The 287,664-nt window shown below is 46.0% G+C and overlaps 6 protein-coding genes across 14 annotated transcripts; 2 read left to right on the forward strand and 4 right to left on the reverse strand.

The window, feature by feature from the left end:
* Nucleotides 1-733: 733 nt before the first annotated feature.
* On the reverse strand, nt 734-123,240 carry KCNIP3 (potassium voltage-gated channel interacting protein 3). Of its 5 annotated transcripts, none has more exons than XM_081017529.1 (9): nt 122,896-123,240; nt 94,703-94,868; nt 15,052-15,176; nt 10,818-10,887; nt 9,113-9,183; nt 6,834-6,941; nt 5,959-6,063; nt 4,304-4,366; nt 734-3,235 (listed from the first exon to the last, which is right to left on the reverse strand). In XM_081017529.1, the coding sequence occupies exons 1-9, from the start codon at nt 122,908-122,910 to the stop codon at nt 3,188-3,190; spliced, it is 771 nt and encodes a 256-aa protein (XP_080873655.1). In that variant the 5' UTR covers nt 122,911-123,240; the 3' UTR covers nt 734-3,187. The 5 variants fall into 5 exon arrangements, with proteins under 5 accessions (XP_080873655.1, XP_080873656.1, XP_080873654.1 ...); XM_081017530.1 differs by lacking the exon at nt 122,896-123,240 and adding an exon at nt 111,848-112,168; XM_081017528.1 differs by lacking the exons at nt 94,703-94,868; nt 122,896-123,240 and adding an exon at nt 84,452-84,896 and having other exon boundaries at nt 5,959-6,060.
* A 10,019-nt stretch (nt 123,241-133,259) lies between these two features.
* On the reverse strand, nt 133,260-179,664 carry PROM2 (prominin 2). The gene is made up of 24 exons (XM_081017347.1): nt 179,083-179,664; nt 174,595-174,644; nt 172,982-173,184; nt 171,263-171,383; nt 166,344-166,407; nt 165,572-165,661; nt 163,465-163,664; nt 161,957-162,031; nt 161,785-161,848; nt 161,232-161,391; nt 159,800-159,952; nt 158,367-158,490; nt 154,212-154,303; nt 153,671-153,755; nt 150,277-150,423; nt 147,944-148,015; nt 147,612-147,704; nt 145,624-145,677; nt 142,580-142,660; nt 141,110-141,178; nt 140,092-140,181; nt 138,156-138,262; nt 136,972-137,061; nt 133,260-134,659 (listed from the first exon to the last, which is right to left on the reverse strand). Exons 1-23 carry the CDS (start codon nt 179,348-179,350, stop codon nt 136,998-137,000), a joined length of 2,526 nt encoding a protein of 841 aa, XP_080873473.1. The 5' UTR covers nt 179,351-179,664; the 3' UTR covers nt 133,260-134,659; nt 136,972-136,997.
* A 14,620-nt stretch (nt 179,665-194,284) lies between these two features.
* LOC308483524 (pituitary homeobox 3-like) lies at nt 194,285-209,928 on the reverse strand. Of its 3 annotated transcripts, XM_081017570.1 has the most exons (3): nt 209,464-209,928; nt 198,484-198,698; nt 194,285-196,168 (listed from the first exon to the last, which is right to left on the reverse strand). In XM_081017570.1, the coding sequence occupies exons 1-3, from the start codon at nt 209,549-209,551 to the stop codon at nt 195,665-195,667; spliced, it is 807 nt and encodes a 268-aa protein (XP_080873696.1). In that variant the 5' UTR covers nt 209,552-209,928; the 3' UTR covers nt 194,285-195,664. The 3 variants fall into 3 exon arrangements, 1 of the variants encoding a protein (XP_080873696.1); XR_013989670.1 differs by lacking the exons at nt 194,285-196,168; nt 209,464-209,928 and adding an exon at nt 201,228-201,719 and having other exon boundaries at nt 198,560-198,698; XR_013989671.1 differs by lacking the exons at nt 194,285-196,168; nt 198,484-198,698; nt 209,464-209,928 and adding exons at nt 200,055-201,114; nt 201,228-201,720.
* A 17,503-nt stretch (nt 209,929-227,431) lies between these two features.
* On the forward strand, nt 227,432-231,319 carry ITPRIPL1 (ITPRIP like 1). The gene is made up of 2 exons (XM_081016702.1): nt 227,432-227,594; nt 229,385-231,319. Exon 2 carries the CDS (start codon nt 229,402-229,404, stop codon nt 230,968-230,970), a length of 1,569 nt encoding a protein of 522 aa, XP_080872828.1. The 5' UTR covers nt 227,432-227,594; nt 229,385-229,401; the 3' UTR covers nt 230,971-231,319.
* A 4,612-nt stretch (nt 231,320-235,931) lies between these two features.
* Nucleotides 235,932-255,944, forward strand: NCAPH (non-SMC condensin I complex subunit H). 3 transcript variants are annotated; one of them, XM_081016701.1, is made up of 18 exons: nt 235,932-236,049; nt 238,231-238,468; nt 238,590-238,683; nt 239,073-239,165; nt 239,829-239,967; nt 241,119-241,240; nt 242,793-242,982; nt 243,669-243,760; nt 244,491-244,696; nt 245,617-245,765; nt 246,146-246,252; nt 248,021-248,143; nt 248,574-248,681; nt 251,919-252,098; nt 253,094-253,210; nt 253,944-254,029; nt 255,012-255,087; nt 255,292-255,944. In XM_081016701.1, the coding sequence occupies exons 2-18, from the start codon at nt 238,236-238,238 to the stop codon at nt 255,349-255,351; spliced, it is 2,175 nt and encodes a 724-aa protein (XP_080872827.1). In that variant the 5' UTR covers nt 235,932-236,049; nt 238,231-238,235; the 3' UTR covers nt 255,352-255,944. The 3 variants fall into 3 exon arrangements, with proteins under 3 accessions (XP_080872827.1, XP_080872826.1, XP_080872825.1); XM_081016700.1 differs by lacking the exon at nt 235,932-236,049 and adding an exon at nt 236,383-236,732; XM_081016699.1 differs by lacking the exon at nt 235,932-236,049 and adding an exon at nt 237,234-237,254.
* A 5,070-nt stretch (nt 255,945-261,014) lies between these two features.
* Nucleotides 261,015-270,952, reverse strand: NEURL3 (neuralized E3 ubiquitin protein ligase 3). The gene is made up of 4 exons (XM_081017724.1): nt 270,733-270,952; nt 265,973-266,473; nt 265,561-265,614; nt 261,015-263,496 (listed from the first exon to the last, which is right to left on the reverse strand). The coding sequence occupies exons 1-4, from the start codon at nt 270,758-270,760 to the stop codon at nt 263,267-263,269; spliced, it is 813 nt and encodes a 270-aa protein (XP_080873850.1). The 5' UTR covers nt 270,761-270,952; the 3' UTR covers nt 261,015-263,266.
* Between the last annotated feature and the right edge of the window lie 16,712 nt (nt 270,953-287,664).

A 287,664-nucleotide genomic window follows, 5' to 3' on the forward strand; every position in this document is an offset into this window, starting at 1 on the left:
AAGACGCACACACATTTCCCCTTACTTTTTAGGAGGGAAAAAGTGAGTCTTATAGAGCAAAAAATACAGTAAGTGTTATAGTACAATACTTGCTTGGGAGTAAGCTCAGTGGGATTCACTTGTGAGTAAACATGCCCAAGAGTTTAGCGCTTTGTTTCACCAAAATCAGGATTAAACAGGCCCAGCTCTCCCGAACTGCTATAACCAAATGAGCCAAAAAGTGCAACTCTGCTATCTCAGCCATAATGTCCTTGTGGCATTTTCTTTGCCCAAGTTGGGAATCAGACCATTGGTCTATCCAGCTCAGTACTGTCTACACTGACTGGCAGCAGCTCTCCAGGGTTTCAGAGGGAACATTCCCAGGAGATGCCAGGGACTGAACCTGCGGTCTTCTGCATACAAGGCAGATGATCTACTATTGAGCTATGGTCCTTCTCACCTATCACTCCAAGAGCACCTGGACATTTCTTCCACAACTGCTTACGCACACACATACTTCCATCACTCAGAAGCTGTTTAATCCTTACCCATTCAGTGGCTTCTTTGTGGTCCTCCAGATGTTGCACTCCAACTCCCATCATCTCCAGCCAGGATGGCCAATGATCAGGGATGGCAGGAGGTGCAGTTCAAGAACATCTGGATGGCATCACATTGGGTGACACTGGTTTACTGGAACAAAATGTAAGGGCATCTCAAGAAGCCTAGAGAAATACGATGGGCTGAAACTCCTTGGTCTTTTTTGATGCTTATTTTATTAAAATATACAGTGACTGAATATCAAGTAGTTACAGAGAACAAGAACCAGCGACTGTCTCCCCATATTGTGCTGTGAAAGGAGGTTTAGGAGATGCTGGAATGAAAGGCTAGTGGGACATGCGGCCATTCCTTATACTGTACATATGTCAGGAAGCATTGAGTACAACCTCACAACATCCTGAGAGGGATCTGGGGTGTGGGTGGGAGAGGACAAGGGAACCACACTTTGTAGCCTGGTTGGCAATGGGAGACCCTGTCTTGCCCAAGGCAATCAGAGCAGAGAGATTGTGTATTGGCTCTCCTTCATTGGAGGTTTTGAAGCAGAGACTGGATGGCCATCTGCCATGGATGCTTTAGCTGAGATTCCTGCATCGCAGGGGGTTGGACTAGATGACCCTCAAGGTCCCTTCCAACTCTATGATTCTATGTGTGACAGGGGGAGCAATACTGTAGCCATCTGCGTCTGGAGAGAACAAGAAGAGAAATATGAAATGGACATTGCAATGTGTAGGGTCAAGTCCTTTTTGAAGTGCTGAGTCTGGTCATTTTAGGTTTATGGCACGGATGGTGGTATTTTAGGGACGCTCATGAAATCTCCCTCTCTGGGTTTTGACATCCCAGATTCCCTGATCTGGTTTCTGGAATAAGCAATCAGTCATTCTGAATTTTTGATTCCTGAGCTTTGTACAGACTCCTGCAAAGCCAGAGTTTGCTGCAAGTTCCAGTTCAGGAATTTTCCTTTCCTGTACAAATTACTAATGGACATCAGTGTTTTGATTAAATTGCACCACATAATGGAATTGTAATGTGATCACATCAGGACTCACTTTCCTTTTGTTTTGCACTGTGATTTGATCAGTGCAAATACTGTATGTGCTGGTGTATATCAGTAACTTGTAAGAGAAGGGTACAAAAGCAAAGTAATGGTAGAATCCCTAAATTAAACCAAGAGGCAGGCAGAGATGTGCAACAAGAATGGAAATGGGAGGGGGGGTCAACTCATCTCTGCTTTTCAAATTTCTGCAATCCCTGGACTTCCTCATTAAGGGAGAGGAAGGTCAGGAAAGGGCAGTCAGGATTCTCTGAATGGCAGATTGCTCAACATTCCCGATCTCTCTGTGCCATGCTTATTACAAAGCATTCTGGGACACCTTCCAGGATGCATTTTACATGACCTGTAAAATCTATCCCAACCACCTGCATAAATTGTGTCTATGCCCTAGAATGCATCCAAGAGCCCTCTGCAAATGCCCAGGAGCTATGGAGCAGACCAGTCAGTGTGGAAAACGTCTCTGGTGGGACCACTTGCATATGCTGTGTATACCCTCTGCCTTTAAAGCACATTTGAAGGACATTCCCTCAAAGAATTCTGGACACTGTTGTCAAGAGTTGCTGGGAATTGTAACTCTGGGAACAGCAAACTACAGTGCCCAGAATTCTTTGAGGGAAAGAATATGCTTCGAATTTGCTTTAAAAGTTTTGTGTGTATATGCAGCAGGGAGTATACGCAGCAAGGACTTTAAAGTCTATGCCATCCTCCTGCTTTCCATGAGAATATGTCAGCCGAGCACTGGCTAGCGGAGATCAGGATTTAAGGACTTGCCTGCAGTGGTGCAACTCTGCAGAGCTCACACACATCCAGAGACCTCTGCTGCTGCTGCTGCTCTTGCACACCTCCCAACAGCCCCTGCAGGCCACAGTCAGTCAGGAGTCAGGGTTTCCAAAGTGACTTTTGCATCCTTCTCCTGTTCCTCTCACTTCAGCTGAAGGGAGAGTGGGGGGCGGGGGAAATGTGAAATGCAGAATATGGAGCAGGAGGGCCAACTGGGGGGGGTGGGGTGGGGGCAGGGATGGCCCCCCAGGAGGGATGGCGGGTGTGCAAAACGGTAGTTCCCTATTCAAGGCTGGCTGAAATGAACAGCAGCTGTGCAAGAGCAGAACTCTGAAGGGGAAAACGGCCCTATTCAAGTACTGAAGGATTTGGTGTTTGAGAAATGGAGCTTAATAAATTTGGGGGAGGAGAAGTGCTGCCATTCACTCTCAGAAAAGCAGAACCCTTCTCCAATATGCTGCTAGAAAAATATCTTTCCCTGGGCCGATGAGGCATCTCTTCTCTCGGAGCAATTCCCTGCTGTACCAGAGATTCCTGTAAGAGCCCAGTCACTCCCCCCCCCCCCCCCGCGCAATCCCTCGGCTCCTAGACATTCAGTTGTGAGCATCCAGCAAATCTTTTAAGCAAACAGCATCTCTTTCCCTTTTTGTCTTTTTATTCCCCCCACCCTGAAATATAAAAAGAGTTTTTTGGTTGTTTTCTTTGTTTCCTCGGAAAGACGTGTGTGCTTCACAAGAAAGATGGACAGGTCTGTCCAAGTGCAGGCCAAGGAGGCAGGTGGGGCGGGAGAGACGTGGCGGGATCCCTGGCGGTGGCGCCCTAGATGACATTCTCAAACAGTTGCATGGAGGTCATGATGTTCTCATCCTGATGCAGGGAGACAGAGAGAGAGGAGGTCTGAGTGACTGTCTAGGAGCCTAAGAAGAGCACCTGCTGGGTCAGGCCAGCAGCACATCTAGTTGAGCTTCCTGCTCTCCCAGGCACTGACCAGATGTCCCCATGGGGAGCCTGTGAGCTGGGTACAAGCACAATAGCAGCACTGCTCAGACACATGGCTGGGATGAAAAATGTGAACAAAGTTCATCATCTTTAGGCTTATCCTAGAGGAAATCCCAAACTTCATGCAGTAAGAAATACATTAAACCCTCATTAAAGATTCTGGTAAGGAAGCCCAAAGCACTCATCTACACAGAGGAGGGTGCCCAGTACCACGCTGCAAGATTCATTGCTGTGGCCTTAGCATCTTCAATCAGCCTCTGATGGGGATGGGTACTTCTGCTTGTCTCTGCAACAGGTCTGACTAGATGGCTCAATAATTTTCAATGCAAAGAGGCAGCAGAATCAGAGGAGGCTGCTTGCTACATCTCTGCTTAAGTCACTGATCTGGGCTTATATCCACAAACCAGGAGGCAAATCCAGATCAGTGACTCATGCAGTGGGCAAGCCTTACACAAAGAGGGAAAGCGTTTCCCTCCCATCTTAATTCTGCAATAAATGTGCCAGCTCTCTGACATTCTGGAAACACTGTGATAATGGAAGATCATGGAGTTATAGTGGAATCCAGCGATTATTTCCTCAACAAGCATGATGGCTGAATTTCCTCTGGTGGACATGCATGAGCCATGGGCAGTGCCTATTGGACGGTGTCCGTGACAACTATACAAACCAGCACAACTGCTACATTTCCACTGTCATTTTGAATCAGTTCTGAATTGCCAACACCTCCAAATTAAAAAAATATTTTTTAAAAGAAGTGTTCCCAATGATTTCAGATTTTCATACTCAGCTTGAAAGTGGGTATTTATTGGGCCCCTTAAACAGAAAAGCTTTAAACCTTTTAAATAAAAAGAGCACACCGCCCCCACTCCTTTTAAAAAGAGCACCAGGCTGTTGGTCTCTTGCTGCAGGATTTTGTGGGGCTGTTCTTGAGCTCACCTTCTGACAAGTCTCTAGGAACTCCTCAATAGTGACCACGCCATCCTGATTTTTGTCCATTTTCTGAAATGCAAAATGTGCTGTGTGAATAACAGATGCCTGACCCAGATATGCAGAGTCCAGACCCTATAAATGCATTGCCCCACCTTTTTCCTCCCCCAGGGTGTGCAAGCCTGCCTGAGGTGCCTGCAGTGCCCCACTGGACAGTCTATTGAGGGATTCCCTTTCCCCTCTCCTGCAGCTTCTGACTCTGCTTCCATTGACAGTCTGAATCAGCATCTGCTGTTAAGTCCCAATGTGCTCTGACGGACAGCACTCAAACTTCCATAAAATAACAGCCTCAGTAAACGGCAACCCCCACCCCCAGCTGAGGCTGGTTTTGTTTCACCAGAATGCTTGCTTAATAAACATGAAGCAGAGACATAGGAAGTCCTTAAGTAAGAACCTGGGGCCTCCACCAGTTATTTATTTATTTATCTGCAGATTTATAAACCACAAAAAGTTACTACCAAAGAAATGTACAGCAAAACAAGATAAAATGCAAAAGATTACAAACTCAGTAAAACAAAAGCAATAAAACCATTTCAAAAACTGTATGTTTATTATTCCATAAAATGACAGGGGAAAGCCTTCTTAAACAAAAACCATCTTCAACCAATGTCAGAAGGCTTGGTGCTTGGCTAATTTCAGCTGGGCACTGATTCCAGAAGGCTGGAGCTGCAACACTGAAAACCTGGGGGTTGTGCAAGGAAACCTGCTTGCGCGATGAACTCTTTCTTCCCTCCTCTCACCTGTCCCCCAGTCTGTCCCAGAGGGTTGTGGGAACCCCCAAACATATTGGGGGGCATGTAGGGGAAGGAAAGGAGGGCAAGCTCCATTGCACAAAAGGAAGTCCTTGTGTGGATGAGACGACACGGCTGGATGAAACCATTGCCCTTTTTCTAGAAAAATAGGTCTCTGTGCTCACCATGAAGTTGTTACAAGTTACAAGTGTCACACTTTTAAACTAAAAAAAGAGGTGCCGGTACTGCATATCCTTAAGTACCCCCTGGGGGGGAAAGCACTGGATGCAACCCTCAGGGCGGTATGCAATGAAGGCCGCCTGTCACTGCTAGGATTTCTGCTTGTGCAACTGAACTTTCCTTCCTCTCCTCTCTTTACAGCCCCCTAAATCTGCCCTAGGAGTTCCCCAACCCTCCAGAGCACATCTGAAGGTGTGTGGCAGGGATGCTTCATTGAGCAAGCAGAAACCCTTGTGCTGACAGGACACGTTAGTCAGATACTGCCCTCAGTCTCTGGCATGCACAGTAAGTGCAGCTCTGGGGCATGCAATACCCCAGCTGAGGACTGCAGTTGTCAGGCAGGAATATCTGGGGTGAGACAGTCCAGTGCCCCTCAGTCTTGGCCAACATGGGCCATGGCCAAGGATGATGGGAGTCATGGTCCAGATATACCTAGAAGGAAAACACACAGCAGGCACTTGTGGAGAATTGCACCATCCTGCCATGGACTTTTGTGTCTACACAACAGCCTCAGGCACCTGTAACTTCCGCCGCCCTCTGATTTCACCTTGCCTGCTCCTTTTCAGCGCCTCCCAGCTGCTTTCTTGGCTAATCAAGGAATTACCTGCTGCCCCGCACCGCCAGTCCCCTTACCTGGAAGAACTTCTCCACGTGTTCAATGGGAGCATCTTCCCGCAAGATTGGGTAGGTGTAGCGGCCCATCATGTCATAGATGGACTTCATTATTGCCAACATCTCCTGGCAGAGAAGGACAGCAAAGCTTTCAGAGCAGTCAAGAGGCCGGATGAAGCCAGCTTTCTCTCCACTCCTTTTCTGTCTTTAGTGGACTCTTTAGTTTGACTCTGCTCAAAGGCAAGAAGCTTAAGAGTAATGTAAAGGATTTTTGCACTTCTTAATCAGCCCTGACTTCCAGCCGGGGGAAGAGGCTGTAGTTGAGTGGCTAGAGCATCTAACTTGCATGCAAGAGGCCCCAGATTTAATCCCCAGCAGCTCCAAGTAGGGCTGGGAAAGACTCCTCCCTCTTGCCAGGTAGTGCACACTTTACTGAGCTAGATGGACTCAATGGTCTGACTTGAGATAAGGCAGCTTCCTATTTAAACCACCCCTTTCTTCAAACCGCAAGGACTGTGGCGCAGTAGGAGAGGATGTGTTTTGCATGCAGAAGGTCCCAGTATCCATCTGAATACCTTGGCCTGATGAAGTATAGAGCTGTGCAAACAAATCAGGATGAATGCTCAATAAATAGGTGTCATCTGAATGAGCCCAGAGCTAAACCCTGAAGAACAGGGACTCTAAAAACTTCATACTACCAAGAAGGACAGTTTTAACAAATCATCCCCAAAGGCAAAGATGGGACAACAAAGGACAACACTTTACCAAGGTTTATGCTGTAAGTAAGGACAGTAGAGACATATTAAAAGGTAGCCTCAAGGATGCCAGAACACAAGCACAAGCACTCTCTCTCTCTCTCTCTCTCTCTCTCTCTCACTCACACACACACAACTCACCTCCTTGGTGATATAGCCATCCTTGTTGATGTCATAAAGGTTGAATGCCCACTTGAGCTTCTCATGCACCGTCCCACGCAACAAGATGGAGAGGCCAATGACAAAATCCTGCAAGAGAGGAAGGGGCAGAGCAATTGGGTATCCCATGGTGCAGCTCCCATGAAAACAGCACACCTCCCCTCCCCTCTTTCCTCCAAATGGGACGTCATAGTAAGAACACAGGAGCAGAGGAAGCTGCCTTATGCTGATTCAGGCCTTTGGTCCAGCTAGCTGCCCAGTGTTTTCTAGGGATGGCTGCAAGAGTTTTTTCATATGCCCTGCCACTTTCCCCAGGAAAACCTGCTGTTTATCACTGAATCAGAAGAAGCATCAAACCACAGGAAACCCAAATGACATTCAGTGGCAAACAGCAGGATTCCCAGGGAAAGCAGGGGGGCAAATGTAAAACCTCTCGGACCCACAGAACAAGCACAGAACAAACAGAAGTGTGGACAAGCCCTTCAAGTGGCTCCACAGGGATCCAGACAGGGAGTTTCTCCCAATTCTACCTGGAGATGCTGGGGACTGAACCTGGGACCTTCTGCATGCAGGACAGATGCTCTACAACTGAGCTACAGCCTTTTCATGTAGTGCCTTTGAAATGTGTGTACTGTGTATAATCTGCAGTCTCAGGACCTCCCCAACGACGCTAGAACTCTCCCTGCTTCTCTGAAATTTGCTATGTCTGTGAATTTCCCCAATTAAGGCTTTTCTACTGCAGATTCAAGAGCGGTTTTTATGCTGACACCTTCCAACTCTGTGTTGCATCCAATGTTATTCATACTTGGAGTAGACCTATTGGAAGCAATGTACACAACTAATAGTTGTTAACTATATGTTGTTGCTGTTGGCATCTGTCTGTCGCAAGAGACAATGGAGTGTGCCTCCATCAATCCGCTGTGTTCGCAGCACCAAAGTGACCTCCCTGGGGTGCAAGCCTGGGCAGCGTGCAGGGAGGTCCTGGCTGTCCCAGATGACAAGACCACCCCCCCCCCAGCCTCGCTGATGTGGTCCAAAGGAAAGCAGAGCAAGATGTTTGACACCAGCTTGGCTGCAGGAGTTGCCGAAAGGTGCCATCCAACTGTCGTAGGGACTCTACTCCGGATTTGCGTAGGATTTACTCCTTAGCCTTTTCTTCTCTTGAAGATACCCCGCAAGGCAATGAAGGTTTAGGACAAGAGTTTTCCTTCTCCTAAAGGGCTACCTTAAGGGATCTTGCTCAAGCCCCTCTGCTGCAAAACTGGGAGCTGGCACTGGCAAAGGAAGCATGCAGGGGATAGACTGACCCCAGAGCAGGGGAGACCAACAGATGCTCCCATGTGCCTGCATGCACTATGGCGCCTGTGAAAGGTTTTATCCATTCTGAACAGAGGAGAGGCGCAACGAGCTTCTCTTTCTCAGCAAGTGCAGCAGTAGATAATGTGGGTGCCATTCTCCCATTGATGGGGCAGCTGGTGTGTCGGGGGGGGGGGGGAGCATCCCCTCACCATTTTGTGGTCCTACCTCTTTTTCTGATCTTGCCATTATGCCGAGCCCCTGTAGCTACCATTTTGTTCCTTGCACACACAGCACTTTGTCAAAATTCCAAATGTGCCCACTGCTCCAAAAGGTTACCAACTGCTGCTGAACCTGTGCCTCTTTGCTCTGCACCTCCCCCTTCACCCCCCCCTTCAGTCCTGGTGAATATGGTGCATCGGCTGAAGGCATATCCTCTAACATTTTCATTCCCCAAATCAGGGCATCAGAAGGGATACGCTTTCTGGTCCAGCTCTCTGATCCGCCTCTCAGCAGGGTTCTTTTGGTCTGGGGCAAGGACTCACACCAAAGCGCAGGACTGAAAAAGGGACATTCTGGGATGCAAACAGAAGCTGGGATTGGCTTCTGGGATTCTGGATGTCCCGCTTAAAATGGAACACTTGTGGGGTATGTTTGAGGCTGGGAAATGGCACCCAAGAAAGCACCATTTGCGTTTTTTCCACAGAGCAACAGCCTGCAGATTAAGAGTATACCTGTTCACCCTTACTTTTGCCTCTGGGAAACAGGTTTGGCAGGGTTTTGTACCCAACCCAAAACCTCTTTGAGCAAGGTGATGTTCAGCAAAAGAATTGTTGGTGTGTAGATTGCGAGAAGAGAGGCCTTTCCCACCTGTCCCATTGCTTCTGACCGATTTTACCTCCCAAATGGTTCACCAAGGACTCCCTGGAGCCACAACCCAAGGAACAGAGAGAAGAGCACTTTACCTCGAAGCGGATGGCTCCATTCCGGTCCACATCAAAGGCATTGAACAGGAAATGCGCGTACATGGTGGCATCTGCAGAGGGAACAGCAGAAGCAGGTGGGCTACAGGGGCTTGTGGGGTCTTGCTTATTCACTCTGCCTACGAAGCAGGAACACAGGAAGGTGCAGGATACTGCCAGGCGGGTTGGTTCATTTAGCTCAGCATGGTGGGAGCCCTCCAGACTTGCTCGACTCCAACTCCCATCATCCTTGATGATGGTTAAGGATGATGGGAGTTGTAGTCAAGCAACTCGCTGGCTGGGCTTGATGGGAGCCAGAGTCCAGCGACATCTAGGGGGCCACAGATCTTCCTCAATCCTAGTCAGTGCTGACGGGCGGGGGCTCTTCAGGGGCTTCCTGCAGGGAGTATTTCCCAGCCCAGCCTGGGGATTGGACCCGGCCCCTTCTGCATGCAAATATGTGTTCTAGCACTGAGTGACGGCCCTTCCCTGGCTCACACATCTTAGCAGCAGGAAAGGACCCGCTTCACAGCAACATCTTTCTCTTGGGCAAGATGGAATAGCACCTGTGAAGGAACCACACTATTTGCCCGACCACCACACAGGTTGCTGGAGCAATGTCCCCATGTTGCTGAGGACATTTATCCATGTCCTGCATTTATTTTGAGGACTCAAGATGACATCCATGGGATTTTTTTTATAATCACATTTTTATCATCACAGCAATCCTGAGGTTAAGTTGGGACGAACTCAGAGGCTGTGAAAATGAACGAAGGATTAACATCAGATTGATTTATGGGAATCACCTGGACTAATTAAGAAAGCAGTGCAAAAGTGAGATGATCCTCCAACCTCAGAGCATGGGAAGTCAAACAAAGATATATGATTTGGCTTAATATTTGGATTGTTTGATTGTTTTATAATTTGGAATGTTTTTAATGTTGCCTTTATTGGATTGTTAAATTGGGAAACTTAATAAATATTATTAAAAAATAATAATCCTGAGGTTAAGTTGTGCATGAGAGAGAAAGGATTTGAACCCAAGTTTCACTGGTCTTGGCCATGCTTCTAAGGGTATAGGCACAATTACATCCACGTGGGCCCTGAAATGGTAGTTCTGAGAGAAGGCTGGGGATAGTGTACAAATAATTCTGTGCATCCTCATCAAATTACAATTACTCAAACTTTATATACAAATCTGTGTCCTATAATTTTGGTGTTACATTTCTGCTTTTTTTGGCAATGCTTAAGTGGCCACCTTAGTTAGGGAGCTAAGAATGCTGACAATTTCTAGCACACATATAACCACCCCCTAATAAAACTACAGTTCCCAGAATTCTCTGGGGGACTTAAACTGGTTTGATGGTTATTCAAGTTCTGCTTAGGTACCTGGGTATTTTTACCATAGGAATCCACCCACATCCTTCCCATGTCCACCTGCCTTCACCAGCCAATACAGGCAGCAATACATATTTGGATGTATATGTAGCAGACTTTGCCAACCTGGTAGGCTGATGGGAGTTGTGGTCCATAACACCTGGGGTGCACTAGGCTGGCAGAGGCACAGCATTAGAAGTTGGCTAGGCATTCTTGCTTTTGCATGGACTGCCGTTCTGGGGGAAAGCTTTGTGGCAGCATCACTCTCGCAGGGGGCTCAGTGCCTTAACCCAAATAGCAGCTGAAAGGAAGACATCAGTCCCAGACTCACCTCCCTGTGGGAAGAACTGAGCATAGATCAGTTTGAAGGTCTCTTCATCCACCAAGCCGCTGGGGCACTCCTATCAATGCAAGTCAGAAGGAAGTTACCCTCTGGAGGTTCATCCACTGGCCATTTGGAAACAAGTGTTCCCAGCAAGTAGCAGCAAAGCCTCACTAAGGTCCCATGTACACTTCCACCCCAACCCTCACTTTCTGTTATGGCCCAACATCTGACCCAAAACAAAAATCACAAGACCATCCTCAACCAAATTAGGTGGCCCCACAGAGTCGACTCCATCATGTCTTAAAGAACCACATGCCAGGAGCAGGCAGAACCAGAGCTAGGTGTAGCTAGAGAGAGAAAAGGGTATTGGGTGAACCAATATGGAATAAAGATAATTTCCCCATGGGTACATTAGAATTTTCAATCCTATGCAGTTCTACTCAGAATTAAGCCTGATTGGATTTGACAGGGTTGCTCTTAAATTAGTATACAGAAGGTCCTTACAACAGACGAATCCAGCTACTGGATTCTAACTTTAGTACACCACACACAGACACATATATTGCAAATGTAGCATTGCAGAAGCATCCCACTTGGTTTTTAGAAAGCTGAGGGAGGGAACTTACTTTCCCCAAACCATAGAAGCAGGTAAAAAGTTTTTTAAAAATGTAATAAAAAGGCAGACAGGGCTTTTTTTAAAGCCAGGGAAATTGAGGATATTAACAGGAAGAAAGGAACTAGTCTCTGACAGAATGGAAGAATGTGGGACTTCAGGAAGCATCAGGGGCCACATATGTCTTATGAGTACACATAAAGCTTTGCTCTAATTTGTCCTCAAACTCAGTAATGCGTAATTTGCACACACAGAGTTAGACACCCACTGTGACTCACTCTTGTTTCTGCAGAGAGCTGTGAATGCACAACGCAGAATGCAGGAAGCTGCCTTATACTTTGTCAGACTGACTGCAGGGGCAGGTTTCACGCAGGACATCTTTCCCAGCCCTACCCTGGCAGTGGCAGGGACTGAGCCTGGGGTCTTCTGCATGCCAAGGACTGAGCTGCAGTCCTTCCTGAAGGAAGCTGCCTTGTTTACCGAGTCAGATGACTGGTCTAACTCAATATTCTCAGCAGCGATAGCGTTTCAGACAGGGAGTCTCTCCCAATCTCACCCGGAGATGCTGGGGTCTGAACCTGGGAACTTCTGTATGCAACGCAAACGCTCTTCCACTGAGCTGTGGCCCTTCCAAAATGAGAGCTGCAGGCATCCTGACTTCCACTTGTCTTCTGGCCACCTTTCATTTTTGCTGGCCCAGCTCCTGTGCCTTTAGCAACATCCTGATATGCAGGAAATAAAGCAAGCAAGCAAGCAAGCAGGTGTAGACATTTATTTATAAAGAGATGAGGAAAGTGCCCACCTGCAAAATTTCTGCATGCCAGACTGTTGTTAAAGGCAGAGGAGACCCACTTCCCAGTGCTGTTTGGTCCTGGGTGTAGGATTAGCAGGTCTCATGGGAAACACAAGATCCTGGCGTGAAAGTGTCACCATCACATGGTTCCTGGGGAGTGGGGCTGCAAGCCTGCCCTTCCTGATGCAAACTTGCAGCCTCACCTCCAGGCCCCCAGGAATTAGCACGGCCACGTATGGCAGGCTTGGGCATAGCCAGGATTTATGTTGGGGGGCAGGCTTCATGTTATGGGGGGGCAGAACCTCAGTTAAGGATTTTTATTGAATTACTTGATTTGGGGGGCAGCTGCCCCCTGCCCCCTTAGCCACACCCATGACAGCAGGGATAAATAATGTGCTGCCCTCCTTTGCTCTGGACTATAGCCATTGGGCATGCTGGCTGGGGCTGGTGGGAGCTAAGAGTCCAACAACATCTGGAGGATGCCACCCTGATCTATGGAGAAGAAGGAGGTACAGGATTCCACGTGACCAGAATGACACCTTCATGTGGAAGGTTATGTGGTATCTGCCACATGTGTATAGACTTTGGGTGAATCTATACACAGGAATAAATGCTATAAAGAAGTCAGAAATTAGATCATTATAACAAAAGAAAAAAAACCCCTATGGAAAATCACGTATAAACAAAATTTCTGCTCTCTAGCACCATCTGGTGCTACATGTTTATAACGCATTCAAATCCTGGTTTTTTACTTATGTAGCTGAGTCCCCTGTTTCTTCCAGGCAACCTTGCTAATGCATGGGCATCTGTGAGGTGGGGCCAGACAGTCTTGAGCAGGGGTTGCCAGCCTTTTTTCTCACGGGCACATTTGCAATCCCGATAAATTGTTGAGGGCCCACGGCACACACCACAACTAAACACACATGGCTACCTACTCTATTGTGAACAGCAGAAGACTTCAGCAAGGGGTGTGTCCCTGTGAGCACCATAAAAAAACAACCTGTGGGAACCACACTGGTGACTCCAGGTCTTTAGTAAGTCATGTACACTCACACCAGGAAGCTGAGTGGGGTTAAGAACACAAGGCAAGTCTGCTGGATCAGGCCCAAAGTGGCCCATCTAGTCCAGCATCCTGTTTGCACAGTGGCCAACAAGATGCCGGTGGGAATCCTTCAAGCAGGACACGAGCGCATGAGCACTCTGCCCACAGGTGAGTCCCAGCGCCTGGTATTCAGAAGCATTGCTGTCTCCTCCTGTGGAGGCAGGACATAGTCATCATGGTCAGGAGCACTGATGATGATGATGATGATGATGCTTGCATACTACCCTATACCCACAGGTCTCAGGGTGGTTACAACTTAAAATCACAATATAAAAACACACAACACATAATCAAAATAAAAACAACTCAACAACTCCCCCCCCCCCATATTAAAAGGGCATTGGGTGTGAATGAGCGAAAGGCCTGGTTAAAGAGGAATGTTTTTGGCTGGGGCCTAAACATGTACAATGAAGGCGCCAGGCGAACCTCCCAGGGAAGAGCATTCCACAGACAGGGGGCCACTGCAGAAAAGGCCTGTTCTCATGTTGCCACCCTCTGGACCTCTCTTGGAGAAGAGCCTCAGAAGATTATCTCCTTGAGGCATTGCATTCCTGAGCCACTTAATAGCCTTTTCCCCCTTGTTTTTGTCTAATCTTCTTTGAAGCCATCTAAGATGGTGGTCATCACTGTGGGAGCGAGTTCCGTGGATTAACTATGTGTTGCATGAGCAACTAAGTTATAGGATCTGACTGCTGAGGTGAAGGGAAACTGGGGGCTTTGTTTTTTACTTGGGGTGCAAGAAGGCCTTGCAGTCAAATTCAAGTGTCATGAATTCAGAGGAAGTGGAACGTCAAACCTTCTCCATTAAGAAATACTAAAAAAGTTGCAACATGAAAGTCTGTCTAGAAAATAAAGGCTGTTGATTCATCAGTCAATTCTGAGATGGATCCCAGTGAAAATGGAATAATATGCGCTGGCAGAGAAACAATTAACTTAGTATTTCGATGATGCCTGAGAGCCAAGTATTACAGGAAACAGTGATTAAAGATACATGGAACAGAAGGCAGGGTGGTTTCTTGAAAGGCACTTCGTGCTGAAGCCAAATGACGAGGCTTCTTGGGCAGATCTGCTCAATAATCCAAGTCTCTGCCAAAGCTCCCTGTCTTTCCTCACACAACTACAGCTCCACAGGGAGAGAAAATCACATCTTTAACTGGTTTAGGTCCATTGGGTAGATTTTTCTTCTTATGCCTGGATATTGGAGGGACAGGGGAACCCGTAGCCTTCCAGATATTGTTGAACTATAGCTCCTATCATCACTGACCACCTGCCATGCTGGCTGGCGGTGGCTGATGGGAGATGTAGTCCTACAACCCCTGTGGTGTGCAGGTTAGCAACTCCTACTATAGGGAACTTGATTCTCCCATTCCTGCCAGAAAGAACACTCTTAAGAACTTTTAAACTAAGAACCGGTGCCTGAACTTCCTTTCCCTCCTTCTCCCTCCTAATCCCCTTTTCTTATGTGACACATCTTTTAAATTGCAAGCAGAGACTGTCTTGATTATGAAGCTTTGTAAACCGCTTTAGGAGCTCCTTTTCATCCAAAGAGCGGGGTAAAAACACTTATCCAAACAAGATGGCACAAAAACACTGGGACTCTTCAGTGGCCCACCCTGAGAGAAAAATCTGGTCTCCTGAAAAGATGCTCTGAGATTTCCCACGGCTTGGGGAAGTCTGGAGTTCAGGAAATGCCTGGGAGGGTGCAAGAAGCCAGTGGAAGCTTCCCACTCACGTTCTTGAAGCCTCTATAGAGGGACTGCAGCTCCTTCTTGGTGAACTTGGTCAGAGCCTGGAGCTGGTCCAGCCCTTCTGGCTGATGCCGGATGGTCGAGAGCTCGAGCTCGCTGTCGCTGCTGTCTGCAAAGAGAAGAGGGGCAAACTGAGCACCTGCTCCAAACAGCCCCTGCCCTGCGGACCTGTCAAGAAGAATGCCTGCTCAAATAGCATCAATCAAACCACTTCCTGATTGACAACGCTTTATCGCAGTAAAATATCCTTTGAAGGAGAGAATGTCCATATGCAGGTCATCTTCACAGCATCAGAGACGCCCCCTGATGGTCTGGGCGTTCTTGCCTTCATGGGATACTTAAGGAACAAACTGCACATTTGTCCACACTGGAAAATGCATGTAGCGCTAAGGAGTGGATTTTCCCTGGGAAAGGAATGGGCAAGGGGAAAACTGTTTGGACCAGTCCTAGAAAGTGCGGGTCAAGTGGAAACCCCCCCAGACCAGTGCTTTCTAGGCACAAGACAAGAGGAAGTGTGGACAAGCCCTGAGTCACTGTAAGGTAGCTTGCTATGTTGATGATAGCTCTTTTGAACTACAGATCCCCAAGTCTTCTTTGTCAAAATAGGGAGGTGGGTTTTCACAAAAGCTGACCCTGCAAAATGTGTCTTTGAAATCTTTGAAATCTTTTTTACAATGTGATCTTCAATTTCCATTGAAGCTGAAGCACAAGATTTTGTTTTTGGGAGGAGAGTAAAGCATTCAGTTTTACCTCTTAACTTACAGCACCTCTGAAACATGCTTTCTCTAAGTCAAATCTCATGAAGTCTTGGGAAACAATAAAAAACTTTTTTATCCTGAATATTTTAGGAGAAATGTGTAGTATTAATTATGGATGTGCACTTGGTTTTCATAATCTCTAACTTAAGTGGGTTGCTTTGGGGATACTCGGGTCTTTCCTGAAACAAAGCGGGAATTCGCTGAATAATCCCTAACAGAATTTGGTTCTTTATGAACTTCAGAGCCAATTTGGAGATCTGGAGGGACACAGACAGTCTGCTTGCGGAGATATATATACACGCCCACCCAAGTTCTTCATATAAGAAAGACCTCAGGATGGAGGGAGGGAGAGGAGGGAGTGTAGTTTTGGTATTGACAGTGTAAGCTTCCAAACAGTGCCCTCAATTTTCACGTCCAATCACACTGTTTTGGGGAGAGATTTAGAAGGAACATCCCACTTTGCACCTATTTGAAATTGGACAGGCTTCATCCACTTAGCTAATGTTGTCTATGTCTGGAAATTGCATCCACTTCTGTCAAAAGGTTATACAGTGATTGGCTCAGCCAGTGATTAGCTATTAAGGGTTGATGTGAGATTCTGTACACCATTCTGTCAGTATATGCACAGGCAAGCCCTTTGGATCAGAGCCCACATATCAAAAAAATGTGTCACCCCCCCTCCCCGCAATAGAATACTGTGAACACCACTGGTTAAACTGACTCAGCCAGTCTGGTCTTTGCATTCTGACCATACAAACCTCTAAAGAGTCATTTCTGGCAAAAGTCATTTTACCCAAGCATGCAAATGACTACAAGAAGTTCATCAAGCATTAAAAGATAGTCATAATGGCAAAGGGGCATATTATGGAAGTGATGTGTCTCTGTTGTTTACTTTGAGCGGGGGGGGGGGGTTGCACATGCTTAACTATCCTTGTCTTACTAGGCACCAGGGAATTGGGGAATGTGAGTTGGAGGGGACTGGCTCTGCGAACACGGCGGCTGCTGCTGCTGCTGTCGTCATGTGGCCTCAAAGAGTTTTCAAACTGAGTCATAATAAGTTTTTCCATTAAATCAAGGTCAAAACAGCCCATTTTCCTAAGGGTAACTAATGGAAAGCAAAAACAGTTTTACCTGCAGAATCTCTCTCACTCTCTTTTATTAGCAGATCAATTTTATTAGCAAACCCAGGCAGTTCGGGGGAGTGGAGTGGGCAGGGTTTACATTCGAGAAAAAGAGATGCCAGGGATTCAGGTAAGTCAAGAAACTTGACCCTCTGACCTGGAAACTGTTCACTCTGCCATGAGATTAATGTACTCTGCACATGCTCAAGGACCATTCACACTTGGTCCACTACTCACTATGCGCTGCAATTGAAAACTGATGCCAGGGAGAGATTGAGGTACAAATTAAGTCCTGGTAATTATTTTTAAAATCACAAGGAGGGAATAGAGTGACTTAAGGTCCTGGGTGTGTCTGGGGTGAGATACAACCTTGTTTTCAGGGCAAGAGACAGCATGGAGTAGTGCTTAGAATGTCAGACTGGGAGGACCAGGGAAACCCAGATTCAAATCCTCTTTCGCCCACGAAGGCTGTTGTAGTAATAAAATTGAGGTGGAGGAGAACCATGTAAACCAACCACAGCTCCTTGAGCAACAGCAGGATAAAAATGTAGGAATTGGCTGAAGTGGCAGATGTGGGTGGTCATTAAAACTGGGGAAAGTGGGAGGCAGAGAGATCTGACCCCATGAGCACAATCCAGGAAGGACTTCTGCGGCACAATGCCCTTGAAATGAATGGTAGTTAACTCTTAAGATGCACAGACATTGGAAACTATTGTAATTAGGTTTATAGCTGAAAATGTTTGGCAAATTTTAGATGAATGTGAACAGTAACCTCCCCACCCCACCCCGTTCCAATTTATACAAATGAAAACATATTTAAGAATTAAGAACAACAACAAAAATGGAATTTGAAAGGTTAATTGGGAATACATTTTTTTGGGGGGGGGAGCCCTCACCAAATTATCTATCAAATATTAACTAACGAAAGTGGGAGAGTGAAGCACAGGCACATTGTACAGTTCCGGAGCCCCGTTCACACCCAGAAGCAAACGCAACCTGTGTCTGCGCGTGTGGCGATTCACCACTTCTGCGTATGCGCGTGATGTTATTAGCAGAGATTTAAAATCACAAAACATGCAGCAAACTAAAGCATGGAAATACAGGCTGTTAGACTTTTAAAATATGTGCCCCTCCAGGTGAGTTCTAAAATGTCCCCTGAAAAAGTTTCTTTCCAAAGTTTCCCTCTTCTCCAAGCCGGGGGGGGGGGGGGAACCATGCGTTTGGTAAGTAAAGAAATGGTTTACTTACAAACTCTCCAAAGTTTAGATTCATATGCTTCAGAAAATGTGCAAAGGCAAGTTAGCTTAGTTATAAAGGGGTAAAGGTTTCTAGATTACTGTATTGGTACAGTATAGGAACTGAAGAATGGCTGGTGAGAGCCATGCAGGCGAGCTGGAGCAACCAGCTCAAACCTCTTCACATGCTGAGCTTTTCAGGTAGATTGGAAGAGAACAAAGGCTTGATTACCTAGTTCCTCCCTTGGTGAGGGAAAGAGGATAGAGCTAAGCCCAGCAGGGCATCTTACTCTATGGTATTAACCCCTTCATGCATTAATTAGACTTTAATTAGCATCTTGGTTATACGAGGCTGGTTATCCCACAAAAAGATCATCAGATGGAGATACCAAATGAGGTTTGGGAATCTTTATTTAGTGTTGGCTTAGCTTTTACAGTAGGCATTTATTATAAAGAAAATGTTTGGAAATGGCCTGAGTGGCACGTGGCACTTTGGAGAAGTGAAAGAAATTTAATAAAGGTTTTTTAAAAAAAGAAAAGAAAAAAGAAATAGAAGAAATAAACACCAAATTGTAAAAACTACAGTAGTTCGGTTTATAACTAATTATAACCAAAATTTGGTAAAACATAGGTAAATGTGAGACACATCTCAGAAACCTCAGAGGTCTCCCCAATGTTGCACATTCCATTTAAAATGTTGTCATGCTAATTTGCAAGTATAAAAGACACAAAAAAATCATTTTGATATGGGAGAGCTGCTATAGTGCAAAATAGAGTGTGTGCCTCAATGGACAGGAAGTGGTGTTGCAGGGCTTGGAAGAGACCCCTCTTTTGTGCCACAGGTGGTTTTACTACATGATACACACAAATGCCTCTGGCTGAACTTTATTGGGTTTTTGAGGAACGCCTCTTTGAGAGTTGGTGGTTTGGAGGGCTTCCACATGGCAGCTTATGGTGGATTTGCTGGTGTTCATGCAAAAAGGCCCATCTAGTCTGAGCACCCTGTTCTCACAGGCACCAACCAGATACCTACGCAGAGCGTGCAAGGAGAACCTCAGCACAACAGCATCTCCGCACTTGTGATTCCCACCAACTGGTGTGCAGGGGCACGCTGCCTTCAGTGGAACGAGAACATAGCCATTATGGCTAACAGCTGCTGAAGTATCCATCCAATGCTGTCCTCATCAAAATGTGGTCCCCATATCTTATTTAATCCCTTTCTGCTCTTTAAACATTTATCTAGATTAAACGTAAAAATAATATGCGGTGGCATTTTGATGAGGACAGTGCCATGTGGATGCTGCATGAAACCTGTGTGTTTGAGCAGCACTGAACCCACAATAAAATTACACAGAACTGCCATTGGCGCACCAAAAAGTAAATGTGCCTGTGGCGCCCAAGGGGGGAAGAGGCCGGGAAGCAGAGCCCAAGGTTTGCAATGAGGAGCAGAGGAGTGGCAAGCGAAAGAAAAGATTAAGCACCCACACAGAGGACACACTTGCCAACTTCTACTTTTAACTATGGATGGCTATGACAACTCTCATTTTACCCATGAAAAAGAGGACGTGTCCTGGAAAAAGAGGACCTATGGCAGCCCAGGGATTCAGGCAGGGGTCTCACTACCTGGAGATTGCAGGGACTGAACCTGGGACCTTCTGCATGCAAAGCAGGTTTTGCTGTCTGGTTAAAGACAATCTAAGGTTTGAAGTCAAATAGTTAGAAAAATGCTCTTCATTTGCACAAGCTCTACTTTTAACTACTAAAAATGATATCTTGTTGCTTGTAAATGTCTATATCCCCAATACCACAAACATTATCTCCGTAGAAAATTGGTCACAATTAAACTCTTACATTGAAAATTTGACAGATAGAAACTCAAACCCCTCATTAGTAATAGCGGGTGATTTAAATGCTAGGGTGGGAATTGATAACAATTTCGTACCACTTTAAATTGGAATACCTCCGATGATATTGCATATTCAATGAAAATAGCAAGACTCTCTAGAGACAAGGTTATAAACAAGGAAGGTACACGTTTGCTCAAGCTGTGTAACAATTTTAAGTTACAAATTGTGAATGGCTCAACAGCTAGGGATAGAAACGGGGAATTCACATATTTTTCCCCTCGAGGATATAGTGTCATCGATTACATACTGGTCCCTTAAAAAGGTAAAGGGACCCCTGACCATTAGGGCCAGTCGTGACTGACTCTGGGGTTGCGGCGCTCATCTCGCTTTACTGGCCGAGGGAGCCGGCGTACAGCTTCCGGGTCATGTGGCCAGCATGACTAAGCCGCTTCTGGCGAACCAGAGCAGCGCATGGAAACGCCGTTTACCTTCCCGCCGGAGTGGTCCCTATTTATCTACTTGCACATGACGTACTTTCGAACTGCTAGGTTGCCAGAAGCAGGGACCCAGCAACGGGAGCTCATCCCGTCATGGGGATTCGAACCGCCGACCTTCTGATCGACAAGTCCTAGGCTCTGTGGTTTAACCCACAGCATCACCTGCGTCCCTTACGATATTGTAAATCTGATAGTGGACTTCAAAACTGGTATGCGTACAGAAAGTGATCACCAACCACTGCTGATGTCTATAAATTTCAACTTCAATTTAGAAACAACTAATTGGAATAGCACAAAATTTTGCCAACACAAGCAAATGACCCAACTAAATGGTCTCAGGAATAATAATAATAATAATAATAATAATAATAATAATAATTTATTATTTGTACCCCGCCCACCTGGCTGGGTTTCCCCAGCCACTCTGGGCGGCTTCCACAGAAACCAAAAAACACTAAAATATCACGCATTAAAAACTTCCCTGAACAGGGCTGCCTTAAGATGTCTTCTGAATGTCAGGTAGTGGGGCAAAAACTTACAGTTGATTTGAGAAACCAGGTGCTGTCTAAACTAAAGAATATCAATTCTCGTAGTGACATTCTGAAAGTATTTAGTGAAATTTTCAAAATGTCTGAACAACTCAACATTCCACCAATTGTCAGGGCATTTAAATACAGAACTAGACCCTGGTTCGACAATGAATTTTTTCAACTTAAAAGAAAATGTGCCAAATTTTCTAAGATAACCGTACTGAACTGTCTACCTTGCTGAAAAACGAAAATATATTTGTATTTTGGCCGAAAAGAAAAAAATATGCCTCCCAAAAATGGTCCCAGTTGCTCGACTCCATCCAAAACAAAAACAACACATCGTTTTGGTTGTTAGTGTATGGAGGCCTGAAACTTGGCAGCCATTTAGTTGTTCCACCAATTGCAGAATCCAAATGGACCCAGTATTTCATATCCCTATTTAATGACCTGCAAGGTGAATTGAATGGAAAAGAGAGCAATGATAACAACTGGACAGACTAGAGGAGCGGCCAAGGGTGAAAGAGAAAGAAATTAGAGGAATGGTTAATAGTTTTAAACTAGGCAAGTCGCCAGGGCAGGATGGTCTACCAATAGAATTATTTAAGACTTTCATAGACTGGTGGGCAGAACCCCTAGCTCAATTATTTACTCTCACTGATAAATATGGAATCATCCCTGAAATATGGCTCAGATCAATAATTATTCCAATCTTTTTTTAAAAAGTCATCTTTAGAAAAGGTGACCCAGGTGAACTAAAGAACTACAGACCAATAAGTCTACTGTCAGTGACAGGGAAAATCTATGCTAAGCACCTGTTACTTAAACTGCTTACATGAATGAAAAATCTAAACTTACCAGGGAAAGAACAAATAGGTTTTTCTAAAGGCAGCCCCAGTTTAGACCACTGTCTCATACTTACGCATTTGGTTGAAAAATACAGATTTCAAAATCAATCCAAGATTGATGCATGCAAAACAGAGGCTTTGACCACTGATCTATCCCTATCCAGAACTCCAGCTTCACAGAATAGCTCCAGATAACACATTATTTTCTGCCACAAGTCTCGTTTTCAAGGACCTCCAACCAGCCAAGAATTTCATATCCCTTTCCTAAAAATAGAGCCACCCCACCCACAGACGTGCAGAACTGGAGGATCCTCTAGCAAAGCAGGGACACAGGGTCACTGAAAGGAAATCACAACCGATTCTCAAGTCTTTCTGCTTGCTGTGCGCTCTGGCACCCAGCCTCTCATAAGCTGTAATTGTCATGGCACCGGCTATAAGACTCCATAGGTCAACACATCTCTTCCCAAGGCTAAAAGGCACTCAGGTAGATCGGGTTGATCTTGGAAGACCAGGGTGGCTCATCCAGTGAAATGGACAGGCAGCAGAGAAGTTCTTAGTCAAATTATATGCAAATAACATTTGGAACTCCTTGCTGTGGGACAGTAGCCAGCAAAAAATGGCTTTAAGATAGATCAGATGACTGTATGTATGATAGAGCCATGGGCAACTGTTATGGGATTAGGGCTAAACCAATGGAGTTCATTGTCCTCTCATTTTCAGTCTGGAATCACCTGTGCACATGGGAGTAAGTCTCATTCTGTCCTGTCCTGCCTGCTGCCAAGGACCTCTCCATATTCCTTCTTCTAGCTTAATTTCCAGGAAAGTGGGCAAAACCTGGAGTTACAGCAAGGCAATGAGAAGTCTAAGGAAAAACAGCATGGGGAGAGCCTCACATTCATTGCACCTCTCAGTTAAACCCCCATTCCCCACTTGGAACAGAACTGCAATGCAACGCAAAAGCTGGCAAAGACTTTCCAGATGCACAAATGGTGGCCTCAGACCAAGGTGCTCCTGGCAGGCAGGGGCCTCCAAGTTTGCAGAAGGCGCTGCTGGGTGAACTCCCAAAGGTGCCACCTCTGGACAGGATTACCAATTCTGCCAGATTACTTGGCATCTGGTCAGGTGGCCCAGAGTACCAACAAGCCTCTTCCTGCAGGGCTGCCACCAGCAGCCAGCCAGGTTGGTCACAGGCCAGGGGCCCCAGGGGCTTGCAGTGGCACCTAACTGGCTGTCCTCGGCCTCATCCATGATCTCCCAAAGCTGCCCACCATTTTAAGTTACTTAAAATGCAATGCCCTGGCCTACTGATCTTGAAATTTACCACAATTTGAAGTAAGTAAGACACCTTGTCACCCAAAGAGGGTGCTTCCCATTAAACCATGAACTCCACTCTAGCTAATGTGTCAAGGAGAGACACAGAAAGTGCGATTTTTGCATCACTGCTTACTGAGATTCATCCTGACTTGTTTTCATAAACCTTGTGGGAGGTTCAGAAGACCTCCACTGTTTATTGAGAATTCAGATGTGTTCATTTCTACAGCTGCATCAAGCATTCATTATCACACATTTCCCATTACACTTTCCCACCACTTTTCTTATTGCAAAAAGTGCAGTTTGGGGGTGGAAGCGAATCTGTTACACTTGATCATCAAATCCACTGCACAAACTGACTTTGCCAGTACACAACTGAATCCCACCTGAAAACAGCAAGCGGCTGGAAGCCAGGTGTCAGAGCCAGGTGTGGGTGATGGGGTGGAACAGAGAGAAAAAGGGAGCAGGAGATTTGTTGTTGTTGTTGAGTCATGGCAGACGCTTCGTGACCGCATGGACCAAAGCACACCAGGCACTCCTGTCTTCCACTGCCTCCCGCAGTTTGGTCAAGTTCATGCTGGTAGCTTCGAGAACACTATCCAACCATCTCGTCCTCTGTCGTCCCCTTCTCCTTGTGCCCTCCATCTTTCCCAACATCAGGGTCTTTTCCAGGGAGTCTTCTCTTCTCATGAGGTGGCCAAGGTATTGGAGCCTCAGCTTCAGGATCTGTCCTTCCAGTGAGCATTCAGGGCTGATTTCCTTAAGAATGGATATGTTTGATCTTCTTGCAGTCCATGGGACTCTCAAGAGTCTCCTCCAGCACCAGAATTCAAAAGCATCAATTCTTCGGCGATCAGCCTTCTTTATGGTCCAGCTCTCACTTCCATACATCACTACTGGGAAAACCATAGCTTGAGCTATACGGACCTTTGTTGGCAAGGTGATGTCTCTGCTTTTTAAGATGCTGTCTAGGTTTGTCATCGTTTTTCTCCCAAGAAGCAGGCATCTTTTAATTTCGTGACTGCTGTCACCATCTGCAGTGTTCATGGAGCCCAAGAAAGTAAAATCTCTCACTGCCTCCATTTCTTCCTCTTCTGTTTGCCAGGAGGTGGTGGGCCCAGTGGCCAGGATCTTAGTTTTTTTGACGTTGAGCAGGAGATAGGGAAGGGCATTTGCAGCAATCACAAGGAGTTTCATTGTGTTGGGAGAAGATCAAAGACAAAGATGGTGTGTGGCTAGCTAAGTAGTGGCACCACAAAACAAGCAGACAGACCTGAGGATTAGCAGGCAAGTCAAAGTTTGGACCCAAGCCGCTAGGTGCTGTCAGTGGCACACTTGGTTTAAATGCACTCGCTGCATTTGGATGTGAGGTTGATTGCATTAGTTTCCCTGGTTATGATAGCACTTCTGTCAAGATATCTGATGTTCCCTTTACACTGTGGTACCAGTTGAGTTATCGAACTGTGAATTTTTAACTGATATGCTGCCCTGTTATGCTAAGTGTTAAAGGGTGGAGAAGAACTGTATGCAGGATACCACCCCACATTTCATCACACAAGTGTGCTGTTGTGCTCATGCAAACTGGGGGGAAATTACTGGGCAAAACTCCTGCGATTTCCCAAGTGAACAGAGTTGAAAGTGGATTTTTTACCCTGGAAATAATTAGTACAGACATATGTGCTAAACTTTGGCTAGGCTCCACTAAATAATAATAATAATAATACCCCACCCAGAAGTGGCTTTTACATTGTGTGAAAGATCACATGATGCTCCAAAATTAACCGGCAAGGAAACATTGGGAAGATGGAATAAATATAGACAGCAGTCCAGGATGCACACAGCATCTAAACTGTTACTTCTGACCTCTCAGAAATTGCCATTTGGTTCACCTGTCTGTTTCAGTATATCCATAATCATGATTGTAAAATTAAAGCAGGCTCGGGGGTCTGCAAATTATAGAATCATAGAGTTGGAAGGGATAACAAGAGCCTTTTACCTCAACCCCTGCAAGGCTGAAATCTTTTGCCCAACATGGGGCTCGAACCCTCAACCCTGAGAGTCTCATGCTCCACCAGCTGAGCTATCTCCATTCCCTTCTGGACAACCTTCCAGGGGTCACATGCCAGTGGTGCTCAGGGCCAGAGGCAAAAAAGGGCAGAGCAATGAACATAAATTTTACCTAGGTTCTGTACACATTCACATGCCTCTTTCTATGACCCCCTACCCAGGTGAGCAGAAGGAATGGTCAGAGTTCAAGGGCATATTCCAGCCAGGCAGAAACACTCCAAGAGAGTATGAAGCAGGGATGGTGAGAAGGGTGTCTGAGGAGGGTGAGTGGCCTGTGTTCAGTCAGCAGCCAGATAGACCCTGAGCTTCCCCGCCCTGTAATAAAAATCTCATGCTTCCCCGCCCTGTAATAAAAATCTCCCAAAGGGAGCCTAGGCAGCTCACAATAATAGTATCACGTAGTAACAAGGCAAAGCAACATTTAAACATATTGCAATTAAGACAGCAGTGTAAAAACTTCAAAAAACTATCAGTCAAAAGCCTTCTTAACCCATAACTACTACTACTACTACTACTACTACTACTACTACTTATTTATATCCCGCCCATCTGGCTGGGTTTCTCCAGCCACTCTGGGCAACTCCCAGCAGAATATTAAAAACATGATAAAGCATCTAACATTAAAAACTTCCCTAAACTCAATTATTCCAATCTAAATATACTTGCATATTACTGAAACCTCAGTAGAGAGATGTCTTTTTGAGATAATAAAGTGAGTGAGGTAAGGAGGCTGGAGATGGGGGTATCATTTCTACCCTTGCAATGCTAAAAGATCCCTCCCCTTGCAGGACAGGGCAGCCAAGGATTCCAGAGGAGCAAGGATGAGCCCTGAAGCACTGCGGGGAGGGGGTCATTTTGGATCCATCCCAAGCAGCAGAACCATCCTGACAACTCGATTGAAGCCCCCGAAACAGCAGCACTTAGATGGGGTGGGTGGGCAGCCTGTGACACTCAACAGACTGAGATCTCTCTCCCCCTCCTGGCAAGATCTCCAGGAGTCTGAAGGTTGTTGTCAAAGTAGATCTTCCGCAGTAATTATTTGTTCCAGGGAAGGCTCGACTCAGACTCAAGGTCCAGAGGAAAGACTTCTGTGGATGATTAAATCTTTCCTACTCATTATTTTTGCTATGTCTGCAGGATCAACCCAGCCGTGAGAGAAGGAGCACGATCCTAATGCATCTTGTGCTCTGTCAACAGAATTGCTCACTAAGTTCTAATTGCAGGATCTTTATTACCATGGACGGTGCCAGAGCCAGGAGCAGCAACCTTGGTATTCCAGCTGGAGAGAGGAGGAGATCTGGTTCTGTGCCGCCCCAGAGGCAACCTGGCTCAAGCCTCAAAGGCTCCTTCAGAGGACCTGTTAACTGAGCCGCCATCCTGATTTGTTGGTGCGACACTTGCACAGAGGTTTATCAGTCGGTTGTCATGGTTAAGGCTGTTTTGTAAGACATGAGGAAACTCCCTGGGTTGGAGATCGGCAGAGCTGTGAGAAGCAGGGAAGCAGATCCATTGTCTGCTGCACAGGACAGAAGGAATGCACGCATGTGCATAGAAAGAAGTGGCTCGCCACGCTTTACTTTTTGCATACCAACTCCAGGCTGGCCCAGGTGAAGGACTTTGTGGGACGTGTGTGGCTTCAGATCCTCTGGATCCCAAGCTTCTGGCACCCCAACCCCAAACACTCCATTTCAGGGCTTCCTGCTGCTGGTTACCCGCATGTTGGCAGAAGCCGATGGGAGCTGTACTCAAAAAATCTGGAGGGCACCAGTTTGGGAGAGGCCCCCTTGCAGGCCTCATGTGAAGATCACCACAAGGAAACATATAAGAAGCACCATAAATGCTGTTGACACCCCACATAAATCCTAAGTGGGTTGTTTTTTGTTTTTGTTCAGATTGCAAAATAATTTGTGGATTTACAGGATAATCCAGTTCCACGTGGAACTGCAGAGGGATTGCCAAAGGATGAGACACCATAACCGCCATTGCCCTCAATGGGTTGCATGCCCACTGGCTGGGGCTGCTAGAGGGATCAGGCAACCTGTGGCCACTTCTCCCTTGACTGGATTCTACTCACTCAAGCTCAGAGGTGAAGTGATTTCTGAGGATAGCAGCCAACTCTTCCCCCACAATAAATATTTGAGGGGGCCAGCCCCCCCCCATGTTGATGAGTGCTGCCATTCAAATGGTGTGTGTGTGCCACATCATGTGATTGATCATGTGGGGTGAAGCTTACCTGCCCCCCTCAATATTTTATTGAAGTTGGCACCCCTGCTCCTGAACAAAGCATGTGCACTGGAAAAGGACTAGGAAGAGGATGCTGTTGAGCCCTGGAACAATTTCTTTGTGTGAAGGCCTCCTGAGCCGGTGGGGTACTAGATTGTAAAAGACAGCCTGGAATACAATTACCGATTATGCCCCAGAACAGCCTTCTGTAAACTTGTGTCCTCCAGAACATCAGCCCTGGTCAGTGTTGAGATGTGCCTTTTGCATTCTGCATGGTTGTTTCTGCAGCCTTCTAACCTTTGGCAACCTGATGCCCTTCAGATATTTCGACTACAATTCCCATCAGTCCTGGCCAGCATGGACAAAAGAATGCTGGAGCTGATGGGAAGATGGCTCTGTCAGTAGAGCTGATGGGAGTTGGAGTCCAAAACATCTGGAGGGCACCAGGCTGGCGAAGGCTGTCCTAAAAGAGCTGTAAGAACAATATATGTGAAGTCAGGTAGAGCTGCTCTTCAGAACCTCATTTTAAAATATGATTGCCTATAGACTGGGATTATATTGTATGCAAAGAAAGACCAACAAGCATGAAGGAAAACAATACATCTAGGGCAGAATTAAGTCAGGCCCAGCCATAAGAGAAGCACTGATGGACTATCTTCAGCCACTGGAAAGATTTCTCCCATTTTCTCAAGGTCATTAAAGTGCAAGGTCATCTGGCCTCCTCAGGCCCTACAGCAAAGCAGAAGGCCCTATTTCTTGTAGCCCCCAGCCCAATGTCCAAAGGTGGAAGCAGAGATCCACTTAGAGGACACTGTGGCTTGCGAGGGAAGCTATATATGGAAGGAAGCTGTCCTTAAGGTACCCAGGTTCCCATTCAGCTAGGAATCACTGAAAAGCAAATTACTACGATTATGTTATAATGACTGTTCCATCAGCAGAGAGTGCCTACCTGAGTTTCATAGGAAACTCAGGAAGTCCTGCTCAAAAGGAGCTTAAGACCTAAAGCAGACAATGAGGAATAGACACAGAGAGAAAAGCAGGAAGTATGTGGACAAACCGCTTGGATGGCTCAGTTGGTAGAGCCCCATGCATTACAGGGGGTTGGGCTAGATGACCCTCGGGATCCCTTCCAACTCTATGAAATGCCATGGCACACACTGAGAGCTGGTTGAATGGAGACAGTGGGTAAGCAAAGATCATGCAGAAAAGAGAGATCCCAAGGAAGGATTTGAATGAAGGTGGCACCCTGTGCCCAAGCCCATCAGCAGAGCTCTTCTGGGTGACGCCTAAGGCCCATCTAGTCCAGCATCCTGTTCTCACAGTGGCCAACCAGGAGTCTCAAAGGGAAGCCTGTCAGCAGGACCTGAGCACAACAAACCTCTCCCTCCTTGTGATTCCCAGCACTGGCATGCAGAGGCCTTTGACATGGCAGGAAGGAGATGGCCTTCCTGGCCAGTGAACAAGGCCAGCCCTTCATCCTCCATGAATTCATCTAAGGCCCTTTTAAATCTGTCCAAGTAGGGGGCCATCCCTACGTCTTGTGGCGATAAATTCCGCATTTGACTGTGTGTTGTGTGGAGTACTTTTTTGGGGTCTATCCTGAATATTTCAACCATCAGCTTCATTGGAGGTCCCAGAGTTCTACTAGCATTATGAGAGAGGAAGAGAAGTATCTCCTCGTCCACTTTCTCTAGACCATGGATAATTATATGCAACTCTTATCATGTCCCCCTCACCCTTACTCACCCTCGGCTAAATTTAAAGACCCACTTTTTTTAACCTTTCCTTGCAGGGGACTTGCTCCAGCCCCTTATCCTTTTGTTTGCCTTTTTCTGCATCTCCCATGATGGAGTTCTGCACTTAGTTACAGTGCAGCAAGGAGAACGGGCAGAGAGGTTGAAATGAGCAGGAGAACATCTTTGTTTCTGCAAGGCTCCTCACCTCCTCCACCCCCAAGTCCGCTTGAAAAGATTTCACATTCTATACCTAGAAAAGCCCAATTAAAAGATGCACGGCTACAGAGACGATAGGCACCGTTTGGTTCCATATAGGAATTTGGGGAGTTTGGGAGCAGTTGTTGGGTTTTTTGAGGGGAAGGCTTTGCAAGGTGCCCACCAAATGTTTTGGTCTGCAACTCGCATTGGGGCTGATGGGAGCTGTAGTTCAAAACAACTTGATGGCACCAAGTGGGGAAAGAGTGATTTATAGTCTTTTTTGTCCCATTCCTCAGCTTCTAACCCTTGGCTCAAAGGGTAAGCTTGCTGTCTGCATCTTGACTGTCCAGGCAGCATAGCTCTGTGCATCTGGCGCTGGGAATAACTGGCCAGAGATGCACCCTGCCTTCCCAGGAGGCTGGTCCTCATGGACCTTTCCTTGCTCTTGCCCAGCAAAGCAATTCATGCGCCATCCTAGTCATCAGCCTCCCATCTGGCCACCCTAAAGGTGTCTTAAATCTTCACCTCAGTATAGGGCCATCTCTTGTCAAGCAGATTTATTATGATTATATATCTTTAACCAGAAACTGAGATGCAGCGTGTAATGTGTTCCCTTGAGCAAGGTCAGAGCAAGCCTGGGACAATGATGCAGCAACTGTGAGCATATTTTAAAAATAGGACTAAGCTGCCGCCGTGCTAAACCCACCCTGAGAGATGGCTGAAACTGCTGACTCAGCAATGGGATGTTCCATCTAGGGGCAAGCTGTTCTCACACACGTCTCCCTCCTTCCTGCCACCCAGAAGGGTTTGGGGGTAGAGAATGTCTGGGGTTTCTCTACTCTCCAGTTCCCTCCTTGGTCCCTCCCTCCCTCCTTCTCCTGCCTTCTGGACCTTCCTGGACTCTTGCCAAGGTGCAGAGGGAAAGAGGCATCACAGAGGCAGGGGAGAAACTGTCATCCTTGAGGGGTCCAGGAAAGAAGAGATTCAGTTTCTTGGTTTAAGATGCAAGCAAGCAGGTTTTCCTCCTTGGTTAATATTTTATTATCGGCTGCAAAGATGACTTTGTGGTTACTGATACCTCTTGCCTCTGCATTTTCCCGGGTGTCGGAGCAGTGTGGATAAATATATACATGGAGATTCCTGGGGAAATATGATTAGCCAATGGAGAACATGTGCCAAAAAGCAAGAGACCCCCAAGGGGTGCCCCTGATGCATGTCGAACTCTCTGGCTGCAAAAGTGCCTAAGAGAGGGAGCCAGGGAGCCCTTGATTCAACTCTTGCCTCTGCCATCAACTCACACATGGGCCTAAGGTGAGATGCCCTGTTTCAGCCCCACCCCACTGGGCATATGGAGATGATAATGATGGGTCAACAAGATAGTAGTACTGTTTTGGGGGCACAGGGGGCGGGTGGGGGGGACTCCCTGGTCCTGAATGGGGTAACTGTGCCCCTGAAGGACCAGGAGCGCAGCCTGGGAGTCATTTTGGACTCACAGCTGTCCATGGAGGCGCAGGTCAATTCTGTGCCCAGGGCAGCTGTCTACCAGCTCCATCTGGTACGCAGGATGAGACCCCACCTGCCCACAGACTGTCTTGCCAGAGTGGTAAATGCTCTAGTTATCTCCCACTTGGACTACTGCAATGCACTCTATGTGGGGCTACCTTTGAAGGTGACCCAGAAATTACAACTAATCCAGAATGCGGCAGCTAGACTGGTGACTGGGAGCGGCTGCCGAGAACACGTAACACTGGTCCTGAAAGACCTACATTGGCTCCCAGTATGTTTCCATGCACAATTCAAAGTGCTGGTGCTGACTTTTAAAGACCTAAATGGCCTCAGCCCAGTATACCTGAAGGAGCGACTCCACCCCCATCATCCAGCCCGGACACTGAGGTCCAGCACTGAGGGCCTTCTGGCGGTTCCCTCTCTGTGAGAAGGGAGGTTACAGGGAACCAGGCAGAGGGCCTTCTCAGTGGAATGCCTTCCTATCAGATGTCAAGGAAATAAACAACTATCTGACTTTTAGAAGACATCTGAAGGCAGCCCTGTTTAGGAAAGTTTTTAATGTTTGATGTTTTATCGCTTTATTATTATTAATATTCTGTTGGGAGCTGCCCATCCGGCTGGGGAAACCCAGCCAGAAGGACAGGGTATAAATAATAAATTATTATTATTATTATACAGTGGTGCCTCCGATTACAGATGGGATCTGTTCGGAATGCCGGTCGGATCCCGAGGTTTCCGCAACCAGAGGTGCCTGTTCTGTGCATGTGTGAGTGGTGCATAGAGCGCTTCTGCGCATGCGTGAGTGGCGAAACCCAGAATAATACTTCCAGGTTTGCCACTTTCGCAACCCGAAGTTTACGTTACCCAAGGGTAACGTAAGCGAAGGTTCTACTGTATTATTATCAACCAACAGAGGTGTTGTAAGGAATCTTGTGATGGAGTCCTGGGATAGCCATACCATGCATTTAAAGCACATTCAATGCACATTTAAAGCACATTCAATGCACATTTAAAGCACATAACTTCTCCCAAAGAATTCTGGAAACTGTAGTTTCCTCCTCACAGAGCTACAATTCCCAGCAGCCATTACAAACTACCCAGTTGAGATCTGCCCAATTAATGTTGCTTAAGTATTTTGAATGCCAGTTTCTGGGAATCACAAGCAGGGAGAGCCCTCCTGCTGCGCTTGTGTCTTGCTTGCGTGACTCTCACGGGGGCTTCTGTTGGCCACTGTGAGAACAGGATGCTGGACTAGAGGGGCCCCCTTCGGCCTGAAACAGCAACCAGGCTCTTCTTATGTTAACTCTCCAAAAAGCCATATATATTATTGTCTCCTACAGGCTTGCAGTTACTAAACCGGTCTTCCACAAACTGTGATTCTTCATATACAGTGGTACCTTGGTTGTCAAATGGCTTGGTTGTCAAACAAATTGGCTCCTGAATGCCGCAAACCCCAAAGTGAGTGTTCCAGTTTGTGAACATTTTTTGAAAGCCAAACATCTGACACAGCTTCCAATTGAGTGCAGGAAGCTCCTGCAGTCAATCGGAAGCCGCTCCTTGGTTTTCAAACCGTTCCAGGAGTCAAACAGACTCCCGGAACAGATTAAGGTCGAGAACCAAGGTACCACTGTATTTCGGACTATGACTCCCACGTGTCTCTGTAGCCCTTTGTCTGCAGTGACCATCATATGGTACCCAAACTACCAGAACAAATCACATAAGGCTCAATTCTGAAGCCAGTTTTAATTGTTTTTTTATTTTAAATGTTTATATTCCACCTTTCATCTGGATTGCTCAACGGGTGAGTTATTGGTCTCTGTGTTGTTGTTGTTTTCTTCTTTTTTATGTATTTTTATGTTGTGGACCACCCTGAGATCTATGGATGATGGGGGTATATAAATTTAAAAATTAAATACAGTAGAACCTTGGCTTACGTTACCCTTGGGTAACATAAACTTCGGGTTGTGAAAGTGACAAACCTGGAAGTATTTTTCCGGGTTTCACCGCTCGCACATGCGCAGAAGCACTTTATTACACCGTGCGCATGTGCAGAACAGGCACCTCCGATTGCGGAAACCTCAGGATCCAACCAGAGCTCCAGAACGGATTCCGTCTGTAACCGGAGGTACCACTGTAAATAAAGGTAGCCAACAAGAGCAAAAAAATCCCAACCAACACCCCCCCCTTAATAATCTAAATAAAGCATCCTTTGCAATGTTGGCTTCTAGGTTTCGGTGGACCTTGGATCAAGTTGCCTCCATGGGCCTCCCTCCTTCAGGGAATCTCATTGCCATTATCACCAGCCTCCCTCCTGCATCCTTGCCAGGCAGAGAGCCAAGAAGCAAACAGGCAGTGGCACTGACTGGTCCTCCTTGCCACCAGCTTTGTCTGGGCCAGAGCCAGAGGTGGGGGAACAAGTAAGCAGGTTGCAATAGTTTAGAGGAGAGCTGGTCCAGGGGGCTTTGGGCCAGTGAGTGGGCCCCCTGTTGCCACGTGGAGCCACAGCGGACGCCCAACCAGGCCAGCCCTTGGCACCTGATTGAACATGGAAACAGCAGCCATGAAACAAATATTCAGAAAGGAAGCAAAAAAAAAAAAACCCAGATTAAAAATCAAATGCCGTCCTTAAAAGGAAGGGTTCTAACTATTTTCTGAAAGCTTTTTCCTCGCAAGGGTCATAGAAAGCACATGAATGTTCCATTCTTGGGTCACTAGGCCACAGTCTGGGAGATAACACACTTGAAACATGTGAGTTCAGGCTGAGCTGAAGGACAGGGGCCATTTGCCTGCAGCTGTGCTCAAGTGGAGAGACGCTGGTGGAGGGAAATGTGGTTTGTGCTTTTTCTCATCAGGATATAAAGGTGGGAAACAGGGAAGAGTTTTTCAGAATGCTGAAGCAGGTTTGAAAGAGGGATGGCTGCCCATTTTATTCAACTTTCCTCAGTGCTGAACAAGACTGGCAGGGTTTTCAGAAACTTGCCACACTTGTTTGATCAGTGGTGACAGGGGGTTAAAAGAGGATTGTAGACACTGGGAAGTGGAATTTTTCATAAACCACTTCCAGATCCCTTAAAAACCATTTTCTATCCCCATTCAAAGGGTCATACAATGTGCTCTGCCACATCATGCTATAACTTTCCACCATATTGGCACATGGAGGATAAGGCCTTTAGTGGCAAGGATGCTAACCTGAATAAAATATGGGAGTGGGGGGCACCTAGCATAATTGATCACACAGCCATTTGAATGGCAATTCCCATTAACTCTCAAATGTTCGGGGGGGGGGGGGGTGAAGGGCCCCTGGCCCCTAGAAGCCGGCCCCTTTGACTGAAGGCAAGATGGCATCTCCAGGGTTGGAGGCTGTATTCTCCAGAATGCCAGTTGCTGAGAATCAAAAGCAGGGTGTTGCCCTCATGCCCTGATTACAGTCTTTCCAGAGACACACTTTTTGGTCATTGTGGGAAACAGAGGGCTTGACTGGGTGGGCTATTGGCCTGATCCAGCTGCAGGGTCCTTCTTAAGCTCACATTCAAGCCACATGACAAAGCTTTGCAGTGAAGTGGGCAGATTTGGTTCTGGTGGAGCTACTCAGACAACCCTTTCCCCCATGCAGATAGGTGAGGGGGCAAACAAAGTCAACTCACATCTCATCACTTGGGTCATGTGAATCTAGGCTGAGAAGCCAATTTCCCCCCAGCTGGTCTCTCTCCTGTCCCTTTTAGGACTTTTAGTCGTCTGGGGCTTAGCTGTGCTTTGAGAGATACCAGGAAGGTGGGGAGAGCAAGAGCATAGGAAGCCGCCTTATACCAAGTCAGATCACTGGTCCATTGAGCTTCGCCTTCGCCAACCCTGGTGCCCTCAGGTGTTCAGGGTGACTTTCTGTAAGTTTTACCACCATCCCCAATCACTGGTCCACGCTGCCTGGAGCTGAAGTCCCACAACTTCTGGAGTGCCTCAGGTTCCCCAGCCCTGGGCTAGAATGATGGGCAGTATCTTTCCAGGGTTTCAGGCAGCCTGCTTGGAGAAGCTGGGGACTGAACTGGGACCACTGACTTGCTCCTCTGTTATTGAGCTCCAGTCCTCTAGCCTCAGCCTTTTCCAGAATCAAAAAGCACCCTCCATGGACAAGAAGGGGAATGAGGAATGTGGCATCCCAAGGGGCATTTCCACAGGAGGGTCTACATGTATGTTTACTACTGTTTGTTTCATTCAAATCCTGCCTTCCCTGTACAAAGAGGCATATGCAGGGTCCCTGGGGAGAGGATCTCCCCTCCAGGCACAGACCAGAGACTGACCTGCTTAACTCCCTCAAGGCTGCTGCAGCATCAGGTGCCTTCGTACCTCCAGCCAGCCTCCTACTGCTTCTCCTTCTCTGCATGCTCAGGTCCCAGTCTAATTGGTCTGCGTATGTTTTCACCATTACCATCTCAAGGCTGTGGTGCCCATCAATGCCCCCCCACCCTTTATTTTCCTTATTTTAACATTCAGGCCAAATAAGAGCTCTGTGGGGCTCAAAAGATTCCACCCCACAGGGCTGGTTCTTTTTAAAAAAAAGTATTGGTGTTTGGTCCTCTCTAGAAATGGGGGAGGGGAGATGATCCTGGGGAAAATTCATTCTTCAGCCACTTGGAAGGGAGGATAGGGCAGCTGAGAGTTTTTGCTAGTAGATAAATCCTTCTCTTCCCCCAGCTGAAAGCCCCACTGGAACTAACAAGTTTTGCGGGGGGGGGGGGAACAGCTCCCTACAACATCATATAGAAACCAGCAAAAGAAGAGGAGTTATTTGGGGGCAAGGAAATGACACCAAATCACAGAGAATCACTGGAAGACTAAGAGAAAAGCTTGGTCCAAGGTTTATGTCCAGTTCCATCAGAATGGCAGCCAGACAGAACGAGATGGAGAGAGCAGATTGTCTAATTGTTACAGACCCCCCTGCTTCCAAAAACTAAGCATTCTACATTCACCAGTGGGCTGCTGTTTGGTCAGGGATCAAGGCAGCCTGGGTTGTGGGGAGGCAACTGGGTCGACAGCGAGGGTCTTGGGTTGCCGTGAAAGGGGACACCAAGGGCACATGCTCTCATTACCTTCCATAGACATGGGCTCCAGGATCCCGAACTGTTTGAGGACTGCGATGAAGAGGATAATGACCACCGCCATGGCGCAAAGTTCCATCCCCTGGATCGCCATTGCCAGCCAGCGTCCCGCGATGGGCAGCACAGCTCTGGGGGCATGCGACTCGCACCCCCCAGGGCCAGCTTAGCTCCCTTGGGAACCAGAGTGATGAGGAGCCGGAGCAGTCTGTCTGCAGCAGAGCAGAGCAGGTCCTTCCTTCCCCCTGCAGGTTCACATCTTCCAGTCCTCCGGTTGGCAGGGGTGAGGATGGGCAAAAGCCTCCTTCAGGCTTGCCCCATTGGGATAGTGCAGGGCAGGGGGAATGTGAACGAGGAGGAGGAGGAGGAGGTGGAGGGACGGGGGAGAGGTAAGGTGGTGGGGGTGACGGCCGGCACCCAAGAGGGGCTTGTCGCTGCTTTGGATCATGAAGGAAAAAACCAAGCCTCTAAAAGTTTCAAAACTTGGAGGGCAAAACTTCCCCGGCAGCTGCTGCAGCAAGTTCCCAGTGTGATTCTGGCTGCTTCTTCTCAGAGGCAGAGAATGTCATTGTTGCGAAGTCTCCTGAGCTCGGCCAGTTAAGGAAGCGGGCACGTGCCCCGTCCAGCACAGGCGGCAGGGGTCAGCCAGAGTTTCTGAGGGGCATCCCCCACGCCCTGCAATGCACCGTTGATGGAGAGGAGAGCATTTCCAGGCTGCTGGCATCTCAGCTGTCTGCAATGCCATTGGCTGCAAGGGCAGCTATAAAATATCAGCCCCCACCCTGAGGAGGGAGGAGGAGGGCTGGGAGTCTCTCTCTCCGGGCTCATCTGGCAGGGAAGTCCAGGATGCAGGAGAGAAGAATCACCATGGCGACGAAGCTGTGGTCCAGCCTCATCTCCAAGGAGCAGGCTGATCAGCAGAAGCATTAGTGGTGTTTTTACACAAACTAGTGGTTTGTTTTGGACACTTTGCTGCTGCTTCTTTCTTTCAAACTCTCAGTGTTTGCAAGAGCAGAGAAGGAGGCAGTCCTGCTGGTAAGCAAACAGCTGGCACTCTCTGGCACTGCTATGTTACTTTGTGATATGTTAAGCTACAAGTCTTGTTTTTTATGCTGCTTTTTTGGCTGAAAAGTCCTCCAGAGTGGTGCACCAAAATAAAACTAAACAATGCAATACCATTTCCTTTCAAATGTTCCAGCATCTAAGAATTATGGGCCCATCGATACCTTGGCTTAATAGATGCTCCACACTTTCTTATCTCTAAATCCAGAGATTTCCTATGCAATCAATGTAGTTCTCCTATTTAGATTTTCTAACATCGGGAGTCTTTGGATTCAGGAAAGAGAAAGTGTGGGACAGTAGTAGGTGGAGAATGCCACATGGCTAAGGGGGAATTAAAGGAGGCAAAAGGGGGTCACAATCCACTTTAAACAATGGTATGGATGGGCCATGAGTGACCCTGACCATGTGCCAAGAGCCTTTCCTTGAAGGGAACATTTTGGCTTCAGATTTAAGAGAAACAGGAGACTGGAAGGCAATATGTTTTTGAGCATGTGGAGAAAAAGTACTTTTCCTTCCTACCCCCCACCCTGCTCCCAAAAAGTATAAAGACAAAGTACCTTTGAGCGCATGCAGACATCAGTGGACTACAGTAGTATTCTGAGTGCCAGGATGAATTGTACTACTTTAGAACACTGTTAATGCTCCCCCTTTATTTAAAAAGAAATCCCTGTAAGAACAGTCATTGCAGGAAGTTGCTTGATCTAGAAAATTTCTCCCCGATCAACAGAAGTCTAGTGTCCACATTATGGGAAGGGATAGTACCACTCTAGTCTACCTTGGTCAGACCCCACCTGGAGTCCTGTGCCCAGTGCTGTATGCCACAGTTTAAGAAGGATATTGACAAGCTAGAATATGTGCAGAGGAGGACAACAAAGATGATCAAGAATCTGGAAGCCAAGCCTGTTTAGCCTGCAGAAGAGAAGACTGAGAGGTGATGTGATGGCCATCTTCAAATATCTAAATTGCAGTCACATGGAAGTTGGAGCAAGCTTGTTTCCTTCTCCTCCAGAGGGTAGGGCCCAAACCAATGGATTCAAATGATAAGGAATGAGATTCTCATTTAACATCAGGAAAAACTTTCTGACAGTAAGAGCTGTTCGACAGTGGAACCGACTCCATCAGGCAGGGGCAAAACTAGGCTTTATTTCATCTGGGTCAAAGACCCAGTTTGTCACCTCCCCCCCCCCCATGCATTTGCATACATACACACACACACAGGCTGTGAGCCTCAATGGTGCCATTCTGGAGGCTTCACCCGGGGCAAAAGACCGGGCTGGCCTCGCCCCCTCCGTAGCTACGGCACCGCCCTCGGGAGGCAGTGGACTCTCCTTCCTTGGAGGTTTACAAGCAGAGAATGGATGGCCATCTGCCATGGCCAGCTGTGATTCCTGCATTGCAGGGGGCAGGAATGGGTGAACCTTGAAGTCCCTCCCAACTCTCCAGTTCTCCAATTCTGTGGTTTTATATGTGAGCATTTCACACATAGGGAGGTCTTATTTTTAGATGGGGGCATGCATTAAAACAACACCTTCTACTGCTTCAGGATTCTATCACCTCACACAGTGCTGCAAGCCCAGAGCAGACCGCAATCAATTGATGCAGTAGAATTAAGAGACAGAAAAATAGACAGTGCCACCTCAAACAACAGGTGGGGGAGATTGCTTTGGAATGTTCCTCCAAGCAAAACTCTAGCAACTCCCTACAGACAGAGAATAAGTAATAAAGGTTCTAGCCTCACCTTGTACTGGCTTTCTATTTGCAAGAAGTTTTGTTGATGTTTGTCCAGCGATTCTATCATCTCAGCATCCCATCACTGAACCCTGCGGCATGTGTAGACCCCTGCCTCATTTGCCCCTGTGGAAGTCTTTTGATTCAACATGGGTTTTCATGCACTGCTTTGTGGATCTTTCAGAATTCTCCTTTCTTTTTCTTATTCTCCCCCTTTCTCTCGGTAAATTTTAGTGCAAAGAATACAGCTCCTCCTTCTGTTTGCTGAATCACATACATTTTACAGCAATGGTTCCGATGAACCATCTGAAAACTGCTGAAGGTCCTGGAGGATCACTTAATGATTTTTGTGCCTCTTCAGCATTTGTAATGCACTGTGCTAGAAGCTGTCTAATTTTTAATTGCTTCTTTTCTTTCCCATATATTCAGTTTGTAATATAATAAAATGCAATGTAAGAAATAAAAGAAGCAATAGAAATACAATTAATAATGAACACAAATCTTTAACATGATGGAAGTGCCATCCCCTGCCTTCAATCATAATTTTCAGAAATGCTGTGGACTACATGGACCAATGGTGGTCCGCAGACTAGTTAGTGAACCCCTGAGTTACACAGCAATCCTATACGTCTACTCAGAAGTAAGTCCATTGAGAAGTATAAGTCCATTGAGTTTAATGATTTATTCTCAATTAGTGCGTTAAAGGACTGCAACTTTAGTTGCTCCAAACTTGTGGAGGGTTGAACCTCCCCATTTCAAACATATTAAGATGTTATTTTTATTTTATTTTAAAATGAAAATAAGTGGCACAAACACCTCAGCAAAAATGCCAGATTGTACTTAAACATCAGTTTGACAGATCCTGTAAAAAAACTCAATTATTCATGCCAGGAAGAAAAGGGAACTTTGATTTATGTCTTGTGGCTTAGAAGGTTTATGCCCCTTATCTATTTCTATGTTGCAGTGGTTTTTTAATTATTCATTTTAAGTGCTGAATGACTGAGTGGAAGGTAAGCTTGTTCCTAACCTCTGTGATGGGACGAATCACAACGTAGAAGAGCAATTTGCTGAACAGACACCATAAATCCAACTCATTTAACCCCCCTCCACCAAAAATAAATAAAAAATTAAATTAAAAAATCCTTCCACAAAAGCAGGAATTGTGAAATCATGTGACAGGTAGTTCCACAGGACAGCATTACACCACAAAATAAAGTATTCATATCTTTTACATCTCATGCTGGCTGGGAAGGCAAGAGAGGAGAGGGGCTTTAGTTCAGAGCACCAGCTTCTCACGAAGAAGGTACAACCAACTCACCAAAAGGATTGGGGAGATGGAGAAGGAACAGACTTTGGGGAGCTGCTGTCAAGAAATACCAGATTAGACAGACCAACAGCCTGGCCTGACATAAGGCAGCAGCTACTGAAGAAACTATATTTTTACAAACCTCCAAAAGCATTTGCACAAATACTAATGTTGTGAAAGGGACTTTAAAAAAATGTTTTGGAAATTTCCTTCTTTATAAATCATACACTTTCCTATACTGCACTGTACAGTTTCTGCTTATTATGTGACTGTCCCAAAAAGGATTGGTCCAAGATAGACATTTGGCCACCCAAAAGGTTGCAGTGCACAATCCCAGGATCCTTTGCAACATCAGGAGAGATCAGTGGGCAAAACTCTTAGATTAGATCACATCCTGTTTTACTGGCAACTCTAAAAATGGTTCCACTCCAGCTCTCGAAAAACTAGGACTAGCCTTCCCTATCCTGGTGCTCTCTAGACATGTTGGACTACGATGTGCATCAGCCCCAGCAAGCATGACTGCATGATGCTGCGGCTGATGGAGTTGTAGTTCAAAACACCTGGAGGGCGCCAGGTTGAAAAATCTGGTTGTCAGGGGGTTTAAGGCCGGGTTATTGGAAAGGCTCCCTTTTCCCATGTGAACCCACCCACTTCTTAAGATCATCACCAGAGGCCTTCTTACATCTTCTGAATATCCCTGAGGTTAGTTAGTTTGGGACAAAGTTGGGTGAAGGTGTTCTTAGTAATCAAGTTCAGGCTGCCCCCCCCCCAATCCTGGGAACTGTAGTTTGCTAAGGGTGTTGGGAACTGTAGCTCTGCGAGGAGTAAACTACAGTTCCCAGGATTTTTGTGGGGTGCGTTTTAAATATATGGCGTGCACTGAATTTTTAAACTTTTTGTTGCTTTATTGTTGATGTCAGCATCTTTGGACTATTCTTAGGAAAAGTGGTGCGTGCATTTCAAAATTAATAAACACATGTCTTAGAAATCTTCCGTTTTTGTATTCACAGCTTCTTTAGGGGCAAATACAAATATATTTTATTTATTACTGATTCCTTACATGTTACATATATCCCACCTTTCTCCCACCACACAACCCAAGGTGGCAGGCATGTGGTTCTCAGAAGGTAAGCCTTTTCTAAAGAATCACAGAATTGTAGAGTTGGAAGGGACCCTGAGGATCATCTAGTCCAACCTCTGCAATGCAGGAATATGCAGCTGTCAAACCAACAACCTTGGCGTTATCAGACCACACTTTAACCAATGGAGCTAAGAGACCCCCTCCACTCCCTGCAGACAAAGAGGCAGAGGTGCCAACTCCCTGGGGCCTTGGGGGCCTGAGCACCCACAAAATTCCCCAAGAAGGGGCTGGGCACCCACAAATTTCAGTGCCAGGGCCATGCACGATGCACGGCACCCACAGCCCTGGGCACCCATGGTTGCGGGGCCAAGATGGCACTCCTGCAAAGAGGTAAAAGCTTGCAATGAAATGCATGGAGAACGCATGCTTAATAGGGGTAAAAATGCTTAATGAACTGACATATTACAGCTGAGATCTTAGATTTCATTTCATGTTTTAACTCTTGTTTTTAATCTGTGGTTTTAAAATATGATGCTTTTGTGGAGAAAGTGACAAACAAATATAATAAATAAATATTGTTTATTTATTTCTGCTGATCTAAATGCTATTATTTGTTACAGTTTTCACTCAGAATGCCCAAGGAGACTTACAATAAAATACATAGCAGAGCCAGTGTGGCATAATGGTTAGAGTGTTGGACTGGGACCTGGGAGAGCAGGGTTCAAATTCTCCACTCAGCCATGAAGCTTGACCTTGGAGTCAGTCGCCCTCTCTTAGCCTAGCCTTCCTCGCAGGGTTGCTGTGAGGATGAAGTGGGAAGAAGGAGAACCACGTACACTGCCTTGAACTCCTTGGAAGATAAAGGTGCTACATAAATGTAGTAAATAAAATGAAAATAATTAAAAATAGCAATGATAGAATGAGCAAATACGGGTGGGGGGAAAAGCAAAAAGCAGCAGCCAGTTAAAATCATAATGAAATCACAAACTGAAGTGGAGAGCAGAGAGAAAAAAGATTAAATCTACTCAGTGTGCCAAAAGTATGTTTAAATAAAAAAGACAGACACCTGCCAATAAGAGCTAGACTGGCCTCTTGCAAAAAGGAGTTTCAGAGCCTGGGGGCAGCACTTGGGAAGCCGTCCCCCCTCTCAAGTTGCAACCAAGAGTATGTACGTCTGATGTGGGCAGGACAGGGAGGAGGAGAGTAGCCCAGAAGAGGGCCAAAGCTGGGCAGGCTTGTGTGGAAGAAGGTGGACTTGCCACTAATTTATGCTGCAATCCTAAGCACCATTGAGTTTGAGAAGACTTACTTCTAAGTAGACATGGTTGGGATGGCTGTAACTCCATAGCTGTCAACTTTTTCCTTTTCTTGCGAGGAATGCTATTCGGAATAAGGGAATTTCCCTTTAAAAAAGGGAAACGATGACAGCTATGTGTAACTCTACGAACATGGGAAGTTGTCTATCAATTCATCTTTCCCAGCATTGCCAACACTGACTGGCAGCAGCTCTCCAGGGTTTCAGGAGTTTCCAGGGATTGAGCCTGGAACCTTCTGTGTGTATGGCAGATACTGGAGGCTTCCAGACTGTCAGGGTTCAAGTTGTGCAATTAGTCGGTTGGGAGGTCTTTTTGCAATGTGAGGAAATGCCCTGGAAATTGTGAGATAATACTTGCTTGAAGCAACATCATCTAACCTGATGACGCCTGCCTGCACTTGCTGCATCCCACCCTGCCACCTGGAAGGGATGCTGATCGCAACACCAACACCACACAATTTGTTCCTCATCCTTCAGAGTGAAAAGCTGCTTCCTAAACCAGAATGTATTCTGATTTCCTTAAAACACCAAAATAATTTCAGAGTGCTCCCATTTTTCGCACGTGCTGAGGCACTGCTACTGTTTTTAAAATCTCGTTCCTTCTTGCTTCTCCCATTTGTTTCTTTCCTCTTGAGAACTGCACTTTGGCTGGGAAAGGAGTGGCAGAAAAAGGCTTGACTAGTTTCTCCATAAATGCTGCTCTATAAACAAGACATTGATCCTTATTTCTCTCAATGTAAAATATTAAAGATGCTTAAATGGATAAAAGCTTTAGACCTGAATTCTTTCCAATATGTGGTGCATTAGGAGCCACCGGCCAGTCAGTTTAATGGATGGCACCTAATAGCTCGCTGGGTGACCCGCCTGCTAGACCCCCACCCACCACCCACCCTGCAAAAAAGCCCTCCTCGCTTGGATCAAAGCCCAACAGGAACCCACTGTAAGGTCCTTTGTTAATAATGAGTGACAGGCAGGGCTGGCTTCATTAGGAGGCGGCATGAGGTGGCCTCCTCAGGCAGATGCTGTTGGGCAGTGTGGAAGGATGTTGGTGCTTTGACAGATAATGGATACCAGGGTCTTAAAAATCTATTAAAATCTGATTCCAGCAGGTTTTGCCTTGGCACGAACTGCCCATTTCTGGCAAGCTCTGCCCACAGCAGTGGCGTAGCGTGGGGGGCTTTGGGGGCCTGGCCCTGGGCGTACTTTTTTGAGGGAGCGTGCCCCCATGACAGGCTCCCTCACCAGAGTCTGAATTGGCCCCACATGGCCAGCCACAGAGGGTCAGCCTTGGCCAAGGACCACAGCAGGCTCTCTCTCTCATTTTTTTAAATGATATTTATTGAAAATTTTTTAGAATTACAGAAAAGAACACAGCAGAAAAAGAAAAAAAAAGAAAACAAAGAGAAAACAAACCACATCAAACAATGTAAATTCAAAAAAACAAAAATACACCACAAACAGATAAAAACAAATCCATCATTCTCGAATCCTCAACTTTCATTACCTTCTTTCTTTGACCTCCTCCTCCTCCCTTTTTTTGTATCCTAGTTATTAATTATCGCAGCAAATCCTTTCCATATTTCATAATATTCTGTCATTATATTACCTTAATCTATTTTCATCTTATCTTATAGAAAACCTTAAAACTTAAAACTTAACTCTCATTTTTACCAACTTCTCATAACCATAATATTCTTACCTAATTCTTTAGCCATTTTTGCTAGAGCCAAGTAATTTCATTGCAACATTTTTCTAACATTCATCAATCTTATAAAACAATCCTAGTAATAAAAAGAAAGAAATAAAAACAATCCAATCTTCATCCAGCGTCCCTTCCTCCTGGTCCCGGGTTTTGTCAGTCCTCTTTATCCCATTGATCTAGCGCATTAACCTGGTAACCTTATATCCGAGGCCCTTAAGTCTCTTCCATGTCCCTTCCGCAGCTCTTCTTCATATTCTCCTTTCACACATGGGAACTCCAGCTTGGTAATGTTTTTGACCCTTTTCAACAAATCAGCCCCTTTTCCAAAGTCCAGACTAAACTCCATGTGGTATTTAAAAACATGTTTCAGAATCTCTCCAAGATTAAGAGCCCCCACAGCCCCAAACATCTCACGGCCCATTGCCAGACTTGGAAAGTCCAAACATCCCTGCATAGGGGGGTCTATCCAACCCCCATTTCCAAACCAGTCCAAACCTTATCTTTCCAAATCTGGCTTTTTCCAAGTTCATTTGTCAAATCCAAAAGCTCATGTTCCTGCAGGGCCACAGCTCCCTCCATCTCTGGCGCCCAAGATTCAGCAACATCCTCTTCTCTCATCTGTTCTGTCAGGGCACACTCCTGGTTTAATTCCTGGGTGGGCTCCACATAGTTTCCCACTGCCTGTTCAAAAATTCTGACCGCATTAGCCATCAAATCCGTATTCTCATTTAACTGTTCCAGTAGGGCATTTGTTTTACAGAGAGCACACAACAGAGCTTCTGAATACATTGTCCTACAAGGTCACAAGTCTATTTCCCACGATTGTAATCTGTAACAGCTGCAAGCTCCCTGGAATTAGTTACAGTTTCACAGTCTCCCTCTAGGGGGAAAACTTCTATTTGTTCTTTCTTTTAAGGACGAATCTAGCAACAAAGTTTCCTTTTTGAGATATTTTGTCAATATTTGTTCCTTTAAAATGCGAAAGGGAACAGTGGAATCACTATGTTTCTCTTCTTTTAGTTATCTGTCAAAAGCGTTTGTCTCTGGTCAATGAGCTTCAAACGTCAGTCCTGACACCCCGCTCCAGGATCAGGACGGTGGAAAGTTACTTTACTTTAAACTCACTTCTGCAGGTTTAAACAGTCCGAAAAAGATCCCCCTTCTTCTTCTGCTTCCAAAGGGGGGTTCAACAATTTTAAATGATGAAAGTTAATCTTTTAGAAGTGATTTTCTGAGCTCTAGTTTACGTTGTCTTTGCTTTATTCTGTCTACAAAGAATCGGAAGGCTGACTTCCTGTTTAGACCTTCCCGTTTCAGTGCCAAATTGAAGTAAATTTTTAAGTCCAATTCCTTTCTGCTCGCAAGTCCTTATTTAAAGTCCAATTGTCCGAAATTTAAGTACTCACGGGTGATTATTTTAGAAGCCAAATTGTCCCAGGAAAAAGGCAGCGCTCTCCGGCAACAGCTATGCGGCTTCGCTCCACGGAAAAAGCAGTTGACTCTCAGCACTGCGCCACTTCCCCCTCTTCGCTTCGGAGCCCGTTAGTGGGTTCCTTTGCGGGTTGGGGGGGCGCTAAAGGTGCCCGCTGAGTCCCATGGTCACAGGCTTCATCCGCCTGTGATTTTTAAAAGGGTCCCCGCTTCGCCGTAGCGGAAAAGACCCGTTTCGCGCGGAGCTAGTCCCTCCAGATCAGAGGGAGTCCGCCATTGCCGATGGCGCCACCCCGGAAGTCCTACAGCGGGCTCTCTCTGTGCCCCCTCAGTATGCCTTAGCATGTTCTTCTTTGGCTGCCCTTTAAAATTTCCCAAGACTCCCTGCCTGATATTGCCCAGATTTTAAGATGGAATTTCACCATGCTCATAGTTTTTATTGTAACTTTTGGTAACAGAAATTTTATCTGGAAAATGGCAGCTCTAGTTGCTAGCACAATGAAGCCGATACAATAAACTGTTATCAAATCCATTTAGCACAGCACAGCAAATACTTCTTCACACTGAGCATAGCTAATGTAACGATGGTCACCAACTTGGATGGCTTTAAAAAGGGATGAAACAGATTAATGGAGGCTAAGGCTGTCAATGCCCACCAACAATGAGGGCTATGTATGATCTTGAGTGTTCGAAGTATTATGCCTGTGTATACAGAATCACAGGAGGAGAGTGTGAGTGTATTTGCTTGTGGGCTTCCCATTGGGGGAAATGGTTGGCCACTGTGAGATCAGAATCCTGGCAGGCTCTTCTTCTAGGACCCAGGTTCAGTCTGTGGCTGTCATGGTCCGGTTTACGGGCGGTCGAAGTCCTGGCAGAGGACGTCAGGATCAGGGGCAAGGCGGCGGGGTGGGAGAAGTAATGGGAGTCCAGAAGCCAGGAGCTCAGAAGCCAAGGGTCCGAGGGTCAGGAAACCAGGAGTCAAGGGTCCGAGGATCATGAAGCAAGGAGTCAAGAAACCAAACACAGCAAGGCAGGAAGCATGTTGCTGTGGCAAAGAGCCAAAGGGAAATGCTGACCTTATATCCCTTCCTGGATCTTGCCACCAGGTGCTGTGAGTTACCAAGCGGCCTCACCTGTGCGGCCACACCTTGCCTCTTCAGAACAAACTTAGGAAAGCCCCAGTCCTGCGAAGCCCTACCGGTCACAGGGCCTGGCTCCTGCATGCATTCCTGACAGTGGCATCTCCAGGTTGGGCCCAGAATGCACGCTGTTTGAAACTCTGGCAGCCAGCGTGGACATTGCTGAACTATGTAGACCCAGTCAAAGAAGCTTAGTGGTCATTTCTGGCCTGGGAAATCTGTGAGCAGAGACGACAGTGGGGTGAGCGCACACCTTGCAGGTGAGGATGTCCCTGCTGCTGCGGAGAATTCATCCTGCTCTCTGTCTCTCTCCAGGTCCTGTTGTCAAGACATCCACCCACAAACCCTTCACCTACAACAACAGACTCCACAACAAGGGTAAGGTGAGATGGAAATGAAGACTGGAGCCTCTAGCCCAAGATAAGCAATATGAAGGAGGTGGCTGGTTTTGCTGAGCTATGGTCTCTGTTCCATTAGAAAGGAAGTGGGGAGAGGGAGAGGGAGAGAGAGAGAGAGAGAGAGCCATTGAGAAATGGATGTGCTTGCCTTCATTTCTCTTCCCTCAACGTCACATCTCCGCCCCGCTCCCCCCGGGTGCTGAACGATGCTTTACTTCACCACAGTTGCTGGCAAATGCACAACGTTGTGGCCACGGGTCAGACTGGCACACAGCTCAAGCAGCCCACAGGGCAGCAGGCGGCGGCCAACGACCCACCAGGAATCTCCTTTTGTTTGCTCATCTCAGCTCATTCATTCAGGTCATTTGCAGAAGACATGCTTATTGAGTATCCATCCTGATAGGCACAAAGCTCACTGGGAGACGAGACAATGTCAGCTATGTATTGAGCATTCATTTTGATTGGTTTGCAGGGAAGATAGATGGAGTTGCACCAAACTTCCCAGGGCATATTCTTGTCACTTCCCCTGTTGTAAAAAAAAACCCAGGGTTTTTTTTTAGGTGGGGGAGAAGTGAGTTTGTTGTGTAAAAATGTCAGATCAGCTTTAATTAAAAAACCTGAATATGTGAATCCCACCGGGAAATAGTGACAGTGTGGGAGCTCTCATGCAGTCAGATTTTAACTGTTTCCCGCCTATGGCCAGGACAATATAAATGGACAGGGGATAAGGGGCCCTTCCAGAGGTCTTTTTCATTTGCCACTCATGATGATTCGCATTCATGGTTACCAGAGCAGCTACAGGTGATCCTGCTTTCAATACTCTGGGATGGACTTGTTTCCCAAAAAGCTTCCTGATGAAGCCCTGTCACTTTTTATGCCACAAATGCTTGGTGTACTTTTTGTCGTGTTTTTGCTGTGCAGGAGAGCCCTTCCAGAAGGCAAGAAATGTGATAACATTCAGAAAGCATAACAGAACAACTAATAAAGCAGAATTATGAGTGGATAGTTCAGTATAAATCTACCATTATTGTACTATTACTGCGTCAATCGCATCCATGGAAAAAACACCCCAGTCTATAGAGGCCGGACCTAATTCTCAGCGCAAAAGGCTGGAAGATTTCCCTCAGGGATCCACAAGGCAGAAATGATCCTGGACACACACACACACACACACACACACCACCACCACCACCCGTGAGCTAGCCCACTTCCAGCACAGCTCTTAGGCAAGGGAAGCTATAAAATGGGGCTACATGATACAATATCACACAAAAAAATTACTGATTGTTTACCACTTTGTGAGGCAATTGTCCTAAAAACAGTATAGAACTTTGATAAACAAACAAACAAACAAACAAACAAACAAACAAACAAACCACAATGTTATTCAAATTAAGAACCAATCAATTTTCAGAACTGCCAAACATCAAAGGTTATTAAAATTGTAAAGTTCTCCAACTAATTTATATATATTTTTAATAGCCTTGGCACTTGGCACTGTTTTCACTCCAAGAAGTAGTTAATATCTTTCTTACTCCTAGTACAGCTGCCTTTTCTTTGAAAATTCTGAAATGAAGCGGGTGGCGCTGTGGGTTAAACCACAGAGCCTAGGGCTTGCTGATCAGAAGGTCAGCAGTTTGAATCCCCACGACGGGGTGAGCTCCCGTTGCTTGGTCCCTGCTCCTGCCAACCTAGCAGTTCGAAAGCACGTCAAAGTGCAAGTAGATAAATAGGTACCACTCCGGCGGGAAGGTAAACGGCGTTTACCTGCGCTGCTCTGGTTTGCCAGAAGCAGCTTAGTCATGCTGGCTACATGACCCAGAAACTGTACGCCGGCTCCCTCGGCCAATAAAGCAAGATGAGCGCCACAACCCCAGAGTCGGCCACGACTGGACCTAATGGTCATGGGTCCCTTTACCTTTATCTCTCCTTCAGTGAACTACATGAAGGGCAACAGAAAATATTGTGTACAATTACTTCAACTTGGCGTGGTCCACAAACACAAAGGTGGTAATCTCTTGACCGATCTAAGAATTTACAGCTAGATATTATGTGGGTGTATTTAGAAATATAAGCTGAGTAAATTCATATCAGACAGAGTGGGGAAAAGTTAGTTCTCCCAGATAGACAACCCTTTTGTGGTTGGGTTTAACTTTAATATACCACACTGAGGACTTAGGGTTGTATCCACAGTTAGTCCTACTCAGAATAGACCTACTGAAGTTAATGGACCTGACGAGGTTATAGATACATTAATTTCAGTGGGTCTACTGTGAGTATAATGTCATAAGCTACAAACTGTAGAATTCTTTCTAGTATTTATTACTTTTTGCACTAAATATGTAACAGCAAAACACAAAGAAACCCTGGTCAAGTACAGAGGCACTTACACAAGCCATATTTGTGTGAACAGAAAATCACAGTACAAAAAGACTTGACATTTGACATTATTCATTTTAGGAAAAGGCCACACCCCAGGAAACAGCTCCGACTAGCTGACGAAACCAGGTGAGGGGAGCTGATGGGTCTCAAACCCTCAGTGAGTTAGGGACTTGCCCTGCATGCGAAGACAGGCCCGCGGATAGAGCAGACAGGACCAAGAGTGGGTCCAAGGGTCAAGAAGGTAGTTTTTGCACCTGGTGTAGAGGGAAGTGAGAGGCAGATGGGGCTCATCCACCTAGGAAGGTAGTCCATCTAGGAGAAGGAAAACTCTGATTCTAAACCTCTGCTGCCTTGAGGCTATATCTATTCCTAAGAAAGGCTTCAGGAGTAAACACTGAAGAAAAAACTCTATCCGCTGCCTTGTGGGACATCTTTGGAAGAAGAAAAACCTACACAAATCCAGAGTGAAGTCCCTAAGATGGTTGGATGGCTGTATGCTTCCTTCCGGCACCTCCTGCAGCCAAACTGGTGCCAAACGTACCGGTATTTCTCTGCATTCCTTTGGACCACATCAGTGAGGCTGAGATGGGGGTCTTGTTGTCTATACAGCCCAGGACCTCCATATACACTGCCCAAGCCTGTGCTCCTAAAAGGTCACTTCCGTGCTGCTAATGCAGCAAAAACCATGCAGGAGACACCAGTTAAGAGTTACCAGTCTCTAAAGCCACAGCAGGCGCTGTGATTATCCCATGGTTTGACTTCACCCTCAGAGGCACACTTCATTGTGTCTCGAGACAGGATGGCAAAGGAGCAACCCCCCCCCCCGACTACATTTGTATAAGTCGTGCCAAGCAACATTAAATGTGTCAGGATTTTCTTGCCTCTTTAATGCCCCAACCCTGCCATGTTTTCCAAATCCGAGCAATCGATAGTTGTGCTGCTATGATCAGAAATTTAAGCAACTCCTTAGAATTAACACAATTCTTCATGGATTCAAATTCCATTTTGGTCACTTTGGCAAAAATTACATCATGGATCTTATAGTAAGGAAGACATTTCAGGCAAGACTGAGCAAGGATGGAGGATCCAGGCTGTCAGTGTTTTGCAGGAGGAATTCAAACAAATAATAGAACTTTAGGGTTACACAATTAAAATAAGGCACTCTGACGCTTTGGCACAAAAAAGAAACCGGCAAAGAGGAGCATGTTAATTCCACCCCACCCCCCACAGGTCTGCTCTTCACCTGATGTGCAGTACCTGGTTGTTTCCCTGCACCTGCAACCCCCCAAACTCCTTTTCAACGAAGCTGTCATCTGTCACAAGTGCAACGGCTGTGTCAAATGTGCACACCTCGGCTTAGGTTTTCAAACTGATTGGAAGCTGGTCTGAGGGGAAAAACATCAAACGTATTTCTCAAGAAACTCTAGGATACATATGGATTGTGGCTTATCATGTCAGCTTCAAGCACCGGTGGCGGTAAGTGCACAGTGTGCCCAGCCCTCCTCTACCTGGTCCTCTGCTGGGTCATTGTTTGCAGCTGGGTCTTATCCCTCCTCTGAAGTAGACCCCTGAGGAGAGAGCTGTCTGGCAGCCAAAAAGGTGCTCTTTCTGTACCTCTGAATGTCTTGTCAGGTCTATAGCTGCCTTGACTCCTGAGACCCAGAGGTGGTGGTGGAGAATTGGACATTAAGGCATGGCTCAGGAAGCGGGGCAGGGTTCACTGCAGGGACTGCCAGCCTCTTCTTCTGAGGAGGTCCTGACAGTACCTCAGATTCCCAAGTGTTTGGAGCAGAAGGGGAAAGAATTGTGGGATTTTCCCATTAGCCCAGAGAGTCCCTGGAATTCTGCTCCCACCACCACCACTAGCCCTCATGCTTGATCCCATTAGGAGCTGAGATGGCCTGTCTACTGTGCTGCCTGTGTCCCAGACCTACACAGTCAACAGACACAGAGGATCATGGTCAGTAATATCCCAAACCTCTTACACTGGGAAGCCCAGAAAAGCTTTGAGCAACCTGCCCTTCACTGCCTTCTGAGAACAGCTGCAGAGATAAGTGAGGGTGGTGAACTGATAACTACAGAGCAGTGATGGTTGAGCCAGGGTGACCTGTGTATAGCTAGCTCCGTTAATTAGCTGAACCCACTCCAAAAACTTCTCACTCCACGCAGCCCTGCCTGTCCTTCACCATTTCACCTTCCAGAGCAGCTTGAAATGCCGGCAGGACCCCCGGCCGATGCACTTCTTCAAATCCCAGTTCCCGCATTATAAAAAAGTCATCCCAGTAAGAGACCTTCAGTTGAGTGGTCCCCACCTTCCTGCTATGGTAACCTCAGGCCCAGAGGCTGAATGTGGCCCTCCAGGGCTCTCTTTGTGGCCCATGAGGCTCCCCATAGGCCAGTGATGGGAGCCCTGTGGCCCTCTGGGTGTTACTTGACTCCAACGCCCACCAGCTGAGGGCAATGGTCAAGGACAATGGGAGTTATAGTTCAGCAACACCTGGAGGTCCACCGATCCCTCACCCTACCCCACCCCTGGCTTATGTCACCTCCATAAGCTGCACCTTTCACTGCTCTGTGCTCTTCTTGAGTGCTTTTCCCTAGTTGAAGTGTGATTATGTCAATTCTTGCTTGGAGGAAAGATGAAGAGGGATGTGCTGGAGCCTGCTGGGTCAGGCCAGTGGCCCACAACTGGATGCCTGTGGGAAACTCACAAACCACCACTCATCCCACAATTTTCAGTGCAGTTCCCTTTTACCTTCCTAATCACAAGAAGTCAGATTATTTTGAAAAGTTGACTTTTTGTGCTAGGCCAGGGTAACAGTCACTTCAATCCACTTTAGTTGCACAAAAATAATATTAAAAATCTTTCCCATGAAACAGTGATGGTCTGGAGGCTTCCTTAGAGCTGAACGTATGTTAAATAAGCACACTTTTAACCCTCTCGCACCAGCAGACTGGTGACTCGTTCAAACTGAGGAAGATACTTCAGGTAAGTGGAGGGGGGCCACTGTGCTAGGGATGCAGCCAGCAGGAAACCCCCAGATGGAGAGAGAAGGACTTTCAGTCATCTGTCATATAATTTGAGTGCCCCTAGACCAGCAGTCAATGAACTACAAACACACATCAGGGCATCTTCACCACTATATCACTTAGTGCGATGCTTAACAATGAGTAGAAGAGGAAAGCAATGAACAATGCAGTAAAACACATAAAGGAACCTCATCTCCTGGCCAGTGGCCAAGGCAGTGGGCTCCTCCAGGTGATATGTTTACTCAGCATTTGTCCTGATCTACTTGCACAAAGCTTATCTGTGTCTTCACTGAGCATTCATGCTCATTTGCTTGCAAGGTGTTTACATATCTTCTCATTAATCATTATCCCATGCTCTTCCAAACATTTTCTCATCACTTTCCTAACCACATAAGTCTGGGTTTTTTAAAAGTGAAAAAGTAGATTTGTTGTGCTAGGGCAACAGGGTGATTTAATTGCTTTAATTGCACAAACTTCCATTTCCAGTATGAGCTTGAATCTCTCTCGCAAAATACTGACATGCCGGAAGTACCTTGAGAAAGAGGCTGGGCCAAGAGTTAATTGCACCCAGACTGCATTTGGGGATGAGGGTTATTCTTAGGCGGGAAATCAGCCTGACCTGCTCCTATGCCTTTAGTAGCCACTTAATCTGCAGAAATCAGCAGCTGAAGCTTTTCATAGCCTGCAGATGATGATGGGTATCACATGTCAATTGCTGCAGAATGAACTGTGGCTGTGTACACATTGCTCACTTAAAGTGCTGCAAGGTTGGTTCCAGCCCCCACTACATTTCAAGTTGAATTTGCCACCCACCATACACAAGCACAGGTCGAATGCTGTACACCAGTGGTTTTCAACCAGTCTGCCGTGGCACTCTGGGGTGAATGATGGTCAGGGGTGGCGCAGGCAACCCTGGCCTCTGTCCCTCTTTCTTTCCTTCCCTCCCTCCTCTGATGCCCTCTTGCATCTCTGCCTCCCAAAGACTTGCACAGCTTCTTGTTTCAGCAGCCCTGCTGCTGCCACTGTTGCCTCCCAAGGCAAGGTCTCACATTCACCTTTGCCCAGTCTCCGTTGGGCAACTAAGACAGGGGGCATCCTCTGCCCAGGCACCTCTCTTTGGGGAGGGGGGGCAGCTCGGAGACCAGGGGCAGCAGCAACGAACCCTTAGAGTTTAGTATCCAATTCTGATTCTTTCAGCTTTAAAAGAGCAACCAGAAACTTATTCTAGGGATAAAAGCTTATGGAGGCCAGAATTAAGCTTCCATGTTGTGGACTAGAAAATCTGGTCTAATGCAAGATGTCAGCAGGAAAGTATATAGGAGCAAACGAAACTGCCTTGTGCACTATCAGGCAATTGGTTCATCAGCATTGTCTACATTCACTGGCAGCTCCAGGGTTTCAGGCAAGGGTCATTCCCAGCCTGAATCTGAGGTTTTTCAAAAAGCTTGAGGTTCTCACTGCCTCTGTTGTTCACTATCAGGTCTTCATTGCCTCTGCAACTGCAGTTCCATTTCCTGGCCCATACCCTCCAAGGGTCCTGATTTAAGCCACCCTGGCTTCTGATCCTAATCCTGGATGTCCCACTTTTGTGTGCTCTGGCCATGCCAGAGTGTGGGACCAAAAAATGGAAGGAAAACCTACCTTGCCCCCATGCACTGCTGCTCTTCTTCCTCCTTCTGTCCCAGCTTCTGGAAACAAGTCTACAGTGCTGGAAGAGGAGGAAGAGGAGGCAGGTGAAGGTAGGAGTGGGGAGGGTGAGCAGCGTGAGCAAAGAAGAGCAGGCATGGGGCAGGCAGGAGCTGGGGCGTGCGGGGAGCATCCAGACTGGGTGGGCTGGAGATCAAATGAGCGAGGAGCTGGGGTGTTCAGAAAGTGCCCCAAAGGGGCAGATGGGCGGGCAAGGGAGCAAGGAGCTGGGGCATGCAGGGAACACTCAGATTGAGTGGGAAGGATGGGAAGGGTCTCCTGCTTTCCCTTCTGGGAATGTTGGAGCATATGCTAGCCATGGTGATGGGCTGCAGAATCCAAAATCTTGGGAGAAACTCCAGGGAAGGACTGCTTGTTGCATCTGCTCCTAAGGCATGAGTTCCTGAATAGCATGTTCCAGGGAGCACACTGGAAGGCCATAAAATGATCTCTAGCAAGCTACAATAAATGAATCAGTGAAATACGTAATTAGAGGGTTGGGGAAGACCAAGATACATCCCCAGAGGCGAGTTCCTGTGTGATTCACTTTCCAGCCTTGCATCTTCCCTGCCAGCTGCTGCCCAAGTGAGCTAATTGTGTGGCATTTCTGCATTAGTCCATAGGCGCTTTCTGCTGTAAGAAGCAGTCTTGGGGCTTATCCACACTTAGCTCTTGCCCTGCTCTTTCCAGGCACAGGTCCACATTTAAAAGCTCCGTGTCCTAGGGCTGTTGTTTTCTTTTTGCCCACAGATTGTTGTTTGTTCCGACTGAGTGCTAAAGAGTGGGTTTTCATGGCAAAGCTCCAGGGCAAAAAAAAGGGCATTCAGACATGGAGGTTTAAAGCACAGACAACAACCCTAGTGTGAACCTCTGCCTGGAAAGAGCAGAGGAAAGCTAAGTGTGGAGAATCCCTGAGATGAGGCTGCTTGTTGTTCCCCTGGATGACTCACTGTACAGGTTTTACTTCCTTTCAGTTAAGGAGGTACAGCATGTGCTCACATCAGGCTTATGCACAAAAGCTCTAATGAGTGCAGGTTATTCTTACTCTTATATAATATCAAGTGGGGTTCTTTGGGTGGGGGTGAGGGGCACAATTCCAACTTTAACCCAGAAAAAGTGTCCCTTGGCTCTCAGATATCTGGGAAGCTCTGTCCTAAAGAGATGACATGGCTTGTGTTTTAAAGGACTGGAAGTATTTTATCTCCGCCTTCAGTGTCTTTTTGGTCTCAAATCACCAGAAGAAGTTGCTGAAAGGTAGAAAAGATGTCCACAGGAGCAGCAGCAACCAAAGACACTGTGGTTTCCAGAAACCCCACTGCACCACCTATTCCTCCTCACCCACCAGTCACCAATCCCTTACAAAAGTTGCTTAACGCAATTTGGTAGCAAGTTGCATGTTCAAGTGAAATTGGAGAAAGGTTTATTTCAGCCCTGCACATCTGATGTGCAGAGTCAGGGCCCTGGGCAGGATTCACCGGCAGGGTGGCTAATGCAGTCAGAGAAAAAGACTGGGGTGGGTGGGCAGACACAGTGTGCAGGGCTGGTTGCGGTGGGGGCAGGAGCGAGGAGCAGGAGGATTGATGGATAATGGAGCCAGTGAAGGATGGGCAGGGCGTGCGGAGCAGAGAGGGAACTCAGCTGGCTTTTTAAAGTTTGCGTTTCTACACAATTAGCGCCATGAATTATTAAAGGGCCAGAAAGGAAAGAGGCTGTTTTTAATAAAGCATGAGTAAGCAGGTATTATTCCACTGTGGGAAGAGAAATCGAAGGCAATCAATCAGCCCCTCATGTCTGTGCCAGTTTAATGGGCCCAGATGTTTACTTGAGTTTACGGTTGTGTGTTTAGCTGTGTCCCTGGGACCGGGCCAAGCGTGTACTTAACACGGGCGTTCAATAAACAGCACGGGCCAAATTGGGGTTTCGGAATGGGGTAGCAGTGCAAGCAGCTTTGAATCTTCTACCACCACTTCCAGGCAAGAGCAACCTTTGTAAGAGTGTGCAGTTTTGTCCCCCTCAAAAAAGCTCCTCCTTGAATTTCACTTATTTCAGCAGCTCCTTGAATTACCGCAAAAGACTGTGGTGTCAGAGGCTGAAAATCCAGAATGTGGTCCCCTTTGTGCCCCCTAGTTAGCATGGAGCACATGGGAGGGGGAAGTTCTCCTCCGCAAGGCCCACTGAGAAGGAGTGGTGAATGCACATGAGCTCAACCCCACTGAGTCAGAGGTTAGTCCGCCTCTCACTGCACCAGTCTTAACAGCATTCAAAATCCTCTGTCCTGCCTCACCACGCCTGACAAGGCTCATTGTAGTCTTGTCCCCACTTCTGCTTGCTGCTTGCTCTGATTGAGCACCAAAGAGCATTTCCCCCCAGGAGCAGTGGGACAAGATGAAGAATGCATAAGACCTCAGTCTGCCCTCCATTCTTACTGCTCTTCATTTCATTGACTGAACTCTTCCACCGGTTGAACTATGGAACTCGCTCCCAGAGGAGGCAGAGATGGCCACCAACTTGGATGAATTTAAAAGAGGACTGGGGTAATCAATGGGGGAGAGGGCTATCAATGGCCATTAGCCACGATGCGTATGCCTCCACGGTCAGAGGCAGTGATGTTTCTGAATACCAGTTGCTGGAAGCCACAGGAGAGATTCCTGCTTGCGGATTTCCCAAAGGCATCTTGTTGGCCACAGTGAGAATTCCCGGCACCCTTAACAAACTATGGTCCCCATGATTATTTGGTGTGTGCACTTTGAGTGGTGCATATGCAACCCATGTCACCCAGAAACCAGAGTTACTCAAGGACAGAAGCACATAACCCAAAAGCTGGCAACCACGCACAAGGAGGGAGATGAAGAAGCCCTTGCCACAGACTTACGTTTCAGCCCCATTTGCTGAATAGGAGATTATTGGGGGATGGAGGCCATGTGGTGGTCTCCAGCATCAGCCCCTGCAGGAAGTGGAATACAACTCAGAATTATTTTATGCTGCCTCTGCTTTCATGTACATACCATGCAAAATGAAAATGTGTGTAAGTTGTTTACTAGGGACCCTAAATGGCTATGTTGAGAAACCAGTGGTAAGGAACTTTCCAACTGCACCGGTCCATGCTTTAAAGCACTGTGTCTGAGCGCTTTTATTGTTTATTTTTTGCCCTGGCACTTTCCCTGTGAAAACCCGCTCTTTAATGCTGAATCAGAACAAACAGCAATTCAGGTTTCCCACAGATTGCCATTTGCTCCAATTCAGTGGTAAAGATTTTCATGGGGAAAGTACTGGGGGGGAGCACTCTCACATGGCACTTCAAAGTACAGACCTGTATAACGCAGCACAAAAGGAAATCTGGATGTGCACTTTATGTAAACTCAAGATTGTGATGCAGCTCTACAAATCCTCTAATAGGGGCTGCAAGTTGACAGCCTTACATTTTTATGCATATAGGAAGATATTCCCCCTAGTCGTAAGACAGCTTATAAGGCTTTCCCAGAATTTAATCCAATCTCCAAATGTAGTAGATGTGGGAAGGGAGTTTGGTTCTGAAACTGCATTGATTTTGCTTTGCAAGCAGCCTGTGCTGGGAACTGGATGTTTGAAAAGTCTTTCCCCCAGCCCTGTTTGTGAGGCTTGCTCTCTCTCGCTTCTCCTATGCCTCAATTTCTAAAGCAAGGAAAGACTTCGAGAACCACAGAACCAAGATGGCCATTGCAGCCACCAAACTGAAAAAAGTGTTGGCGTTCGAAGAACAAATGGCAAGAAGCAGAACTGGGATGCATCAGGCTAGGAGGAAAACAATGTCTGATAAATGTGCTAAATATAGAGGGCATTATTTTTGTCTGATTACTTCACACCTTTGCATGAAATGTGGGATGCTCCATCTCTTTCTGTGGAGCTGATGCCATTTGTGTTTGCTTGACAGGAGGTAAGTTTAGGTACTGCAAAGTTGCACGTGAGGACCTTTGATCAACTGTCCAAGGAGTTCTCATTCTTGCTATTTATCTATTTATAACGACTGCTCCGCCTACTCTGGTTCCTGGCCCTCAGCTTGACTTTGGTCAGCCTCTGGCTCTTTTACCCACACTGCTTATGAAAACCCCCCAACTCTTCTGCAACTGAGACCTGCCCTAGTGTGGAGCCAGGCCTCAGGGGTGTCAGGGAATTAAAACTGAGAAATATTACAAAATACAGGTAACTCCTCTTTTATGTGGCAGTTGTGTTCCGAGGCACCAGGCACATCAGAGGGACATGCATAAGCCCACCCCGCCCCCTGCTGGTGCTGAAAATGGCACATACATCAGCGGCCACGCATGTGCCAAACTTGCACACATGAGGAGCTGTTTCACTTGCAGATGCCAGAGTTTGAACCTGGGGTCCTTTGTATGCAAATCATGTGCTCTGCCACTGAGTTTTGGCCCTTCACAATCCTAGGGAATTTTAGGCTACACTCCTAAAAACATTTACCTGGCTGTGAGCATCACTAAATTTCAACAGGCTTACCCCTAAGTAGACATGCATATAACTGTAACAATAAAGGCACTTACAAACAACCTATTTATTGAGTATTTGTCCTGATTTTTTTGTGGTGAGAACAGACCATGTTGTCAAGGCAAGTGTTATCCCACATTTCCCCATCACTTTCCTTGCTGCAAAAGTCTGAATTTTTGGGCAAATGGTTTGTTGCACAATACCTCCCAATCCACTTTACAATCTGAATTTATGCCAAAAAGAGCACCAGTCTAGAAACAACCTATATTAGCAATCTAAAGATATGTCCACATCACAGACATAAACCAGTTCTACCATCACCCCCTCTTCCTAAGGAACCATGGTCAGATAATTCTTGGCACCTACCACCAAGCTACAGTTCTCAGGATTGTTTTGCAGGGAGTCACAACAATTAAACTGGTACAGTGGTGCCTCGCAAGACCAAATTAATCCGTTCCGCGAGTCTCTTCGTCTTGCGGTTTTTTCGTCTTGCGAAGCATGGCTATTAGCGGCTTAGCGGCTATTAGCGGCTTAGCGGCTATTAGCGGCTTAGCGGCTATTAACGGCTTAGCGGCTTTAAGAAAAAGGAAACAAACTCGCAAGAACTCGCAAGATTTTTCGTAGGGAATTTCCCATAGGGAAATTCGTCTTGCGGAACGACTCAAAAAACGGAAAACTCTTTTGTCTTGCGCGTTTTTCGTCTTGCGAGGCATTCGTCTTGCGAGGTACCACTGTATATACGTGACATAAATATGTAGTATAGATATCTAAAAGTTTAACTGATGGTTTCCTGATTCAATCTATGACAATGCTCCCCAATCATATGTAATGCTGGTATGACAGTCCCAGAGGTCTCTTAGGTCTTAGCCACATCATTAATGGGACGGGGCAAAGAGCAGGGGGAATAGTTTCATTGCAGGGGGAAATGAATTGCTGTAGGCAATGGCTTTGATGTGGAATAGTGTTTATGGTTTTTTTTAATACCTTCAGAGAAGGCTTTCTGCCGCTCTCATTACACGAGAACTCAAGGATATCCAGTGAAGCTGAAGGTTGGAAGATTCAGGACAGAGAAAAGGAAGCATTTATTCACACGTAGCTCATAGTTACTCCTTCATGGATCACTGCCTTGTCGTGGCTTGAATAACTCCAAGAAGCTCTGAGCTATGCCATGCAGGGCCACCCAAGACGGACAGGTCATAACTAAGAGTTTAGACTAAATGTGATCCATCTGGAGAAGGAACTGGCAAACCACTCCAGTATTTTGCCAAGAAAACTCCATGGACATAAAAAGGAGAAGCTTTGAGAAGAAAGTGAGAGTTTCCAAGGCATGCTCTGGTTCATGGGGTCACGGAGAGTCAAACACGACTAAGACGACTAAACAACAACAAAGCTCATAGTTAAAATATGGAATTTGCTCCCACAAGATGTAGCGATGCCACCAACATGGACTGCTTTAAAAGAGAATTAGAAAAATTCATAGACAATAAGTATCTCAATGGCTACTAACTGTGGTTGCTCTGTTGTGCCTCCACAGTTGGAGGCAGTAAGCTTCTGAATGCCAGTTGTTGGGAATTGCAGGAGGGGAGAGTCTTCCCCTTGTGCTCAAGTCCTGCTTGTGGGTTTGCCAGAGGCATCTGGTTGGCCACTGTGACAGCCGGATGCTGGACCAGATGGGCCCACTTTGGTCTCATCCAGCCGCAGTTCTTAAGATAATAAAAATGCTGACATAATTGAAACACATACGCAATGCGTAACGGTCCCACTGGCTACAACTACCCAACAATTGTTCTGGTACCAGGCTGCAAGTGTTTGATTTGCCCAGTGATTATGTGGCCTCCATTCTGCTTCGCTTTCTGTTGCCTCTCAACCTTACTTTTGCCTGAAGCATAATATGTTGCTTTCTTTTATTGTATGGTGTATTTTGATGGGACACTCACTAGAATCCACTGGATGTGGGGTGATCTAGTTTTTGGGTTGTTGTTTTTTTAGTTAACACAAATAAATAAAATACAATGGCATAAACCAGTGAAAGGTATGAAAAACTGCTATCAAGAGGAGCAAATCCATTGTTAAGCAAGGTTGCTAAGTAACAATGGCACGTCTTCCATTGTGGTGTTTCTTCCTGCTGGATAACTTGCCCAAGATCTTTGGTAAGAGTCTGTCTTTAGAGTGTAGTTGTTAGAGAGTGGGGTGGAAAGAGGCAGGATTTGAGGGGGAGTAACTGGGAGTAACTGGATTTGAGGGGGAGTAACTGGGACGTGGGTGGCGCTGTGGGTTAAACCACAGAGCCTAGGGCTGGCCGATCAGAAGGTCAGCGGTTCGAATCCCCGCGACGGGGTGAGCTCCCGTTGCTCGGTCCCTGCTCCTGCCAACCTAGCAGTTTGAAAGCATGTCAAAGTGCAAGTAGATAAATAGGTACTGCTCTGGCGGGAAGGTAAACGGTGTTTCCGTGCGCTGCTCTAGTTCGCCAGAAGCGGCTTAGTCATGCTGGCCACATGACCCGGAAGCTGTACGCCGGCTCCCTCGGCCAATAAAGCGAGATGAGCGCCGCAACCCCCGAGTCGGCCACGACTGGACCTAATGGTCAGGGGTCCCTTTACCTTTACCTTTAACTGCATTAGAGAGTTATTGTGTTAGAAAGAGAGTTATAGCATTACTTAGAGAGTCAATTTATTAGCTAGAGAGTTGTAGCATTAGTTAGTCAGGGAGGAAAAGTGATACAGAAAACCATCACATCTTTTAAAACACAAGTAGGATTTCTTAGCAGTTTCTGCATTCTGGTTTTATCACTACCCATGAAGATTCAGAATCATGGGGGTCCATCCCTCCCCGGTCATGGCTGGATTATTTTCAATACATTATCACTGGGGCTGTTGCCAAGGCTTCAAGCAATATGCCCTGCCTTTTCATTTAGGAACTTATTCAGAATAAGGCCCTTTTTAGGCACCAGGAGAAAACATTCCTCTTCTCCCAGGCCTTGGGCTGATTTTAAACATGGGGAGGTCAGTACTGTTTTGTTTCCTGGAGCTTGCCCACTTCCTCACTTTCTTGCTTGTTTGTGCTTTGCTGGTCAATGGCAGCCATTTTCAGGTAGAAACCATGCAGGCAGGCAGGGAGGGAGATCAGACAATTCAGAGAGCAGGAGAGATTGGACAAATAAGTTTTTTCTGGTCTCTCTTTTGTTGGTTGGCTGCAAACATTTCAGGAAGAAGCCATGGAGGAAAGCAAAGAAAGATTGGCTAAATCCGAGATTAAAAATGTTCCCATACGAATCAATGAAAATTGTGGATTCGTTATGTGAACGCTCACCTAATGAACAATTTCCAATTTCCAAACAATTGTGTTTGGTAAGCTGGTAAAGATAAAGGTAAAGGTAAAGGAACCCCGGACAGCTAAGTCCAGTCAAAGGTGACAATGGGGTGTGTCACTCATCTCTGCTTTCAGGCTGAGGGAGTCAGTTTTTTCCACAGACAGCTTTCCAGGTCATATGGCCAGCATGACTAAACTACTTTGTTGCAACAGGACACCATGATGAGTGCCAGAGCACATGGAAACACTGTTTACCTTCCCACCACAGCGGTACCTATTTATCTATTCTTGCTGGTGTGCTTTCGAACTGCTAGGTTGGCAGGAGCTGGGACAATGCAAAAGGAGCTCACTCCGTTGCACGGATTTGAACCGCCAACCTACCAATCAGCAAGTCCAAGAGGCTCAGTGGTTTAGACCACAGCACCACACACTCCCCTGGTAAGCAGGACCTGTATGTTACTATAAGCTGCTCTGTGATTCTTGGATGAAGGGTGGTATTAATAAATAATAATAAGCTTTGGAGGGTCTTATGATGTTGTCCCTGGGTCCTACTCCTTGCTGCGTTCTTCACAATATGCTTATGACAGCAAACAGGTAAGTATCAGGTGCTTCCAGTTCAGGGCAGCGGTTTTTGTTGTTGTTGTTTAGTCGTTTAGTCGTGTCCGACTCTTCGTGACCCCCTGGACCAGAGCCCGCCAGGCACTTCTGTCTTCCACTGCCTCCCGCAGTTTAGTCAAACTCATGCTGGTAGCTTCGAGAACACTATCAGGGCAGCGGTACGTATTATGAAATCACTACAATCCCACTTTCTCCCTCTCTGTCCTAAGTTGCAAAAACTTCATTACCTCTTAAGAAAGGAGTATGTCATGTATGAGTTTTCCAAACCATGGGGGTGTTGTTGCTTCTTTTCTTTTTTTAAGAGCTCTGCAAGGAAGTGAAGAACATTAATTTCTAGCATTGCTGCCGAAAGTGTAAAGTCCATCCTCTGGCCTGGATGAACGAAACCCAAATCCATGTAATTTTTAGTGGCCCAGTGCACGATGTAGCTGGCTTTGTTTCTTCAAGTGAGGATGACCCCCAAATACAGCACTTGGCACCTGAACTAACATCAATGAGGCAAGAATACTTGTTTCTGCACAGGTGTAATACACGCTGGAGAAATGACAGGGCATTGCTGCGATGGCCAAGAGGCTTTGCCCCATTTAAAAAAGCAACAAATTAGTGCAAGTTTTGTACAGGAGGGCAGGTGCACACAGCCTCTAAAGCAGACACCATCAACCTGGTGTCTCAGTGTGGCTGAGACAGGTGAGAGTTGTCGACCAAAACAGTTGGAAGGTACTAGGATGGTGAATGTAACTTACAGCATTGTTAAAGTCACAAAAATTACATCATTCATGGGGTGCTGCCTAGTATCCTTAAGTTTCCTTAAGCAATGGTGAGGAATCCTAAGCCACCCAAGACAAGATTTATTTTAACTCCTGTTGCAAACTGTACTAAACAATCTGACTGGAAATTTTTGCATCATTTGTAAATGGCAGATTGAAGCAAGTTGGGGGGGGGGGGATAACAGTGCTGATCACCAGCATCCCCAGGACATGATTTATTTATTTCTATTGACTACATTTTTATCTCATCCTTCATTTGAGAAAGTCTCAGAGTGGTGTTTGAGCCTCCTAACAACCCATGAGGAGATCTGGGTTGGGAGAGAGAGAGAGCTATGGGCTTCTCCAAACTGGAGCTGGCTGTATGTTTACAGCTCTTTGCAGTCACATTAAATTTGGGCAGTCCACATGACATTACCCTCAAATAACAATATTGATGCTTTCCCTCTATAAACTCACCAAGTTGTAGGAAATTGGGCTCCAAACTGCTTCACTTGGGGTCGCAGATTATTTGCTCTGGTGTTTTGGGGCGGATGGATCACTTTCTGCTACTTCCCTTTCCACACCCACGGCTTCCTCAAGGTTTTCATGTGTTTTCTGACTATGCTCATCACTATTTCCAGTGCACTCCTAAATGGAGGATTCCTCACCCATTTTTGATCTCTCAGATTTGCACGAAAACAGAAAACTGCACAAGGAAATTTAGAATTGCCTGACTGTGCTTTTGCACATGTCTTGGGTTGCGAATTTTTTGTATAAAAAACCCCAAGGTGTGCATATAGCTGTCTGCATGTGTGCCATGTCAGTACTTAATTAGCATAATAAAATCAACAAATTAGAAGACAGGGTCCAGGACAACATGGGATGTGTCTCTCCCCCCCCCCCGTACCCCCATGTGAGCTGCAGGACCCATGTGGCATGCATGATCACGGAGCCGAAAAGATGCGCTTTTTCGGAGGCTGTGTTCAGAGTTTGGAAAGCTCTGCTGTAGACAATGTGCACTGCTTCCCCCTAGTGGAAGAGGACAAGATTACAAGGGAGAGGTTTACTCTGGAATTCAGAAGTTGTCTCCCTCTCAGCTCTCTACAGGACATCGGCATAAAACTGTCATCAAGTTGCTGCTGCTGTTGATTTTATTCTGCCCTCCCTCCGTTCCCCTCAGAGGAGCCCAGGTCAGCAAACAATGAAACAATGAAAATAATACAAGAAATTAAAAAAGCAACTGCAGTGTCGGCTGGGGTTGATGGGAGGTGTTGTCCAAAACATCTGCCCCAGGCTCGCTGACACAACCATGCAGAATGCAAACTACATCCTCAGCTCAGTCAGTAGAGCATGAGACTCTCAATCTCAGGGTCATAGGTTTGAGCCTCCGAAGATTCCTGCATTGCAGGGGGTTGGACTAGATGACCCTCGTGGTCCCTTCCAACTCTACAATTTTACTATCAGTCTCAGGAAAACAAAACAAAAGAGAGATTTCAGAGTTCTGAACTATTTTGTTTCAGGGAAGAGTCGGAGACCCATGTGGCCTCCCAGGTGCTGATAGACTCCACCTCCCATCAGTCTGGCCAGTCTGGCCAATGTTCAGGGATGATGAACCACCCAGGGCCCTATCCCTGTTTTTTAAGGGACTGAAGTCTATTCAGAGTTCCTTGTGTCCCGGAGCTGAAGCCTGGATACACGGTGTGGGGCAGCGGGGCAGCAGGTGGCGGTGCTGCGGTGCTGTGTGTGGCAGTCAGCTCAGCGGGATCCCACCTTCGTCGCCAGTGAAATATACTCAGAGTCGCAAAGTGATTTCATGCTCTTTATTCAGCTCATAGTGGTGAGGAGGAATGAATGAATGTCCCCTCAAAGTATCTGCTTTATATACATTTACACAATGGGCTGCACATGATTGGCTAATTCTGGAATTCTACTGTAAGCCAATCAGGTTGTGGATTCACTTATATCTGGAGCATGATTGGGTGGTTCCTGCCAACCAATCATACTGCTGCATTGTTCTAGGACCAATCAGACTGCTGCATTCTGAATCCTATTGTTCTAGGACCAATCAGACTGCTGCATTTTGGAACCTATTGTTCTAGGACCAATCAGACTGCTGCAATTTGGATCCTATTCAACTCAGTACATAAGAGCCTCCTATTCCTCTCCTGTTCCATCAGTTTCAGTCATGAAGCAAGTGACACAGGGAGCCACTCTCCTGAAAAATGCATGAGTGCTAGGATAAGTCCCCGGAAGCAGCAGCAGGAGGAGGAGGAGGAGGAGGAGGGTGCACAGATGAGCTGGTCCAAGGATTTCAGTGCCAAGGTCACACTGGGTCTCCTTGAGCCAAAATAATGTATTTTCAGTTAGACTCCTTTCCTCTTCTTCCTCTCCTCTTCCTTGTCCCCTGAAAAGATTGCATTGCAAGCTCTTTAAGTGAGAACATACATAAAAAGGGTGTTTTTAAAGCACAGCATGGTGATGAAGATTTATGCGGATATACAGTGCATATGTTTGTAAAGAGTTTGCTCATCTGCATCAATCCTCCTGCGTTTCCTCCTAAGACCATTACAAACTGCAGACATTAAATTTTTAAGGAGGGATTTCACACCCAATATTTTCTCTCCTCCACACCATGAGTATAGAAAGAACAGCTGCCCACAAACATTCGCAGGTCTTTTTTCTTCACCAGTGAGTAACCAAAGCAAATATCTGCAAATGTGGGATCAGGAAGCTAGAACTGACCCCATGCAGGCAGGATGCAATGCCCAAGTGGTCAGAGATACACCAGGATGATTATCATCCTCAATTACGTTCATCAGTCACTTTACACAATACAGCAGGGGTCAGCAAACTTTTTCAGCAGGGGGCCGGTCCACTGTCCCTCAGACCTTGTGGGGGGCCGGACTATATTTTTTGTGGGAAATGAATGAATTCCTATGCCCCACAAATAACCCAGAGATGCATTTTAAATAAAAGGACACATTCTACTCATGTAAAAACACGCTGATTCCCAGACCATCCGCGGGCAGGATTGAGAAGGCGATTGGGCCGGATCCGGCCCCCAGGCCTTAGTTTGCCTACCCATGCAATATAGTCTAAACTCTCAATGACCGCTCCCCGCTTAAAACGGGGGGCACGCGCAGCCCTAGATCTGGAGCGGCCCCATCAGCATAGGCTTGGCTTTGCATTCCCTCAGGTGGGATACCTGGAGGTCTCCGCCTACCTCAGTCAGTTGTCCAATCCCACCTGGGGGAAGCGTTGCCAAGGAGACCAGGCCAGGTAGGGGGAGGGATTACCTGCCCACACAATAGAGGGAGGATCTTACCTGGGAATCCTCACTTGGCTCCAGAGCTTCTCCCACCCTACCCACCCTCAGTTACTGTCTTCCTTTGCAGGTTAACTTTTCTTCATAGGTTTTGCAGGTTAACTTTTCTTTACAGGTATGCGGGCGCTGCTACGATAAGGTCGCTGTTAAAGGGCCGGAAAGGAATTTCCCTGCATTGGCAGGTTTCGCCTTTCCCGTAGCAAAACGTCATAACTTTGGCGGTTTCAGGCCTTGGGCGGAATCCTTTAGTCCATCTTCCTCTTCATGGCGGCGATACCAGGGTTCCCCGTTAAAGGGGTTTCTGAAGGGAGGCTTTGACCGTACGCCGAAAGGTCGTCATGGCTCTCCCCTGCGGCGGCGGCGTAACGGGGGCGGCTATCTCTGCTTGAACATATGTTCTCCAGAGCTGGCCCATCCCCCACACAAACACTGGATAACCCTGAAGCTCCCTAGGTCCCCGGCTGGGGACTGGGGAGGGAGAACGCCCAATGCCTGAGCCAAGGTCTACCCACATTTGAAATTTAATAAAATTGTGGCCAATTTAATCCCATAGCACGTTGTCTTGAGTCGTTATTCCACATGACGGGGGGGGGGGCGGCAAAGCAATTTGCTTTGTCCACGCAAAGCAATTTGACAAGGTAAAATGCAACACATAAAAGCAATTTAAAACCAGAAAAACAAAACAACGAGCAAAACAAAAGACATAAAATGTTCATCCAGCAACATATTATTAATAAAGACAAGTTCTACCACCCCACAAAAAGATGTGCACTTCAGAAGAAAGCAACATTAATTAACCAAAGGCTGGGTGTAATGGTTCAAGGGGTTACTCATGCGTAAGCCGGTGCCCACACCTGGCTGGGTTGCCTAAGTGAACCTTTTCTGTCCGGACAGCCACTCACCCATGGCTATCTCAATCGCTGGCAGAATCCGTCAGTGGGCGTTTCTTAAACTTCTTCCAGCAAAGAAGTTCTTTCACGCCCAGTCGCCTCCTACTTTCCCTGCGCGGAAGCCTTCTGCGCAAGGAAGGCGTAGGCAGCGGAGGACCCTTCCTCCCCCCGCTGGTCCCAGGCAAGGAGTCCTGTGACTCCCTCTCAGATTCCCCTATCTGCCCCCCTTCTCTACTGGAGCTGAGCTGATTCCCTTCCCCAGAAGATGGGCTGCCTCTCCCAATCCCGTGACGCTCTCTGGGATCCCTCTGGAGCTCTCTCTCTCCCTCCGGCACTGATGGCAGTTCCCTGACATCCACCTCCTCCTCAGGACCCATCCCACCCCCGGCACCCTTTTCCGACACAACCTCCTCTCTCTCCTCGGCCAACGATGCGGGGAACCCCCTGAAAGAGCTATCATCCTCTTCTGAGGATTCAAAACCAGCCTCCCATCCGCTGGGATTTCTTCCCACTGGTTGAACTTCCCCGTCTGATTCTTCTCCCTCGGACACCTCCCCTCCCTCCTCTTCTGAGGCAGGAAAACCCACAAAGTCCCCTTCGTCGTCTGTGGGTCCAAATTCTTCCTCCCAAAATCTACCTAATGGTTTGGGCTTATCCGGGAACAAACTGTGGAATTCTTCCACCAGATACTCGTCAGTGATTGATTCAGCCGGGACCCACGTGTTTTCCGACCGGGGTTCCCCCTCCCAGGCTACCAGGTACTCTACCTGGCGACCTCGCCACCTTGAATCGAGTATTTCCGTGGCTTCGTTACAGTGTTCCCTCTCCTCGACCCGCGGGTGGGTGGTGACCCCTTGCTCCCGTCCCGGGAATTCCCGCCCCTCCCTGTACGGTGAAAGTAGGGACCTGTGGAACACCGGATGTATCTTCATGCTGTCAGGCAACTTGCATTTAAATGCCACTGGGTTCACCTGCTGCGTTACCTCAAAAGGCCCCAGCCGCCAAGGCTGCAACTTCTTGCACCCTCCCTTTAGGGGCAACCCTTGGGATGACAACCACACCCTGTCTCCCACCCGTATAGCCTCCCCCTCCCGATGGTGCCTGTCCACCTGCCTCTTGTAAACTTCCTTGGCCCGCTCTAAGTTCAGCCTGAGTTGCTGGTGTAAGGCCTCCATTTCCTCCACAAATTGCTCAGCCGCAGGTACGCTCCATCCTTCCTCCCCCCGCCCCGGGAATGCCCTGGGGTGACACCCGTAATTGGCCATGAAAGGGCTCATTCCCGTGGACACATGTTCAGCGTTATTGTACGCTAATTCAGCCAAGGCTAATTTCTCTACCCAATTGTTCTGTCTCTCGCTGACATAGCAGCGTAGGTATTGCTGGAGTACGCTGTTCGCTCTTTTGGCTTGTCCGTTGGTTTCCGGGTGCCTCGCCGTCGAGAAGCTCACCTCGACCTGTAGCAAGCTCATGAGTTTCCGCCAGAACCGGGAAGTAAATTGTTTCCCGCGATCCAAGATTACCCGCAATGGTGCCCCATGCAGTCTGAAAATGTGATCCACAAACAGTCTGGCCGTCTCCTCTGCCGTTGCTGCATGTGAGCACGCTACGAAATGGCACATTTTTGTCAGTAGATCGACAACTACCATGACCGCTGTCTTTCCCCTCGACTTGGGCAGATCTGTCATAAAATCAATGGACACCACCTCCCAGGGCCTTTCCGGTGTGGGTAAGGGTTCCAGTAACCCCGCGGGGGCAGCCCTTTCCCCCTTTGCCCTCTGGCATCGGTCGCACCCCTGTACATATTCTCTTACGTCTTCCCTCACCTTTGGCCACCAGAACTGCCTGACAAGTAACATGGTCTTGTGCTGTCCAAAGTGCCCAGCTGTTGGGTTGTCGTGGAGTTGTTTAAGTACCTTCCCCCTCAAAGTCTCCCCTGGTACATACAGCGCCCCCTTATAGTACAATAGCCCTTCCTTTTCCTCGAACCCTCCATTGACTTCCCTTCCGTCCCTGAGTTCCCCGATTTTCGCCTGAGCAAACTCATCGTGCCTGGTGAGCCCTGCCAGTTCCCGTTTCCCAACCAACGCTCCCCCACCCACCCACCGATCCTCGGGGAACACGTGCCTGGTCTCTGGGGGCCCCTCTCCTTCCATGTACTCTGGTTTCTGGGAGAGAGCATCTGCCCTCACGTTTTCCTCTCCTGGCACATATCGGATCTCGAAGAAAAACTTGGCAAACTCCTGGGAGCATCTGATCTGTCTCTGGTTGAGCACTTGCGCGGTCCGCCAGTATTCCAAGTTCTTGTGGTCAGTTCTGACCTGGATCTTGTGCCGCGCCCCTATCAATAGATGTCTCCATTGCCGAAATGCCGCATAGATGGCAAGCAGCTCGCGGTCATACACGGTGTAGTTTTGTTCTGACTTGCTCAGCTTCCTTGAGAAAAAGGCACACGGCATCCAGTTCTGATTGTCCCCGGGCTGCAAAAGGACCGCTCCAATGGCGCGGTCGGACGCGTCCGTCTCCAGCCTCATGGGCTCCTCCGGATCCACGTGCAGGAGCTGTTCTTCCGAGGCAAACGCCCTCTTCAGTTTTTCAAAGGATTGCTGCGCTCCCTCTGTCCACGCAAACTTCTTTTTGCTACTAAGACAATCCGTTATGGGCGCTGTCAAGTGAGCGAAGTTCCTTATGAACTTCCTATAGAGGTTGCTGAAGCCTAGGAACCTTTGCACATCCTTTCTGTTTTTGGGGGCTTTCCATTCCAGCACTGCCTTTACCTTGCCCGGATCCATGGCTAGTCCCTTGTCTGACACCCTGTATCCCAGGAACTCGACCTCTCTGGTGTGGAATTGGCATTTTTCCAGCTTGACCCACAACTGATGCTTCTTCAATCTCTGTAGCACCTCCCTGACGTCTCTGACGTGTTGCCTTTCATCGTCCGAATAGATTAAGACGTCATCCAAAAAGGCTACGCAATTCTTGTACAGCAAGGGCCCCAACACATGGTGCATGAATGCTTGAAAGCAGGCTGAGCCCGATTGTAATCCAAATGGCATCACTAAGTACTCAAAAGCCCCCAGGGGGGTGAACATGGTCATTTTCCATTCGTCCCCCTCCCTTATCCTGATCAGATTGTATGCTCCCCTGAGGTCCAGCTTGGTAAAAATCTTTCCCTGCCTCACCCGTGTCAAAATATCATCAATCCTGGGCATTGGGAAAGTCACGGGTTCTGATACCAAGTTTAGGGCCCGGTAGTCCACGACCAACCTAGGCTGATTAGTCTCTTTCTTGTCCACAAAGAACAGTGGACTGCCCCCCACCGCCTTTGATTCCCTTATGAAACCTCTCTTCAGGTTCTTGTCAATAAACTGCCGCAGCTCCTGCAGCTCCCGGTCGGACATGGCATACAGCTTACCCACCGGTAACTGAGCCCTTGGAAGCAGGTTGATTTGGCAGTCAAAGGGCCTGTGGGGGGGGCAGTCTGTCTGCCTCCCTCTCGCTGAAGACCTCCTTCAAATCAGCATATTGTGGTGGCACCTGCCCTTTTTCCTCCAGGGCCACCCCAGCCACCCTGGCTACCGTCATCCTTGGTTCCTTCCCTCCCAGACAGTGTTCTGAGTAGTAAGCTGACCCAAAAGTGACCGACCGCTGATGCCATGACACCACCGGGTCATGTAGTGCCAGCCAGCTCATTCCCAGTATTATTGGGGGTCCTGCCAGCGTGGCCACGTGAAAGGCAATGGTTTCCGTGTGCCTAGCAACCCTCATTCGCATTGGCGGTGTCTGGTGTGTCACTTCCCCTCCCAGGAGCTCCCTGCCATCGATGGTGTTCACCTGCAAGGGAAAATCTAGTGGCAACAGGTGGAGTTGGTGCTCCAGAGCGAAGTCTCTGCTGAAGAAATTACACGAGCTGCCAGAATCTAGCAGTCCCTCCACCTTGACGGGGTGCCCGTTTGGGAGTTCTAGCACCATCTCTATGGCTACCGCTGCCTTGGGGGGGTCAGGCTGGGGCACTTCTATTGGTTGCTGACCTGGCTGCTGGCCCTGCTGGTTGGCAGCCAGGCGTTGGCGTTTCCCTGTGCCTGCCCCTCCTCCCCCTTCTCATCGTGGCCTGCAGCCCCCATCATGCCTTGCCAGGCCTTTCATTGAGGGCAGACCTTTGCAAAATGTCCCGATCGCTGACAGAGGAAACACTTCTTGGTAGTTTTCCACTCATTTCCCTCCCTTTTCCTCCCTTCGCCAGCGTTTGAAACTTCGTGTGCAAGCGCTGCATCAATTTCCATCGGCTCTGCTGCCTGGGAAGGCTCCCTCGGCATTTCAGGAATGCGGTTGTCATGGAAACGTTCCGCCCTTATCTCCCGCTTCTCCTGAGCCCGCGCTTCCTGACGTACCCCGATCGCAAGCACAGTCTTTGTGAGTTCATCCATCAACCGCGGGCGGGGCGCTCGGGATAATTCATCCTTCACTTCAGGGGATAAACCCCCCTCGAACAACATTTGCATAGGTTCGGAGCCGAGATCCCACCCGAGCTTGTGGACTAACATTGCGAACCGCAATGTTTCTGACGGACAGGCTCCCCTGCTTGCACCCCATCAGCTCCCGGCGTGTTACGCTTTGCTCCACCTCGCTGGAGTACATCGCGTCCATCGCCTGATAGAATTTCTTGAGATCTTTCAATGCATCATTCTGCGTCGCCATTAGGGGCCTGATCCATTCACGCACCCCATCCTGCAGATGTCCCACAATGTAAGCCACCCTCTCCCCGTCATTGGCAAAGTCATCTTTCTGCAGTTCCAAAGCGTACTGGATTTCCGTTTAGAATGCATTGTAGTCCTGGGGCTTTCCACCAAATTTGTGTACCAGCCCCTGAACCTTCCTCCCTATCGGGGTGGCTCTGACCTGTGCATCCTGAGCCCGTCTCTCCTCCAGCCGCGCCGTCAGGGTAGCAACATGCGCCTCCAGGTCTCGGTTCCTCTCTACCAGACCTCGCATCAAGGCTTCTTGCTCTGTTCCTCCGGCCGGCTCTGTTTGGCTCATCGTGCTGCCTCTCCGGTACTGCACACAAGGAACATCAAGGACTGACGGATTGCTGTAATGGTTCAAGGGGTTGCTCGTGCGTAAGCCGGTGCCCACACCTGGCTGGGTTGCCTAAGTGAACCTTTTCTGTCCGGACAGCCACTCACCCATGGCTATCTCAATCGCTGGCAGAATCCGTCAGTGGGCGTTTCTTAAACTTCTTCCAGCAAAGAAGTTCTTTCACGCCCAGTCGCCTCCTACTTTCCCTGCACGGAAGCCTTCTGCGCAAGGAAGGCGTAGGCAGCGGAGGACCCTTCCTCCCCCCGCTGGTCCCAGGCAAGGAATCCTGTGACTCCCTCTCAGATTCCCCCATCTGCCCCCCTTCTCTACTGGAGCTGAGCTGATTCCCTTCCCCAGAAGATGGGCTGCCTCTCCCAATCCCGTGACGCTCTCTGGGATCCCTCTAGAGCTCTCTCTCTCCCTCCGGCACTGATGGCAGTTCCCTGACACTGGGTAAACAAAAAGGTCTTAGCTTGGTTCCTAAAGACTGGCAAGGATGGTACCAGGTGCATCTCCCCATTACCAGTGCTATTTTTCTAGAAAAAGAGGTGCCGGAACTCATCATGAACACCTCCCTCGTTCTCTTAGAATGACAATGGTGCCCACCTGAGAGGTGCCAGAACTGAGTTCCTGTGAGTTCCCTCTGAAAAAAGCCCTGACCATTAAATGGGGGGGGGGGTGCGCCTCTCCCAAGTGCAGGATGCAGAGAAGAGCCTCTGATGAAGACAGCAGGGTCTAGGCTGGTTCATATGGGGAGAAGTGATCCTTGAGGTGACCAAATTATAACTTCTAAATGGAACCGGTATGCTCAGAGGCACAGGCAGATGGCAGGGGAGGACTTTTGCCATCCTGCTCTGCTTGGGGGCTCTCCTGGCCTCTGTCTGCCCACTACTACAATGCTAAATTGGTCCAGAAGGACTTGTCTTAAGCCATATTAATCCCTAAAGACTCTTCATAAATAGAGGTATTTATCACAATTCATTTCCTATTGACCCCTCAATATTTCACTTATTATTGACTGATTTCTGTAAGCAGAGAGATGGGACAACTTGTGTTCCATGTGATTCTTGGCAGCAAATAAACGCCTAGTAATGGAGCAGGGATAGGTAAGCTGGTTCCCTCCAGATGTTGTTGGACTACAATTCCCATCATCCCTGGGCCCTGGCCGTCCTGGATGAGCTGACAGGAGTTGGAGTCCTGCAAACATCTGGAGGGCCACAGATTCACCATCCCCATAATAGAGAAAGAGTTCATAAAACTTTTGGATTCCGCCATTATGAATACCTTTACAAAGTTATGTTTGGGTGAGAACAGGGCAACAAAACATGAATATATTTGAAAGAAGAAAGAAATGATTTAGATCATTTTGGAATGATAAACAAATGGGAGAACTGAAGCTAGCTGCTTTTCTGTGAAGTATCAAGTCAACTAAAACTTTGTTAGTTAACAAACCAAGGCAAAAATTTTAATCTTCTCTCGCCCTGGCAGACCCTTTCAATTCACCCCAAGGAGCTAACTTTAGAAAGTCGCTTGCCAGGAGGGCAGAACAATCGCTTCTGCTTCCCTTGCACTTTTCCAATCCAATGGAGCTGCTTGTGTCTCATCTGGGTCACTTCCCTTCCTCCTGCGCCAGTCAAGTTCCCATCATTTGTCCTTCACGTTCTCAAGAGGCCTCAGCACCAGAGGGCAACTAAGTGCATTCCCCTCCTCCGGATCAATGCTGCAGACATAGGAAGAGGCCGACCCTACAGTCAATGGCGTCCCATGCAAGGAGAATCTTGGGTGCCTCCACCTTGCATTGGTTCAATTGTGAATTCCTGTATTTTTTAAAAACTGCATTCATATCCATTTCATTTCATTTAAGGCCATTTCCATGCTGTTTAATATGGTGATAGCTCTAAACAGTATACAACAAATGAAAAGCACACAGCTGCTATACAAAAATACAATAAAACCATCAATGCAAACTACTAACAGCAATGAAAAGTGCAGAAATGAAATAAAGCATTTTAACAACCAGAAGACAGGGTCCAGCTTTAATGGTTTCTTTCCTAACTTGGAACTACACTTTGCACAATTTATCCCTGTCACATAAGCCTATAGATTTGCACACATGGAAATCCATATTTATTTACGCCTTCTGAACTCTTCATACTCTTTGCATTTCAGATGCTAGTTGATTAATTGAAAATGAATACCATCAAGAGTGACAAACATCTTCTAAGGTCAAAGCACCATTCCAGCCCAATGCCCCAGGATGTTGCCTGGGTGACCTTACTCCTAAATCTGTCCAGCTCTGGTTGCTGCCAACACTTGGCCTAGGGCACTGCCTGAAGTGTCCCTCATGTGCTTCAAGTCAAACCAGGATGGCAATGGGAAGGAAGGATATTTGATCCAAACACAGAGGAAGAACATACAGAGCTGCCTTATATCGAGTCAGATCCTTGGCCCATCTAGGTCAGGACTGTCTACACCAGGAACGGGCAGATGACAAGCTTGTGAGATCACATTTTCTCTGGCTGCCATCACCCCACAGCTTCATCTCTCCCTAGGTTCTGTAGGAAGTTGGCTTTCCTCAACCTTTCTCTAAGGATACAAGAAGAACCTGCAGAATCAGGTCAGTGGCCCATCTAGTTCCTTATCTTGTACTCAACCAGATGCCTGTGAGAAACCCACAAGGAGGACCGGAGCACAAGAGCAGTCTTCCCTCCTGAGCCTTCCAGCAACGGCCATGTAGAAGCATTTCTGCCTCTTACTGTGAAGGAAGAGCACAGCCAGCATCGCCATTTCTGCCTCCTTGAAGCTCATTAAATCTCCTGCTGCATCCTGATCTAGCCCCGCCATTTAATCCATATTTGCCCCCTCTGGGGAATGACCTGGTTGCAGTATCTCAAGGGCCCTTTTGCAAATTAAGCCCCAATCTGGAGCATCCGTGGTGAGGTTTTCGCCTACAGACAAGCAGATGGCTAAGCGGCCTTGCAGAGAGGAAACCAACAACAGCTTGGTCTGGGTAAGTTATGTACAATTAACCAGCAGTATTTGAAATCCTTTGTGAAGCACCGCTTAATGAGGACGCTGCAGAAGAAGATGCAAGCAGGCAGCCCCTGAGCCAGTCGGTCAAATCATCACAACATGAACTAGTGCTCAGTCCTTGCTGGGGGGGTTTGCCCATATGGTTAGAACATAAGAACACAGAAAGCTGTTTCATAGCAAGTCAGACCACTGGTCCACCTAGCTCAATATTGTCTACACTGACTGGCAGCTGCTTTCTAGAGGTTCAGCTAGGACTCTTTCCCAGCTGAACTGGAGACACCAGGGAAAGAACCTGGGATGTTTTCCATGCAAAGCAGACTGAGGTATGGCTGGTTTGCTGTGCTTTAGTTGAAGACTAAGAAAGTTTTGAAAGAGATATTGAGAAAGTTTTGAGTCTTAAGGGAAATCCAGGCGCCTTGCACAGTTTGTACTAGGATGAGAAACATCCTGCCAATGACGGGACTGGGAAACCCTTGAATGCTGCGATGTCACAATGGAAGCCAGACTTGTGGGAGGCATTTTAGGCAGCAGGAGAGAACTCTCCATCTGCTCCAAAGAGCTTCACTAAGGAAGGAAGGCATTAGCCTTAGCAAAAGCTTTTAGGCCAGTCCAAAATATGTTTGGATTTCTGGACTAGTTCAGATTCAGGAGAAGGAGTGGAAAAAGAGGTTCAGCCATCTCTGGTTTCTGCTCCCTGGAAGACTACCCAGTGGAAAAGTTATATTTAAATGCAGATTTTGCATAGAACAACCAGGGAATAATTTCTTCTACTTCTTCTTCCTCCTGTTGCCCAATGGATCTTCCCTGAAAAATCTGTATGGCGTCTGTGTCCTAACTGAGCTTAACACTTTTTTTAAACAGTCAATCTCTCTTCAAGGAAAATATTGCATTGAAAAGGACTCCAGCGGAGACACTTCCCAGTTTCATCACTAGGGTGGTCAGTTAGATGTGGCCAAGAAAGAAGATGACAGAGGACAGATTTTCATAACATTTAAATTTGCTAACTTGTATGTATAGATGCAAACTTAGAAAAAAAGAAACCAGATTTAAAAAGAAATTGAGTGCCTGTGGAGGCTTTTTATTTTATTTTACTAGTTTTGGGGTAGCAACCTTTTTTTGACTGCATTTTATTTGTTTTGGGTTGTGTGCAGGTATTATTTTTCTTAGGGTTGGGGTAGGTTCTGAGCATCCTCAGTTTTTATTCTGTAAAATGGGTATTCTGCTGTGTCCAAAGCAGTTTCTCTGATTTCCCGATGCGCCATCAAAACAGAGAACTGTCCTCTGTAAAGTGGGACGCATGGTCACCTTGTCACACGGAAGCAACTTGTGTGCAGGACGTGGAGCTTCAGCTGCTGCGTCACGTCAGACAAATTAAGACAGCACAGGAAAGTTTACTGCTGCTGGCAGGCAGCAAATTTAAAGATGCCTGTCTCGCTCTGGTGCTACAGATGGCCCACCTTGACCTCAGTTGCCACTGCACCTAGCCGCCCTCACCCCCAGCCACTGCAGAGATCCAGCCAAGCAGACCGATTCAATTACCGCATTTGTGCAGCACTTTACCTCAGCCTGCCAATCACCAGAGCCAGGGAGCACCTTCTGCCTCAGACCACAACAACAGCATGAGTCACCTGGTGCTCACATGACTCAGGAAAATTACTGCCCCTCTTTTGCACACAGGATGTTGTCGCAAGGAAAGCATCTTTCCAATGGGTGCAATGGCCCTTGGTACTCTACATTGAAGGGCACAGAGCACCAGCATCTGGTAGGTCCAGAAACAGCAGCAGCTGCTGCTGCCAGATTTGCCCAAGCGGAACAAACAGGAAAGGTTTCCAACCCAGTGCGTGGCAGCTCTGCAAAAGGCCAGTTCCACACCAGGGATCATTAGGAAAGGAATTGAAAATAACACTGCCGATATCATAGCGCCGTTATACAAATCTATGATGCAACTGCACTTCAAATACTGTATTATCTCACATCTAGCACATTTTTGCTGGCAGTACTCACTGGTGCACAGTACTTGGCCCCACAACCATGGCCATTGGTGCCATGCAGCGTGCATGGCCCTGGAACCAAAATTTGTGGGTGCCCAGCCAGTTCATGGGGAATTTTGTGGATGCTTGGGTACCCAGAGCCCCAGGGAGTTGGCACCTAAGACTGGCATTCCCCCAGAGATGCTCAGCCGCTTAGGGAGCTGTGGCATGCGCCGCCCCCACCCCAGGGCTGGCTGGAGCGCACAAGTCCCACTCCCCAAGGAGCACAAGAATGGGTGGTGTGGCACATGACACATTTCCCCTGCTGTGCATTGTGCTCTGCTGCCGGCTGCATGTACCCTGGCCGCCTTGCAGGCCTGGACTGCGCACTCCCCCCTCCTCCACTCAGATAAAAAACCAGCAGAAGACACAACACCATTGAATGGGATCAAATCAGGCCACAACTTTATTGACTGCAGATGAAGTGGCTTGGCACAGGCAATGGGTAAGCATTTATTTCCGGCCCATCTGCCGGAAATGACATCAGGGTCAACCCAGCAGGGGGGGATTCCTAGGGCTTACATCAAATAGGGGGATCCCCACAGGGATCGCTGCCTCTAGGAGCACTGAGGCCCAAGCCCCCCATCTGGGCATATGGACAGAAGCAACTCCTTCATGGATCCCTATTTCAGGGCGGGGGAGTGAGGTACAACACACACACACCCGACCAAGACTAAGGTCACCCAGTGCCTAAACCACCAGAGTTGTGATGATTGTTGTGAGGTAGGCAAGCTCCCTCGGGCATAGTCAATTCGCCTGATAGGCAAATTCCTGCCTGGCCACACTAATACGGCGACCACCACAGTCATAGCAAGGCCAATTAATGATGTAAAATGCAAAATTAAAGGTGGGTTGATCTGACAAAGAAGAGCTGGGAGTTGGGGGCTGGCATGGATGTTGAAATTTCCCAGGAGTGGACCTGAGGGAAGCCTGCGTGTTCCCTCTGGCTCCTGGAGAGCCCAGCCCTCTGTGCCAGCCTGCCATTGGCCAATACAGGAGAGGCTGACACAGGGCCAGATTTCAAGCCAGGAGCACGAGATCGAGTTCACGCTCCGGCCAGACAAGCGCCCGCCATCCCAGCTCTGCATTGACGGGGGGGGGAGCTGCCACACCCCAAAAGAGGGATAAGCGGACTTGTGGTGGTCATGGTGGGGCAGGGACAGGAGCCACTGGTGAGTAACAACACAATTTTCCTAGAAAAAAGACACTGCTCACATATTGCAGAGCTGAAAAGGGTTTAGAAAAGGGCAACCAAAACAATCAAAAGTGCGTAAGAGGCAACATGACAGAACCATATAAAATTATTCATGGCATGGAGAAAGTGGACAGAGAAACGTTTTTCTCCTTCTCTCGTAAAATAAAGCTCTTGGACATCCAATGCAACTGAATGTGGGAAGATTCAGGACATATAAAATATTTCTTCATGCAGCATCTAGTTAAACTATGTATCTCTGTCCCACAGGAGGCAGTGATATAAAAAGAGGATTAGACAACTTCATGGAGAACAAGGCTAGCAGTGGCTACCAGCCACAGTGGCCATGGCTGGAGGCAGAAATGTTTTTGGGTACCAGTTGCTGGAAGCCACAGGAGGGGAGAGGGTTTTTGTGCGTGAATCCAGATTGCAGTCTTCCCAACAAAGGCATCTGGTTGGCCACTGTGAGAGCAGGATACTGGACTAGGTGGGCCATTGGCTTGATCTGGCAGCCTATTCTTATGTTCATATGAAGGACAGAGAAAACAACTCGCTGTGGCTACTCTCAGAAACTCAGACAGATGAGTCCTCTGCCCCTATGACTGGCATCACAAAGTTCTGCTATGATTGGAAACCCCATCGTGCAGAGAATGGCTTGGGTGCAGTAGCGGCATGTGGGGTGGTGGGGAACTTCAGTGTCACCCACCCAATGACAGCAGCAGCACGGCTGCTTACCTGAACAGAGTTATGATGGGACAGTGACAAGGTGGGTGGCATCATTGCATTGGCTCTCCCACCGGAACACCAGCACAACTCTGACCAGGCTTGATCCAGGTTTTTCAGAACCACCTCAGCATCACACGTCATAAAACAAAAACAATGTAGACAAATACACAGACATCAAAGATTTCAATGCCAGTATAATAGTGAGATTATTTCTAGGATCAAGGGAGTTTCAGAGCTGCAGGGGCTGCAACTAGCACCACAGACTGACACAGCTGCAGGTCTGGCATGGGGGGGGCTTTCCATCAGTTTATTACTTTGAAGACTTCAATTGATGAAACAATCTTGAGGCTACCAAAAGCACATCAGGAGATCTCAGATGGAGCAGAGACAAGAATATTTTAAGGAGAGATCAATTGAATAGTGTTTGGTTAAAACTTGTGCTACATTTCTTCAGCTTAACCTACCAAGGTGCAAGAGATGTCAGCCTAGGTGTGAAAGAGGGTGCTTTGGATAGCTTTTTAAAAAAGTATTTTTCCTCCCCATGAAACCCTCTGCAAAGATTTTCACCACTTTACTGCACTCCACCTTGTGCTCTTCGGAGTGGGAAGCGATATCACGATTTCATCCACTTGCTTACCAGTGGTGTTGCATGCCTGGGCATGCAAGGCTGAAGAAGGTTCGCCAACCATAACTTTTACAGTACCTCTCCCCCCCCCTTTTTGCTAGGCCTCAGCATCTGTTCTGTTATGGGGCTCTTAATGAATTTTCTGAGCATTTGGGCACAACACAATCTAGTTCCGTTGAGTAGTCAGCAGCAAGATTCTGCCACTTCTGGCACCACTCGGGGTCTGACGTGCTCAAGCGCTTTTTAAAATTACAACAAACTTCATTCCAAACAAAATTGTCCCTTCCTGATGATATCATCTAGTTCAGCCTTCTCTGACCTGGTACCCTCCAGGTGTTTTGGACTACAACTCCCATCAGCCCTAGTTAGCACATGCTGATGGGCATTTTAGTCCAAAACATCTGGACAGCACCTGGCTGGCAAAGGTTGATTCAGCTGGACTGAAATCAACACTATCTCGTACATCTATTTGTCAAAGACCTCATACGTACATGAAAAGTGGCAAGCTCAGTGGCTGGACAGGTTCAGCGCAGAGGCTCGGCCTGTGTCAGAAAAGTCACAGGGAGTCAGAACAATCCACACACTCAACTCCCTGCAAACCACCGCAGGCTGAAACAGTCAGTAGAGGCAGCACAGGAGAGATGCTGTCCCTCAGCCCAATGGACTCGCAGGACATTTCCCAGCAGAGGGAAAGTGAGCAGCCTGCTGCGTCTCTCCAGACTGGTGATTTTCTGCAGGTGTGTCCTCCAGCATGCCATGGGTCCCATCTGCACCATACATTTAAAGAAGTATCATACCACTTTAAACAGCCATATCTTACCTGCCCTGCCAAATCCTGAGAACTGTCGTTCCTTAAGGGCATTGAGAGTTGTTAGGAGACCCCTGTTCTCCTTTAAGGAAGCTACAATTCCCAAGGTGGCTTAACAATCAACTCCTCTTCCTTTTGCTAATGGCCTGTTTGCAAGTTTTCAACAACTCAGTACAACTACACTTCTGTCTGAAAGCATCCTGGAAAAAAATCACTAAATGACAGTGTGTCTTTGAATCCAACTGTGATATTGTTTGGTTCATTGGACAGTATGGCACAAAAGGAACACAAGCCTCTAATTACAAATTTACCAGTGGCAGCCAAACCAGCCATTGCAAACATTATTATTTTTGGGGGGGGGGGGAGGAGTGGAATGCTATAATACTATATCAGTAATGGAATGAATGACTGAAGTTGGGACTAAATTCCAGAGAGGGAGGCTGTGGGTGAAAGTTTGGGTGCAAGGTGAAATCACAATTTAGCACTATAGAAATGAGCCTCAGTGAAGCAGGAGTGCCTGGCGTGCTCTGGTCCATGGGGCACGAAGAGTCGGACACGACTAAACAAGAAATAGAAATGAGCCTCAATGAGCCTCCAACTTGCACCATGACCCCTTCCACCTTCCTCCTCTTCCTCCTCCTCCAGAATGGCCATGAGAAGAAGGAAATTGGACCTTGCACAAATTTGTGAGGAGGTTAGACAACATCCGTTATTTATATTGAACATTCAGTCTCACTTTTTTGTCCGCAGGATAGATGAGATTGTGTCTCAGCAATTGCTGTCCCACACCTACCCCCTGCATTTCATGTCACTTTCCTTACTGCAAAAAGCTCGATGTGTGTGTGTCCATAGGGGAAGCAGGTGTGTAATGCAAGACCTCCAAACCCGCTCTTGTTGCACACCCTTAATTGGGCAGTATGTGATTGAATCCCACATGCAAAATAGGGGCAGCCTCAAAACACCCTAAGTTTATATTGGCTGGGCAAATGAGCTGCAGTGCCTCCCCTGGCCATTAGGAGGGGCTGCTGCCGCTGCACAGCAAAGTCCAGGCCAAGAGCTCCACCTGCCTGACAGCTGCCCTGGTGCTCCTTGGAGCAAGACTGCAAAGCCCTTCTGCCAGAATCCCTGGGTGTCGTAGAGCAGGGGTCAGCAAACTTTTTTCAGCAGGGGGCCGGTCCACTGTCCCTCAGACCTTGTGGGGGGGGGTGGACTATATTTGGGGGGGGTGAACGAATTCCCATGCCCCACAAATAACCCAGAGATGCGTTTTAAATAAAAGGACATATTCTACTCATGTAAAAACACACTGATTCCTGGACCGTCCGCAGGCCGGATTTAGAAGGCAACTGGGCAGGATCCGGCCCCCGGACCTTAGTTTGCCTACCCATGCCATAGTGTGTGCACTGCACACTCCATTACACAGACACCATGGCTTCTATCTCATCCCTTGCCGGGTCTGGAGGGCAGAGAGAAACTAAGTGGGTGCCCAGGAGGAAGTCAGGTACAGTCAGTTGCCATCCATGGGAAGGGACAATGTCCCTGCCAGGGAGGAAGAGGAAGAGAGAGAGAGAGAGAGATGGAGTGCCACAGGGACTGCAGCCCGCCCCCCAACAGAAGAAGGGAGCTCCAGCCCCGATGTGTAATTGTTGCCACAGAAAAATAATGCAACGAAGCAATGACAACTTCAGAAGCCCACTACTTCGTTTATGCTAATGTAGCAGGTAAGGTGCCACTTATAAATCATCTAAAAAGACGACCCCGATTCACATCGTTTGTGACTAGGTGACGCATGTGCCTTCCTGCTCAGCCTGTTGTGCAGGAGGAAGCGACAACTTCAATCAAGACGGGTCTTTGGATTGTGCACAAGCAGGACACATTTCCACACATGCAACAACACTTCCCCTTCCCCCAGGATGCCCTCCAGATTTGCTCCAAAGGGTTGGAGGACTCTCTGGAGCAGATCTGGGGGCTGCAGGGGGTGAGGCAGGCAAGAAAGTGGACGTTCTGTTGCCCAAGTGGAAGTTGGCTTCTGTCACATTGGATGCAACCACTTAAGCCGTACTTGGAGTGGATTGGCCTCCAATTAGAGAACCCCATTCTGAAAAACAAGGCGCATGGGCACCCTGGCAGCAGGAGACAGGAAAAGGCCAGTGTGAAGAGAGTGCGAAAAGGCCAGAGGGTTCTTTCCAAACTTTGAGCAATTTCACCAGTAGATTAATCAATTACAGCTGTGGCCGATTAATCTGTGCAACCTGATTCAACTCACCAAAGGCAGACTGAAGGGCATGGAAGCTTATGTCTTTTGAGACTATAATATTCTGGTGGGTGTGATACTGAAATACCGAAGGCGGGGAGAAAAGAAAACCGAATGAAGAATTCTTTCCAATTGAGCCAGTTCACACATTTTGCTGCCAGTCCCCCGGCTAAACAGCTGCCACATGTGCAGAGCTCAGGGGAGGAGTGCAGGCTTCTCCTTTATGAGGAACTCATCCCACCAGCAGGCATCTGAGCAAAGGCCAGTGTCCAGGATTAATTAACATTATACCTTGTCATCCTAGCAACATCACTTTCATTTGATCTTCAACGGCACACACTCCTGCCTGTACGACACCCAGGCAAGAAACACGAAACTTTCACCGGAGATGACTTACTCTCTCTGAAACAGAGTCTCTCTCTCTGCGCTGAGCCCTTGAGCTGGAAATCTACCAGTTTCCTGAAAAACACCACCCTGTGACCCGGGTGCCACCAGAACCCACCACTTATTTTTTTCCTTTTGGAGGTGCCAACTATTGTTGCAGAAACCTCTCTTGTGGGTAACAAAGGTCTGGCGCGTTAAAAAAAATAACATTACATGTGGTTTGGAAGTGCCAGCTATTTCCACATCTGGGGTCAGGAAGAAGCAGCAGCCGCGATGTCCAAGTACCCACTAAGGGGGAAGTATGCAAAGAGAGGAAAACAAGATGGGCCACGGAGTGGAAACTGTCTGTGGTCGGCACCAACCTGCTGCACTCCAGGTGTTCTAGATGGGAACTCCCATCAGCCACGCAGTCCTGCGGCTGATAGCAGCTGTGGTCCAAAGCATCTGCAGGGCGCCAGGTTGGCAAAGGCTGTCATAAAGAATTCCCTAGAGGGCGAGGTCCCTCTGGCCACAGCGTAGGCCTCAAGGAGGGCTCAAACGCCTTCCGCAAAAATTAATCTGCTTCTCTAAGCCCATCTCGGAACCATCCAGGGAAGTAACTACCACCACCAAGCAAGCCCAGCCGGTGACCTCAGCTGCCTCTCCAGCTGCTGGCAGACCCCTGGGCTTACCTTCAGACGACAGGTTGCCTGAGATGAGGCGGACAAAGCAGCTGATGAGGTTGTAGAGCTGCTTCTTGCAAGTGTGCCGGTAGTCGCGGATCTTGAGGCGCACCTCCAGGTAGCGCACAGGCTTCCCTGACGACGTTGATGCCTTTGCCTCTCCATTGAGGGGCATCCCGTTGCGCTCCAGCAGACTCCGCGGCAGCCTCTCCCCTGCCAGGCTCGCCTCCCCTCTGCCTTGGGCTCCCCTGACTTGCAAAGTTGCTCGGGCTGCCTTGGGAGAGAGCCAGGCGCCTGCCTCTTGCTGCACTGACCCTGTTCCCCTCTCCACCTGCGTACGCTTTGCCTCTTCCTCCGCTTGACTGCCTCTCTGGATCTCCTGGCCTCTCAAGGCAGGCCGCTTCCAAATTTGGATTTTCTCTCGCTGGCTGCTCTCCATTTCCCCTCTCTCCCACCCTCCCTGCAACTTATGATTCACTCACTTTCTAACCCGATTGCAGGAGTCCACAAACTCCTTTCTCTTTCCGTGGAGTCCAGCCCTTTTCTCCTCCCCCTCTCTGGCTGGTCTCTGTGGCCAGGGGCTCTTGGGGGGCACGATCTGGGCAGCCGTCACTCCCATCAGTAGTGGGGTCAGCCTCGTCCACCTGGAGCGCCTGCTGAGCCCCTGAATCCCTGCTTCCCTGCTTCAACTAGGATCCGCTTACCAGTAACTCAAACTCAACCCCTGTGGTCTCCAGGGAGAAGGGGGAAGAGACAAGAGAGAGAGAGCGATAAAAAGATTATCCATGCATTTTAACCCTCAGAGTCCTGCAAGCTGCCACAACTATTTTTCTGCACTCATCGCTCTCTTGTGCCGCTCCCTCCAGCCACTTGAGGGTCAGCTATGATTCTTGAACTGGGGACCCCAGCACAGATCTCCTCGGCCAGGATCAGTCCCTTCCTCCTGAGCCTCTCAATATTCAGTGGTCGTCTGCTCTGTTGCCTGACTCAGCCATGTGTCACCTGGCCATGCGGGAATGCACAGGAGGAGCCCAGATGCTGGATCAGGCCAAAGGGTCCCATCTACCCAGCGTCCTGTACTCACCTTGTTCTACGCACACACAGACAGACACCCCTCCATCCAGGGAAGACAGAGGCACTATCCCAGTTCAGAGACACAGAGCAGCTGGCGAGGGGTGTGGCCTGTGAAGGAGATGTGACCTGGAGAGGATCCAAAGGAGTCCAGCATCCTGTTCTCACAGTGGACAACCAAATGTAGTAGCAGACTTGGGGCTTTCAAATTTCAGCAGCACCCTGTGCAACACCAAAATATGGTGCCCCCCTCCCGCCTCTTGTCTTCCATTCTAAGTCACTGTGGTGTGGTGGCAACCCCTGCAATGCCCTCTCGGCTCAGCAGTGTGTCTGCAGGTCCTGGGCAATCCAGGCAACAAGACCCCACCCCCTCAACCTCTCTGAGGGCCAGTGTGGTGTAGTGGTTAAGAGCGGTAGACTCGTAATCTGGGGAACCGGGTTCGCGTCTCCGCTCCTCCACATGCGGCTGCTGGGTGACCTTGGGCCAGTCACACTTCTCTGAAGTCTCTCAGCCTCACTCACCTCACAGAGTGTTTGTTGGGGGGAGGAAGGGAAAGGAGAATGTTAGCAGCTTTGAGACGCCTTGGGGTAGTGATAAAGCGGGATATCAGATCCAAACGCTTCTTCTTCTTCTTCTGATGTGGTCCAAAGGAAAGCAGAGCAAGACATTTGGCACCATCTTGGCTGCAGGAGTTGCCAAAAGGAGGAGTAACAAGGCACCATCCAACTGCCTTAGGGTTTATTCCTTAGCCTAGGTTTAGGAACAGAGTCTTCCTTCTTCTAGATGGGCTACCTTCCCGGGTTGAAGAGCCCCATCTGCCCCTCACTTTCCTCTACAGCACAGGCAGAAACTGCCTTCTTGAGCATCGAATGCAGTATTGGTCTTGTCCGCTCAATCCGCTGGAGCCTGACTTTGCATGCAGGTGAACCCCCACACTTGCAGAGGGTTTGAGACCCATCAGCTACCCTCACCTGGTTTAGCTGGTCAGTTGAAGCTGTTTCCCAGGCTGTGGCCGCTGTCGCAGGCTGACAGCTTCTAGGAGCCACAGGTAAGAGCTGAGTACATGGTGGGGACCAAAGGTGCACAAACCACCCCAGAAGGAGCACGGCGTGTCCCCCACCAGAGCTATTACCCCTCCTTTAACACCCACTACAGCCCACCATGCTAGTAACCACTACACTTCGTATCAGCAGACAAAGCTGCCTTCTTCCATATCAGGGTAACTGACCCATTGAAGCAGCTGACTGCACAAGAGTGGAGAATGGAGAATGTTCACCCCCGCTCTGGATCTGGCCCAGCCCCCCTCCCACATTCCCACTATTTGGGCACTAACATCTGCAAGGACTCCATGCCTGCCATGATGTCCAGCCCTCCATCTACCAAATGTAGTTTGGATCCATTGCTCCGTGTCCGCTTCTCTGGAGCAGCAGAAAACAACCTTTCTCCCTCCTCTATGTGACATCCTTTTATATATTTGAACATGGCTATCATATCACCCCTTAACCTCCTCTTCTCCAGGCTAAACATGCCCAGCTCCCTTAGCCGTTCCTCATAAGGCATCGTTTCCAGGCCTTTGACCATTTTGGTTGCCCTCCTCTGGACACGTTCCAGTTTGTCAGTGTCCTTCTTGAACTGTGGTGCCCAGAACTGGACACAGTACTCCAGGTGAGGTCTGACCAGAGCAGAATACAGTGGCACTATTACTTCCCTTGATCTAGATGCTATACTCCTATTGATGCAGCCCAGAATTGCATTGGCTTTTTTAGCTGCCGCGTCACACTGTTGGCTCATGTCAAGTTTGTGGTCAACCAAGACTCCTAGATCCTTTTCACATGTACTGCTCTCAAGCCAGGTGTCACCCATCTTGTATTTGTGCCTCTCATTTTTTTTGCCCAAGTGCAATACTTTACATTTCTCCCTGTTAAAATTCATCTTGTTTGTTTTGGCCCAGTGCTCTAATCTGTCAAGGTCGTTTTGAAGTGTGATCCTGTCCTCTGGGGTGTTATCCACCCCTCCCAGTTTGGTGTCATCTGCAAATTTGATCAGGATGCCCTTGAGTCCATCATCCAAGTCGTTGATAAAGATGTTGAATAAGACCGGGCCCAAGACAGAACCCTGTGGCACCCCACTAGTCACTCTTCTCCAGGATGAAGAGGAACCATTGATGAGCACCCTTTGGGTTCGGTCAGTCAGCCAGTTACAAATCCACTGAGTGGTAGCATAGTCAAGACCGCATTTTACCAGCTTCTTTACAAGAATATCATGGGGCACCTTGTTGAATGCCTTGCTGAAATCAAGGCCTAGTTGCTACGGGGGCAGTGGACAGCCAGCAGAGATAAGGCAGCGAGGGGAGGTGGCCGAGCGCGGAGCCCATTTTCGCACACATGTGATGGCGCAAGTGATGTCATGACACAATGGCACATGCGTCTCTGGTTGGTGCCACCAAGTCGGCACCTCTGCAACCATTTTATTTTGGGACCTGAAATGCTGCTGTAGCCAAGATATGACATGATGCACGTGTAAGACTTGGATCAGGGACGGGGAACCTGTGGCTCTCCAGATGTTCAGAACACAACTCCCATCAGCCAGAGCCAGTACAGCTGCGCTTTCATCAGCCAGAGCATCACATGGCCGCTCTGGCTGGGGGTGAAGGGAACTGTAGTCCAAAACATCTGGAAGGCGCTAGGCTTATGAAGCTTGCTCTAGGAACTGCCTCCCCCAGTCCCATTCCTTCATGCAACACACTCTGGGCAATGACAAACCTTGAAGGTTTGTCACCTAAACGTGGCCCTGCCTGAGCCACACTGATTTCTCAACCCTAGAGCAGCAACCACAGCGGGCTACCAGCTGTCGTAGGCTCTTAAGGTGGTCTCCCCCCTCTTATACACACTCTGAACTGGCCAGGCTCAAGTTGCTTCTCCGTTCAAGCGCAGAACCAGCCTCTTCCCCTCCCTTGCAGGTGATATCTCAGTCCATTCCCCACCACCACCTCCCTTGGTTTACAGCTCAGACTAGGAAATGCTGTGTCCACAAATACTGATCCCACGGGAAGGTGTATCAGTGACAGAGCTCAGCACCAGACCATTCCTGCTTCCCCCTGTGTTATTGGACACCAGCACGGAGGAAAAGCTGGAGCTGGGGTTCTTCAACTCTGAAAAACAACCCGGGGAGCATCAGCCGAGAGAGGCCAGGCTGGTCCTGAAGGCAGGAGGCCTCACTGGACCGGTGTGGCTTTTTCCTGGCATGGAGGTCACTGATGGAGAAAGCTTCACCAGCTAAAGTTCTGGGCTCAGCCCAGGGCAGGAAAAAGGAGGAGGGAGAACCCTGCTGAAAGGTATTTGATCGAGAGAAGGCAGATACAAGGTACTGACCTGGTGCCCTCCAGATGTTTTGGACCACAGTTCCCATCAGCCACAGCCAACATGGCCATGCTCCCACCAGCCTCAGCATCATACGGCAGTGCTGGCGGGGGCTGATGGGAGTTGTAGTCCCATACATTAGGAGGGCACCAGGTTGGCAAGGCCAGTGTAGAAAATACGCAGGTGGGTTCATGGAACATGCTCTCCTGAAAGCCGCACTCTGGGTTTCAGATTAGGTTTGTAAACTGCAATAAAGTTTGGCTGATTTATTTCTCAGTGACAAAACATGTTTTCTTTTACCGTCAGGGATTTCCTCTTCTACTGAAAGTGTTAACTATGGATGCCTTTGCCTAGAGATCTTGCAGGATTTCAGATGTGCAAGACTGAGAATGGGAGGTATACAATTTCAAGGCCACAAATGGGGGCTGGACTTTCTCTTTAAAGTAAGTTTTGAGATCTCAAGGTTGCAAACATGACAATAAAATATTAAAGGGTCGGAAATCAGCAGGCAAGTCTAAAAGAAGCACAACTCATTTTGTTTTGTAACCTTGGATGGTTCCTAAGTATAGCATACAAAAGTTGTTGTTGTTGTTGTTGTTGTTGTTTGAGGGTCTGATTCCAGTTTATTATTTTCTACAATTGAAGATTAGCAATTTCTGAATAAGAATATTGTGGAGTAAGCTCAGCCTGCTCATCACCTGCAGTTCACAAGCAGCAGCAATATTCCTGATATATGATATATTAGCATAATCTGATATGCAGATTATGCTACTCACAGCCATCTGAGTATGCATAATGGCTTTAGCACTCCAGCTCATGATGCATTTCCAAGAAGGCTGTGTCAGAGCTTCAAATACGGACAGTGTTTGTCCTGTTAGTTTCTAAAAGGCATGTGCAAAATCCACCCAATAAATCACGCTCATTTCTATGCCTGAGGTAGCAATATGCGGAAACCCAGCCAGATGGGTGGGGTATAAATAATAAATTGTTATTATTGTTATTATAACCAACATCTCCAGTTTCAGTTATGTTAAACTGTGTGGATTACGGTCACTGTTGAGCTGGGCCAGTGCGAAGTCACGCTTACGGACTGGCCTGGCAGTTTGGAGACACCACTACAGACAACTCAGCCAGGCTGTCAAAGGCTAGTTGCTGTCAGGGGTGCCAACGTGAACAAAATATGGGGGGCAGGTAAGCCCCACCCCGCCTAATTGATCACCTGACATAGTGCACACACACCATTTGAATGGCAATGCCCATCAACTTGGGGGGAGGGGAGCTCAAATATTTTAGTATTTTTAGTACAGTTGTTCGCTATATCGAGGGCCAGCTCAAAGCATGTTGGTGCCTGAGTCAAAATACAAGATGGTGCCTTCCCTGGTGGCGAGGCAGGATCCCTCAGGGCACCTGAGTGCATCAGGCTGGCTTGGTAGGCCATGTGCACCCCCGTCTGTCTACTTCCTGCCCCTCTGCTTTTGCTGCCCAGGGTGGCTTCCTCATTCTGCTGAATGACATGGCCAGTCCTACATAGACCAGGTCTTTGTCACAAAGCTGAAGCTGGAAGATACAGGGCTACATCGCTCTGATCTCTTGCATCCCAGCTGCTGGGACATTTTCTACATTAGATATATTATTTGACCTGGGAACAAACAGAGTTGGAACATCACAGTTCATGATGCTTCCTTTCTTTTATTTTAAAACTGGCTGTACTGTACCCCTGTTTAGTCTGACAGTAAGCAGACACAAACAGAGGACTTCAGCAAGTGAAACTATCCCCCTTGAACGTCAGAAAAAGCTTCAGCTGCCAAATGTCTGAGTGGCATGGCAACATTAAAGGCACCAGAACAGGGCCAGCTAAAAAGGTGGCAGCCCCTAAGTACACTGGGCAGACTTGGATCTCCTAAGTCAGATTTGTTAGGTTGCAGCATCAGCGGGACAATCCTTTGCTAAAAAAGCAGTTCAGACAGTAAATCGTATGTTTGCCACTAGAGGGAGCCAGTGACCCAACAATATGTACTTTAGGTCCTCAGTCCCTTCTTCTCTGGGTCCAAATTGAAAGTGAAGTTCTTTTGAAGGAGCTTCCAGAAACGAGTTTGTTCTGGAAGGAGCACTGCATTCGGGTTCTTCACGGCATTCACACAACACTGCTAAAACCCAAATGCCAGCCTGTACACCCCCCCCCCAAATTAAAGCCAGAGTTTCCCTTTCTGTAAAAACAAAAAACAAAAACTCTGAAAAGTAAAAACTTATAAATCTGCCATAGTATCTGGCTGGTGGGGAGTTTTCTTAGCACATCCTTTTGGTGGGTAATTTGTCATGTTGTTTTGGTGAGTGATCACTCTTGGCACACCCACTAAAACCATTTGCTCCTCAGCTGACCACCATTTTGCTTCCAGTAGCCCAAACTTACCAATTTACTGATTTCCACCAATTGCCAGGTTCAGGCACCCTGAATTTCAGAAGGCAAAATCAGATAATGTCAAGATCTTTACATAGCGCATGTGTGGAGTTGACCTCACAATACATGCATTTTGACTTCAGAAACATCAACAAATTAATACAGAGTTCTTCTGCAAACCAACAGTATTACTACTACTACTACTTTTTAAACCCCCCCAAAGAAACAGATGTTGCATTTCCATTCCTTAAAAAAAACAAAAGAACACAACGCCTCTATTTTGCTGCTGCACACGTGAAGATTTTTTTTAAGGTGTGCACATCCCTGGAACTGGAAGAACTATTGAAGAGTGTGGGGAAGAATATGTTATGCAATGTGATGTGATGGTCTATTTATGGACTGCTTTTTGGTCCAAAGGCTGCCAAAGCGATAAACTGCAAATTAATACAAAAGGAATATTATATGACTAAATCAAAACAATATAAAACAGCAAAAGTGCAAAATACCCACCAATCACACTGGATATATATTTGTGAGCTGCCTTTATGTTTCTCACGGCAGAAGCAGCTTCCCAGCATTCTCCCTCTCACTTGGAAGCTGGTCAAATTCACACATCTCCACGCTCATTTAGGAGGAAGTCCACCAACAGCCAATCACCTTTGCCCTCCCCATACTCCTAAGGGGACACACAAAAGGATGACTCCCCCTTTGAGCCATCCCACTTGGGACTGACCCACCAACAGCAATCTGCCGCTAATAGCCCCTTCCAAATAAATAGGCTTCCCTCCTGGAAGCCAGCTATAGCCGTAGCAAAATCTTGCTCTTCACAGGTTGAGTTAGCTGGCGAAATATTCCGGTTAGCGATTAAGGAGAAGGACCAGAGCAAAACGTTCCATCAAGCCCCGTTCACTGGACAGGAAACAGCAGAATGCCTGTGAAACATGTGCAATTGCACACACAGAAGAAGCAAATCTGAACGACCCATTTGTGATATGAACCCCCATCTGGAAGCGTCCACCAAAGGAACAGAATGCGAGTGCATCACTCCCCACCCAGCACCCAACCCGGCAGCTTCTTTGGCAGAAGAACGACAGTCGAACCGGCCATTCACTGGTAGCAGAGAAATGCCCAAGAGAAACATTCAGTCCCTGGGTGAGGCCCATCTGAACTTCAGCTCAAAAGATCACCCCAGCAGCCCCTCCTCTCTCCATTCTGCTTTCTGGCCCTGCCTTTAAACAACTGTGAAGGGTCCGCTTGGCCGAGTGGGCAGAGCTTTGCCAATTACATTTCTGTGTATTGTCCTATTCAAATCCAGGAACAAGGGCAGCAGAGGGACGAGAGAGAGAGAGGGGGGGGCAGCTTTTACTGCCCAGGGAATTGACCCTCAAACTCTCAAAGGTCCACTTAGCTCAGTATTTTCCAGCTTGGTATTATTGTTGTTATTGTTAGCCTTCTAAACCACCATGGTTTAGCAGCAAATACATTTAAAACAAAACTAAAACCCTAACAAGCAGTCCCTATGGTGGAGACCAAGCCTTCCAGCTGAAAGAACAAAAATGTCTCCCGGCTGTTTCTGGAAAGTGCAGACAGTGGATGCCTCTGCATTGTCTACTCACTGACTGGCAGGCACTGGCGGAGGAACAGGGGGCAGGGGGAGCGTACCGCCCCCAGCACCATCAAGGAGGGGGGTACCATCGTGCCCGCCCCGGACATGCGCCGCGCACCCCCCCACCGCACCAAGCGCCACACCCCCAGGACACACATCATGCCCACATGGGCAATGTGCCACGCCCCCAGGACACATACCATGCTCCCCGGGACGCGCGCCAGCCCCGCCCCCGCCTGCTCTCTGCCCCCAGTGCCAGAGCATACAGCTTCGCCACTGCTGGCAGGGTTTCAGATGGAGGCCATTCCTAGCCACACTTGGACTTGCCAGAGATTGAACCAGTGAACTCCTCAGCCTAGGGAGCTCTAGGCCACATGACATTTCCATTTCTGATGAAATTATAGCCCAAAATTTAATTATGAATCCACCAATTGGCGCTCTCAAACAGTGACATGCAGTGAATTTTTTCACAGGGGAACAGTTAGGGCCGGAAGCGACAGCTTGCGAGGGCGATGTCACACGTGTGACGATGTTGCGCACGTGAGCACCATGCCTCCCTGCCTAAGCCGGGCAGACGCTTTCCAGGCTTTGGGAAGGAGGGGCCAGACTTTAATACTTTACACTCTAATTTACCAGAAACATTTTGGGGACTAGCCTAGTCTCCCTATTCCACTGACTACACGCTACTGCTCTCAGACCTTTCTGTTAATAGCAGCCTGGACGTCTCTGACAAAGATCTAATTGGGCACCTATTAATGGCAGCAAGACTAACGATTGCTAAACACTGGAGGGACACAACTGGACGTACTCTTTCATAGTGGAAAGTGTGATGTATCTCATTTCTAGAGAATCAACCCCAAAATCAAGAGTTTTATGTGGCACTTCGAAGACAGACATATTTGCTTCAACTTGGAGCTCTTTTATTAGTTATGTTAATAAGGAACACAACCGACTGCATCCTCCCTCATACTATGTATAAATCTGGAATGTTTAGCATCTGTATTTATGGTTTAATATTGTATTCCCATCATGTTCATGGCACTTACTGGCTGCAGGTTTGATCCCTGTATGGGACAGCTGCACATTCCTGCACTGCAGAGGGTTAGACTAGATGATCCTCAGGGTTCCTTCCAACTCTCTGATTATATTATCTTCTTTGTCTCCCACTTGTAATAGAGTTTTGCTGTTAATATTATGGTGTTATTATGAAGGATGCACTGTGCGGAGCTTGCTAACCACAAGGATTTGCCCTTGTGCGAAGGTGTGTGTTCTATTGTTACTTAGAATCATAAAATCACAGAACCATAGAGTGGGAAGCAACTCTGAGAATCATCTAGTCCAGGGTTTTCCAAACTTGTCTCTCCAGCTGCAATTCCCATCATCCCTGCCCCCTGGTCCTGCTAGCTAGGGATGAAGGGAATTGTAGTCCAAAAACAGCTGGAGAGACAAGTTTGGGAAACCCTGATCTAGTCCAACCCCTGCAATGCAGGAATATGCAGCTGTCCCATACAAGGACTGAACCTGCCACCTTGGCATTATCAGCACCATGCTCTGGTCCAGTGATGGCCAAACTTTGCCCTTCAGCTGTTTTGGGACTACAACTCCCATCATCCCTAGCTAACAGGACCAGTGGTCAGGGGTGATGGGAATTGTAGTCCCAAAACAGCTGGAGGGCCAAGTTTGGCCATCACTGGTCTAGTCTAATGAACTGAACTTGATGCACTGCATTCACCTTTGGAATAACTGTTACTGACTCAAAAATGACAAATATCTGCACTGCTGAAGACAATCCAAAGAGCACAGACGCTTCCACTGCACTCCTTACCTGATCCCTGGGGAGCAGTGCTGGAGAGGATCCACTTCACCAAGCAACATTTCATCAGAGCCTTGCGGGTGAGCCGCGGCTTCTGCCATTTCACGTTCTCCTTCCTCCCGGGGGGAGTCTGGCCTGGATCACCCAGAAGGCTGCCATCAGTCTCCTTGCTGTCATCCTAAAAGAGAAGAGGTACAAGAGGCCTCAGAATGGTGGCTTCCAACTCCCTCTTAGTCAAATACTCCATGTCACACGTTGTGATATCCTGAACAGCCCCAGCCCCATACCCTCCCTGCTACCAAATAATAATAATAATAATACAATTTTATACCACCCTTCTTGGTTTAAAATATAAAAACACAAAAATACATACTATTGGAAAAAACAAACAGACAAACAAACCAATCCTACACACACACAGTTTAAAAGACCATAGATTGCTTAATTAGCCAAAGGCGGGGGGAAAGAGGAATGTTTTGCCTGTCACTTAAACATATATAACGACAAGCCTCCCTGGGGAGAGCATTTCACAAGAGGGAATCCATTGCAGAAAAGACCCCTTCTCATGTTGCCACCCTCCTGACCTCTCATGGTGGAGGCACATACAGAAGAGCCTCAAATGATGATAGCAGGGTCTGGGGATAAGCGGTCCTTGCAGGAGCTGCGGCAGTTTATTGACAAGAACCTGAAGAGAGGTTTCATAAGGGAATCAAAGGCGGTGGGGGGCAGTCCAGTGTTCTTTGTGGACAAAAAAGAGACTAATCAGCCCAGATTAGTCGTGGATTACAGGGCCGTAAACCTGGTGTCAGAACCCGTGACTTTCCCAATGCCCAGGATTGACGATATTTTGACACGGGTGAGGCAGGGGAAGATTTTTACCAAGCTGGACCTAAGGGGGGCATACAATCTGATCAGGATAAGGGAGGGGGACGAATGGAAAACGACCATGTTCACCCCCCTGGGGGCTTTTGAGTACTTAGTGATGCCATTTGGATTACAATCGGGGTCCGCCTGCTTTCAAGCCTTCATGCACCATGTGTTGGGGCCCCTGCTGTACAAGAATTCGTAGCCTTTTTGGATGACGTCTTAATCTATTCGGACAATGAAACGCAACACGTCAGAGACGTCAGGGAGGTGCTACAGAGACTGAAGAAGCATCAGTTGTGGGTCAAGCTGGAAAAATGCCAATTCCACGCCAGGGAGGTCGAGTTCCTGGGGTACAGGTTGTCAGACAAAGGACTGGCCATGGATCCAGGCAAGGTGAAGGCAGTGCTGGAATGGAAGGCCCCCAAAAACAGAAAGGATGTGCAGAGGTTCCTAGGCTTCAGCAACTTCTACAGGAAGTTCATAAAGAACTTCGCTCACTTGACAGCGCCCATAACGGATTGTCTTAGTAGCAAAAAGAAGTTCGCATGGACAGAGGATGCACAGCAATCCTTTGAAAAACTGAAGGCGTTCGCCTCGGAAGAGCAGCTCCTGCACGTGGATCCGGAGAAGCCCATGAGACTGGAGACGGACGCGTCCAACCGCGCGATTGGAGCGGTACTTTTGCAATCCGGGTCCAAGGAGAACTGGAGACCGTGTGCCTTTTTCTCTAGGAAGCTTAGCAAGTCAGAGCAAAACTACGCGGTGTATGACCGAGAATTGCTTGCGATCTATGCGGCATTTCAGCAATGGAGACATCTTTTGATAGGGGCGCGGCACAATATCCAGGTCCGAACTGACCACAAGAACTTGGAATACTGGCAGACCGCGCGAGTGCTCAACCAGAGGCAGATCAGGTGGTCCCAGGAGTTCGCCAAGTTTTTCTTCGAGATACGATACATGCCGGGAGGGGAAAACGTGAGGGCAGATGCACTCTCCAGGAAACCGGAGTACATGGAAGGAGAGGGGCCACCAGAGACCAGGCACGTGTCCCCCGAGGACCGGTGTGTGTGGGGGGGAGCGTTGGTAGGGAAACGAGAACTAGCAGGGCTCACCAGAGACGATGAGTTTGCTCAGACAAAAATCAGGGAGCTCAGGGATGGAAAGGAAGACAATGGAGGGTTTGAGGAAAAGGAAGGGCTACTGTACTACAAGGGGGCGCTGTATGTACCAGGAGAGACTTTGAGGGGGAAGGTACTTAGACAGCTCCATGACAACCCAACAGCTGGGCACTTTGGACAGCACAAGACCATGCTACTTGTCACCAGGCAGTTCTGGTGGCCAAAGGTGAGGGAAGACATACGAGAATATGTACGAGGGTGCGACCAGTGCCAGAGGGCAAAGGGGGAAAGGACTGCCCCCGCAGGGTTACTGGAACCCTTACCAACACCGGAAAGGCCCTGGGAGGTGGTGTCCATTGATTTTATGACAGATCTGCCCAAGTCAAGGGGAAAGACAGCGGTCATGGTAGTGGTCGATCTACTGACTAAAATGTGCCATTTCGTAGCTTGCTCGCATGCAGTATCGGCAGAGGAGACAGCCAGGCTGTTTGTGGACCACAATTTTAGACTGCATGGGGTCCCATTGAGGGTAATCTCGGAGGTGAGCTTCTTGACAGCGAGGCAACGGACAGGCCGAAAGAGTGAACGGTATACTCCAGCAGTACCTACGCTGCTATGTCAGCGAGAGGCAGAACGATTGGGTAGAGAAATTAGCTTTGGCTGAATTTGCGTACAATAACGCTGAACACGTGTCCACGGGAATGAGCCCTTTCATGGCCAATTACGGGCGTCACCCCAGGGCCTTCCCGGGGCGGGGGGAGGAAGGATGGAGTGTACCTGTGGTTGAGCAATTTGTGGAGGAAATGAAGGCCTTACACCAGCAACTCAGGCTGAACTTGGAGCGGACGAAGGAAGTTTACAAGAGGCAGGCAGACAGGCACCGTCGGGAGGGGGAGGCCATATGGGTGGGGACCGGGTGTGGTTGTCGTCCCAAGGGTTGCCCCTAAAGGGAGGGTGCAAGAAGTTGCAGCCTAGGCGGCTGGGGCCTTTTGAGGTAATACAGCAGGTTAACCCAGTGGCATTTAAACTCAAGTTGCCTGACAGCATGAAGATACATCCGGTGTTCCACAGGTCCCTACTTTCACATTACAGGGAGGGGCGGGAATTCCCGGGACGGGAGGGAGGGGTTACCACCCACCCGCGGGTAGAGGAGAGGGAACACTGTAACGAAGCTACAGAAATACTCGATTCGAGGTGGCGAGGTCGCCAGGTAGAGTACTTGGTAGCCTGGGAGGGAGAACCCAGGTCAGAAAACACTTGGGTCCCTGCTGAATCAATCACTGACGGGTATCTGGTGGAAGAGTTTCATGGTTTGTTCCCGGGTAAGCCCAAACCATTAGCTAGATTCTGGGAGGAAGAATTTGGACCCACAGACGACGAAGGGACTTTGTGGGTTTTCCTGCCTCTGAAGAGGAGGGAGGGGAGGTGTCCGAGGGAGAAGAATCAGACTGGGAGGTTCAACCAGCTGGAAGAGATCCGAGCGGATGGGAGGCTGGTTTTGAAACCTCAGAAGATGATGACAGTTCTTTCAGGGGATTCCCCGCATCGTTGGTCGAGGAGAGAGAGGAGGTTGTATCGGGGACTTCCGGGTTGGCGCCTCCGATCGGGAGGAATCCGCTCCGTGGAAAACAGGGTCTGAACCGCCACAGCGAGGCGGAGACCCATTAAAAACCACAGGCGGGAGAAGCCTGTGGATGTGGGATTCGGCTGGCACCTTTGCGCCCCCCCCCCACTCGCGGGGAAACCCGGTTTAGGGGATCCGGAGCGACGTGGGGTGAGTGGCGCAGTGCTTTGAATTGACTGCTTCTTTCACGGAGTGAAGCCGCATTGCTGTTGCCGGAGAGCGCTGACTTTTTCCTGTGGACAATTGGATTTTAAACAACTGCCCGTGAGTAGAACGGAAAATTGGATTAAGAATTTTTTTAAAAAAATTGGCACTGAAGCGGGAAGGTCTAAACAGGAAGTCCGCCTTTCGCTTTTGTAGATAGATTGAAGCAAAGACACGGCAAGCTAGAGTTTAGAAAGTCGTCTGTAAAGGATCAAATTTTCATCATTTAAAAGTACTGAACCCCCCTTGGAAGCAGGAGAAGAGGGGGGAACTTTTTTTTTTAGACTGTTTAAACCTGCAGAAGAGAGAGTAAAGAAAGGCAATTTCCCACCGTCTTGAACCTGGGAACGGGGTGTCAGGACAGATGTTCTGGGGAAGTTCATTGACTATGGACAAACGTTTTTGATAGATAGTTAAAAGAAGAGAAACATATTGATTCCATTGTTCCCCTTCGCATTTAAAAGGAACAAAATATTGACAAAATATCTCAAAAAGGAAAACTTTGTTGCTAGATCTGCTTTAAAAAAAAAAAAAAGATGGATACAAATAGAAATTGTTTCCCCTAGAGGGAGCTTGTGAAACTGTTATTAAAACCGAACTGGGGAGCTTTGCAGCTGCAATAGATTAAGATCGTGGGACCAGACTTCAACCTTGAACAAGAATGTGCTCAGAGGCTTTGGTGCTTGCCTTTTGCAAGACAAGTGCTTTATTGGAACAGTTACATGAGAAGATGGATTTGATGACTGTTGCGATCGGAAATTTTGGACAGGCAGTGGGTACCTATATAGAACCCACTCAGGAATTAATCCAGGAATGTGCCTTGACAGATCAGATGAGGGAGGAGGTTGTTTCTGGACCTCGGGTGGCAGAGATGGAGGGAGCTGTGGCCCAGCAGGAATATGAGTGGTTGGATTCGACGAACGAACCTGGAAAAAGTCAGATTTGGAGAGATGGAGTCCAGTTTGGCTTGGAGATGGGGGGCTGGATAGACCCCCCTATGCAGGGATGTTTTGACCCAAGTCTGGCTTTGGGCCGGGGGGAGCTCGGAGTTGTGGGGGCCTTTAACTTTGGAGGGACCTTGAAACATGCCTTTAAATACCACATGGATTTCAGTGTTGACTATGGAAAAGGGGCTGACTTGTCGAGAAGGGACAAAAATATTGTCAAGCTGGAGTCTCCCCGAATGAAAGGAGCAGAAGACAAAGTAAAGTACAGGTATAAATATGAAGAAGACCTGCAGAAGCGACATGGAAGAGACTTAAGAGCCTCGGACATAAGGTCACCAGGTTGATGGACTAGATGGATGGGATAGAAAGGACTGACAAAACCCGAGACCAGGAAGAAGAGACGATGGATGAAGATTGGAAGAAAGTTTTAAAAATTCATTTAGAAAAGTATCGTAAAATTAATGAGTATTAGAAAAATGTTGGAATGAAATTATTTGGCTTTAGCAGAAATGTTAAAAAGAATTATGTAAGAATATGTTATGGTTAAGAGAATTTGGTATAAATAAGATTTAAGTTTTAAGTTTTAGGGTTTTTTATGGTAAGATAAGGTTATAATAGATTAAGGTAATTTAATGACAGAATATTGTGAAAGATGGAAAGGATTTGCTGAGATAATTAACAACTAGAATACAAAAAAGGGAGGTGTGAGGAGGTCAATGAAATAAGGTAATGACAGTTAAGGATCTGGGAATATTGGATCTGTTTTTTAATTTTTTGTTTATTTTTGTTTTTTGATTTTGATGTATTGTGTGTTTTTTTTTTTTGACTTTGGTTATTACTGATTTGTATTGTTTAATTGTTACTTTTATCTACTTTTTTTCTTTCTTTTTCTCTTTCTCTTGTTTTTTCCTTCTTTTTTCTTTGTAATTTTAAAATTCTCAATAAATATTATTTTTTTTAAAAAAAGAGAGGAGGTTGTATCGGAAAATCGCGCCAGGGGTGGGGTGGGGGGTCCTGAGGAGGAGGTGGATGTCAGGGAACTGCCATCAGTGCCGGAGGGAGAGAGCAAAAGCCAGAGGGATTCCAGAGAGCGTCCAGGGATCGGGAGAAGCAGCCCATCTTCTGGGGAAGAGAATCAGCGTAGCACCAGTGGAGAAGGGGGGCAGATGGGGGAAGCGGTGAGGCGGTCCCATGACTCCTTGCCTGGGACCAGCAGGGAGAGTAGGGGTCCTCCGTTGCCCACGCCCTCCTTGCGCAGAAGGCTTTCGCGCAGAGAGAGTAGGAGGAGACTAGGCGTCAAAGAGCTTCTTTGCTGGAAGAAGTTTAAGAAACGCCCACTGACGGATTCTGCCAGCGATTGAGTCAGCCACGGGTGAGTGGCTGTCCGGACAGAAAAGGTTCACTTTGGCAACCCAGCCAGGTGTTTGCACCCAGCCGGGGAGATAGGCACCGGCTTACGCACGAGCAACCCCTAGAACCAGTACAACACCAAACTGGGAGGGGTAGCTAATGCCACAGAGGACAGATTCAGAATTCAAAATGATATTAACAGATTGGAGAACTAAGCACAAACTAACAAAATTTCAGTAGGCCCAAATGTAAGGTTCTGCACTTAGGCAGGAAGAATCAGATGCCCAAATATAGGATGGGGAAAACGACGACACCTGGCTTACTAGCAGTACGTGTGAAAAGGATCTAGGGGTCTCGGTGGACCACAAGCTTAACATGAGTCAGCAGTGTGATGCAGCAAAAACAACAAAAGATAACACCATGCTAGGCTGCATCAACAGAAGTATAGTGTCCAGATTAGTACCACTCTATTCTGCCTTGGTCAGACCGCACCCAGAATACTGTGTCCAATTTTGGGCACCACAATTTAAGGAGGATGTTGACAAGCTGGAAGGTGTGCAGATGAGGGTGACCTAGATGATGATGAGGAACACCTGAAGGAGCTGGGTATGTTTAGCCTGGGGAAAAGGAGACTGTGAAGAGATATGATAGCCATCTTCAAATATTGAAGGGCTGTAACATGGAAGATGGAGCAAGCTTGTTTGTCCTGTTCTGAAGGAGAGGACCTGAACCAATGGCTTCAAGTGACAAGAAAGGAGATTCCAATTAAACATCAGGAATAACTTTCTGACAGTAAGACCTGCTCAACAGTGGAACAGTCTCCCTCAGGAGGTTTTAGATGCCTTCCTTGGAGGTTTGAATGGCCATCTGTCAGCTGAGATTCATGCATTGCAGGGGGTTGGACTAGATGACCCTCAGTGTCCCTTCCACCTCTACAATTCTTTGATTCTATGGTTATTGCTTGCATGCATACCATCATAATTCCAGCAAAAAGAAAAGTGGAGCAAGTGGTTAATGCACCTCTGCAGCCAAGCTAACTTTCTGAGCCTCTCTTGAGATACTCCATAAATTGGCCCTTTTCCTCAACAACATTCCGAACAAAGGACAGGTTTGGCTTGGCTTCTGTTCTGCTAAGGTGGCTACTCTGCCAAAGAGCAGCAAATCCTCACCACACCCTGTTGCAAGCTAGCTGCTGTAGATGCTTCCCTCCCCTCACGCACACCTTGTTTAAAAATAGGCCACGGTGCTGCCGCCGATGTGTTCTGGATTCTAGCCTGCCTGGCTGCAGAGACACAGCAGATGATTCAACCCTCTGAAGTGGTTTTGTGTTCAGCTAAAGCATCTTTAATAGCTGGAGAGCAAGCCTAGCTTTTGGAGAAGTAGGGGAAGCTGTGCATCATTTTCTGAAAAGCACTTTTAACATGTAGATGCCATTTTAGGTCTGGCTGATGTTACCTCCTTTAAATTTAGATTCCATGTTCCCACTCCAGCTAGCTCATTTTTGCTTCTGGATTTTGCCTCCAGGTCACAGGGACGCAGGCAGCTGTATTATTTCAACAGATCTTTTCAGACTATGACTTGCATTAAAACATTTACTCATTTACCGAACTTCTTAAATTAGGTTGTAACTTAGGTCTCAAGGGGTCATAATGCTTGGTGACAGTCGGCTCTCCAAGGCAGCCAGTTAACATTTGTTATGAAGAGCAGGAAACCCTTTAATCCCCTCTCTCACCCCTGGAAATGTAAAACTTGATGTAATGTAAACCTTTGCCAACCTGATGTCCTCCAGATGTTTTGAACTACAACTCCCATCAGCCCCAGCCTGCACATTGTAGTCCAAGACAATTGGCAGTCACCAAGTTGGTTCAGGCTGTCTTCTTGGCATGTTATGCAAAAAAGCCCTCTGGGCACGATTTGATGTTTCTATGCCAACAAAATACATTCAATGTAGGTTTTAGCAGAAAGAGTGGATCATCCTACATTCCTTCTTAAAACAGAAAGACATAAGGAAAAAAATGATTTGAGATTGGTGAGAACAACAAAGTGCAGTACAGTAGTATCTCGGTTACCAAACGTAATCCATTCCGGAAGACTGTTCGAGTTCTGAAATGTTCGAAAACCGAGGCGCAAAAGTCTGGCTGCAACTGAAAAACATGCAGCGGAAGCCATTCGACTTCCGATAAGTGTTCGAAAACGGAAGCAATTACTTCCAGTTTTTTGGCATTCGGAAACTGAAACTTTCGGCTTCCAGGACGCTCAAAAACTGAGGTACCACTGTATTAACATGTTCTATTTTTAAAAGAAGCAGCTTCAGAACATAGACCAGCAAATGTCTGTCCAACAGCAGATGACAAAGAACTAAGAAGTACATATAACTGACCAGGTAAACAGGTCATTATATTCTATCTATCTTTTTGCTGGATCCTTCTCTCTGTGTGCATCAATAATTCAGACAAGCGTCTCCCCCTTTTGTTTTCGGCATTCGCAGGTTCTTCATTATTTATTGGCATTGGCCTTGTTGCCACCGGCAGGCACACCTGTTTCAAAAGCCAGCGGCACAGGAAGATCAAGCCGCTCTTTGAAGCATTCCGCAAAGAGCCGCAGAGTCTCCAACAATCCCAAAAATGGTTCTGTCACAAGACAGTATTTGGTCATGAGTGGCAGGCAGGGACCATAGCCAGCCTTAGAGTTCAGGGGGCAGGGCACCATAAAGGGGGGGGGGCTAGTTCATCCCTATGTACATATTTATGTTTTACTTGTATTCATTAAGGCTATAATTAATGATGAGAATGGCCATCATTATTACCGTTACCTGCGCAGGCATTGCAGCAGAGCTAGGCCAGGTTGCCAGAGCAAACCATTCTCCTACTTCCTCTCCTATTCTTCACTTCTTTGTCTTCATCCTTCCATCTACCCAGCCTCTGGCTGCCTTTCCTGTCCCCTCCCCTTTTCTCTTCCTCATCCTCCCTCAGCTCAATTCATTTTCTTGTTCCCTCCATCCTGCTCCACCTCATCCTTCCTTTTTATATTTCACTACTTTTTTTTTTTTGCTCCCCATCCTCCATTTATTCACTCCTCTTCCATTTCTCCCTTTCCCCCCTTCTCTCCAGCCACTGTCCCTTCTCTCTGTGTTCCAAATCCTCCAACCAGCAAAACTACAAGTGCTTTACTCTCCTCTCCCACCTCCCCTGGAAGTATGTGTATTTACACAATTTTAAATTCATGGGAGTATTAGTGCAAAACATCTGTAGGGCACCAGGTTGGGGAAGTCTGTTCTAGAGGGTTCTAACCAGGTGTTCGTTACCTGGCCTGAAATGACCAGTGTTTCCTCATCCAACTGCTACCTTTGATAGCATGAGGAGCAGGGAAGTAATTCACAAGTCATGAGCCAGGAAAAATCAACCAATCAAGGCAGGGCTTCAGGGAGCTCTGACGTCCCACTCAGCGGCTCAGTGTGAATCATTGTTCAGGGCTTATCTCCTTCTAATCAGCCTCTGTGAGAGTCAGACAGGTATACCAATTCCCTCCTTGTATTGAGGAATGGTTGAAGGAGCTGGGTATGTTTAGCCTAGAAAAGAGAAGATTAAGAGGAGATATGATAGCCATCTTCAAATATTCAAGGGCTGTCACCTGAAAGATGGAGCAAGCTTGTTTTCTCCTGTTCTGGAGGGGAGGACTCAAGTTACAAGAAAGGAGATTTTGACTAAACATCAGGAATAACTTTCTGACAGTAAGAGCTGTTCAAGAGTGGAACGGTCTCCCTCGGGAGGCTGTGGACTCTCCTTCCTTGGAGGTTTTTAAGCAGAGGTTGGATGGCCGTCTGACATGGATGCCTTAGTTGAGATTCCTGCATTGCAGGGGGTTGGACTAGATGACCCAGAGTCCCTTCCAACTCTATGATTCTGTGTGTAAACTCAAAACAAATCCATAGTGGAGTCCCTTAGACTGTTGGAATAGCATCTTGTAGGCCTCCTTCCAGCAACTCCTGCAGCCAAGCTGGTGTCAAATGTATTGCTCTGTTTTCATTTGGACCACATCAGCAAGGGCAAGAGGAGGATATTGTCGTCTGGGCAGCCCAGGACCTCCATACGCACTACCCAGGACTGCACCCACTTTGGTGCTGGTAACACAGCGGTTTAACTTCACCCCTGGAGGCGCACTCCATTGTCTCTCAAGACAGACAGATGCTAACAACAACTGCTACTGGGTATTTGCACACATGAGGCTTAATACGTGTTTGATGCCTCTTTCACCCACGGTGCTGTTGATCATCCTGAATAAGAACCTAGGAAGCTGCCTTATACCAAGTCAGGCCATTGGCCCATCTAACTCAGTATGATCTACACTGACCGGCAGTGGCTCTTCAGAGCTGCAGGCAGGGGAAACTGCCAGCCCTACCTGGAGACGGCAGGGATTGAAACTGGACCTTCTGCTTGCAAAGAAGATGATCTGCTCTTGTTGTGTGAACAGGCATTCTAGACCAGTGTACGTTTTTATGTGCTTGCCTTTCAAGCCAATCTAAGCAAAAGACACTGTCTGAGGATGCCCATGGGTTTGTGCAAATGCATCTCCAGCCACTGCCCTCTCAAGCTGGAAAAACTTCCATGATCTGCTGAGAGCTGGATTACCAGTTTCTAACATCTTTTATGCAAGTCTACCATATGTCCTGTGGGCAATTGTTCTCAGTTACTTTTCGGCTGCCTTGCAGTAAGAGAGAGGTGAATCTGTCCTTTTCAGTTTCTCTCAGTTTCTAATTTTTCCAATCTTAAATTCAGTTCTCCACATTTCTATATCGATTTGTATTAGTTATCATGAAAATTCATTAGCATTTTAGTGCAAATTTATCCTAATGCGTTAGTTTTTACATGCAATTTTCCCTAATATATTTCCCCTAAAATAATGTGTTTTTATCTGCTATTTTCATTAATATATGCATTTATATGCACACCTTCCCCTAGTACATGCATTTTTGCATATGTTTCTTGGCTGGGAGAACTGCTCTGCAAAAATCAGATAAGTGTGAATTTTGAAGGTTGATTTGTACATTGTTTAAGGAAGTGCAAATTAGGTAGGTTCACTTTTAAATGCAAACTCATTTCCCCCCCTGTATTATAATTGCAATTGACATAAAAATGGGGGGGGGGGAGAGGTCATTCCCAATTTTCAACTTTGTGCTTTTGTTTAGTGCAAAAAGCAGTAAGAGGAAGCAAACTCTTGAACCAGTGAATCCGTGGTCTTTCTCTGGGTCATCTTTTCACACTCTGAGCTGCTACCAACACAAGTGTGCACTTAACAGGCTCCACAGGCAATCCAGGTTCCCTGACAAGCACATCCCTGTGACACATGCAAACATATTATTTGCTTCATTCATACTTTATGCTTTTAAATGTACACCTAAAGCATATAATGGGTGAAGGGTCTTCATCGTTTGTCTTCTTTTGCCATGATGGTCATGTTCTGCCTCCACTGTCAGAGGCAACAAGCCTCTGAACACCAGTTGCTGGGAACTGGAAAGGTGGAGTGTGGTTGGGCTGCTCATGGGCTTCCCCTCGGGGCATCATGTTGGCCGTGGAGATGGGCCCTTGGCCTGATCCAGCTGAGCTCTTCTTACGAAGTCAGTGTAGTCTTATCATCCCTTGTAACCTCCCCTCCCTTTTCCTGATGTCTTCTTCCTCATTCACCCCTTTGTGTGATTTTAAAAGGTAAAGGGACCCCTGACCATTAGGTCCAGTCATGGCCGACTCTGGGGTTGCGGTGCTCATCTCGCTTTATTGGCCGAGGGAGCGGGCGTACAGCTTCCAGGTCATGTGGCCAGCATGACTAAGCTGCTTCTGGCGAACCAGCGCAGCGCATGGAAACGCTGTTTACCTTCCCACTGGAGTGGTACCTATTTATCTACTTGCACTTTGACGTGCTTTCGAACTGCTAGGTTGGCAGGAGGAGGAACCGAACCACGGGAGCTCACCCTGTCGCGGGGATTCGAACCGTCGACCTTCTGATCGGCAAGTCCTAGGCTCTGTGGTTTAACCCACAGCGCCACCTGTGTCCCTTTGTGTAATTTTAGACTAGCATAAATTTAGTGAAGGCAAGGACCTGTTTTACTTGTTTGCTTATGTCGTTCTGTAAATAATATCCTAAAGGCTCTCAGTGGCCACTAGCCATGCTGGCTATGCTCTACGTCCAGGGCTGGAGGCTGGATGTCTCTGAATACCAGCTGCGGGGAATCACAAATGGGGAGAGTGAAGTTGTGCTCACGTCTTGTTTGGGAGCCTTCCTACTAGGGCATTTGGTTGGCCGCTGTGATGGCAGGATGCTGGACTAGAGAGATGCTTTGCCTGATACAGCAGCCAGGCTCGTCTTATGTTCTCTCTCTCTCTCATCTGTGCTGCCTGAAAGAGAGGTTGCCCTCCCCCCTCAGCAGAAAAAAGTGGGGGTCAGTTGGCATAGCAGCTGCTTCAGCTGGCAGCTGCTCTTTGAGATAAGAAAGGCATCAGTCACTGAAGCTGGCATTGGGTTCACCCAAGAGGACTGTGCAGCATGAGAAGAAGGAGACAAATGGAGAAGGAGATAGAGGAATGGTGGGGTCAGAGGCTAATAGGAAGCTCTGGAGTCCAATGTGGGGGGAAGCAAGAACAGTTTGAGCAAAGGGAAGGGGGAGAAATTTCAGATTTGGGGGGAGAGGCCAAGTCTCACTGCCAGCCTTTCCCAACCTTGCGCCCTCCACCTGTTTGGGACTACAACTCCCGTCAGCCCCAGTCAGCATGTAGGTTGGAGGTGGCTGATATGGGTTCTTCCGCTGCACAAAGAGTGATACAACTTCTTGTTCAGGGATGGAGAACTTTTGGGCCTCCAGATGTTGCTCACAGCATTCCTGACCACTGGCCATGTAAACTGGAGCTGGTGGAAGCTGGACTCTAAAAACATCTGGAGGGACACAGGTTCCACAACCTAGGTTCATTCTTGCAACAGCCCTATGAAACATGTTGCTATTATTCAGATTTTACACACCGGGAAACAAGTCTGAGAAAGGTTGCTTGTGGCCACCCAGATAACCTGTAGCTAAAACAGTAAGAAATGATCCTTAGAACTTATGCAGCACTTTCCAAGTGTTCAAAGCACTACACGCACATGTATCCATTTGTATAATTTTTGTAAGGAAACCCTGGATTATTATCATCCACATGTTACAGATGGTGTTGTGGGAATGTCTCTTAAAGTGAAGGATGCTTGGTCTAAGGACACAAAACAAGTCTGTGGCTGAGTTGAGATATTCAGCCTGGGACTTAGTCCTATAATCGACCAGCTGATTCAAGCAGTGCAGGAATCGCGGTCTTCAAGCTCAAGTCTTTAGCCCACCCCCCACCTCTGGATGACTTGCGGTGGGAGGGAGGTTGGATTCTGCTGTGGTATTTTCTTATGGATATGCCAAGATTGCAAGCCACTGTGGCTCAACCCACTTCACTCTCTGAAGGCTTTCTAAGATATCATGATGAGCTGCCACAGTGAAACAGAATCATAGAGGTTGTAGAGTTGGAAGGGACCCCAAGAGCCCTTTTGTCCAACTCCCTGCAGTGCAGGAATCACTTGATTGGAACAGCCTCAGAAGCAAGTTCACACATGCAGGCTCTCCCCTCAAGGAGAGCACCGTGATGCACATGTGGTGAAATGGCTGTCACCGGTCAAAATGCCACAGACAGAATCGGGGGGATGGCATGTAGGTACTTCCCAGACTCAGGGCACAGGCCTATCCATTTGCCTCTGATCATGTTATGATGGTGGATGGCTCAGGTCTCAACTGTGATTTGCAGGGAGCTCAGATATCTTATCAGCAAAGAAAACAATATGATTAAAAGTGGTGGGGAAGGGCAGGAAATCTGAGAGTGGGACCCCTGATAACAGCCCTGGATAGAATTCTTTTTCACATTCCCTTTTCATTGAAATGAATGCACTTATGTTACGTAAATAGTTACTTAACTTATGCAACTGACATTAAATAGTGGACAGTGAGACAAATAACATACAATTTGGGAGAAACCAAACTGCAGCAGAACAGAGACAGCACTGATTGTAACCGATACAGGTGAGAACAGCCTTCTTACAACCTTAGTCCCCAACTCCAGAATCTCCTGGGCAGACTGTTCATAGGAGCTCTTGTCATGTAAAAAGATGCTCAGACAAATGATACTGTACAGACTAACTGGCAGAGATTTGAGAACAAGCTAAGAGGGGAGTGAAGGTGATAAAAAAGAGGGACATACCCAGGGGTGGAATAGGGCTAGCACTGCAGCACATCCTCACTGCCAACAGTCAGCATACACAAATTGGTCACTGAAACTGGGAGGTGGTGCAGCAATTGCTCCGAGCCCTTACTCTCAGGTGGCAACCCCATGCACAGTGGAACTTACTGCTCACATGCAAGGCCTGGGCTAAATTATGCCCCAGAATGAAACCTCAACTATCTTCCTTTACTGCCAACAGCTCTCTGGGATTTCAGGTGGAGTCTCTCCCAACTCTACCTGAAGATGACAAGGACTAAACCTGGGAACACCTGCATTCTAAACAGGTGGTCTACCTCTGAGCCATAACTCTTCCTCCAATAGGAACACAGGAAACTGCCTTATACCAAGTCAGACGATTGGCCCAGCTAGCTCAATATTGTCAACACTGTTTGGCAGTGGCTCTCTGGGGTTTCGGACAGACCCCCTCCCCACTTCTCCCTGCCTGTGGCCACTGGAGATTGAACATAAGACCTTCTGAAGGCAAACAGGTGCTCTGCGGCTGAGCTGCAGCCAAAATATAGGCAGCATTTTTAGAGCATCTTTTGTGTGTTCAAAAGCCCCTTCAGCGACATTATCTCAGTCATTTTTACAACATCCCTGCAAGGTGAGTCAGTGACTTTAATTATCACCCCCAATTGAGGGGCAGAGGCTGAGAGCAGTGGCCTGGTGGCACACAGCTGCCTAGTGGCAGGGGCTAAGGTGAGAAGCAGCTCACACTCTTGGGCAACACCAACTTGTTGCTCACATGCTGCCTTGGCAGACTGCATGGGAGACGGGTCAGAACTGGGGAATTAAGGTCAATGGTGAGGATGATAACGTGAGGAGGAGAAAAAGTCTCCTCTGTGGAAAACAAGGAAAGACTTTGCATAACACTGGGGGGGGGGCGTGCCAAGTGACCTCAAAAAACCCAAGGAGGCCACTCTGACTTCCAGGTTTCTCTGACAGGCTCCTGTCACTCCAGGCTTGCTCCAGAGTTGCCCATTTCGCCAGCTACTTGGCAAGAAAGGGCCAGTTTTGACCTCTTCTTGTCACATTCTGAGTGGTTATTCTGAGCAGGGGAATAATTGTGGAAAATGCTCCATTTAGTCACAGAAAGACCCACTTTTCCTCCCTAGGAAATATATGTGAACAGTACCAAATTCCTGCCAGCTCCTGCGCATGCAGGGAGCAGGGTGGGGAGCTAGTGTGGCATGATGGTTAGAGTGCTGGGAGACCAGGGTTCAAATCCCTGCTCAGCTATGAAGCTCACTGGGTGACCTTGGGCCAGTCTGTCTCTCTCTCTCTCTCTCTCTCTCTCTCTCTCTCTGCCTAGCCTACTTCGCAAGGTTGTTGTGAGGATAAAATGGGGAGAAGAACCATGGGCACCACCTTGAGTTCCTTGGGAGAAAAGATTCTCTGCAGCAGCGTACTGTCATAATTGACTCAAAATCTTTTGAGGGAAAGGCTGTAGAAGAACAGCAGAAGAACACCTGCTTTGCAGGCAAAAGGTCCCGGGTTCAACCTCTGGTTTCTCCAGGAAGAGCTGGGAATTCCCCCCACTCAGAAACCCTGGAGAGGTGCTGCCAGTCAGTGTGGGCAATTCTGACTTGGTATAAGCAAGCTTCCTTGGCTCCTGTGCTCCTGTTTTTTGCTTTGCTTTTTAATTTTAATTTTAATTTTCTTCTTAGAAACAAAACGCAGATGATCTGCCTGGTTTGTCTTAATTTGGGAAAGTGGTAGGTCTGGAGAGTGGATGGAAAAGATGGCAATTAAAAGGGTAAAATGGTGAGGGGGAAAGGGCAGGGGGGAGCATGCTAGAAAAATCCCTATATAAGCTGAGGGTGCAGTGGACTTTGCAGTGCAGACAGGAGTGGGAAGCCTCAGCCGCCAGCCCCAATATGCCCCACTTCAACCTTCCTGGCTTTCGTTGGATCCCTGGTGGATGCAGGTCCTTAAATGAAGACCGACTATAACAACCCTTTGCAGCGTTCTCGACTGTTCAAAGCCCAAGTCCACGTGCATTATTTCAGTAATCTTTGCAACAACCCTGTAGGATAGGACAGTCCTCTTGTTATCATAGATGGCTGCAAGAGGCCGCCTTGTGAGCCAGAGACCAGATTCAAACCTAGACTTGCCTAACTAATGGCCCCTTCACTTAGCAGCCAGTCCTGTCATAGAGAATCACGGAATTGTAGAGTTTGGGGGGGGGGCGCTGAGGGTCATCTATCCAACCCCCGCAATGCAGGAATCTCAAAACAGGTCCCCCGTGCAAATTGAAACCAGACCCTGCTTAGCTTTGCAAATGTTCTAGCAGTTTTATTGCTGCACCTCTAGTGCCCTTGTTGCACCCGGGCCTGCCGTTGCAGACCCGCCCGAACCTGTTCTGATGGGGGGCAGACCCCCCCGCCCCCGCCTAGAGCACTTGAAAGGGGGAATCACAAAGCAGCAAGTTTGGAGATCGCGGAACCGGCCAAGAAACTCCCTCGCTGCCCTTGTCTTTTCCTCTCTCCTCCACCCTCCTAACCTGCCTTGCAGGATTGTTGTGAGGCTGAAACGAAACCCGACTGTGGTCTCGGCATCAGAAGTGCTGGAGAAGCACTTTAAAACCAAGAGCAGCAACAGTTCCCCGAACCCGCTTCCTTCCCTCCCTCCCTCCGGGCCCCGCTTCCGGCGCCCCCAAAGGGGGGTGGGGGGCTGCTCCCTTGAGACAAACTTTCCCTTCCGCCCCCCACCCCCAGGGGCACCGGGCGCGCCCCCCGCCTGCCTCGGCGCCCCCCGGACCCCCTTACCTGCATGGCGGGCTTGGCGGAGCTTCCGTGGGGCGGCGGCGGCGGCGGCGGCGGAGCTGGCCGTGATGTAACGCGCTGGGCACCGGCGGCGGCGGCGAAGCGCGGCTCGTCCCCTCCCAAGCCGGCAGCTGAGCCGAGGCCGAGCGAAAAGCCGCCCGCCTGCACGGCGGCGGCGGCGGCGGCGTTAACTCCCTCGGCTCCTCGGCCCCGCAACGCCCCCGCCCCGGGCGAGCGGGAGGGCGGGCAGGTGCCTCCTGGGCAGCGAGACCAGAGACCAGCGCCCCGCTCTCTTGCCCTCCTGCCTCGCGGGGCTTGCCAACTTCCCTTCGCCCACCCCGCTCCTGTGCCTTCTCACCCAGCGGGGTCGGATTCTGCGAAGGAGGGGTGAGGAAGGCCGCCTCTGCCCAAATGCCCCCACCTAAAGAGTTGGGTCCTTTCTATGCATCTGGGTCGTAGTTGGCAGCCCCTGGCACCAGTGGCGTAGCGTGGGGGGTGCAGGGGGGGCGGCCGCACCGGGCGCAACATCTGGGGGTTAGGGTTAGGGGGCGCAAATCCACGGGTTAGGGGGCGCAAATTACTTGCCTTGCCCCGGGTGCAGACAACCCACGCTACGCCACTGCCTGGCACTGCCGGAGCTTCCGCTTGGTCCTTGTCATCCCCATTCTGCTGGGGCCACCGGAACCATTTCTCATCCTATCTTTGCCCAACTACTTTGATGGGAACAGGAGTTTGGATGAACTTGCAATGGATGCCTACTGATATTTCTATTTCTAATTAAATGATGCCGGAGACTGAGCTTAGTTGGACTCTGTTGGGACTCAGCCTTTTCCAATTGCCATCAGGCAGTCATACAATGCTGAGGCTGGCAGTCCCAAACAGCTGGAAGGCACCAGGCTGGGGGAGGCAGCCCTAGAGCCTGCTTCGCCTGTCTCTCCATGCCCTGAGGACCTTCACACCAAGAGCTCAGCACAGGGAGAAGCCAACCTGCTTGTGGGTTTCAAGTGCCAGCGAAACATGCCTCAATGGCCACACGTAGCACCGGCCATCTCAGGCTCATGTCCCAAGAAAAGTCGGCATTAGGAGTCTGACATAATGAGTATTTCCCAATGGCTGGAAATTATAAAGCCTAACCATCTCTGCGTTGCAGGGGGTTGGACTAGATGACTCGGGATCCCTTCCAACTGTACAATTCTGTGATCTCAGCTGAGTAAATAGCAATACAAAGCATCCATAAAATGAACTGGTTGCTAAGTGGAGGTCCACATACATTTGCAAAGGCATATACAGTATCTGCATCCAGTACCTTCTCTGAGCCTTTCCCCCTCCTCCGCTCGCTCACATAGCCTGCTTATCTGTGGTGCCACCACCTACTCCCTTTTCTACTGAACCCCATCCCACCAACAACACACCACCCCGTCTCTCCCTAGGATTTACATGGGGACAGTTTTTGTGCTGAAAATATCTCAGCAGCTGGAAGATTTGTGAATATTCCATGGTGCTCCAGCCCCTCATTCAATGGTGAGTGAGAGCTCATTTGATTAGCTAAGGACAGAGCTCCTGCAGGCAATAACTAAGGAGGTTTCAGAGACCCACCCCAAGACCTTTTGCTGCCCGAGGCAAAGGGCAAGATGGCAGCCCTTCCCATTCTATGAATGCACAAAACTTAACTGGACCAGGAGCTGCATCTTTCTTCCATGTGGAGATGGGATCGCACCCTCCATTGCACCTGGGAGCAGCCCTCTTTAGGGAGAGCAGCATAAACTGGGAGGCACATCCTAGCTCAGTCCTGCAACAAAAGAAAATGGCCAGGAGGTTCTGGAGGGAGAATGAACTGCTGCCCACTCCTTCCCTTGGGCCAATGGCCCATCCAGTCCAGCATTCTCACAGTGGCCAACCAGCTGCCTGTAGGAAATGTGTAAGCAGGACCCTCCCCTCCTGTGGTTTGCAGCAACTGGTAGCAAAGTCCCCTTCTCCTTTGGGAAAATTTGTGTAACTTGGGAGATAAAGTGCAAAAAACGAAACTAAAGCCCCCAGTACTATTCCTCCGCAAAACTACATATTCTGTGTTTTATTTGACACCCTATTCACCTCTCTACAGCCATAAGTGCAGCCAAAGGCAAGTCAGAGCTAGTTTGACTTCATTAATAGATATATAGGAAAACAGACCCCAATCCAATACACCGTATTCTCATTCTACATTGCTCTCGTGCATTGCACACATCCACTCTCTCCGATATGTGCTGAGTGCTCATAAATAGCTCAGCCCTCCCTCCACCCCATTCAATCAAAGAATCATGTCTAAGCCTGGAGAAAACCATCGTTAGCAATGGGAACTGTAGTCCATACTTAGCCAAAATGTATAATATGCCTCAAGGCTGTCCCATTTGTTTTCTTGCTGGTTTCTTTTTTATAGACTTATTTCAGAAAAAGGAGCTGGGTCCAACTGAGGAACCAAACTGTCAAACCATTAACATTACAAAGTGCCATCAAAGTCACTTTGCTCCAAGGAATGATGTGCCTGTCCCTCTTGTTTGCTTCGTCTCAGCCTTCCGCTTTCTGAGCTGAGCTGATATTATACTTTTCATATCCACCAGCATTTGACAGAGGTTGAGAAAAGGTACAGCTATTTTAGATGATGTAAACAAAGGGATCTAGCATGGGCTTGATCTTAAGATGTAGGAAGCTGAGATTAAGGAACAGTGAGTGTGCAGCACATAAACCACACACACACACACACACACACACACACACAGTTCCATCAGATACATTCTGGGATGTTAACTTCATTCCCCTACAGTCTCCTGTATACATATTCACATTTAGACACATAACATCATCAGGACATGTGATGCACGAGATCTCTCCTGCTCCTAAAAAATAGCATTAATAGCTGATGATATCTGGTGAGGGGTTCCAAAAAGAAAACCCTCAATGGATTTTGTTGTGGGGAGGGGACAGACTTCCTGGAAACTGCACCCCCGCTCTATGTCAGATTAGGATGAGGTCAGGGTGGAGCCTGCTGGGATAAAGTCAGAGCCTAGTGGCACCTGGGCAGAGCTGGGGGATAACCCCTAGGGGGTGAGGGCAGGCTGTCTTGGGAATGGTGCCTTGGAGAACATTTAAGGGCTGCAGCAAAGAGCAAAACTCAAGCCAAGTTCAAGTGGTGCAGGGAGTTAGAGCTTGGTGCCATCCACATATTGCTGACACCTCAGTCCAAATCTCCTAAAGACAGCTCCCAACAGCTTCAATTAGATCTCAAAGAGCCTGGGAGAGAAGACTGAGCCTTGTGGGACCCTGCAAGTCAATCCCCAGGGGAGTGAGCAGGAACAGCATCTGGTGGTAGGATCGGAACCACTACTACCAGGCAGGGCCTTCAGCACACAATCCCTGAAGATGACCCAGGAGGATACTACGGTCAATGGCATCAGAAGCTATAGAGGTATCATGGTTTATTTACATGGTTGCTCGCCTTCTCTCTTGATAAGGGTCATCAATCATGGTGACAGAGGCAGTTTCACTGCCAAATCCAGGCCTAAAGCTGGATTAAAATGGATCCAGATAGAGTGGTACCTCGGGTTAAGAACTTAATTCGTTCTGGAGGTCCGTTCATAATCTGAAACTGTTCTTAACCTGAAGCACCACTTCAGCTAATGGGGCCTCCCGCTGCCATGAGATTTCTGTTCTCATCTGAAGCAAAGTTCTTAACCCAAGATACTATTTCTGGGTTAGCGGAGTCTGTAACCTGAAGCGTATGTAACCCGAGGTACCACTGTAGTCTGTTTTCTCCAAGCAAGTCTGAAGTTGTACCTACCCACATCTTGAGTACTTTGTCCCAAAGGGAATATCTGCAACTGAGCTATAGTTATAGTGTAAACTTCTGGGTCCAGGGAAGCACAACACAGCCTCCTTTAAGGCTTTGCTTTGGCACTTCCTTCTCCTGCAACAAGGCATTCACCAGTCCCTGAAACTACTCGGTCAATCCCCTGCCTAACTTTTATCCAGCAAGAAGGACAAGAACTGGGAAAAAAGGGCAGTCTGCACCCCAATACTGAATTTGAAAACTCAGCACAGACACCAGCAAGGATAGTTTCACATTAAAAGTTCCCCCTTGATTGACAGTGAGATCAAATACATTCAGGCAGTGATGCAACGGTGCTCTGTTGTGAGGCCAACATTTGGCACCCCACCTCTCACCTTCCGTTCTAAGTCATTGCTGCAGGATTCTCATCCTGGGACCTCCTGTGTGGTCCTCCATAATCAGAAAGGGCAATTCTGTTCATCCCTGGAGCAGGAGAGATTGTCAAACCATGCAGAACAGGAGCATAGTGGGAAATTTCCAAGGCCCGGGTGCTCTTTCTTCACGGCAACCCCCAGAGCCACACTCCTTCTAAGATTATGCAACAAAAATGAATTTTGACCAATGCAGACATTTCAACATCAGTACAGAGCCAGATTTTCTCTCACTTCCTGCCTCCCAAGTTATGTAACATCCAGCCCGATGAAGAGCTCTTGGTGGCTCAAAAGCTTGCTGCATTTATGTGACATGACATTTCGTCATAATGAAGGAACTTCAACTAACAGAATCCGCCTCTTCCTCTGTTGAGCTCATTTATTTGGTGGGTCTCTCCCTGAGCAAAGTTTATTTATTTGGCATGCAGGGAACTGGCAAACAGCCCCCCAGGAGATGATGTCACTGTTCCCTGCTGTGAAATAAGTAGTGCCACGTCATCCCTGCTCCACTGATGTGGAAGTTCTATAGCTGCACTTTTTCCTTCCAGAAGGAATGTCAGGATGGTCTGTTTGACACTTACAGACAATGGCACTGGTAGCTGTACCATTTCCGACACACAAATGGCTCATTCATAAGAATACAATCCTGCTTGACATTTTTACTGCACTTTAGAATGTTCCAGGCAATATGAGGAAACTAATACTGACCTATTAGTTTTTTATTCGATTAGGAATTTGCAGAGCTGCTCTAAAGGTTCCTCTGGGACGAGAACCGCAGACCTAGGGGCCCAAATGTGCCCTTCAAGACCTCTTTATCAGACTCTCCTCTCCAGCCCCTCTTCATGGGTGTTTTTGCCTGGCTGGAATGTGCCCTTGAACCCTGACAATGCTTCTTGCATGACTGGGTGGAGGATGGAGAGTGATGTGTGAGTGTGAAGAAACTAACTTTGCAAGTGTGCAAAGGCAGAATTCACACTTACTGCTCTGCCTGCTTTTGCCTCTGGCACTGCCCACCCCGTAATGTGGCCCCTGCAAGGTTGCTGAGAAGTGAATGTGGCCCTTGGCCTGAAAAAGGCTCTCCACCCTTCATGAGAGGGGCAGAGAGAGAAAGACTCTTCGGCTGTTTTCTCCATGCCATTCATAAGTGTCTAAATCTCCATTCTGTGGCTGTTCCCCCACTTCCCAAAGAACTGCATTGCACTTTCCTCATACAGAAGGTTGTCCCTACAAAAGCAGGCATAGACTCCTCGTTTTTGAAGGGGAAACTTACAAAATCACTATGAATAGACAATTTGTATCTGGCAGCCTTATCACATTTATTTGGACACTGGGATCTAATTATAATTGCAACGCAACTCCTTCTGTCTCTCTCTCTCTCTCTCTCTCTCTCTCATTCTCCATCAGCCAGAAGCAGCTGTCTGATTTTGCTGGTGGAGATGGAAATCTCTGTGCGGAATGAATTCCCAGTCAGTGTTCCAGCAGCAGAGGAACACTTTTATTTCGGTGCTGAATAAAGAGAGATAATTTAGGGGGCATTACTTTCACCTCTGGCTTGCTCTCCAAACTTTCACTAAAAGGACCCCTCCGTACCAGCAATATTTCCTTATTCAGAAATAACATTAGTTCACCAACCAACTGTCCTCCAGTGGTTTTGGGCTCCAACTTGCATCAGCCCCAACCAGTGCTGGATTATACAGTAAGCAAACTAAACATGCTCAAGGCACCAGCAAACAAGCGTTGCTGTTTTTTAAAAAAATCAACATTTGACATAAAAAGTCAAAGTAGTCTACATGGGAAGAAGCAGAACTTTGTTAGACTTCCTTCCTTTCCTACTCAGGTTAGCGGGGAGGATTGGACCCTACTCTGCCCTTAAGCTTCCATTGGGCTCTCTCTGCTCCTTAGCCCACCCAAATGCCAGAATCTTTCCAGTCCAAAAGACATAAACTTTTGTTCACATAATCAGTAAAGTGTACTGTAATCCACAAAAACATATGCCACAATAAACTGGTTATTCTTTAATGGGTTGCAGGACTCTTTTTGCTGCAATTGACTAATACAGGTACCCTCCTGGAAATGGGTCCAGTCCCAGAATTAGCTACTCTAATAGCCTTCAACAACCTGGTGCTCTCCAGATGTTTTGGACTCCCAACTCCCATCATCAGCCCCACCAGGGGCTGATGGGAGATGTACTGCAAAGCAACATATGTAGGGTACCAGGATGGAACAGGTTGCCCTATACAGGTGATTTCCTGCTTCCACAGGGGTTACATTCCCAGGTACCACACATATATGTGAAATCGCGTATAGTAGGAGCACCATTGGGTTCAATGGTGGGTGGGACTGGGGAAAAAAAATTCCTGGATACACCCCTCATTATTATTATTGTTATGCTAAGTGCATAAAGCTGAACATGCACTAGTTGAACACATGTAATTTGGAGGGTGCCTGTAATGACCACAGCTGACCTCAACAAATCTGTTGATTTTGAACTCTGTCATCATTTTGTTTATAAGAATTAAGAGCCAATCTAAATCCAGATGTCTAACCAAATGTATAGCGGTCCATGGTTGAAGTCGTGTTAATATTTCTGAAACAGGGTCCCTGTCTCCCTCATCCTAGAACTCCCAATCAGTATGAAATAGGAACTTTTCACTGCCTCCCTTTGTGCTGGTTGGAGCCAATCAGAGTGAAAAGATGTGTGATTCCTGTATTGCAGAGGGTTGGACTAGATGGCCCTTGGGGTCCCTTATAACTCTATGAGGTGAGTCAGCCTCTGAGGGTTGGTTTCACTGGAGAAAGCACACAGGAAGAACACCAAGAAGTTGTTCTGTAAGCTCAAAGTGAAGCATTTAGGAGATCTGAAATCACAAGGCGCTTCCGTTTCAAGGGACTGGTGTGCAAGTTCTGCTACACACATTGGAGCATCAATTTATGTCGCTCTGAAATAAGATATTGGAGCACTCCAAATCACTACCCATTTGTAAGACCCAGAAAACAGTAAATCTAGCTGAAAGGCAATACAGGAAGATCTGCACTGATTGTTGCAGTGTAATTATAATTATTATATAATTATATTGTATAATATTAGAAGGTTGCATAATCTTAGAAGGCTGGGCCTTCGCATGGCTGTGAGGGGATGTGGCTGTGCCTAGCATGAAGGGGACCCCCCCTCTCCCTCCACACCCACACACCCGCACTTCTGAATTTGCTACCTCACTACCTCACTACTATGTTTAACCAGCTGGAGAGATAAAATGATGTGGCGTTTTTTATTTGAATGGCACGGGGTGAGGAAGTTTCTTTGAATTTCAAAGCCCTACTTTCTCTCTTTTTCTCTTTAATATGAAAATCTCAGTCCTTACAGTTTGACAGGTGTTACGTTTTCAGCTAAACTATTTTTGTCTCTCTTTGCTGGCCCAGCCCGATGCCTGATTTGTTCTCCTCCTCATCTTCAAGTGTGCATCTTTTTCCTGACAGCTTTTGAACTGCTTTAGTTTTGGGATAATGATAACAATTCAGCACAGCATGTGGGTACATGTGATCACTGAGCACGTGAGGAGTCCCATCACAGTCGGTTTACTTGAGGAATGTGGTTGTGCTGAAGAAGACCAGTTTTCCCCCGCAGGAACAAGGCCTCTCACACAACCAGAACAGGGCAGATGGTATCACAAATGGTCTCAGATGGCTGCACCAACCCAAAGAGAGGCATATTTGCCACACTTCTGTTCTCATATCAAAGATAAATTACCAAGCCCCTTCACCTTTCTCTCCCACCCCCAGAACTGCACATCGCTAAAGTAAATGTACTGTCTTGTACTCAGGGCAAATCCACACCAGGCATTTAAACATCAAACAACCATTCAAATAAAAATTCAATACATTCAGTGCACATTTAAAGCACGGGGCTTTTCCCAAACATTGCTGGGAGCTGTAGTTTGTTAAAGGTGCTGGGAATTGTAGCTCTGTGAGAGGAAGACCAGTATCTTTGGAGGAAGTTGTGTTTTATTGTTGCTATTGATTGATTGATTTATTATTGATTTATTAGTTGTTCTTTTGCCACAGCAAACAAGCACATAAATTAAAAGCAGCATTTAAAAATCAATAAGAAAAATGTGTGTCAAGTGTGTTTTCAATGTATGGTGTGGATCTGCCTTCAGATTCTTGGGCAAGTTATACGGCTTCTGTGAAATGGGCATAATGCTGCAGCAAAACAAGGTGGAGGGAAAGGATTGGCTACGAGTTTAAAACTCAGATCACAACGCTGCCTTCCACTCCGTTTCTTGAGCAAGTAACTCAGCCTTCTGTGAAGTGACCAATCACTATTCAACTACTGGTCTGGTGAGTTGTGTTTCATATGTGAAAGAAAAATGAAATCTGAAAAAGCTTGGAAGCACCTTCCCACATAGTCATTTTCTGGTGGTGCCCCTGACCCTTTGTCTAAGTTCCAGAGGTGCCCATGGGCCCCAAAGGGGGTGAGACTCTGTTCTTTCAGTTGTGTGTTATATGCATTTACTCTGCAATAACGGCAGCTCACGGCTTTCCTGGGGGGCGGTGCTTCCCTCACGCTCAGGCCTCGATCCCCATCACCTGGCCAGGCTCACTTCCCAGCATTGCAGGGAATCCCCCATAGCCTCAGGATCTCGGGGCTGGTGGTTCAAACAGGCCAATCGGTGGCCGCTCACGGAGGGCAGAGCCTGGGCTGCCATACACCCAGATTTATCCTGGATCTTAGGCAAGTCAAGCTCAACAACTTTCATGGTGTCCTGGTTTTTACTTTTAGAAATATGGCAACCCTAGCAGAGCCTTGGCTGCTCTGCTCTTTACCAGTTTAAAAGTCAATTTGGTGTTACTGCTTTTCATTAACGGTACATTAGCAAAACACACCAGTGTGATTATATACTATCACTGCTCAAAACACACCTCAGCATCTATGGTGCAGGAAGTGCATCCTTACACATCCTTTAGAGCATGTTTGTTGGAGAAAAGAGGACATATCTACCCTCCACTCCGAAATATTACTTCTGGAGACCTGGCAGGAGAGGTCTGAACCTGACCATGATGTTCCAAGATGGGCACCGGACTGTCCCTGGTAAATAGGGACACAAATAGGAATGCATGATATGTGGTTCTTTATCCAATGTGAAAGGGAGGCCAAAAGATCTAACGGAAGGATGTATTGGAAGTGTAGGATTCACATCATTTAATTATACACAATTACACTTGGACTGTCTCACACGTGCCAATACAACTCTTGATTTCTGAACAATTAACTGCTATAAACTTGAAGATAGTTCATACATGCAAGTTGATCACTGCAGCATCAAGTCACAACGGGCATGTGTGGATATGGCACCACAGATAGAACATCCACATCACCTTAAGCCAGTGGTTTTCAACCAGTGTGCCATGAATGGTGGTCAGGGGTGCCACGGGCAACACTGGCCTCTGTCCCTCTTTCCTTCCCTCCCTCCTCTGATGCCCTCTCATGTCTCTGCCTCCCAAAGGCTTTCACAGCTGTTTGTTGCAGCAGCCCTGGCTACAAGCTCCCCAGGCGAAAGGTGCTTCTAGGGCAGTGTGAGGAGGCACCTCTCTTTTGGAATATTCTTTTGGAAGCCGCCCAGAGTGGCTGGGGAAACCCAGCCAGATGGGTGGGGTATAAATAATAAATTATTATTATTATTATTATTATCTTTGGGGAAGGGGGGGCAGCTCAGAGACCTGGGGCGGCAGCTGCGGCTGCCCAGAGGACTCCCAAGGAGGGGGGAGAAGAGAGGAGGCTGATGGAACCCTCCACAAGGGAGGGAGAGGGGCTGCCGGCTCTGCAGGCAAGAGGTGACATAACTGGGCTCCTAAGCCCCTGCAGGAGTTTGCAGAAAAAGGACCCAAAAAGGTTGAAAACCTCTGCCTTAAGCAAAGTTTTCCCAAGGGCTCAGTGCACACATGCAGTGCCTGCTACTAGTCACCAAGTGTAGGAAAAATGAGTTCTAACCAAGGTACGTGTGAACTAGTCAACTAGGATCACAGGAACAAGCATCATATATTATTTCACTTTTATGCACATTTTAAAATTTCCTATATACCCAGCTTGCCTGCATTCACAAACACAAGGCATGCATTTGTGCAAGAAATGCACCACTTACACAACTTTATGGCTATGGCTCTATCCATATAGTCCATTTAAAGTACTCTAGTACCACTTTAACAGTGATGACTTCCCCCCAAAATTATGGGAACTGTAGTTTGCTATGGGTTGCTAAGAGTTATTAGGGGGCCCATAACAAACTACAGCTCCCAGTGGTCTAAACCACTGAGCCTCTTGCTGGTCTTGCTGATCGGAAGGTCAGCGGTTCAAATCTGCACGATGGGTTGAGCTCCCGTTGCTCTGTCCCAGCTCCTGCCAACCCAGCAGTTCAAAAGCATACCAGCAAGAGTAAATAGTACCGCTGCAGTGGGAAGGTAAATGGCGTTTCCATGCGCTCTGGTGCTCACGGTGTCCTGTTGTGCCAGAAACGGTTTAGTCCTGCCGGCCGCATGACCCAGAAAGCTGTCTGCGGACAAACGCCGGTTCCCTCTGCCGGAAAGCGAGATGAGCGCCACAACCCCATAGTCACCTTTGACTGGACTTAACTGCCAGGGGTCCTTTACCTTTTTTACAGTTCCCAGTGTCCTTTTGGCGGAAGCCACTGCTGTTAAAGTGGTATGAGAGTCCTTTAAATGGAAGGTGTGGATGGGACCCATGAAACCTTAGAGGCAGAGATTTTCTTCTGAGCATCTGCCACCCCACCTGCAGGCTTCACTTTCGCGTGGCATTTACTCACCAGGTTCTCAAACATGTCCTTGCTGGAAACTTGACAGTGGTTTTCGGCCGTTTTGTGGATTCAGTCCCAATGTGGGGGTTGGTGAGAGGTGTTCTCTCTCTCTCTCTCTCTGGCCTACAAAATCCAAACAGCGCCGGCTGTTGCTCCTGCGACTTCCCTCGGAGTTGTTCCCTTGAGGCTGCTCTCGCCAGGCCTGCCTTGGCGGCTGAGCGAAGAAGAGGCAGAAAAGTGGAGCGAAGGTGGCCCTGCCAGCTGCCTTTGTCCTTGTGGAAGCATCCTCAACAAAAGAGAACACCCCTGTGCCAAGTTTACCTATTGAACCATTATTCCCACTCTCTGTTAGGCAACATGCCAGCCTAGGCTGCCAGTTTCCATAGCAACCGAACTCTCAGCGCCCCCCCCTTCCTCCTCCCCCTTTGCTCTCTCTTTCCTAATGCAGCCCATGAGCTGAATACATGAACCCCGCCAGGGGGATTTAAAGGGGGCACCCCCTGTCAGTACGGAGGGGTCAGGGTCTGTGAAAGTACTTGCTGCCTGTGTCTGTGGAAGACCTTGACTGGAAGGCGCCTGTTTTCTCTTCCACACACCAAGGAAGGGAAGGAGACGGGAAGAACACAGGGGTGAGGGAATTGGAGCCAGCCAGAGGGCCAGATCCTGATCTCCCCCACCCGACAGGAGCCAGCTTTGACTGGTGGGTGGGGCCACCCACCCATGGGCGTAGGCAGGGTTTTTGTTAGGGGGAGCAGGACTTTGCTGGTGAGGCAGAACCAACATGATTGGTCAGTTAGCTAAGTATGTCTATTGTTTTACTTGACCTGGGGGGCACCTGCCCCCCCAGCTACGCCCATGCACCCACCTGAAATTCACCTGGCACTGCAGAGACCCCAAGGGACCCATTTTCATTTGTGCACATCATAGTTTGAAACCTAGCTGGGTGGGACAAAGGCATGGGGTGCAAATTCTGCTTCCAGCAGGGAGTTCCACCTTTTCATCTGCAATGTCAGGGTAGGGCAAGTGGGCATGACTTGGGTGATGCAGCCTGGTGGGGTGAATTGGGAATCCTGGTGGGCCGACTGCAGGCTGGAGGTTCGCCACTGCGGAGATAACAAGAGAAGCCATCTCAAAGGCACACTCAAAGTACACAGGGACACAAGGAGCTGATTTATGTTGACTGAGGGCTCGCCCACACTTCCACTTGCCCCTTGCCGCATGCCCAGAAAGCCCTAGTCCAAGCGGTTTCCCCCTTGCCCCACTCTTTTCCCAGGGAAAACACACTCTTTAGCTCTAAATCAGAACAAACAGCAACCCACAGAAAACCCTACTGCTGTTTGCTCCAATTGAGCACTAAAGTGCAGTTTTCTATGGGGGGAAGTAGTGGGACCAGAGGAAGTGAAAATAAGTCCTGAGAGCATTGGTCCATCATGGAACCGTAGAGTTGGAAAGGAACACAAGGGTCATCTAGTATTGTCTGCACTGACTGGCAGAGTGCCAGGAAGGCAGGGGGAGCAACAGTAGGCGGAACCAGAGCAAATAGCAGTCAGAGCCACCCCCTGATTGGTTGTAAGAAAGGAGCTGCTAGGGGTTGGCTGAGAGCACCTTGAGGATGGTGGGGCAGTGCCCCATACGCCCCAATGTTCTAGGCTCCACTGTCTAACTAGACATCAGACAGCAACTTTATGGGGGGGGGAATATACCCCAAATTCCTCTTTGTTTTGGGAAGAGGTCAGGTAGATGCCGCAGATCAGGGTTCGAGTACATACTGTACTCTGCATGCAGCTCCCAGGTTCAGTCCCCCCTATCTCCAATTTGGAGGAGGAAAGAGTCAGGTAGGAGGGGATGAGAAACGCCTTGTGCTGCCTGAGACCCCAGAGAGCCACTGCCAATCAGAGTAGACGATATTGACCTCAATGGACAAAATGAGTGTCATAGTAGAAGGCAGCTTTCAATATTATAACTGGATTGGAGTCCCAGATCCACCTCTTTGGGTCTTACCCAACACTGTGCACTTTGTCTTAGCCAAGCTGACGGGTAGCTTTCTGGACCCCACCTAGCATGTATGTTGTCATAGGTTTTCAAGCTCTCATGTAGAACCAAAGGCAGATTGAAGCACACTCTTGCCATCTTTGAAATGGGAAGGAGGTTATCCTCTACCACAGCTCCATTTTTTATTTTATTGCTCTCTCTCCCCACCCCCACCCCCCGCGCTGACACCAAAGGCTTGTTTGCAACAAACAAGCCAGCACATCCTTTCTGAGGCAATGTAGGTGCCCTTGTTTTTCACAAGAAGAGCATCTTGTCCCTGGGGTATTAGTAGATCCCTGTCTCCCTTGTTCTTTTTATTGAGTCTTTCATGTCAGGGTCTCAAAGTGGCAGCGGAAAAGCAGTAGGCATTCAGTTTGTGTTGAGCTTTTCTCCAGGAGAGAAGAATTTGCTTTTGTTCTCAAAGATCAGCTGAGATTATACTCACTTTGCAGCCTTCAGCTGTTAACAGATTCTCTACTCTGAGATGCTTTACAGCCAGTAACCTCTTTTATCCTGGAATTATCTTTGAACAATTTAGCAACCCCATGGAGGCAAAACACGGACTGGGCACTTGGTACAAATGGGCTCAACTTTCTTCCTGGTCCTGCCGCTTATCTAGCTGCCTTTCCCAGGACAAGACAAAAAGCACTTTCAACAGCAACCCATGCAGTGGCAAATCCATCTTGATCTCTCCCAATCAGATTAAAAAGTGGATGCTGTCCTTAATCAGTGACCTCACCTTAAAGCTGCCAAGTTATATTCCCTTTTGTTGCCTCCCACCTGCTTCCGTTTTGCAGATGCTTCATCTACCAAAGGAATACTCCTTGCCCATTTTCATGAGGGCTGTTGCTTCTCAAGGATTAACAAGCCTCGCACTCAGCTCTGCAGGAATCAATGGGTTGTTTCCCAATTTCCTTTTTTATAAATAGATATTTTATTGGTTTTATAATAGAACAACATTAATAAACTCCAACAAAGCCTGCAGTGTTACATGCATACACCACACCAGTCTCAGAGGAGGAGGAAAATTGAGTGGGGAGCCTGTCAAATAACAGAATCTTTGAATGCCTCATCAGTGCTTTAACTGACCATGGCATAGCCATGAGAGATCTGACATTAAATCACTTCTGTTTACACAGGTGATATATGGGAACCATACCTTGTCAAAATGTTTGTGTTTAGTTCGGCCTCTAACAACTCTTCTGTTTTGCGTTAGATGCTTGGAAAGAGTCAGATCCCAGACTTCCCTTGCCATCCTATCCCTTTGGGGTCTTTCCAATGGGAGGCGATCTCTAAATGAGTAGTGCTAAACAGCAAAGCAGTTAAGCCCTTATATGGAACCCATTTCAACTGAATCCAATTAGATGTTGGCTGCTTCAAGACATTTTGTGGATGGAATTCAGTCACATACAAACACAACATGGCATAACCTCCCTGCAAACAAATGGGTGGATCGTTCCACAAATGGATTGTCTGGAAGTGACCTGAGAATTATAAGCCTCATGCATGTGTTGCTCACATGCAACCACTTTCAGATGTGGTTGTTTTTAGAGTTATTTTATTTCTGTTTTAAAATGATCATTTTTTAAACCGTAATTGCAAATTGCCTTGGGCATTTTTCCACAGAAAGGCAGAACATGGGGTTTAATCAATAAATCACCTTCCCCTTGAGAGCCACTACTGTGTGCATGTGTACAGCTCACCATTCCCTTGATGTGCTCAACAAAATTCATGACTGATGCTTTAACGGACGCAAGCATGTGTCAGATGCTTCAAGCAACCTCAGTCAAAGCCAAATGTGGATATAACATTTAAGTGTTTGGCATGTTTCTTTCTCCTGTTACGATCTTTTATTACAAAATACAGGATGTTGTTTATCTCTGTTAACTATGGTGCACTACAGATCAGTGCTAGAGCAGAAAGGCTTCTTTCTGAAGTCTTGGAGAGCAGCTGCCAGTCCGTGTAGGCAGTACTGAGCTGGAGAGACCAATGGCCTGACTCAGTGGAAAGCAATGTGGCCATGATTCTCTACAAGAATATCATCTGGAGGTTTCAACCTTGCTCTACTTTTCACTGCTATTTTCACCTCCATCTTTCGTGGAAAGTTTTGACCAGCTAGTCGTCCACTGATGATTTTTGGGGGTGGGGGGTTGTTCTTAATGCAATGCCAGCCCCTTTAAGTGTGAAACCACTGCAGTATCTACTTGGACTGCATCTCAGTGCCTTTGGTCAGCCTGAGAAAGGAAATGTCAGTCATGTGCACATTAAATGTGACTGCTGACATCTCTGTGCACTTCGGTGATTAAAGGAGAACCAAGGTACCCACCATCCTTGAGTTGAGGAACAAAAATGTGGGTGTTTGGAATCTACATGGCTCAGGCGCAGGACGGGATATGAATAATACATACTGCCTCAAGGCCTCTTTTTGCAGCTCAGCTCTTGAGCTATCCTGATTATAAGAGGATCAGAAGTAGACAGCTCTATTTTTGCCCACAGAATAAACAATTGCTTATTATTACATAGCAGAGGTCTTGCCATTTGACACTTCATTGTCCCAAGGCAGACATGCCACAATATGCAATTGCTTATTGAAACTGGGGTTGTGGGTTGTTGTTTTTTTTCCAAAGAACGCCCCCCGCCATGACTTGCATAGAAAGATAAACTCAGCCATCATAATGTGCCAACTACAACCTAGCAGTTTGAAAGCACGTCAAAGTGCAAGTAGATAAATAGGTACCGCTCCGGTGGGGAAGGTACACAGCATTTCCGTGTGCTGCTCTGGTTCGCCAGAAGCGGCTTAGTCCTGCTGGCCACATGACCCGGAAGCTGTACACCGGCTCCCTCGGCCAATAAAGCAAAATGAGCGCCACAACCACAGTCGGCCACGACTGGACCTAATGATCAGGGGTCCCTTTACCTTTTTACTATGAAGGAAGAGAGAGGGTGGAGGGGGTTACTGGTTTGTTTGTTTTTGTTTTTATTGTGTGTTTTGCGGTTTTTATCTTGTCTTTTTATTCTGTGAACTGCTATGAGATCTACGGATGAAGGGCAAAATAAATAAATAAAATAAATAAAATAAAGTAACTAAATAAATGGTTATGATAGTTAATTAACACATGGGAAGCTGTGGGAGCTCAAGGCTGCTGAGAAATGGTGCCCTTTGGCAGGGGCAGCCCAGCTGTTAGGCCGAGTGAGGCAGCTGTCTCAAGTGGCAGAGGCTGGAGAGTGGACTGCAGCTGTGGTGAGGTGCGGAAGAGCAGAGCTAAGCAGCCCATCTGGTAGCTGCTATCCCATCACAAGTGTTGACTCATCAACAAGTCATGTTGGGCTATTTACACACCATACATTTAAAGTTTTAATGTCAAGAGTGCCAGGAATTGCAGCTCTTTGAGGGGCAGGGAAGGGGGAGAATGTAATTTGTTTTACATTTAAAGTCAAATTGATCAAATTTGCACTTTCCAAAACAATATGAGACCCGACACACAGCCTTCCTTCATATTAGTAAAAAAACAACAACTGAATACAAAAATGTATTTATTGAGACAAATTAACACCGACAGAATTACAAGCCTGGTAGATGAAGGGAACGCAGTGGATGTAGCCTACCTTGATTTCAGCAAGGCATTTGACAAGGTGCCCCATGATATTCTTGTAAAGAAGCTGGTAAAATGCGGTCTTGACTATGCTACCACTCAGTGGATTTGTAACTGGCTGACTGACCGAACCCAAAGGGTGCTCATCAATGGTTCCTCTTCATCCTGGAGAAGAGTGACTAGTGGGGTGCCACAGGGTTCTGTCTTGGGCCCGGTCTTATTCAACATCTTTATCAACGACTTGGATGATGGACTCAAGGGCATCCTGATCAAATTTGCAGATGACACCAAACTGGGAGGGGTGGCTAACACCCCAGAGGACAGGATCACACTTCAAAATGACCTTGACAGATTAGAGAACTGGGCCAAAACAAACAAGATGAATTTTAACAGGGAGAAATGTAAAGTATTGCACTTGGGCAAAAAAAAATGAGAGGCACAAATACAAGATGGGTGACACCTGGCTTGAGAGCAGTACATGTGAAAAGGATATAGGAGTCTTGGTTGACCACAATCTTGACATGAGCCAACAGTGTGACGCGGCAGCTAAAAAAGCCAATGCAATTCTGGGCTGCATCAATAGGAGTATAGCATCTAGATCAAGGGAAGTAATAGTGCCACTGTATTCTGCTCTGGTCAGACCTCACCTGGAGTACTGTGTCCAGTTCTGGGCACCACAGTTCAAGAAGGACACTGACAAACTGGAACGGGTCCAGAGGAGGGCAACCAAAATGGTCAAAGGCCTGGAAACGATGCCTTATGAGGAACGGCTAAGGGAGCTGGGCATGTTTAGCCTGGAGAAGAGGAGGTTAAGGGGTGATATGATAGCCATGTTCAAATATATAAAAGGATGTCACATAGAGGAGGGAGAAAGGTTGTTTTCTGCTGCTCCAGAGAAGCGGACACGGAGCAATGGATCCAAACTACAAGAAAGAAGATTCCACCTAAACATTAGGAAGAACTTCCTGACAGTAAGAGCTGTTCGACAGTGGAATTGGCTGCCAAGGAGTGTGGTGGAGTCTCCTTCTTTGGAGGTCTTTAAGCAGAGGCTTGACAACCATATGTCAGGAGTGCTCTGATGGTGTTTCCTGCTTGGCAGGGGGTTGGACTCGATGGCCCTTGTGGTCTCTTCCAACTCTATGATTCTATGATTCTATGACACCGAAATGCTGAATAATGTTCATGAGGTGTTTGTTGTTGTTGTTGTTAAGTGCAAATTGCTGCAGAAATGTGGAAGAAATAGAAACTGAGAGAATCGAAACCGATTATTCCCTAGGAGGAACAAATGACCGGATTCTTCTCTTGAAGGGGGAGATGTACTTTAAATGTATCGTGAGAACACAGCTTTGTCCACAAGCACAAAATAGTCTTGAGCCACCCATGGCTGAGGCTTCCCCTACTCCAAGACGAAGCCCTAGAACACTGTGCTGGGATCCGGCTTTGGAATCAGTGTTTGTCTAGGAATCGGATGAGTGCCATGGGCAAACCGCTCTCTCACCCTTCGTTCCTCATCAGCAAAATGGGGGGGATTGCTATATCCTGTGCATGTTGTTGTTGTTTAGTCATTTAGTCGTGTCTGACTCTTTGTGACCTCATGGACCAAAGCACTCCAGGCACTTCTGTCTTCCACTGCCTCCCACAGTTTGGTCAGACTCATGTTTGTAGCTTCGAGAACACTGTCCAACCATCTCGTCCTCCGTCATCCCCTTCGCCTTGTGCCCTCCATCTTTCCCAACATCAGGGTCTTTTCCCGGGAGTCTTCTCTTCTCATGAGGTGGCCAAAGTACTGGAGCCTCAGCTTCACGATCTGTCCTTCCAGTGAGCACTCAGGGCTGATTTCCTTCAGAATGGAGATATATCCTGTGCATACAACACAAGCCAAAGCACACCGCTCCCTTTCTCAGGCTGCTTACAACCTGCGTTTCAACAGCTTCCGCAATGGAGAAGGCAAAGAGAGGGGTGGGCAGGGCTAGCAAAGGATGGCCATGAGCAAGTGCAGCCCCACATGCTGCCGACCAGTTTCTGTTGGAGATGAAGGGGGCCATTGGAGCTGAGCCAAAGGGATTGTGGGATGCTCTTTAAACACTTGAGATGAGCACTTTAGAGGTTGAGCCAAAGCCTTAATGGAAAATATGTGCTATGAGAACAGTGATTTGAAAAGGGAGTGAAAGAGAGACAGCACTGTAGAGGGGGGAGGAAAGCTTTTTCGGCCCAAGGGCCACATGCCCTTCTGGGGAACCTTCTGAGGGCCACATGCCAGAAATGGGTGGGCCCAACTCTACCTTTGCACAGCAGGTAGCTTCTACACACACTCACTCCCCCCTCTGTGTCCTCCATGCAGGGTGGGGTGAAGGGGTGCCTGGGCAGAGTCCAAGGGCCAGACAGAGGGCTAGAATAGTGCTGCGCAGGATCCCAGGGGAGCACTGGAGGCAGCAAAGGAGAGAATCCCCTTTCCTGTTCAAGGGAGCTGGTGACTTTAGCTGGCTGAGGGGTTTGGAGAAGTAACAGCCATGAGCCATCGAGGGCCAAGGAGAGGGAGCAGTGGTCCGCTTAAGCAGGAGCATGTTGGAGGGTGAATAATGCACTTCCACAAAAGGGCACTATCCAAACTATTAAGTATAATTGCCCATTCATCAGAAGTGACAAAAGGAGCAGACCTCAAGCAGCTCTTTCTGAAGAAAGGATGAAAAATGTTTTATTCTGGGCTGCCTTTTTTTTAACTGGCAATGTCTTTTAGTGTCCTTTTCGAAACTATTTCCTTTTTTTAAACACACAGACATATGCTTAACTGCCTTGAGTGTACGGTAGACGTTGCCAGCCTGGCACTCTCCATATGTTCCCATCAACCCCAGTCAGCCCAGCCATACGACACTGGGACTGATGGGAGGGCAGCCGTGCTGGCTGGACCTGACGGCACTTGGGAGTCTAAAACATCTGGAGGGCACCTGGCTGACAAAGCCTGGCATAAGGTCCTTTTATAAACCTTCCCCCCCTTTAAAATAATAATAATCTCCAGCTATAAAAAATACCACTTGAAAAAGCTCCAACAGATTATAACTAAACTAAACTGAAACATTTGGCAGATTATAGCTTTCAGAAGATTTAATCCTGCCAGAGAAAACTGCTGTTGTATTCAAATGCCCTGCCAGAAGGTAGCTAAATTTGACTGCACTCAGCTGGTTTAAGAGAAAACAAAATGTTGCCAGATATAGTGAGATTTAGTATTCTAGAAAATTTCAGGCTGGGAAACAGACAATTGTTTTTCAGGACATGTTCACATGACCACTTACTCCGCATTTCCACTGCTAGTTTTTGAAACCACATTTGCATGATGTTAGCCACAATCCATATTGATGCTGCAGTTTCTTGACAAATACTTCTGTTTGATGCCTTTTTCTCAAATCAGCTTCAGCCCAACTAGAAAACTTAAGCTGCAATTTGCTTCTTAATAACGGTGTGTACATTTGAGAAAGCCCTTATGCATCTGCAGCTGAGTGCCCATGTGCCTAGGACAGTTTCATTAATTCCTCAGGGGGTGGGAGGTTGCAGGGGCAGGGAAACCAAAAGGTCATGTGTGACAGTGGAGACATCCCCACCCCTCTCTTGTGTAGAAATGCAACCTGAAACGCAGCAGAGAAAAAGACCTCCTTGTGTTTGAAGCCACAAATGTGGACATACTATAGGAGTGAGGCACATTTCTTTGGACACGCTGCCACCTTTGCTCAGGCATGTTACATAGGTTTTGAAACACTTAAAAAACTTGGCATGACTTTTTGTCATATGTAAAAGCAGGGTGTGACTGCACACATCAGTAGTGATCCTTCATCTAAACCAGGCTTCCTCAAACTTGGCCCTCCAGATGTTTTTGGCCTACAACTCCCAAGATCCCTAGCTAGCAGGACCAGTGGTCAGGGATGATGGGAATTGTAGTCTCAAAACATCTGGAGGGCCAAGGTTGAGGAAGCCTGATCTAAACTACCTTAGGAATGTTTATGAAATTATCCCCGTTTAAAGTTACCTCCAGATTTTTTTGTATTTCTAGTTGCCCGACCTTATTTGCAGGAAGGCCCTGGCGCACTGGCAACTCACAAGTGACTTCTGGATTTTGCACAGCAGCTTCACCAATCTGGTGCCCTCCACATGTTTTGGACAAAAGCATCTGCACCTCTGGCTGGCTACTGATAGGGGAAATAGAAATTTCAATACACTATGGGTTTTCCTGTTCTTCAGATTAATCAGTGGAGGTTATATTTTTGATACACATTGAGAAATTTGTTCATGGCTACTTGTTATGCCTTCATCCTGATATGACATATATTTTTATCAAAAATATCAAGGCTATGTCAAATTAATTTTTTTCAATGGCAGGCTTCTGTTCTCCTGCCTGATAATGATGCACTAGTAGGAGAAGTTGAGCCTGACAAACTTCTCTCTGGACTGAATCTGCCAAACCTACTTGTGAACAGAGTAAGAAACTCTGAGTGCTAAAGCAGCTAAACTATCTCCACAGGACACTCTCCACATCTTGAGGGGGAAAGGCCACAGCTCCCTGAAACCCCCAAGTTCAGTCCCAATTGTAGGGCAGGGAAAGTCCTCTGTCCCAAACCCTGGGGAGCTGCTGCCAGTCAGTGTAGAGAATTCTAAGCTAGATGAGCCACTGGTCTAACTCAGTATGAGACAACCTCTGACATTCCTGGGTTTCCCAAATCATCCCCTGCTCTCCCCCAAAGACACACATGCAACAGAAAGTTTTGATAGCCACATCTTTCCAAAGTGCCTTATTTATTAATAGGCCAACGTTCCCAAACCGACTGGGGCAAATTGCAGCCATTATTATACACAAGACCGGCGGATTGCTGTCCCCAAAGGGCTCAGATGGCAGGAGCTTCATGCATACGTGGGAGCGGGCCATTTTCTTTCTGCGTGGCACATGCAGAGGCATGCACATCCAAAGGACAGAATAACATGTCTATTTTTAGCAACACTCCTACATGCATAGCACCAGGGGAAAGCAGTGCCTGAATTGCTTCTTGCTGGTGTGGCATGCAGAGAGAATTTTGCTAAAAATAAGCACTGCATTACCCCTTTGTGCATACATGGAAGGCAGCATCACGGAGGGAGAACACAGGGGAGGAACACAGCCCAGTGGCTGCTGGTTGAGCACCTGCCTTGCATGTAGAAGGTCTCAGGTTCAGACCCTGGAAGCTGCTGTGTATTCTAAGCTAGGTTAGGGAATAAATTGTTTTGTTTCTCTCTCTCTCTCTCTCTCTCTCTCTTAATGCTGCCTATCTGTTTTCTGCTTCATCCCACATTTCACCATTTCTTATATAAATAAAGATTATTAAGTTGAAATCTGAGATTTTGATCAGGGGAGGAGGTGGATGCTTTTGGCAATGTGGAATTATTTTGGCAACCTCAACTCCCGCAGACACACCAGGCCAGCACAACCACAGTTCTTGCCGCTTGCTAGGTGGGGGATTCCTCCTACCCTAGAAGTGGGGAAGGAAACTGATTCAGGATGTATTCAAAGCTGAATCTAATATGCAAACTGAAACACAGCTGTGCCTCAAAAGTCTCACGAATTTGAAATTTTGTGATGCAGTTCTCCCAGAAAGAGTGCTTACAAAAAAGCATATATTAAGGGAAATAGCACACTGCATATAATATTATGTTTATCAGGGGAAGATCAACTAACATGCTGATGAATTCTCATGATGTGGGTTTTTTAAAAATGCAGAAATGTGCTGCAGAAATGTGGAGAAGTGAATTTAAGATTTGAAAAACGAGAAACTGTGAGAACTGAAATCTACAGAACCCTCCATCCCTACTCAGCCTCATCTATGTTATTATTAAAAAGTAACCTGCCAAGTGGTGAAATGGGCCTCATACCAGGTTGCAACAGAAAGAGAAAGGCTTAAGAGGACATCAACCACCTGGCCATCATCTACAAATTTACTCGCTCTCTTTGAGTGAGGAGGACCAGCAAGGGATACTTGGGAGGAAAGCCAATTTGTGATGAGATGAGTAACAGCGATGGGTTAAAAAGTTTTCAGTCCAAGAGCAGTCACTTCATGAAGAGCTCAGTATCAACCCCACGCAGCGCAGAGGGCCACCCTTGGAAGGATCCAGCCATTTTCCCATGGTGATTCCTGCAAGTGAAAAACATGAGAATGGTTTGGATGAGGGGCTCTATAGGCAGACAGGCCTAATTGATTTTAGCAGAGTTCTGAAAGGCATCGGGAATCTCAGTCGGAAACTCCAGCTGCATTATTTGAGGATGCTTGACATGACTGCTGCCATTTAACAGGTTAAGGTGGAGAGAAGCTGGTCCTAAAGGTTCTGTGTGCTTATCTGTTCCCTAGACAGCAAAATGGCCCTCGCCCTCACTTTCATCTGTTGTACTATTAACAGAAGGGAGAAAAACTAGTTTGTTATAGGGTTGGAGGGATTGTTATAGGATTGGATGATGCCAGTGGGTCCCTTACTGGCCGGTGAGGTTTGGAATCCAGTAGAAAAACCTACTTACTGAGTAGCTGTCAAAGTCGGAAAGCAGAGAGGATCTTATTATGAGAACTTTGCTGGTTAAATTTGTTACAATTTGCTATAACCCGTTAAAACTTGGATACAAAATGGCGAAAACATGGATAACAATCGGACTTTTGGACTAGAGAAAACAAAGTTACAACAATCCCCCTAGAGGAGTTTCGGGACATTACAAAGATGGTCGTAAGTGGAAAAATACCATTGGAATTTTACAGGACTGGTTATCTTCTGGGAAAGCTGCAAAACGGAAATAATATTTTGTCTACAGGGTGTTCAGCTAAAGGAGACAATAGAATTTTCTATTGAAGAAAGGAAGGGACTGAACGCAAGTTTTTGTTCCTGAATAACAATAATCCCTGCAGAGTTACTAAACTTCTGAATTAGAACGTTTCAGCAGCGGAACAAGAGGAAATTGGACTACAACTTGGAAAGAACAATGGGGGGAGTTTTATTAAAGATTTGAAGTTAAATGTCTTAAAAAATAACTATAAAAAGAAAAAGCCAGCAAGGAGTTGGGGGAAATAGGTGATTTATGGACTTTAAGAATTCCAGGCAGATAACATGGTTTGGTGGTCAGGGGGAAATTAAACCGGGGACAGGGGGGGGAGAACTAAAATCCAAAGGCTTGTCAACTTTTTTTTTTCTGAACTGGCTCTTTTTCACCTATTATACTTTTTATTTCTTATTTCTTATATTTCTATTGTGTGGGGTGTCCTTATTTTTAAAAAAATAGGGAAATTGTGGAATGAAAATGGGGTGGGCCCTGGGGAGAGAACTTTTGTTTTTTATTAAGGGTATTGATGAGGAGTGTATAAATTTTAAATTCGAATAATGGTTTAAACAAATTAAGTTTTAATTAGAACTGAGAGCTTGTGGAGCCAACAATATGAAAGGGGAATATGGTAGGGGTGGGGGAAGGGGGGAGTCCCGGAAAGTGGATCTATGAAAATAAGGCTTTGAATGTATTTTAATCTTTACTTTCTGTATCTTTGAAAATCTTAATAAATATCATTTAAAAAAAAAAAGAAAAACCTACTTACTGGTCAAACCAATTCCTATGTAAAGTTAATGACCTTAGCCACTCAGCGAGGTACTGTCACATCAGCAGTTTAGTGTAAGCCTTGCTGGCATAGAGATAAATAGGTGGGCTTTTCCCACCTCACCTGGCTGGAACAATAGGGCAAGTGGGGCCGTGTCTGTGTTTTGGCTGAACTGAAAGGAGACACAGAGCAACTTGACTTGAGAGGGTTGAATGTGCAGGGGGGGGGTGTGCAGGGGGCGGCTCCAATGTCAGTTGCCTTTCTCTAAAACCAAGGCTTGTCTTTGTGGAAGAAGGGAAATTCCTAGCTAGGTCACAAAAAAGGCAGGAGGTCACAAAAAAGGCAGGAGAGGGACTCCTGCCAATAAATCCGTAATGGGGAAGCAAGATCTGTTGGGGTATTACTGCTGCGCGCCCCTCCATCCTATGCTCATGTTGTGTATGTGTTTAAATAAAACAATATATTCTAAATACATCACAATCTCCATTGACCCTCATTCCAAGGAAAATAAACCTCAGGAACACCTGGTAGAGTCTCTTGCCATTCAGAGATTCAGTGAGCACAGTATTTTAGTTTTATCTACAGGAATCTGAGGCACTTCCAAATGCCTAGAAAGGAGCAAGGAAAGTATTTAAGCAGTAATTATTACCTTGGTGCCATTTTTGTAATTTTAAGAGCTTAACCTGGGAAAGCTGAGTGTTGTCAAAGAGCACTTGGTGGCTCTGAGATTCTCACACTAGCAAAGGTGCTCAGAAGTTTTGTTCTCTGAGCTATTGTGGCAACTTTGCACTTGATGATTCTGTGGCAGAAAGAGGGAAGGACGTGCGCATGAGCAGCCCAGGGGTCACAGATCCCCAGAGAACGCACATCTCTCTCACCTGGATATCCGAACACATGGAGTTGCTTACAGTCGCAGAGATGTGACGCGTGGGATATGGAAGGGGTAAGTTTCCTCTGATCCAGTAGAGCTAGACACAACATGGGGGAAAAACACAAATGAGAGGTTTGGGGAGAAGTGACAATACAAATTTGTGAAGCTATTTCACCTCATTAGCTTGTTTTGGGGAAGGTAGGATGTTTATTATGGCCAACTAAGAATTACTCCCAAATTGCAAACCACAGCCTCAATACAATAGATTATGAAGGGCAATGACAGGTAACAATAACATGAGGAAACAATAACATGAGGAAAAAAGTGACATTTCAAATTTGCCACCTGCTCATTTCCTCAAGAAGAAAATACTCACAAGGGTCTCCAAAGACTAGCCTGGAAACAGCCTCATGAGAAGATAATTTACAGTGGTACCTCGGGTTAAGTACTTAATTCGTTCCAGAGGTCCGTACTTAACCTGAAACTGTTCTTAACCTGAAGCACTACTTTAGCTAATGGGGCCTGGAGCACGATTTCTGTTCTCATCCTGAAGCAAAGTTCTTAACCTGAAGCACTATTTCTGGGTTAGCGGAGTTTGTAACCTGAAGCGTATGTAACCTGAAGCGTATGTAACCCGAGGTACCACTGTATACTGCATTGACTTGCATGACGGTCTCCACCTAAGTGGAGTTACAGAGGCAACACCGACCTTTAAAAGGGACGGTAGAACACCTGTCATGTAAAAGGTTTGAAGGCTAATAAAACAGGTATTGATTAAAAAGGTTAAATAAGGCCATGGGATATGTGGCAACAGGCTGACATATGTGGCTCTTATAAATCAATGACTTTTATTCTCTGTTTAACAGAGTGGGAGGAAACACTGTGGGTGTCCATAAGGCCTCTGGACCTGATGGGTCATTCACAGGGTGCTGGATTGTGGTCCCTGCTCCCAATTTCACCCTGCAGGCCCCTTGCCCCTGCGCCCTTCACAGCATCTAACTGAGCTACAGCCGTGCTGGATAATACGGTTTTATGGCTGCTATTACTGTGCTTTTATCTTTTCTTCTCCATGCTGTTTCATTGTTGGCGGTCACCCAGGGGGTTGTACAGAAAGGCTGGTGTGCAAATTATCTAATAAGCAGATGAATTGAATTGAATGTGAAGGCCGCCCCCAAGGCCCACCCCACTTACACTAATCGGTGCCGGATGGGACGAAAGTGCTTGGTGGTCTTGATGGCGAAGAAGATGCTGGGGAGGAGGAAGAAGGCGCAGCAGCCCAGGCTGAACCAGAAGGCATTCTGGGGGAGGAAGCACAGAGAGACAAACCCTGGTGATGGGCTCCATCCTCTGGGAAGACATGGACGCCATGGCTGGCAGATCGCCAAATGAAAAGTTTACTTTCATACAGTATTTCGTTCCTTCATAAAATTCATATACCCTTTGGCTGTCAAGAGAAACCTCAAAGTGGCTTACAAAACAAATAGAACAGTAAAATTGTCAGTATAAACTGTTGAAAGCAGCTGTTTAAAGCATTAAAAAAAAATCAGTGTCAATGATAAGCTAAAATCAGATTAAAACACACTACTTCTGCTGCCAGAATGTCTGGATAAAGGTAAAGGTAAATGTAATGGTTCAAGGGGTTGCTCGTGCGTAAGCCGGTGCCCACACCTGGCTGGGTTGCCTGAGTGAACCTTTTCTGTCCGGACAGCCACTCACCCGTGGCAGAATCCATCAGTGGGCGTTTCTTAAACTTCTTCCAGCATAGAAGTTCTTTCACGCCCAGTCGCTTCCTACTTTCCCTGCGCGGAAGCCTTCTGCGCAAGGAAGGCGTAGGCAGCGGAGGACCCTTCCTCCCCCCACTGGTCCCAGGCAAGGAGTCCTGTGACTCCCTCTCAGATTCCCCCATCTGCCCCCCTTCTCCACTGGAGCTGAGCTGATTCCCTTCCCCAGAAGATGGGCTGCCTCTCCCTGGGATCCCTCTGGAGGTCTCTCTCTCCCTCCGGCACTGATGGCAGTTCCCTGACAGTAAAGGTACCCCTGACCGTTAGGTCCAGTCTCAGACGACTCTGGGGTTGCGTGCTCATCTCGCTCTATAGGCCGAGGGAGCCGGCGTTTGTCCACAGACAGCTTCCAGGTCATGTGGCCAGCAGGACTAAGCCGCTTCTGGCGAACCAAAGCAGCACATGGAAACCCCGTTTACCTTCCCGCCGGAGCGGTACCTATTTATCTACTTGGATGTGCTTTTGAACTGCTAGGTGGGCAGGAGCTGGGACCAAACAGCGGGAACTCACCCCGTCGCGGAGATTCAAACCGCCAACCTACTGATCAGCAAGCCCTAGGCTCTGTGGTTTAGACGACAGTGCCACCCACGTCCTAGAATGTCTGGATAGGTGTCCCTAAAGAAAAAAGGGCTCTGCCACACTGAAAGATCGATTTTTTGCAACTGTGTAAGGAGTATTATGTGGAACCTGAAATGGTGGCAGTTCCACAGATTGAAGCAGGTGCATGTGGGGGAAAGGCAATCTCGCAGGTAAACTGCTTTCAAGTGGTTAAGGGATTTCTATACTAGCACACTGAATCCGTAAGCAGTGCAGGTCTCTGAGCAGAGGCGTTAGATGCTGAGAGAGACTCCCTGCTGTCAGCCATAATGCTCCAACTCGGCTAATTTCTACACACACCCTTCCCTATAACAAATGTTCAAGACCATACACAGTCTGACCACTGTGCGAGCTTTGTGCAAGTCTCCCAAATGCTGCTCATGTACATTCCTGGTTCCCACAGGTTTGCGCACTCTGCGCAGATTCAATCAAAGCAGGGAATCTGCCCTGATGAAGGCTGTCCATTGCCACCTTCTTTGGAAAACAATAGCAATAGTGAGTCAGGCTAGGGCTTTGCCAGGAGTGGCTGCAGCCCCTGCTTGGGAGTCCAGAGGATGTGGGGGCCTAATCCTGGCATGCCTGCAGAGGGTCCTTAGCCCTGTCCTTACCTGCCCTGTCACAACCTCATAGGCCAGGCGGGGAGGCCTGATTAGCCACACCCTGGATCTGAGAAAACACATCAAGCAAAAGGCAAAGAGGAAGAGGGCCAGCAAATTTTAGACAGTAGAAGAACTATCTGGAGCACTTACCCAGGGATCTGCAATACGATCACACAAGATCACCCGGCCATTGTCTAGAGCAGTGGAGAAGGGTTTGCATGATGCAACATCCTCCGTTAGCTGGAACAGAAAAGGAGAATTGCTTGCGCACATCACAACTTGTTCACAGGGTGCTTCCAGACTGTCACTATTTTGGGGCAGGATTCAGTCACATACTGACAAATTCAGCTTGCACTATTAAAGTTGTTATTCTTGTACAACAAACCTGTCCCTCCCCCCCCAAAAAAGCACACCTGGATATTTGCGCTAAGGAAAATGAGGGCATAATGCACTGGAGAGTGAGGGATAACAATTGCTTGTTGAAGCATCCTATAACTCACAAACAAATTGTAATCACTGCTTTAAAAACAGGTCACCTGGAATGGAAGTGGCCAGAGACAGAATACAGGTGAGTAGATTTCTTACACTCTTTTTTCACCAAAACTCAGAAACTGCTTACCAGGTGAAGCAGATCCACTAACACCAGCTTCCCAGCAGGTGGGTCCTTGTTGCTTATCAGGAGGCAAAGGGGAAGAGGCGAGGCAGCAGGGTGGTTGCAGTGGTGCAAACACATGGCATAACCAATCTGGTGCTCCTGTTGGTGTGTTAGCACTGCGCTAATCTCCCTACCACCTCACCCCTATCTCTACTGCTAAGCAGCCCACCTACTTCTGCCTAAACTACAACTTGAGACTTGGTGAATTAATTAAAAATCTCAATTAATGAACAACTGGCATTTGCAAGCCTCCAATAAGTCACAGAGGCCTCCATGCAGGCAATTTCTTTCCTGAATTATGCTGGCTTCATCCAGCTGACCCTTTCACTTATACACGACTTTCCCTTCTTCTGCCCTCGTGATGCATTTCCCACAACAGACATCTTGCCCTTCTAATACACCTGATCAACACCCCACCCCAAGGCAAGGTTTGTCCAGTAGTCGCTGCCACTTTGGTTCAGCACCATCTCACTCCTGAGGCACCACTTGGGTCCAGAAGAATCTCATACTTACCACACTCCTCAGCCATTTCAGGTACTGCGAGATGTACCCCACCTCTTTTCTTACAAAGCAATCTAGCTCCTGGAGGAGAAAGGAGGTGCAGGTTGAAGGACTCCAACCAGTGCTTCTCAAGAGGGTAATCAGAGATGCCCCACCCTGTTCCTCCACCAATGAATGCATTATCTTCCAAATTGAAGATTGCTCCTACACAAAAATTATGCTGCAAATATATGTTGTTAGCTAGGTTGCATTTCACATTTATTGGAAGCAGACTGCATGTGTTGCCCATTTGCAAAAAGTGTTTTAACACAGACCCAGCATTAGACCTAGGTTCAAATCCCCTTTCAGCCATCCGTTCACTGAATGGCCTTGGACAAGTCACTCGGCTGCTTCTGTGGGGCAGCTGACATGCACCTGGCAGCTCCAAGTGCTGCTTCATGGAGCCCATGTGTGCTTTGAGAACACACAGCATATAGCTTTGGTCAGTCCTGGTTTCTTCTGCCTCTAATGCACACACATTTCCTACAAACATCCAACTGACTTTCTGTTTTTCTTCCTTGAGAAAACTTCTAGAAACCTAACTTTCCTCTTGCTTTCCAACCTTGCATTTTTATTATTCTCTTCCACCTTGTCTCACTTCCCTTTCTTCCATTCAGGGGGAGGTTTCAACGGTGGTCACCCTTGCTGTCACCAACACCTTTGCCGCTTCCCTCCCATTCTCCCCTTCCTTGTGTTTCTGGTCCTGGACTGAGAGCTTTTGTGGCAGGGTCTATGAATATAACAGGCCTCCTCCCATCTAGTAGGGAGGCACAAATTTCAGTTGCTTTCACTTTCTCACCTTTGCAGTCATATATTCAATTCTTGTAGCATCAGTTTACCATTAAAAAAAGGTCAATGTTAAAAAATCATTTTACTGTGAATTTATCCCAAAATACATATTTTTGCAACACAGCTTTCAGTAATATAATACATTTTTATGTTATTTTTGCTACCAGGCATGTTCATGCACTTTACCCTGGTATATGCCTTTCTGTAGAAATTACTTGGCTGGAGAACTGCATTACAAAATTTAGAAAAATGCTGATTTTGGTGGGTGTCTTGTTTCTGAAGCCACCAGTTAGGCAAGCTCAATTTCAAGTTTCTCTCCTACCATCTAATCCAGTAGTCTTCCCCACAGTGGCTAATTCAATGGCTTCACAAGCAGGATATGCTGGTGCCATTCAGAAGTGTGCAGCGCCTGATGTACGACATGTTTCCTGCTCACTTGACCTAACTTGCTGCAGAATGTCATTTGTGCCTCCTGGAACAATGACATGTGGAGCAGCAGCCCTCTGGCTGAAGACAGACGTACCATTTCAACAGCAAAGGAGGTAAATTGATAGCACCGCTGCTGCTCTTGCACACCAGTGCACACCTATATTTCACCCTCTGTTACAGCCACAAAATATGCTGAATAATGCCATCACCTCTCCTTCTACTCACCTGCCTTAGGATTTTCCGAGTCTGTATGGGGAACATCTTCTCAATAAGGCCAATCTGAGACTCGGTATTGTTTATCTGAGCCTGTTGGGGAAGCAGGGAGAAAGTTTAGCAATATGGGGGGTGCTGACAGATGATAAGAGCATCACAAAAGGTTGCTGGACCAGGTCAATAGCGCACCTAGTCCAGCATCCTGTTTCCACAGTGGCCACCCACATGCCTGTGGGAAACCTGCAAATAGGACCCAAGCACAAGGCATTCTCTCCTTCTATGGTTTCCTGCAACTGGTATTCAGAAACATTGCTTTGTATGATGTACAAAGCCATTGACAGGCCTCCCCTCCATGAATCAGGCTGAAACTAGAAGTGACAAGGAGCACAGGGCAGCTGCTGAAAGTGACAACCTCTTGCAGTTTCTTCCTCGGTTCCCTCCAATGCATCCTTTGCTAACCTGGTGCCTCCAGATGTCCTCTAAAGCACCTGAAGGGTGCCAGGTTGGCAAAGGCAGGTGTGGATCATCATGCCTGCTGGTTGCACATGTTTGTGTTTCACGGTCACAAGCCATCACCACCCACACTAATACAGCAAAAAAACAAGCATAGTAGAACCCCAGCACACATGACAGTCTACACATGGGCTTCACACTATTTTGTAGCAAGAAAGTCTTTCTTTGTAGAAAATGCATATTGTATTTGACATATACATGAAGGAAATGAAGAACCTTTTCTTTTATCGAAAGGAGTTTCCTATCTCTGTAATTATGGTTCAATACCCCCAAGCAACCTTTCCAGTTGGTGCATAATTTTGCAAGATGCTGGTGGTGGAATTTAGATTACACTTCATTACCCTGTTACAGTCACAATCCTTGAAAGATGAAGTTACAGAATGAGCTTGCTGAAATCCCTCAGTGGTGAATTAAATAGAAGCAAGGGCTTCTAATGAAGAGTAAAATAGGGACTGCACGCTGCTTAGAAAGATACCCAGAACTTGAAGAGTTCCTTTCAATAGGGTTTTAATACGTAAGGTGGCGATGGTATGGATAATACACGTGCAAAGCCCAGTTTGCTGGTTATTGAAGATACTAGAAGGAAGAAAAGAAGCAGGAAGAAAAGATACAATGTCTACAAAATTTGGAAATTAGGAACCAACAAAAAGCATAAGCAATTTATGCTAAAGGTGATGGTGGGTATGTTTTTGAGCACAATTCAAAGTGTTGGTGCTGACCTTTAAAGCCCTAAACAGCCTCGGTCCAGTATACCTGAAGGAGCGTCTCCACCCCCATCATTCTGCCCGGACACTGAGGTCCAGTGCCAAGGGCCTTCTGATGGTTCCCTCACTGCGAGAAGCCCAAGTTACAGGGAACCAGGCAGAGGGCCTTCTCGGAGTGGCACCCTCTCTGTGGAACGCCCTCCCACCAGATGTCAAAGAGAACAACAACTACCAGACTTTTAGAAGACATCTGAAGGCAGCCCTGTTTAGGGAAGCCTTTAATGTTTAACAGACCACTGTATTTTAAATTTGTTGGAAGCCACACCCAGCCAGATGGGTGGGGTAATAATAATAATAATAATAATAATAATAATAATAATAATATTACAAACCCCTTGGCCATTAATAAATTTACCAGAGCTGCAATCTTAAACACACTTGCTAGGGAGTAATTCCCACTGCACTCAGTGTGTATTGCTTATGAGTAAACCTGCTCCAGATTGCCCAATAGGGTTGCCAGTTTTAATTAATTTAATTAGTAGATAAACTAATTAGAAATGGGATCACAGATTAAATTTGTCTCAGCTCCACAAGTGACTGTGTCTGTCTGAAATTGCAGGGCAGGCAGCTGCTTAGGGAACACAGGCACTCTGGACACATCGACTGTCTTCCGAATGTCAGCATTTTGTGGGACAGATTCAAGCGCATGCCAAATACATAGGTTAGTGCAATTAAAGAGACATGTTGACATGTTGTCCAAGTATCAGCAAATCTACTTTAAAACAATACAAACATTTTGCAATTGAGAAAGCTATGGTGAAACACATTGAAAAGTGCGAGATGAACAAACGGAAAGACTTGTAAACAACTTGTGAGCACATCAAGAAAAATGCAGGAAGGATGCTCATTGAAGTGCCATATAACCTTCCTACAAATAAATCAGAATAAATGCTTGTTGTAGCTAAACTCCACATAAACTTTGTGCAAGTAGAGCTGGATGAATGCTCAATAAACCAATTGCCTGGAGAATTCCACTGTTTTTCTCCTTGCTGCACAAGATTTGTTGAAGAAGAAACTTAAGGGTGGATATTCTTTCCAGTTTACATTTAAAACTATACTAAAATGTGTATTTCAAGAAAAAGGTTACTTCCAGACAACCATTCTGATCTGTTTGTGGGCAGATTAGGTAATGTTTCATCAAGCAAGTGCTATCTCACACTTCCCAGTGCATTCCCCCGTCACTTTCCTTATGGCAAACACACACATCTTTTGGGAAAGACAGCCCAATCAGCTGTAATTGCACAACTGGAACTTGCTGGCATGCAACCGAGACCAACACCACCACCTCGGAAATAGTGACAGTCTGGAAGTGACCAAAGGCTATGCAGCTTCTCTTCTACTAATAAGAACTACAGGCAGCAGAAGCGGATAGTGCAGCGTTGAAAAGACAATATGTTGCATTTTTTCAATCTGGTCACCCACAATACTGATGTTAATTTTTTTCTGAACTCATTCAGGTTCTGGTGTGTTGGTTCTAATAGGATTATTCTAATATTTCTGAATCCCAAATAGACAAATAAAAAGAAAAAAGAGGAAGTCTTGTGTTTAAATTTGCAAGCTGACTCACATTTACAGAAAAGCAAGGTCCTTCAAGCAACCTCAAAAAGAATATATCTGGAGGTTTCAGAAACATGCTAATATATATTATGCATTATATAAATAAACAGATTCAAACTACCGGGGACATACTAGAATAGCGCAGACCTGGAGAATTCTCTTGGAGAATGAGTTTTAGCACCCCAAAGAACCCCATTCCAGCTATATAACCCGTAATAATACCTGGAAGCCAGGTCCCAGCGTTGATAAGTAATTGACACTTTCTTTCAGCTTTGCCTATAAGAAAATGAACAGGTGAGTCGTACCCCATAGAAGAACCATTCCCCTCATGATCTGTTGCTTTTCCCTCTACCCAGAACTCTCACTTTCACCTTACGTAAAACCAAATTTGCAGCCTACAATTTGGAGACTTTCCACATCTAGAAGTCATGTGGGCCAAAGCCACATCGTGTGGCTTAGAGATATGACTGGCTTACAAATGAAGCAAAACAAGTTTTTTTGAGAAGCGTGAACTGTCTCAGGCAAAACTTCTGAGGAATTTTAAGACTAAATAAATGTTTCAAGGGAGTTCAGCACATTCCTAGGCTTTTATTTAAAGTCTCTAACCTGCCTATTGCAAACCCTCCAAGTGTCCCTATTTTCCAGAGACGGTCCCGGAATTACAGAAGCCATCCTGGTTTCTGATTTGATCCCAGAATGTCCCAGTTTTGCTTTTTCCTCCCCTCCACATCTTGGAGAACAAAGTGGTGGAGAGATCAGGATCCCCATCCCTGTCCTTTTTTGGAAACAGGAGCCTTTGCTGCATGCTTGTGTGTATGTAGGTGCAAAAATGGACTCTTGTTTATACTGAAAATAAAATACCTGCACCAAATGAAGGAAATTTTGGCACTGGCAAACATAGCCCTTCCTATAATTTTTGAAGGAAAATGTACCCAATCCACTTTAGATTCTTCAATTGCAATGCTTCAGCAGCCAGCCATTTTTTAGGATATGTGTGGAATGTTTATTCCTATATTGTAAATGGAGCCTTACACTGTCTACTCAGAAGTAAGTCCCATTGTATTCAATTGAGCTTACTCCCAGGTGACTGGGTGGGTAAAGACTGTGCAGTGCAGCCTTACACTGCAATCCTTTTTACTCAGAAGTAAGTCCCACTAGGTTCAGGAGGATTTACTCTCTGGTATGTTCCTGGTCAGTCTCACAGTTTTCATTATTATTACAGTGGTACCTCGGGTTAAGAACTTAATTCGTTCAGGAGGTCTGTTCTTAACCTGAAACTGTTCTTCACCGGAAGCACCACTTTAGCTAATGGGGCCTCCTGCTGCCACCAGAGCATGATTTCTGTTCTCATCCTGAAACAAAGTTCTTAACCTGAGATATTATTTCTGGGTTAGCGGAGTCTGTAACCTGAAGCATATGTAACCTGAAGCGTATGTAACCCGAGGTACCACTGTATTCCTTTTCCCTGACAGGGACTCAAGGCACCCTACAGTTAAAATTTTAATTCATTGCCTTTATCTGTTGAAGGTGTTGCACATGATACCTTCCCTCACACATTTTTTCTTTACAACAATCCTTTGAAGTAGGTTGGCTCAAGGTGACCAATGTAGACGTGTATAGGATATCTATGTGTGCAGTGAGATCAAACAGGGGAGAAGCTTCCTGATGTAGTATAGGATGTCCCTATGTGCATCAGATAAATGTTGGAGTGTATGCTGTTGACCTATAGCCAGTGTGGTGCAGTGGTTAGAGTGTTGGACTAAAACCTAGGAGACCAGGGTTCAAATCCTCACTCAGCCATGAAGCTCACAGGGTGACCTTGGGCCAGTCGGTGCCTCACAGCCGAGCCTACCTCACAGGGTGTTGTGCGGATTAAATGTGGAGGAGAACCAGGTGTGCCACCCTGAGCTCCATGGAGAAGCAGGTGGGATATAAATGCAATGAAAATAGCCAGTGCTCACCTGTACTAGGCTGACAATGATAAAAGCAACAATGAAGAAGCTACAAATATTTGCTAAAGCTAAATTTGCAGCAAACATGGGGCAGTGGCAGCGGGAGTGTAATCAAGTAAACTGTTGAGGAATTTCAAGGAAGGCTGAAAAAGATTCAGTTCAGGGGTTCAGCACATCCTCAGCTTGAAGCCTGAAAACCGAGGACGTCTTCAGCAGGGGCCCAGGGTGGGGTTCTCTTCTGTGACATGTTGTACTTACCACAAGGTCCTCCATTGTGAGGACCTTCGTATTCTGAATTTCCTTGAGCTTCCGAGCTTCCTCAGTGAGTCGTTCTAACAGGGCTCTGTCGTTCTGCAGGGAACACCAATAGTTCAGATTGGATAGAGGGCAAGGGTGCTTGGGGAAGTGGGGTAAAAAACTTAAACTGCCATCTTTATCAGGCCTCCCCTCCAGTCTTCTCATCTTTCTGCACCCATAGCAAACTACAGTTCCCAGTATTCTTGGGGGGAAGTCGTAACTGCTTAAAGTGTTGAAATATTGCTTTAAAGGTCCAGAGCAGATGAGGCCTCAGTGAAGCTGAGGATACCTACCTGAACCCTGCTAAGTCTCTCAAGTTCCCCTGCCAAATCTTGAATGTTTGTCCTCACCACAGGGTTGTGCATCTAGGAAAAAAGAGTAGCAGTAAGAGTAACACTTAGCATTGCTATAGCATTATTTTCAAGTATTCAAAGCATCCCCAAATAATATTCTCAGCAACTGATGGAAGAAACAAGAGACACATGATAAGAAAGGACCAAGAGGTTAAAGGTATACAAGTGGGAGTTAAACAGTATAAACTGAAAGCATTTGCTGATGATTTAGTATTGACCTTACAGGAGCCAGAATCCAGTACAAAAAGAGTATTGGAACTGATTCAAGAATTTGGACAAGTAGCAGGTTTTAAGCTGAATAAGACGAAAACTAAGGTTTTAGAGAAAAATTTAACTGTGAATGAGAGAGAGAAGTTTCAGGAAGAGACAGGACTAACATTGGTTAAGAAAGTGAAATATTTAGGGGTTAACATGACTGCCAAAAATGTGAATCTATTTAAGGATAATTATGAAAAATGTTGGATAGAAGTGAAAAAGGATCTAGAAATATGGTCAAATTTGAAATTATCATTGTTAGGCCGAATTGCTGTGATAAAAATGAATGTGCTGCCAAGGATGTTGTTTTTGTTTCAAACATTACAAATTTTAGACAAGATGGATTGTTTCAAGAAGTGGCAGAAATATATTTCCAGATTTGTTTGGCAGGGCAAGAAGCCTCGAATAAAATTTAAGATATTAACTGATGCTAAAGAAAGAGGTGGATTTGCCCTGCCAGACCTCAAACTTTATTATGAATCAGCAGCTTTTTCCTGGCTGAGAGAATGGCTGCTTCTTGAAAACACTGACGTGTTGGATTTAGAAGGTTTCAATAATGTATTTAGTTGGCATGCATATTTGTGGTACGATAAGGTCAAAGCACATAAAGCGTTCAAAAATCATATTGTTAAAAAAGCACTGTTTAATGTTTGGATAAGATATAAAGATTTGTTAGAAAAGAAAACCCCAAGATGTTTGTCTCCAATGGAAGCGAAGGCACAGAAAAAACTCAATATGGAGGCCAAATGGCCGAAATATTGGGAAATTCTGGATCAAGATGGAGACAGAATAAAATCGCAGAGCTTTGAAAAATTGAAAAATAAAGTGCGAGATTGGCTCCATTATTATCAAATAATGGAGGCATACAATTTGGACAAAAAAGTTGGTTTCCAGGTGGAAAAATCAAAATTGGAAACAGAATTGTTAGATTCCAAAATTAAGAATTTGTCAAAAATGTATAACTTGCTGTTGAAATGGAATACTCAGGATGAAACGGTGAAATCAGCAATGATTAAATGGGCACAAGATGTTGGACATAACATAATGATGGCTGACTGGGAACAGTTATGGACCGCAGGTATGAAATTTACAGCATGTAATGCTTTAAGAGAAAACTTAATGAAAATGATTTATAGGTGGTACATGACACCAGTCAAGCTTGCAAAAATCTACCATTTGCCCGATAAGAAATGTTAGAAATGTAACGAGACTGAAGGCACATTCTTTCACCTTTGGTGGACATGCCCAAGGATTAAGACATTCTGGGAGATGATTTATAACGAAATGAAAAAGGTATTCAAATATACCTTCCTGAAGAAACCAGAGGCCTTTCTCCTGGGCATGGTCGGCCAATTGGTGTCAAAGAAGGATAGAACTTTCTTTAGGTATGCAACAACAGCAGCAAGGATACTCATGGCAAAATATTGGAAGACACAAGATTTACCCACCCAGGAAGAATGGCAGATGAAGTTGATGGACTATATGGAATTGGCAGAAATGACTGGCAGAATCCGAGACCAGGGAGAAGAGTCGGTGGAAGAAGATTGGAAAAAATTTAAAGATTATTTACAGAAATATTGTAAAATCAATGAATGTTAGAAAAATGTTGGAATGAAGTTACATGGCTTTAGTAGAAATGTTATAAGGAATTAAGTATAAATAGATTAATAGAGTATTAAAGGAAAAAATAAGGTTAGAATGAGTTAAGATAATTATAGGATAGAAAACAGAGGAAGATGGAAAGGAATTGCTGAAATAATTAACAGAAGTGGAATACAAAAAGGGAGGTGTGAGGAGGTCGTGGAAATAAGTGAATGAAAGATGGGATAATGAAATTGTTTGATTTATTTTATTGTTTTTGTTTTGTTTTGTTAGTTTAATGTATTGTATTGTTTTGTTTTTCTTTTTCTTTTCAGTGTTTAAATTTTTTTGGAAAAGTAATAAATATTATTTTTTTTTAAAAAAAGGAAGAAACAAGAGACAGACAAGGCTTTTGCTTCCCATACACTCCCTCTCACCTCTGCTCTGAAGTCTGCATAGTCTACCCGGTCAATCCTGCTGTCTCGGAAAGTCTCCAGGTCCTTCTTCCCTTCTGCATTTAACAGGACGATGTCTTCAAAGCGGATATTGAAATTGTCCAAGCGCTTCTGAAACTCTGCAGTGTACTAGAGCAAAAGGCAAGAAGGTGGCGTAAGTGAGCACCATGACTTAAATCCAAAAGGGAATCCAAAATCCCAAAGAGCAGAATCAAGGTAGGCTCCACTGCAACCCATGAGTGCTTGCTTGAGTCTCCTGCCACCTCTCCACAGCTTCCTGTAATCCAAGGAGCAAAGCAAGGGCCAGGTGAGGGCAGCAAGCAGCAGAGGGGACTATCCTAGGCTAGAAGTTCTCAAACTCTACCCCACCGTGGACCTCTTGAAAATTGCTGGGGGTCTTGGCAGACCGCTCAATGTTTTCTTCTGCCTGTTGCAGAAATTCTAACATGCTGTGCTAGATGCTGTATGATTTTTAATTTCATTTTTCTTACTTCTTTTATTTCCTATATACTGCATTTTTTTATACAGAACAATTGCAACTTACTCGTGCGATTTTGACCTTACATGGTTATAGGCCAGCTGGTTGAAATTGCACAAATTAAAGCATGGACGGTGGAGAGTTTCCCTGGTATAGAAAGAGCTTTGAAGCTCTCTGCCTTGCTTAGTAGGCCTGTGAGGCTCTCACAGGAACTCAGAAGCCCCACAAGATCTTGTGAGAGCACCCCAAAGCCCGATACGCAAGGGGGCAAGAACCCGCTTGGTGCACAGCCCTGGAAAGATAAGGATAGTCACATGGGGATGGTTCCAAGAGGGTGGCTCAAGTATAATGTTTTTGCATAGATGCCCCATCCATGGAACATAACCCTTATGTAAGATGCAATTGTACTGGATTATTGCTGGCCAGCTCCAGCCTCCCAACCCTCCATTCTATATGCTCTCCTACAATTTTCTTTTCTTAACCCAAAACAGCTTAGATCAGGCTTCAACCTCGGTCCTCCAGATGTTTTTGGCCTACAACTCCCATGATCCCTAGCTAGCAGGACCAGTGGTCAGGGATGATGGGAACTGTAGTCTCAAAACATCTGGAGGGCCGAGGTTGAGGAAGCCTGGCTTAGATAATCTAAAGGTTTGAGTGGGGAAAGTCTAGGCAGGGAGAGGCTCCTTACTCCTCTCCCTCCCGTCATTTTCCAGCTCAGAAGGACCCTCCCAAGCTGCTATTTTTACCCATGAGGAGAAAAATGCAGGAACCCCAAGGACTGCATCTTGCTAACTTCTACTCAGAGTAGACCCGTTGACATTAATGGGCCATAGCTAGCCATGTATATTACTTTCAATGGGTCTACTCTGAGTGTAACTAGCACTGGATACAACCAATGTTTATCCAACTGAGAAAGCATCTTGGACTAAAAAGGAATAGGTTATGCAGCCTCTCCTTATTTTGCTTAGACTTGCACCTTGCTGAGCCTGCTTTGAGTATTAGGGTTTGGTTGTTTTTTAAATGGAGGAAAGAATCACAGGACGCTTCATAACATCTAATTTGAGTCCAAGTCTCATGGGAGTAGTTTCAGTGAACCTTGAATTACGTTCAGAGATTATGCATAGATTAAACCAAAATTTGGTTTTGTGGTCAGAATTAATAAACTATGCAAGAAGAAGTGGCTTATCTGAGGGGGCGGGGGCAGTCCCAAAGTTCATTTTTGGTCAAACAAAACAAAGTGTTTGTTTACTGATTACATTTAAACCTTGTATTTGATATTTTTTTATGCCCGTGGTGACAAACAATAAAATGCAATGCATGATCAATAAGAAGAATCAAAATAACCTTAACAATAAAACCCTATACAAGGATAACTGTGACTTTAAGGATGAATGGGAACTCTTTACAAAGTATCTGAAGACGCAACAAAGCGAACTGGACTCCTTGGCAGGTTTTGAATAAACATTCACAAACTTTTTATTGATAGTAATCAGCTAAATAGTTTGAGGATCTATACAACTTTGTAACATGCAGAAAACAGCATTCTTAGAGAAACCAAAGACTGGAACTGAGGGAAGTCGGGGGGGGGGGGTTCTGTGTGGGAGGGGGGAGGGAGGAAAAATGGGGGGGACACAGGATGATATGTTTTTGGATAACATGTCTTGTTATAATTTTGAATAAAAAATAAAAAATAAATAACAATAAAACCATATAAAAATAAGATAATATTTTTAATTTAAATGCAAAAATGGCACTCAGTAATTGTACAGAAGAAACATGGGGGCAGCCCTGTTGTTTCCTATACAATCCCCCCTGAATGATGGAACACAATCAAGCTGCTCCCAGGCGCACTTGCTACATTTGTGTGCTAAGTATATGGCAGCAAGAATCCCTGTGTGTTGGCGCTCCAGGCTGTGGGTGGCTGGATTAACTACTTTTAAAAGTTTAAAAGGGGAGAAAGCATTTTATACAAATGGAGGCAGCATTGTAGCCTTTGGACCACCTCATAAGTACTTTGGATAAATAACTGCAACTGTGTGTTTCCGCATGCATCTCAAATGGATTTTCCTTTAAAATTCTGCATGGAAATGAGATGTCTGGACTTACTCTTGTGGCACACAGACGCCTGGTGTTCAACAGAGGAGACTGGCCAGGGGTTCAAGAGGAACAGACACCAAAGGAAACTGCGTCACTCTGCCTAATGGTAGGGCCAGCCCTACGTAGCAGGCATGCGCTTCCTATAACTTGCCCAAGTTCACATCCTGGCTGCACTTTCTGAACCAGCTGAAATGCCTGAATGATCTTCAGTGGCAGCCTCATGAGGAACCTGTTGCTGCAACCTGACTGAGATGTAAACAGAGGCGTGACTCATCATAGCCAGATCTGACACCTCTGGTGTTCTATGGGATGAGTACATGGGGAGGTTTCCTGTTTGCTTGTTTAACGCCAAACAACAAAAATCCAAATTTGCCCAAATACTGCAATTATGCAGCTTGAAACAAATGCATGCCAACTGGGTAAATCTGCGCAATTTACTTTAGTGACATAATTTGAGGGCAGAGTGCAACTAAGGTTTTTTTATGGCTCCATCTTACAGCCATTTCACACGGGAGACATTCCTGAGTACTGGGACCACCCACTATTTCACTCACTTGCCTTCTAGTGGTGTCTGGATTTGTTGTACAGCAGCAGCGAGGAAGGAGAAAGAAAGAAAAAAAGGCGGGATGAGCCAACAGGCATGTGGACAGCAGTAGTGCTATGAGAGGAGCCAAGACGGTGCTTGTAGCAGCTGTCAGCAATGAGAGCTGCTACAGTCACCTGAAGATTTGTGATGACACGGAGGCTCTGTGACTGAGTGGGAGAAGAAGAGATGTAAGTTCAGCAGAGGAACCTTCTTACCTTGGAAACTTGGAGATATTTGTCAAGGGTGTAATTGTCCTCCAGCTGCAGAACTTCCCAGAGACCAGCCCCATTCTTACATTGCCTGAAATAAGGAGTGGAAACAGGTCAACCTGGCCTCCCTCCTTCCCTCCCCTTTCAGCATCCCACAATATTGCTGGCTTGCTTGATAGTTCCATCCCACTCAATGTGTGTTCTTAGCTGTTGCTCACATCGCTTTTCAAAAACATGGGTACCATTCTCCAAATCACATCACATCTGGAGATGTGGCAAACTTATTTACAGGGAACCACTCAGCAACGCACAAACATTCCAAGAAGGAAAGCAGAAAATGCTTAAATAAACAAACAAATCCTGCCTGCTAAACCACAAAACAGAAGGTGGATTAGTATTGCTCAAAGGAGCCTTAATTTTAGCTCCTTAGGATCAACAACGCTCTTGGCCTTGCTCTAGAGTCATCTCGGTAGGAAGCAAGGACAGAGCCCCAAATGTCCTGTGTACTCAAATGCCCCCTGAGTAGCCTGACAGCAGGTAAACTCACTGATAAGCAGAAGTGATCTTGAGGCTCTTCTTCAGGCCAAGGTGCTCAGTGATATTCATGGAAGGAGGCAAGTTGCCAGGCATGTCGATGAACTGGAGAATGGAAAGAGGAGCAAAACATCATTTAGAGCCAATTAACGCTAACAGACCAGGGCAGGGATGAGCCTTAGAAATCCCTTTTCCAGCTAGTTCTAGAGGCCCACAACAGTGTGTCCTCCTGCTTCTTCCAGCCCTTGACTGCAAGAACACCTATTTGGAGAAGACCATGCCTGGTTGAGCTCCTGCTGCCCACTGGCCTGGCCCACTCCTGCCAAAGGACTTGGACGGCGCTTCTGGCCTTTGGGACAGGAGCCATATGTAGCCACATCTCCTTCCACAGCAGAACCTAATCTGAATCTTCTCTGTTTCTGGCCCACAAAGTTTCCCACAAACTCCTGAGAGAGTCATCCTCGTGCACCAACTGTGTGTAACTGATGAGATGAGATCTGGTCCACAAAATCTTATGCCAAATACAAGTGAGGCCTTGTCAGCATATAATATCTGTGCTCAGAGAGCTGCAATGGTTTGCCAATTTGCTACTGGACAACATTCAAGGTGTTACTATTAGTACAGAAAGCCCTTAACAACTTGGGGCCAATTTACCTGTGAGATCACCTCACCCCATATATACCCACTTGGCCGCTTGCATGTGTGGAACTGGAACTGCCACAGGTCCCACATAATACCCGTGCTACATATGCAAGAATTTGATCTTGAGTCTGTGTCCAGGGCAGCTGTCTACCAGCTCCATTGGGTATGCCGGCTGAGACCTTTCCTGGCTGAGAGCTTGCCTGCCTGCACATTGTCTCCCCGGAGTGGTACATGCTCTGGTTATCTCCCACTTGGACTACTGCAATGCGCTCTACGTGGAGCTACCTTTGAAGGTGAATTTTTTGAACTAAATATCTATGTATTGATGGTTGGGAACCTCAGGCCAGGGGACCAAATGCAGTCCTCCTGGACATTTGAACTCTGCTCAGGCCGCTCCTACTCTCCCCAACCCTTTCCAGTCCTTCTTCACACCCTCCTTTCTTGCCTTGGCTGAAAGGTGTCCTGGAACTGATCATGCCTCTTCCTTGCCTGGGTGGAGGAGAGAGAGGGGTGTGCGTAGAAACGAGCCTACTGGGCAAAGGCAACATGCCCATTTGTTGCTCTGCCCGCTTTTGCCTCTGGCACTGCCCGTCACTGGACGTGGGCTGCCAAAGCTTGGCCAGAAGGAAATACAGCTCTTGGGCTCAAGAAGGTTTCTTACGCCTGTGTAAATGACAGTGTCTCTCGTACCACGGGACTCTTTGCTGTTTTTCGCCATTACTGTAGCACTTTTCCAAGTACAGTACAAAGGATTTACTGAGCAGGGTTGCCTGGGAGAGTTTTGGCCATGCTGACAGTAATCTGATATCTCTGCTCCACTTTGTGAGTTCTAAGTGCAAAAGGAAGCCCTGGCCTGCTTCTTTCCCTCCACCCTCTTCCTGCAGTTGGCTGAAAGGCAGTGGCAGACACTTCCATTCTAGATGCAGATTAAGTGTTAATTGTTATTTGATGAGATTTAATTCATTCATTGGCATGGTCTCCTTGTGCCCGTTGTGCCGGAGGGTGAAAGAATGAAGAGGGCCAAGAGATAGCTTAATTGGATCATTCTACACAGCGTGGCAGGCACCTTCTCCTGGGTGACACACAGAGAAAGCCAGAGGGAGGAGGAAAGGAAAGGCCAATCTCGGCTGCGCAGAACTTTGTGCTCAGCAAAGGCCGGAATCCTGAGCTAAGCATGGATAGGATGGCAAGTTTTTGTGAATGGGGTTCCCAGCCTCACTAATGCAGAAGGAGAGCCATTTTCAGGGAGCAACTGGCTACAACAGTGCAGGTTAAGCATCAACAGGCAATTGTGGGTTGGGCAACAACTGGTATTTGCCAGGGGAACTAGTTTTTTGCCTGCCCTCCTGATCCAGCCCCCCAGAAGCTTCTGCAGCTTTGTTACAGCAGTGGGGAAAAACCCCTCTCTGTCGTTCATCCAGACAATCAAGAAACAACACCAGAGTTTAAAGACACATTCCAGTCCAGCAAGTAATGCAAAGTGGGAGCAGTAAATGGTGTGGCCTGAGGAGACTTCCAAGGGCCAGGAAAATAGGCCCACAGACCTGAGGTTCCAAACTTCTGCATTGAAAGAAGCAGAATGAGAACTGGGTTGATTGGGCACAGGAGCTAAAATCTCTGTGGAAGTTCTTTTGCAACACTCCCCCCCCCGAATTAATGGAAGTGGTGCAAGAGCACATTGGTTTCTTTACTAATGAGAATTAGCAGGCAGGGGAGATCGACCTTGTTAGATTTTTATTCTTTGACATTAACAAGTCTTGATCTGCAAGCCTCAGGGGAGGGCATTGCTGCAACATGGGAGCGAGTTCAACCCAACTGCCAAGGCCACTTCCCTGATCAAAAACAAGCATCTGAATTGCAGGTAGAGGGTTCCAGATTCAATGCCTGGCATCTCCAGGAAGGGCTGAGCCACTTCCAGGGCTTATCCACACCTGCCTCTTGCCACACTCTTCCCAGGCCACAGCAATTTATTTATTTTTTTACGCAACAAAAACCCACTCTTTAGCATTAATCAAAGCAAACATCAATTTGGGTTTTCTGTGGATTGCTGTTTGCTCTGATTGAAATTTAAAGAACAGCTTTCATGGGGAAAGGACGATCTTTAAAGCATGGAGTGTGCCTGGAAAGAGTAGAGGAAAGGTAAGTGTGGATTAGCCCCCAGTGAGTGCAGACAGTGGGGAAGAGGTGGACCAATGGGCTGACTCAGGTTTTGGCAGCTTCCTATGTTCCGTACACAGCAATCAAAGAACAATGGGAGCACAACATAGGCTATGAAATTAACCCCACCCAATCAACTAGAATAATAATAATAATTAATAATAATAATTTATTATTTATAGCCTGCCCATCTGACTGGGTTTCCCCAGCAACTCTGGGCAGCTCCCAACAAAATATTTAACAAAATAAAACTTCAAACATTAAAAAATTCCCTAAACAGGGCTGCCTTCAAATGTCTTTTAAAAGTAAGATAGTTGTTTCCTTGACATCTGTTGGGAGGGCATTCCACAGGGCGGGTGCCACTACCGAGAAGGCCCTCTGCCTGGTTCCCTGTAACCTCAATTCTTGCAGTGAGGGAACTGCCAGAAGGCCCTCAGCGCTGGACCTCAGTGTCCGGGCTGAATGATGGGGGTGGAGACGCTCCTTCAAGTACACAGGACAGAGGCCATTTAGGGCTTTCAAGGTCAGCACCAACACTTTGAATTGTGCTCGGAAACGTACTGGGAGCCAATGTAGGCCTCTCAGGACCGGTGTTATATGTAGGTCTCTCAGGACCCAATGTAGGTCTCTCAGGACCCAGTCACCAGTCTAGCTGCCACATTCTGGATTAGTTGTAGTTTCCGGGTCACCTTCAAAGGTAGCCCCACGTAGAGCACATTGCAGTAGTCCAAGCGGAAGATAACAAGAGCATGCACAACTCTGGCAAGACAGCCTGCGGGCAGGGAGGGTCTCAGCCTTCATACCAGGTGGAGCTGGTAGACAGCTGCCCTGGATACAGAATTGACCTGTGCCTCCACTGACAGCTGTGAGTCCAGAATGACTCCCAAGCTGCACACCTGGTCCTTCAGGGGCACAGTTACCCCATTCAGGACCAAGGAGTCTTCCACACCAGCCCGCCCCCTGTCCCCTAAAAATGGTACTTCTGTCTTGTCAGGATTCAACCTCAATCTGTTAGCCACCATCCATCCTCCAACCGCCTCCAGGCACTCACACAGGACCTTCACTGCCTTCACTGGTTCCGATTTGAAAGAGAGGTAAAGCTGGGTATCATCTGCATACTGATGAACACCCAGCCCAAACCCCCTGATGATCTCTCCCAGCAGCTTCATGTAGATGTTAAAAACATGGGTGAGAGGACGGAACCCTGAGGCACCCCACAAGTGAGGGCCCAGGGGTCTGAACACTCATCCCCCCCCCCCACTTTCTGAACACGGCCCAGGAGGGAGGAGCGGAACCACCGTATAACAGTGGCATCTTTTCCCTGCAACTCTTGGGCAGATTGTCTGCTTTTCCATACACACAAACTCACCTTGTAGATCTCCTGATTGGCCCAGTGCTTGCACACCAAGGTCTGGACGTTTCCCCCAAGCAGGAAGGTGCCGAAGACCAAGAGAATCAGTAGCCAGGAGAAGAGGAAGCTGAAGATGACACCGCTGTAACAGGAAAGACAGGGAGAAAGTCCTGCAAGTCTCAACACGCCCCCTCCTATTAAGAACAGTTCTCCACATCTCTGAATCAGGTTGCAATTTTTTTTAAAAAATCAAAAATCACATGAATGTCCACCGGCATTTGAGTGCAAATTTCTCCTCATAGACATATTTTTTCAAACACTGACCATTTTCAGAGCACCCTCAGACTAGATCCCCTGAAGGTCAAGGCAAGCACTTGTGGATGGCCATACTGACCACTGAGTTCTGACTGACCACCCTCCCTCCCTCCTCCCCACCACAAGAACACTCTCTTGTACCTTGGTGAACACTAATCTTTTATTTTTCTTATTTATTGAATTTATATCCCACCCTTCCTCCTGAAGGATCCCTTGTCACCCTGGAACAGAGTTTGGAATCAACCCTCTGTGCTGGACTCAGACATGCCCAGGACTCAGGACTCAGATGTGTCTTAGAATCATAGAATCATAGAGTTGGAAGAGACCACAAGGGCCATCGAGTCCAACCCCCTGCCAAGCAGGAAACACCATCCGAGCACTCCTGACATATGGTTGTCAAGCCTCTGCTTAAAGACCTCCAAAGAAGGAGACTCCACCACACTCCTTGGCAGCAAATTCCACTGTCGAACAGCTCTTACTGTCAGGAAGTTCTTCCTAATGTTTAGGTGGAATCTTCTTTCTTGTAGTTTGGATCCATTGCTCCGTGTCCGCTTCTCTGGAGCAGCAGAAAACAACCTTTCTCCCTCCTCTATGTGACATCCTTTTATATATTTGAACATGGCTATCATATCACCCCTTAACCTCCTCTTCTCCAGGCTAAACATGCCCAGCTCCCTTAGCCGTTCCTCATAAGGCATCGTTTCCAGGCCTTTGACCATTTTGGTTGCCCTCCTCTGGACACGTTCCAGTTTGTCAGTGTTCTTCTTGAACTGTGGTGCCCAGAACTGGACACAGTACTACAGGTGAGGTCTGACCAGAGCAGAATACAGTGGCACTATTACTTCCCTTGATCTAGATGCTATACTCCTATTGATGCAGCCCAGAATTGCATTGGCTTTTTTAGCTGCCGCGTCACACTTTTGGCTCATGTCAAGTTTGTGGTCAACCAAGACTCCTAGATCCTTTTCACATGTACTGCTCTCAAGCCAGGTGTCCCCCATCTTGTATCTGTGCCTCTCATTTTTTTTGCCCAAGTGCAATACTTTACATTTCTCCCTGTTAAAATTCATCTTGTTTGTTTTGGCCCAGTTCTCTAATCTGTCAAGGTTGTTTTGAAGTGTGATCCTGTGTCTTACATTAAGAGTAATCTGGCTCCAGCTTCTCCCCTCCTCTCATAGTCACTGGGATCCTCTCGCAAGACCAGCCCATATGTGCCAAAGGAAAGCCCCAGGAAGTTGCACAAGACGATCAGCAAGATGACGGTGCAGGCAATGACACCTGCAAGCCACCTGAGGACAGAAAAGTGGGGCGGGGACACATCAGTGAGGCTTGGGGGAGATAAGCAAACAAAAATCCACTGTACATCCTGTTGCCCACAGACCTGGATTCTACTGGGTGGCTTGTAAGTAAGGGGCTCTCCATAAATGAACTTCTGATTTTATTGTTACAGCTGGTTTCTTAAAAGCTCTGTTATGCTTTTTAATTGTTTGTGTTATTTTTAATATTATATGTTTTATTAAGGACATCTGAATGCCCCTGTTTATTTGAGATTGTGCATTTTAATTGTTTACAGTACTGGTTTTATATTTGTAAACTGCTTAGAAGCCATTTTGCCACAGAAGCTGTTCCTAAATGAAAATCCTCCTCCTCCTCCTCCCGGCCTTCCAGATGTTGTTGGCCTTCAACTCCCATCAGCTCCAAGCAGCACGGCCAACGGAGAGGGGTGATGGGAGATGCAGTCCAGCAGCACCTGGCGAGCCACAGTTTCCCCAGCCCTGCTATAAGAGATGTGGCTCAGTCACAGAGCAGGATCCATTGATGAAGCATCTCTTGTTATCAGGGGCCAAGTGAAGTCTGACCTGTTCTCCAAGCCTTCAGTGATAAGCCTTTGATTGCTGCTTATGTTGAGTTTTTTATTCTGTCACTGTTGGTTTGTATTGGCCCTTGTGATTAGTTAATTGCACTGCTTCTCCTGGTCACTTGCACTTCTGCTTTGAACTGTATGTGTGTTTTTAAATCTCCTTTGTGTATTACTGTATTTTATTGATTATTTTTTATGATTTGTGGAAGCCATGTTTCGGCAGAAAGGCATCGTAGAGCTTTACATACATACATAAATGTAACTGAAGTGCTTTAAATGTTCTTGAGCACTCTATGCATGCTAAGTATTGTCAGTATGATTTTTAAAGTATTTTTGTGAGCAATTAACTGGCCAACAGATTTTTAAAATTATCTTTATTATTACTTTTATCTCCCACTTTTCCTCCAAAAAATCTCAAGATGTGTGGCATAAATGGGTTCTCCCTCTCCATTTTATCCTTACAACAACCCTGTGAGGTAGGTTCAGCTGAGAGACAGTGGCCATCCCAAGGTTTGTGCCTGAGCAGAGATTTGAACCTGGGTCTCCTTGGTCCTGGTCTATCACTCTAACCACTACAGCATAATGGCTGAACTTGCTGAGCAGACGGGAGGGATAAAATGAGAAGCAGATTGGCATGAGGATGGGTCAAAAGGATGCATAGGAGAAGGCTGTTCCTCCTGCGTGCAAAGCACAGAGCTCCATTTTACCTGTATGTCTCGTAACGTTTTGCCTCCAAAAAATAGGGTCGGCTCTTGTTCTCAGCCTTCACCAGAGCATCATTCATGGGACGGGTGTGATCTGAGATCGGAAAGTCGTCTGGGATGGACTGCAACTTTTGGCCGGCCTTCTCTATTTCCTCCTTGAGCTCTGCAAGGCAAGTGCGGAACATCAGGTTTGTGGTTTCTTGTCACACGTTCCTGGGCTGGGCACTGGCATGAAAAGCAAGCCTGGCACCACACCCCAATGCCCCCTATTCAAATTAAGCCCTGGCTAGATGAACCTACACCATACAGTGGAATTACAGCCTCCAGCCTAGCATGGGAAACAGAGGAAGCTGCCCCCTGCTGGGTCCATCCGGCTCAGCATTGTCCACCCTGGCTGGCAGCAGCAGCTCTCCAGCGCTTCAAGGAAGGAGTCTTCCCCAGCCCCAGCTGGAGGTGCCAGGGACTGAATATGGAACCTTCTGCATGCAAAGCAGATGCCCTACCACTGAGCTACAGCCCTTCACCCTCAGCATGAGCATGGAAGGGCTTAACTCACCTTGAACAACGTCCGCCATCTTCACCTGAGCTAGTCCCGGGATAGAGTTGAAGCTGCTATTGGCCTAGAAGCACAGAAACCGAAATGTCTTATCACACTGGGCCAAGTGTGAATTTTGCTAAAGAACAAACAGACGTCTCTCTTCTTGCTCCAAGATTCTTTAACTACTTACCCGGCGAATCATTTCAGAGAAATTAGCCTTGGGAAGCCCATGCAAGGTCTTCAAAACCTTTTCTACTGAAGGTACCTGAGGGAACAAACCACCGATAAAAGACAAGTGCTTGGAAGTAGTGAAGAAAGTGAAAATTGTGTGCATTTCAATTAGTTGTATTCCCCCCTGCCCATGGAAAATTCAGGGCTTTATCTACAGTTATAACCATAACCTGGTGCCGTCCAGATGTTTTGAACTACAACTCCATCAGCTCCAGCCAGCACATCATTGTAGACCAAAAGACCTGGAGGACACCAGGTTCCTGAAGCCTCCTCAACTGGTAAGAGGCATCCCTCTTCCCATTTCCACCTCCCCAGTAGCTCCTACACCAGGTTGGGGAAGCCTGTGACCTAGAGGAGGAGTGGAGAACTTGTGGCCCTCCACATGTTGCTGGATTTCAACTCCCACAATCCGTAATCTTTGGCCATGCTGCCTGGGGCTGATGGGAGTTGGCCAACAACATCTGGAGGGCCGCAGTCATTGTGTAGAAAACAAGGGTGCAACTGGAGAAGATGGTGGCAGGTCTATGATCAGATATTTTGTGTGTGTTTTTAAAGGGATAAATGCAGCAGCAGATCCCCATTAAAATCAGACTGGGTAGCAGCCAAGACTGGCCCTGTGATGTGAGGCAGCTGCCTCCAGTGACAGATGCTGAGGTGCAGAGCTGTGAGTGCCGTGTGGCTTGCCCTGTACCCCTTACAGTAGCCTGCTGCCCTCAAATGCAGTGGAAGACGCTGTCCTTTCACCTGTATTGGAGTAAAAGTCAACCACCAGTCCAACTGGCTTCTGTCTATGCCTTGGGGCTTGAGGCTGCCATCTTGCCCTTGGCCTTAGGCAGCAAAATGTCTTGAGCCGGCCCTGGTAGCAGCATTGACAGGAAGTGACTACCCTTTTGCACACACATATGGAGCTGCTATTTCCATCATGGGGGAAAACATACCATGCAGGTCAGTACATTGCCTCAATCCACATTGGAGGGCTGCATGCATTCCCCCTTTTTCAAAAAAGACTTGGGAGATCCAATCACAGATCTCCCCTGTGCCAAAACGTTGACTCTGAAACCCACAGTTCTGTGCACCATCAGCTACTGAAATGAGTGTGAAGTGTGGGGCTGATGGCCAAGCTGGGCGTGGAAGCTTGTGCTTCATTAAAGAGGTCCCTGCAGTTAGCCTTGACAACTGCCATCCTAGAAGAAGAAAGCACACTTCTGGACAGGAAACATGAACTCTCAACACAGCTAAAGGACATGTGACATGGATTCAAGTCTATAAATGACCTAAAGAAATACAGCAGAGGCAACAGAACACCTGTTACAGGCCCAAACCCTATAGTGTACAAGCTTTCGTGCACCAAAAGAAGTGACACAGCTGTGTTTATTTTGCTCATCAGAAATGCACTGAAGTACAGGTTGCCCTTTTAAAGGCACCTTTGTACTGGAGCAAGAGTCTCCATCCTGGAGGTGAACTTACTTTGCGGTAGTTAGCGCCCAGCTCCAAACTCTGAGCTTGGCTCAGGGCACCGGCGCAATAGATGCAGCCTGGATCCTCCAGGAGGGAAGTGAGGCTTTGCTTCCTGTCTTTCAGGGCTGCTTCCAGCTCATCTTGTTGCTGGATCAGGGCCTGCACAGTCTTGTTGAGAGTCTGCAAATGGTGCAGTGAGTTCTGTAGGTCTTAAAGAGAAAGGTCACATTAGGGCTGCCACCTTTGTTCTGGCAAAATACAGGACAGGATAGCGGCAGGCAGGCAGCAGGAGGTTGGGGGCAAGTTCTTTTCCCACCTGGTGTGACCTTTCACACACCCTTTCACATACATGCAGTAATGTATGGTACTGGACATGCAGGCCAGAGCAAAAAATAAATGAGCATATTCTGATGGGGGGGATGAGCTTTGTTCCACACGTTAAATTCTGAAGAACAGAAAAAAATATTAGGGAACAGGGGGGATGGCAAGCCATATGGGGAGCTACTCCTCCCCCCCAAAAAAAATGTCATGCGGATAACAATGTTCTGAACGGGGGTTTCTGGGCTACACCTGCACAAAACCTCTTGTTTCTAGAGACCCAGAGCCTGCTCCTCTCTGAGCGACGGGGCCCAGCGCTCCCAGGGCGCAGCTCTGCAGATGGCCGCCTTCACCCAGCCCAAGCTGCAGGGAACTGGAAGGGGCAGCATGAAAGCCTTGCCCTGGCTGGATCCTCCTTGGGGGCGAGATGAGGAGAGGGAGTGAGGAGGGAAAAGGAAAAGGAAGAAGTGAGAAAAGGGAGAGAGTGTGCGTGCAGCAGCAGAGTGGAAAAGGGGAATACAAGACAAACTGTGTCCTGTATTGAATCAATACAGGAATTTTACATTGAAATAAGAGACAATCCTGTGTTATACAGGACGGATGGCAACCCTAGCTCACAATAGGTTGTGAATTCCGCTCTTGGTTTATCTTATTTTCCAAAATAAGTAGCATATAAATATGCTATTTTTCCAGGGTAAGTCCATCCAGAGTGGCATATGACAATAAGAACTACAAGTGTGTTTCTGTCAGTACTGCTCAAAACAGGAATAAAGCAGATTCGTGAAAACAGAAGTAGGCTCAGAACTATATAACAGAATAATACTGTAATCTCCATCCAGTGAATGAGACAAAACATTATTTAGGGGCAGCCAATGAAAACAAAGGAGTCTGTCAGGCCCTCTGAATGGCACTCACCACAGCTCTGTGGGGAGGCAGTTCCAGAGGTGCCCTCCTAGACCCAGGAGGTGGACACACCAGGAGGGCGTCCGGTTCAGATGCTCCATCTTCACCCTCAGAGGCAGTCTGCCTCTGAATACCAGTTGCTGGGAATCACAGGAGGGGAGGGCCCTGCAGCTGCATCTCTGGGCATCTGCGTGGCCACTGTGAGAACAGGATGCTGCGCTAGATGGGTCACTGGCCAGACCCAGCAGGCTCTGCTTATGTTTTTACAACCTCTCAGTATGTGTGCAGGATGGTACGGGTGCAGGTAGTCGTCCCAAACCCTTCAGGGCTTTAAAGGTTTACACCACCACTCTAAACCGGGCCTAGAAACATGCTGGAAGCCAGTGCAGCTTCTATAATACAGCCATTCTTGAAGCTGAGCACGGTATACCCACCAGGACTCTGCTGGCCACGACTTGGAACCAGTTGAAGTTTCCTGACCATCTTTAAAGGCAACCCCTTTACAACAGATCACTATATTTGTCCAAACAGGATTATTTTATTTTATTTAGTTGCACTTTGGGACAGGCACCTCTAATGCAAGCCTTTTAGGGGTGACTCTGTGCTTTCATCATGCATGAACTGCAGGTATCATTTGGTAAACTGAAGGTGTAAACCATGCAGGATGTGTCATCATCAACCAGCCTTCCGCAACCTGGTGCCCTCCAGATGGCTTGGATTACAACTCCCATCAGCCCCAGCCAGTAAGGTCATATGATGCTACAGTTGAAGGGAGCATGGCTAATGGGAACTGTAGTCTAAGCCACATCAAGGGCACCAGGTTGCAGAAAGCTGCCACAATGTCATGGCCTATGAGAGTTAAAACATAATAGCTTGAGACAAGTCTTGATCTTACCTTGCACTCTGTCCTTCAAAGCATCCATGGCAGAATAGACATTCCCCTTGAGCAGGAGGTGGATGGTGGTGCCAATGGTCCAGCTGACATCTGAAAAACACAAAAGCACCACCTGTCAAATCTGGGGCAATTCCCACCTCTTCAGCCTAGCTAGGAAGATGTCTTCTTATGCTGTACAGCTGTTATGCTCTTGTTGGCTTTACTTATTCTAATTCACATTGTGATTGCTTTATTCTGCTTTGATGGTTCTCTTGTTTTAATATTTGTGGTTTTAAATTTCATTAGCTAATTAGCTAATCCCAGAATATCAGTTACTGGATAATACACAAATACAGATAATAAATTTATGTAATGCAGTTTTATATACTGCTCTGAAATCCATTCTTTAATGAAGACTGGTTTATACATTTTAAACTCTCCGGACATTGACACATTTCCCCCACCCCCAAGCTGCTCTCTGCATCCAGAGGAAAGTTTTCAATAGCACCCATGGGAGCCTTTTCTCCATCTTCTCTTACTGCTTGTGCCAAACCAACAGACCATCAAACCCCACTCACATTAAATGTTTGGTCTGAGAGGACACTCAAGCAGGAGCCGGACCCATTCCTGAGTGCCTGATGAGGGCACTTCTGCAGGCATTTGCATATAATAGCCTGTTGCATTCACACAAGTCTCGTGAACACTTAATATATATATATGAGACGTACACGTGAAAAAGCGATGTGACATGGCTCTGAGGCAAACCTAAATATACACAGCAATGGCAACTTACTGTTCAGGTCACTGAGGATTTGCTGTTTCGGGACTGTAAACTGCTCTACGGTCAGCTGAACTCCCTATAGCAGGGGGAGGGAGGAGGAGAGAGAGACTTTTAAAGGGTTGAAATAAGAGCTCAACTCACAACTTGGCATCTTTCAGGAAAGATTTGCATCAGACCTCATTTCTGACCCATGCAAACCTTGACCCCTTGCTGCACAAAACCCCCAGGGTTAGGCTGTTTGTTTTGTCTTCTTGCAAAGCTGAAACGGGACACAGAGGGATAAGCTCTTAGCCCCATAAGGTCCAGCGGGAAGCCAGTGAAGCTTTACAGTACTTGCACTTGGGATCTATGGCTTATTCAGTGACCCAGGAAGGGGCACTACTGGCAGGGTGACATTCCATGTGAACCAGTGAACCAGTCTATGCACGTGGAAAGTGCATTTGAACGTGAATGGGCCTGTGTGGGATACCTACATCGATAAGGGCTTTCCAGGTGGTCCACATTCCGTATAAGTCAAGTTTTAAGAACTTAAGAAGGGTCTGCTGGATCAGTCTAGTGGCCCCTCTAGTTCAATATCCCATTCTCAGTGGCCAGCCAGATGCCACAAGCAGGAGATGAGTGCAACAGCACTTTCCCCTCCTGCAGTTTTCAACAACTGACGTTCAGAAGTGTTATAGCCTCCAACTGTGGAGGTAAAATATATCCCTCAGGATATGCCCACCAGTAGCCACTGACAGCCTTCATGAATTTGTCCAATCCCCTTTTAAAGCCATCGCTGCTTCTTTGCTTCCTTGGGAGAGCAGGAGCAAGCATGCTCCATGACACACATTTCAAAGCCAGGCTGCATGTGCCCCAGTAGAAAACACAGATGTGGTACAAATCCCAATGTCTTTGTGGAAGTCAGAACCTTGGCAGAATGAGAATGTCAAGAAATACAACAGGGATGCTGACTTCTCGACTTGTTAATGAAATTGGCCACAATCCATTTTCAATCTGTCAAGTGGGATAGATTTTATTTTGTTTTGTTTTGTTATTTGTAGGCAGTAGTGTGTGTTTGCGGTGCCAGTAGCTGAAATTCATGCAGAATTTGTTCTTTAAAAAAATCAATGTGTGCACACACAAACCTAGTTGTGTTGCACTGTCTGGGAGTATCTTACGTTTACCACTGCTCCCCAGGATAGTTATACAAGAATATGGCTTTGCTAATTTTCTTTGCATTTATCAAGTCACTTGATGGGGAAAGGCTGAGGCGCTTCTTCATGTGCCTCCTCCATGAGAGGCCCAGAGGGTGGAAACACAAGAGCAGGCCTTTTCTGTGGTGGCTCCTTGCTTGGAGAATGCTCTGCCCAGGGAGGTTCCCTGCTGCCTTCGTTACATATCTTTAGGAGCTAAGCAAAAACATTCCTCTTCTCTATGGCATTTTAAACTGTGGGGAGGGGGTGCTTTTGTTTGATACTATGCTATATATTTTTGTGTTTTTATATTGTAAACTGCCCTGTGATCTTCAGATGAAGGGTGCTATACAAATTAAACAAAGAAACAAATAAAATAGAGCATGATTTGCATGAAGAAGGTCCCAGGTGAAACTATGCTCAATATTTATTGACCATTTGTTCTGAAATGTTTGCAGAGAGGTCATATGACAAAGAGCATTCATGCTGATTTGCTTGTGGTCGGGATGAGTGAATATGTCAGTTTCTCATCTTTCCAATGTTAAGTTCAGTTCTCCACATTTGCACATCAGTATGTGATCTTTTTCTTAGTTGTCATGAAAATTCATGCAGTTTTGCTTAATATACACTTTTTTGCAATGCGATTTTGCCTAATATGTATATGTTTGCAATGCAAATTTCCCTAATATAATGTATTTTTGTATGTTGTTTTCACAGATACATGCATTTTTATGCACCCCCCTCCCCCCCCATATGCCCTTTTGAACATATTACTTGGCTGGAGAACTGCACTGCGAAATTCAGAGAAGTTATTGTTTCAGAAAGTATGAATTAGATGTTTGCCTTTAAGTACAAACTGAATTAAATTTCTCCTCCAACTTTAGCTTGCCTTATGGTTAATCATTTGTCCATCCCACACTCTTCTGTACATTTAGCCGCCACTTAAAGTTCTGTTATGTGCTTGAATTGCACTTGCAAAATAGTCTGGAGGCAAACTTGTTGTTTTGCATGTGGAAGTGGTGGGGACTGTAGGGACTCCTGACTGTGGATTTGCCACATCGTATTTTGTTTAGCCTTAAGTAGGCTGACTGATGGGACCCCCTCCTTAATGACAAAGAATCCTGCAGCGCCTTAAAGACTAACAGATCAATCATGGCAGCAGCTTTCACAGAGAAAGATGTCTTTGTCATATTCATGCATCTGAGAACTAACTGGTCATTACGTGGGAAATCTGTGATTACTGCTTCCAATGTAATTTCTCCTAAAAGCAACAGAGGGTGGGACTGACTGAAGGAGAAAGGCATAGAAACCAGCAAGTACGCAAAAAGGACAAGCATATTTTCATACACAAGTGCCCACCAAAAGGAAATATTATAGTTCACCGCTTTAGGGGCACAGCTTCCTTCTTCAGGATAGGCAGGGATATTTGTTCAAGCTGTTCCAGTTATTCTACAGAGTTTTAAAGTTTAAGATTGCTCCAAAGGAAAGATCCTGTCCTGTTAAGTTGTAACAAAACCCTCTTAGTTTTAGCACATTTTGGAGTTCAAGTTTCTCCTCTCTGCACTTCTTTCTGTTGTGGACTGGGTCATTGCCCAATAGGATGCCCTCCAAATGTTTTGGTCCCCAATTCCCATCAGCCCCAGTCAGCTCAAGGTAGGCTAGCTGGGACTCATGGGAGTTGGAGTCCAAAACATTTGGAGGGCATCATATTGGGCAAGGCTGAACTAGAAGCATTTTGTTGTTTACGCCATCCTAAAAAATACACATTTTCTCTGTCCTGCTATGTGGTAGGTGCCAGATTTAAATGACACCATGGAAAGCTTGCAGGTTTGTGGCATCTAAGTGGAAAATGTTTGGTGCAGGCTTATCCGATTTCTAGTTCAGCTCCTCCCAGTCAGGGAACTAACATCTTTTTAAAACTCCCAATAACAGGGTGAAACAATAAAATACCCATTAAGATTTAATGCTGTGTATGAAGAGCAAATTAAAATGACTCCCAGCCAACTAAATCTTCCCCCACCACGCCACTCCCAAATGGCTCATCACCCACTTCTGGTTAATGAAGCTGTTCCTCTGCAGCTTGCCCCACTGCTCAGCAACCCCTCGTCACCCTTCGGACCACCCCATGGCGCCACAGATATCTCTCGCAGGCTGCAGAGCAGTTTTCTCAGCTTTTTCTCTGCTCTGGGGTTGCAAAGGGGACGTGCCACTGCCAGCTGCTGAAGAAGGCTGTGGCACATTCAGAGTGCCCTGGATTTGTGTCTCCAAGGACACCCGCTTGCCAGCTCGCATTAGCACACAAGCAGTTAAGGAGCTGCCAGGCGCAATGGTGGCCAGCAAGCCAACCTATCTTATGCAGAGGCTGCCTTGTCCTTCCACTTTCTCAGAGCAGAAGCAGCCAGTGGGGGTCGGGATGGGGGGAGGACGTCTCTGCATCTGAACCAGTGGCTGACACACTCAGGTGCCATGAAACATCCATCTTCACCATGGCAGATTGGAATTCTAATCTTAAGGCAGCTACAAAACATACATTAAAAACACACTAAATGCAAATTTCAAGCACATAGCTTCCCCCAAAGAATTGTGGGAATTTATCCTTCACAGGTCTACATTTCTCAGTACCTATAAGGTAAAGGTACCCCTGCCCGTACGGGCCAGTCGTGACCGACTCTGGGGTTGCGCGCCCATCTCGCTTAAGAGGCCGGGGACCAGCGCTGTCCGGAGACACTTCCGGGTCATGTGGTCAGCGTGACGAAGCTGCTCTGGCAAGCCAGCACCAGCGCAGCACACAGAAACGCCGTTTACCTTCCCGCTATAAAGCGGTACCTACTTATCTACTTGCACTTAAGAGTGCTTTCGAACTGCTAGGTGGGCAGGAGCTGGGACCGATCGATGGGAGCTCACCCCGCCGCGGGGATTCGAACCGCTGACCATACGATCGGCAAGTCCTAGGCACTGAGGTTTTACCCACAGCGCCACCCGTGTCCCCTCAGTACCTATAACAAGCTACAATTCCCAGGATTCTGTTTTGGGGTGATTCGTGTGATTTAAATGTATGGTGTGGGTCTGCCCACAGTGATCACCTGCTGTTCTCACAGAGAGCAGTTTTGCTCAGTTTCTCATATTTTGCTATCTTAATTTCAGTCTGCCACATTTCCACATCAATCTGCATTTTTAAAAAAGAGTTTATTCACACATTTCCCTAATATACACATTTTTAATACACATTTTTGGTAAGAGAACTGCATTGCAAAATTCAGAAGTGTGTAAATTTTGAAGTATGGGTGTGTTTCAATTTGTGTGTTGTTTGGGGTAGTTTGAATTAAGATGGTTTCACATTAAAATGTGAACTGAATCAAACTCCACCACCCCCCATCCCTAAGAACAGCTCAGTGCACTGAACCACCAGCCTCCCAACATTTCTGATCCTGATCTGCCTTCCTCAGAATTTCACCTTCATCCTGACTCATCTCTGCCCTGCCCCACACCCACTGGGCTGGAAAACCACTTCCCTGGGCCTCAGCACCCAATACTTTGAGCAGAGACCTTCTTGAAAACAAGTAACAGGAGTCTTGTAAAGCAACCTAGAGGCACTTATGCCCGAGAGCACCACATAGGTCCAACTTTCCAGTCATGATTCTATACCCATGATTCTATACCTGGACATCTTAGTAGTAAAGAGACAAAATTTCCTGGCAATAATGACTCATAGCAAAGGCGGATGGGCAGAGAAAGAGACAAGAGGTGTTGCCAACTTACTCGGGGGACCCAGTTCATGTGGTGCCTCAAAACCTGCAGGGTGTTTAGTGCATCCCGGGTTCCAGGCTCCAACTCTTCTTTCACCTTCTGATTGGCAGCAAAAGCACAGATAACACCCCCTCTGCAAGAAAAGTGGTACAAGCATAGTATAAATAGTAATCTCCTCTGTCTGACTATGCACATCTCTTGTTTTGGTTACTGAATACTGGATGACTGGCAAGCAATTGAATATGTGGGAACTGTATCCATGTATACATACACAGTGGGGTGAAAATACTATCAGGCAGAGTGATTGCTCATTCACACATTGATTTGCAGCCATCAGATGATGGACCTGTAGTAGTTTTGCAGCCATCAGGTGATGGACCAGGTAGTTTTCATGTCATGTCAGCATTCTGTACTTCCAGGGTTACTGACTTACTTCCCTCCCTTTCCTCCAAGGAACTCATGGTGGCAAACATGATTACCTCCTGTTTTAGCATCGTAACAGCCCTGTGGGGTAGGCTATACTGACTTGCTCAAGGTCCCTTGATGAGCTTCATGGCCAAGTGGGGATTTGAACTCTGATCTCCCCAGTCCAACATTCTAACCACTGCACCACAGAGCTCAGTTGGTCCAAGCCTGCCTTTCACCTTCTCAGACTTTGGACCATCTCCAACCCCAGCCTGCAATATGGGACAATTCTCTGCTTGACAGATCTGACATTTCTTTCTCATTTGCGCTTTAGTTTTCTCATTAGTCTTTTCTTTCTCCATTCCACACATCTTTTCTCCTTTAAAAATAAAGCCTACACAACAAAAAAGAGAGGGTGGTGCTGGCTCTAAAATCCACATGAAGTTGCAGCATCGTCCACTTGAGAGTCCTGACTCACTAGCTGAAGGCCAAAATGCTAAATTAACATGAAGCACAAGGAACACTAATCTGCCTACAAACATCTTGAACCACTGACAGTGCTGGCATAACTTGTCCACAACAAATCAGGATGCACAGAAACCTGGGGAAAGTGGTTTGTGAAAGGAAGGAAGGGAAGAAGGAATGGGGCTTATAGGAATGGTGCTCTGTGGGTTATAGGGAGCCCCACCTGCGAAGCTTCAAGGCGAGTTAAATAGCCAAATGAGTTTGGTTAACCAGGAAGCCCAGTGAGTGAGTGACCTTGGGCCAGTCACTGTCTCTCAAGCTAGTCTACTGCACAGGGTTGTTGGGAGGATAAAATGGGGAGCAGGGAAGAACTGTGTACACCACCAGGAGCTCCTCAAAGGAAAGGTGGGACAGAACTGGAAGGAGGAGGAGACAAAAAGGTGGTGGACCAGATGGGCCACTGGTCTGATTCAGGCCAGTTCTTGTCCTTCTTATGCTCCTGTGCTCTTAGACACTGGGGGGCAAGAGTTGCGCAGTTTGAGACTCTAACTCCAATCTTCCCTAGCCATGACCATTGGTCATGCTGGCTGGTGCTGATGGAAGCCCAACACAATCAGGAAGGCCTAATTCCTTATTTAAAGCTTTGTAGGTAAAACAACAACAACAACAACCACCCAGAACCTCTAGGAAATGGGAAAGCCAATGCAGGTGTTCAATGACAAGCCTTACATCCCCCCCAGAAAGTTTCATCTCCTTCCCCCTCCATGTAACTGTCAGTCCTACAAGCAGCCCACCTCACCCCCACCCCTGCCGCCGCTGCTATTGCACGGATGTCGTGGACTAGCTCAGGTCCTCACTTACAGGATGACAAGCGTGGTCAGGAGCAGGCAGAACATGAGGAGGTTGCGCTGGCAGAGGAGGGAGCGACGGTATGCCTTGATCCGCCCGCCACAGCGCCTGTGCTTCCGGCAGCAGCAGAGGCACAACCCGGTCATGGGCACCGCCACAAAATAGATGACAGCAATTGTGGCACAGATGATGTATCCTGTTTGATACTGGAGAATCTGGAGAAGAAAGCAAGAGTCCTTCAGAGAATGATCGCTGGCCTCTCTTACCACCACCACTCTGCTTGGCTTCTGTGATACCTGAGGCCATATTCACACCACACATTTAAAGCACTATCATATCACTTTAAACAGTCGTGGCTTTTCCCAAAGAGTTCTGGGAGCTGTAGTCAGTTAAGGGTGCTGCAAGTGGTTAGGAGACCCCCAAGTCCCATCCCAGAGCTACAATTCCCACAGTGGTTTAACAATCAATCTCTCTTCCTATGGAACTCTGGGAATTCTAGGTGTGTGAAAGTAATGGGGGTCTCCTAAAAAGTCTCAGCACCCCTAAGGAACTACAGCTCCCAGAGTTCACCGGGGGTAGTTTAAAGTGGTATTACAGTGCTTTAGATGTATGGTGTGAATGTAGCCTTAGTTATGATTCTCATTGTAATTGAAAAATGTCCATTGTTAAGAAGGATTAGGTGGAGGGGACATGTGGACTCCTTGTATGCTGGAATGTCATGTTATCAATGGGAAACCAAGGAGACGAAATTTCCAGAGTAGTCAGCCATGATAGCTTTTTTGCAGCAAAACCAAGGAAGAGCCTTGGTATTAGCTTTTGTGGGATACAGACCCCTGGGTAAGAGGGTGGCACTTGAGGAGGTCTACCTAGGAAGGAATTAGTTCAGGGCTGCCATAAGTCTGGAATTTCCCAGACATGTCCGGGGGGGCAGCCCCCCCCCCCATCTGGGTGGATTTTTGCATTTTGAATTAAATGTCCGGGTTTGAGGGGTGGGTTGTTTTTTATGTTTTTGTTTTGTGCATGCTCAGAAGGCACTGTGCCCCGGAACAGGGAGCAGGCATCGGGTGGCCTGGAGCGGCCTGCTGGGGGTCGTGCCAGGCTTGGTGTTGTTCCTGGCTGCCACCAGGCCTTGCGTGACCGTCCTGGGGCTGCTCGGTCTCCCATCATGAGCCGGAGGCCGAAGACAGCAAAGGTAAGAGAGGTGGGGGGTGCCCTGATGGTGGGGGTCCAGGTTTTTGATCCCTGGAATATGGCAACCCAAGACGAGTTGAGATGGGAAGGACTCCCACGTCTTCTGTTATAATCTTCACTTAACAACATCCTCAGGTTTACTGCCCACCAACTCCAAGTCCTCGTCGTTTCTTAAATATCTGCTAATGTCAAATCTCTTTCAACTGTCTACACAGCCTCCAAACACCGTTCCCCAGCTATACCTCCACTTGAGCCCATGTCTCAGAAAACGTTCTTGTGGAAGCCATGTGTGCATAAGCCTCAGAACTGTAGGTGGGCATATAAATAAGAAAATACCTAAGAAACTAAACTGTGGTATCCAACATGGACTCCGAGCTCACAAAATGGTGGACTTCCTCCCCCTAAGTGGACTTCCCTCCTCTGTTTTTCCTTACCTGTGAAGTATTAGCAGACGGTGGGTCATTTAGGGCATCCCTCAGCAACTCTGTGGAATAAGACACATTAGTTGCAGAATATTCAAACATTGCCATAGCAACCCACCCCTCAACACCTTTGCCCACTGCCTGTGCTTCTCTTCGTAAAAGGAAAATCCAGTTCAGCACCAGTTTTGTGTACTTCTAAAACCCTGATTTTTAAAAATAAAAATCTTTAAAAATAAAATTCTTAACACTAATTATACCTTCCTTCCATCACAACGGTAGGAGTGTGTTTATCTAGCCTTTCAAATGTCTCCCCAGAAACGCGGAACAGTATCAAGGCAACCACGCTTCCTACAGAACTGACAAGCCACTTCATTGACCTTTCTTCTCTTTGAAAAATTATTTTGGCATTCTATACCTTATTCCAAAAGAAACATGAATACAGTCAACCTGCCAGGCCGCTCTCTCATGGTTAAGAGTTGCCATCTTTAAACTTGACAAACAATGGGAAGCCCAACCATTCACAACATCAATGGAGCAAATTGTTGTTTTTTCTTTTATTAGCATAATCACTGAGGAGCTTCCTGTGACTATGGTTAATTGTTGGTACCTATTATTTGTCTTTTTATTATACACACTTTGAGAAAAGGGCTTGTTCCCTTTGGTTATTAGAGCCTCTTTCTTTTTGCATGGAAATGACATGGAAATGTAGACCGCAACTCTGCCAACAGAGGCTGTTGATCCGTTCACAGATGGATCCTGTACATGTTTACTTGCAAAATGTCTCACTAAGTTCTATGAGGCTTACTCACAAGGAAGTGTGCATATAATTGCACTCACACACTACAATCCTGATAATATTTACTCAGAAGTAATTTGTACAGAGTTCAAACCCTATTCAAGTGTGAATAGGACTAGAGCTCAACAGTTCAAGCTTAAACATGTCTACTCATAAGTAAGTTCCTGGATGCAGGCAAGTAGGTACAAGTTTGCTGTCCTGTCGGCTTACATGAGGGATTGTTCCTCCATACAAGGACCATTCATATAGAAAACTAGCGTGTCAGGATCTAGCCTACCCATCTTTCTAGGTGCAGGATGAGAGGAACATTTTCATATGGAGGAGCAGTCGGTCACAAGAGCATTCACCTATAGCAGGAGTAACCATTGTGCTGCCCTTCACATGTTCTTCACTGCAGCTCTCAGCAGCCCGAGCAGTGCCAGATTTCCGTACAAGCTTAACAAGCTATAGCTTAGGGCCCTACTCACTTCGGCCCCCCCAAAAAAATGTAAAGGAAAAGAAACTGAATGTACATTTCCAAAATATACTATAAAAAACAAATAAAATGGCTTTAGATACCTATTAAGTCCATAAATTACCACATAGCATTTATTCAAAAAAGCGACAATTTGTTGTTGACAAAGGACAGCTGGACATATAAAGGATCCCATTACCTTCAGTTGCTACGGGCCTCATCAAACCTAAATCCGACCCTGAGCCCAAGCCAAGATGACCAGTGGCCTGTGGATGATGGGCATCATAGCCCAACAACATTTGAGGTGAGGGGCTGCACATTAGCTACCCCTGGCCCACAGTCCTAAGTGGTGCAACTCATCTCTGTATGCCTCAATTCCCCACACCCACTAGGGTGTTAGCATCTACCTTAATATGTAGGGGAGGGCAGTTAGTTCTGAAAAATAGTTTCGGAGAGGAGGTTAACCCCTCAGTGTTGCCCGAGCAACCTGGCAGCTGCTCACCATAGCTGCAAAGAAAGGAAAAGGACAATCTGGTTGTGTATCACCTTCTTCTCACATACCGTATTTTTCGCTCTATAACACGCACCCGACCATAACACGCACGTAGTTTTTAGAGGAGGGAAATCCGTAGGCATGCCACCCGTAGGCATTCCCTCCATAACACTCACAGACATTTCCCCTTACTTTCTAGGAGGAAAAAAGTGAGTGTTATGGTGCAAAAAATACGGTACTTTGGCCAAGAGAACCAGGCCCTGTTCAGGACCTCAGAGGGTCTAAATCGGGGTAGTCAATATGGTGTATCCAGACATTGGGAATTACAGCTTCCATAACCCTTCAACACTGGCCAGGTTTATGAGAGTTGTAGTTTACATAGAGAAGGAAGGGATATCCAGCTCAGCTTGCATTGACAGGTGAATCAACCTAATCAGCACTTTCTGAAACAATACAGCTACCAAAACACAGCCATCCTATGAAATGCACTTTTCTGAATCCCGCAGTGCAGGTTTCCAGCCAAGTAATGTGTACAAAGAAAGAGGAAAGTGCAGAAAACTGCAAAAATTAGTGAAGATGACATACAAGAATGTGCTCCATTGGTGGAAATTGCACCATGAAAATGTGTAGAAAAGGCAAAATTGCATACAAAAGGGGGGGAACTGGAAAAATTCACACTAAAATGCTGGTGAATTTTCATGAGGACAAAAAAAAATAATCACAACTAATGTGGAAATGTGGAGAACTGGGAGAGAAACTGAAATGTACATATTTGTCCCTCGCTAAGTTCACAGCATCTGGGCAGCACCATGCTGGCTACCCGTGGACGGGAGCGGCACCTTGTCACATCCAACCTTCAGTCCTGTTCCCACTCAACTCCCAGTCAGCAGGTACAAGTTTGCAGCAGTCAACTCCCAGTCAACTTCCGTCTGTGGAACAAACAAAGCTTTGCTACTTGCCCAGACAAGTTGATTTATTAAAAGGAATCCAGGTAGAGAGAATGGTCATGTGTCCCTTTACACTGATCATCTGGTCACAATCTTCCTGGCTTGGGTCAGATGTCTCATATTTTAATTTAAATTAATAATTTCTAAATTTACATCTATTCCATGCAATTTATGCAAATCAGTGCCCCCTTCTTTGGTGATTCATTTCCTCCTTTTTGCCGATGCACAAATGGCCGGGGGGGGGGGGAAGGGACCCATCACTTTTCAACTGTAATATGAGAGACGTTGGTGGACTCCCTCCTCTGCTTTGCCACATATGCATTGAATGCAAACAGCTGACATTCAGGCACCCCAGTCCTCCTCATATGAGAAATACCTGCATTACAGTCCTATCCCATTCTATCCTAAATCCACTGTCAGAGGTAATGTGCCCCTGAATACAACGGGAGAGACTGCTGGTGTTGCCCTCGGGTTCTGCTTATGAGCTTCCCAGAAGAAGCATCTGTTTGGCCACCATACTGATTTGTTAATCATATAAAGTGGCTTTTGCTGTAAAAAGCTTACTTATTAACTTCTGTTTTGTAAATAGTGTTTTATAGTTTGTAATTGTTTTATTGATGATTTGTTAATTATTTTATATGATTTATGCTGTATTTGTGATGTTCTAGTATGTTTTATTATGTTATTGTTTTTCATTGCTTGAAAGACGCTTTGAGATTAATTTGAATGAAATGTGACATAGAAGTACAACCAATCAATCACTGTGAGAAATGGATGCTGAACCAGAAGGGATTTAGGGGGAAAGTGAGGATGCAATTTAAAAGAAATTGTATATTTAAAACAATTACTGTATGTTTCTGTCAGGAGCAATGTTGAAAACAAATATCAAAATGTGTTTCTTGGCCATGTGGAAGGAATTGATTTGCCTCTTGCCTTCTATTCTAAGTCATGTTTGCAGCACTCCCTTTAGCACCCAGTATGGGCACTCCTCTGAATCCGCCTCTGCCAGATGAACACCCTACCAGATTCCTAGGAGGCTGGGGTCTGCCTAAGGTACAGAACAGACTAGGCGTGCTGGTGGGTTTTGATGAGGGGAAAGATGGGAAACACCCACAGAAGTTGCTACATGGTGGATCAGGCTGCAGGGACCCTCAGGACACTTCCAGATGACCTCTTTATTGAGCATTCATTTTGATTTGTTTACAGGGAAGTTATACAATGTCACATCAATCGTTATCCCACACTTTCAGTGCACTTTCTTGTCACTTTCCTTACTGCAAAAAGTTGCATTTTTGGAAGACGCAGATTTGCTGCACAAGAGCGCCAAATCCACTTTAATTACACAACCTGAATTTGCTGGATAGGCACCTACCACTGGGGTGTGTGTGTGTGTGTGTGTGTAAATGTGTTGCATTTTAGCCACCCCAGCAGAGAAGAATGAAGCTGCTGTTAAGAGCCTGCAGTGGCAGTAATGCCTGGGGTTTCTTTAATGTGTGTCTTTCCTTGGGTCCCACATTTTTCTCAAAGGTCTCAAGGCCTTTCTGTTGCCTTGGCTCTCTGGTTGCTTTTTTCTTTTCCTTTAACCAGTTCCTTCTCCTGTGGATTTAGAACTAGCCCAGCCACAGATCTGAGCAGGTGACGACAAATGCTTCACCCTCATGCTATTAGAAGTTTTATCTGCTGACTCTTGCACATCAAGCTACTCTTGAAGGTACAAGGCCTGGTCAGGCTACAGCATGTTCTCATTTGTTTCTTGCTCCGTTGGCAACTGCACCCGGCTCCCATGGCTGGGAGAAGTCGGCTTCCTTACCTGTTGGGAAAGGGTTCTGCTGAACAACTTCAAGGTAGCCATGGACAAGGGCGTAGAGGTGATCCATAGATCCAGGGACTCGATGGTGTGCAGGAATCCGCTGCTCAGCACCCACATCAGCAAACTGAAGGATGGGCGAAGGGCTTCCCAATGAGCATTGCTGAGAGTGGACAGGATCCAGGAGAATGACAGCAAAGGCCAGAAGCAGGAGCAGCGGACATGGCATCCCAAAGCCACGGGTGCCTCTTGAAAGTGCTGTGTCCTGCATTGGCTCAGAGATGGGTCTCAGCCCCAGAAATTATGGCAGTAGAGAGGTGGATGGTAGCATCCAGTGCTATGGGAGGGGATTGATCCTCCCCAGTGACTCTCTCTTCTTCCCTTGGACCAGCAAGGGGAGCAGCCTCTTTTCTTGCCGTCCGTCAGTGCTCCCGAGCCCTGCTTGCAAAGCAGAGGGCATGAAGGAAGGCAGGCATGGCCACTGCTCCCTCTTCAGCTGATCATCTCTGTCTGCAGCTGAAAGGCGGAGGGGGGGGAGCAAGCAACAACCCCAAACCTGCCAGACAAGTTTGATCCTCGCTGCAGCCTGAGCTTCACGCTGCTTCCCAGCTAATGGGATGGGGCAGGGTGCGGCTGGTGCGCTGGGTGGAGGGGAAGGAAATGAGGAGCTTTTCCCAGGAGACATTCATTGACTTATCCCCAAACCTAATGATTGTTCACCCACTGCACTGAGTCAGCTGGCCACATGCCTTGGTTGCCACAACTGTAGAGGGAGGTAGCTGCATCCTGCCCCTAATTAAGAATATAACACCTATTTTCCTAAGGAAGGCGCATTTTGAAGGTATATTCAAACATTTCAAGCAGGTTTGTCTGGTGAAACTGACTCTCCAGCTTCTAGCTCTCTAATAATTCCAGGTTGATCTATGAATTGGTGAAAATAATATTTGAAACATGCATGCATGAACAGCACGGAGTCTACAATAAACTGCTGTGTTATGGTCCCCTGGCTCTGCTCGTTGTCTCAGCAAGTTTAATGGTTGTCTTTTCATGGGGGGCGGGGACACCAGTGTGGTCGCTTCCAGGCTGCTAGCAGCTTGCAGGAGGGATTTAAGTGCATACCAGAAATTTAGGTTTGTGGATTACAGCGCTCTGTCACCCTAGTGGAACAAATCCCTAAATAAACAAAAATAACTTTATGCAGTTAGGAAACTGACAAGGAAATGCACTGAAAAGGGAGGGATGAAGGAATGCTTAATGGATCACATCCACACTATACAGTCACAGGGAATCATGGAAACTGTAGTTTGCTGTGGGTCTGAGAGGTCAGCACCCTTAATGAACTACAGTTCCCATGATTCCTGGGGGGAGGGGAGAGCCATGACTGTTGAACTCATATAAAAGTGCTTTAAATATATGGTGCAGGTGTGATGAGAAAGACGTATAAACAACCTGCAAGCAAATCCAGATGGACTAAGGATGAATGCTTATTCTCATATACCTGTAGCCTTCCTGCAAACAGAATAGGGTGAATGCTCTGTAAGGACTCAACCTAACCTAACTTTGTGCAAGCAAATCAGAGTGCTGCATATCAGGTTGTCAGGAGGAGCATGAAAAGACAACCATTAAACTTGCTGAGACAACGAGCTGAGCCAGGGAACCTCAACGCAGCAGTTTATTGTGGACTCAGTGCTGTTCATGCACGCAAGTTTCAAATATTATTTTCACCAATTCATAAATTAACCTTGAATTATTCGAGAGCTAGAAGCTGGAGAGTCCGTTTCACTAGACAAACCTGTTTGAAGAATTTACCTTCAAAATGTGCCTTCCTTAGGAAAATAGGTGTTATATTTTTAATTAGGGGCCAGGATTCTACCCAAGCCTTCTTTGTGTATCGCTGGATAGTCCAAGCAAGTGAGAAAAATAAAAGAAGTTTCTTGCACATTTCTTGTTCCACTGCAGCCTATTAGCATAAACTTTGGTGTCGTGCAGCAGCTGGGTAAGAAAATGCAGGCGAGACTTCAGCATTCCTGAAGGCTAGCACAGACTTGCTGGTTCTTCGGAATGGAGGCCGCCGGCAGAGTGCCTGCCCAGGCAGTTTCATCATGGATGGAGCCATCTTTGCCAAGCATTGAGTCTCATTCAATGCTTTTGGCAACAGTGTTCTGGCTATTACAATGTGGGAGCCCTGATATCACAGGCCCTCAACGTGTGCCTGTTTTCCAGGGATGTTCCTGATTTAGAGAAGCCGTCCTGGTTTCTGATTTGATCCCAGAATGTCCCAGTTTCCCTTAGGATACCCCTATTTTTATTGGAGAAATGTTGGAGGATGTGGAGTTGGAGGGTGTGGCGTCAACCCCTGAGCCATCTGAAGGCAATCCCGTATAGGGAAGGTTTTTTTTTTTTTTTTAAAGTATGTTTTTATATATGTTGGAAGCTGCCCAGAGTTGCTGGGGAAATCCAGTAAGATGTGTGGGATATAAATAGTAAAATGATCATTATGAAATGGGATGTCCCTATTTTCATTGGAGAAATGTTGGAGGGTATGAAATCAGTGGCCAATAATAATAATAATAATAATAATAATTCATATACAGTAGTACCTTGGTTCTCAAACTTTATCTGTTCTGGAAGTCTGCTCCAAAACCAAAGCGTTCCAAAACCAAGGCACACTTTCCCATAGAAAGTAATGCAAAACGGATTAATCCATTCCAGACTTTTAAAAACAAGCCCTATAGCAACAATTTAACATGAATTTTACTAATGAGACCAATGATCCATAAAATGAAAGCTTAAAATAAATAAAACAGTATTGTAGATGATAAAAATTAAAATTATTTTTTTTTCTTACTGATGATAGTCATTGTTTGGGTGAGGGGCTTTTATCCATTTCCACAGTCACACAATCAATAAATCAATCAGTAGCTGAGCTGGGACCCACACAGTCACAAAAACAAATTAACTGAAAAAGCCTCAAAACAAAAAACGCAAAATAAATAGCAAAAACAAAAGCTCCAAATATCACCTTAGAACACTGCAATCAGAAACAAAAGGCTTGAATTACAATTGGGGGGTGGGCACAAATTAGCAGCACAACAGGAAACACAGGGGGACTCAAAACCGAGCACGTTTGGCTTCTGAAAAACGGTTCGCAAACCGGAACACCTACTTCCAGTTTTGCAGCGTTCAGGTTCCAAGTTGTTCATGAACAAAGCTGTTCAAAAACTGAGATACCACTGTACTGCCATTGCTCCAAAGGTCATAGGATGTTTCACAACATAGAAATACAAAATGAGAACACAAAATACATAATAAAACAAAAACTAATTAATAACACCCCATCTCACAAACACATTTAAAAGGACACAGAATGTTAATCAGCCAAAGGCCTGGTTATAGAGAAACATTTTCACCTGGTGCCTAAAGACGTATAATGAAAGTGTCAGCTGAGCCTCCCTGGGGAGAGCAGCCCACAAATGGGGAGCCACTGCAGAAAAGGCCTGTTCTCCTGTTGCTGCTCCCTGGATCTCTTGTGGAGGAGACACATGAAGAAGGGCATCTGATGATGATTGCAGGGTCCAGGTCAGGTCATATAGTGAGATATGGTCCTTGAGGTATTGCGATCTTGAGCCATTTAAGGCTTTATAGGTCAAAACCAGCACTCTGAATGGGACCTAGAAGCTAGTTGGCAGCCAGTATGGTCAGGCCAGGATCAACATTATATGCTCAAACCCTCTTGTCCCAGTGTACAATCTGGCCACAAATTCTGCACCATCTAAAGTTTCCAGACCATCTTCACAGGGAGCCCTACATATAACACATTGCAGTAATCTAACTTAGAGGTTACCAGAGCATTGGCAACAGAAATTAGGCTATCCCTGTCCAGTGGGGCCACCAGCCGAAGCTGATGGAAGGCATTCTGCACCACCGAGGCCACCTGAACCTCAAGCAACAGTAAAGGATCCAGAAGTACCCCCAAACTATGTACTCACTCCTTCAGAGAAAGTGTAACCCCATCAAGAGCAGGCCAACTCCCATCCATCTGGTCTAAGGAACCACCCACTAACAGTGCCTTAGTCTGATCTGGATTGAGTTTCAGTTTGTTGGCTCTCATCCAGTCCATTACCAAAGCAAGACACTGGTCCAGCACTTCCACTGCCTCACCTGCAGGTGTAAAGGAGAAATAGAGCTGCGTTCCTCACAGCAAGATTTTCCAAATTTGTGTCCTAGTTTTGCTATTGATAATTAAGAATCAGCAGAAAATCTCCACACTTATCATTTTTGGCCAGGGCTGGTGCACATTCTAGGCGCTGTTGGAGGCAGTTGTGAGGATTCACATGTGGCTGCGGGGTGGGGGTGGGGCGTTCCACTTAGACCTCTGGCTGACCACTGTGAGAAGAGGATGCTGATCTAGATGGGCACCCTTGGGCCTAATCCTGGCTCTTCTCATCTTCTTATCACTGCTACATCAGCAGACTGGCATCTATTATCTGGTTCAGAATGCAGCTTGGAGGGGGCGGGGAGAAGGAAAATGCTATCCACACACAGTGGGGGCTGCTAATGCAGAGCAACCAAGAAATGTTTATTAAAGTGCTAATTAATTTGACACTTGTGTTGTTGAAATCCTCTGGCCGTTGTCAGACCAGCCACGTTAGCCTTGCAAATGGCTCCAATCACCGATAGTCTCCTGCTACTTCGTGGTCTGCTGTTGTTTAGGTGTTCCTCATTGTGCTCTGGAACATTAAACTAGATTGCTAGAGTGTGTTTCTGCCTCACTGCTTTGCTATTTCTGTGGCACGGAAAGAGAATCCATTTCCCCTGCCGTCCCTTTTTGGAACCAACCTTAAAAGACCTGGCGGCTGCTTTTCCAGTTACTCCATCTGTAGCTCTCTGGCTTCCTCTAATGGCCGAAAGAGGGCACAGCTGGGAGAGAAATAAAAACACGGAATGAAAAATGAGGAAGATCTCTGTACGTAATCTGTAGTTACTCGTTTTTCATGGCACGAATGTGAAATCACTAATTTTATGGGTATTCTACTAAATTCTTAGCACCTGTTTATTCATCCTTATTTGCTTGGAAGTTAGACTTGGGCTGCAAATACACACCATACGTGGAAAGCACATGACTTTCCCCCCAAAGAATCCTGGGAACAGTAGTTCACCCCTAAAGGAACTACAATTCACAGAACCTTTAACAAACTCTAACTCCCAGGATTCTTTGGGGAAAGTCATGTGCTTTCCATGTATGTAGCATATGGCTGGCATTTACTGAGCTTGTGTTCTGATTTGTTTGCAGGGAAGTCATGTGTACACATCATGACTTGCTTGCAGGTTGCTTGTACGCCTTCCTGCTGATCATTGGCTCATCCTTCACTTTTTAATGCATTTCTCCTCGCTTTCCTAATCACAGAAAGTCTGGTGTGTTTTGTTTTTAAAGTGGATTTGTTGCACTAGGTAGGGAGACGGAGCACTTTAGTCCTCTTTAATTGTGGGAACCTAAACTGGCTTCTCTTCCACCCATAGACAGTGCCAGTGTGGAGACAACTTTGCTATTTCATTACTTACTGGATTTTTCTGTTATTGTTCTATTTTCATAGATTGTTCCAATCTGCTATTTGTGTGTTCCTTTCGGACCTGGAAAGTGGAATATAAATATTCTGGGAGTAAGCGAGGCACACAGGTCAGGTCCCACTATTGGTTGTTTACATATGTAATATAATGAGATGCATTGTAATTCCATTTACATTTTTAAGAAATCTATTTATTTAATTGGCTACATTTTTACCCTGCCCTTCCTCCCAAAAAAGGGCACTGTACCTATAATCTAACAATAACAAGACAAAACAAAACATTTTAAAACTCATTTAAGAACTGCAATAAAATCTAGAATAATGTCAACATTTGCATATTAGGAGTAATTTGCACTAAAAATGCAGGTGAATTTTCATGAGGACTTTAATAAAATCCCCACAAAGTGATGTGGAAAGCTGAACTTTAGACTGGAAAAATGTGATAAACTGAGAAAAACCAAATTTGACAGATTCATCCATTCCTGTAAAAAAACCCCACTATTAAAATGTATGTCTTTGTCATGCCTCCAGTGTGGGCACATGTGCTTAGACTGTACATGCAACCACTTGCCCAAAAATGGGTGAAACAAGTCATAAAGGAGTCAGCTTCAATTTTACAATAAATATTTTCCCGTTCATATAAGTGATGCTTCTCCAAATAGATAGTGACTTGTAATCACAATACAATTCAGGACATCTAGCTTACACCAGAATGCAGAATCCTGACTCCTGACTGACGGTGCTCCAGATTCTCTTGTTGACGAAAGTGTGAGAGAACGCAGTAGTTAAATTTTAATGAATACGTTGAAACGCAAAAATAGAAGGCTTCCCAGTCTATAAAATGATAGACTCGGAGATTGCCTTTAAAACATTAATGAGCTTGAAAGCCCAATTTTGCTTAGCAATAAACATTTAATACTAAATCAGCTTTTGGACAGAACTGGGATGTAGAATTTTTCTTTTCTCTGTCCCTCACCCCCACCCCCATTTGGTCCAGATCCTTGGTTTATGGGGGTTTCTGACAACTCAGCCTCCTTGGTTCTGAGATGTAGCACCACACCAGAACATGCAAATTTGAAAGCAGGTGCAATTTGCATTTTGTATATGCTTGCTGGATGTGGTGTTGCTGGAGCAGAGGTGAGAAGAGAGAAAAACAATTGGCATGTTGGGGGAGCCATTTGGGGTGGGTGAGATCCTCAGTAAGGTATAAAGGCTCTCTTTGATTAATTCAAGAAAAAATGCCAAGCAGTACATTTTGAGAGCATTTATTTATAATAACTGTACCAAGGTTATCAGTACAGGCCTAACACTCACATTTTTAATATTAAATAATTATATTATTAATAATATTTAGACACATGGGATTAGATTTACAAAGGTGCCTGGCAGATTTAGGACCCTCCATCACCTATGCCACAACTCTGCCCTACTCATTAAATTATCTCTTCACTCTAGGGTGGCTACTTATTATCACCAAGAAAAGGTCTGACCTTACAGTCCCCTTGTTACGAGGTTCTTGCCCATGTATATTTGACTGGCAGCTGTCACTCAATTGACCAATCAGACCTTATGTCACCTTTCACAGTAATGGGTGGTTGACACCTGCCGGGAACCACAGGGAGGCTAGGCACTCCCTGGGGTCAGAGGGAGCTCCCTTTGTCTCAGCTGCAAACTGTCATCAAGATCTTCCATTTCCCTGCCAGACAGCCTTCAACTGAAACTTCCTTCATGTTAGGGATGCGCCTTATTCTCTAGGCATAATTTGGGCAGAAAACCAGAGATTGTCACAGTGCCCAAGCATGTCGAATGGCCTCTTTTGATTTCATTTGGTATTTTCCTATCTATTTCACTTTGCATTTTACTGTTTTATTTGTAAGATACTGTATTCTGTAATATTTTATTGAAAGATAGCATATAATTGTTAAAAACAAATAAATGTATTAAAACAACTATTTAGTGGTGGCCATATTGCATTTTTCATGGCACAATTTTCACTCAAATTTTGGGGAAAGTCACACCTGCACAATTTGTTGTCAATTTTTCTTAGTTACAGTTTGATCCTGTTAAATGCTTATATAATCCTGTTATTTTGCCTCTGTTGTTTTGTAATCCTGGAGACTGAGAGGCAGAAGCAAAAAGGTTATTGAAGGAAACATGATGGTTATTATTTCAGTATGTGCATTGCATTGTGCAGTTATGTGCAATGGGTTGTTCAGCTCTGACTGTAATTTGAATACCTTTCTAAGTGTAGTTTCTTGCGGAGGGGCAGGCATAATAGAGACCCTGTGCAGGGACTAGGAGACCCATCAGCAGGAATCCCGGAACAGACCAAGCTGCAAACTCCCCAAATGCCTGCTAGATGTAGCAGAAGGCTGTGCACATGCACTTTACTTGCTACAGATGTGCAATATAACTATTAAGAACTGGTGGTGATGCATGGGCTTTGCTGGCTGGGGCTGATCGGAGCTGGAGTCCAAAACAACTGGAAGGCACCAGGTTAGGAAAGGGCGGCTTAAAATACCCCTGCTCCTCCCTCTCGCCAGTTGACTCCTGGGGGTGACCTGCTGCTCAATTCCATGTCGCCTCAATGAATTTGCCAACCAAATAACACCATTCAGATGCTCAGAATGTCCAGGGCTGGGAGGGATTATATCTCTTCCTCAGACCTATCCTTACAGACCCTCCAAGTGTCCCTATTTTCTAGGGACATTCCTGGATTTACAGAAGCGGTCTCAGTTTTTTATTTAATCCTGGAATGTCCCGCTTTTCCTTAGGACATCCCTATTTTCATCAGAGAAATGTTGGAGGGTATGTATTAAGATTTTTATTTCCTCTCCGCTATTGACCCTCACTAAGGTAATTCTTCTCCTTAATGTTTTTGGCTTATCGGCCTTTCTTTAGACCAGTGGTTTTCAAATAGTGCGCTGTGGCACCCTGGGGTGCCTTGAATGATAGTCAGGGGTGCCGCAGGCAACACCAGCCTCTGTCCCTCTTTCCTTCCCTCCTTCCTTGAATGCCATCTCCCGTTTCTGCCTCCCAAAGGCTTGTGTGACTGTTGCAGCAGCCCTGGCTACAAGCTGCCCAGGCGAAAGGTGCCTCTGGGGCTGGCCAGGGGGTGCTGGTTGCCAGGAGCTGAAGTGGCCTTGGAGTAAGCAAGCAAGTGGTTGAGGAAGCCCAGCCAGCCAGTCCACCAGCCCTTGCTGCTGGAAGTGGCCAGACAAGTGGGACGGCAGGCAGGCAGGGACGTACTGCACTGGCCTTTCTTGTGCAGCGCCACAAATCCAACTCAGTGGTGTAACATTGGAAAACCTTGATCACTTCTCCTACCTGGGCAGTCATCTTTCCACAAGGGCCAACATTGATGCTGAAATCCAGCACTGCCTGAGCTCTGCGAGTGCAGCTTTCTCCTGATTGAAGTGCAGAGTGTTTGAGGAGAAGGACATTCACAGGGAAACCAAAATACTTGTTTACAAAGCTATTGTACTACCAACCTTACTGTATGCTTGTGAAACGTGGACCATTTATAAACGCCAACCCTAAGTCCTCAAAAGATTCCATCAATGGTGTCTCCGAAAACTTTTACACATCACTTGGGAAGACAGGCGAACTAATACAGTGGTACCTTGGGTTACATACGCTTCAGGTTACAGACTCTGCTAACCCAGAAATAGTACCTCAGGTTAAGAACTTTGCTTCAGGATGAGAACAGAAATTGTGTTCCGGCGGCACAGCGGCAGCAGGAGGCCCCATTAGCTAAAGTGGTGCTTCAGGTTAAGAACAGTTTCAGGTTAAGAACGGACCTCCGGAATGAATTAAGTACTTAACACGAGGTACCACTGTAGCAGTGTATTGGAAGAAGCAAAGATCACCAGTGTTGAAGCAATGATTCTTCAACATCCACTTCGTTGGACTGGTCATGCTGTGCAGATGCCTGATTATCGTCTTCCAAAGCAACTACTCTATTCTAAACTTAAAAATGGAAAGTGTAACGCTGGTGGTCAACAAAAGAGGTTTAAAGACTGTCTCAAAGCAAATCTTAAAAAATGTAGTATAAACACTGACAAGTGGGAAACACTGTCCTGCAAGCACTCCAATTAGGGAACAGCCTTTACCAAAGGTGTCATGGGCTTTGAAGATACTCAAATTCAGGACGTAAGGGAGAAATGTGCTAAGAGGAAGGCACGCTAGGCAAATCCACACTGTGATCAACTCCCACCTGGAAACCAGTATCCCCACTGTGGAAGGACGTGTGGATCCAGAATTGGCCTCCACAGTCACTTACAGACTCATTGTTAAAACCGTGTTTATGGAAGACAATCTTACTCAGCTACGTGTGATTGCCAAAGCCAAAAGAAGTGTGCAATGCTTGCCTGGGAGCTAGCTGAGTGCCTGGCCACCATGCAGGCCTGGCGTGCCGGCCTTCCCACAAACAAATGATGGTGAATGCTTAACAAATAGCCAACATCATCTAACCTCCACCAAACAAATCAGGATGAATTTTCAATAAACTGACCATCTATGAATGAATTTATTAATACGGTCACAGACCAGCGCCAACACACACAACATCACAGATCATACAAAAAAATATATCAAAAATACAGAGGACAATATGAGTATTTAAATATAAAAATATAAATTTAAATATAAAAAATTAAAATTAATTATTAGCATGCCCCCTGCAATTAACATTTGGGGATTTGGTCACCATGGGATACCACTTGCTTCCTGCGACTAATTGCAGCCGCACAGAATTTGGCTACATTTAATGTAGTCTTGGGATTCTTGTCCTCTAGCAGTGGTTCCAAACCATGGTGTTCCGACTCTTTCCTGGACTTCCGCAAAACAGGTGCAATAAAAGTCAAACGTATATCCTCATAAAGACGGCAACGTAACAGTACATGTGAAGCAGTCTCAACCTCCAACGAGCCACAGGGGCAGACCCGCACTGTGTATGGTTTACCCTCAAATCTGCCCAAACTGACCATCTAGATATTGACCTCAGAAGTTAGCCCCACTGCATAAAAGTGCAAAAAATTGCAGCTATAATGAACTAAGAAAACCAGGCGGTTCTTTGAGGACATGCGACATTGACACAATTTAGTTGGGCTGATGAGGCAATGGGATTAAGGCATGTGTGTTTTTAAACCTCCTTTTCCTCTGTAGTGAGACAAAAATAAACACTTGGCATTTTGCCAGGGCCTGTGTTCCAGAAAGCAGAGGGGCTTGTATATGGATGGGATATTTTTAGAGGCGTCATCCAAAGCGGTAGAAGGATTTGAAAGTGGCCAAGGTGGCTGAGATGTCAGATTCGTACGCCTCTTTCTTTACCAAAGCCCACACTGTGCTAAGAAGAGTTGGCCTAGAAGTCTTCCATGCACTCAGAAACCCAAATCTGGTGCTCAGCATTATGCAAATGAAAAGAAGAGTTTTCTCATTTTCTCTTTACCAGCTCAATCTGCCTGCTTCTTTCCAAATTTGACTGTATATCAATTTCTTGCACTATAAGGGTGGAAGAAAATGCCACCCCCACAAATAAAGTATTTTTCGCTCTATAAGACGGAAAATACGGTACATCCCCCAAATACATTTTTTCTGGTTATTGTATGCAGTAGGGCAGGGGTCTGCAACCCGCGGCTCCGGAGCCGCATGTGGCTCTTTTACACCTTTGCCGCGGCTCCGGGGCGGATACTAGCGAGGGGAGGAGGCGCATTGTGCGCCCCAACACTCCCCACTGTGGCGGGCGCTGTACTGGCTGTGACATCGCATGGGGGTGGTGCGTGCGTTAGTCACGCACCGTCCCGACGTCACCTTCCCGCCCGCTGTCAGATCGGAGGGCAGCGGCGCACATGCTTTAAATGTCGCAATGGTTTTGCAGCTCCCAGTGTTTTTTTCTTCGGAAACGGGTCCAAGTGGCTCTTTTTGTCTTAAAGGTTGCCGACCCCTGCAGTAGGGGGTATTTGCAGGGGAGATTTGGGAGAAACTCTTAACCGAGCCCCATCAGAGAAAGGCAGTAGGCCGGCAGGGGTATATGGGGCCAGGTGACCCCTCAGGTTAGGTATCCTAACTGGTCCCAAGTTCAAATGCGGAAAGCAAAACCTTCAACTGAGCTTGGTATGCTTCTGACATACCAGGGCGGATTTAAAGCCACCAGCAGGCACAGCAGATAATACCAATGGTCTGTAGAGCATGAGAATGCTGTAAGATCGACTTTGCAAACCCTCCAGATGTTATAATAATAATAATAATAATAATAATAATAATAATAATAATAATTTTTATTTATACCCCGCCCTCCCCAGCCAAGGCCGGGCTCAGAGCGGCTTACAAGCAATAATAAAAACAAGATGAATGATTACAACTTAAAAACAAAATTAAAATACAACATTAAAATATTGAAACATTAAAATATTAAAATGTAGCCTTATCGCAGGAGGAGAAGGAAAAGAAAAAAGAAAGAGAGGGAGGGAGGGAATCAAATTGGCTCCAAGCCAAAGGCCAGGCGGAACAACTCTGTCTTACAGGCCCTGCAGAAAGAAATCAGATCCTGCAGGGCCCTGGTCTCGTGAGGCAGAGCGTTCCACCAGGCCGGGGCCAGTGTTGAAAAGGCCCTGGCTCTAGTTGAAGCTAATCTAACTTCCTTAGGGCCCGGGACCACTAGGGTGTTGCTATTTATGGACCTTGAGGCTCTCCGTGGGGCATACCGAGAGAGGCGGTCTGGTAGGTATGAGGGTCCTGGGCCGTGAAGGGCTTTAAAGGTCAAAAGCAGCACCTTAAATCTGACCCTGTACTCCACCGGGAGCCAGTGCAGCTGGAAAGGCACTGGGTGAATATGCTCCCATGGCAGAGACCCTGTGAGGAGCCTCGCTGCAGCATTCTGCACCCGCTGGAGTTTCTGGGACAGCTTCAAGGGCAGCCCCGAATTACAGTAGTCAAGTAGAGCAAATTACAGTAGTCAAGCCTGGAGATGACTGTCGCATGGATCACTGTGGCCAAGTCGGGGCGGGAAAGGTAAGGGACCAACTGCTTGATGCGGCGAAGGTGGAAAAATGTCGCCTTGGCTGTTGCTGTAACTTGCGCCTCCATGGAAAGGGAGGCGTCAAGGATTACACCCAAACTCTTAACGGAAGGCAATGGCACTAATTGGGCCCCCGCAAGAGAAGGGAGTTGGTCCCTCATCCCCATGCCATTCTGACCCAGCCATAGGACCTCTGTCTTCGAAGGATTTAGTTTCAATCGGCTCCCACAAAACCATCCAGCCACAGCTTCCAAGCATCTGGTCAGTGTGTTTGGGGCCGAGTCGGTGTGGCCATCCATCAGCAGATAGAGCTGAGTGTCATCAGCATATTGGTGACAGCCCAGCCCAAAGTTCCGGATAATCTGGGCAAGGGGGCGCATAAAGATGTTAAAAAGCATCGGGGAGAGAATTGCGCCCTGCGGCACTCCACACACCAAGGAGTGGCGCGGCGACATTTCCCTCCCTAGTGCCACCCTCTGTCCCCGACCAGGGAAAAAAGAGCACAGCCAGTTACGGACTATGCCCTGTATCCCCACATCTGCGAGGCGGTTTGAACTACAACACCCATCAACACGCTGTACTGTTTTGTAGTCTAAAACATCTGGCTGGCAAAGACTGGTGTAAAGAAATTAGCAGATAATATGCACAGTGTTTTCTGGAAAGAAGGGTGCCAGTTCACCATTACATAATGAGAGGCACAAGACGGTGGCCAGGAAAAACCATAGTTTAAGACTACAGTTCCAGCTCTTAGAATTGCAAGGCTTGGACAAGAAGACTCAATCAGGACCAGATTTAGGGCAGTGCAGTGCATCCCCTACACAGGATGCCGAGCCGAACGGGCACATCACAACAACAACAACAACACCTATATTATATGTGTACCTACTGAGAAGATCCATAAAAAGCTGCTGTACCAAAAGGAAATATTGTGTAAATAAGAAATAATGGTTGGGGGGGGGTGCGCCAAATTTTGTCATCACTCAGGGCCTCACTCTGTCCACCCCTGACTCAATTACATCTGTAACAACAGGCACAACCTCTTTGAGGCTGAGTAGCCAAGAAATTCTCCCATTGCTGTGAATTCAACAATTAGGCAACATACTGTGTGGGGGGAAAGGATCTCTAATGTTTTAAATTTACCAGCTGCACTTCCTATCAATTACAAATGAACAGGACAAAAAGGACGCATGAAACACGGACCTCCAGGCAGTCTTCAAGAGCAACCTTCAAAATAGAAAGGATGTTCGGAGTATTTTTTAAAGCTCTCCTGAAGATTATGGGAACTAGAAAGTCCCTTTTGCTGAAACTAGCCATGGGCGACTTCAGAACTGGCTTGGTATTTACAAGCTTTTTTGGCAAGCATCTGCATGGGAAAAAGCTTAATTTGATTTTCGGGAGTTCTCTCCTGGCTTGTCGTATGCCAGAGACCCTTTAGGTACCCAAGGAAGCTGTCTTAGGCCAAGGCACATTATCTCTCCCTGTACTGTCTATATCAGCCTTTGCCAACCTGGTACCTGTCTCTGATGTTTCAGACTACATCTATCAGACCCAGCTAGCATGACCAAAAGTCAGGGATGGTGGGAGAAGAAGTTCACTACATCTGGGGAGCAGCAGATATGGAGAGGCTGGCCTATACTCACTCTGCAAGAGCTCAGTCCAGATAATAGGGCAGTGGTTCAAAAAGTAAGAATTAAATAGATATGTGAAATAATAAAAAAAAGTTTTATTGACAGGGCATCACATGGCATTCAGGCAGTCTTTATCACAGTATGAAAAAATGGGCAAACCTCATGCATATTTGTATAGATACAAAGTTTTTCAAGACTCTTTATTCAGGCCATTTCTCAAAGTTGCATCCAGCGTGTGGAAGGCCACCTGGTCACGATTAGACCCTATCAACACATGTTCTAAGGAAAAAAACAACAAGAGGAGATGATGACAGGGTACAGCACAGGGAGAGAAACAGAAACACCATGGAAATGGGGGTGGGAAGTCGGGGGGTTATTATGTATTGAAATGTATGTGTGAAATTTTGGGAAACTTAATAAAAAACTTCACAAAGGAAAAGAACAGGAGGAGGAGGAAATCTATTTATCCATTATAGCAGTGCCACTGTCAAAACGGGTCAGCGACTATAAGGAAAGCATGAGCAGTCAGAAGGGGTTCATCCCCCTGATGACAATGGAAAGGCTTGGGCAAAACTAGCCTGGGAAGGTTTATGCTGAATGGGTTTTCCATCTCCCATGCAAACTAATATAGTGAGCGCAGGCGGGAAACTATCAGGAGAGGGCAAAACTGTCACCTTCAGGTTCCCTTATTTTCTCGTTTTTCCAGTCTTAAATTCACTTCTCCACATTTCCACATCAGTTTGAGATTCTTAAAAAATAAGGCCACATGAAAATTCACCAGCATTTTAGTGCAAATTTATCCTAATATTCACATGCAATTTTATGTTAATATACACTAGTTTGAAAAGTAATATCCCCTAACATAATGCTTTTTGTGTTATTTTCACCAATGCATACATTTTCCTGCATGCTTTACTATGTGCATTTTTGTATTTGGCTGAAGATCTGCATTGTAAAATCTGGAGAAGCATGAATTTCAAAGGACAACTGTGTTTTGGTTCACATATTTATTAAACAGTGTGAATTAGACAGCTTTGCCTTTAACTTCAAATTGAATCAAATTTTCCCCCTACCCTTACAGACCACCGCTAGAAAATTCGCTCAGAGCAATCCTGAGTAGTTCAAGGCAATCAGGCAGTGATTAGCTTATAGGACATACATGAGGGTGGAGATGTTGTGGCTGTTTAGTGGAAGAAGGCTGCAATGGCCTACCCTCCTAGCTTTGCAGAGAGATGGTTTCCCCCCTTTTGATAATGAAAACAATAAATGTTAAATTTGGCCAAATCTTCAAAACATGTTGGATATAAATAATCTCAGGGGGGAGAGGCAGCACAGGTTTCAGCAAGTGCTGAGGTCCTGAAGCCGCTGAGGGACCCTCCAAACCGATCAATGGAAGAGGCCGAGTGCGAGCAAAGCATCTCCTTCCCAAAAAAGACCACTGCCACAGAAACACAGCAACCCCAGCGCTACCATATTTTGTGGTCATTTTATTCCTCTATAGTGCCCTGGAACAACTCAACTTCAAGGGCATTGGGAGGAGGTGAACCAAGATGTTTCAGGAAACCGGCCCCCAGTACATATTTCTAATTGTAAAAGGGCCCGCAATGTAGGCATATGTGGTGAAAGGGAGCGCCATCGTTTTGCCCAGAGTCTCCTCAACCTTCGAATCCTAGAACTGGAAAGAACCGCCAGGGCCATCCAGCCCAACCCCCTGCAACTCAGGAATCTTTCGCCCAACATTGGCCTTGAACCCACAACCCAGAGATCAAATGTTTCCTGCTCCAATGACTGAGAGGCAGTCCAGTTTGGGAATGACTATCTGAGGCTTCAATGAGTTAATGGATTGGGTGAAATTGACCTGACTGGATCAGAACAGTAAACCAACACAACACCAAGTATCCCACTGGCTTTCTTAGATTTGCTTTTCCTCTGTTCCCTCATCACTCCTCATTTGGGGTTCTACTTTTGGTCATAACAGATGAGCTCCCCCCTTTAACAGTACTATATGCCTGACCAAAGTCCTGCCATTCACTTTCTCTGGCCTCCTACTAAAGAAATAAAAATACATTGGGCATCTGACACAACTTGGTTCAGATTAAACCAGAATAACATTGGCAGTTTGTAGCCTTCAGGTTCTGGAGTTTCAGAGAAGGCACTGTCTCCATGAAAGGTGACTGTGTGAAAAGTCTTATGAAAGGTGGTTATTTGGCAATATCCAGATTGAAAGAGGCTAGACGTGCTCATCTTTCCAGGGCTGGTGAATCCTGTTCACCCCTTGAAGAGAAACTATGGAGGCAAACCCTTCCCGGAAACCACTGCCAGTAAGAGCTCTAAGGAAACACGTCAGGCTATCCTTCTTTGGGGCCCCAACATCACACTGGCCTGTCCAAATTGTAGTGGCTGGAGCTGGGGCCCAAGGCTGGATTTTGAGGAGAACCATAGTTGAGGGGGGCCTGTGGCTGCTTTGCTCTGAGTCTCAAACCAGCCAGGCTTGAGTTGCAGGGGTCTCTGTACAAGAATTGTGAGGCACTCGGTCCATAGGGTGAACTGGGAGGCCCAGAAGGGCTTGCCAGGCTGTTGAAGGTTTCCAGAGATGGGACACCAGATGTGGAGGCTGCTGAAGCTGCTGGGAACACACCTTGGGGTGGAAAGGAATTGATGTTCACGGAGTTGAAGAGCTGGAACCCTTTGCTATGGATGGGGTTGGCATGCAGCCCCTTGGGAGCCCAGGTACTGTAGGCGTAGGTCGGGTAAAGGTCCTCATATGGGTTCCTTGTCAAGACGTTGAGCTGGGAGCTGAATGGCCCTTTACAGAGCTCTGTCTGCTGGTGACGCTCCTTTTTCCGCCACTTGGCTCTGCGATTCTTAAACCAAACCTTGAGGGAGAAAAAGGAAGAAAGAAGCAGAAAGGAAAATTCTACTCTCCAATGCAGTGGTCCGTAAAATTCAGTGGCTGAGTGAACTGATTAAGAATTTCCTTTTGTCCACATTTTTAATCAAACTGACTTAATTCGTTCCTCAAACAAATAAACTGGCCGATACAAAATTATTGTTCAGATTTAGTACTTCTCTAGATTTTGTGGTATTATTTGTGGCTCAAAAACATACAAAAATGCCTTATGAATGTGCATTTTAGGATAAAATACATTTACAAGTTTACATTGAGATAGTTTTTTATTGTGCATATGGAATTGTAGAAAACCACATTGATATGTTTTATGAAACTGCAGTATACAGTGGTACCTTGGTTCTCAAACGCCTTGGTACTCAAACAACTTGGAACCCAAACACTGCAAACCCTGAAGTAAGTATTCTGGTTTACGAACTTTTTTCAGAAGCCAAACAAGCTCCATTTTGAGTGTTACACTTCTGATTTGAGTGCCACACTTCTGTTTTGAATGTTACGCTGAGGTCTGTCTGTTTTTGCTATTTTGCGGCTTTTTTGTTCTGTTTTTGTATCTGTGTGGAACCCAGTTCAGCTACTGATCGATTGACTGATTGTGTGACTGCAGTACATTGTTTATTGCTTTCATTTTATGGATCAATGACCTCGTTAGATAGTAAGATTCATGTTAAATTGCTGTTTTAGGGGTTGTTTTTAAAAGTCTGGAACAGATTAATCCATTTTGCATTGCTTTCTATAGGAAAGCACACCTTGGTTTTAGAACTTTTTGGAACGGACTTCCAGAACGGATCAAGTTTGAGAACCAAGGTACCACTGTACAAGTATTTATATATATTTTTATTTGTTCATTTATACCCCACCTTTTTTCCTGATAGGACTCAAGGCTTAGTCATTTAGGGATTTAAACACTAATGTGAACACCATAAACCGGACCTGAAAATGAACTGGCAACTAATGCAGCTGTTTTTAAACAGGAGTCTGTGAGCTCTAAATGGAACCTCAGCATTTTGGACTGATTGAAGTTTCTGAGTCATCTTCAATAATCCAGTCTGGAAGTTAACAGAGCACGGAATACTGTGGCCGAGACATTTCTATCCAATAGGCATCATAGTTGGTAGATCAGGCAGAGGTGGAATAAGGCACTCCTAGCCACTGAAGCCATCTGAACCTCCAGGGACAGAGTTGAACCCAGGAGCACAGTGCAGACCTGCTCATTGCAAGAGTGCGCAACTCCATCTCCCAGGTGTGAGAACTTGGGACACACAACACCTTTCTCTTTTCAGAATTCAGCTTCAGTTTATGGACCCACATTCATTCCATCACTGCCTCTCCTGATTCAAATGGGACAGAGAGATAGAGCTGGATGTCATCCATTTATCTGACATCTCACTCCAAATCTCCTGATGATAGTTCCCAGCAGCTTCATATAGATGTTGAATAGCAGGTAAGGAAATATGGAACCCTGCAGGACACTACAGGTCAGTTCCCTTGGTGCTGAACAGCAGCTTCCCATAGCTATTTTCTGGAAATGGCCCTGGAGGTAGAAGTGGAACCACTGAAGCACAGTGCCTCCAATCCCCACCTCCCAGAGGTGCTCCAGGGGGATACCATGGTCAGCAGTATCAAAAGCCGCTGGTGGGCCAAGGAGAATGAGCAGGGTCACACTGCCTTTGTCTCTCTCTCAACAAATGCCATCAACCAGGGTAGCCAAGGCAGTTTCAGTGACCTGGCAAGTGCTGAAGCCACTGGAATGGATCCAAGTAATCAGTTTCCTCCAAGCATGCCTGAGGTTGGACCGCCATTTAAATATGATGCCTACAGCATAGCATGAATTATTATTCTCTAATGCTGTAGCTTTTTATGGGAGACAATATTCACACCACACATTCTGAGTGACTAAAAGCTGCCTACACCAGCAGAAGCGCCACAGCTGCCAACTTGGTGCTCCCATTAGTGCAACTGCATTGCCCTGACCTCACTCCTGCCCTGCCCCAGCAATTTCTAGAGGCCCCTCCAGTCTGGTGTTTGTTTGTTTTTTGCAGACATATTCCGCAGCATGTCGCTGATGCAATAATTGTGCATTAGCATTTCACTTATTGTAAGAGAGACAATATTTCATGTCCCCCCCCTCTTCATGTTCCCCCAAATTTTCAGTTTTTCAATTGGAAAAATGAGAGACAAGGCTTGGGGGGGAATGGGGTCTTGCTTTTTTCTAACCCCCCCCCACCCCAGCTTTTGCATCTCTAATTACACTTGCTCCCTGTCTCAACACAGCTCTCCGCTCACCCTGATCCTGGGCTCCGTCAGATTGGTCCAGCCTGCAATCTCCTCCCTGGTGGTCATGTCTGGGTAGCGATTCCGTTGAAAAGTGGCCTCCAGCTCCTGGAGTTGCTGGCTGGTGAAATGAGTCCTCTGCCTACGTGGCTTCTTCTTCCCCACGTTGGCCTCCTCCTCACCGCTGGAATCTGAAGATTTGCACTGAGAAACCTCACCATTCTCTCCTGTAAAGAACCAGGAACATGGGAGATGTCAGCATGTACAGTGGGCATCAAGCTCACTACCTGCCTTCTGTATTGATTTTATGGTATTTCATGCTTTTTGCATTCACAGATTTTATTGTACATCACCCTGATTTCATTTATTATATTCCTTTGCCACTTTTCACTCACACAGCTCACATGACAATAACAGAACAACATAATTACAACACAAATCATATTGACAAATCATCAGTAAAACAACCATCTTCTCTAGAACACTCTTAACAAAACAACAACAAAAATAAGCTAAACAGCACAACTTTCTGCATTGAAAAAAGTAAACGAACTGAAGAGCACTGGACAGCTGGGAAAACAATGACCAGTAAAGCTGCTGGGAACTATCATCAGGAGATTTGGAGTGAGATGTCAGATAAATGGATGACATCCAGCTCTATCTCTCTGTCCCATTTCTAACTGAATAACCTAGATTGAGCATTTGACTATTTTTAAGAAATATTGTATACACAACTGACAAATGATGTCCTTTTATCTATTTCTTTCTCTTTTTTCTCTCCTTACTTTTCTCTCAGATGAAGGGGAAGGACAGTTTAGACCCTGTGTGAGAGGCAGGTCATGGGAGATCTCCCGGGGTGGGAGGCTGTGGGAAGAGAAGGATGAGCCCAGGTGAGAGTGGGGAAGGCACACTTTCCTCTGTAGGGGATAAAAGCTAAGTTATAGTGATGAGGGAGGATCTTGTAGTTTTTTCTTCAGTTTCTTCTTTCTTTAGTTTCTTTCTTCTTTTTATTTCCTGTAGATTAATTTGCTTCTTTTATTGTGAAAACTTAAAAAAACAAAAACAAAAAAACAAGAAACACCCCCCCCCCAACAACCAAAAACAAAGCACTGTTGAATACATCTATTTAGTTTAAGAGGCAATCTAAAGTATTTTTCTAAATAAATAATTGCTATGTTCTCTAGGGGAAAGATCTGTAGAGGTACCTACAATGAGGCTAATTTTGCTTACTTCAAACATTACAAACAATTTTTTATTACTCAACTGGATAACTTGGAGTAACTTTCCACCCAGGAACCTTTATCACAGCTGTGGCATTGACTTTCTGCACTATAAAAATTATAGTTCGACACAATACTTTACAATGCTGCACTGCTCCCCCCCCCCCCCGAATTGTACGCTGAACACACCCACAGGCAAAACCAGTGCTTTTTTAAAAAAAGGGAAAAAAGTTGCTGGTACTCACCATAAAGTTGCTACAATGCCACACTTTTAATATTTGGGGGGAAAGAGGCGACAGTACATATTGTGCATCCTTGAGTACCCCCAGAAAAATAGCACTAAACAAAACCCTCCTATAAAGCTTATTGAGAAGGAAATCCCTTTTATTTATTTTTTATTTTTATGCTATATGCTTACGTTTTATCAAAAAGGTTCACAATACATCAATTCCATAGATAAGGGAAGAGAAATTTCAACACAATACAGTACAAAATAAATTTGCAATTCATATAAAGCAGCAGCAAGTTGCCCAACATTAGATTCCTCCTCCTTTAAAAAGCGTAAAACTTATTTACAGATCCCCTTAAGACACTGTCACTATTCTACATCCTTACATTTTAAAATATTCCTTTATTCCTAGTGCTTTATAGTAACACAAGTAGGAGGTTCTCATTTGTAAACATTTTCAATCCCAGGATTTATGCCTTATGTTAGGATTTAAAAACAGAGTATATAAAACCTTAGAAGGGTAATGATAAAATATTCAAGATTCAGGAATGTTGTGAAAGTTAATTTCACCTGAAGGAAAAATTTGTCCTTACGCAGGACTTCACATTAGCTACTGAAACAGCTAACCCAAGTTAGCTGCACATTGGTGCATTTCAGCTGGGCTTGTGTGCTGAATCCTGTATAGCAGGTTCCAGTGAAATAAAGAAGTTTTTTTGGTGTACTGTAGTGCTGCCACCATAAAAGTGGCGATTTCCCCCATAATTCCACAACAAATAATGTTAAACAGACATTAGTGGCAAGGCAGAAAACTTGTAATTATCAGTGTAATTATCATGTGACTGTTTAACCATGAATTGTAGGCAGAATACTGTCAGTCAAGTCTCCTGAAGTTGGACCCCCCCCCCCCCCATCTAAAAGACACAGGAATAAAGTCTCTTTCACACGAACTTCAACCGTTTTTGGTCCAGACTCTGCTGGCGAAGCTCTCAAATCCTTCATGTTCAACTTGACGAATTCTCGTCTTCATTTCAAAACAGTTCCAGGCGGGTTACTAAGCAAACGTTTCCGAGCAGCATTCTGCAGACAGATTGTGGAAACTGATCCGGGATCCGTCCTCCTTGTCGAGGCTCCTTCTAGTCTTCCCATCTCTGCCAGGTCTCGAGGCTCATGGAGCGCCCTGGTATCCGAAGAAGTCTGCAAGCACACGAAAGCTCATACCAACAACAAACGGAGCTGATCTCTAAGGTGCTACTCGAAGGAATTTCTCCGTTTTGTTTCGACTACGGCAGACCAAGACGGCTACATACCTGCGACTAGAAGGCAGAGCGGCGGCAATTTAAAAACGACAAAGGCTGCTGGAATGGGGGGAATGGCGCAAAGCGGGGCGCGGGCGCGCCTCGGGCCTCGGGGGCTTCGCGGGCCGCCTCTCAGTCCCGCTTGGCCGCGCGCCCCTGCCGCGCGCCCTCGTTCCAGGCCGCGTAGACGAAGAGCGCCAGCACGGTGTGCACGGCCAGCACGGCCAGCACGGCGCTGTAGAAGTAGCCGTCGCGGGTCGACATGCCCAGGAGCCCCTCGAAGAGGTAGGCCTTGGAGAAGAAGTAGAGCCCGATGGGCAGCAGGATCATCAGCGTGGTGAAGAAGAGCAGCGTCTTGAGGGTCGAGGCCAAGTTGGCCTCGAAGCGGGGCTCGGGCCGGGCGGCCTTGGCGTCGCGCTCCATGACAGAGAAGGGAACCGGAGGAGCGGCGCGCGCGCGCGGAGAGCGGCCACGTCAGCTGACGCCGGCCCTTCCCGGCCTCCCCCGCGGCCGCCGGTCAGGTGACCAAGGAACGGCCCTTCTAGCAATCGCTCCCTCGCTGTTTCGTTGGTTCCGGTTCCCGTGTTGCTGAGGGCGGGGGAAATCAGGAATGGATTGCCCTTTGGTGAATCAGTTACTGTTCCCTTTTCATTACTGGTTACCTTGATGGATTTCCCCTTTTATTTATTTTGTAGGAAAATAAGCTATTTCACATACAAAAGAGAAAGAGAGAGTGTTCACTTTCCCCTGAGTGATTAAGGACAATTAACCATATTTACTTGAATCTAATGCTCATCTTTTTTTGGCCAAATTACATGGTGAAAATTCAGGTGTGCATTTGATTCAATGGCACATTTACATTCGCCAGCAAATGCTTTTTTTGGTTTCAAGGTTCTGAAAACAGGTGCGCGTTAGATTCGATACAAAATAAAAAAAAATCCTTCCAGTAGCTCCTTAGAGACCAACTAAGTTTGTTATGGGTATGAGCTTTCATGTACATGCACACTTCTTCAGATACCTGTTCGATTCAGATATCGGTTAGATTCGATGGCGCATTAGACTCGATTAAATACGGTATTCACTAATCCACCAGCCACACTGAAAGAGAAGTTATGCAGTGGGCTGAACCTGCAAACAGGAAGCTCAGAGACCCTTAAAACTGTAGTAACTGTAGAAACTGGTGTAGCCATAACATACACTTCTCATTCCAGATAAAAGGGCCAGAGCAGAAGCAACCTTAATAATCTCATTCACACTCTTTGGGCCAATTAACACATTTCTTCTTATAACCAGCTTCAAGAATGTGTCACTGATCTGAATAACTAGTAACACATGGGCCATAGGTGACCACAGACTGCAGTTTTGTCCAAAACTGTCTGAAAGTGCAGGTTTTTACAAGGGGATACAAACACAGTGCTTACAACAACCTGAAATCCGTAACTAGGTCTGATTTATTTTTGGATTACTAATTAAAATGCCTCATTGTTCAAATCTTCTATGGATGTTTGTGGAAAATACATAAAATGAACTTTTCCCACGACTTTAAAGTTGATTAAAGTATTTGATCGATGTGCATTTGTGTAATAGTGTAAGTAGGTTGTCCTTCCCTTATACCTCTTCCATGAAATTCATGTTTTAAAATGTCAAGGCTTGCAAAAGCAACAACAACAACAAAAAGTAAGATACAAATTTTGAATCAAGTATCCATTTAGTAAGTAGGCTTATATTTGAGGGGGGCGGGGGAAAGATGTTCCTTTCATTAAAGAATTTCTGGGGCCTATTGAGCCATTCTAAAAAAGAAATCCCTTAAATAAAATAAAACGTTATTATTTCAGGAGGGTTTTGCATTTCATGCAGCACAGGAGGCAGTGACGGCCACCAAACATGGATGGCTTTAAAAGAGGCCTAGACAAGTGCATGGAGGAGCAGAAGGCTATCAGTGGCCACCAGCCACAATGTTCTCTGAATGTCACTTGCTGGGAGTGGCAGGTGCGCCAAGAGCGCACAGGATGCTGTACTAAGTGAGCCATTGGCCTGATCCAGCAGATGCTCTTTTCAAGTTCTTATTTACCTGCCTGCTGTTAGGAATATTGGAAGCTATCTTTTACCTTTTGGCCGGCTTATATAGCTCCTATAACTGAAGTGAGCAGAAGGTAGATCTGGGTAATTTGATACCCCAAATTTAACAATAACAAGTAAAATAGCAAGTTTTTTTTAAAAAAAGTTTCTCTGTCATTTTGTTTCCTGTAAAAGAATATTAATGGGTTGCCTTAGCTTAGACCAAGTCATTGTGCAGCTGTGCCGGACAGTTTTGTGTTCAAATCTGTAGAAACTCAGATCTAAATTTGTACTCCCCATTTTATTTTTATTTGTTTATTAAATTTGTATACTGCCCTTCACCCATAGACCTCAGAGCAGTTCACAACATAAAAATACAAGATAAGAAACACAAAATACCTAATAAAAGCAAGAACAGAACAGAACCAATAACCCTCCCTTGCACAAACCATAACCCCCAGCCCAAGGCCAGGTTGAAGAGGGACGTTTTCTCCTGGCGCCTAAAGGTGTACAGTGGAGATGTCAGCCTGAACCTCCCAGTCCATGTATCAAAGTCAAGTGGACTAGCAGCTGAATCTTGCTTCAGCCCTGGTGACAGGACAGCATTTTCCACCACAGCAGACCAGTCCGCCTGGCACATGCCGCTCTGTCTCCCAACGCCTCCGCTCCACGCCCTGCTCTGCATCCTAACAGGGACCTAACAGAAGAGCTGGCCCTGTTGGTGGACACAAGGGAGATCCTATAGGCCTCCCTTGTCTGCCTGCACCTGGCCTGTGGGGACTGGGAGTGACTCTCCGGGGTTCTCTTGCACCTCCTTGGTGGTCCTGGTGTTCTGTTTCCTATGAGCTTCAGCCCTTCCCAGAGATGACAGAGGCAGCTGCCTTACCCAAAGGCAAACCACTGAGTCCATGTAGCAGAGCATCGTCTATAATAGCTGAAAGAAGGTCGACTGGATTTTGAGGAGACTCTGCTTGGAGAAAATGCTGCAGACTGAAACGTTTTCCGTACAAGGCATGGGTCTTAGCCAGGGGTCAGCAACCCTTTTCAGCCGTGGGCTGGTCCACCGTCCCTCAGACCATGTGGTGGGCCAGACTATATTTTTTTTGGGGGGGGGGGATGAACGAATTCCTATGCCCCACAAATAACCCAGAGATGCATTTTAAATAAAAGGACACATTCTACTCTTCTAAAACCATGCTGATTCCCAGACCATCTGCGGGCCACATTGAGAAGGCGATTGGGCCGCATCCAGCTCACTGGGCTTTGGTTGCCTACCCCTGGTCTTGTCCCTGGGCCTCTGCTAGGTGTGCCCTCCTCACACAGGCTCTTACACATTTGTGTGGGGCTGGCTGTGATGGGGAGCAGCAGCCACCAGCTCCTCCTCAAACAATATTTAAAAGGTATGAGGCATCTAATCATAGCCTGCATTTTTATCAAGGCTTATAGTTTGATTAGGGTCTGTATTTTAAAATGAGCTTAAAGATTTTCAAATGTTTTATGCCAGGCAGAAGACCAGCTGCCTAAGTACTTTGTCAAGATGTTTATCCTCCTGGACAAGGGGGCCCCCTGATTTATAGCAGAAAACAATTCTCAAAGTCGTAAAAAGAGAATTACAAGCTGAGAGCAAGGTTACACCACCCTACATAATTAAGAGTTGGTAAATAGTAAAATCATTAAACTTGAGCCATATCTTTCTAAGGTTAAAGGCCAAGAGCAAATTGAAAAGAAAGCAACTGGCTGGAGAAGTGTAAACAGAAGAAGAGGTTTCTTTCTTATTTTATTTTGAGGCTGTAAACTGATTCCTTCCTGTTACTTTGAGAAGATTTATTCTTCTAAAAAGCTATCTATGATAATGTATGAAATATACTGGCTTAAATGTAATTATGCAAAGGATCTAGAAAGAAAGAAATGTTAAATTCTTATTTCATAGAGTCATATTGCTGTAGGAGACCAGAGGGGCAAACGAGCCCAGCCCCCTGCCAGACAGGAGACGCCATCGAGCACTCCTGATATATGGTTGTCAGGCCTTTGTTTAAAGACCTTCAAAAAGGAGATCTTTCATTGATGATGTATGAGAATGTGAACCCAAGATCTCTGACATCTGTTTAAGAAAAAAATTTAAAACTATTAACCATCTGTTTTGGAGGGCAATAGGGCAAGGAGGGCAAGAGGTGAGCTGGTAATTAAGGTTCCTTGTTGAGACAAATGTAAGATATATGACTACTTATTTGTCATTTATAGATAGAAGAATATATAGCTTTTTGTATCCCATAAAAGGCAATAGGAAATGGGTGTATCTTTTAGGATTGGTTGTAGCAATCAGCCAATAGGAAATTCAACCAGGCTGATTGGACAGAGGCAGCCAAAGGAGGAGCAAGGGGGCTGGGCTGAGGGAATATAAGTGCTGGCCATAATGGCAGGAGACCAGGCCAGAGCTTGGTAACCATATACCACTGTGCCTCTCATTTATTTGTCTGACAAATAAATTATTATTTTAATTTCTCTATTGCTGCGTTGAATATTTCATTCCAGCTAAGCGTTAACCACAAGCAGGGTGCTACAGGTAAAGGTACCCCTGACTGTTAGATCCAGTCGGGGGTTGTGCGCTCATCTTGCTCTATAGACCGAGGGAGCCGACGTTTGTCCGCAGACAGTTTTTCCAGGTCATGTGGCCAGCATGAATAAGCCGCTTCTGGCGAACCAGAGCAGCGCACGGAAAAGCCGTTTACCTTCCTGGCGGAGCAGTACCTATTTATCTACTTGCACTTGACGTGCTTTCCAACTGCTAGGTGAGCAACGGGAGCTCACACTGTCACGGGGATTTGAACTGCCGACCTTCCGATCAGTAAGCCAAAGCGGCAGTGGTTTAACCCACAGCGCCACCCACATCCCATATTTACCTCTCTCTAAATACATTGTCAGGAACAGCCCAAAGATGTAGCAAATATGCTTTCTTTTTACATTAAAGCACTGTATACAGCTGCTTGGTTTCTTATACTTGTAAGTGAAGCAGCAGCACAGGGGAGAGAGGGTGTCCCTCTTCCACATCTAAAATAATCACTCTCAATAGCTTTCAGCCTTGTAAAGCGGAGCGGATGGGGGGAGGATACAGATATTATACAGGTATCTGACCATTTGTACATATGCTGCAGGTTACCAACAGCTTTAGGAAGGAATTATTTAGGGAAATGACGTGGTTAAAATTCTGGGCTGGCCCTCATATTGGGCAGAGTGAGGCAGCCGCTTCATGTGGTGGATGTGAGGGGTGGGAAGAGTGGCAACAAAGTGCTTGAAGGCAGAATTTTTGTGTGCCACACAGGCTGCCCTGTGCCCCCTAAGCTTGCCAAATGTCCTCAGGTTTTGTGAAGGAAACGATCCTAAAACAAGGTTCAGCAGTTGCTAGTCTGATCAGCTTCATTATGTGGAAGCAGGAGAGGCCTGTGCTGCCTCAGGCAGCAAAATGTATTGGACCAGCCCTATTAAAATCCTCGTCTCCCCTAATGCCACTGCTCCAGTCTGAATCTGATCCCTCTCTTCGGTGTGGCTGGGGAGCTTGGTCCTGAGGCAGAAAAGCCAAGTGTCTTCCTTCCCATCATCTCCACCACCTTGCCCATTGGTAGAAATATTATTGCACTTCAAGAAAAAAAGGTTGACACCATTTCCGACCCTTTCATGGCATTTCAAATCTGCCCCTGTGTGGCAGCTGCCCTGGCAGTGTCAAGCTTGGCTGACAAGCACCTACAATTGCTTATTCTGTCCAAGACGCTGGAAGTGTTTATGAGCATAACAGGAAATAATGATAAACAGGAGTTTAATAACTTTCTCCTTTAACCTAAGCTAATCCTGGGTGCTTGCATAGACTGAATTGCAGGGTCAGGTGTTACACTGCAAAGCAGGAGCGATTAACCCAGGACAGGCTGTCCTGAGACAATTTGTTTGTCATTCACCTCTGGGACGCTGATGTTCCCAGCTAGAGTTAACTGGCCAGTTTCAGTCTAAAGGACAGGCTAACATACTAAGATTTTCACTGCTCCTGTCCACTTCCTGCCTCTGTGAGGTGAGTGGCTACTCAGGAGAAGAGATCGGCAAATCTGACAGTTTCTCTCAAATTGAGTTCTTCACATTACCATATTGGTTTGCAGGGTTGTCTTTAAAAAAACAAAACACTCATGAAAATTAATCAGCATTTTTGAATTTCTACTGCACAGATTTTTGCACACAATCTTGCCTAGTAGACACATTTTTGCAAAGGAATTTTCCCAGTTATACTGCACTTTTCAATAATTTTCACTAATGTATACATTTTTATGCACAGTTCACCTGAGTAAATACATTTGTGCACATATTACTCGGCTGGAGAATTTCATTTCAAAATTAAGAGAAGTGTGAATTTTTTAAGGAATGGTTGTGTTTCAGTTCAGGGATTGTTTCAGAAAGTGAGAATTAGTTGCTGAATTGAATTGCTCCCAATCCATATTAGAGAGAGGGCCTTTCTCATCAGTGACACTCCAGGTACACTGGAGAGGCTCCCCTGGCACCTTCAGTGGCAGCTGAAGGCCTCTTTGTTCTCCCAAGGTTTTAAAATCTGAATTTCTATCACGCTGATTGTATATAAAAAAAGTGCTGCAATTGTTCTTATAATTCATATTGAAATTTATAGTTTTATCTTTGTGAGCCACTCAAATAATTATGTTATTGGTCAGCCTCTATAAATTCCTTAATAATTATTGTAATTGAAAATACAATATATCTTTTTCTATATCCCTGACTAACACAGCTCTCTAAGATACCTGCTCTGACTGAGTAGAACAAAGCCCTATCTTGTATGTCAATCTGGGTAATTTCTGAGAAGCTTGCAAGGAGGGCATGAAGACAACACCTCTCCCCTCTTACTTATCTCAACACTTGGTACCCAGAGATACAGTGCTTCTGAACAGGGAGGTTCCACTTAGCTACTGTATCATATTTAATAGCTTTCTTGTGAAAAAGTATATCCTGAATCTGTTGCCTGCCTGTCAACTTCAGTGGGTGACCCCATGCTCTGGAAGGAGAAAGGGACAGACGTTTAATTCCACTCTGCCTTTTCACAGGAGGCATCATTTTTAAAAGCCTCTTCCATTGGCACAAAGGGGGGGACATGTGCCATGTTGTGACATGTGCAAGGCCACTGTGAGCCAAGAGCACCTGTGCTTGGGGTGCTGTCAACATTTAAATTGTAAGCTCTTTGAGACAAGGGCTTGACATTCTTCTTAATATTACTTTGCCTCCCACCACATGCAGTACTGGAGTACAGAAGAGTATAAACCCTCTGAATTAGGTCAAATCTCTGCAGGGTATACTTGCCCTTTCTGCTTCCAATTACTCTTGCATGGCTTGAAGTTGAAGTAAATGAAGGATTAGAAAATATCTCAGATCAAGAGAGTATAAACGGAAAAACAATTATCTATTAATACTACTCCAGAAAGCATGCAGATCTGAAGGAAGATGGTCACACCAGCAACTGGGCCCAAATATAGATCAGATCTTAAGGATCTGTGGTGTTCCCGCTGCCCATTTCAAAATATTGTCCTGATTTCCTGTTCTTCCCTCACTTAACTCTGTTTCTTTGCCACAATCCCATATATTTTGAGGATTTATTCTTGGCCTCCCATTCTTGAATCCCAGATTACTTAATCCATAAAAGCTCTGGCTCCCTGGTTCTTTAACTGCAGTTGCTAACACAGTCAGGAATCTCTGTTCTAGACTCTAACCATGCATTGAGAAAGTGGAAACTAATTCCTCCCTTTGCTGCTCTGATTATGTGGGCAGGAGTTTGGATGAGGCTGGAAAGAAATGCTACCTTTCTCAAGAGAACTGAAAGAGGGATCACCATTGCTATATGCATGTACACACTCACCCAGGTTTCACCACCGGCACCCAGCCTTTGCAGGGTTCCAGGTGGTACAAGAAACCTGCTGGATAGGTTGTGCAACCAGAAGTGACAGTGGAACGAAATAAGTAGGTGTGCACAGTATGGATACCTCTTTCTCATTCTTTTTTAAGTTCCCTTTACTTCCCTCCAGCCTGCTGCAAATTTATGATGTTGCTCATCTGTGCTAACTAAAGGATTACTTTCAGAGGCACCACCACTCCCCGAACCAATGGCTTGGGAGCCCCCAAGAATGCAGGTCTCTTTGATTCCATGCCTTACCTCCACTCTCTGTGCTGGGTGTCCCAGCCAGAGCTCTCGGTGGTATCCCATCGGTGGCCCCATCTGCAGCTTGCAGCAATGTTGACATACTCCCAAAGGTGCAAAGACAGGTCCCTGTGTTCAAGCCCCACCGCTTGGAAGCAGAACCACGATGTCTCCTACTCCACAAAATCTCTCTGGCCGGCAGAGCCTGATGCGTCTGTTCTGCTTTGCTGATGGGAGATGAGCATGGAAGAGGCTGTCCAGGCTAAGGAATCCCTTCCCACTGGCTCTTTGAAATCAAAATCCTTACTGGTTGTGAACCTCTGTCCAGGGATCTCCTTCATGGAACCCCGTTAGCCATATTCTAAAGGCTTAGCCTTCCTCCACCAGGACCACCCTAAGGTCTGACTCTTCCCTCCACCAAAGAGGTTTGCAACTTCTTAGGGGCTATTTTGCTCCCAGAGCGCTGCTGTTTTTCAACCCACCTCCCCTCTCTCACATGTTTATTTCTCTTTCCCAGGGCTGGCGTGTTCTTTAGCGCGGCAGGAAGGGTGTGGGTGTGTGTGTGTGTGTGTGTGTCAAATATCAGGGACAGCTGAGTGCAATCTAACCAGGTGCCAATCAGGCATGGTCTCCACAGCGGGCTGGGGAAGCTGGATGTGGGGATGGATAAGAAGATGGCAGCTGGGGAGGCCAGTGTTTTGTTCAGCTTGTGCTCATTGGAGGAGGAGACGCTGAATGTGCACCATTTCGGCACCAGTTGTCTCTCTGTTTACATTTCCCATTTGGAGTTTCATTCATCCTTGTGGCTTGCCTCTGACACCACTTAATGGGAGAACAGAAGAACTGTCCTGTGAGAGGAGATCAAAGGTCCATCGAGCCCAGGATTGTGTTTCCAACAGTGGGCAGTCAGCTGGCTCAGAATATAGGGATGGAGGAAAGACATTCAGTTTGGTTCACATTTTTAATGCAAATTGACCTAGTTTAAGGATGGGAGAGAAATTCCATTCAATTCGTGTTGAAAGGCACTTTTTCAAAATGATATGCAAACTGAAATGCAGCTATCCTTCAAAATTCTCACTTGTCTAATTTCTGCAATGAAGAAATTCTCCAAGGGAAAAAAATGTGTACAAAAATTAGGGGAAAGTGTTCATAAGAATGCATGTATCAGTGAAAACATATAAAACTGCATTATATTATGAGATGCGGGTGGCGCTGTGGTCTAAACCACTGAGCCTCTTGGGCTTGCCGACCAGAAGGCCGGTGGTTCAAATCCACGCAACGGGGTGAGCTCCTGTTGCTCTGTCCCAACTTCTGCCAACCTAGCAGTTTGAAAGCACATCAGTGCAAGCAGATAAATAGGTACCACTGTGGTGGGAAGGTAAACAGTGTTTCCAGGCACTCTGGCTTCCGTCATGGCTTCCGCCAGAAGTGGTTTAGTCATGCTGGCCACATGGACAGCTGTCTGTGGACAAATGCCGGCTCCCTTGGCCTGAAAAGCAAGATGAGCATTGCACCCCATAGTCACCTTTGATTGGACTTAACCGTCCAGGGGTCCTTTACCTTTACCTTTTTACCTTTATATTACGAGAAATATATTGCAAAAATGTGTATAATAAGCAACATTGCAAGAAAGGTATGAATTTGGATAAATGTGTAGTAACATGCTATCAAATTTTCAAGAGGACCTAAAAAGAATATTTTGAAATGAAGTTCCATGGTCTGGGGAGGATGGTCAGTCCCTCTCATTTGTCCTCAGACTTTGACACACAAAGAAATAGTATCTCTAGACACAGGAATTCCATTTAACTATTGTCACAAAAAATGGTGCAATGTGAACGGCTTCTGTTCACTACATTCCATTCCCCATCCCCATCCCTGTTTCCCTCCTTCCCACCTCCTGAATAGTTAGTTAGCATTCGGTGCTCACGGAGTGTGCTCAGTCTTCATTGGCTTATTTTGGAATTGCCCCTCCTGCATTTCTTTTTATTCTTTTTTGGGGGGGCATTTGAGGGTGAGTGGGCCCACTTGTGCCCAACTGAAGCTACATAAAATCTTTGATTTCGTCATTGATGCTAATAGGCAGCTCCCACTTCTGTTGCAGAAGGCCCTTTAAAATCGCTTCTGTGAATTGGGAAGTTACCTAGCCAGACAATGATACTGTTCTTTCTACTTTTAAATATAGCCATGTGTCTCCTACCCCAACCCCCCAGCTCTTTCCATCCATTCCATTCAATTGCTGGACTTCAACACTCAGCATCCCAAACCATTGGCTATGTTGACTGAGACTGATGGGAGCTGTAATCCAACAACATTGGGAGGGCTTCAGGTTCTCTGTCCCTGGCCTAAAGCAGGGGTTCTGTGATACAACAATACCTTACGTTGCATTGTGCACTGCAGTGGAGTCAAGAATGGGAACCATGTAGGCCAAAGATGCTGGCGAGAGTAGAAGCTAAGTGGTTATTGGATGCAGATCCAGTCCCCTTCCAAACCATCAGGCAGATCTCCCCATGCCACCAGCTAACATGGAGGTGGGCAAGCAGGAAGCCTGGAAAGACTGTCTCTTTTGTCCAAGCTGGGCATCCTCTGCAAGGCTGACACAGGAGACGTATAAGATGCTGCCCCTACAGCAGCGGCTAATTAGGCCTTGAAAGATGGGATAGTTGCTTCTTTGCCATCCTAAGGATAAGGTCAGATTTCCCCATTTCCTTTCAGTTGAAAGATTGAAGGCAACGGTATGCTCTTCACTTCTCCTCCTCCTCCTCCTCCCCCCAAGATATTCAGACAGACTGGCCTCTGCAAGTCACTTGGGAATCTCTTTCCTCTAGGCAGCTCAGGTTTTCTGAAATCCTCTTAATCCATGGCACTGACACCACTTCTGTAGTCTTTATCATCAGCCTTCCATAAAAGAGTTACGGTGTATCTTCGTCCATTCTAAGCATCTCCTTTCCAGACTTCCTGGGGCTCAAGCAGGGGTCTGTAGGAGATAACTGGCACTATCTTATCGGGAAAGCAGTTTTTGGAGAGTGTTGAAGGTGGCACAAGAGAGGAGGGGTCATATGCTCCTACCACCATTATCTGTTAACAGACTTTGTAGGGTTTTGTAGAGCTTTAAAACTCAGCAAAAGCTTGTTTGACCAGAGATGATAGGGGGAGAAAGAACAAATGGGCACAACAACATGGGAAAGGATGCTTTAACCATACTACATATGATCCTGCCTTATTCTCATGCAGTAGTAGACTACTGGTCTACAGCTGAGTATTCTTGACTGGCAGTGATCAAAGAGTTCAGGCATAGGCTTTCTCCAGCCATGGATGCCACCTGAGATCCTTTTGGCTGGAGAGGCCAGCAATTTAACCTGGTTTCTTTATAAAGACAAAGCTCAGACTGGGAATCTTGGGGTCTCTGTGCAGATGCCCCATGCGGTAAACTGCAGAACTGTACACGGCAGCATCTGTCACCGTGTCCTTCCATTTTCTCCAAATTCCCAGTGCATTAAAAACATGCTGCCCCACTGGCTCTGAACAGCCTCAGCAGCTTCTCATCACACATCCTTCCTTCTTTTTCCTCCCGACAGCTGTGCTAAGGCAGAATTTGACAGACTGGAATCCATCGGCAGCTGTGACAGCTGAAAGGCCAGCCTGCTAGGAAACGTTTCACCCCTTGGCAAAAATGGCTCCAGCTCTGAAGTTTAAGGGAGGGGTTCTCTCTCCATGTTCTGCATGAAGACAAGATGCAAAGGGAATCCTCTGCATGCAAGACTGGTGACCCATCTGTCAGTGCCCCCATACTGACTTCAAGAATCTCGGGGTGGGATACATGGTTCTAAGAACACAGGAAGAGCCAACTGGATCAGTCCAATGGCCCATCTAGTCCAGCATCCTTTTCTCTCAGTGGCCATCTAGATGCAGTGTTGGAAACTCAGATATATAACCAAATGGCATGTTAAATCTAGGGGGTTGGACTAGATGACCCTCAGGATCTCTTCCATCACTACAATTATACGATTCTGTGACTACATTGCTTGACTATAGCCTGTTGTCACAACAATTCACTTGTCCCAGTATGCAAGAAGAGAAACACACACAGTGGAAATGGAAATGGTATTAACTATGGACTAAGGCAGAGGTTTTTAAACTGTGGTTTGTGAGTTCCATTTGGGTGGCCTGTGGAAAGGCTGTAGCACAGTCAAATAGATCTGTATTCAGCCCTGCACTTAGAATCTTAGAATCATAGAGTTGGAAGAGACCACAAGGGCCATCGAGTCCAACCCCCTGCCAAGCAGGAAACACCATCAGAACACTCCTGACATATGGTTGTCAAGCCTCTGCTTAAAGACCTCCAAAGAAGGAGACTCCACCACACTCCTTGGCAGCAAATTCCACTGTCGAACAGCTCTTACTGTCAGGAAGTTCTTCCTAATCTTTAGGTGGAATCTTCTTTCTTGTAGTTTGGATCCATTGCTCCATGTCCGCTCCTCTGGAGCAGCAGAAAACAACTTACTTTCCTTGATGTGATGATGGAGGACTGTGCCCAAGTCAGTTTCCAATCTGGCGCCTGGAAATCTCCACATAGTCGCATCTGGACCCACACCAGTAGCAAAACACACCTGGCACCTGGGGAATTTCGAACACTGTCTAGATGCCTATGAGAAACTCACACAGGACATGAGCCCGCTCTCTCCAGCAAGTGGTATTCAGAGGCACTCAGGAGTGATTGATAGTTTTAGCTGCTTCTCCTTATTTTATTCTCACAACAGCCCTATGAGGTTGGTTGGGCTGAAAGTGACAGGGTCCAAGATCACTCAACTCCTTTCATGGCAGATCAGGAATTTGAACTTGGCTCTCCCTGGTCAAAGCCCACTATGTGCTCGATCCAACACACCACCTATGCACATTGTTCTGGAGAAGGCCAAGGTCAAGGGAGTGTGTCTATACAATTTTAGGGCCATTTTTGTCCTTTTTTCCACTTCTGGGTTTGGGCTGATGTGCGTATGTGCGGTTGTGCACATATTGAACACGTGTAAATGAGTTCCCTGTATATGCATTTTAGCCACATTCCCCTAAGATATACATCCTTGTTCACATTATTTGGCTGGAGAATTGCATCACAAAATTCTGAGAATTGTGAATTTTCTGGATCACATATTCTTCTAGAAAGTGCAGTTGAGGTAGGTTTGCATTTCTTTCCCATCTGCTGGGACAGCAGCAGCAGCAGCAGCCTCTGAGTGTCAGGAGATTTGGGTCAACAATACAAAACAGTTAATAATAAAAAAGAAAGTCCTTCTTCATATAATACCTCTTTAATTGACCATGTTCCCTGGCAAAAGAAATGGTAAAGGCTTGTTGATGACAGAGCCATCCCTCCTATTAGGCCACCTTGTTTCTGGGCTCCACTGATTCAGACTGTGGGGAGAGAGCTCACATGAGGGGATGCTCCTCAATATAAACAAAACAAAATAAAATATCCACCTGTGTCAGAAGTTAGCATGTCAGGGAGGGACTGACATGCTCAGTTTCTGTCTGTGAAAGTCCCACTCCATTCTGGCCATTGGTGGTGCTCACCTGATCTCTAAAGGGAACTCGTTTTCCAAAATGGGAGCCACCACAGAAAAGCAGACTAAAGGGGAAAAGGTTACGCGCCACGATGGCTGTGGTTGGAGGCAATAGTGCTTCTGAGTGCCGGGTGCTAGAAACCACCCGAGAGGCGATTGCTCTGGTGCTCAGGTCACGCTTGTGAGCTTCCCACAGGCCACAGTCAGAACAGGTTACAGGATTAGATCCAGCAGGACTTTTCTTCTATTCTTATATCTTGGAGATAACCTTGTCTCAAGCTGTTTGGGGCTTCTTAAGGTCAAAACCAGCACTTTAAAACTTGGCCCAGTAGTGAATTGAAACGGAACAGCCCAGAAGTCCCTTTAGGGTCCCCTCAGGGAGAAGCTTGTGCTCTGTGTGCTCAAAGGGTGAGGGAAGGCAGAGAGCCCTGCGGGGCTTTTGCGCCTTCCTGCCCCTCTGCCCTCTTCCCGCCTTTCAAGGCCCTCGCCTCTCTCCTCCTTTGGTCCTGAAACTCAAGCATGACAACCATTTTAATGGAGGGCTATTTGGAGCCAGACTGGGCTCCCTGCCACCCTGACCTTCTGGACAGGCTAAATTTGCTCTTCTGCAAACAAGTCACTTTATTTATAGCTGCGATGACAGGTCTTCGGGGCAGCAAGTGTCTCTTGCCCAGTGGACATGTGCTCTTCGTCCCGCCCCAGAGGATGAGGGGCGCTGATTGGGCCCCAAGGTAATGAACTATGATGGACAGTAATCCTAGCTAAGGAGGCCGGGATTAGCTGGCTGTCATTGCTGGGAGACCCTCGTAACTCAAGCCAGCCGCCAGCTTGATTTATGAGGGGAGCTGGAATTGCTGAATCCTCTGCGCTGCTTGGCCCAGCGGGGGGCCAGAGCCTTGGCCTCTGCATAAATAAACCTGTAAAAGGTTATTCAAGCGGCCCTTGATATTGCCCCGCTGCAGGCAGTAAATATATCAGCTGCTGTCGTGTTACAGCTTCCTTGCATACCGTGGGCACCGCGTCCCCCCACGCGCCCCCAACTGGGATGTCCTCCCAAAGAAGGCGGCCAGCTGGGACAAAGGGGTACCTGGGTCAGACTCCACTTGGCCTCCCAGGGTGGGAGGTGAGGAGGGGGGGGGGTCTTGTGGAAATGGTAGCCTGGGGAAGCAAAGCGTTGCTTGCAGTGGGGTTTTGGGGGGAAGGAGGTGAAGTTGGAGGTCCAATTCAGTCCAGGCCAGAGCAAAACAGAGGAGGAAATGTGGCATTCCTTGTCTTTTTTATTTATTTGAAAGATGCACCTATGACTCATCCCCGCCCAGTTAGGCAGCCCTGTTGTGAGGTGAGGCATAATTTTAATACGTAACTTGTTTCTTTATGGATGTGACCAGCATATTGTTTTCCTGAATGTGTCTGGTGTCAAATTGACAGACGTGCTATCCTTACGAATGTGAAAAGCAGGCATCTGTCAGCCCTTGAAGAACAGCATTGCAACAACAGGCATAGGGGTCAAATCGGGTAAATAGTTAAGAAGTTAATAGGCAAGTGATTGGCCACTGTGAGAAAAAGATGCTGGGCTGGATGGACCACTTGCAGAGCTCTTCTTAGGTTCTCAACACATCCATCTTCGGAAATGAGCCTTTTCTTAGCCCTCAAACCACAACTCTCATTGGCTAGGGAAATGCCAATAGTTGCCGACTGCCTGTTTAGACATCCATTCCTCTTCACCAAAGTCAAGGTGAAAAGGTTCTCCAAGTCAGTTCGGGGGGGTGAAAACCACTCCCATGTTCAAGTGTAACAAGAGTGTCGTTTGTTCACATTGCAAATAGCTCTAGTGACACAAAATCCATCATAAACAAGTCGGGGTGAAGGTGGTGGAATGGAGCAAAAAGGGATAAATTCTAGAAATGCAATGTGTCGGCTGTCACATCTTGTGGCCCACAGATGAGCGAGACGTTAACATAAAAAGGCTCATGTGGACAGAGCATAATGGCTGCTTGCAGGTCTTTCTTTAATAATATATTCTTTATTGAGTGTCATTATTTATACAGTTAATCCATACATTTTTCAATACATAAGAAGCTACACACCATGAAACCAAAATATTTCAGCGTCAGATAATACTGCTACACTAAGTCTTAAACTGTTTAGTGACGACTTCCCTCCACCTCATTGCGGCTCCTTACTGCTTCCTTATCTTTTTTACTGTGTCCTTTTTCCTTTTAATTCGTTGGTCTTTCATAATATACAATATCTATCTATTGTTTACTTTGTGAAAATTAGTCAAGGCATATCAAGGGTTTTGTTTGGGAACAATGTTTTTCCAAATACACTCTGTAACAATCCCACTCATTTTTGAATTTTTGGTTTGGTTGGTTCCTTATTGTCTTTGTCATTTTTGCTAGTTCTAGGTATTCACATAATTTAATTTACCATTCTTCCTTTGTGGGGGCTTTCTCTCCTTTCTTACTGCTGCTGCAGCATATAAAAAAACCCTCCTCTTATTATTTGGTACATCAGATGTCAGAATGCCTAGAAGAAAGGCTTCCGGCTTTTTCGCAAGTGTTTGTTCGCAAGTATTGTCATAGACAATTTCCGCCCCCCAAATTATTTTTTTCACAACCCCACCACATGTGGTACATTGTTCCCTCCATTTGCTTACACCTCCTGCATACATTTGAGTTTGTTTTATATATTTTGTCCAATTCGCTGGGGGTCATGTACCATCCGTAGAGCAAGTGTGTAGCAAGCCGTAAATTTTAAATCTCTTTTCCATAATTTTCCCCAATCGTCCATCTGAATGGAGTATCCAAAATTCTTTGCCCATTTAATCATTACAACCTTTACTTCTTCCTCCTTAACCTCCCAATCCAGTAGTAATCTGTACAATTTAGATAGTATTTTCTTTTTGTTCTGTAAGATGTCTTTTTCCAACCTCGATATCTCTGTTGCAAATCCATTTTTTCAATCTAATTTGAAAACATCATTTAGCTGATGTTATTGTAGCCAATCCATAAGATGATTTTTGATTTCTTCAAATTTTCTCAATTTGAGCTGGTTTTGGTCTTCTTCTAAGACAGGGGTAGGCAACCTAAGGCCCAGGGGCCGGATCCAGCCCAATTGCCTTCTAAATCTGGCCTGCGGACGGTCCGGGAATCAGCATGTTTTTACATGAGTAGAATGTGTGATTTTATTTAAAATGCATCTCTGGGTTATTTGTGGGGCATAGAAATTCGTTCATCCCCCCCCCCCCAAAATATAGTCCGGCCCACCACAAGGTCTGAGGGATGGTGGACCGGCCCACGGCTGAAAAAGGTTGCTGACCCCTGGTCTAAGATTTCTTTGTAGGAGGCGGGGACCCACAAAAAATCACAGGCGGGAGAAGCCTGTGAACGTGGGATTTGGCTGGCACCTTTTGCGCCTCCCCTACTCGCGGGGAAACCCGGTTTCGGGGATCCGGAGCGACGTGGGGTGAGTGGCGCGGTGCTTCGAATTGACTGCTTCTTTCACGGAGTGAAGCCGCATTGCTGTTGCCGGAGAGCGCTGACTTTTTCCTGTGGACAATTTGATTTTAAAACAACTACCCATGAGTAGAACGGAAAATTGGATTTTTAAACGTCTTAATTTGGTACCGAAACGGGGAGGTTTCAAACAGGAAGTCCGCCTTCCCCCTTTGTAAATAGACTGAAGCAAAAAGGCTGCAAGCTAAAGTCTTGGAAAGTTTCTCATAAAGGATTAAACTTGCATCGGCTAAAATCATCAAACCCCCCTTGGAAGCAGGAGGAGAGGGGGGAATTTTTTAGACCGCGCAAGCCTGCAGGAGAGAGTGAAGAAAGTCAAATTACCACCGCTCTGAACCTGGAAACGGGCTGCTAGTAAGACTGAAGTTTTGGATATGCTCATTGACTGTGAATAGATTGTTTGTTGACAGTAAGTTAAAGAAGAGAAATACATTGTTTCCATTGTCTCCTTCTGCGTTTAAAAAGGAGTAAATGTAATTGAAAATTGAAACTAACTTTATTGTTTGAACTGTGCTTAAAAGGATTGATACAAATAGAAACTGTTTCCCCCTAGAGGAAGCCTTTGAAATTGTTACATGAGCTGAGCCGGGGGAATTTCCAGCTGTAAGACAAGACCGTGAGAATCTGGGATTGACCTTGGACCGTTAAGAATGTTGACAGAAGAAGCCTTAGTGGTTGCATTATGTAAGATTAATGACTCACTGGAACAGCTCCATAGGAAGACGGATGTGATGATTATAAAAATTGATAACTTGGAACAAAAAGTGACTAACTTGGGACAAAAAGTGAATATTAATACAGAAACTATTCAGGAATCGATACAGGGATCTACTTTGACATGGCAAATTGAGGAGAAGGCGGGGGAGAAAGTTGTTAGAGCCCCAGCCTTGCGGATGCAATTTGATGACTACAAGTTGATGCCTTTTATGACTGAATTTAGAGAAAGCCAGACTTTGAGGATTGGAGCCCCGCTTGGATTGGAGAAGGAAAGTTGGATAGATCCCTTCATGCAGGGATTTATTGACCTTTGGGACCTGGACCTGGGTCAGGAGGAGACTGGAGTTGTGGGGACCGCCAGACTTGGAGGAACTTTGAAATACGACTGGAAATATCTTGTGAATTCTACTTTTGACTACGGAGATTTGGCTGATTTGTCGAGAAGGAATAAAAACATTGTTAGGTGGGAATTTCCCCGAGATCTACTTTTCAGTATCAAAGGAAGGAAAATAAGAACAAGATCAGGAGAAGACAAAGTAAAGTGCATGTATAAACATGAAGAAGACTCGCAGAAGGGACTTGGAAAAGAGTTAAGAGCCTCGGACAGAAAATCACCAGGTTGATGGACTATATGGAATTGACGGAAAGGACTGGCAGAATCCGAGACTAGGGAGAAGAGACGGTGGTATAATATTTGAAAAAGTTTAAAATCTATATATGGAAATAATGTAAAATTAATGAGTGTTAGAAAAATGTTGGAAGGAAATTATATGGCTTTAGTAGAAATGTTATAAGGCATTAAGCATAAATAAGTATTATAGTTTTAATGGAAAATAAGGTTAAAATATGTTAAGATAAGATAAGATATGACAGAAAATAGAGAAAGATGGAAAGGATTTGCTGAAATAATTAATAGAAATGGAATACAAAAAGGGAGGTGAGAGGAGGTCGATGAAACAAGGGAATGAAAGAGAGGATATTGAGATGGTATGATGTGTGTTTTTTGAACTGTTTTTGCTTTTGTTTTGTTTAATGTGTTAATGTTGTGTTGTGTATTGTTTATATATTGTACTGTATGTTTTTTCTTCTTTTTTTCTTCTTTTTTATTTTTTCTTTGCTTTTCTTCTTTTTGTAAGGTTTAAAAGTAATAAATATTATTATTTTTTTAAAAAAAGATTTCTTTGTAGGTTGTCCAATTCCTCCCCATGTTTTTCCTCTTTACTGAGATGGCCTCTACGGGGATAACCTCCAGGGTGTTTTTGGTTCCAGTAAATTTCTGTACCTATCCCACACCGTGTATAATGATTTCTGTATTATATGATTTAGAAAACCCGTGTACTTTTACTTTTCCATCACCCAAATAGGTGTGCCACCCAAATCTGTTGTCCCATCCTTCCAGATCCAATAAATCAGTGTTCTGCAAGATCACCCACTCTTTCAGCCAGCAGAGGCAGGACACTTCAAAATAGAGCCTCAGGTCTGGTAACGCAAAAACCCCTCTATCTTTAATGTAAATTAGTTATTTGTGTTTAATTCGGGGTTTCTTCCTTTGCCAAATGAATTTCAATAACTCCCTCTGCCAATCCCTGAAGCATCCAGTCCCACCTACAATTGGAATAATCTGGAACAGAAACATCATTTTTGGAAGGAAATTCATTTTGATTGTTGAAACTCCCCCAAAACAAGAGGTTCTGCCTATTCCATATTTCCAAATCTTTTTTTATCTCTTTCCAGGTCCTGCTATAATTACGTATCATTAAATAAATTGATTTTTTTTTGCTGTAATCCAAATTCCCAGGTCTTTAGCTTTTTTAGTTATTGTCAGACCAGATTTTTTTTGTAATTCTTGTTTTTCTTGGTCTCTCATATTCTTTACCAACAATTTTGTTTTATCTTTGTTCAACTTAAATCCTGCCACCTGACCAAACTCCCTGCAGATCTTTCTTAGCATCCTGCTGGAGAAAAGCTGCAACATTTGACGTCAGCTCACACTGTTCTTGCTAAGCTTAGTTTTCAGTGGTTCAGAGAATCTTGAAGTCACAATCTTTCTATGCAACAATTGTGATGCCATCAAGGAGATTTCTCTTTCTAGATCAGCAACTCTTTTTCTTCAGTGCTTTTCAACAAGTTTCACTCTAGTAATATCAGGAAATATACACCAGGCACTTTAAGGCTGTGGCTATGTACTTTTTGGGTCCAGGGGTGCTTTTGGAATTTTGAGAAGGTGGCAAGGGCACCACTCACAAAATGGCTGCCACCAGGGGTGTGGCCTGACCCAAAATGGCTGCAATCCCCAATAGAATAGAAATAGGAAAGAGAGAAGGAACACAACATGCTTCCCATGGGGAAAAAGCTATTCAATGATTATCGTTATTCTGTAACAAAAAAATGTTCTAAAAAGTGTTCTTCTTTTCCAGATGCTATCACATCATGGTTGTTATCAAGGGGGGCCCTTGCCGTTTCACTGCATGATGCAAAGTGCAGGGGGGTCACTCCAGCGGTGTGGACAGCAAGGGCAGGGGTGCTCCAGTGGGCTCTTGCACTCTCTGCACCCTGCCCCTGGGTGCGCCCACCTTCCCCTGACATGTGCATGTAGCCTTTTTAGGCCCTTTAATCCATGGGTAGGAAAAATGTTGCACCCGAGCTGGGACGAAAAGAGCCAAACGACACCAAGGGGGTTAAATCCAGAGAAAGAGCGTTTTATTCTGCCATCTGGGGGGGGGGGGGCAGAGGCACCTGTGGGATTCAGTTCACAAAAGACAGGCTGCACTAAAAAGCATTTTAAATCAGGTTTTTATCCTGTTCCCCAAACCCCTTCTTCCCTCTCCCCCTTCACAGATTTTACATAGAAATGTTTCTTTTCGTTCTCTGGCTCTGCTCCCGGAAGTATGTTGCAAGTCAATGTACCAGGACAAGGTTATCTTGGATCTGGGAAGCGAAAAGCTTTACTGTTCTCAGCTCTAGGTTTGTTACAGCGTTTTTCGTTACAGAGAGGACTGCTTAGCTAACGCTTTTTGTCTTAGAGGAAAATGCAGTTTTAAAATGCTTATGGCGAGGCCTGGCGGGGGGGGGGAATTCACAAACAGTTTTTAGGGCTTTTGGGGGGAACCCTAACTGTACCCCTTCATGCACCCCCCCCCCCGTGCTCGTGGCTGCCCTGGGAGCCGAGAATTCACGCTCCGCAGCTGGGAGGAAAGGTTGAAATCAGCACACACAAACCCATTTGCAACAATAGGAAAAGGTGATCATAATGAGAATGAAAATGCCTCTGCAATGTCCCCAACAACAACTTTGGAACACCCAGGAAAAGAGTAATCATTATGATTGCCATCCTCCTTTTAATCCCTCTGCACTGGACTCCCCCAACCCAAACAACTAGGCAGAGCCGTCTTTCCCATAGGGCTTAGTGGTGCATCGCGCCAGGGTGCCGGCCTCTCAGGGGCGCCCTAGCGAGTGGGGGAGCTGCGCAGCTTTGCCGGCGGCCTCCCCTTTCCCTGCACACCCGCCAGCTGTGCCCCGCCAACTATATGGCTGGCGGGCGTGCAGCTTCCTTCCCAAGCCTCCGCAGTAGAGCGATCCCCACAGAAGCTTAGGATGGAAGCTACACGCAGCTTCCCTTCCCAGCCTCTGCTAAAAACGGCCCCGCTCCCGGTCGTTGTGCTCCTCCTGCTTCCTGACAAAATGTGGCGTGCAACCTTCCCGGCCTGCCTTTTCGGGCGCCCTAACGCCGGAGAGCATGTCCGCCAGCACGTTTTCCTGCTTGATCGCCGCCACCACGCCAGGGATTGGGGTGGTGGGGGAGGCAGAGGACATTTTCTACAGCCCCCTCCCTTGTTTTGGAGTTGCCGGGGGGGGGGATCTTTGCACCACGGTGCCGGATATGCTTAAGACGGCCCTGCAACTAGGAATAAACCTTGCTGTTAGGCATACAGCAGAAACAAGAAAGGCTTGCCATATCCCACCCACCCCAATATTCCTCTGAGACCCCTTTCAAGCAGCTGCTGGCTCCATCTGCCTACAGGCAGCAAAGCAAACAGAGCATTAATTGGAGGATTCCACACCCACATTTTCAAAACGTTTCTCAAGCAACAGCCTGCTGGCTGTGCCATGTGGGTAGCTGGCAGCAAAACGAGTAATGGGCAATTCCCACACTTCTTGCCCTCCTCCATCACGTACATTTCAAAACTTCTCTCAAGGCTCATCCACAATTCCCTTTGCTCTACATTTCTAGGCACAGCTCCAGGCTTCCCAGGTCATGTCTAAGCATTTTAATTTTGCCCCGTTGCTTTCCCCGTGAAAACCTGCTCTTTACTGCTAAATCAGAGCAAATGGCAGTCCGTTGAAAACACAGTTTATCATTAGTAGTAAAGATTGAGTTTTTCTGGAGAAAGCAGTGGGGCAAAAAAGGGGGGAAGCACTTGGACAGGGACTGGGAAAGCGCAGACCTGTGCCTGGAAAGTGTGGGGCAAACAGTAAGTCCTCAGTTAGCTACCTCCGTATGGCTGGCAGACAGCAAAACAAAATAAATAGAACAACAGGTGGATCAAATGACAAGAAAATAAGGCAGAATGCAGGAAACGAGCAGTGCAGGGGAGAGGGAAACAGCAGCTCCTTAGGACCCCAGGGATTTCTATTGCCTGCTGCCCAGACACGGTGCCTAGCAGTCACAGCTCAATCTTCACACATTGTCCAGAAATACCAACAGGATGGGAGCAGCCCAGCCGGCTCATTGCAAATGTAAATTTTTATTAAGTTTCCAAAATTTCTCAAATTAGATAATTACATAACAACTTTGTTTCATAGATGAACTTCCTACCCACATGTCCACAGTGTTTTTCTTCAAACCCTTTTCTACTGCATTATATGGCAAACTCTTATCTATTACAAAAAACAAAACACCTTTAATACAATTGTTTTATCATTGTTCTTCCACCGCTCCTAGGTTGAATCCTGCCCATGATTTCATTTGGCTATAATGTTTTTCAAATAGTCCAAAAAAAGCCTCCAGTCTACTCTAAAAAGTTCATCATTTTGGTCTCTTAATTTTGCTGTCTGCTTTGCCATTTCCACATAGTCCATTACTTCTTCCCATTTCTGTGCATATAGTATTCCAGCTGCTGCTGTCACATACATAAATAATTTGGTCATCGTCTTCAGAATATGTGTCCCTATTATCCCTATAAGAAAGGCTTCAAGTCTTTTGGGAATAACCCACTTAAACACCTTCATTTCATTATATGCCTTCATTTCCCAAAAGCCTTTAGCCTTTTTGCATGTCCATCACATATGAAAGAATGACCCTTCTGTCTGTTTATACTTCCAACATTTACTTGATACATTTTTATACGTTTTGGCCATTTGTTTGACATTAGGTACCACCCACACATCATTTCCAAATAGTTTGGTTTTTTTTAAAAGTATAACAGGCAGTAAATTGCATGTCCTTTTCCGATAACTTCTCCCATGAAACCATATCAATATTATGATCTAAATCTTTAGCCCATTGTATCATTGTTGACTTATCTAATTCATCTTTGTTTTCCAATCTAATAACATTTATATATTTTAGAAATCAGTATTTCTTTACTCTCAAGCAGCCCCATTTCAAAGTCAGAGTTTTGTTCCACAAAACCATTTATCAAATCCTTCTTAAATAGCTCGTTTACTTGATGATACTGGTTGGCTCATTTCAAATAAACTGCTTAGAAGGGCATTTTCTAACAGTGGTTCTTGGAGGACTAGAGACTTATTTATTTTAAAAAAAACAAAACTCAGAGGCACCAATGAAGGCCATCACAGGTAGCATGGCATCACAGTCACAAGGTTGGTGACCCCCACTTCAAGGGCATTGGGAGCAGAGTGTGTCTCTTCTGAACAGTATTGATGCACTGGGCGCTTCCAGACTGCGGCTATTTGTGGGGCATGATTCAATCTAGTTTCCAGTTCATAAGTTTACTGTTCTAACTGTGATTCAGTTACATACAGGCAAATACAGGTTGTGCACTTAAAGGTGGTCCGGAGCTCTTGCACAACAACCAACCAGCTAAAGAAAAAGAGTCTGCATTTGACATCTTGTGCTTCGGCAAACTTTATTCATTTAATTAATTTATGAATTGCTTCCTATGCAGAAGGGATTTCACAATATAATAAAGACATGTCTAAAGCATTTGCATATACAGTATACAAATCATTAAAAACCATTACCTATATAAAAACAGTATACTATATATTCAGAATATATGTACTATATATTCAGTGTTGTTGAATGAGGAAAGTCTCCAACAGATGATGAGAAGACCCTAGAGATGGTGTCTCTTCGATATGTAACAGAAGGGGGTTCCAAAAAGTAGTCGCTGCCATACCAAAGGCACTATTCCAACAATGAGCAGAACAGACCTCCCGATAAAACAGTGTCTGCAGGATGCCGTCTCCTGCAGAGAGCAGCAATCAGTTAGGTGTACAGTGGTACCTCATGTTACATACACTTCAGGTTACATACGCTTCAGGTTACAGACTCTGCTAACCCAGAAATAGTGCTTCAGGTTAAGAACTTTGCTTCAGGATGAGAACAGAAATTGTGCTCCAGCAGCGCGGTGGCAGCAAGAGGCCCCATTAGCTAAAGTGGTGCTTCAGGTTAAGAACAGTTTCAGGTTAGGAATGGACCTCCGGAACAAATTAAGTACTTAACCCGAGGTACACTGTATAAGGGAAGAGACTATCTTTTTGGTGTTCTGGTCCCATGCTGGTCCCCTGGTCCCAGGGCTTTTTACATCAGTAGCTACCTTTGCATATCCATCATACTAAAAACTGAATTAGAAGATGGCGCTTGCTGCAACAGAACAGTGTCTGCTGGATATCTCTTAGAATAATACTACCTGATAAAGCACTGGTGGAAAATTCTGGCAAAAACAAAAAATCATATAGAAATTGCTGCAGTTCACACGCTCATCTCTGGTCAGGGGAAAGATTTATACGATCTGAGGTGAAACCAGAGTATCTCTGGTCAGAGCATCTCTGGTCAGGGACACGAACAAGTAAGCAAATCCTTTTTGTATTTGTTCCCATCATTGTTCTTGTTTTTCAAGTTTGCAAATGAGGCATAATTAATGGATTTTAAAAAAACCTTCTTTTGCTGTTTCCTTCATACTGAAATGACATACTATTTAGCAGAAACCAAACACAGGTCAGAATGGAAGTTGCTGCCTCATTGCATCCCTAACTCACATCAGCCCAGCCAGCCAGGGTGGCTCCTCTTGACTGTCAATAGCTCTCTGGGGTCTTAGGCAGAGGAGACAGGTCTTTCCCACTGAAGGTGAGAAGCATAACTCTATGACTGAGCTAGAATGTAGCCTGGCCTGGAATAAGGCAGCTTCACATCTAGCTCAGTATTGTCTATTATTCTAACTCAGGGTTGCCATATTTAATAAAGTAAAAACCAGGACACCCCAAAATTATTGAGCTTCTTTTAAGGAAACCACCAAAATTGTTGAGCCCAATGTTGTTTCGATTGGCTTGCCTAAGATCCAGGAGAAAGCGCTGCCTTTCGGAAATCCCCCCCGGAAGTCAATTCCGCCCTTGAAATCCCAGTAACGTCCGGGAAGATCCAGACCTATGGCAGCCCTGTTCTAACTGGCATCAGCCGTCCAGGGCCTTCTGCTGAGGGCCTTTGTGCCACCTCTTACCTGATCCTTTTTTAAGCAGGAGATGCCAGAGACTGGAACCCTTGCCTGGGCTCTGCTGCTGAGCTCTCAACCCTTCAGCTGTGGTCCCTCTGCTGCAGCTTGGCACATGCCTTTGGGCCTATCCACCAGAGGCAGAGATGGCCATAGCTGTCAACGTTTCCCTTTTCTTGCAAGGAATCCTATTTGGAATAAGGGAATTTCCCTTAAGAAAGGGAAACGTTGACAGCTATGGAGATGGCACAGAGATGGCCATACCAGCTGGGGCAGATAGGAGTTGTAGTCCAAAACAGGTGAAGGCCGCCAGGCTGGCCTAAACTCTCACTGGTGCCTTGTCTTCTTGCCGGAGGTGAGCAGGAGCAGTTCTGGTGGCCAAGGGACCCATGCAGGGCAGTGCAAGGGAAGCTGGACCTGCTTCCCTCTCCTTTTAAGGGCAGCTGTGACTGCTGGGGCAGATGTGACTTCACAGTCAGCCAAGTAATAATGGGGGTGAGCTACCAGTGCAGCAGGCAGCAGCCAACAGGGCTGCACAAAGGCAGCGGGAGAGCTGGGGAAGGCCCAGGCTTTAAAGAACAAGAGTGACTTGAGTATGTTGTGCTGTGCCTGCAGAGAGGAGGAGAGGCATGGAGCAGCCCTGGCTTAAGATGCTCTGCCCCTTTAAGAGCTGTGCGCCTCCAGAGGTAGGAATGGAAGTGATGGAGAGGGGTGGGATTGGCCTATGTGACAGGCAGCTGGAGGCAAGCTACAAGGGTGGGCGGATGTGTAGAAACCTCTGGTGTTTGTGAAGCTGCAAGGCAGTCCGCTGTGCAAACGGGGTAAGAGCCACAACCATTGCTCCTTCCACTTTCGGTCTCTCCTGCCCAACCTACCAACTGGCATGCAGCCCCTGGACTGCTGACTACAAGCAGCTTGCTTCAACAAGAATCAAGATACATTATATAAAAAAGACAAATCCCACATTCAACACAGCTGTTAATGAGATAATCCTACATTTGTAGTAACACAATTAAGCAGCAAATCTCGAAAAACTAAAATAAAAACAAAAGTGAATTATTTGCAAAATGAAAATATATCAGAATGCAGCAGATATATATATATATATATATATATATATATATATATAGACCACATGACTATTACAAAAAAGCGCCCCCAGATGTAATATTACAAATCAGGAATTAAGTGCCACCCTCACTCCTCCGACAATTACACTCCCCTTGCTTCCATCACATAGTACCATCCACTCAATTCTCACTTTGGCAAAACACTCAAAACATTCAACAACCCATCATCATGTCCAAATCCAGGTGAAAAGACAAAAAACCAAAATCTCTCACTTGGGATAACACAAACACCTTTTCCCCATCTGTTATCAAGGGAGATTAAACCCTTCCCCACCAAGAGACCCTCACCCTGGGGGGTGGGCTTCAGGCCCAGCCACCAACGCCCTTGAGTCTTGACCCTCACAGAACAATAATGGCAGAAGAACAATAAACTGAAAAGGACAAATCGTAGCAGGGATAGGAACATTCTGCATACCATTTGGCTAGCAGTTACAGTGAGAACTTGGATGCACCACTGAGTTGGATGGCTTTAAAACAGGACTGGACAAATTCATGGAGGTTAAGGTCACAGGGACCACTAGCCAGGATGCCTCTGCTCTGCCTCCATGGTTGGAAGCAGAAATGCTTCTGAATACCAGTTGCTGGAAACACGAAGGGAAAGTGCTCTTGTGCTCCCGTCTGGCTGTGAAGGTTTCTCACAGGCAACTGACTGGCCACTATGAGAACGGGATGCCTGACTGAACCAGGCTCTCCTTGTGTCCTTAACTTGCTCTTTTACTTCTTTTGCTGACTTTTACCATTGCTATCACCAGTGCTTTTTTTCTGGGGGGATGCCAGGGCACGCATACCCCTAAACATTTTGTGAATCTAAGTTTGGCCTCATTGAGCGGCAGTTTTTCAATATGAGTGGGAAAATGAGAGTACCCCTAAACATTTTTTTAGGAAAAAGCACTGGCTGCCACGGGCAAAAAGGACAATGTGAAAGCTACCTATTGCCACATTCTGAGCTGATTGACATGTGTTCTGGTATTGTTTGGGGGGGGGGACAGCTTGGCTCAGTGGTGGTCTGCTGGCTGAGCCCCTTAGGCTCACACCTCTGTGCAAGCAGGTCTCAGGTAATAAGTACCTGAAGGGTGGGAAGAGCAGAAACATCCCAGATGTTTCCTATCCAGCTCCACTCCACCAACCCCATTTCCTTCCTACTCCCCACAGTTACCAATACCAGGAGGGGAAAATGTACAAAATGGTAATCACTTAGCAAATAAGCTATGTTTACAATTTAATTGATATGATTTATACTGATTGCAGGATTCAGTCTTTTCTCCAGGGCAGAATTCATGCAGCCTTGCTGAGAAATCTTCCTTGTCAACAGTTTGGATCCTTTTCTCTCTCGTGTTTTTCTCCAGGGACATCTGCTTTAGAGATGGCCTTGGGCCCCCTCATCTTCCTGGCTGTGCTAGCTCTAGTTCACCACCCCCTGATGGTCAGTGACCACACAGACTCGGCCACACTGGACCGGCTCCAGGAGCATGAGAAGCTGATGAAAACAGAAATGGGACGCCTGCAGACAGAATTTGACCAGAAGGGCTGGAGCTGGGACCCAAGGCAGAGCCGGGAGGATTGGGTGACAACCGATCCAGCAGCAGAGGATGGAACCTGGGATGGGTGGCACTACGTAGGGCTGGTCATTCTCATCCTGTTTGGGTGCTGCAGACACACCATAGAGAAGGAACCCAGTTATGACTCCAGCACAGACAGCTCCAGCACCACCACCAATGAAGAAGACTATGACGACACTGACATGGAACCCGAATACGACGAATCCAAGCAAAAAATGCTGGAGACCTTCTATGACCAGCATGTTGACCTGGAAACCAGTGATCTGACCAGCATGTGTGATTTTGTGGAGACCTTTGTGAATGACTTGCTGGAGGCTTGTCGCGGAGCCCTTCCCTACCAGAACACCCTCCCAGTGCTGGAGAATTGCATCGGGGTGGACAGTGCCTTTGAAGGATGGCACACACAGAAGCCTTCCAAAGCTTTCCGCGTTCTCGTGCCCGTACTGCCACCCAAGGGGCACTCTTTCCACATTGAAACTAGTGAATCTGAGGGTGCCCCAAGCACACATGGGCACATCTTGGTGGAGACAGAATGTGTGTGCAAGAGAGAGAGGCTCCTGGGGGACGTGGTGTGTTTCCTTCACCATCCAGAGCAAGAACTGAGCAGTGACAAGCAAGGAATCTTCCTTATCCACGTTTTGTGCACCAGCTTCCACTTGGATGTGGAGAAAACCATCCACTGGTTCCAAGGCCTGGTGGGCAAGGCCTGGCCCAGTATCCAGCCCAAGTACAACCTTGACCTTGTGCTTCAGCCTTCTAATTCAACATGTCGGCTGAACTTGGCATTCCGGTCAGGCAGGTCGATCTCTGTTGACATCATACTCGGGGTGCAGCAAGGAGACTCCTTGGTCTTCCTGGCCACCCAACCTGCCGAGATGGATCGTTTGACTGGCACTGTCTGGCAGAAGTCCTTTGCTGTCCAGGAGTTGCTCTTTTTTAAGTGGGTGAGCCAGCGAGTCCCAGAGGAGAGCTGCCACCTGAAATGTCTCCAGATCATAATCTATTTCAAAGAGTCCAGCCCATCAGAGGGGAAGAACATGGTGCTCACCAACTATCACTACAAGACTTGCCTGATGCATCTCTTGCTCTTTCAGCCCCCGTTGGACTGGGGCCCTGAGAGCTCTGCACGAAGACTTCAGGACATCCTCTTGTATATGCACACCGCCCTGCAGGAGATATATCTTCAGCATTTCCTTATTGGTAACATCTCCTTGCCTATCCAGATCCCTATGCCTAAGGCCCTCCGGAGTGCGACACCCGTAAATCTTTTCAGGCACTTGGCAGAGGACCCAAACCTTCATGCCAAGGCAATGAAGGAGTTTGCAGAGGTTGTACAACCAGTGAGGGCTCTGTTGACAGGGTACCGACAGTAGCAAAAGTCAGCTCTGTTAGAAAGACCAGCCTTTTGTGGCTCTTCATAGACCCACATACCCTAACAGGGTTGGAAAGGCAGAGGGCGGTGGCCAGCAATGAAACAAAGCTGGCTTAGATGTGTAGGAGCATCTCTGATCCTGGGATGGTGCCATGTGGGTATCTTCACAATGTTCCCATGCTCTAGATTGATCTGGTAAAAAGCAGGTGAGGCTGCAAAAGGACCCATCAAACCATGCTGGTTTACATTCTTAGTGCCAACTACTCTTCTGTATTTTTATATGCTCCAGTTCCAAAAGAATTTGCTATATTAATCTTGAAATAAAGGTTCCAGCAAACTGTGTTCTTAAATGCCTTCCAGGCCTCCAATGAAGCCACTGTGTTTCACTGCTTCTCTAGGTCTACCTTTAGAAAACCCATAAACTAACCACAGGCATCTGATGGCCACAGGGCTGCATTTGCAACTTCCCCAGCTGTTTCTCCAATGGAACATGAGATGGAAGGAGGGGTCACTAATCTGTCTTGGTCTGAAAACAAAAGAAGTGTGTCAATCCCTAACTATGGCAGCACTGCCACACTGTGTGCAGGGGCCGTATGCAACACACCTGGTGCCCGTGGCAGAAAATCCAAAGAAATTGATTAACATGGGGCACAGCACACCGTTTGAACAGGGGTGGGGAGCTTCTAACCATCCATATACTGCTGGGCTCCCATCAGCCCCAACCAGCATGGCCAAGGGCTGATGGGAGTTGTAGTCCAGCAACACCTGGGGGACCACAGGCTTCCTACCACTGAGTTAGAAAGCTGTCCTGCACATGCCTCATTCAAATGAATGGGAACCACCAGAGCATTTTTTATTCTCTTCAAAATAAGAACTGCACAATGTATCCCTGCAAAGGTTTCTAAGGACAGCAGTCTACCATGGATTCAAGGCTGGTTATGCATGCAATTTTTGAACAGCAGCCACACAATGCCCTCTTCAGAATGCCATCCTATATTATTTTCCCTTTTAGTTTCTGTGGAAAATCTAGCAAAAAACAAAGACCTGTGGAAATGGTAGATGTGGATTAAATTGGGGGTGTGGTGGATACGAGGTGGCATTTGGATGAGGCTGTGCAGAGGCAGGGGAAAGCTTGCATGCATGGAGAGCAGGGATTCCTAAATAAACTGGGCAGGAGCATCCAGGCACTTGTCCAGGCTTCATGTTTCCTTCAGAATGAGGCACAGCCAGTGCTTTTTTTCTGGGGGGGACGCAGGGATATGCATACCCCCAAACATTTTGTGAAGCTAAGTATGGCCTCATTGCGGGGCAGTATTTCAATATGAGTAGGTAAATGAGAGTACCCCAAAAAAATTATAGAAAAAAAGCACTTGGCCCAACGAAGGCTGAGGTGTCTTTAGGATTTATGGTTTATTTACAAATATATACCACCTAAGCCTACAAGGGGGTGCTGTGGGTAAAACCTCAGTGCCTAGGACTTGCCGATCGTATGGTCGGCGGTTCGAATCCCCGCGGCGGGGTGAGCTCCCGTCGTTCGGTCCCAGCTCCTGCCCACCTACCAGTTCGAAAGCACCCCCGGGTGCAAGTAGATAAATAGGGACCGCTTTCTAGCGGGAAGGTAAACGGCGTTTCCGTGTGCTGCGCTGGTGCCGGCTCGCCAGAGCAGCTTCGTCATGCTGGCCACGTGACCCGGAAGTGTCTCCGGACAGCGCTGGCCCCCGGCCTCTTAAGTGAGATGGGCGCACAACCCTAGAGTCGGACACGACTGGCCCATATGGGCAGGGGTTCCTTTACCTTTTTTTAGCCTACAATGGAGGAGTTCACAGCATTAGCACTCCAAGAGACCTTGCTTCTCCCATAGTTGCAATCTTCAAACAGAAATCAAGCATGGCTCTGTCTCTCTGGCTTCCCAGCCTGTCCCTTCCACTTCCAGCTTCTACCTCACATCACTCCACTTCTCACACTGCTCTTGCCTTTGCCTTTCTAAGTACCAGCGAGTTTGAGGGAGGCCAAACCCATTTTCTGTCTGATCCACTTCCTTTGTTCCTTTGATGGCCCATTACCTAGGACAGAGTTTCAAAGGGTGTGGCAGGAGAGGGTGTCAGGTGTGGTGGGAAGATTGAAGGACAACCAAAGAAACATTTACACATTTCAGTATGGAATAGTATAGTATAGTATCAAAATATATGCTTTTATTTGCAGAATATGGATAATATCTTCTCTAAATGAGACCAAAAGCATCAAGTGTGTGCGAATGACTCATGTTTTTATGTACCTGCTTTGTTTTATACTTTATGGATGTCACTTGATCATATTATAAAGTAGTTGTATTCTATTTTAGAAACCAAACACAGCTAGGAAAGGTTTCTTTTTGTTTTGCAATGTATTTCTTATCAATAAAAATTCAGTGTGGTGCTAGCAAATTTTTATTCTCAAACTATGCCCCAGAGGAAGACGTTTGAGAACCACCGACTTAGGCTGTCATCTCACCAGGAAGCTAGTCTGGCTATTTGAAACCTCACTTATATTTTATAAGGGTTAGAAGGGTTTCGGCACACATCCTACTCCCGTCCCCCCAAGTTATAACAATCTCAATAGGTGCAGAGGCCTTGCAAGCAGTTTGAGGGTGGGCTACCTAAGCCAGCCAAGAATTGTGGAGCCCTGTGGGGCCCTGTCTTTTTGTAAACTGCTTTGAGATTTATTATTATTATTATTTACAACCGAGCAGTGGATGCATTTTATGAAATAGATAAAAGCGGCAACTCCATTTCAGATTAAAAGTGCAGCAGATTAAAAACAACACAATCCAAAACAAATTACTGTTAATTCTTTCCTTGTTATGGATGCACACAAGAAGGAATGCCTTTTTTTAAATAGTGCTTGCTGCTATGCTACACATCCATCACCTTTCTGCTTCAGAACTATTGCATCACTCAGATATGCCAAATTAGGTATTTATGCATTTATGTCCCATCTTTCCTCCATGGAGCTGAAGGTGCTGCACCAAGTTCTCCCAACAAACCTGTCAGGGAGGTTATTAAGGCTGAGATGTGACTGGCTCACAATTACCAGTGAGTTTCATGGCAGAGCAGGGATTTGAACCCGGGTCCCCCAGGACCTAGCCCCAAATTCTAATCATTTATGCACTCTGGCCAAAGCCGTCTTTCCCATAGGGCTTAGTGGTTCGTTGCTCCAGGGTGCCGGCCTCTCAGGGGTGCCCCAGCAAGTGGAGGAGCTGCGCGGATTTGCCGGCAGCCTCCCCTTTCCCTGCAAGTCCGCCAGCTACACCCTGCCAACCATATGGCTGCCGGACGTGCAGCTTCCCTCCCAAGCCTCTGTGGGGATTGCTCTCCCGCAGCGGCATGGGGGAGAGTTGCGCCCCCTCCCCCAACAGCTGGCAGTGCACAGCTTCGCCCCCCCCCCACTATCCGTGGTAATTTGGGGATGCTGGGTGGGTTTTTGCACCCCGGCACCGCATCTGCTAAAGACGGCCCTGACTCTGGCTTAACTGATTCATTAATGTCTTAATTGGCTATGGCCCTAGAAGTGCAAGGAGCAAAAAGCATAGGGTAAGAAAAAGGAAATAATTTTTGATCCATTGTTTTTTCAACTACTCCCAACCTTTATCAAGGAAATCTACAATTTAAAAATATTTATAATTACAAAATGGAATGTATTGTTGTTATAAGAATTCTAAGGTCTCAAATATAAATTTAATGTTCTTAAATGTACAAGGCAAACACATACATAAGTATATAAACCACGTCTCTGAAATAGTACAGGAGAGCAATCCTGAAACCATTTTGACTCTCCCAAATTGACCTCAAATATTTCTCTGCAAGGAGGAAGGAAATGGGAAAGCCTCCCAACTGTCTTGCTTACCTGTCTTTTGGGCATATTTGTGCATGAACAGGGTGAGCCTGTGACCTTGATTCAGGAACTAAAGTATTAACCATCACAAAAGAATGTCCAGGCTGCCCAGGTAATGCAATGTGACCATTGTCAGGCATCCTGGTAGGCGGGAGTTCTGCTGTAGACCGCCTCCTTCTGCGAAGCATGTATGATGTTTTAGGTGGGTGGTCTTGGAGGTGGGCAATTTCAAAAGTCTATATAAGGGCTTGTGCACCATTGTTCAGGGTTCTCCTCCCTCCTGCGTGAGCACCCTGTTGCAACCGTTTAATAAAGATCAGGCTTACTAGGTGCTTTGCTTCTCAATATTCTCTGGTTGGCCTCTGTTATTTTCTCCTATCGATAGGGAATCCACCTAAGGACTCTACACGGGCTCTTGGGTACCTTAATAGGGAAATGGAGCAGTTTTTTCTTATAACATTGTATAAAGCATTTACTCATAAACGATATATAAAAATCAGCTCTTATATATTATTATCATGAAAACAGGTATATACAACAACAACTATAGGTTGCTTATTCAGTTATCTCTTTAAAACTATGCATTAACAAATATTTGTTAAGATACACCTGCTGGTACACTCTCTCTCTTCCCCATCCCAACATATTTTCCAACTTTTATCATCTTTCTGGTGCTATGCATTTTAATACGAATTTTTTGCCGGTGACTTCTCCTAAGAATCCTGGAAATTGTAGCTTTTTGGTCTCTGTGAGGGGTAAACTACAATTCCCATGATTTTTGGGGGAAAGTCAAATATTTAGATATTTGATGCGTATGCAGCCTACCTATTTGTTACATTTTTGCTATTTTTAATTATCTACAATGTATTTCATTTATCAAAAATGGAATACCTACTGTAATCTGCATTTACTGTATTAAGAACAGTCCCATTTTTAAAATCACAATTGAGAGAAGTACGTATGAAACTCGGAAATGCCAGGAATAGACTCTCTATCCTTTTCATAACTCTGTTCTCTCTCGCTCCTCACACGTGGTACGCGCTTAGCCTCGCGTCGCCCGTTCACTGCGCGCTGACGTCACGCCCGCGCCACGCCTGCGCACTGTGTCGGCGCGGGTAAATTAAAAGCGGAGAAGCGGCGCTTGTGAGGGGAAAATGGTTGCCGGCTGGGAAGTGTGAGTCGGTGGCTGACTCCGCGCGGCGGGGGGAAGGTGAGTTAAGGGCAGCTAGGCGGGAAATTAAAGGTCGGCGTAAGGCAAAGCAGGCCGCGGCCGCCTCAAGCCTTGCCCCACTTTCGGAGGCGCCTTCGCGGGGGGGGGGGGGCGGCGGGCGGGAAAGAGGCTCTGTAAGAAGCTGGTCGCTGATTGGCCGACACTGGAAAGGCTTGGCCAATAGGGAGCGGAGAAGTGCGCGACGGAGGACTTTTGAAAGGAGCGACGTTGATTGGCGGCGCAAGCGTCGCCCGAAGGCCGCTCATTGGTCGCCCCGCCGCGGGAGCGAGAGCCGGAGCGGCGGGAGAAGAGATTCCCGGAGGCGCGGAGCTGCGCCTTCGCTTGGCGGGGACGCGCACGGGCCTTGCGCAGGCGGAATCGTGGCTGCTGGGCGCGCAATGAAGGGAGGCTGCCTGCTGCCCGTCTTCGTGATTTAATGCTCTGGCCTCGGCAGCTTCCAAGCAGCCTCTCTCAAACTTGGGTCCCCAAACGTTGCCGGGCTACAACTCCCATCGCCCCTGACCACTGGTCCTGGGAGTGATGGGAGTTGTAGTCCACCAACAGCCCGGGACCCAAGTTTGAGAGAGGCTAGCTTGTGGTCACCTTTGTCTAGGGAAAATTGGGGGAGCGACTGGGAGCTCCCAGTTACTCTTGCTGCTGATGGATGGAGCATATAGATAGAGGTGAGCGGTCGGAAGAGTGTACTTGGGCTTTTGAAAAAGCTTTTGGCAAAGTGCTGAGAAATCTTGGCAGTCAAAGAACAAGAGAGGTCCTGTTGTGGATCAGGAATTGGTTAACTGCAGGAAGCAAATAGTCGGAATACATAGGCTGTTATCCAAATAGAGGGATGTAGAAAGCGGAGATCCCCAAGGCTTGGTGCTGGGACCTGTGCTTCTTTACTTCATAAATGATGTAGAGTTTGGACTGATCAGTGAGGAGGCCAAGTTTCCTGATGACACTAAATTGTTTAGAGAGGTTAAATCAAAGAGATTGGAAAGACTTCCTGAAAGGACCTCTAAGCTGAGGGCAGTAAAAATAGGAAATGCAGTTCATTATAAAAAACCACAAGCTGCTGCATGTTGAAGCAAAAAATTAATTTCATGTACATGCTCATAGAGTCTGAAATGGAGGTGATGGACCAGGACTGAGACCATCCATTGAGCTATCCACCATGACCCCAAGACGCTGGCCAGTGTGCAGCAGCAGTAGAAAAGGCAAATTCCATTATTTATGTATTAAATTTGTCAGTCACTTTATCTTGCCTACAGAAACCTAAAGTAACCAAATAAAGATACACTAATTCCCACATAGATACATTAAAACCATTGCAACTGCCTGGCAGGCAAAAAGAGAAGAGTGTCTTCTTTTTTACACCATCTGATGGAAAGTCGAGGAGGAGGGGGCTAAATTGGCTGTGCCAGGCAAGGAGTTCTAAGCCTGGGTGCAGCCAGGGAAGGACCCCCCCCCCCCGGCGAATTCCTACCAGCCATACCTCAAGTGCAGAACATGGAAAATACCCTTTTCCCTGAATCTAATTCAGTCGTACCTTGGAAGTTGAATAAATCCATTCCAGAAGTCAGTTCAACTTCCAAGACGTTTGAAGCCCCATCAGACGTTCAGCTTCCAAAAATAGTTTGCAAACCGGAACAGTCACTGGGTTTGTGGTGTTTGGAAGCCAAAACGTTCGAGAACTAAGCTGTTCAAAAACCAAGGTACAACTGTATGTGAGCCAAGTTTCATACTGGAGAAGATGGTATTTCAGGTATCCTGGCCCTAAAGTGTGAAAAAGAACCCTTTTCTTGCCCACATCATAGGCTCCAATGAGTTACTTTAGGGAACCTATTTCAGCCCAAGGACTCCTTTCTCTCAAGGGCAGCCTTCCAGTGATGGGCACAGGTGGGAGTCAAGAAGTAGGTGAGTCCAGAGAGGGGAAAGTGAGTGTAGCAATGTGACTATATCCTGTGCAGTAGGCTACACTCCAGCTACATAAAATCCAGAGGTTTGCGCAGAAACACATTTCTAGGCAGGCAAAACCACTCAAAGAGGGCATAGAGCAGGAGTGCTGAGGCATGAAAGACATTAAACCAGTACTTTTAATTGTGGTAAGAAATGAACTGGAAGCCAATGCAACTGTTGTTACCAATGAATTGTAGATCTCATTAGCTGTTGTTTCCCTCCTAGCAACAATGAGTGCCTCAACGCCGCAGTCTGCTGGCTCTAAAGGAAATGCCTCTTTAGACAGTGTGTTTGTGTCCCCTGGCACTAGGCGGCAGCCTCTTAGTGCCTCAGGCACCCCTGTGCTGGAAAACTGCCCTGGGAATGATGATGAGCGTGAGAGGAAGCAGCGTCGGCGCTCCAGGGTGGTTGACTTGCAGTTTAGCACCGAGTCGCCTCTGTTTATAAAGTCCCCGTCCAACAAGTAAGTGTGGTTTGTGCAAGCATTGATTGTGTGTGTGTGTGTGTGTGTGTGTGAGAGAGAGAGAGAGAGAGAGAGAGATTTATTGCTATACTACACTGCTTTGCTTATTGCTTTGTTCTAGGCAAGCAGAAACATCATTGCCAGCAATTCCACAACTGTCAAATGCCCAAATTGCAGATCATTATTCCACATGCATCAAACTTTCAACAGAAAATGTAAGTAAGTCTAGCATCTGTTCATTAACTTCAAAGACACACCCTTATCAAGAGCTGCTCTGGCTACTACAGGCAGAACTGCTTGCATTCCATGATTTCATATAAATGTAAAATGCCTCTGAATCTAGATTTATACCTTCAGAATACTGACCATCTTTCCTCCTGCATAGCTTATTGTACTTATACATGTTAACTAGAAGGACAATTAATGATACAAATAAAGCAAGTTTTCATAAATTTCGTATCATTCAAGTGGATTGTAGAATTAGACCTTTCTTGGCACAGGATTTAGATGAACTAGTTGCAGATTCTAAGATTATTGTTTACTGTAGATTCCAGGATGAAGAATGTAGCTGTCAATAATGTCAACTTGCTGTTCCCTCTTCCAGAAAATCACCACGAAGAATGTATTTGGTTTGCACCTTATCGACTACATGACAGAAATACTCAGACAAAAGGACTCTGAACCCACCAACTTTAAGGTTAGAGGCCTTCCTCATGTGTTTCCTGTGACAGAGAATGTGCACAGAAAAGGTTGGGCTTGATCTGCATATCCACTTCTGGTAACTTTTGGAGAGTCCTGGGTTTCTTCCTACACTCTGCTTCTTTGAGGGTCATGTGTGAATGTATACGTTGAAATACTGCTATTCTTCCTAGTGTGGTCCATGCAGCAAATTTTAAAAATGCCCCCTCTGGAAAAGCTGGCTTACTGATCTACTGCAGAAAGTGAAAACTGTCTGCCACCGCATTCTACCTAGCAGTACCACACATTCATTTATGGAGGACTCAGGTTGGGTTTGCTAGACTTTGAAAGGCTATTTCCAGGTTGCCAAAAGCCATCGTGAGGGAAGATTGTTTTGACTGAGGAACAACCAGGCTGGAAAGGAATAGTTGCATATATTTAAATAATGGCTACTATTCCTGACAATTGGGCTAATCTAACCAACCTTAGTTTGTCTTCGTACCCTTTTCAGCCTGAGACAGAAGCCCAGAGTAGGAGGAGGGCAGGTGGAAAGTCTGGGAAGCAAGGCAAAGAAAAGGAAGGCTTTTCTTATCTTGTTGACAAGTAGTCTGTAGGTTCATAGTAGCCCACTCAAAGCTTAGTTCCACTCTCTTAACTTCTTTCTTAACATTCCCCCTTACAGGTAGCAGCTGGTACCCTGGATGCCAGTGCAAAGATCTATGCAGCAAAAGTTGATGCTGTCCATGCAGATGTTTACAGAGTTCTTGGAGGGCTGGGAAAACAGTCTGCTACTGCAGAGCCTGTGGATGGTCAGGATACAGGTGTGTTGCTTATCACGATGAGCTGAGCATGGGATTTGGAATAGCACGTGTGGGGAAGGCCCATAGCACAGCTGTAGGCAGTGATGTGGGGTGGGAAAAAATCTGTTTCATTAGTACCTATGAATGGATGTCAAACAAGATAAGGCAAGCTTGGAAGTTGCAAGTTCTAATTAATATATTTCAGATGATTATGAGTCAACATATGCAAAGTTATTTGGGTAACTGAAATCTGTTACTAGTTTTTAGTGTTTAAAGACAAAGAATAGTATGCGCTGTCTTAATGCTGTTTACCTGAAACAGTATTAAGGCAGTACATACTATTGCCTGTCTTTGGATTTTTACAATTATGTCAGTAAAAGATTATACATAATAAAATGTTAAACCACATTAAGTGTGCTTTAATTTCTCCCCTCAAATATATCTGGTCTAATACTTGTGCTGTGTTGAGACTAAAACATACCATTTTTTGTTGTTGCTTTACTAAAAAGAAGTAAACTAAACATGCTAAATTAGATTACTAACTGGGGCATCAGAAACTCTTACAATGGAAGCTAAAAATAGAATATTCTCTGAGAAAATTTCAATTTAAAATTTCCCAGATCCACATCACTATTTGTGAGACACACAGTCCCAGATCAGTTCTCAGCATCTCTAGTTTTTGTTTTTAAACGAGTGGGATTTGTCTTGATAATTAATTTGTATCCCTTATGGTGTCTCCTTCCTGGGAATGCCTTCACAGCCTTGTGTCTCCAATACATCGCCTCTGGTTTTTTGTTTTATTTTGAATGGGAGGTTGAATAACATCCAACCCACCAAAGACTTTGTATTTGCAAGCAGCTCAACTTACCTGTGTCAGAAAATCCTTTCATACTTGTGTTCTCTTCCCTGCATTTGTCAGTAGGTACAGGTATAAATCTCACGTCATGAAAGTGACTTGCAATATTTTTTTGAGATAGCCAAAGCATAATTGAAGAGATGGGAAGATCCATTTGTGTAAAGGAACAGGAGAGATTATTTCTTTCTCACCTGTAAATGATGCAAGATAGCAGAACAGTTGGACTTTGTAACTGAGTAGCACTGGAAAGTACTTGCACCTGGATGATGATGATGATGATGATGATGATTACCTTGAGTTGTGACCATTCTTGTAGGTGGAGGGGTTGTGGATTCTGAGAGTTCCAAAACACGTCTGAGCAAGAGGAAGCACCAGTACAAAACTATTGAACGGAATCTGAATAACATTAATATCTCCGATGAAGATCATAGGTGTGAGGTGAGAGAACCTGCTCCGAAGGACATTTCTCAAACACCCCCTTCCTAAAGTAGTTGGTTGACTATCTGCCTACAGCATCTGCTGGGAGAATAGTTGGAGACATTAGAGCAGAAATCTGGGTGGTGGAGGAACAGCATGTTCATCTTTGTTGGTCAGTTCATTACAACTATCCTGTGTTCCTGTTGGGATCCATCCTTTTCATAGAATCATAGAACTGTAGAGTTGGAAGGGGCCTAGAGGGTCATCTAGTCCAACCCCCTGCAATGCAGGAATTTTCGCCCCTTTAGGGAGTGAAATGCTGTTCCACTGTTCTAAGTCTGGCATACAGCTGCACACAATGTGTAGAGTATCTGACAGAGTGAGAAGTTAGTGCTTTCCTGTCCATGGGCAGAGCAAGTTCACAGTCTGGAGAGTGGAACTGGGTTGGTATCAAGGACCAGTAGCTTAAGCTCCCTTGACACACAGAAAGGAGCTGTGGGGCCAATGTCCGTGCATGAAGTCTGGATGTATGCAGGGGAAAGCCTGTCTATGGATATCTAAGCGCATAGACTTTCCACAGGAGCTGGAATCCTGCACCATTAGGTTCCAGCTAGTGTGGAAAGCATATAGAGTTTTATGTGTTCCCATGCAGCCTGTGATCTTAAGGTGACCTCAGACCATTTTCTACATGGGATGTGAAGGCTAGCATAACATGGTCAGCGGTGCCAACTTGAATAAAATATTTGGGGGGGGGGCAAGGAAGCCCTGCCCTGTATAATGGATCACATTACATGGTGCGTGGACACCATTTGAATCACAATGCCCGTCAAATATTGGGGGGGGGGGTGAAGACTGCTCAGCTCCTAGGAGTTGGCTCCTATGAATGTGGTTGTATGCTTTGTAAATTCTTGTAAACTGCCCTAAGACCTTAGGATGAAGGGCAAGTACCAAATTATTATTATTATTATTATTATTAATAATAATAATAATAATAATTACCAATTGAATCTATAGATGAGAAATCTATAGTTAAGGTGATAAATCAGTTGAGTCCATTTTTAATTAATGGAGGCAAATCTTAATTTTTAGGGCTCAGCAAAGGATGCTTTTGTTTGTCCTTTGTTGTACTAGGAAGATAAAATATTTGAAGACCTAGTAAAGCATAGGACCTTTTTGTCTATAATGGTAGGTTCTTGCACTTCCTATAATATTTCAAAATGTGTTGCTGCATATTGAGATATATATTTTTGATCACTTAGGCAGTCAGTTGTATTGCTTAATCACTGAAGAGGCTTGATGTAAAAAATATCTTATGAGTAAAACCATGTGCCTTTTTGCTGTGGTGGGTGGAAGAGGGATGAGAAGTGAGAAGGGAATATTTGGTGGCTTCTGTTTCCTTCCCTTGATGTGTTTAGCTTTACATGACATACTCCTGGGAACATGTTTGGGGACAGAGCCTGGAGCCTTTGCTACTGGTCCAAACAGTGAAGGTTAAGCAGCATCTGCAAAGTTTCATTGAACTTGATATTTGAACCTGAGCTCCTGTTATTTCCCCCCACCTCCACCCAACCAGGTTGATCCCATGTTCCAGAGAACAGCAGCCTCCTTTGATGAGTGCAGTACGGCTGGTGTTTTCCTCACTATGCTTCATGTACACAACTTTCTCAGTGAAGTTCTGTTTGATTCCATGGTCATCCCCCTGCCTTCTTCTACGACTGCCGAGCTGCCGACATCTTCTCATGTGAAAGTGACAGGCTTAAAGTGTAGGTGCTAACAGTTGCTAACTCTCCATCTTCTTCTAGGTGCAGTAATGTTTCATTTTGAGTAGGCTGAGAACCAAGCCAGGATAGGATAGGTGGGATCACACATATATTGAGACCTTTCCACTTTGCAGTGATAGAGGAGTCATGCTGCTTTGCCTCTGGAGGCAGAGCCAGTCTGAGTGTTCACAGGAGCTAAGCGTTATAAAGAAAGAGATGCCTGCAGGCTTGATACCACCTCTTCTTTCTACTTTGATTTGGTAGGGGGTGGGGAATGTTTCCTTCACTTAATGCCCTGGAGAAGAGATACCATGGGCCAGGCTCCAAAAATGAGCTTACCCTCAACAGAAGGCTCTCTTTTGTCCATCCCTTTGCAAGTATCAAAGAAGGAGCAGCTGTGGGTACAGCAGGTGCCTGTGTCCTTGAAGTCTGCAGGGAGTAGAAACTGAAGGAGTGGATGGTTGGGGAGACATGGTACCAAGCCCCCTGACACCAGGGCCTCAGCCCAAGTTACCAGTAATCAAGGGTATAAATTACTATTAGTAGTACAAGGATTAGGGGCCTATCAAGATCACTCATGAGTTCTCTTTGTCCAGAGTTCTCATCTGTGGGGGAGCATGGTAGCATAAGGGGGGGGGGCGGTTATGGCTTGGAATCTCCAACTCCTCTCTTATTGTCTTCCTTTCTAGCCATCCTTCTGCAGTGTGCTGAAAAGCGCCCCATCTGCCCTTCATTGGCTGGCTTCTTATTTACCCAGTGGGACAGTGAAACCCATAATGAGGTATGTCAAGCTGGCCGCCACAGTGAATTAAGTGAACTGGTCACACAATGGGGGGATTTAAAGCTATTTCAGTCTCTAGCCCATAATTGCCTGCATTTCATGGTGGTTGTGTTTTTTTAAAAAAATGTTTCTGAAGCTTCATTGTCAGCCACTTGATCTTGCAGGCAGAGGTACCTATAGCCTCACAGTTTCACATTGCTATTACATTGAATAGGTGACATCTGGAATCTGATATTTACAGGGTACCCTGAAAACATATATGCTTGGGTGCTTAGTATAAAAGCACCATATTTTAAAATGTTCTTCATATCTTCATGTTCACCATGTGGGCATGGTAGCTTTATGAATGCGATTAGTCATTTGCCTTATCTATATAGCTGGCCTACATATCTATATAGGTCAACTAACTTTTGTGTCAAATTGTGACAAATTCCTAGGCCACTGAGGAAGATCTTTTGGAGACTGAAGCGAGTTTTGTTTCTACTTCAGATTGATGTATAGGCATCATTTTGGGTGGATGAGATGTATATTGTATTTTAGTAATCTTATTTTTGTTGCCTATTCTTGTTTGTGGGATTAAAATGCATTTTGTTCTTGTATACATTTTAGCAGCTATTCATATATTCCCCCCTTTCTCTGTTGAAGTCACACAAATTATACACTAATTCTGTTGTCAGTTTTCTCTCTGCCTCCAAAAGGATTTTCCTTTTACATTTTCTTTTCTTTTCAGTCAGTGGCTGCTTTGTTGGATAAATTTAAGAAGAGTGACCAGGCATTTGACGTCAATGCAGAGATTGATAGTGACCCTGGAGACTATTCTGAGGACCCAGCAGAGAACGATTTTGATGCTGACATCCCGGCCGAGACAGTTGAGAAGGACCTTAGCGAGTTCTCCGAAAAGTTGGAGTTATGTAGACAAACACCAGGAATGTTGAGGTATGTTGAGGAAGGTTTGTGTAGGAATCAGGCCTTTCGTGTGGTGGTGCCTACCCTCTGGAACTCCCATAAAATAGACATGGTCACTATTGTGTTTTAGCACCTGTTGAAGATCTCGTTCTTTCAACAAACCTTCTAAATCCCCTTTAGTATTAGAATTGGATTTGAAGTTTTGGAGAATTGTTTTATAATCTATACCACTGCTCCTTCAAGAAAATAATTCCCAGCCTTATGCCTCCAGTATATGTCCTCTGCTTTACTGGATGGAACGTTTCAGAAATCTCAACTCATCCAGTGAGGTTGCGAATGTCTCCCATTACCTGTTAAGTGATCCCTTATACAAGGCACACAAGTCTTGTAGCCTCCAATCTCTGTCAGGCAGACCCATTGTGATCTATGTATTGCTTGCAGGCAAAGATGTATTCATTGCCATCCAAATAGCCAGATTTACTCTGGCAACAAAGAAAATGAGCCAGGTTCCAAAAACGGGAGGGGGGGCAGGGAGTGGGATTTGCTTTTGTCTTATTATATTTTAACACTTTTATAGTTTATTGTAGAGGGGTAATGTGGGATTTACATTGGGTGTGTGTTGTTCTGTTGTATATATCTGTCTGCTGAACTGAAATGCCTGTTTTGTTCGTATTGTGTTGGCCTATGGCTTTCTTGTTTACATTCGGTTAAGAGTGGATTTCAAAGGTTTATAAAACTATGTATTATATGTTTTACTCTGAATGTTTTTCTTCATTGTGAAATCACTTCAGGATGCTTCACAGGCAACAATTCATAAAAATAATTAAAATGGTGGGGAGAATTTTTTTAAAAAAACCTTTGAGGAAGCTTTACAAATAGAATAAAATCCTGGTGAGAATGAATAAAACTGGTGACTTTTATAATCAGGCGTGTGTATGTACTTCTTCCAGAAAAGAAGTGGTTCCCCTGGGGGAAGGAGATGTCAGGTCCATGTCGCTTCATTTGTCCCTGAAGCCCAGCGAATATTCTTACTTCAGCCCCCGAACCATGTCCATGTGGGCAGGCCCAGAGCACTGGCAGTTCAAGCCTCACCATAAAGGTAAGGCTGTGAAGGGAGTCGTGGGAGTTCATTCCCTGGCTTTCTGCTTGCATATTGACCTACAGCTTTATAGGTCCTGTGTAGAATTTGGAAATGCAAGTCTTCTCAGAACATGAAATCCACAGTTCATGCCTCTTCGGATGTGACTCAGTCAAAGCAAAGCATTGTCAAAGCTTATCCTGACCCTCGAATTAGGTTTGAGAGTTCCAAGGTGAGGTGGTATGTAGTAGAGATTGCCGAAAGACAACTGAGGCGATATTCAACATTTTAGGAAGTGCACTCTGAAACAAGCAGCAGCACCAAATAATAAACTCTTGTTAACCTTCTGTAGCAGATCCAGCAACATCTTCCACTCAGTTGCTTCTACTCACTCTTCACAGGTGATGCCAACCCTGAGAAAGCAAATAAAAGAAAGGCTGCAAAAAAAGTATTTGAGATAAACTTTGAAGATGAGATTGATTTTGAGCCTTACTTCTGCAAAACAAGGGTATGTTTTTAACTCTTGATAGGGGCGTGTATGTGGGTGGTTGTTACACAAGATATTACTAGCTTTAAAAGCAGTTTTAAAAATATTTTATACAATAAAGGATAGGTCTTGTCAACTGCTGTTACCCATTACAACTTTGGAGAATTCCCATGTTAGGAGAAGACAAGCCTTTGAATACAACATGTTGAGGACAGTCAGCAGTAGGAGACAGCAACTAGAGCAATGTTGGTGGAAAACTCTAAATGAGTCTGACAGAACACGGGATAGAACATCTTTGAAGACCTACTCTGTGGCAGTGAAAAAGTATTTTTCTCTCTCTGCCTCCATTGCATCAGCAAGGAACTGTTCAGTGGAGCTGTTTCAAGTGGTCAGGGGTCTCTTACAAAGGCCCATGTCATAATTTAGACCACTTGACAGCTCTCTGTGAACAAGTTGCTCAGCACTTTGCTGACTAAATCGCTCAAATCTGTTCTGACTTGGACACTAGTTGATACAGGTCCAGTGGGTGTAACTTTGGCCTCTGCTTATCCAGTGTTAATGGATACTTTTCAGTTTATGTAGCCTGAGGATGTAGACAAGGATCCTTGAAAATGTGAGAGCTACTGCATCTATTCTGGATTCTTGCCCTTCCTGACTCATCAAAAGGGCCAGTGGGGGACTGGCTGGAAGGGTAGAGGGAGTGGTCAATGCCTCCTTACAACAAGGCTGCGTTCCAGCACACCTAAAGGAGACAGTTATAAGACCTCTGTTGAAAAAGCCCTCCCTGAATCCCACCATATTGGATAATCATTGGCCAGTCTCCAAAATACCATTTGGGTACCATTTGGGGGCAAGGTACTGAAGTGTCTGGTGGCTTCTCAGCTCTAGGGGTTTCTGGAAAAGACTATCTAGATCCATTTTAGTTTGGTTTCAGGCCTGGTTATGGGACAGAGACTGCTTTGGTCTCCTTGGTGACTGCTTTATGCCAGGAGCTGGACCGGAGTTCTGGACCTCTTGGTGGTTCTTGTACCATCAACCATTATATCCTTCTGGACCACCTTGCTGGGATAGAACTTGGAGGCACTGTTTTACAGTGACTCTGTTCCTTCCTGGAGGGGGTGAACCCAGAAGGTGGTACTGGGGAACTTCTGTTTGACACCTTGGCCATTGGCCTGTAGAGCCCCTGAGAATCCTGTTCTGTCCTCTGTGCTATTTAACACTTAGGTTAAACCTCTGGGAAAGTTTGTCCAGAGTTTTGGGGTTTGGTGCTGATGACACTCAGCTCTTATTTCTCCTTTCCACCTAAATCCAAAGAAGCTGTCTTGGTTCTAAACCAGTGTTTTGGAAAGTGTGGCTCTGGGTGACAGCGTGTGAAAATTTCCATTATAAATTAAGAACTCGTAGCATAGCATATAAGCAGCCTTGACTTGATTAGTGTATAATAATTATGCATTCTTTTATATATAATCGAAGTAGGTCTAAAATTCAAGCCAGTTGAATCAATGCAGGGACTGCACTTTTGAGGAAATATCTCCAGATTACTTTTCCTACCTTTTGCAACATTTGTTCTTACCTTCTTAGCTCACAGACTATTGATGTGTTGCCCTATACCATTGATTCCCAAACTGCAGTGCTAAGGTACTACAGGAGGTGCTGAAGTGTGTATTGATAAACGAAAGCATATTCAAATCAGATTTGATTCCAGTGAAGTATAAACTTCAGGTTTAGAAAGGTGATATTTGGAGGGGAGTGCTTGATTTTTCTGTGGGCTTCTGCTTTTCTCAAACAGGCAGCTACTACTCTGTCCAAGTCAACCCTTGAAAGTCAAAACAAGAAAAGCAAAACTCTTCCTGCAGATTTCCGCTATGATCCAGACAACCTCACCCGCCTCTTCCTTAAGCCAGCCAATAGGGTAAGCTTTCTCAATTCCATGCAACACTCCTGCCTTGCCTCCCCCTGTCATTACAGTGGTACCTCTGGTTATGTACTTAATTCGTTCCGGAGGTCCGTTCTTAACCTGAAACTGTTCTTAACCTGAAGCACCACTTTAGCAAATGGGGCCTCCCGCTGCTGCCGTGCTGCTGCTGCATGATTTCTGTTCTCATCCTGAAAAAAAGTTCTTAATCCGAGGTAATATTTCTGGGTTAACGGAGTCTGTAATCTGAAGCGTATGTAACTCGAGGTACCACTGTACTGCAGTTTCAGCTTGGTTTGGTTATCAGTTGGCTGCTCTGGGCAGAAGGGCATGCTGAAGCAATTTCTGGAGTGAGTGTGTTTTAGTTTAATGATCTTTCCCATTAGTGACTGATGTCCTAAGTCACCCAAGTCTTTGGTTTCTGCAGCTGTCGAAGGTGCCACTGCAGGGTGACTCGTCCAGTCACGACAGTGAGGTTGAAGAGTATGATTACAACAACCCCAATGACACCTCCAATTTCTGTCCTGCATTGCAGGTAAGCTGCAAAGATCAGAGAAACACTACAGTGGGTTGCATCCTTTCTTATATGAAGGTTTTTGGTGAGTCTTATAGAAGCTGGCTGCCAATCTGGGCAGAGAGGTTTGGCAGCCTTCCTATTGGTTAACAACCTCGGTGGCTTTTGTCAGTTCTGCCTCAGTGCAACATTATCTGAAGGACCTCAAAAGGCGCTCTAACAACTGAGGGACCCTAACTAGAATAAGGAATAATCCCACATTGTCTGGATCTCAGAAGGGGGATAATATTTTGCAACCATGGCACAGGCAGCTTCTCTAAGAGGTGTGCAAAAAAGAAGCAACAACAGACAACTTAAATATAAATATAAACTTAAATATAAAATGTTAAATATAAAATGTTAAATATAAAATATAAAAATGTTACATTAAACAAAGTTACATACCCCCCCAATATCATTTTTCTTCTGACACACCCTCCCTCTCAGCCTCTGGGTTCTTTCCCAGGGTCCAAACAAACTCTCAGCTCACTCACAAAAGTCTTAAACAAAAGAAATTCCTGGAAACCGTGGTCATTACCTTACTTTGAACAGCCTTGGCTTCCCCCAATAATCCTGGGGACTTCAGCTTAAGTGTTCTGGGAGTTATGAGCAGACCCTGTTCCCCTCACAGAGATACAATTTCTAGATTGGTTTAACAATTAGTCCCTTTTCCCAGGAAACATTGGGAATTGTAGCTCTCTGAGGGGACTATGGGTGTTCTATCAGTTCCTGGTACCTTTAAACTACAGTTCCCAGTATTCTTTGGGAGAAGCCATAACTATTAAAGTGATATAAGATTTTATTTAACTAAATCGAACTCGAAGGGACGCGGGTGGTGCTGTGGTCTAAACCACAGAGCCTAGGGCTTGCCGATCAGAAGGTCGGCAGTTCGAATCCCTGCGACAGGGTGAGCTTCTGTTGTCCAGTCACAGCCCCTGCCCACCTAGCAGTTCGAAAGCATGTCAAGTGCAAGTAGATAAATAGGTACAGCTCTGGTGGGAAGGTGAACGGTGTTTCCGTGCGCTGCTCTGGTTCGCCAGAAGCGGCTTAGTCATGCTGGCCACATGACCCAGAAGCTGTCGGCGGACAAAGTCAGTTCCCTCGACCTATAGAGCAAGATGAGCGCTGCAACCCCAGAGTCGTCCACGACTGGACCTAATGGTCAGAGATACCTTTACCTTTTAAAATCCAACTCAGAGTAGACACATGGAGATGAACAGGCTGGAATTAGTCGTGGTCATGAACTTCAGTGAGTCTGCTCTGAGTTGGACTAGGATTGAAATTGAATACCATCTCTTGTGCTTTAAATGTTTGGGGTTGTGTTAAACTGACTTAGGTCTATTAATTTCACTGGGTAAATGTTACTAGAATACAATTAGTAACTGTATTCTGTATGTGACCTGAATGGCATAACTAATAATATTGTATGTGAAGACTTACAGCATCACTGAAACAATGGATGAAGAAGAGGGAAATAGAAACATGAGTAAATCTGGATGCTATTATTGTTATGGTCATACGTAGTTTGGCTTACAGTGCAATCTAACCATTTTTACTTGGAAGTACGTACTTTGGGATTCACTGGGGATTTCTCCTGGGTAAGTGGGGTTAGGATTGCAGCCTTAATGAAATTTGGCTCTGTGGACTACTTATTTTGGGAAATTCATTCCCCAATCGGTATTCCCTGTGCAACTTACAAAAGAGTAAAAACCACAAATCTGACTAAAAGAACAGCACATGATAAAATGCCAACCAAAAACATAACACCAGCTTAAGAGTTTAAAACTTCAGATATCTGAAAGCCTGGGATGGTGATGGGCACTTTGCTATAATTTGGGTACTAGGCAAAATGGGTGCCTTCCTGGGGAGGGCATTGCGCAGGTGCAGCACCACCATTTACGAAGGCTGTCTCCTGGGTACACTTACTACCGAGAAAATGTACATCTTAGCATGGGCGGGGGGGGGGGGGAGCTCCAATAGATACTTGGCTCCAAAGACATGGCTTTAAAACATGAATTAAAGCAATTTGAATTGGGCCTGGAAGCAAACAGGAAGCCAATGAAGCTGGGACTAAAACGGGAGAGATCCTACCTTCTGGTCTCCGTTAGCTCAGAGTGCAGATGCTAGACAGTTAACAGAAGCTTTTTAGCTATCCTTGGCCTCACATAGAGCAGCAACACAACCTTGACATTATCAGAGCATGGGTAATGGAGGCTAAGCTATCTGTCTGGAAGAGCCTATGAGCTTGGATTGTCTAAAGGCACTCTTTCCCCGAATCCACTTGAGTCTCCAGTGACAATGATGGGGCTGTAAACCTCCCCCAATCTGTGTGCCTGACTATTGTGGCAGAGTACAACCCCTTCCACAACAGGCTGAACACTATCCTCCTGAACAGATGAACCACCCACCAACAGCACCTCTGCCCTGTTTGAACTGAGCTTCAGTCCATTAGTGCCTCCAGGCACCAGTCCAGAACCACCTCCACTTCCCCTGGATGAGATGTAAAAGAGAGAAAGCTGAGCATTGTCAACATATTGATGACTCCTCACTGCAGTCCCCTGGATGACCTACCTCATTCAGATCTCACTGGAGGGCTTTGCAAGAGCTCAGTAGAATATGTCAGTGGTTAAGCTTGCTTAAGGATTATTCCATTAGCTGGCTGTGGAGTCTTTAGCAAGTGGAATGGATGACCTCATTTGTGTTCATCCACAGGAAACCTTAGAAAGCCCTTATGGAGTTGCAAACCAATATGTCTCAAGTGGCTAAAATCTTGAGGCAGCAAAAACATCCCTTTTATGTAGTTTTATCTCTAGTTTACACAGTTATTGCTGCCTTGTAGCTGATGCATTGTCTCTGGTGGAGGAGGATACAGGAGAACTTATGGGACCTTTTTCGTATAGTACATCTAACTCTCCAGTGTCTGAAGGCGTTTGGAAATCTTCCTGCCTTCCAAAAGCTTTCATATCCTCAATATCCACTTGGCTTGATCCAAGAGTTCCTTTTATGCCTTAGCATAAAGATGAAATCCTTGAAGATAGATTAGTTTTAGAGAGGGGTGGGGAATCTGAGTTCAAAAAGTTGGAGCAACTCTGCAGAAAAAGTTGGGGGGAGAGGGAATGTTGCTTGAATGTGTGGGTGAGGGGCGTTGCGTGTTTCCTGGCTCTCCATCTTAACTCTGACCCTGTTTGGCTTCCCTCCCTGTCCTTTTTTTCTACTCAGGATGGTGACGGTGATGATGACGATGACGTTCCTGTGGACTTCATGGGCCAGAATGGGATGTTTGAAATGACAGCCTATCCTGCAGGAGAGGCAGGTCAGGAGAGAGAGCTCAATGGAGGCATCAATGGGAACAATATCACCACCTATGGGGAATTGAACCTGGTGGCTGAGCCACAGAAGGCAAGTACTGGTGTAGGATGCATGGCCTGCAAAGCAGCTCCTTTCTTTCAGGCTTAGGTCTGTTGTGCGCTACCGGGGGGCTGGTACACATTTCACAGGTGGCACTGGAACCTGGGTGTCTGTCTGTGGCTCATGCTACGCTACAGTTTCATTCGGCTGCTCCAGGCTTTTGTGACACTTGCTGTGTAGGCCAAGGCAGCTCTCTTTCTCTGCCGCCCATTGCATAAGGCAGGGCTGGGGAGCCTCATGCTTGGGACCTGGCTGCAGCCCTCCAGGGATCTAGCTGGCCCTCAGGACTCTTCCCAGGCCACAGCCCTCGCAGGGCTGGCTTTACACCAACCTTGGTTGTCTTTGCCTGCCTGGAATGTGTCCTTGACCTCTGATAATCCTTCTTGTCTGCCTGGTTGGAGGATAGAGGGTGTGTGGGTGTGGGTGGGTGGTTGTTTAGAAATTAGGCTACTGCCCAAAGATAAAACTTACATTCATTGCTCCACCATCTTTTACTCTGCTTACACCTACCACCGCATGTGGCCTCTGGAAGGGAGTGTGGCCCTCTGGATTGAAACACCTCCCCACCCCTGGCATAGAAGGTAGTCTTGTGCCTAGATGGATCTGTCTTCTGCACGGTTCAGAGTCCTTGTGTTATGGTGGGGGTGAGGGTATATGCTTGCCAATTCCTGGTGAAGCTAGGAGGATGGAAATTTAGTTCTTTCTCCTATTGGCTGGGCTAAGAGGTAGTTGGTATTTTCGGTGCCAAGAAGATCTACGTGTTTATTCAAAATAAAAATGACGGTCACTAGCTTCCTCTGCTTCTGTGCTTTTTCTTATTGAACTCTTGGGTTTATTTAGTTTAAATAGCAAGCCCAAGGGCATAGGGAGTAGCTTGTGCCTTGATGCCATAAGGGGCAGGGTTGAAGATTTGTCTTTCTGTTTACTGATGCCTTCTAACTGGATGGTCTTTGGCTAGCTCTGTTTCCCTTTCTCTGCTCTTCTAGGTGAACAAGATTGACATTCAGTATGCAAAGACTGCCAAAAAGATGGACATGAAGAGGCTAAAGCAGGGCATGTGGCTGCTCCTGACTGATGCCCAGACAAATCAAACTGAGCAAGAGGTATGCAGCCCCAGGAAACCCTGAATGCCTCTGCTGCTCTTACCCAGTGATGCCTTGGCCAACTCACCATCCCAGACAGACAGGCTCTCATTCTGTTTTTATCTCAACCAGCTTTGGTGGCACTCTTAATGTCACCTGGAGCCATTTGCTTCCTTGGTTCAGCAGTACCAGCAGAAAACTGGAATTCAGGGCTGTGTGAACTCTGGACTTAAAGGCTGAATTCTGTAATCTATTTTAAAAATATCTAATTGGCTTCGCTAATCACAGGGAGGACCACAGTGCTATGCAGGGTACTAGAAATCTTACTCACCCCTCCTCCCACCCCCTAGTTCTGGCTCAGGCATGTCTTTGTAAACATAAGGATTAGAGACTTGCTGTTTTACAAAGCCAAAATTCTCATAAAGCTGAATTCTGAACTGTATGTAACTGCAGTACACCCAGGATTGCACACCTATGGCTGTTTTAATGCTGCTTTCTGCCTTTGCATTTTCCTGCAGTTGGCACACACCCTGATTTTAGGCAGAGAATCTGTCATAGCAGTAATATAATACTTAATATTTATATAGTACTTGCAGGTGTTCAAGTTGTAATCCTTCCAACAACCTTCTGAGGTAGGTAATATTAAAAGCACTGGACACATGGTACAGAAGTTTAAAACATGACAGGATCTGCTTCACAGGCTTTCAGTTTGTTTACTAGGTGACCTTTTAAGATTTCAAACTTACTTACACAGAATGAAGTCATGGAGAAAGATGCTAACTCTTCAGTCGTATCTGGTCAGAAGGTCTTCAGCAGCGTTATCAAGGATCTGTGTCACAGGTACTTCAAGTCACCAGGACTTTGTCTAGGATGCCAGGAAAAGAGACACATTTACACCCCAATCCTTTGGCTGAAGCATTGGAGCCAACCACCACAGGGGTCCATTTAAAGTGTGCTTCATATGTTGGCATTGGCCCCCAAGTTGCTGAATGTTTCTTCAATTAGTCATCAAATTTTCCTGTTTGCAAAAATAAAATAAAATAAAAATCAACCTTGAGTCACTGACATGATTGTGCTCTGCAAGTGGAATGTTGGTTGTAGAATTTAAAATCTTTTTAGAACCATGCTGTACATTCTTGCTGTGTAGCTGAGAGGATGAATTCAAAAGAAGGCATAGACTGGGATGCAGCAGGTCTTCCTGTTTTATCCCATTGCAAAATAACCCAGCTGTGAGCAGCTGTCTTGCTGGCAACCTGCTAAGGTAGTCAAGTCATAACTAGTACTGACCTAGCCTTCCACCAGAACACCAGAAGTGCAAAGTACTCTTAATAGTATGCATGTTTACCAGTTGTATTCCTAGAAGGTATGTTTAAGATTGCAGCCCAGGGGTGCACACATTTCTTTTGCTCCACTGTTGCTACTGGTCAAACAGGTTTGGTAGGTTTCTGAACAAATAGCTGCCAGATCGGTTTAGTAGGGGGAAAGTGAGTTTGTGCAATGCAAGATGTGAGCTCTCTTATTAACAAAAGCCACATTCACTCAACCCTATAAGTCATAAACCACGGTTTACTGTAAATGTTTTGGATGTGCTCCTATTTTGTTCCTATTTTGATCCTCAGGCCACAGCCTGAGCATCAGTTTACATGTCATGCTTAGCCAAGGCTCATGGTTTGTTGCTGCTGGCCTGACAAAGAGGGAAAAGCAGGGAGTGTTATTTAGCAGCATGTAATGCTTGTTCAATGGTAGTCCATGGTTTGTGGCTTAATGTGATCATGCCCAAAGTATTTGATCTACTTCTCAGCTTGATTTTTGTCTTTCACAGACTGCCTTCCACGATGGCAAAGAACTTGTCTGCGCCACTGGCATTTGCTTGCCTCCTGCATCTGGCGAATGAAAAGGTACGTGATAAAGGCAGGAACTTGAATAACATCAAGGACAAGTTGGAGAGAAGGGGCTCTTTCTCGCCTACACAGGCAATGCAGTGATTCACATCTTGCCCTTGGCAAACAAGTCCATGATATCTTCTTTTCTGCGCTGGCTGCATATGTGGAAATTTCAAAGCTTGATATGTATTTTGATCCCTGTTTCCCCTTTGTCTCCAGAACCTGAAGCTAGAAGGTGTGGAAGACTTGTCTGAAGTCTTAGTGCTGCAAGGAGATTAATGTGTGCCACTGGGGCAGAATAAGAAAATCTTGGAAAACCTAGGATGGAATTTATCTAACACACACACACACACACACACACACACACACACACACACATGATCCTCATAGACTGAGGAGGCCAGGCCAAAAGCAGCATCAGTACATGTTCTTGATTAAACAGTTTGTGATTCCAAGACTTGAAACCATGGGAAGTCAGGAAAAGAGTGCCATTAGTGTTTTAATTCTCTTCTGAATTCTGCAAATTCCCTCTCCCACTGTCTGATTGTGATCACAGCTAAGAATTGCTAGATGTATTCAGTTTGCTTTATTTTAACATGAGTATTTAATTCCTGTACATATAAAAACTCTCCTGTATGTCTTTTTGCTCTCTTCTTATAACCTCCTTTATCATTGAATATGAATGTACTGATATATTTGTACAAATGTGTGTTTTTTGTAAGTAATAAACAATGTGACCCTCCACATCATTTTGGAATTTTATTTGTGTGTGAGAAAACTGTGTAACTGGTGAACAGGCTAACACGAGTATCTGGACTCAATAGCACCAGGCCTATGCAGGAAAGTAAAAGTACATTCTCCACAACGGTCTATTTATGTTTGTTGTTAATTTCTTTTTTCTTCTAACTTGTTTTAAAAATCTTTTTCATAACAACAACAACAACAACAAAATAATTTTATTTATACCAGGGCGGCTAACACCAATAAAATTACAATAAAACGTAATGGGAGGGGGGACAAACAAAAAACCAGTTTATTAAAATACGGGTTAAAACACAATTTAAAATGCAGCCTCATTTTAATAGTAGTCCATAAATCAAAACCACAAGGGGAGGGAAACAAAAGGGTCAGACTGAGTCCAAACCAAAGGCCAGGCAGAACAGCTCTGTCTTGCAGGCCCTGCGGAAAGATGTCAAGTCCCGCAGGGTCCTAGTCTCTTGTGACAGCGTTCCACCAAGTCGGGGCCAGTACTGAAAAGGCCCTGGCCCTAGTTGAAACCAGTCTAACCATCTTGTGGCTCGGGACCTCCAAAGTGGTGTTATTTGTGGACCTTAAGGTCCTTCGCGGGGCAGACCCGGAGAGGCAGTCCACCTATACACATTGCGGTGAATCTCAAGCATTATCTGGTTCTTTTGAAGAACTTGGCAAGACCTTATTTCATCCGTGACTCGTCTTGGCAAATTGCTAACATAGCTATGCCTTATCCTTTTAACCCTTTGAGAATTTGTCAAGGGAGGGCAGATATCCAAGTTTTCTTCTACGTTAACTATTTTACAAGAATTTCATTCAGTCTTTGGAGAACTAAGACCATAGTTTCTGCAGACATCATGCAAATTTCTTGGTAAGGGTGCATGTTTGGAATCTGCTGACCATAAGCTCTTTTACTGTCTTGTTCCAAAGACATGGGGGGGGGGTCAGCGTTTGGAATAGGGGAAGCCCCTCCTGCTCCTGTCCTCTGGGTCAGATCATCTCCTTCACTCCTTGAAAGGAGAGGAGTCAGGTCTTCTCCTTCCTTTTGTGAAGGGGGGGGGGGGTGTTCTCCCGATATCATTACTCACAATTTGCTCTCTTTCCGAGCTAGGAGTGGTGGTATTAGCTTTCCACCGCTTCTCTGGTTTAGAGGATTTATGAGTCCCAATTATGCTGTTTTGGCTCTTCTTACCTCATTTTTTTCCTTCTGATAGGCATTCTGATAAGTTAGCAGAGTTCTGTCAAGCCAAAACCAGATCTTTTTAGCCAGTAGATGAAGCAATGGACGAAACTGCAGGTTAGTCACATGGACTACAATCAATCTTCACTGGGCGTTCATTGTTACGCTAAGTTGAATAGAGCCAATAAAACAGTACCCATAAACTAAAAACAAAGGAAGACAAAAAGATATAAGGCAACTATAAGGCAGCTAATAAAACAATTAAAATGTGAAGTTAGGATCAAAAGGTGATTAAAAACAACTTAAAAGCTTAATGGAAGGCGGGAGGCTCTGACTAGGCTGATACCTCCGCCGCCATTTTGGAATGTTTTGTTTTTAACCTTTTATGGTGTAATTGATTGGCTTTGTTTTTCTATCATTGTAAACCATTGCGATCTATTTCTTTGATAGAGTGGTATATAACTATTTTTATAACTCAATAGATAAATGGACTTCTCTGTTTCACTTGGACCTTATTTTTCTAGTGTGCAGTTTCACTTTTGCTCTGGCTAATGCCCTTCTGTTTCACAGGAATGCCTATCTAATCACATTATGCCTGTTCACACACTCTTGCTTCATTACTCAATCGGCAAAGCACGCTTCTGCTTTATCTGGATGTTTCATGTTATGTCAACATGGTTTGTGCCAGCCTCTATATATGTAGAAACAAGGGCGGAAATGGACCAAAGCATGTGAGTTTAAGGAAATTTTCCACTCATCTTGGCACCAGGCTACATTTCTAATGCAATACTGAGAACTGAGAAGGTTCATGTGATCATAGTTCATGTGATTGTTCTACTGTCCCCATAGATCTCAATGATCTCATTTTAATGGCTTTCTCATTATTGCTCTATTTAACTTGGCACGGCACCTTATAAACTTTTTACAATCTTGGATGACTCATGTTGCTTCAGAGTTGGAAGCATGCATGGCAAATTCCACTGACTTCCAAAACGCATTATTGTGATTACCACAATCACTGAATTTATTAGGCAGGGAAATTTAAGTGGCAACATAAGGTGAGGGGAGATTTCTTTTAAATGAAGGTGCACATATTCTTTGGAGAGTATGGGACCATCAGCCCTTTGCATTTTATGCTCTTAAGGAAAGTTGTTGCCTGTGAAGAATGTTATGCTATTGGGTTTTTCCAGATTCCTCCTTGCCCTTGGGTACCCAAGATGGGGAAACCAAATATGTCCCTTTCCCACTAATTACCTTATTTACTGTTCTGACTGTATTTTAGTGTGCTGTAACCTGTGCTGGGATGATCCATTTTATGAAGGGAGGGAGGGACAGAAGTGAAATAAATGGGGTCCAATCTCCAGGCTGGTTTACAGTGGTGCCTCGCAAGACGAAATTAATTCATTCCGCGAGTTTTTTCGTCTAGCGAATTTTTCGTCTTGCGAAGCACGAAATCCCATAGGAATGCATTGAAATTCAATTAATGTGTTCCTATGGTCAAAAAAAGTCCAAACAAAGCCAAATTTGGTACAACAAGAGTTTATTAAGTGCTCTTTAAAGTCACACATACTGTAAAGAGCATTTCAAAAATTGAAGGAACAATAAATTAAGTTTCTAAACATGACAGAAAAACATTTAAAAATCAACAAAGTGTACAGTACATTTTTAAGACTCTGGGGGACAACTCGAAGAAGGTTCCTCTTCCACTCTTTGCTTCTTGCTGAAGAACCCCCTCCTCAACTGTTCCCCCAGCCACCCACCACACAGAAATTCAAATCCAGATTTTTTTAAAAAAAACAGCAGAGTGGCCCAATGGTCACAGAAAATCATAAAAATGCAGAAAAAAACACACAAGCTTCCAGATTCTTGCAAACCCCTCCCCAACACCAAGTCCTTGAATTCCAAACACCCCAACCCAAAATCCAAAAACCCCCCAAAAAGTTTTAAAAGTTTAAAAGAAGTTTTGGAAAAGCTTCAAAAATCACCAAAGTCTTCAAAAACCTCAAAAAAGGCTACCACACCACGTTCTATGAGTTGCTCCTCGAAGTCAAGTCGCAACTGTATTAACGGTGTTAAGAAAAAGGAAACAAACTTGCAAGACGTTTTCGTTTTTCGTCTTGCGAAGCAAGCCCATAGGGAAATTCGTCTTGCGAAGCAGCTCAAAAAATGGAAAACCCTTTCGTCTAGCGAGTTTTTTGTCTTGCGAGGCATTCGTCTTGCGGGGCACCACTGTATTGTGAGCCAATCCCACCAAAATGAATAGAAGATATGCAAGAGCTTATTAGCATATCTCCAGTTAATTTCAGTGGGGCTGGCTCACAAAAGCGTACCCTCGGCACCAAATGAGTCTGTGTCCTCAAAGCTCCTAGCTGACCCTCAAAGTTGAGCTTTCTGGATTTGGCCAGAAGATCCTCAACCCAACCAACAGGCCTTGTGAATGGACTAATGAGGCCTTGTTTATTCCAATTTAATCTTATTCCTCACAGTCTGGCTTGCTTTGCTCAGGCTTATTGTGTGTTCAAGTTTATGTAAGTGTTATGAAATGTCCACTTCCTGTTTTGTGACTACAGCTGCCTGCCAAGCATTATGCCAGTTTATGGTTCCACACCCTTTCACCCAGGTGCTTTGATGAAAAGCCTCCCACTTCTCTTCCCAACCCCCTCCCAATGGGTTTAATGGACAACCCAACAGGAGGTGATACTTGGTGTAAGTGTAATAACCCAAACAGTCCCTTCTTTGATATAGGTGCCAGTGTCACCTGGCATGCCTAGAGTGCTTGAGACAGATCACAGGTGAAGTGGCTGGCCCTGTGCAGCGCTGTGTTGTAAATTCAGTGGTGGAAATGACCAGAGGAGGGGGCTGAAAGCTTAACAGGAACAGAACAATAACCTCTGTGGGTGGCAGCATTTTGAATACATTGCATGGAGCTTTTCTCTGCCTTCTCAAAAAGGTTTGGGTAGGTCAGGGGTCTGCAACCCGTTTCCGAAGAAAAAAAAACCTGGGAGCCGCAAAACTCGTCATTATAAAAATAACTTTTTTGTCACTTTTTTATTATTTCTTTGTTTGACCCCTCAGAATTACTCCGCCTCATAGAAATAAACATTAAATTAACAAGTTACCTTTTTGTGTGTGTGTGTTCTTCACTCCCCTTCAAAACAGTGACCAGCGTACATGGCCCCTTTCAATGCAGTGACCAGCGTACATGCCCCTTACAATGCAGCGGGCGGGAAGGTGACGTCGGGACGGTGCGTGACTAACGCACGCACCGCCCCCATGCGATGTCACAGCCAGTACAGCACCCGCCACAGTGGGGAGTGTCGGGGCGCAGAATGCGCCTCCTCCCCTCGCTAGTATCTGCCCCGGAGCCGCGGCAAAGGTGTAAAAGCCACATGCGGCTCCGGAGCCGCGGGTTGCTGACCCCTGGGGTAGGTGATGCTGAAAAGGGCAGCTCAAATGTTGGAGATTTTCCTATTAGGCAAAACTAATGGATTTATTGGGGGGGGGGGGGACAAGATGGGGGTGGTGGTAGTAACAACAACAACAACATGCTGCCCATCTGAGAGGTTTGCCTCAGCCACTCTGGGTGGCTTCCAAAAATTAAAACACAGAGAAAGGGGGTGTGGATTAACACCCCCCCCCCACTTCTCTGGTTCACTTAAAATTGATGAACAGGATGTTAAGCCAGTTACTACATTCTTTCCACAAGGTGTAAGTTAATTACTACAAACGTGTCTTTATGCCCAGCTTAGGGGCTTCCCCAAAACATCTGGGCATAAGTGGAAAAGAATGCTGGATGACAGAGACCTTTTGCTTGTGTTGCATGAGACTCTTCTTTTTGTTAGTCTCTTTAAATCAGTACAGTACAGAATGTATTTTTTAATTGGATTGGCACAAAACCCCTGTGCCTATAAATATGAGACTATTCCCCACACAGTTGAACCAACCTACAACAAAAGAAATGCACGTAATTTTATAGAAAATGTTTTTATTATATAAAGGAAAAAAGTTTACAAAGGCATAGAAAAATATATAAAAATAAATACATAAAGTGGAATGATGAAAACCAGTAGTACCTGCAGAATAATAGCAGCTAACAGATGCAGATAGCCCTGGATATGAAACAGTTCTTGTATTTTCAGACAGGTAATCAAGCATTGTTCGTTATTGTCTGATACCTGCATGATCACTCAAACTGCCTCACTGGAACGTGTTACCTTTCCCTGCTTTGCAGGCTTCACAGCCTCACCGTTGGCCAACAAAGTTTTCTCTCTTCAGCCTCTCGGGACTCTCCCCTCCACCACTCCCATCTAGCCTGATGAAGAGTTCGTGTGCAAGCTTCTGGGTTTTCAGGATTTAGTGACCTTTTGGTTGGCCTAATGTATTGTCTCAAGGACAGAGTTGGATGACAAAACTAATAGTTTAAAAAGATGGCACCTTGGCTTGTCACTGAACGTAAGGCTTAAAACAACAAGAAACAACAAGGTGGTGAGGTGACTTTGTTCTACACCTGTCTATAAAAGTAGTAAATGTAAAGGGACCCCTGACCATTAGGTCCAGTCGTGACCGACTCTGGGGTTGTGGCGCTCATCTTGTTTTATTGGCTGAGGGAGCCGGCGTACAGCTTCCGGGTCATGTGGCCAGCATGATGAAGCCGCTTCTGGTGAACTAGAGCAGCGCACGGAAACACCGTTTACCTTCCTGCCGGAGCGGTACCTATTTATCTACTTGCACATGACGTGCTTTCAAACTGCTAGGTTGGCAGGAGCAGGGACCGGGCAACGGGAGCTCACCCCATTGCAGGGATTCGAACCGCCGACCTTCTGATCGGCAAGCCCTAGGCTCAGTGGTTTAGACCACAGTGCCACCCGTGTCCCCGTCTATAAAAGTAGGCTGACAGAAATTTAGCAAATAATAATAATATAATAATAAATTTTATTTATATCCCGCCCTCCCCAGCCGAAGCTGGGCTCAGGGCGGCTAACAACAATAAATGTTTGGCCCATCATTTCTTTTATCAATAGGAAAAGGTTAACCTGCTGGTTTTCTGCATTTCAAACTTGTTAAAGGCACAAGAGCAGGGCCAGAAAAAACCTGGAAACCTGTAGCCACAGTCATTGTCTACGTGGTTCTCTCATCCCTGCTCCCACCCCCTTTCCTCTCGACAAGGTGAATTAACCTTGCTATTTCCATGGTCTCTCCTGGGGCAAAATGGGTAGACTGATCTCAAATGAATAAAGCACAACAGAATCACCCCTGTGTTTTCTACTCGAATGATGAGGTCTTGGGCCTCTTTCTGGAAAGGGAATTTCCCATTCCACGAAACAGCAGGAAAGACAGCAGGCTTCTCAGGGCTTCCTGTTCCTCTGCTGATATAATGGATTCTGCAAGGCTTCTCCAACCTGGTGCCCTCCAGACAACTCTACAGCCTCACCAGCCCCAGCCACCCCTTGGCTTGATGGGCATTGCACTACAAAACATCTGGAGGGCAGAAGGCTGCTTTATGCTCCTCCTACTGCCCATGTGACCCTGCCCCTTTTGGAATCTCCTAACCAGCTTCCCAACACTTTTGACTCCTATCATTTGTTCTGTTCATGATAGAGTTGTGTTTCTCCTGCTCCTTGAAGACTCCATCCATTTTGCCCTGTTTGGAGAGTATCTCTCTCAATGGACATAAACTTTGCACCTGCCTTGGCTTACCTACCATCTGCTTGTTCCTCTCTAACAGCCTAAAAGACAAACACTTTTTGCATGGCTGTGAGATAAGATTAAGGTGTGCATGAAAAGCAGTTTACAATGGCTTTGGTTAAACTGTAACACTGATACTGCTTGGGAGAGAAAATTACTGCTGAAATGGGTGGCTAATAAAGGGTATTCTTCACTTTGCTCCCAGCACAGTCTCCACTCCCACTTTGGATATTTTCAGCATCTGCTTGATCCCTCACTTCCTCCTTAACATGTTTCAGTCCTACTGTTGAATTTAGATGTCACTGTTCTAAATCTAGCACCATGGTTCTCTGCTTTTTAAAGGCAAAAGTGTCTTATTATGGAGAGTCCTTTTTATACACCTCCCTCTCGGGCTATGGAGAGAGTGAGAAAGATCTCAGCAGCCCATCTTTTCTGCCACAGTGATCTCTTCGTTGTGCATCTCTCTTTAAAGTCAGCCTTTGTCTTCTCCACCTCGGCGGGTTCCCATCAAGATTTGAAATATTTCAGGAGCTTTGATAGTGCATACTTTTGTCACCACAGGGGCTGGCTATTCCTTGCTTATTCTGGCCAGACTTCTGGGCTCTCTCCTTCTGCCAAAACAGAGATGGGAATAATTTTCTTCACTTCCTGCCGGCACAATGGGCAGCGACTGGTGGTATGGAAAATTTTCAGGGAGCAGTGGGAGCAGAAGTTGGCATGAGAGCAAGGAAGCATCATGGTGTTGGCTTTTTGCCCGAAGCATACAGCACATTCCTCAGGAAAGGCATGGAAATCCCCACAGGTGGACTCTGTATTTCATACAAAAGACACGGAATAAGAAACATAGAAATGCTTCCTCAGCACACTCTTCTTCCTACTTATGCTATTTAACCACAAAGGGGGGGGGGATGAGCAGGCTTTAATATGGACAAGTCGGTCAATTTTGGTTTCGCAAGCTTAGCTTCAGTTTGTCATGTTTCCACATCAGTTTGCAATTTTTTAAAAATAATAATGAGTCCTGAGAACTCACCAACTTTTCTCTCTGTACTAGATGAGCACCAGTAGGGGGTGATCAGAATGACAGCAGCCAGAAATGAGCAGAAGAACAAGCTCTGCCTGCGCCTCTGCTCTGCCTGCCTGGCTCTCCCGCCACTGACTACCCTTTACCCAATGGGGGAGGGAATGGCACTCTGCACATGCCCATGGGAGCCTCTTTTTGTGCACAAGGAGCCTAGCCTAGCCAGGTGGGGAAGCAGCAGTAGCCTTTGGACTTATCACATGCTATTTGTGTTCTCTGAGGATGGAGGGAATGTTGCTAGAGAGACAAAGTTTTGACAGTACTTTGCCTCGCTTGCACTCACTGTCCACACTGCTATCTTGTTTTCAGCTGCATTTATTAATAATAATTAATTTGTTCCTGATTCAGCTACTGGACTGGAGTGAGTGAGTCCAGGGGGAGCTGGTGAGGGTTGGTGAGTGGCTTGTGCATTTTAAACACTTTTTTGGAGGTTGGAGACCAGCACAAATTTTGAAGGGTAGCTGTGCACTGACTCCCCTGTTGTTTCAGGAAGTGTGAATTGGTTAGATTTACAGTAAACTGTGAACTGAACAGAATTTATCCTCCACCCGTAGTTGGCTCATCCCAATGTCTTTATATGATTGAGCACTGGTTTTTAACCAGTGTGCTGTGGCACCCTGGGGTGACTTGAGAAATGTTGAGGGGAGCCCTGAGGGACCACCCCTTCATTAGCTTGCAGTCTATCTCTCTCTGCCTTTCTCTGAGGAACATTCAGAGGAGCAGACAGCTTTAACTTGCAGCCCATTTTCTTCCCAAAATAAGACAGCAGTAAGAAAGTGGGGAAACACTTTTTCTTAATATCTCCCCCCCACACAGACAAACAAAAACCCTTCCCGGCTGAATAACTAACAGTTCCTTAGTTTTACACAGAGGGCTTGAAAAATGCAAGAAAATAGCAAAGTAGCATTATGGTTTGTGTTCCTAGACACGTGTGTGCTCTGTAAGGAGGGATTCAAAAATAACCCTGAAAGTGAGGAGTGTCTTCTGTGTTTCCCTGTCCTGCTTCCCCCAACATCCTGCCCCCCTCTTCTTCTCCACCTCTCCCCCCAGCCAACCCCCCTGATCTTTAACAGTCACCCAGCTTTATGGGGACAGGGAGAATGTGTCAGGGAAGGACCATGTCTGCATGTGTGTTATTCCTTCCCTGCAATAACATAGTATTTCTACTTTGGATCTTAATCTCATTTTCCCTCTCCACTCCCCACCACACCATGTGTGCGCTGATTTGGGGGAAGGTAGGCTGTGGCTGCCACATGGAGTGCGTCAGCTCGGCCCTGCAGAGCAGTGCGCTCCCACTTACAAGGACGACAAAAAGGGCGCTGACAAGGGGCAGGGCGGAATGGGTAAATTCCCACTTATGCACACCCTGTAACGGAACCCCAGTGTAAGTGGCTTCCACAGCGGAGCCGCAGAAAGAATATGGGTGGTTAAGGGAGCTGTGGACTCAAAAAGGTTGAAAACCACTGTGGCAGGGAGTTCCAAAGGTGGCCTCTGCAGGGTCTGTGCCCTTGTGAGAGAAAAACAAAAATGTGTGGTGTCTTTTTGTTGTATCTATTTTGTCAGTTAGATGTTTAATGGTCAGTGGACCAATAAGACAAAATACAAAGTATAAAATGCAAAATTACAGCTCCATTGAAGCCAGTTTTTTTCAAAACAAAAAACAAAACAATAAAAGTGAAATTTGCACTGGGTAGTGAAGTGCCCTGGGAGAGCTTGTTTCTGGGATGGTTTCCTGGGCTAAAAGAAAATAATGAGAGGAAATTGAGGGCAACTCGCAGCTTTTCCAGATACTCACCACTCTGTTGAAGAAGGCTGAGCCCATCAGCATTGGTTGGTAGGCTGGAGGGACCTGGAAGGGAAAGAGAGAGACTTTAGGATGCTGCCTCTCAAGTGCAGCCTTCACCCATCAACAGCCCTGCCTTCTTGCCAGGCCACACCACACACCATGCTCAAGGGCTTTCCCCAGCTGGAAAGCATATTTGAACAGCGATAATGGGTGGAGAGAAGGGTGGGTAGAGAAATCTTTTGTATGGCTGAGATGTAGGCTGCTGCATGGAAACAGTCACAACTATTACCCCACCCACTTTTTGCTTCTGGTCCAACTCATTACCAGCCTGTGGTCCCCAGAAGGCTGCCTGTGAGGGAATGTGGCCCTCATGCTGAACAAGATTCCCCCACCCCTGAGTTTAGATGCTTCAGTTGCTTACCCAAAAGCTGGACTGCCTTGGTCCTTCCATAGATGTCCACAACAGCCCAGAGAGGCCTTGTGACCAAGACGCCATCTGCCACCAGGAAACCTTCTGACTTCTCATTGGTGCTGCAGAAAACAGAACCTTGGTTGTCCACCCAGAAGCTGACAATGGTGCCTTCTGCTTCATATTCTTCTGGTACGAGCGCTGCACGACACTTCCCTTGCTTTACCAGGTCTGGGCAAGAATACGGAGGCAGCACACTGGGCTCAACGAGGGACGGATCCTCCCAAGTGAAGCCCACCCTTAGGCCTCCACACCACCTGCTCTCTTCCTTTAAGATTTTCAAAGTCACCTTCTCATAAAGTTCAATAGGCCGGCTGGAGAAGACAATGCCGTTGCAGAACGTGGCTGCTCTGCTCGCTATGCAGTGGGACTCGTCCATGATGACCTGGGAGCCTTTGAGGTAAGGGTGGAAAAAGAGGGGATCACTGGGAGGCTGGCTTGCGCCATCTGGACCTGTGGGAGACATAAGTGTTATGTACTGAAGTTCTCACCCTGGGTCAGCAGGGGGATACTGTAGATAGTTCAGGTCCACATATGCAAATAAGGGATCGAAGGTGACGTTCAGTGATTGGATAGTTACAGAAAATGGTTACTGTTGCGTTCTAGTGGAGCTCTATATAAGCAGGCTGGCTGAACCCTTCAGTTCAGTTCTGTTCTGGCCTGTGAATAAACAAGAGCTGTTTGAAGAATCGCTGTGTCGTCTGATATGTTCACCCGCAACTTAACAATAAGAGACACCATGATTAATAAAATTATACGGGCGCGTGCTACAGTTTAGCATGCGCTTTCCTTGCAAAAGGTCTCATGGCGTCATTAACAGGAATTCTGAGAAGCGCCACTCATCTCCACAGTCATCATGGCAGGATTCTCAGGAAGTGGAATTCTGTGCCCAATGCTACATACACACTGTGCTTTTAATAATGACACCCATGTTCTGCTCTGACTTTATCTACCGCAAAGAAGCAGGCTTAGCATGTGGCTCAAGATCCCGCAAAATATGAGACCACCACTAGGTGTCACTACCGGCAGGACAAGATGTGCAGAGGCCACAAACAGGTCTGGTTGGGTTTGCTTTCCATTTATCATACTGTAGTAACATCTCCTGCGTAGGAAACCGAAACCCCTCAGGCTACAAGAGGCAACAGTTCTTCTAATGACTGAACCATAGGCAGGTTTGTGGTTTTTTGTTTAAGCAACTAGAAATATCATTTGCAAAAATAACTTCCCTATAGACGCTGAAGTTTTACATCAGGTATATATAGAACATAAATACTCCAGTTTATTAAACTGGATTCAGCTATGCCAAAATATATCAAGTACAAAAAGTTGATCAATTATATGCTACTATAGGACAACTGGACTCCAAATGTCTCAGGTTAATGTTAATGCATTTAATTCACAGGCACTGGTAAACTGTGTGCAGTGGCGTAGCTGGGGGGGCGGTGGCCCTGGGTGCAAAATCCTGAGAGGGGCACAACCAGGCACCCCCACAACTGGCTCCCAGCTGAACTCCTGCCGCCTATCGTGGTACAGAAATATTTTGTATAGATAAATAAGCTCCAAGCTTAGATAGCAACTTTGTCAGTGCTATTTTTTTTAAGAAAAAGAGGTGCTGGAACTCACTATGAACACCTCCCTTGTTCCGTTATAATGCCAATGGCACTCACCTGAGAGGTGCCGGAACTGAGTTCTTGCATGTTCTGACTGAAAAAAGGCCCTGAACTTTGTATACCCCTAAAATCATGTAGGCATAAAGTCCATTTCATGATCATCTGGCCTCATCTGATGAGCCTGTGCTTGCCTCCTCACACATAAAATCCATTCAACCAGTTTAGAGTGACGTTTCATTGATCCTGCCACCATTGCTCTGCCTAACCACCTTCATGAGGGTGGTTTGCTTTTGTGTGTCTGTGTGTTTCTGTGTGTGAGAGCTAAACTGTATGTGAAAATGGGCTACAGTTTACAAAGAAAACAGCTTCTCTTTCATTCCCTGATCCCGGGTGTCATTTGAGCAGTTGGCGGTTACTGTTATCAGAACATCATGGCCACAATCCTTTATTGTTCTGAGAGGGGTCACTGGGTGCACTGAAATGACAGGTTGCAGAGGGACAGAAGGAGAAATCCTGAACCTTGAAGAAAAATATTTCTGCATATTGCCTTTTCCTTAGACAATCTATAATTGTTTTCTGACTCTTTCTCTTTAAATGATCTTAGGTGTTTGACATTCAGTAGACTGTTATATGTGGCCAGTGGTCTGTGAATAAATTAACACAGTAATGTTTTATTGACATGTGCGGTAAATTCACTTGTTATCATCTTGGAGAGCCAGAGTGGAGCTGGTAAAAATATTTCTTTAAAAGAAAACTAAAAGTTGAGCAGGGTTCAAATTCCCGCTTAATCATGAAGCAAGCTGGATGAATGTGGCTCAGGCACCATCTCTCAGGCCAATCCGCCTCATGGGATTGCGGAGGGGAAAATGGAGAGGGCGAGGGTGAGCCGCCTTGAGCTCTCTGAGGAAATGCTTTGTGCATGTCACTCTGTCTATGCTTTGTGGTTTGGAAAAGATTTCTGGGGTGTTACTTTGTCTGGGTGAAAAGGTAAAAGTTTGAGACCTTGTGCTATTACTGGGTTGCAGGCCTGTTTCACAGGTGGGGAGAGGAGATTATTGCTTTTTTAATATTTATAGGAGACTGGGTTAAGAAAATTCATCTTTATTGGTCTGTGAAACAATGGACTCTGTTTGGCTGCCAGTTGGAAATGTCAGTTGGGAGTTAACTGTTGGGAGACCACAGAAAACTGGGGTGAAAATGGATAGATGAGACCTGAGTATTAAGCAAATTCATCCTTAGTGGGTTAACGTTTTGCTGGTGAAGATCAGAAGGGCGCCAGTGGCTCCCTATCTAAGGAGGGCTTGCCAGAACAGCCTGTGCAAGCAGGTTTCTAAAATCAACTAAACTGTCCAAGCAGCCAGAAGGATAACCCGAGGAGCTTTGGGGGTCAGAGGCAGATTACAGCCAGTAGTTGGGCTGGCTTGTGAGTGAATTTGGCTGAGGTGGAGGCTGAGCAACTTTGGCCAGAGGTTAAAGCTTCTTAGAGGCTGCTGTCAGCTATGGTGTCTCTTGCAACCTCAGAAACTGACAGCAAGCACATATAAAAGCCCATAGTAGATATCAGTATCCTCTTCATGTACAAAATATCCCTTTACCAACAATCTTAAACAACAGCTCATTCTGTATCCAACTCATGCATAAAATCTCCCATATAGCACACTACCAGGAGGTTTTTAAAGCCCAAAGCACCAATTTATTCATCTTTTCCTTAAATCACTGTGCCCCGTAAAAATTAGCAAAGTTAACACTATAATTAGTTAACCAAAACGAACCATAAATTGGTGGTGAATAAGAAACAGCCAATCACGTGCCATAAAATGCCTGGGAAGAGGCTGTAGTGCTGGTGCCCAGTGGGGGGTCTTGCTGGGGAGCATCCTGCTGGGGCCACCAAGAACCCACATGATATGCCTAAAGTAAGGTCCAAACAAGAGGCTTCCCAGCTCAAAGCCCCTGCTCTCCATTAGAAGAACACTCTGCTACACTAGACTCAAAGAACATTCATGATTAAGTTCTTATCGCGAGTTTCAGTGAGAAAATAAATGTGGTCTTGGAGACCATTCAAAGTAGAAATTTTGGCAGAGGAGCAATGAATGGCATGCTTTGTTCACTATTGACTTTTGGAGAATTTTTATCATACAACAACCTCCAAAACCACCCACACACCATCCCCATAAACATTTAATATATGTTGATTGAGAGAGGAAAAATGATGTATAAAAAATTTCACTGGATGCCAAGATTCAGGTTTCAGGGTGAGAGAACCCCAGTAGACACAAAACCTGCAGCGAAGTAAAGCGTGGAAATATAAGCTGTTAGACCTTTAAAATATTCCTTCCCAAGTTCCCTCTTCGACTTAACATAGAAAAAGACCAGACATTTGGTAAGTTTAAAATGGCTTATTTACAAACTCTTCAAAGGTCAGTTTCATGTGCTTTTCCATACAGCATTAAGAAATCACAGGCAGCAAAACTTACGTTAGTTTCAAAGTGGTGAAAATTTGCAAAAAGGGCTTGGAGCAGCCAGCTCAGATGTCTTTACATAATGGAGTACACATGATCGATTGATTATTTAATTCCTTTACCACTTAATATATTTAAATGATATCTAAGCAGTGAACAGAAAACTGAAGCAACAACAGACAATTTAAACAAAATATTACAAAATATTAAGGCATAGTTGCTAATATATATAAACCAACATCAATTTTTTAAAAAACACTGTAGTTCAGTGGCTGCCACCACATCTTGTGGCAGTGAATTCCATACATTAATTCCTCAGTGCTGAGGGAGATGCGCACAGTGATGCGTACATTCAGAGGCACACTTGTTCTTTTGAACATTTTCCTTAGAACTGCGCCCTGGAAAGGAAAAAAATTTCCAGAGCTCTTCCCTGACACAGATCCTGACCTCAGCCCTAGCCTTTGAGCATAATGAGCAGCAAGGGCTGCGGGAGAGTTCTTCAGTTATGCTCGCTGTGAAACCAGTCCCAGACCTGATGGGTCCTCCATCACCTGACTCTGCAGCGCAGGGGACCTTGACCCACCAGAAGCACCTTTGCATTTTCACCCAGGGCCCTTCCTCAAAACCCCCAGCCAGTTCTTACCCTCCAAGGGGCGAAGGCAGGCACCCATCACTGCCAGGAAGCTGCTGTTCCTCAGGCTGAAGACTGGTGCTGCTCGCTGGGTGATAGGCTGGAGTTTATGTTGCCATGCCAGGGACGCGAGCTGTTCTTACTGAGCTGCCTGGGGCACTCCCAGGAGTTAAACATTAATCATGGAAGTGTGGGGCTTGTGTGCGGTTTCCCTTCACATTATCACAAGATGCACTTTGTTTTGTGCTAGGGGGATTTCCAGTATATTGTGTGTGCGGACGTAACTGGAGCCAGGGCCACACCCCCAGGACCACATCCCTGACTTCAGAGTCCTGGCTTCCAGCCCAAGCTAGCAAGACTCCACCCTTTCCTCTTTCCTGTTGACCCAATCCATTTACTTTGCACTGTTTCAGTGTACTTGCTAGCTTCCATTGTCAAATCTTAATATTACTTAGCATTCGTATAAAGCTGTAGGCAAATATGACAATTTTGGTTTCTCTTAGTTTCTCATTTTTCCAGTATGAAATTCAGTTCTCCACATTTCCACATAAGATTTTTTTTAAAAAAAGTATTTATGACAATTCATCAGCATTTTAGTGCAAATTTCTCTAAATATGCTTCTGTGCAGAACATGTTTCTATGCAATTTTCACAAATATATACATTTTTGAAAGCAATTTCCCCATATAAAATGCACTTATGCATGTTATCTCTTCTCAGTACAGGTGTTTTTATGTTCTCTTTACCATTGTGTTTGCATTTGTGTACACGTTACTTGGCTGCAGAACTGCATTGAAAAAATTGAAGATGTGATTTTGAAAAGATGGCTTTGTATTGTTGCATGTTGGCCCACGCAGAGCTTGCCTGAGTCCTATGGCAGGAGTCCCTGGTCAACTGGGAGGCATGGGACAGGACAGCCAATTCTGGCCGGTCCCTGGGGCCCCCGCCAGCTTAGCACTCCGAGGTCTGGGGCAAGTGTATCCGGCTGCCCTCCCTGCACAGGCCTGGCTGGGCTCATGTACTACAGGCATACGGACATCAGGAGAGCCCTCTGGATCAGGACAGGGAGCCCTCTAGGGATATACAAAAGAAATAATTTTATAATTTGTGTGTCCTAGTTTCTCAATTTCTTTTTTTTTTTTAATAATATTTATTAAAGTTTCAAAAGGAAAAAAAAAACCACATTAGTAACAAAAAAATTAACAATGAAAAGGAAAAATACAAAGTAGAAAAAAAGAAAAGAAAAAACAGTTAAAAACAATTTCATCTTTTCCTCAAATCTTTTACGTTTACTTGTTTCCCGGACCTCCTCATACCTCCCTCTTTTGTATTCCAATTAAATTTGTTAATCCAACAATTCCTTTCCCTCCTTTTTAATCCTAATCTTTAATCTTAATATATTATAACTTTAAATTTTTACATATTAAAAACCACTTTTTCCATATTCTTTTGTACCTGTACAGCTAGAAACCCCTTAACTTCAATCCAACATCATTCTAACATTCATTAATTTTGCAATATTTCTGTAAGTAGTCTTTAAATTTCTTCCAATCTTCTTCCACCGACTCTTCTCCCTGGTCTCGGATTCTGCCAGTCATTTCCGCCAATTCCATGTAGTCCATCATTTTCATCTGCCATTCCTTCAGTGTGGGTAGATCTTGTGTCTTCCAATGCTTTGCAATGAGTATTCTTGCTGCTGTTGTTGCATACATAAAGAAAGTTCTGTCCTTTTTTAACACCGATTGGCCGACTATGCCCAGGAGAAAAGCTTCTGGTTTCTTCAAGAAGGTATATTTAAATACCTTTTTTAGTTCATTATATATCATCTCCCAGAAAGCCTTAATCTTTGGGCACGTCCACCAAAAGTGAAAAAATGTACCTTCAGTTTCTTTACATTTCCAACATTTATTATCAGGCAAATGGTAGATTTTTGCAAGCTTGACTGGGGTTATGTACCACCTGTATATCATTTTCATATTATTTTCTCTTAAGGCATTACATGCCGTAAATTTCATACCTGTGGTCCACAACTGTTCCCAGTCAGCAAACATAATATTATGTCCAACATCTTGTGCCCATTTAATCATAGCAGATTTCACCGTTTCATCCTGAGTATTCCATTTCAACAGCAAGTTATACATCTTTGACAAAATTTTAGTTTTGGGTTCTAACAATTCTGTTTCTAATTTTGATTTTTCCACCTGGAAGCCGATTTTCTTGTCCAAATTGTATGCCTCCATTATCTGATAATAATGAAGCCAGTCTCGCACTTTGTTTTTTAGTTTTTCAAAACTCTGCAATTTCAATCTATCTCCATCTTGTTCCAAAATTTCCCAATATTTCGGCCATTTGACCTCCATATTGAGCTTTTTCAAGGCTTTCGCTTCCATCGGTGACAGCCACCTTGGAGTTTTATTTTCCAATAAATCCTTGTATCTTATCCAATCATTAAACAGTGCTTTCCTGACAATATGGTTTTTAAATGCTTTATGTGCTTTGACCTTGTCATACCACATATATGCATGCCATCCAAATACATTGTTAAAGCCTTCTAGATCCAAAATGTCAGTGTTTTCAAGAAGCAGCCATTCTTTCAACCAGCAGAAAGCTGCTGATTCATAATAAAGTTTGAGGTCTGGCAGGGCAAATCCACCTCTTTCCTTTGCATCTGTTAGTATTTTAAATTTTATTCTGGGCTTCTTGCCCTGCCAGACAAATCTAGAAATATCTCTCTGCCACCTCTTGAAACAGTCCATTTTGTCCACAATTTGCAATGTTTGAAACAAAAACAACATTCTAGGCAATACATTCATTTTAACCGCAGCAATACGGCCCAGCAGTGAAAGCTTCAAATTTGACCAAATTTCTAAATCTTTTTTCACTTCAGCCCAACATTTTTCATAGTTATCTTTAAATAATTTCCCATTTTTTGCTGTCAAGTTGATCCCCAAGTATTTAACTTTCTTAACCACTGTTAAACCTGTCTCATTCTGAAACCTCTCTCTCTCTATTGGTGTTAAATTTTTCTCTAAAACCTTAGTTTTTATCTTATTCAATTTAAATCCTGCGACTTGACCAAATTCTTGAATCAATTCTAAAACCCTTTTGGTACTAGATTCTGGCTCCTGTAACGTCAGTACTAAGTCATCTGCAAATGCTCTCAATTTGTACTGTTTGGCTCCGACCTGTATACCTTTAACCAACTGATCCCTTCTAATCATGTTCAGCAAAACCTCCAGGACCGAAATAAAAAGCAGTGGGGAAATTGGGCAACCTTGTCGTGTCCCTTTTTCTATCTTAAATTCTTCCGTCACCACATTATTTACAATTAATTTAGCTTTTTGTTCTGAATAGATTGCACTTATACCGTTTTCAAAGCCTTGGCCTACCCCATACCCTGTAAGTTTTTTTTCATAAAAGTCCAAGAAATGTTGTCAAAAGCTTTCTCCGTGTCTACAAATATCAAAACTGCTTTAGTGTTTATGTTCACTTCTAATTTCTCCAAAATGTCAATTATATTCCTCATATTGTCAGACAAATGTCTACCCGGGAGAAAGCCCTAGTTTCTCAATTTCATCCTTTTATATGGTTTTGCATATTTTTTGGTTGTAATTGATTCTTTAATTCTTTATTGTAATTGATAAGTGTAAACTGTTTCATTATTATGACTTTTCATTCTACTCTTTACTATTAGATTCTAATGGATTATTGAATAGTCCTTTAAGTTGTTTATTTTAAAGTTATTGTGACTTTTTTATATTGGATCAGATTCTTGCTATTAATGTTTTATGTTTTATTATGTTTTTATCTGTGTTGGAAGCCACCCAGAGTGGCTGGGGATACCCAGCTTAGTTTAGGAACAACTTGGAATAAGAATGCTGCAAACCCGGAAGAAGGTGTTTTGGTTTGTGAACTTTGCCTGGGAAGCTTCCTGTTAAGTGTGTTCCATTTGTAAATTGAATCCCCTGCTGCTAATCAGAGGCTTCCTGTTGAGTCTGTCGGCAGTTGAGTCCCGAGCACCCATGCAACACTTGTTGTTGTCGTTTAGTTGTTTAGTCGTGTTCGACTCTTCGTGACCCCATGGACCCAGTTCAGCTACTGGTTGATTGATTGTGTGACTGCAGAAATGGATAAAACCCCCCCATCCAAACAATGACTATCATCAGTGCATGTAAGAAAAAATAATAATTTTAATTTGTGTCATCTATAATACTGTATTTTTTATTTTATAGTACAGTACATTGATTATTGCATTCATTTTATGGATCAATGGTCTCATTAGATGGTAAAATTCATATTAAATTGCCGTTTCAGGGGTTGTTTTTCATCGTCTGGAACGGATTAATCCATTATCCATTTCTTTCTATGGGAAAGCACGCCTTGGTTTAAGAATGGACTTCCGGAACGAATTAAGTTCGTAAACCAAGGTACCACTATATTGTATTGTATTGTATTGTATTGGTCCAGCATTCTGTTCTTGCAGTGGCCAACCAGATGCCCATGGGAGCAAAGGAGCCCCTGTGGTGTCCAGCAACTGGAATTCAGAGGCCTACTGCTTCCCACAATGGAGTCAGAGTGCAGCCATTGGTGGCTAGTAGCCATTAATAGCCCTCTCTCCAAAAATTTGCTTAATCCTCTTTTAAAGCCATTTGAGTTGGTGGCATTACTGCCTCCTGTGGGAGGGAGTTCCACAGTTCAACTCTGTGCTACGTGAAGGAAGACTGTTTTGGAAACTATGAATTTGGTAGGTTCACCTTGAAATGTGAATTGAATTGACTCTGCCCACCCCATCCCTATTCATACATGTTGCTTTAGGCCAGAGGGGGCTAACTTTTGATCCTTCAGATGTTATTGGGTTCCATGACTAATGGCTGAGGATGCTGGGAAACATGGTCCAACAACCACTGAAGGGCCAAAGCTTCTGCACACACTTTGCTTACAAAGTGCTTACAGAGTGCTGAGTCCCTAGCCACCTATCCCATTAATTGGCCGACAGATAAATACTTGTAATTTAAAGATACATATGTTAGCAAATGCACACTGTGCCCCAAGTCCTTTTGGAATCTAGTGGTGCCTCTTGGTGGTTATACATTAGATTCGTGTGCTCACCAGTCAACTATAGCAGTTTCTGTTTCTTTACATCTGTTGTGCAATGTCCCAATGAGTCGGGTTGCTTCTCTTTATGAGAAATAGCAACATCTCAGAGACATGCAGTAACACTTACAGTCTGTAATTATAGTTACGGGAGAGTTCAAAAAGATAGTCACGCACACGGTAGATGCACGCTCTGTAAAATGAAACTGGATCTTGACCTGCCCACCTGCAGTTCAGTCACTGGCTCTCTAACAACGTATTTAAAAGCATCTATTACACACTGCAAATTGCAGAATATATGGCAATGAGATGCTTATCTCTAGTCTATTTATTTCTGAACGGCCTATGCCCAGTGCAGGTGATGCTATTTCCAGGAATGCAAGTGGTCTGTTGTTGTTCTTTGCATCTCTCTCTCTCAAGGGACAATGGAGTGTGCCTCTAGGGGTGAAGTCAAACTGCTACATTAGTAGCACTGAAGTGACTTTCCGCAATGCACAACACTGGGCAGTGTGTGCTGTGGTCCTGGGCTGACCAGATGCCAAGCCCCCCTCTCAGCCTTGCTCTTGTGGTACAACGGAAAGCAGAGCAATACATTTAGCACCAGTTTGGTGCAGGAGTTGTTGGAAGGAGGCATACAAGACATCATCCAACCGTCTTGGGGACTCTACTCTGGATTTGTGTAGAGTTTATTCCTCAGATTTTTATTCTCCCAAGGATATACTGCAAGGCAATGGAGGTTTGGGGTCAGATTCTTCCTTCTCCTAGATGGGCTACCTTCGCAGGTGGACGAGCCCCATCTGCCCCTCAGTTACCTCTACAGCACATGTAGAAACCACCTTCTTGACTGTTGGACCCACTCTTGGCCTTGTATTGGTCTTGTCTGCTCAATCAGCCAGAGCCTGTCTTCACACGCAGGGGAAGTCTCTAACTCACTGAGGATTTGAGACCCATCGGCTCCCCTCACTTGTTCCCAGGGTGTGGCTGCTCTCACATGCTGACAGCTTCTAGGAGCCACAGGCGAGAGCTGTGTGAAGGGTGGGGACCAAAGATGGACAAACTGCCTGAGAAAGAGCATGATGTCTCCCCATCCAAAGGTACTACCCTTCCCCTACACCCATACACCTATTATTAGTAGTGGTGGTGCTATTACTAGTAGTATGTGTGTTTGTTTGCATGTGTAAAATTTATAATACACACACACACACACACACACACACACACACACACTGTTTAAAACATACCAATAATTACAGTAAAAACAGCTCAGCACCAGCCCTTTCATTAAAAGCAATCAGTTCCCAATAGCCTGTTGGAATGAGAAGGACTTTACCTGCAGGTGGATGGATAACAAAGAGGGAGCCAATTTAGCCTTTCCCAGCAGGGATTTCCAGGGTCTGGGAGCAGCCACTGAGAAGACCCTCTCCTGCATCCCCACCAAGCATGCCTGTGAGGTGGGTGAGACTGAGAGAAGGGCCTCCCATGCAGATCTCAGAACCCAGGCAGGTTTGTATGAGGGGATATGGTTGGTCAGGGAGCCTAGACATAAGCAGTGCAGGGCTTTATAGGTCACAACCAGCACAGTTTGAATTGTGCCTGGAAACCAGCTGGTAGCCCGCAGAACGGTTGTAGCAAGGGAGTCATCTGCTCTCTATAATCAGCCCCAATTGGCAACCTGGTGGCAGCTTTGAGCCAGTTGAAGTTTCTGAGCTCTTTTGAAAGGCAGCTCCATGTAGGGCGTGTTACAGTAATCCAAGCTTTTTAGGATTTTAGCATTTTAGGAATTGAACACTGTCTCTTTATGATTTGTTGAGTGTAGGTTATTTATCAAGATATTTATATTCTGGTTTTTAGGTGAACCTCACAAAGTGGATTACATAGAAATGTAATGTGATTGGGTGTTGGACTACATAAGTGTGGGGTTTTTCTTGGGGGGAGGGGAGCTCCCTCAACCCTGTGATTATGGTTGTAAAACAAAACCGCTGATGAAGTCAAATTGGTTGAACAAGATTAGCCTGGCTCATTTGTTGGGAGGAAGAACCTTTACATAACTAAAGAGTTGGCCAAATACAGGGGATTTGTTGCCTGAGGAGCCAAGGGCCAGAGAGCCTTTTGGAATGAGTCTTTCTTCCCTCTCCTGGCTGATATCATCCATGTGTCTGTGCATGGAAGAAAATAAAAAGACTGGCAGACCTGAAACTGGTTTTGAAAGAGAGAGTCCTGACCTGCCTTCTGTGCAGGATCCTAACCTGAGTCTTTGGAGACCTTCCAATAAATCTGATGGGGAGATGGATCTGCTGGATACTGTGAGTCTTCCATCTTATTCTCAGCCTGTACATCTGTGTAAATAAACCTTGTATCTCCTATGATAAGTTAGCACAGTTAGAATACCAACAACTATCTGACTTTTAGAAGACATCTGCAGGCAGCCCTGTTTAGGGAAGTTTTTGATGTTTGATCATGTTTTTACTATTCTCCTGGGAGCCATCCAGAGTGGCGGGGAAAACCCAGCCAGATGGGCAGGGTATAAATAATAAAATTATTGTTGTTGTTACCAGGGCTAAATCAGCTTTCCCCCAAGCTGTTGCCTTCTGGATGGTTTGGTCTATGACTCCCAACATCCCTGACCACTGGATATATAGCTGGGGTTGTCAGGAGTTGTTGTTCAAAACCAGCTTGGCAAAAGCAGGTGCACACATGTTTTTTTTTAGAGCTCAAACATACATAGGTCCCTTTGTGCCTTTGGCAAGGAACTCTGTTGGCGTCCCCTCCCCTGAAAAAAAATGCCACGTGTGAGAAGGAAAGGGGCTGGTTTCACCAATCCCTCGGAACGCCTCCTGCTCTCAAATAAGTCTTCTTCCATGGGTTTTGCTAGTGGGATTAGGATTACAGCCTAAATAGATTTTCTGTCTCCCAACTGCAGTTAGATTTAGAGCTTGAAAACCTCCCTGGAAAACAGGCATGATTGCAGCAGGCACAGCACAAGATTTGGCCAATATATTGCCAGTGATTCTGGTTATTAATATATTTCACCGCCCAGGCAGTGATGCCATTTTGAAGTTTTGTTTTGGAAACTGGCCTGACTTGTGCTGCTCATGCCATATCTGTTGGATTGGATCCCTCCACCTCTAACTGCATTTCCAGGAATACAGCCGGTTTCTCCTGAGTGAATCAGTCAGCATTCTTTAGTTAGAAAATGAAACTGATAATAGTCATTTGCTCTCAGTGACCAGAGTTCTCATTGGAAACTGGAAACTGAACCTGCACTTAGCAGAAATAAATGGCTTTTGAGAAAGGCAGCCCTACTGACACCCCCCCACCAATTTTCACAGATTGCAACTAAAATAGCTGTTGCGTCCACCTCCTCATCTGACCGTTGCAACGATTCTTCATCAGGTGTCAACCCAGAGCCCTTGGGGGGGGGGTCCTCAACATTGGATTCAGAGGGGCTTTCCTGATGCACCAGGCACTAGAAACACCTTTGAAGAGCAGCACATTATTAGATTAGTGTGATTATGGTTCCCCCCCCCCCATACAAGGCAATTGATGCCTTTTGGATTTCACCCCAAAACTACAGGAATGCAGTTGGTGGCACATCATTTTAGTCTGAAAGTGACTGTTCTCTCCCCCAGCAGCATCCCAAAATAAACTGCCTTGCTCTTGAGAGAATCCAGGGAGATGGATTCTGGTTCTCCATGTCTTGCACAAATAAAAGCAGCTTCATCTCCTCCTGGTTTTGACTGATTGCAGCTACAGCAGCTGATGTGCCCTTTTCCTCATACAGGATGTCAAAGAGCTTGATTTAGAACAGCAGTGGGGAGCCCTTTCCAGCCCAAGGGCCACATTCCTTTCTGAGCAACCTTTGGGGGGGCCACATGTCAGTGGTGAGTGGAGCCAGATGCAGCCTTGGGCAATGCAATCATCCCTCTCTATTCTAGGGATTCTATCTCCAAAAGTGAAAATCAGGACAGAGTTGTTGAGCTTTTTTTTGGGGGGGGGGGACCAAACTTATTAAGCTTTTTATAGTAAAATAACTTTATAGTAAAATAACAATAACTTTTTAGTTTTGGAGCTTTTAGAAGGCATTTTCGGTACAATTTAACCTTGGTTGCTGCTTCAAAAATTCAGGATGCCATTTTCACAGGTGAATTCCAGGACATGTCGTGGAAAATCTGGGTGTATGGCAGCCCTACTTTATTCTTCATCCAGGCATCATCATCATCATCATCATCATCATCGTCATCATTTATTACTTATACCCCGCCCATCTGGCTGGGTTTCCCCAGCCACTCTGGGTGGCTTCCAGCAGGAGATTAAAAATTCATTCAGGCAAGCAAGAGTCATCGAGTTCTAAGACATTCAGGGGTTCGGCCTGCTACTAGTCTTAATGGCAGGTTGGTCCTAAGTCTCTGCATGTAAATGGGGAGCAAGATTTAAAAGGATTTACTGTAAAATTATATTTTTGAGTTGGGGATACAGACTAGACTCAGGGAAGTGCAGCCGAAAGTCCTAGACCAGGCATGGCCAAACTTGGCCCTCCAGCTGTTTTGGGACTACAACTCCCATCATCCCTAGCTAACAGGACCAGTGGTCAGGGATGATGGGAATTGCAGTCCCCAAACAGCTGGAGGGCCAAGTTTGGCCATGCCTGCCCTAGACTATCAGGAGACAAAGCAACCAATGGGAGTGCGACTGAGCTGTCAGGTGGAGAACCCAAGATGGATATTGGGTGAGATCAAAGTCACATAAGAAAAGGCACAAAACTGACTAGCCATAGGGGGACACTTCATAAGCCAAGTTTGAGAAAGCTGATTCACAAGAAGAAGAAGAAGAAGAAGAGTTTGGATTTGATATCCCGCCTTTCACTCCCCTTCAGGAGTCTCAAAGCGGCTAACATTCTCCTTTCCCTTCCTCCCCGACAACAAACACTCTGTAAGGTGAATGGGGCTGAGAGACTTCAAAGAAGTGTGACAGCCCAAGGTCACCCAGCAGCTGCATGTGGAGGAGCGGAGACGCGAACCCGGTTCACCAGATTACGAGACTACCGCTCTTAACCACTACACCACAACTTAACAATGTGGCCAACACCTTGAATGAAACTCTGATGCTGTTTCTAGGCAATCTGGCAGAAATAGACCTATTGAAATTGGAAGTGGGAAATCTAGAGCAAAGAGCAGAGGAGAAATCCAATATAGAGAGCAGAAGGAACATTCATATACATGGGATCCCAGTAAAAGAAGAGGGGAGACAACCCCAAATGTATGGCAGAATGGCTGGGCTCCCTGAACTTGGGAATAGCCGTGGTTGAAAATAATACAGAGGCTGCCAGGCCCAGGCTCATGTTTATGGCAATCCTGCTGACGTTATAAATTGTTTACAATTTGTTTTCATATACAGTGGTAACTCTGGATGCGAATGGGATCCGTTCTGGAGCCCTGTTCGCATCCTGAGTAGAACGTAACACGCGACTGCACGTGTGCGGGTCGCGTTTCGCCGCTTCCACACATGTGTGTGATGTCATTTTTAGCGTCTGCGCATGCGCGAGTGGCGAAACCCGTAAGTAACGTGTTCCGTTACTTCCAGGTAGCCATGGAGTGTAACCTGAAAACGCTCAACCTGAAGCATATTTAACCTGAGGTATGACTGTATTCAATAAATTCCCCCCATTCTGTCTTGATCTCTTAATCTTCTAGTAAGTTTTGCCAGCTCTGCGTATTCCATCAGTTTTAGTTGCCGTTGTCTCTTTTTGGAGCCAATTCCTCTTTCCAGTTTTGGTCATATATCATTCAAGCAGCCATGGTTGCATACATAAATAGATTTTTCTGGTGTTGACCAAACATTGTTCTTTGATTATTCCCGATACCCAGGCCGACGTGGAGGGCATGGGCATAGCTGGGGAGGGGCAGGGAGGGGCAGCTGCCCTCCCTAAATCAAGTAAACAATTAAAATACTTAACTAACTGACCAACTGCATTGCAGATAGCTCAGTTTTGCTCCCCCTAACACAAATCCTGGCTATGCCTATGATGGAGGGGGCGTTTCTTTTTGTGAAAGGACCTATTGGAGGCAGGCTACCAGCCTGCCTTCTTCCTGCCTTCTTTTGGTCGTGCATCTGAAGAGGAGATGGTCCAAAAAGCCAAGGGGCCTGGAGGAGCTGCCAAGAGGAGCTTCCACTCCCAGCTCCAGCACAGCTCTCTCAGAGCAATGAAGCTCACCCACTGTATCGCTGCTGGGATGGCGAGAAGGCAGGGCCAGGCGCCAGGCAGAAGGGACGAGGAGTCCAGCTGAATCAGCACTGCACCCCACCTTTGGGCCGTGGTCTGGAGGTTCCCTGACCTGTTTTAGATTTTAGTTTTTGGGTCAAACAGTCCTCTTCAAATGCATTTCCACTCTTTTAATTAGCACATTTGTTGATATGCACGTAGCCAGTTGTTATAAGAATTTTAAGGCCTTATATATATATAAAATAGATGTTCATAAATGTACCAAGTAAACACATACAACTATGTAAACCACATGTCTGAAACCCACAGAAAAGTCCTGAAACCATTTTCTCTCTCCCAAATGACCTCAAATATTTCTCTGCAAAGTTGAAGGAAATTGGAAATCTCCCCATTGTTTCTTGGCTCACAAATCCTGTCTCGAGGGCACATTTAAGATATGAATAGGGCAGTGGCGTAGCGTGGGGGGTGCAGGGGGGGCCGGCCGCACCGGGCGCAACATCTGGGGGGGCGCGCTTGCACTCGCAGCTCTCTGCCCCTACCTGGCTCACTCACTCTCTCTCTCACTGCAGTGCTGGCTGTGCGAATCCGATCCGAGCCGCTGGGTCGCCGCCCACTGTGGAGGGGGTGGGTGCCAGGCGTGCGGTGCGGAGAGAGAGCGAGGGACTATCTGGGGGAGGGACAGTGCAGCGGCCACCCAGCGCAGCGCTGAGCGAGGGAGAGAACCACACCAGACCAGACCAGGCAGCAGCAAGAAGAAGCTGGCAGCGGCGGCAGGTTAGGGGTTAGGGGGCGCAAATTACTTGCCTTGCCCCGGGTTAGGGGGCGCAAATTACTTGCCTTGCCCCGGGTGCTGACAACCCACGCTACGCCGCTGGAATAGGGTGAGCCTGTGACCTGGACTCAGGAACTGAGTATTTACCATTACAAAGGAATCGCCAGACTGCCCAAACAACGTAATCAGTTATGATTCTCAGGTAACATGGAAGACAGGTTTTCTGCTGTAGACCGCCTCTTCTGTGATGTATATATGATGTATTGGGGTGGTGGTGGTGGTCTTGGGCTCTAGGATGGGCCATTTAAAATGTCTATACAGTCATACCTCAGATTAAATGTGCTTCAGGTTGAGCATTTTCAAGTTATGCTCCGCAGCGACCCAGAAGTAACGGAATGCGTTACTTCCGGGTTTCACCGTTCACGCATGCACAGACTCTCAAAATGACGTCATGTGCATGTGCGGAAGCAGCAAAACGCAACCCATGCACGCGCAGACGCGCAATCGCGTCTTACGTTTTATTCAGGATGCGAACGGGGCTCCGGAACGGATCACGTTCGCATCCAGAGGTACCACTATACAAGGGCTTGCGCACATGGTTCGGGGTCCCTCCCCCCTCCTCTGTGTGTGTGTGTGTGTGTGTGTGGAGCACCCTGTTGCAACAGCTTTAGTAAAGATCAGGCTTACTAGCTGCTTTGATTCTCAATATTCTCTGTTTGGTCTCTGATATTTTCTCCCAGCGATAGAGAACCTACAAAAGGACTCCGTATGGGCTCTTGGTTACCCCATATTGGAAAAGGAGCAGTTTTTTTCTCAGAACACAGTGTACCCCTCCCTGTGCAGATTTGTGGGCCAGGAGGGGGCAATTTATGCCTTCCCCACTGTTGGGATCCAATAATGCACCCATGACCCAAGGCTACTATTTGCATTGGGAGGAAAGCTCTCACTGGGATCAATTGAAACAAAGCAAAAGAAACATCCTACATCATCATTTACAATTAACTGAATGTTGCAGTCCTACCATCAATATTTCCGATTTTCTCTTTATTCCTCCTGCTTAAATAAATTGTAAATATTTGGGAAATATTTACAATTTCTGAAACTGCAAATATTTGGGAAGACTGCTCCTGGAAGTAGGCAGGGTGAGTGAGGGAGCAAAGGAATTATTTCTAAGGACACTGGCACTAAGCAATAGCCACTGCTAACAGTGGACTTTCCCCTGGGCATGCAGAACTGTGTTTAATTTTGTTGCTTACTCCGGGATATTAAAATATAGGTGTAATATTCCAGAACAGCAAAGACGCTTTCAGACTTTCACCAGAAGCACCAGGACACACACCGATATGTAAAAAATGCTACGTTGATCTTCTTCACCTTCAGCTGCTATATTTTGCCCGCAGCCTGCTGTATGTGTCAGTTTAATTTCTGCCAGCCAAGTTATTGAGCTCTTTGCCACCAGAGGGAGGCAGAGCCCACAAGCAAAGCAGTTGCCAGAGGAATTCAGCCCAGCTTTCCAGGAGCACATTATGGGGAAATGTCATCTGCACTGGAGGAAGCGAGCAGTGTAGCCGGGCCCAAGATTTCCGAGCTTGGTGGTGTTGATGCTTAATATCCTGCTTATTCTGGGCTCTGGATCTTCCCCTTTGCTATCTTTATAGAAACAAGGGTTGAAAATAGTACAAGAAAAACTCAACAGCAGGGTGGTTCTGCGCTCTCGCTCTCTCTAGCATTGCATATTATTATGAGATTATTATTAGTTTAAGTTTCATGTTTGTGGTCTTGGCCAGTACAGTGAGAGACCAAAATGTGCTTTTCGGTTGTCATTAATAGTTTCAGGGTTAAAACACAGTTTGTGTGACCGCTTCCTCTGAGGGAAACAGCTATAGTTGTCTAAGCTCAAAATGAAACATAACCGCTTATAGGAGAAGAGTCAGCTCTGGAATGTTTCAGGGTCTGAAAATCCAGATGGGACACACACAACACCCCCCCCCCCATGCTAATTAACCTGGAGCACAATCTAGCAGGAAACTCCCCAGCGTGAGAGGGATTCAAATTTATGAGCACTCCTGCTTGTCTTATAGAGATCAGTGGTGGCTGTTTCTTTGAGTGTGAAATCTGCCGCACATTGTGAATGCATGAATGCAAAATGTGTGCATTTTCATCTCCTTTTCCTTATTGCAAAAACTCTGGTCTTTTGGGGAAGTGGGTTTGCTGCTCAAGAGCTATAATTACACAACCTGAATTTGCTGGGATGCGATCAAATCCCACCCCAAAATAGTAACAGCCTATAAATGCTGTAATCCAGCCTTTATTGTTGAGATTTCTTTGTGGTGTGGTTATATAATCATGAGCATTCATCCTGATTCACTTGCAAGATGTCTACACATTTCCCTATTAATTTCTTTTGAAGTTTGTTTTTAAAATTAATGTAAAATCAAAAATACAAACAAAAACATAATCAAAGTTGCAAAACATGGGAGCAGTACAGTGGTGCCTCGCAAGACGAAATTAATTCGTTCCGCGAGTTTTGTCGTCTTGCGATTTTTTTCGTCTTGCGAAGCACGGTGTTGGGAAAGTTTTGGAAAAGCTTCAAAAATCATCAGTCTTTAAAAACCTCAAAAAAGGCTACCACACCGCGTTCTATGAGTTGCTCCTCGAAGTCAAGTCGCAACTGTATTAACGGTGTTAAGAAAAAGGAAACAAACTTGCAAGACGTTTTCGTCTTGCGAAGCAAGCCCATAGGGAAAATCGTCTTGCGAAGCAGCTCAAAAAACAAAAAACCCTTTCGTCTAGCGAGTTTTTTCTCTTGCGAGGCATTCGTCTTGCGAGGTACCACTGTACAGAGGTTGTATTTTCCAAATAAAAAGAGAGCCGATAATGTAGGGCAGTGTTCCCCAACCCCCGGGCCGCGGACCGGTGCCGGTCCGTGGATCAATCGGCACCGGGCCACCCGAGGAACTTCAAATCATTTCACTGTGGCGGGCGGCCGAGGCGCAGAGCATTGCGCCCTCTCAAGCCCGCCCATTGTGTGACAATAGCAAATGAAAATCGCTATTGTTACACTGATGCTCCTCCTGGCCAATCAGGGAGCGGGTCCTCCCGCTTCCTGATTGGCCGAAAGGCAAACCTCACGCCATTGGCCGAGGAGGAGGCGCCACGGGAGGACTGAGGACTCGAGGTCGGAGACGTGGGGACTGAAGAGAAGCTGCCGTGAGGTAAGTGCACGGGGGGGGGGGGGGACTCAGCACTATCAAACGGAAAGAGGAGCAGCAATGGTTTTATTAGAATGCCCTCTCATTCACCCAGGCCTATTGCACTTATTTAGGTCAACAACTCCTGGGTCGAATGTGTTTGTGCGGGTTCAGGCATAAGTGCACGGAGGGGGGGCGGGGGTTCTCTGCCATTGAGGAGACTCAGCACTACGGCGCGATGATCTCTGTATTGAAAGGGGGAATGCTGGGGCATCTCTGTATTGAAAGGGGGCACAGTCATCTTTTGTGATTTATATATATAAGTACGCCATGAAAGCCAAATTTCACAGAGATCAGCTGGTGAATAATTTCCCCATGTTTGATCACCGCTTGTTACTGCTGGCCGACTGGCTGCTAAAGGTGCAGCTTCAGGGCTGACTTCAAAATCTGGCAGACTCAGCCGTGGGAACCATGGAGTCCTGGGTTCAAATTTCACTTCTGCTCTGAATTTGCTGGACAACTTTAGGCAAACTGCTTTCTCTCAGCCTCAGTCTTTCCATCTGCAAAATGTGTGGGTGATGCTGTGCTTTCAGAATGTTATTTAACAGAAAAGTGATTCATGAGTCAGTGAGATATGTAGATAAAACATGCAAGCCGTTAATGAAATTTTTAAATTTTTATTTATTTTTTATTCGTTGTTTTTGAAGTAGAAGACTAAGGCACTTTTCAAACCAAAGCAAATAGCAGCATTGCAATGGTGAAGCCTCGGTGTTGGAGGAGTAGGCCAGGTTGCCAGCTGACCAGAAACCTTCACCACTCAGCTCTTGTGCCTTAAACTGCAGCTTGATATGTCAAAACTAGCCAGGCAAGCTTTTCACAGCATTCTGATGAATCAGTGGTTCCCAAACCTTTTCGGTCCATCACCCCCTTGGTTCTATAAACTCATCCCCGATGCCCCCTACCCTATAAAAAGCATTCAGAATAGCAGTTTGCATGACCCACTAAGGAAGATAATAACACAATACAGTGGTACCTCAGGTTAAGAACTTAATTCGTTCAGGAGGTCCGTTCTTAACCTGAAACTGTTCTTAACCTGAGGTACCACTTTAGCTAATGGGGCCTCCTGCTGCCGCCACACGATTTCTGTTCTTAACCTGAGGTAATATTTCTGGGTTAGCAGAGTCTATAACCTGAAGCGTCTGTAACCTGAGGTACCACTGTAAAATTCAGAACAGCAACAATTAATTGCATTTATTAAAACTCAACAAAATTGATGAACTTGATCTACTGATGCCAGCTTTTCAAAGCATAGCAAATTACAGCGCCCCCCCTCTGCTGCCCCCTTGCCTCAGTGCCCCCCAAGTAATCCCATAACTCCTCAAGGGGAAATATCACCCATTTTGGAGATAAATACTCTCTATTGCTATTGTCTGCAAGTCAAGGCACTGCTAAAGATGCAAAAACGGGCTGTTTGAAAACTGGACAACTCAAAAATCCATGGAGAGGTGCAAGGCGTGTGTATGCACCGAGAAATCAGGCCTTCAGCTGTTATCAACATTTTCTTCAGGCCTTGCTCCTGTGCCATTAACAGCTGCTTGGAATAAATTCCTGTCCATCATTACATCTTTACGCTGCAGTGCAGAGGGGGGAGCAGGGAGATACTTACCG

The sequence above is a fragment of the Podarcis pityusensis genome (assembly GCF_964106645.2).
Source record: "Podarcis pityusensis genome assembly, chromosome: 8".
Classification (NCBI taxonomy): domain Eukaryota; kingdom Metazoa; phylum Chordata; class Lepidosauria; order Squamata; family Lacertidae; genus Podarcis; species Podarcis pityusensis.

Coding starts and splice junctions, on each gene's coding strand:
- KCNIP3 (XM_081017527.1), bottom strand. CDS start 84,881: ATGGAGAGCAGCCAGCGAGAGAAAATCCAAATTTGGAAGCGGCCTGCC. Junction 4,367..5,958: donor ACGTGGAGAAGTTCTTCCAG/GTAAGGGGACTG, acceptor TTTGCATTTCAG/AAAATGGACAAAAATCAGGA. Junction 3,236..4,303: donor TCCTAGAGACTTGTCAGAAG/GTGAGCTCAAGA, acceptor TCCCTGCATCAG/GATGAGAACATCATGACCTC.
- PROM2 (XM_081017347.1), bottom strand. CDS start 179,350: ATGCAGGACACAGCACTTTCAAGAGGCACCCGTGGCTTTGGGATGCCA. Junction 158,491..159,799: donor GGAGCCAGATTACTCTTAAT/GTAAGACACAGG, acceptor TTCCTGTTACAG/CGGTGTCATCTTCAGCTTCC. Junction 140,182..141,109: donor TGAAATGGCTGAGGAGTGTG/GTAAGTATGAGA, acceptor TTTCTGTTCCAG/CTAACGGAGGATGTTGCATC.
- LOC308483524 (XM_081017570.1), bottom strand. CDS start 209,551: ATGTCAACATTGCTGCAAGCTGCAGATGGGGCCACCGATGGGATACCA. Junction 198,699..209,463: donor ACCCAGCACAGAGAGTGGAG/GTAAGGCATGGA, acceptor GGTTCTTTACAG/GAGAGAATGGTGAGGTTTCT. Junction 196,169..198,483: donor TGACGGAGCCCAGGATCAGG/GTGAGCGGAGAG, acceptor TTCTCCCTCAAG/GTTTGGTTTAAGAATCGCAG.
- ITPRIPL1 (XM_081016702.1), top strand. CDS start 229,402: ATGGCCTTGGGCCCCCTCATCTTCCTGGCTGTGCTAGCTCTAGTTCAC.
- NCAPH (XM_081016700.1), top strand. Junction 239,166..239,828: donor CTGAACCCACCAACTTTAAG/GTTAGAGGCCTT, acceptor TCCCCCTTACAG/GTAGCAGCTGGTACCCTGGA. Junction 252,099..253,093: donor TGGTGGCTGAGCCACAGAAG/GCAAGTACTGGT, acceptor CTGCTCTTCTAG/GTGAACAAGATTGACATTCA.
- NEURL3 (XM_081017724.1), bottom strand. CDS start 270,760: ATGGGTGCCTGCCTTCGCCCCTTGGAGG. Junction 266,474..270,732: donor CTGCCTTCGCCCCTTGGAGG/GTAAGAACTGGC, acceptor TGTCTCCCACAG/GTCCAGATGGCGCAAGCCAG. Junction 265,615..265,972: donor CAAGGCAGTCCAGCTTTTGG/GTAAGCAACTGA, acceptor TTTCCCTTCCAG/GTCCCTCCAGCCTACCAACC.